This window comes from Ranitomeya imitator, chromosome 2 (genome assembly GCF_032444005.1).
Source record: "Ranitomeya imitator isolate aRanImi1 chromosome 2, aRanImi1.pri, whole genome shotgun sequence".
Taxonomy (NCBI): Eukaryota; Metazoa; Chordata; class Amphibia; order Anura; family Dendrobatidae; genus Ranitomeya; species Ranitomeya imitator.
The window spans coordinates 181,279,247-181,550,463 of record NC_091283.1 but is presented as its reverse complement, the minus strand read 5'-3'; the positions used below and the strand labels follow the sequence as shown (position 1 = coordinate 181,550,463).

Here is a 271,217-nt window from a genome sequence, read left to right as displayed (position 1 = left end):
TCACACCCCTTGACTCTAGATCTCAGGAAAAAGAGGGATATGGCATGTTGACTTTTAATATCGGATCCTTTGTTCCTGCCACTGCCAGAGGAACCAGCAGTCTCCTTTTTCCCCATCCAGAGAACCATGTACCCTGGAGTTGACCAAGTGGGCATGGCTATGGTAGAATTGGCACAATTATCTCAATATATGGACAACTTTAGCCCCTATCTTTTCCCATCTATTTTCCTGCCATTCATTCCTATTTTCTCTATCCACCAGGCAGACTGGGCCTACGAGCCGGCCTTTTTACATTCAGCCCATCCGGCCCCAGCCTCAATAGTTTTAATCGGACCTATCAGGCCAGCTTAGAGTTCCTTGTAAACATTGTCCTTTGTTTGTTTCTCAAATGTTTAATTAGTGATTCTCATCCTTCATGATGGCACACTAGTACTATCTATTGTAGAGGGGTGGATGAGTACGGTTCATTAATTCAGATGTTATCCTCGGCACTTCAGCTGTCATGCCAATGAATAGTTCTCATTACTTGCATCTCTAATTGAATTAGTGGGAATGTTGTCTCTTGGTGATGGGCACAAGAGGAAATGGTGCAGAATAATGTGACTGTAATTGCATTTGGATGAAAATCCTACATAAATATATTTAGAAGGTGGTGATTATGGTGCACATGCAACATACCGTAGCGCATATGCAGAAAAATTACACCCTATAGTATTCTAATTAGCACCTCAACTAATAAAAGTTACACTGGGTATTCCGATGGTGCGGAAACCACGGTCAGCCATATTGGAGGCTATGAAGGACTAAACGTAGTCACTTGGTCACCCACATGCATACAATTTTATGCTGATGTAGAAATATACTAACTTTTAGGAAATTTCTTCCAGGAGGCGACTGCATGTGGTGCACAAAGTGCAAATTGGAAATTTTTCCCAGGCCCCCTTCTTGGAAAAATCACTTCAGAAGTGCTGCTTTCCTGGAGGTTTCGTGAGGATTCAACAATACCCAGGAGATTTCACAACTGTTTTGGGCGTCCGGGAGCTTTGAAGACATTTCAGAGAATTGTCAAATATGAAATATTCACATGATCTCAAGAAATGGAGTAAAGGGAGCAAAATAAATCCCTCAACACATATTAGCTGTTTGCCCAGCGATCATAGACTAACTAATACACTCAACTCCTAGCCAGTGGTGTAACTACAAAGTTATGGGCCCCGGTGCGAACTTTCAAATGGGGCCCCCCCCACCATGCCAAAATATTTTCCACCCAAATTCACATTTTCCCTATTAATTAATTCCCTACATGCCCCGGCTGCCCCCCCCCCCCCCCTAGATACGCCACTGCCCTAGATATGCCTCCTTGCCTATTCCACCACTTCCATCATTTCCTCCTCCCCCACCATCCCCATCCTTGTCCATTCCACCACTTCCATCATTTCCTCCTCCACCACCATCCCCATCCTTGCCCATTCCACCACTTCCATCATTTCCTCCTCCACCACCATCCCCATCCTTTCCCAGTCCACCACTTCCATCATTTCCTCCTCCACCACCATCCCCATCCTTGCCCATTCCACCACCATCCCCATCCTTGCCCATTCCACCACTTCCATCATTTCCTCCTCCACCACCATCCCCATCATTGCCCTCTCCTCCCCCTACACACACACACACCATTTACTTCTCTGCACATTCCCCTGCAGAGCGCAACACACACACACAAACACACACACACACCTCTCACGTCTCCTCGCGCTCTGCCGCAGCATCTCATCGCCTTCCTCTGACACAGCCGGCCGCTGACTGATGATGTCATCCAGCGGCGCATCTGTGTGAGAGGAAGCAGGAAGACAGATCGCTGGGCTGCGGAGCTGCAGGGATTTCTCCCTGCCTGCCGCAGCCACTCTGCAGGGGCTCCCCTCCACCTCTGCACACATTGGGAGTCAGCGCTCTGCAGCTTCTCTGTGCCGGCTGTCAGCTTGACAGTCGGCGCAGAGAACAGCTGACTCCCAGTGCGGGGGGTGGCAGAATGCAGCCGCCGGGGGAGACGCTGCGGACCGCCACATTAGGCGGCCCGACTACGCCCCCCTCCTGCCGGCTGCGCCCCGCCCCCCCTAGATACGCCTCGGACTGTTGCCGTGCGGGAGGGATCTCCTGCACTGCAACATGTTGTCGGCTGGTGCCTCTGACCTGCCGGGCGGCGGTCCCCTGACCTGCCGGGCCCTGTCGCAGTGGCGACCACTGCGACCGCGGTAGTTACGACACTGCTCCTAGCTCATCTATGAGAGAGCTGCTGTCAGAATCCCTCTGGCAGCAGCTTATCTCCTGAAAACAAAAGGCTGTCAGTTGTTGGAAATCCAAAGTTCCAAATCCTTCTGTCCCTTATCTGTCAGGGGTGAGTCGTGAGGCCTCCAATCACATAGACTGTTGGCCAGTCCCACCAATATTGGTGGTTCGGCTGACGTTAGGCTACGTTCACACTAGCGTTCTGCTAGTGTGCGTCGCCTTAGCGTCGGGCGACGCAGCGGCGACGCACGCTTCATGCGCCCCTATGTTTAACATGGGGGACGCATGCGTTTTTGTGTGTTGCGTTTTGCAACACTTGCGTCTTTTTTGCCGCTAGCGTCGGACCAAGAAAACGCAACAAGTTGCATTTTTCTTGCGTCCGATTTTCGGCAAAAAACGACGCACGCGTCGCAAAACGCAGCGTTTTTGCGTGCGTTTTGCAGCGTTTTTGTGTGCGTCGTGCATTGCGTCGCCGACGCAGCGGCGCGCAACGCTAGTCTGAACGTAGCCTAAGTCTAATGTATATAGTCCATATAAAAAGAAGAAAGTATGACGGCACCAGGATAGGTGGTTTTAAATGGCCTTCAAGTGAGCAATTTACTGCAACAATCAAAGTCTCTCATGGCAATCGGACCAACGGTGGAATACAATCGCACTGTGGTGCTCTACCAAACAGTAATTCGTATTGAACATCCAAAGAAAAACGAAAAGGTGGCACTCACCAAGCGATGTATTAAAAATCCTTTATTCTTCCATATATCGGAGTAAGGGCATGCCTTTCGGGCTGCAGGTAAAACGAGAGGGTGCAGGGAGTGAACCGGACGACGGCCGTTTCGCGCACGATGCGCTTTTTTCCTTTGGATGTTCAAGTCTAATGTATATGACAGCCTCATCACTGCAGGATCAGAATTTCTAGTGATTTTGTTTGTAGTATAGACACATAGGTCTGCATAGGAGCTGTATACACAAAACAGTAGGATATTTTTTATTTAAACTATTTAGCAAAATTGCTATAATGTGAGCCTGAAAGTAATTGCCTGCAAGCGCTAAAACGGCTACCATGGAGAGGCTTAGCAAAAGCCACTCCATTTACCAGATTACAGCAGTTGTCCTGGCCTTCGCCCTGGACTTACATAGGGGCTCCTGGGTTGAGGCCACAGAGTCAGCTGCTGGCCATTAGTGCAGGTGGGCAGGAGTGGTCAGGTAGCCGAATCAGAACGGGGAGGGCTCTCAAGGTCCAAAACCAGAATGCAACAGCTGTCCCATCCTTAATTTATCCTGTGGTGGCGATGTAGGGTAGATGAATACTCTGATCGCAGAGGGTTCCAGCAGAAGGACACCCCACAATTAGCTTATGGCACAGGGACCCTTCTAATTAAAAGATTTTCCCATGCAGGCAACCCTTTTAATATCTATACCTAGAATCAGGTCCTAAAAACTAACCATCGTCTTACATTTCACAGTTAAATGACGCCAGTAAATGATGTGTTCACTTTGTGACCCCCCTCTATGTAACATGGCCCCATCGTGCCCCTTTTACAGTCAGCTGGCCCTGATTGGAAGCGAGTTATAGATATTTCCCTACTGGTTCATCTTCCGCTGTGGGTCTGTCAGATAGAGGCCCTGCGGGGAAAATAATGATGTCATTTACCAATGAACTGTGAATGGAAGTCTTTTCAAAACAGTGAAATAGTCAGAAAATTAGGAAATAAGAATGATAGTAACAGCAACAATAGGTTGCTGCCAAAAACACATTAATAATAGTCGACTGCCCCTTGCCCTCTTATGTAATAAAGAAATATGACATAACATACTGGAATAGCAGACATGAAACATGGACTTCAAGTACAGGAAAATCAGGCTGTCAACGCTCACTGTTTTGTGTTTACAGCCCCTATGCAACCCCAGGTGTCTCCATGCTGACATGACTACAATCGCTCCAGCCCGACACTCAGGGGGCCCACCCAGAACTACTGCGAGACTCTCGCATCAAGTCCCGACACTGTCACTGACACATTTGACAGGAGCGTGCGGCTACATAGAAATACATGCAGCCGCACACTCCGGTCCCGCTTGCTGGCGGCAGTGCCGGGTATCGATGAAACTCGCAGGAGTTTCTCGCATCACATTCGCAAGTGTGACCCCGACCTTTAGCTATATCACTGATATTCGCTGATATAGCTAAGCTGTGCGGTAGAACAGCGACATGATCTCCCTGCACTACCGCTCCCCATTCTGAAGACCGCAGGTTGCTTTATGACTGCGACCTACAGAATGGTGGGGAGATGCAGTGTCAGAAGTACCGGCGCAGGCACAGGAGTTCAGCATCTTGGTGCGGTAACATCATCGCGCCAGGATTCCTATGTCCACCGTGTGCGCCGGCGCTTTACAGTAGGGCTCGTCAGGACCCTGGATGAGGCGAGTACATGATGTTTTATATTTTAATTAAAATGTGTGGTACGACTGTGGCGGCATCACAAAGTATTACAGTGTACGGGATAGTGTTATGGGCTCTCAGTCAGCCTGAGGACAACTATGGGGGGGGCTCTCAAAATGTGGGAGACATTATAAAGAATGGGGGCCATTATGCACATGGGTGCAAATATGGGGCCATTGTACAGCATAGGTGCAAATGTTAAGGCCATTATACAGCGGGTGTGAAAATGTGGGGGCCATTATACAACATGGGTGCAAATGTGAGGGTCATTATACAGCGTGGGTGCAAATGTGGGGGCCATTATAAAACATGGATGGAGATGTGGGGGCCATTATACAGCATGGATGCAGATGTGGGGGTCATTATATAGCATGGGTGCAAATGTGGGGGCCATTATACAGCGTGGGTGCAAATGTGGGGGCCATTATAAAGCATGGATAGAAATGTGGGGGCCATTATACAGCATGGGTGCAAATGTGGGGGTCATTATATAGCGTGGGTGCAAATGTGGGGGCCATTATAAAGCATGGATGGAAATGTGGGGGCCATTATACAGCATGGGTGCAAATGTGGGGGCCATTATACAGCGTGGGTGCAAATGTGGGGGTCATTATAAAGCGTGGGTGCAAATGTGGGGGCCATTATACAGCGTGGGTGCAAATGTGGGGGCCATTATACAGCGTGAGTGCAAATGTGGGGCCATTATACAATGTGGGTGAAAAAATGAGGGCCAGTATAAAGCATGGGTGCAAATGTGGGGACCATTATACAATGTGGGTGCAAATGTGGAGGCTATTATACAGTGAAGGTGCAAATGTGGGGGCCATTATGCAACATGGGTGCAAATGTGGGGACCATTATAAAACATGGGTGCAAATGTGGGGGTCATTATACAGCGTGAGTGGAAACGTGAGTGCCATTATACAACATATATGGAAATATGGAGGCCATCATACAGTTTGGGGGCCATTATCTAGCGTGGGAGCTAATGTGAGGGCCATTATACAGTGTCTTAAATGTTAAGTGGCGCTTAAGTATATATTGTTATAGGGGCACTCAGAGTACTGTGACTGTCAAAGGTGCACACAGGACATTATTACTGTCTAGGAGCAAAATGTGGACACTTTTCTAGGGCACTTGCACAAGGAATTCATATTTTCTAGAGGGGATTTCACCATCTAGAGGGCACAAAGGAGGCATTTACATTGTAAAGGGCACAGTGGTGGGCATTATGTGGGGCAGGAAAGAGAGCACAGTTTTTGTGACACACAGTAGGTGCAGTAATAAGGAAACATATGGCAGCAGCGGCTCAGTATTGGGGTACCAATAGGAAGAGGCGTTTGTGCAGGTTGGGAATAGATGGGGACAGTGCAGGAAATGTGAGAAGTGAAATGTGTCTTTGTTGTAATCTCTGCAGACGAGTCCTCGCTGGAGAAGTTGTCATGTCGGTCTGGGCCAGATAGAAAAGACGGGAAAGTGAACGATTCCATCAGAAAGAACGTCAACTGTAAGTCATTATCTGTAACTGTGCTGTAATCACTTGTGTTCTATAGGACTGGTATTTACCACTGACCATATAGCGGTAACATCAGTGTTGGTCTCTATATAGAGATTTATTTTCAGTAATACCATGGTCATCTGCTGAGGTTCCCTTAAAGCCACAATTAGGGTGTGCCATCAAAGTTATATTCATGGTTACCTTGTAAGAGCCCCAATCGGGTGTCTTGTCCCCCCTGAGCTGAACAGGGACTGATGGAAAAAGCCGCTCAACTATTTCCAACAGTCCCATTTACAATGAAAAAAGCAGCGGTCAAGTATGTGCATCCCTACTCTATTCAAAAATGGGAAATATGCTTTTTTTCTCCATTTACGAGCCAATTCTTCTCTTTTCCCTGACTCCCAAAAAAGCTGTTAAAATCTGCTTTGGTTAAAACAAAATTACATCTCCCAAGGGACCAGATTAAAGCTGCTTATTTAAATTTATTGAGAGGACGGAAAAAGCAGTGAAAGAATGAGGCAGAAAGATTGTGTTGCTGCTTTCTTTCTAGTAAGCGATCATCTCACCCCAGAGCTGGATTCACATCTAAACCGCTCAGTACTACTGTATAATGTCCTCCATGCTGCTGCTGCTTCTGGACATATTCAACACAGAGACCAGAAAGCAGGATTTCTTAATATCTCCATCTGTTGTGTATAGGAGACATTATAGCCTACACCTACTAGCTCAGAGACAACTGAAAAATCATTTTTGCAGTGTATGGTGGTGGTGGAAATATATAGCAGCATTATTTAGGCAACTGTATGGTAGTGTCATTTAGCAAATGTATGGAACTGTTTTTTTCATTACCATACATCTTTATTGCACGTAAGCTGTATTGTAAGCTGTATACGGGAGAGGAGCACCATAGGGCAAAATTCAACATAAGACCAGTCCTGGTTCCTGCTAACTATACTTACCATATGTTGTGATACAATTGCTGATAGGCTGCCGTCACACTAGCAGTATTTTACATCAGTATTTGTAAGTCAAAACCAGGAGTGGAACAATTAGAGGAAAAGTATAATAGAAATATTTGCACCACTTCTGCATTTATCGCCCACTCCTGGTTTTGGCTTACAAATACTGATGTAAAATACTGACCAAATACTGATAGTGTGACGGCAGCCTTATAAAGAATTTGCCTCATCCGCTACAGGTGGAGATATGTATTTCAGTTCTTTACATTCCCGCTCTGTTGTTTTCCAGTGTCCCCTGCCTTGATTATCATGGAAAAACTATGGAAAAAAGGTAAAAAACTTAATTTGATATAATTGGTCTCGGAGTGAGATCAGCCTCCCAGGAATAATACATACTTCTAAATGAAGTCATTCACAGTGCAATTTGCAACTTCACCACACCCGCCATCGAGTTTCCTAAAAAGTCAGTTCTAATGGCAAACGCTACTTTGCGTGAACATTTGAAGAACACCGCTGGATACTGCTTTGGTGGTTGCATCACTTGAAATCGTGTTGGCATTAACTAAATGTATGGACTTTTTTGTAATGAAAACGTGACGTTACAATGCGTTTTAAGCCCAAAAAAAGATGAAGAAGTCTCAAAATACTTCTGGAAAGACGTATCACATTCATGTGTACACAACATCTAAACTAATATAGATACACTACTACACTCTGATATGACACTGAACTGGATTAAAGGAGTTCTCTTATTCAATTGGAATGATTGTGAAAACAAGATACTTTACAATACTTACTCTTATTAAAAACCCTCCATTATAAAAAAAAAAATGGAGATTATTTTTAATTATGTAGCTCAATGCTCAATGCCTAGGTTACCGGTCACCTCTGCAGTGCATCAGAGGTGGTCATTTTCCTGTACACCCCTTTTAAAGGTTTCTACATGATATGAAATCAAGTTGCATTTATTTTGGTAATGGTGATAAAATAGCAATGGTGTAAATACCACAAGGGCAGTCTGTGCCCTTGGACGGAGGTGGCTAAGCATCAGTCCCATCCATTTCACAACTCGGCGGTATGTGCAGGATTTTCTTCCTGTTACTTGCCTCACTCGGCTCCAACTCCAGGCTTTGCTCCTTTTTCACATGGCCAGCTCTCTCTGTTCTAGCCCATAAGGTAACCTAGAAGCATTTTTTACGTCATTACCCAATGCCTTTTAAGCTTGACTTAGGCAGCTATGTGCTGCCTGAGTATTCAGGAAGCAGACCATCCTGCTACCACGTGTATTTCTAGGCGTTTGCCTCATCTACCACATGATTCTACTCCACCAGGTGTCTAATTATCTGCCCAACTACTCCTGACTGCACTCCAGCAATCAGTTACTACAATCAAGTTCAGTACAGCTACTTCCAGTGCTATTGCACACTCGGTTCTGCTGCATCAAGATACATGTTAACAAACTCATCTCTACTATTTGGGCACCAATAATTCCATTTTGCTATTCCTACATGTAACTATACTTCTGCTAGCAAGTTCCCAGTTTGCTTATACATCTCTGCTATTCCTGTGTATATCCACACTTCTAGAAAGTTAGTAGTTTGATTAGAAATTTCTGTTAGGCTGGTTTCACACATCCTGATATTTCTGGTATGGGTAAACACCGTACTGGAGATATCCGTGTCCGTGAGATACGTCCGTGTGGCACATGTGTGGCAACCATGTACCACGTCAGGACCACACGAACGGCCGCCGGGAAGCAGCACTACAGTAAGCGCTGTTCCCCTGCTTGTGGTGCTGAAGCCGGCTGTCATCCCTTCTCCCCTGCCGGCGAGCAGGGGAGAATGAATGAAAGAAAAAAACGACGTGTCCAGAAATTTTTGAGCTTTGCCCGGTTCTTCCAACTTGTCCACGCTGAAGAGCTCATTTTAGTTTAGGCCGCCAGGGAGCGCAGCTTTGGTGATGTCACTGCTAGTAACAGAAGCTCCGCTCCCAGCGTTTCATTCATTCATTAGTAGTTTACAGCCGGGAGTGGTCGCATTAGCAGCGCTCCCTGTTGTGAATTCTGTGGTCAGGCTCCCTCCTGTGGTCATGAGTGGTACTTCGGCTGGTTCTGTCCATGAGCTTCCTTTGGTGGATGTGAGTGGGGCTGCGGCTTCTGAGTTTCCTTCCTCAGGTGACGAAGTTAAGTCGTTAGGTGCTGTTCTATTTAACTCCACCTAGTTCTTTGTTCCTGGCCTCCAGTCAATGTTCCAGTATTGGTCTTGCTCTCTCCTGGATCGTTCTTGTGGCCTGTCTGCCCTGCATAAGCTAAGTTCTGCTTGTGTTACTTTTGTTTGCTATTTTTTCTGTCCAGCTTGCTATATTGGTTTGTTTTGCTTGCTGGAAGCTCTGGGACGCAGAGGGAGCACCTCCGTACCGTTAGTCGGTGCGGAGGGTCTTTTTGCGCCCTCTGCGTGGTTGTTTGTAGGTTTTTGTGCTGACCGCAAAGCTATCTTTCCTATCCTCGGTCTATTCAGTAAGTCGGACCTCACTTTGCTAAAATCTATTTAATCTCTGTGTTTGTATTTTCATCTTTACTCACAGTCATTATATGTGGGGGGCTGCCTTTTCCTTTGGGGAATTTCTCTGAGGCAAGGTAGGCTTATTTTTCTATCTTCAGGCTAGCTAGTTTCTCAGGCTGTGCCCGAGGCGCCTAGGTCTGGTCAGGAGCGCTCCACGGCTACCTCTAGTGTGGTGTGATAGGATTAGGGATTGCGGTCAGCAGAGTTCCCACGTCTCAGAGCTCGTCCTATGTTATTAGTAACTATCAGGTCATTTTCAGTGCTCTTAACCACCAGGTCCATTGTGGTTCTAAATCACCAGTTTATAACAGTACTGGAGGCCCAAAGTACTAATGCTTCTCAATAGAGGGAAAAGAGAAGTTCTGAGACCATTTTTTTTTCTTTGCACTGTGTTTTGTCTTTCTTTTCCCCTAGACATTTGGGTGGTTCAGGACACAGGTGTAGTGATGGATATTAAAGGCCTGTCTTCTTGTGTGGATCATCTCACTGCAAGAGTACAAAATATTCAAGACTTTGTGGTTCAGAATTCTATGTTAGAACCTAGAATTCCTATTCCTGATTTGTTTTCTGGAGATAGAGCTAAGTTTCTGAGTTTTAAAAATAATTGTAAACTATTTCTGGCTTTGAAACCCCGCTCCTCTGGTGACCCAGTTCAACAAGTTAAGATCATTATTTCTTTATTACGTGGCGACCCTCAAGACTGGGCATTTTCCCTTGCGCCAGGAGATCCTGCATTATGTGATATTGATGCGTTTTTTCTGGCGCTCGGATTGCTGTATGATGAACCTAATTCAGTGGATCAGGCAGAGAAAAATTTGCTAGCTCTGTGTCAGGGTCAGGATGAGGTCGAGATATATTGTCAGAAGTTTAGGAAGTGGTCTGTGCTCACTCAATGGAATGAATGTGCGCTGGCAGCAATTTTCAGAAAGGGTCTCTCTGAAGCCCTTAAGGATGTCATGGTGGGATTTCCTATGCCTGCTGGTCTGAATGAGTCTATGTCTTTGGCTATTCAGATCGATCGACGCTTACGTGAGCGTAAAACTGTGCACCATTTGGCGGTATTATCTGAGCATAAACCTGAGCCTATGCAATGTGATAGGACTTTGACCAGAGCTGAACGGCAAGAACACAGACGTCGGAATGGGCTGTGTTATTACTGTGGTGATTCCATTCATGCTATCTCTGATTGTCCTAAGCGCACTAAGCGGTTCGCTAGGTCTGCCACCATTGGTACGGTACAGTCGAAATCTCTTTTGTCTGTTACTTTGATCTGCTCTTTGTCATCCTATTCTGTCATGGCATTTGTGGATTCAGGCGCTGCCCTGAATTTGATGGACTTGGAGTATGCTAGGCACTGTGGGTTTTTCTTGGAGCCCTTGCAGTATCCTATTCCATTGAGAGGAATTGATGCTACGCCTTTGGCCAAGAATAAGCCTCAGTACTGGACCCAACTGACCATGTGCATGGCTCCTGCGCATCAGGAGGATATTCGCTTTTTGGTGTTGCATAATCTGCATGATGTGGTCGTGTTGGGGTTGCCATGGCTACAAGTCCATAACCCATTATTGGATTGGAAATCTATGTCTGTGTCCAGCTGGGGTTGTCAGGGGGTACATGGTGATGTTCCATTTCTGTCTATTTCATCATCCACCCCTTCTGAGGTCCCAGAGTTCTTTTCAGATTACCGGGATGTATTTGATGAGCCCAAGTCCAATGCCCTACCTCCGCATAGGGATTGCGATTGTGCTATCGATTTGATTCCTGGTAGTAAATTTCCTAAAGGTCGACTGTTTAATTTGTCTGTGCCTGAGCACGCCGCTATGCGGAGTTACGTAAAGGAATCCTTGGAGAAGGGTCATATTCGCCCGTCGTCGTCGCCATTGGGAGCAGGGTTCTTTTTTGTGGCCAAGAAGGATGGTTCGTTGAGACCTTGTATTGATTACCGCCTTCTAAATAAAATTACAGTCAAATTTCAGTACCCCTTGCCGCTGCTGTCTGATTTGTTTGCTCGGATTAAGGGGGCTAGTTGGTTCACCAAGATAGATCTTCGTGGTGCGTATAATCTTGTGCGTATTAAACAGGGCGATGAATGGAAAACAGCATTTAATACGCCCGAGGGCCATTTTGAGTACCTGGTTATGCCATTCGGGCTTTCCAATGCTCCATCAGTATTTCAGTCCTTTATGCATGACATCTTCCGAGAGTACCTGGATAAATTCCTGATTGTATACTTGGATATTTTGGTCTTCTCGGATGATTGAGAATCTCACGTGAAGCAGGTTAGAATGGTGTTCCAGGTCCTGCGTGCGAATTCTTTGTTTGTGAAGGGGTCAAAGTGTCTCTTTGGTGTTCAGAAGGTTTCATTTTTGGGTTTCATTTTTTCCCCTTCTACTATCGAGATGGACCCTGTTAAAGTTCAGGCCATTTATGATTGGACTCAGCCGACATCTCTGAAGAGTCTGCAAAAGTTCCTGGGCTTTGCTAATTTTTATCGTCGCTTCATCAATAATTTTTCTAGTATTGCTAAACCGTTGACTGATTTAACCAAGAAGGGTGCTGATGTGGTCAATTGGTCTTCTGCTGCTGTGGAAGCTTTTCAGGAGTTGAAGCGTCGTTTTTCTTCTGCCCCTGTGTTGTGCCAGCCAGATGTTTCGCTCCCGTTCCAGGTCGAGGTTGATGCTTCTGAGATTGGTGCAGGGGCTGTTTTGTCGCAAAGAAGTTCTGATGGCTCGGTGATGAAACCATGTGCCTTCTTTTCCAGGAAGTTTTCGCCTGCTGAGCGTAATTATGATGTTGGCAATCGAGAGTTGCTGGCCATGAAATGGGCATTCGAGGAGTGGCGTCATTGGCTTGAAGGAGCTAAGCATCGTGTGGTGGTCTTGACTGATCACAAGAACTTGACTTATCTCGAGTCTGCCAAACGCTTGAATCCTAGACAGGCTCGTTGGTCGCTGTTTTTCTCCCGTTTTGACTTTGTGGTTTCGTACCTTCCGGGCTCTAAGAATGTGAAGGCGGATGCCCTGTCTAGGAGTTTTGTGCCCGACTCTCCGGGTTTGCCTGAGCCGGCGGGTATTCTCAAAGAGGGGGTAATTTTGTCTGCCATCTCCCCTGATTTGCAGCGGGTGCTGCAAAAATTTCAGGCTAATAGACCTGACCCTTGCCCAGCGGAGAAACTGTCCCTGATAAATGGACGAGTAGAGTTATCTCTGAGGTTCATTGTTCGGTGTTGGCTGGTCATCCGGGAATCTTTGGTACCAGAGAATTGGTGGCTAGATCCTTTTGGAGGCCGTCTCTGTCGCGGGATGTGCGTTCGTTTGTGCAGTCCTGTGGATTTGTGCTCGGGCTAAGCCCTGCTGTTCTCGTGCCAGTGGGTTGCTTTTGCCCTTGCCGGTCCCGAAGAGGCCCTGGACACATATCTCTATGGATTTTATTTCGGATCTCCCCGTCTCTCAAAAGATGTCGGTCATCTGGGTGGTTTGTGATCGCTTCTCTAAGATGGTCCATTTGGTACCCTTGTCTAAATTGCCTTCCTCCACTGATTTGGTGCCATTGTTTTTCCAGCATGTGGTTCGTTTACATGGCATTCCGGAGAACATCGTTTCTGACAGAGGTTCCCAGTTTGTTTCGAGGTTTTGGCGAGCCTTTTGTGCTAGGATGGGCATTGATTTGTCTTTTTCCTCGGCTTTCCATCATCAGATAAATGGCCAAACTGAACGAACCAATCAGACCTTGGAAACATATTTGAGATGTTTTGTTTCTGCTGATCAGGATGATTGGGTGTCGTTTTTGCCGTTGGCTGAGTTCGCCCTTAATAATCGGGCCAGCTCGGCTACTTTGGTTTCGCCGTTTTTCTGCAATTCTGGTTTCCATCCTCGTTTCTCTTCAGGGCAGGTTGAGTCTTCGGACTGTCCTGGTGTGGATACTGTGGTGGATAGGTTGCAGCAGATTTGGACTCATGTAGTGGACAATTTGACCTTGTCCCAGGAGAAGGCTGAACGTTTCGCTAACCGCAGGCGCTGTGTGGGTCCCCGACTTCGTGTTGGGGATTTGGTTTGGTTGTCGTCTCGTTATATTCCTATGAAAGTTTCCTCTCCTAAGTTTAAGCCTCGTTTCATTGGTCCGTATAGGATTTCTGAGGTTCTTAATCCTGTGTCTTTTCGTTTGACCCTCCCAGCTTCTTTTTCCATCCATAATGTATTCCATAGGTCATTGTTGCGGAGATACGTGGCACCTGTGGTTCCATCCGTTGATCCTCCTGCCCCGGTTTTGGTTGAGGGGGAGTTGGAGTATATAGTGGAGAAGATTTTGGATTCTCGTATTTCGAGACGGAAACTCCAGTATCTGGTTAAGTGGAAGGGTTATGGTCAGGAAGATAATTCATGGGTCTTTGCCTCTGATGTTCATGCTGCCGATCTGGTTCGTGCCTTTCATTTGGCTCATCCTGGTCGGCCTGGGGGCTCTGGTGAGGGTTCGGTGACCCCTCCTCAAGGGGGGGTACTGTTGTGAATTCTGTGGTCAGGCTCCCTCCTGTGGTCATGAGTGGTACTTCGGCTGGTTCTCTCCATGAGCTTCCTTTGGTGGATGTGAGTGGGGCTGCGGCTTCTGAGTTTCCTTCCTCAGGTGACGAGGTTAAGTCGTTAGGTGCTGTTCTATTTAACTCCACCTAGTTCTTTGTTCCTGGCCTCCAGTCAATGTTCCAGTATTGGTCTTGCTCTCTCCTGGATCGTTCTTGTGGCCTGTCTGCCCTGCATAAGCTAAGTTCTGCTTGTGTTACTTTTGTTTGCTATTTTTTCTGTCCAGCTTGCTATATTGGTTTGTTTTGCTTGCTGGAAGCTCTGGGACGCAGAGGGAGCACCTCCGTACCGTTAGTCGGTGCGGAGGGTCTTTTTGCGCCCTCTGCGTGGTTGTTTGTAGGTTTTTGTGCTGACCGCAAAGCTATCTTTCCTATCCTCGGTCTATTCAGTAAGTCGGGCCTCACTTTGCTAAAATCTATTTCATCTCTGTGTTTGTATTTTCATCTTTACTCAGTCATTATATGTGGGGGGCTGCCTTTTCCTTTGGGGAATTTCTCTGAGGCAAGGTAGGCTTATTTTTCTATCTTCAGGCTAGCTAGTTTCTCAGGCTGTGCCCGAGGCGCCTAGGTCTGGTCAGGAGCGCTCCACGGCTACCTCTAGTGTGGTGTGATAGGATTAGGGATTGCGGTCAGCAGAGTTCCCATGTCTCAGAGCTCGTCCTATGTTATTAGTAACTATCAGGTCATTTTCAGTGCTCTTAACCACAAGGTCCATTGTGGTTCTAAATCACCATTTCATTACAGCTCCCAGTTGTAAACTGTACATTCCCCTATATATGGATTACGATGTGTGACTGACTGTATGCCGGACAGGTATGGTATATTGTTGGTTTACTATTTTGACTTTTTTTCCAGGAGATCGAGGGCTTCGCTTGGAATGGCAGAATAATAAAGATGGAAAAAATGTGTACATTGTTTTATTTCATGAAAATATTTTTTTCTTACTGTGTGATGTGTTTGATTAACCCTTTAAAAACTATAGGATTAGTAATCTTATTGACACCTCTCCAATACTAAGCCGGCTTAATGTCACCTTACAATAGGAAGGTGACATTAACCCCTCCTTACCCCACTTGCCACTACTTCAGGGTAAGTGGGAAGAACCAGGCAAAGCCCCAGAATTGGCGCAACTAATAGATGCGCCTTTTGTGGGCAACTGCGGGCTGCTTTTTTTAGGCTGGGGGGGCCATATACATGACCCCTTACCAGCCTAAGAATAGCAGCCCGCACCTGTGAGTTTTGCCCGGTTGTTTGTAAATTATAGGGGGGACCTCACGTCGGTTTTGTCTTTCATTCATTGTCCCCTGCTCGTGCTGCAGCAGGCAGAGCAGGGGACAATGGATGAAAGCCAGGTTCAGCACCACACGCAGGGGAACAGCGGCTTACAGTAGCGCTGCTTCCCCCATGGTCGTCTGTGCGCACGCAGGACAGTTTACACTGTTCTCCGTGTGCACGTGTGCAGGACGTTTGGCGGGCCATGTGTCTGGGTAAAAACGGACATGTCTGCGTGTTTTGCACATGGACACATGGTCCGGCAAAACACACTGACATCTGCACAGACCTATTCATTTGAATGGGTCTACGTGTGTCAGTGTTTCCGGTACGTGAGAAAACTGTCACTACACGTACCGGGGACACTGACGTGTGAAACCGTCCTTATTCCTATGTGCAATCACACTTCTGCTGGCAAGTGTGAGGCAGTGACTCCTTTTACAGCTAAGTGGCGCTGTTTGTGCTCCCCAGAATGCGCACAGAGGCGTATGAAGGCCATAGGTGTGCATGGCAGTCGCAGGTGTAGCTGTGATTTAAATGTGAGGCAGTGACTCATGTCACAGGTAGGGGTCGCTGTGTGTTCTCCCCAGGTTGTGCATGGAGACGGATGAAGTCCATAGGTGTGCATGGGAGTCACGGATTTCTGGTCTGGGTTTGCCATGTGGCTGAAAGCCACAGGTTTGTGTGTTAAAAGCCCTGCAGTAAGGGGTATGGGTGTGTCAGGTGTTAGGTGCGACATCAGTGTCAGTCTGGTGTGTGCTGGTGTGCAGAGCAGAGGCCTGCAGAGTGCTGGCTGAGTGCATGGAGGCACAGGCCAGCGGATCCAGGACCCAGGGCAGTTGAATAGCCTGGCACCCGCAGAGTATACAGCGATGCAAGTCGCCCATGGTACTGGTCTCGGATGTGGACAGTTCTGTGCCCGGAGGTGGATGTCCTGTGCCCGAAAGAGGACTGGCATGGTTAACGATTGCAAACAAGTGGATATGGTGCCCGGCTGCTATCCGAAGAATATCCTGAGCTGTGTACGGCTGTGTGAGTATAAACACTGTGATACAGCGGTGCAGGACTCCCATGGGAACTAGTCAGAGGAGGACTGGCATGTGTGATGTCTGCAACATATGAGGCTGTGTATGGAAACTGTATTATGGCGTATGGTCGCCCCACGGATACTGGACAAGGAGAGGTCTGGAATGTTTAGGGACTGCAATCTAAAAGTCATATACTGTAATATGTAGTGCTATGAACTGTTGTGAACTGAACACTGATAATATACACAAGTTATATGCACTGAAATGATATGCACTTGTGTGTGAATTTGACATTAATGCTGTGAGGAAACACATTAAAGAGACTTTGTGTTAGAACTTTGTGGGTCACTGCCTTTTTACTGCGTACGATGCTACCACAGCATTACACAAGATACAAGTTTGCTTATACATCTCTGCTATGCCTGTGTGTAATTCACTAAGAAAAGACTAAAAATCAATAAATACATCACTGAAAAAGGAAAATCAGCCATACATGCAATACCATGTGCAGACAGAAATGCGCAAAAAGGATGCAGCAGGTCCCCATGATGACGGTGGGGGGCAGAACAGGTGTAAAATACTGAAAACTACCACTTACTAACCCACCAAACATCCGTGGGGTGGCTGCTTAATATTCTTATTGCACACAGGTCTGCATAGAGTCAAGACAGAAAAAAAAGTCAAAACCGCACCCTTTTTTTTCTTAAGGTCTCAGCGGACACAGGGGCGCACGTCCAGAGCCAGGGAGCCCATCCCGGACAATGTACCAAGACTTCAGAGAAAAATGACAGTGCCACAATGGATGGTGAAAAAATAGAGACTCACAATTATTCTGCCTTCTGTAGCTGCTACAGAAGGCAGAATAAATGTGAATCTCTATTTTTACACCATCCATTGTGGCGCTGTCATTTTTCTCTGAAGTCTAGGTCTGCATAGAGTGTCATGCCCACCATTACATGAGATGCACTTCTATCCGTACATCAGTCTACTACCGACGCCCCTACTATTACATCAGGTGGGCTGCCAAATACCATATGTGCACCCACAGGCCAGAAACCCCACATTACCCAGCCACCACATGGGGGACCTGCTGCATTCTCTTTGTGCATTTTTGTCTGCACATGCAAGGCACACAAGCAAGGTCCTTTTGATTGGGCCATTGATCTGATTCCTGGGGCTAAATTGACAAAAACCCGATTGTTTAACCTTTCTGGTCCCGAGTGGGTCGCCATGAAGGAGTATATATCTGAGAGTCTCCGCAAGGGGAATATTTGCCCCTCCGTGTCTCCTGTTGCCGCAGGGTTTTTTTGTAAAAAAAAAAAAACGTGGTCTCCACACATGCTATGACTTTCGGGAACTAAATAAGATTACTGTAAGAAACACATATCCCCTCCCACTCATTCCTAATTTGTGTGACCAATTGTCCGGGGCCAAATAGTTTTCAAAACTTGACTTGCGTGGGGCATATAACCTCATCTGGGTGCAGGAAGGTAATGAGTTGAAGACTGCGTTTCTCACCTCAGAGGGGCTGTTTGAAAATGTAGTTATGCTGTTTGGTTTGACCAATGCCCCTGCAGTTTTCCAAAACTTCATCAATCATGTATTGGATGACATTCTAATTTATTCACTTGACAAGCAGTCACATATTGATCACCTTCAGGCGGTTCTTCAGATACTCAGGGAGAACCAACTTTTCACTAAGCTAGAGAAATGCCTTTCTTGGGATTCATTATCTCTAGTGAGGGGTTTCGTATGGATCCCGAAAAGGGGCAGGCCATTGTAGATTGGGTTTAACCCTGGGACCTGAAGGGCCTTCAGCGCTTCTTGGGATTTGCCAATACTACCGGAGGTTTATTAACCCCTTCATGACCCAGCCTATTTTGACTTTAAAGACCTTGCCGTTTTTTGCAATTCTGACCAGTGTCCCTTCATGAGGTAATAACTCGGGAACGCTTCAACGGATCCTAGCGGTTCTGAGATTGTTTTTTCGTGACATATTGGGCTTCATGTTAGTGGTAAATTTAGGTCAATAAATTCTGTTTATTTGTGATAAAAATGGAAATTTGGCGAAAATTTTGAAAATTTTGCAATTTTCACATTTTTAATTTTTATTCTGTTAAACCAGAGAGTTATGTGACACAAAATAGTTAATAAATAACATTTCCCACACGTCTACTTTACATCAGCACAATTTTGGAAACAAAATTTTTTTTTGCTAGGAAGTTATAAGGGTTAAAATTTGACCAGCGATTTCTCATTTTTACAACGAAATTTACAAAACCATTTTTTTTAGGGACCACCTCACATTTGAAGTCAGTTTGAGGGGTTTATATGGCTGAAAATACCCAAAAGTGACACCATTCTAAAAACTGCACTCCTCAAGGTGCACAAAACCACATTCCAGAAGTTTATTAACCCTTCAGGTGCTTCACAGCAGCAGAAGCAACATGAAAGGAAAAAATGAACATTTAACTTTTTAGTCACAAAAATGATCTTTCAGCAACAATTTTTTTATTTTCCGAATGGTAAAAAGAGAAACTGAACCACGAAAGTTGTTGTCCAATTTGTCCTGAGTACGCTGATACCTCATATGTGGGGGTAAACCTTTGTTTGGGCGCACGGCAGGGCTTGGAAGGGAAGGAGCGCCATTTGACTTTTTGAATGAAAAATTATCTCCATCGTTAGCGGACACCATGTCGCGTTTGGAGAGACCCTGTGTGCTTAAACATTGGAGCTCCCCCACAAGTGACCCCATTTTGGAAACTGGACCCCCCAAGGAACTTATATCGATGCCTAGTGAGCACTTTAAACCCTCAGGTGCTTCACAAATTGATCCGTAAAAATGAAAAAGTACTTTTTTTTCACAAAAAATTTCTTTTCGCCTCAATTTTTTCATTTTCACATGGGCAATAGGATAAAATGGATCCTAAAATTTGTTGAGCAATTTCTCCCGAGTACGCCGATACCTCATATGTGGGGGTAAACCACTGTTTGGGCACAAGGCAGGGCTCGGAAGGGAAGGCGCACCTTTTGACTTTTTGAATGGAAAATTAGCTCCAATTGTTAGCGGACACCATGTCGCATTTGGAGCGCCCCTGTGTGCCTATGCAATGGAGCTCCCCCACAAGTGACCCCATTTTGGAAACTAGACCCCCCAAGGAACTTATCTAGATGCTTACTGAGCACTTTAAACCCCCAGGTGCTTCACAGAAGTTTATAATGCAGAGCCATGAAAATAAAAAATAATTTTTCTTTTCTCAAAAATGATTTTTTAGCCTGGAATTTCCTATTTTGCCAATGGTAATAGGAGAAATTGGACCACAAATGTTGTTGTCCAGTTTGTCCTGAGTACGCAGATACCCCATATGTGGGGGTAAACCACTGTTTGTCGCACGGCAGGGCTCAGAAGGGAAGGCACGCCATTTGGCTTTTTAAATGGAAAATTAGCTCCAATCATTAGCGGACACCATGTTGCGTTTGGAGAGCCCCTGTGTGCCTAAACATTGGAGATCCCCCACAAATGACCCCATTTTGGAAACTAGACCCCCAAAGGAACTAATCTAGATGTGTGGTGAGCACTTTGAACCCTCAAGTGCTTCACAGAAGTTTATAACGCAGAGCCATGAAAATAAAATAAAAAATTTCTTTTCTCAAAAATGATTTTTTTAGCCCGCAATTTTTTATTTTCCCAAGGGTAACAGGAGAAATTTGACCCCAAAAGTTGTTGTCCAGTTTCTCCTGAGTACGCTGATACCCCATATGTGGGGGTAAACCACTGTTTAGGCACATGCTGGGGCTCGGAAGTGAAGTAGTGACGTTTTGAAATGCAGACTTTGATGGAATGCTCTGCGGGCGTCACGTTGCGTTTGCAGAGCCCCTGATGTGGCTAAACAGTAGAAACCCCCCACAAGTGACCCCATTTTGGAAACTAGACCCCAAAAGGAACTTATCTAGATGTGAGGTGAGCACTTTGAACCCCCAAGTGCTTCACAGAAGTTCATAACACAGAGCAGTGAAAATAATAAATACGTTTTCTTTCCTCAAAAATAATTTTTTAGCCCAGAATTTTTTAATTTTCCCAAGGGTAACAGGAGAAATTTTACCCCAATATTTGTTGTCCAGTTTCTCCTGAGTACGGTGATACCCCATATGTGGGGGTAAACTACTATTTGGGCACTTGCCGGGGCTCGGAAGTGAAGTAATGACGTTTTGAAATACAGACTTTTATGGAATGCTCTACGGGCGTCACGTTGCGTTTGCAGAGCCCCTGATGTGACTAAACAGTAGAAACCCCCCACAAGTCACCCCATTTCGGAAACTAGACCCCGAAATGAAATTATCTAGATATGTGGTGAGCACTTTCAACTCCCAAGTGCTTCACAGAAGTTTATAACGCAGAGCCGTGAAAATAATAAATACGTTTTCTTTCCTCAAAAATAATTTTTTAGCCCAGAATTTTTTATTTTCCCAAGGGTTACAGGGGAAATTGGACCACAAAAGTTGTTGTCCAGTTTCTCCTGAGTAAGCTGATACCCCTTGTGTGGGGGTAAACCACTGTTTGGGCACACGTCGGGGCTCAGAAGGGAAGAAGTGACTTTTGAAATGCAGACTTTGATGGAATGGTCTGCGGGCGTCACGTTGCGTTTGCAGAGCCCCTGGTGTGCCTAAACAGTAGAAACCCCCCACAAGTGACCTAATTTTGGAAACTAGACCCCCAAAGGAACTTATCTAGATATGTGGTGAGCACTTTGAACCCCCAAGTGCTTTACAGACGTTTACAACGCAGAGCCGTGAAAATAAAAAAATCATTTTTCTTTCCTCAAAAATGATGTTTTAGCAAGCATTTCTTTATTTTCCCAAGGGTAACAGGAGAAATTGGACCCCTGTAATTGTTGCGCAGTTTGTCCTGAGTATGCTGGTACCCCATATGTGGGGGTAAACCACTGTTTGGGCACACGTCGGGGCTCGGAAGTGAGGGAGCACCATTTGACTTTTTGAATACAAGATTGGCTGGAATCAATGGTGGCGCTATGTTGCGTTTGGAGACCCCCTGATGTGCCTAAACAGTGGAAACCCCTCAATTCTAACTCCAACACACCCCTAAACCTTATCCCAACTGTAGCCATAACCCTAACCCCAACACACCCCTAATCACAACCCTAACCCCAACACACCCCTAACCACAACCCTAATTCCAACCCAACCCTAACCGTAAGGCTATGTGCCAACGTTGCGGATTCGTATGAGATTTTTCAGCACCATTTTTGAAAAATCCGCGGGTAAAAGGCACTGCGTTTTACCTGCGGATTTCCAGTGTTTTTTGTGCGGATTTCACCTGTGGATTCCTATTGAGGAACAGGTGTAAAACGCTGCGGAATCCGCACAAAGAATTGACATGCTGCGGAAAATACAACACAGCGTTTCCGCGCGGTATTTTCCGCACCATGGGCACAGCGGATTAGGTTTTCCATATGTTTACATGGTACTGTAAACCTGATGGAACACTGCTGCGAATCTGCAGCCAAATCCGCACCGTGTGCACATAGCCTAATTCTAAAGGTATGTGCACACGCTGCGGAAAACGCTGCGGATCCGCAGCAGTTTCCCATGAGTTTACAGTTCAATGTAAACCTATGGGAAACAAAAATCGCTGTACACATGCTGCGGAAAAACTGCACGGAAACGCAAGCGGTTTACATTCCGCAGCATGTCGCTTCTTTCTGCGGATTCCGCAGCGGTTTTACAACTGCTCCAATAGAAAATCGCAGTTGTAAAACCGCAGTGAAATGCGCAGAAAAACCGCGGTAAATCCACAGCGGTTTAGCACTGCGGATTTATCAAATCCTCTGCGGAAAAATCCGCAGAGGACCAGAATACGTGTGCACATCCCGAACCCTAACCCTACCCCTAACCCTAACCCTAGTTCTTACCCCAACCTTAGTGGGAAAAAAAAAATTATTATTTTTTTTATTGTCCCTACCTATGGGGGTGACAAAGGGGGGGGTCATTTACTATTTTTTTTATTTTGATCACTGAGATAGGTTATATCTCAGTGATCAAAATTCACTCTGGAACGAATCTGCCGGCCGGCAGATTCGGCGGGCGCACTGCACATGCGCCCGCCATTTTGGAAGATGGCGGCGCCCGGGAAAGAAGACGGACACCGGCAGGCTCGTTAAGTATAAGGGGGGGAGATCAGGGCACGGGGGGGGGGGCGTCGGAGCACGGGGGGGAGGTGTCGGAGCACGGGGGGGGGGGCGTCGGAGCCTGGATGAGGATCGGTGTGCGTGCGGGTGGATTGGAGCACGGGGTGGGGGATCGCTGTGCAGGGGGGTGGATCGGAGCACGGGGGGGATCGCTGTGCGGGGGGGGGATCGGAGCACGGGGGGGTTTCATTGGAGCACGGGGGTGTGATTGGAGCACGGGGGGAGCGGACAGGAGGACGGGGGAGCAGAGCACAGGATGGAGGGGAGCGCTGCACAGATCGGAGGGCTGGGGGGCGATCGGTGGGGTGGGGTGGGTGCACATTAGTATTTCCAGCCATGGCCGATGATATTGCAGCATCGGCCATGGCTGGATTGTAATATTTCACCAGTTTTTTAGGTGAAATATTACAAATCGCTCTGATTGGCAGTTTCACTTTCAACAGCCAATCAGAGCGATCGTAGCCACGGGGGGTGAAGCCACCCCCCCTGGGCTAAACTACCACTCCCCCTGTCCCTGCAGATCGGGTGAAATGGGAGTTAACCCTTTCACCCGATCTGCAGGGACGCGATCATTCTGTGACACAGCATATGCGTCATGGGTCGGATTGGCACCGACTTTCATGACGCATACGCTGTGTCACAGGTCGGGAAGGGGTTAAAGAGTTCTCTCAGGTGGTCAAGCCTGTCACGATTCACACCGTGACCGTCACCCCTATGTCACAGATCGGGGTGACTTTAGGCCAACAGACAGCTATCACATGTACAGGGGGGCTTATCTTAGTTATCCCTCCACTGCTACAATCTACAATGTGATGAAAAGACACACAAGGCTATTGACCTCTTGTATTACAGCAGGGGCTTATTTTAGGTATCCCACTGCTCTTCAATATACCACGAACTGCAGGGATTTATACAGTTAGGTCCATATATATTTGGACAGAGACAAAATTTTTCTAATTTTTGTTATAGACATTACCACAATGAATTTTAAACAAAACAATTCAGATGCAGTTGAAGTTCAGACTTTCAGCTTTCATTTGAGGGTATCCACATTAAAATTGGATGAAGGGTTTAAGAGTTTCAGCTCCTTAACATGTGCCACCCTGTTTTTAAAGGGACCAAAAGTAATTGGACAGATTAAATAATTTTAAATAAAATGTTCATTTCTAGTACTTGGTTGAAAACCCTTTGTTGGCAATGACTGCCTGAAGTCTTGAACTCATGGACATCACCAGACACAGTGTTTCCTCCTTTTTGATGCTCTGCCAGGCCTCCACTGCGGTGGTTTTCAGTTGCTGTTTGTTTGTGGGCCTTTCTGTCTGAAGTTTAGTCTTTAACAAGTGAAATGCTGCTCAATTGGGTTGAGATCAGGTGACTGACTTGGCCATTCAAGAATATTCCACTTATTTGCTTTAATAAACTCCTGGGTTGATTTGGCTTTATGTTTTGGGTCATTGTCCATCTATAGTATGAAATGACGACCAATCAGTTTGGCTGCATTTGGCTGGATCTGAGCACACAGTATGGCTCTGAATACCTCAGAATTCATTTGGCTGCTTCTGTCCTGTGTCACATCATCAATAAACACTAGTGACCCAGTGTCACTGGCAGCCATGCGTGCCCAAGCCATCACACTGCCTCCGCCGTGTTTTACAGATGATGTGGTGTGCTTTGGATCATGAGCTGTACCACGCCTTCGCCATACTTTTCTCTTTCCATCATTCTGGTAGAGGTTGTTCTTGGTTTCATCTGTCCAAAGAATGTTCTTCCAGAACTGTGCTGGCTTTTTTAGATGTTTTTTAGCAAAGTCCAGTCGAGCCTTTTTATTCTTGATGCTTATGAGTGGCTTGCACCGTGCAGTGAACCCTCTGTATTTACTTTTGTGCAGTCTTCTCTTTATGGTAGATTTGGATATTGATACGCCGACCTCCTGGAGAGTGTTGTTCACTTGGTTGGCTGTTGTGAAGGGGTTTCTCTTCACCATGGAGATTATTCTGCGATCATCCACCTCTGTTGTATTCCGTGGGCGCCCAGGTCTTTGTGCATTGATGAGTTCACCAGTGCTTTCTTTCTTTCTCAGGATGTACCAAACTGTAGATTTTGCCACTCCTAATATTGTAACAATTTCTCGGATGGGTTTTTTCTGTTTTCGCAGCTTAAGGATGGCTTGTTTCACCTGCATGGAGAGCTCCTTTAACCGCATGTTTACTTCACAGCAAAACCTTCCAAATGCAAGCACCACACCTCAAATCAACTCCAGGCCTTTTATCTGCTTAATTGAGAATGACATAACAAAGGGATTGCCCACACCTGTCCATGAAATAACCCTGGAGTCAATTGTCCAATTACTTTTGGTCCCTTTAAAAACAGGGTGGCACATGTTAAGGAGCTGAAACTCTTAAACCCTTCATCCAATTTTAATGTGGATACCCTCAAATGAAAGCTGAAAGTCTGAACTTCAACTGCATCTGAATTGTTTTGTTTAAAATTCATTGTGGTAATGTCTGTAACCAAAATTAGAAAAATGTTGTCTCTGTCCAAATATATATGGACCTAACTGTATATATCCCGCTTTACAGTTCCACTTGAAACTTGCAGCTCTCTGGCGCCCCCCTCACCCTCAGGTCAGACTAGGTACTGCATCTTGGGTAATTAGTTGCCAGAAAGGCTGCCTGCTATGTACTGGCTATTGGGCACACTGAAGCGAGGCGATTTAACTACTCCCGCTCAGGCAGGAACAATAATTATCAACGCCGCAGTCGCTACGACACCCAAAGGCCCCACACACGATAGGCTGCCACCAGCTCCGATTAAAACGGGTCCGAAGCTAACCCAAAACAGTAGCGTAATTCCCTTCAGAAGACTTTTAGGGTACATTTTAGAGCGGGAAGAACGAAAACTAGTAATTTATATATTTTACTCCGAAAGAAGGCAGTGTTTGTAAAAAGGCATATAAAGATGTTACAAAAGAGACAATTGAAATATGTCCAAGATAATTATAAAATAAAAGGATTAAATGAGAAAATCAACACTTACATGTTCTAAGTTCATGTGAGGCAAAACCATGCTGCAGGCAGACCCCAAATGTCCCAATGCATAGTACAGCTCCAGTCCTCAGGCAAAAAAAACTCAGACTGCAGGCTGGGTTAAGTGTGTTAATGATATTCAATGAGGTCAGAGATCTTTATGTTTTCAGACCCTGGACACAAAGAAATTCCTGACTGAGAAGGGAGGGACCACAGGTGGCTTTGCAGGATTGGTCACCTGCAATTTAAAGCCACACCCTGCTCACACACTAGCTTCAAATTACCCAGTGTCTGCCATAGGGCTGGTTTGTTGTATTCAGGGGGGGGGGGGGGGAAGAAAGAGAGGGGGGGTTTTTACAGCTGCCATGCTTTTGGAACCATGGTCAGAAGTGCAACAATCCATCAGCTATGGTTTTTACATTATCGAGACATACATTTTCCTCACAAAGCCCCTCACTGACTTGACACAGAAGAGGGCTGAAGTTAAGAACTGGTCTGCCTCAGCGATAGCGGTGTTTCTCACTCTCAAAAGATGATTTATGACTGCCCCAGTTCTAGTTCAACCTGATCCATCAACCCTTTGTGGTGGAGGTTGATGCCTCGGAGGTGAGGGTGGGGGCGGTGCTGTCCCAGGGGCCCACCACTTTGACCAATTTGAGAACATGTGCCTTGTTTTTTAGGAAGTTCTCCCCGGCGGAGAGAAATTATGACATGGGTAATCGGGAAATTCTTGCGGTTAAGTTGGCCTTTGAGGAATGTGGCATTTTTTGGAGGGGGGCAGTTCATTCCATTACTGTAATTATGGACCACACAAATCTGGCGTATATTGAGTCTGCTAAACGGTTGACCCCCAGGCAAGCCAGATGATCACTTTTTTTTCCCGGTTCCAGTTCTCGATCACTTTTCGTCCGGGATCCAAAAATGTGAAGGCCGATGCCTTGTCTTGAAGTCTGGACCCAATTTCTCCATTCTTCAAGCCGGGGTGGTCATGGCTGATGTGTCTGCAGGTTTGGAACGGGAGATTCGGGAAGCCTAGTCACAGGTTTCCTGTACCAAGCCGGTGGGAAAATTGTTTGTTCCGATTCAACTTAGACTGAATGTCCTCCACGAGTTCCATGATTCGGCCCTGAGTGGACATCTGGGGATTTCGGCCACTCATGGGGCCATCGCGAGTGGTTTTTGGTAGGCCTCGCTTACATCTGATGTGAGGAAGTTTGTGTCTGCCTGTGAAGTGTGTGCCCGCGCTAAGCGCTCTCATTGTTGGCCGGGGAATTGGTGACTTTGCCGGTTACCTATAGACCATGGACACATTTGTCCATGGACTTTATCACCAATCTTCCTCCCTCTTTGGGTAATACGGTCATCTGGGTGGCGGTGGACAGGTTTACGAAACAAGCACACTTTGTACCCTTAGTGGCTCTACCCTCTGCTGAGGTCTTGTCTAGGTTGTTCGTTCAACATGTGGTTCGTTTGCATGGTGTGCCCTTGAATGTGGTGTCTGACTGTGATGTGCCGTTTGTGTCAAGGTTCTGGAGGGCGGTTTGTAGAAGGTTGGGTATTAAGTTGTCCTTTTCATCTGCTTACCATCCGGAGACCAATGGTCAAACCGAACAGACCAATCAGTCGTTGGAACAAATTTAGCGTTGCCTTGCCACTTCCAGTCAAGATGACTGGTCCCACACTTTCCCTTTAGCAGAATTCACATTAAATAACCGTGTTAACCACTCTACAGGTACCTCCTCTTTCTTCTGTAATTATGGATTTAATCCACACTTTGGGGAGTTTTTTTTTTGCCTGGAATCCGGATGCCCGGGGGCTGATATTGCTGTATAGCAGTTGGGGAATTTATGGTGGGAGGACCAAAAGAACATTGGGGAGGCTCAGAGGAAGTTTAAGCTTTTTGATGACAGGAAACGGACTGTGGGACCCACCCTTCGGGTTGGGGATACAATGTGGCTATCTACCAGGAACATTAAACTTAGGCTTCTTTGCTGTGCCTTGCTGTGTATGACTCGGCTCTGTTCCCTGACTTCTGCCTTTGCATGCTGCGTTGTACTGTTCTGTCTCTCCCGGTAATCAGACCCCGTGGCTTGTCCCTGTTTACTCTTTGTCTTATATTTAGGTATTTTGCTCCCTTCTGGCTTTGACCCTCGGCTATCCTTGACTACATTTTCTGTCTGTGCCCTGCACTCTGTGTGTTCTGTGTCTTCCCTGCATTCACATACGGTCACGTGACTGCCCAGTCCAGGTCCTGCTCACTGCATTATTTTAAGGTCCTTGAGCTCGGCGTGCTTTGTTTCTGCACTCCCTATGTTTATTCACGTGCCCCATCAGCGCCCCCTATGCAGCGCCATTGACACCTAGGGTGTCACGACAGGTATTGCAAGTATGGCTGATTTTTCTTTTTCAGTTATGTTTTTATTGATTTTTAGTCCTTTTTTATTCAGTGAATTGTTTTTCAATTTAGTGTAGGTACTCACAAGATAATGAGGACCCTTGACGTGGGCTGGGAGCTTGTATATTTTGGCCAAAATATCGAACAATACCTCATGTATTATATACATTTTTTTTTTTGCAGGGTGCAGGCAGGGCCCTTCCAGTGGTGGCCGGGTAATGTGGGGTGTCTGGCCTGTGGATGCACATATGGTATTGGCAGCCCGTCTGATGTAACAGTAGGGGCGTTGGTGGCTAAACATGGCACCATAATCGGGGCAAGGTTTATACTTTACTTTGGGGCCGACTCTCTTCTTTGTAAGCCCATTGGATGTTCACTATGTAGCGATTCATTAGTTCCCCCCAAAGTCCTAATCTTCACATATGGCCCAATCCCCTTTATAATACTGCTATGTAATGTTTTACTTAATGATTTGAAAACAGGTATGAATTATTAAACGTCTCCATTGCATTCTTTGCTTTTATCCATATGTGTTCGATAGCTTATGTTGTTTTGCAACTAACATAGCCAGATCATTGCAGATGGTCCACATAAAAAGCCTCCTGCACATGCTTTGTTTGTTCAGTTCTTGCCACATCTCTTTTTAAAACCCTTCCATCACGCAAACCCTTCCAGATGTCTTGGCTGATTCCTTAGAGAAGCAGTGAAGGCGACAACATTCTTTCTACAATGAAAACAACCCAAACGAAAAAGTAAATTAAGGTCACTGTAATGAATTATTAGGGTGGGTGACATTATACCATGTAGTATGTGAGTACCTGCAAAAGATGGAAGGATGCCCATGGTACTGTACTGAGGCAAACATGTACAGAAGGGGCAACATGGACAACGGCAGGTCCCACTTTAAGTAGGTGACACTTTCTTAGAAGACATGAGTCTCAACAGTTTTAATAGCCTGTGTTTGAGACAGAAATAATTTCCACCATTCTCCACCAAGGCCCTGACTCAATCTGCTCAAAATATCATTATTCAGATTATACTGTAACCATAACAGGTTTTCTGGGACTTTAACATTGATGACCTTTTTTTTAGGATAGGTCAACTCTGCTTCCCCACAATCAGCTGATTTACAGGTTCATACATTATGTAGAGGCTGTGAATCATTTTGCAGTACCACTCTCGGCCACTACACAATACATGGAGCTGTTCCAGTGCACGGCAGCAACGTCAATCATCTCATCAGCGAGGGAGCCGATCTCATTAATAAAGTCCTGTCACTTAAGTAGGTAACACTAGGCCATCAGGGACTTAAGTCCCCTTTTTTTTGGATGACTGTGCATTGTCCTGTGCACAGTATGTATCATAGACTTAAATGGTTTATGTACAGATTATTTAAATTATTGACCAAGTATTGAACACATTATCTCACCTAGGGGTTATGAACCTTTACGCGAGTCTTGCTAAAAGGGGTCAACTGGTTAAAAATTGGCTTGTGATTGGTTGCAGTGGCCATACTGGATGTGAAGCTATCACAGCAGGTTGGGCTATCCAAGCACTAGCAAAGGGAGAGGTATGGTGTTACCTCTCCAGGATCCAGCACAAAGGGCTTCATACACCACCTGCTGCCTCCAAGTCTCTCTGCTCCACCACACTTCAGGCAGAGTGGCCTGACAGAAGCCTCTCCTCAGTATAAGACATATAAAAGCCCACATAGTTTGCTAATATACACATGAATGTCTCCCAGACTGAGACATAAGATTCTCTGGTCTGATGAGAAGAAGATTGATCTTTTTGGTGATAATTCTAAGCGGTATGTGTGGAGAAAACCAAACAAAATTTCTACATTTTTGTTTTTTTTTTCAGTCAAGATGGGGTGCAGAGTGTACATTAATCAGAAAAAAATTAACTTTTTTGAATTTACCAAATAGCTGCAATGAAACAGAGTGAAACATGTAAAGGGGTCTGAGTACTTTCTGTACCCACTGTATGTGGTATGCCTGTCTGGATTAAAGGGGGTAATCTTATTCAGTGTTTGAAAATTCCTAATTTTTGGAAGTTTTTGACAAATTTCTGATATTTTTCTAAATAAACAGAGAAAATATCGACATAAATTTACTATTAACATAAACCACAATTGGTCACGAAAAAAACAAATCTCAAAATCAATGAGATGTGTTGAATGGTTCTAGAGGTATTACTACATAAAGTGACACTGGTCATATTTGAAAAATTTGGACCGGTCACTAAGGGTTTAAGAACCCTCCACCTTGCTTGTTTCTTTGCCAGTGATAGCTTTCCATATCCTGGTAAGGTGCTGAAGGAGAATACAGAGAAATGAGCAGGCGGTTAGAGTTGTTTTCAGTAACTGGGAAAACACAGCACTTCTGGAATTCTGGTGGTGCACAAGTAGTATAACCAAATCCGTCAACTGTAGAAATTCTTGGCACTCATATAGGTGTATTCAAAAACATATTTAATGAATGCAGAAAGTCCAGAAAAATAAGAGACATTTCGGTCAATTCCTGACCTTCTTCAGTCTGATAAAAAAATGCAGAAAGTCATAAACAAAAAGAAAATACAGAATTAACACTATCACGCAATTTATGTAATTAAATTAAAGAGAATAAAAATAAACTCATAACGACTTCACAGAATGCCATCAATAACATCAATACATCCTGGTGAAGAAAAGGATGCAAATTCCAAATTAGTATAACTCTAATGTTATTCATAGGACAAACAATAGAACAGAGAAAAAAGAAAACATTGGAGTTGTTTTCAAGAGATTTCTGAGTGGATTTGGTTTATGTGTACCTCCTATTAGTTTGTCCCACCTACTCCTCCCTTGATTTTCTTTCCTGTCTGCTTCCCAGTTGCTTCAGATGGTCAAAGAACTGTTTAATGCTCTAGGTCTTATTTATGATAAACTCGACTGTGTCACTCTGGCTGAGTCTAAAATACATCTGCTTCAGCAGGTAGAGCAGCCAGCGGAGAAATATTGCTGAGTTCCGCAGATGGTCTACGGATAGTTGGAAGAATATTCATCTCTTCCTCAATCCTCCCTATTCATCTCACCTCCTCCTCAGAACTGTTCCTTAACATACAATCCTCTGTCTCCAAGCACAGACAGCCACCTCATGCCCTCTCCTGCTCCCACCTGCTAACACTTTCTCTGCTCCTTCTCACTGCTGGTGATATCTCTCCAAATCCTGGTCCTCCTCACCACATCCCCACAGGCAGTTCTACCTCCCATACACGCACTATCACAAATTTCCATACCTCTCTAACCTTATACCCATTCGCCCAGCCCCCACTTCCCCAGTCCTGCTAACAGGAGCTCTGTGGAACGCTCACTCTGTCTGCAACAAGCTTTCCTACATCCACAATCTTTTTGTTACTACCAAACTTTCCTTCCTCGCCATCACCGAAACCTGGCTCAACCCTTCTGACACAGCCTCTCTTGCTGCCGTTTCCTATGGTGGCTTCCACCTTTCTCACACACCCCGCACCAGCAGCAAGCATGGCGGAGGAGTTGGTTTTCTCCTGTCAGATAACTGCTCCTTCACCCCAATCCCACTGCCACTCTGTTACCCTCCCTTTCGTTGAGGTGCACTCTGTGCGCATCTATGCCACCACCAACCTCCAACTGACTGTCATTTACCGCCCCCCAGCACCAGCCACCTTCTTTGACCACTTCACCACCTGGCTACTTCATTTCCTTTCTGCGGACATCCTCACTATCATCATGGGCAACTTCAACATCCCCATTGACACTTCAGCTGCCATGCCACGAAACTTCTATCTCTCTTTCTCCTTCAGCCTCACTCAATGGTCTTCTGCAGCCCCTCAAAAAGATGGTCACACATTGGATCTCATCTTCACCCGCCTTTCCTCCCTATCTAACCTCTCTAACTCACCTCTTCCTCTTTCTGACCACAATCTACTCACATTCTCTTCCCTCTCCACTCCTTGTCTACAATCCCCACCCCACAAACTTGCACACCCTCACAGAAATCTTAAACACCTTGATCTACATTCACTCTCTGAATCCCTCCTACCTCTCACAGACATAAGTTCCCTACACAATGTGGATGACGCTGCCGCTCTATATAACACAATAGCTGCAGCTTTGGAATCTCTTGCCCCTCTCACACATACCAAAGCTCGTAAAATCAACAGACAGCCCTGGCGCACGAGCCTGACCAAAGAACTGAGGCGAGCTTCCAGGGCTGCAGAGCGGAGATGGAAAAGATCCCACTCCAACGAGCACTTTATCGCATTCAAACAGTCCCTCACTACTTTCAAGACCACACTTGCCACAGCTAAACAAACCTACTTCTCATCTCTCATATCCTCCCTATCTCACAACCCTAAACCGTTATTCAACACCTTCAACTCTCTCCTCCATCCCCAGCACCTCCTCCCTCCCCACTCATCTCAGCTGAAGACTTTGCCTCATTTTTCAAGCGGAAGATTGAGAACATCAGAGAGTCTTAGTCGACAACCCCCAGAACCCTTTTTCCCAACTACCCAGCCCTCCACCTCCAAAACCCACTTCTCTGCTATTACAGAAGATCGACTCTCCACTCTACTCTCAAGATCGCATCTCACCACCTGTGCACTTGACCCGATCCCTTCCCACTTCATCCCAAACCTCGCCACAGTCTTCATCCCAACTCTAATCCATCTCTTCCACCTATCACTAACAACTGGTGTTTTCCCCTCAAGCTTTAAACATGCCTCAATCACACCTATCCTCAAAAAGCCCTCTCTTGACCCATCCTCTGTATCTAGCCATCACCCTATATCACTTCTCCCCTATGCATCAAAACTGGACTACTGGAACACGTCCATTTTGAACTGTCCTCCCATCTATCTTCGTGCTCCCTCTTCAACCGCTTACAATCAGGCTTCCGGTCACACCACTCCACTGAAACTGCCCTAACTAAAGTCACCAATGACCTATTAATTGCCAAGAGCAAGCGACACTACTCTATCCTCCTCCTCCTGGACCTGTCCTCTGCCTTTGACCCAGTGGACCATTCCCTATTACTAGAGACCCTCTCATTCCGTGGCATCACAGACTTGGCCCCATCCTGGATCTCGTCATACCAAACTGACCGAACATTCAGCATCTCCCATGCACACACCACCTCCTCACCTCGCCCCCTATCTGTCGGAGTCCCGCAAGGTTCAGTTCTAGGGCCCCTGCTCTTCTCCATTTACACTTTTGGCCTGGGACAGCTCATAGAATCTCACGGTTTTCAGAATCATCTCTATGCTGATGACACACAGATCTACATCTCTGGACCAGATATCACAACCTAACCAGAATCCCTCAATGTCTATCCGCTATTTCATCCTTCTCCGCTAGATTTCTAAAACTTGGACAAAGATCTATACAAAAACCGCCAGACTTGTCACAATTTAATGGCTGGGAGCATATAAATATCACTCCCCCACTGTCATAGACCACACCACAGTGGCAGGTAGGGAAACTCCAAAACGTATATAACACAAAAAACCGGAGTAGAAAAATCCCAAAGCGCATGTTCAAAGATATATAAACTTTATTAACAATAAATAACAGTACAATAAAAATGTATCAACTGCTATCATAGCACATGTAACACAGGAGAAAATCCAAATGGAGAGCCCATAGGTATGCCAGTGGTGCAAAAAAGTCCAATTGTCCCCCCCCCCAAAAAAAAAATGGGCATGTATAGGTATCACATATCAAATATCAAAAGACTGGGAGTGTGTGGAGAAGTAAAACCCCATAGTAGCGATAAATAAGGCAAGTAAGTATGCACAAATATGCCCCCACATTAAACCACAGTTGGATCCCGAAGTATCATAGCTTACCCATATCAGAGGCAAAAGGACTCTCCCCGCTCCACTGGCTGACAATAAAATATATTTCCAGACATAAAAGTTGAGTGCCAGGTTTTATTGTATATGGTTATGGTGTTGGAACCTACCTGAGCACCACTAATTCACAGGCAGTGCACAAGTTTAAAAATCAAGTTATTTGTCCTATATGAGACCCCTGTTTCCCTGGAGGCCGCTATACCTCTGGCAATCCAAGAATACTGCTGGAAAAAACACCTCAATTTTCAGGGTGGGGGCGGGGGACAGGTATCAGTGGAATCTAGAGCTGAGTCAACAAAGGGACCTATGCAGTTGGGGTGGGGGGGTGACTTCTTGTACCGGTCCTCCGGCAGTTTGACACAAAGAAGTGTTTTTTGTGGCAAAAAAGTCATTTTCTTGGCATCTGTGCGATGGGTCGCAAACAGCCGCCAGAAAACTAAGTAGCCCAGGTTGCAGTGAGGTTACCAACCCAGGTGAAAATATTTTCCTCTTTGGGCAGGTCGCAATTCTTTTTTTCCCACAGAGATCCATTTAGGCGAAAGTAAGGTGATTATTTTGGCCCTTTTGGACAGTGCGGCGAGTTTAATCTGATTTACTCCAGCTTGATCCAGAATGATGGTCTCAATCTGAAAATACATTGGCCTATGCCTATAATATCTATTGATTCTGCAGTCTTAAGCCAGGGGTATTTTACTCTGGTTGTTCAAGATATACGTCTGCAGGTAGTGGCCATGCACTCGGAATCTATTGATTATTATGTGCTAAAGGGCTTGCCCTCCCCTGTGGTTCTTGGACTACCTTGGCTGACGGTACACAATCCCGTGGTAGAGCGAGTACTGTCAAAGGAACTGCATGTGCACCTGAATGGCCAGGGTTGCTACCAGATCACTGATGGAATACTTGTCTAATTTTGATGATGTTCTCGGAACAGGGGTGTCAGGAACTTCCACCTCATCGACCATATGATTGATCTATTAATTTAATTTCTGGGGACAAGTTGCGTAAGAGCATGCTGTATAACTGTTTCAGGTCTGGAGAAACAGGTCATGAAGGACTATATCACAGAGACTCTGGCTAAGGGTCATATCAGACCCTCCTCATCTCATTAAAGCAGGGTTTTTCTTTGTCAAGAAAAAATATGGAGGGCTAGGCCCCTGTTGGATTTCCGGGAACTAAATCAGATCATTTTTCGAGATTCATACCTCTGCATCTCATTCCAAATCTCTTTAATCAGATTGTCCAGGTTAGGAGGTTTTCCAAACTGGACGTTAAGGGGGACTCTAATCTCATCCGTATCAAGGAGGGACACGAGTGGAAGACTGCTTTTAATACATCAAAGGGACACTACGAAAACCTTGTTATGCTATTTGGGCTGCCCAATGCTCCTGATGTTTTTCAGCATTTTGCAAACAACATTTCAGTCATCTGGCAGGTAGATTTGTGGCAGTCTATCTGGATTACATTGATTTATTCGCTGGACCTCGAGTCACATCAGATACATGTCAGGCAGGTCTTACAAATACTCAGGGAAAATAAATTATATGTCAACTTGGAGAAATGTATGTTTTTGGTTCAGGAAATTCCTTTTCTGTGGTATTTATTATCATTGACTGGTTTTGCATGGATCCTGCAAAAATTCAGAAAGTACTGGATTGGGATCTTCATGAAAATGTAAAAACTTAAAGGTTTTTGGGTTTTGCTAACTACTACCATAAGTTCATCAATGACTTTTCAGTAGAGGCCAAACCACTGATGGATATGACCTGGAAAGAAACAGACTTTTCTAAATGGTCCAGTCCAGCCTGTGAGGCATTTGCTACCTTGAAGAGATGTTTTGCGCCTTCGCAGATTCTTACACAGCCTGGTGTCACTCTGTTTGTTGTTGAGGTTGACGCATCAGTGGTGGGGGCTGTATTGTCGCAGAGTTAATCTCCAAGTAAATGGCATCAGTGTGACTACTTCTCCAAGAAATTGTTGTTCGCCAAGAGGAAATATGATATTGGTAATAGGGAACTCTTGGCAATAAAGTTGGCCTTTGAGTAATGACAACAATTTTTGGAGGGGACAGTTTATCCGGTCATGGTAATCACTGATCATAAAAAATTTTGTATATAGAATCCGCTAAATGTCTGATATCTAGACAGGCAAGATGGTAATTGTTACCAGATTCAACTTTTTGTGACTTCTAGGCCTGGGGAAAAGAGCATTAAGGAGGATGCATTGTCTCGTTGTTTTCCGGGGGGAGGAAGTAATTGCGAGCAGGTTCCATATTACAGAAAGGAGTAGTTATTGCTACTATACATTGTGATCTGGAGAAGGAGGTCCCAGAGGCTCAGGGGGATGCACCTGCTGCCTGTACTTCAGGTAAACTGTTTGTCCCTGTGAACCTTAGTCTTAGAATTCAGAGTGAACACTACGATTCAGTCGTGGCTGGACATCCTGGTAGTAAAGCCATCTCAGGTCTTGTTGCTCGTCATTTTTGGTAGTCTAAGTTGCACCAAGATGTTCGAGATAATGTAACTGCCTGCAGTACTTGCGTGTACTCTAAGACCACACGTACTTGTCCGTCCGGGATTCTTCAACCTTTGAAGATGAGATTTCCTGTAGACCATTGACTCATTTGTCTATAGATTTCATAATTGATTGACCCATGTCAGAAGGAAATACAGTAATATTGGTGGTGGTGGATAGATTCAGTAAGATGGCTCATTTCATTGTGCTACCTGCTTTACTGAATGCCAAGACTTTGGCACAAATTTTTATTTAGGGGATTGTGAAATTGCATGGGATTCCATTTGATATTGTTTCTGACCAGGGCGGTTAAATTTCTAAATTTTGAAAAGTAACGCATTTTGTGTTCACTTAGGGATTCATCTTTCATTTTCATCAGCCTTTCATCCAGTCTAAAGTGCACACTCAGTGAGTGAACCATAATCTTGAGACACATCTTAGGGGCTTTTTGTCCGAGAATTAGGAGGAGTGGGTCTCGTATCTACTTCTTGCTGAGTTAGCTCTAAATAACTTATCATGAATCAACTTGCAAATCTCTGTTTTGGGGGCATATGGGTTTCATCCTCAATTTTGTGTCTTCAATAGTAATCGTTCTTCTGGAGTACCTGAGAATGAACAGTTTTCATCACCCATTACATGGCTATGGCTTCTTAATAATTTAAGAAGGATGTGGTCTAAATATAAGAGTATGGCCGATTGTAAGCACTTGTTGCGTCTAGTCCTGTATGTGGGCGATTTGGTGTGGCTGTCCTAGAAGAATATTAAGTTGGATGTTCCTTCTTGGGAACTAGGACCCAGGTTCATTGGTCCTTGTAAAATTGTTGCTGTTGCCAGTCCAGTGGCGTTTCGCCTTGCTCTACAATCTACTTTCAAAATCCATAATGTATTTCACTGATCTCTTCTCCCAAAAAAATTTGGCCTCCTTAGAACCATCCCTGCTACCACCATACCGTCATTATTAATGGAAGTCTAAAATTGCAGATAGCTAAAATTGTGGATTTCACTTAGTTCGCTGGTCTTTTCAGTACTTAGTGTATTGAAAGGGTTACAGTCAAAAGGAAAGAGTGTGGGTACCAGCGTCTGATGTTCATGCAACCAGGTTGGTTCGAGCCTTTCACACTTGGCACCCTAGTAAACCGGGTTTTGTGGGTTCAGAGTCCCCTCTTAGAAGGAAGACAATGTGCAAAAAAGTTGTCTCTATTCCTTGCACTAGGATTGCCCATATCAGCATATCTGTGCTTTTTAACCCCTTCCCGACCCATGACGCCACGTAAGCGTCATGAAAGTCGGTGCCAATCCGACCCATGACGCCTATGTGGCGTCATGGAAAGATCGCGTCCCTGCAGATCGGGTGAAAGGGTTAACTCCCATTTCACCCGATCTGCAGGGACAGGGGGAGTGGTAGTTCAGCCCAGGGGGGGGGGGTGGCTTCACCCCCCCGTGGCTACGATCGCTCAGATTGGCTGTTGAAAGTGAAACTGCCAATCAGAGCGATTTGTAATATTTCACCTATTATAACGGGTGAAATATTACAATCCAGCCATGGCCGATGCTGCAATATCATCGGCCATGGCTGGAAATACTAATGTGCCCCCACCCCACCGATCGCCCCCCCCCCCCAGCCCCACGATCTGCCCGGTACACTGCCCCGCTCCCCTCCGTCCTGTGCTCCGCTCCCCCCGTGCTCTTGTCCGCTCACCCCCGTGCTCCAATCACCCCCCCGTGCTCCGATCCACCCCCCCGTGCTCCGTTCCACCCCCGTGCTCCGTTCGACCCCCCCCCGTGCTCCGTTCCACCCCTCCCGCGTTCCGATCCACCCCCCCGTGCTCTGATCCCCCCCCCGTGCTCCCCCCCACCCCATCATACTTACCGATCCTGCCGGGGTCCGTCCGTCTTCTCCCTGGGCGCCGCCATCTTCCAAAATGGCGGGCGCATACGCAGTGCGCCCGCCGAATCTGCCGGCCGGCAGATTCGTTCAAAGTGCATTTTGATCACTGAGATATAATCTATCACAGTGATCAAAATAAAAAAACAATAAATGACCCCCCCCCCCATTTGTCACCCCCATAGGTAGGGACAATAAAAAAATAAAGAATTTTTTTTTCCACTAATGTTAGAATAGGGTTAGGGTTTCGGTATGTGCACACGTATTCTCGTCCTCTGCGGATTTTTCCGCTGCGATTTGATAAATCCGCAGTGCTAAACCGCTGCGGATTTATTGCGGATTTACCGCATTTTTTCTGCCTTTCACTGCGGTTTTACAACTGCGATTTTCTATTGGAGCAGTTGTAAAACCGCTGCGGAATCCGCAGAAAGAAGCGACATGCTGCGGAATGTAAACCCCTGCGTTTCCGTGCAGTTTTTCCACAGCATGTGTACAGCGATTTTTGTTTCCCATAGGTTTACATTGAACTGTAAACTCATGGGAAACTGCTGCGGATCCGCAGCGTTTTCCGCAGCGTGTGCACATACCTTTAGAATTAGGCTATGTGCACACGGTGCGGATTGGCCGCTACGGATTCGCAGCAGTGTTCCATCAGGTTTACAGTACCATGTAAACCTATGGAAAACCAAATCCGCTGTGCCCATGGTGCGGAAAATACCGCGCGGAAACGCTGCGTTGTATTTTCCGCAGCATGTCAATTCTTTGTGCAGATTCCGCAGCGTTTTACACCTGTTCATCAATAGGAATCCGCAGGTGAAATCCGCACAAAAAACACTGGAAATCCGCGGAAAATCCGCAGGTAAAACGCAGTGCCTTTTACCCGCGGATTTTTCAAAAATGATGCTGAAAAATCTCACACGAATCCGCAACGTGGGCACATAGCCTTAGGGTTAGAATTAGGGTTGTAGTTAGGGTTGTGATTAGGGTTATGGCTACAGTTGGGATTAGGGTTAGTGGTGTGTTGGGGTTAGTGTTGGAGGTAGAATTGAGGGGTTTCCACTGTTTAGGCACATCAGGGGTCTCCAAACGCAACATGGCGCCACCATTGATTCCAGCCAATCTTGTATTCAAAAAGTCAAATGGTGCTCCCTCACTTCCAAGCCCCGACGTGTGCCCAAACAGCGGTTAACCCCCACATATGGGGTACCAGCATACTCAGGACAAACTGCGCAACAATTACTGGGGTCCAATTTCTCCTGTTACCCTTGGGAAAATAAAAAATGCTTGCTAAAACATCATTTTTGAGGAAAGAAAAATGATTTTTTTATTTTCACGGCTCTGCGTTGTAAACGTCTGTAAAGCACTTGGGGGTTCAAAGTGCTCACCACATATCTAGATAAGTTCCTTTGGGGGTCTAGTTTCCAAAATGAGGTCACTTGTGGGGGGTTTCTACTGTTTAGCCACATCAGGGGCTCTGCAAACGCAACGTGACGCCCACAGAGCATTCCATCAAAGTCTGCATTTCAAAACATCACTACTTCACTTCCGAGCCCCGACGTGTGCCCAAACAGTGGTTTACCCCCACACATGGGGTATCAGCGTACTCAGGAGAAACTGGACAATAACTTTTGGGGTCCAATTTCTCCTGTAACCCTTGGGAAAATAAAAAATTGCAGGCTAAAAGATCATTTTTGAGAAAATAATTTTTTTTTTTCATGGCTCTGCGTTATAAACTTCTGTGAAGCACTTGGGGGTTCAAAGTCCTCACCACACATCTAGATTAGTTCCTTTGGGGGTCTAGTTTCCAAAATGGGGTCATTTGTGGGGGATCTCCAATGTTTAGGCATACAGGGGCTCTCCAAACGTGACATGGTGTCCGCTAATGATTGGAGCTAATTTTCCATTTAAAAAGCCAAATGGCGTGCCTTCCCTTCCGAGCCCTGCCGTGCGCCCAAACAGTGGTTTACCCCCACATATGGAGTATCAGCGTACTCAGGACAAACTGGACAAGAACATTTGGGGTCCAATTTCTCCTATTATCCTTGGCAAAATAGGAAATTCCAGGCTAAAAAATCATTATTGAGGAAAGAAAAATTATTTTTTATTTTCATGGCTCTGCGTTATAAACTTCTGTGAAGCACCTGGGGGTTTAAAGTGCTCAATTTGCATCTAGATAAGTTCCTTGGGGGGTCTAGTTTCCAAAATGGGGTCACTTGTGGGGGAGCTCCAATGTTTAGGCACACAGGGGCTCTACAAACGCGACATGGTGTCCGCTAACGATGGAGATAATTTTTCATTCAAAAAGTCAAATGGCGCTCCTTCCCTTCCAAGCCTTACCATGTGCCCAAACAGTAATTTACCCCCACATGTGAGGTATTGGTGTACTCAGGACAAATTGGACAACAACTTTCATGGTTCAGTTTCTCCTTTTACCATTGGGAAAATAAAAAAATTGTTGCTAAAAGATAATTTTTGTGACTAAAAAGTTAAATGTTCATTTTTTCCTTCCATGTTGCTTCTGCTGCTGTGAAGTACCTGAAGGGTTAATAAACTTCTTGAATGTGGTTTTGAGTACCTTGAGGGGTGCATTTTTTAGAATGGTGTCACTTTTGGGTATTTTCAGCCATATAGACCCCTCAAACTGACTTCAAATGTGAGGTGGTCCCTAAAAAAAATGGTTTTGTAAATTTCGTTGTAAAAATGAGAAATCGCTGGTCAAATTTTAACCCTTATAACTTCCTAGCAAAAAAAAAATTTTTGTTTCCAAAATTGTGCTGATGTAAAGTAGACATGTGGGTAATGTTATTTATTAACTATTTTGTGTCACATAACTCTCTGGTTTAACAGAATAAAAATTCAAAATGTGAAAATTGCGAAATTTTCAAAATTTTCGCCAAATTTCCGTTTTTATCACAAATAAACGCAGAATTTATTGACCTAAATTTACCACTAACATGAAGCCCAATATGTCACGAAAAAACAATCTCAGAACCGCTAGTATCCGTTGAAGCGTTCCTGAGTTATTACCTCATAAAGGGACACTGGTCAGAATTGCAAAAAACGGCAAGGTCTTTAAAGTCAAAATAGGCTGGGTGATGAAGGGGTTAATATGATGATAAATAAATGTCAAGTATTAAGAATAATTTCTCCTGTGGTCTTTTCTTGCACATTGGATTTCCATACAGCCAGGACTAGGGCGGCTCCGTGCGCCGATGACCAGCCAAGGTACCTGGACATAATGGGGTGTGCTGAACATTTTTCTTTTTATATCTCTCAGGAAGAAGGGTACTGTCACGGGGATACCGCAACACAGGAGGAGTCAGACGATTGCAGAGTCTGGTGATACGCACACTTGTGGTTGTTTGAGTAGCTTCACTGTCCTATTAGCAATTCTGGCTTTCCTTGATATGTTTCTGCAAGGGTTAAACTGCTTAATCGGACTCCTGGAGTTCTCAGTTTTATTGTATAAACTGTTCTGATTTAGTTACTCCCTGCAGGTTTAAGAACACTCCTCCTTGCTTCTACCTTTGCCAGTGATAGCTTACCATGTCCTTGTTTGAACTTGATTGAGAGTACAGAGTTAGGAGCAGTTGATTGGAGTTGTTTTCAGGAGATTTCTAAGTGGATTTGGTTTGTGTGTATCTCCTATTCCTCTTCCCATTTGGTTTCTCTCACCTACTCCTCTCTTGATTTCCACTCGGTCATTTTGTGAGTGTATTTGTATGATTGTGGTTTTCTTTTATACCTGTCTGTTTTCCCATCTGTCAGGCTTGTGTTATTCCATACACTTCTGTCTCATACCTCCCTGATAACAGATGGGCATCAGTGATGATCGAGTATTTGGATGTGCTCGGAGATTTAGTTTGTCTCCCGTAGCTGCACGATTTGTGGCTGTTAGACAGCCTGAATACATGTGGGGATTCCCCAACAAACAGGCAACTGCATGTACTCAGGCCGCTCATCACGAATAGGCATACATCTAGGACCTTAGCAAGGTAAGAGACCTCGGCATCCCCACCATCAGGAGTAATCTGCAAGACAGGGCTAGCCTAGGGTTATCCTAGTTTGAGAGACAGGCTAGGAGCCCATTGTCCCTGGAAATCTTACTGCAATATCGTGACAACTATCTTCTGTCCTAAGACTTGGTATATGAATTATATCACATTCTATACATTAAATATATTACCTTTATATTGATTACCAAGTGTACCTTAAAGGGAACCTGTCCCCAGGTTTGGCCAATACGAGTTACAGCCACCACCTTTCAGGGGTTATATACAGCATTCTATAATGCTATATATCTGCCCCAGTCAGACCTGTAAGAGAAGAAAGGGTAATTAGATCTACCAGTAATTGTGTTTCCAGAAATCCATTCTGACAGCACCATGGAGGACATCCTTCTTATCCTTACTGGGACAGGAAACGAGAGGTTAAAATGACACTCCCATCTTCACCCCTCAGTGTCTTTTCTAAGTATCACACCAGGACGGATGCAACAGAATTTATTGATCATTCTTTATACAAACATTACGTCACATAAGTATGGACTTTCTCAGTAGGGAGGGAACTAGCTGTGCTGTCAGGATCGATTCCCGGAAACACGATTACCGGTAGGTCTAATTACCATTTTCCAGGTCATCAATCCTGACAGCACCATGGAGAATACCAAAGTATGGTGATCTAGGGTGGGACCACTGCGTGAAGAACCTTCCTACTGAAGGCCACTTGCCCTGAGACTACATCTAGTTTGTAATGTTTCGAGAAGGTACTCAGACTGGACCATGTTGCGGCCTTACAGATCTGATCTACCGATGCCCCCCTTTTTCTGCCCGTGAGGTGACTATGGCTCTAAATGAATGGGCTCTTCGTGTCTCAGGAGGAGGTTTCCCCCCTGCCTCGCAGGCTAGACCAATCGTGGATTTGATCCACCTTGTTATTGTAGATTTTGCCGCCTTTTTACTCTATTTGTTCCCCATACTGTACGAATAAGTTTGGGTCCTGACTCCAGTCCCTGGTTGCTTCCAGGTAGTGGAGAACAGTCTGCCTAACATCTAGAGATTGAAAGGACTGCTCCTTGGGGTTTCCAGGGTGTTGGCAGATGGAGGGAAGTACGACTTCTTGGTTTATATTTGGGGTTGACGCCACTTTGGAGAGAAAAGCCAGGTCGAGCCTCAAGACTAGTCGGTCCTCAAATATCTGTAGATAAGGGTCCTTGATAGACAGGGCCTGTAATTTTCCTACCCTCTTGGCTGATGTAATTCCTACTAGGAAGGCCGTTTTAAATGAGTCTACTAATGTCCATACTGCTAACTGGTTCATATAGATGCTTACATAGTGCATTGAGCACCAGGTTAAGATCCCAAGGTGGGACAGATCTAACTAAAGGTCTCAGCCTTTGTACTGCTCTAGAGAACCTTGCTATCCAGGGGTGGGCTGATAGGGGAGAAGAGTACGATCAATGTTGAAATCTGTACTCTTAGGGTACTTTATCTAAGGCCTTTGTTGAGACCCACCTGCAGGAAATCAAGAATAATGGGAATATCCCGGCATGCTGTATCCACCGACGATTCTCCGCACTCCATGCACAAAAGCTTCCAGATCTTGTTATATACAGGTGCTTCTCACAAAATTAGATCAAAAAGTCAATTTATTTCAGTTCTTTATATAATATGAGATTCACTTTTTGTATTAGTCATTACAAACAGTGATCTATGTCAAGTGTTTATTTCTGTTACTTTTGATTATTATGGCTTACAGCCAATGAAAACCCAAAAGTCATTATCTTAGTAAATTAGAATACTTTATAACACCAGCTTGAAAGATGATTTTAAAATATGAAATGTTGGCTTACTGAAATGTCTGTTCAGTAAATGCACTCAGTACTTGGTCGGAGCTCCTTTTCCATCAATGTGGCGTGGCTGAGGTGTTATGGAAGCCCAGGTTGCTTTGATAGCAGCCTTCAGCTCGTCTGCATTGTTGGGTCTGGTGTCTCTCATCTTCTTCTTGACAATACTCCATAGATTCTCTATGGGGTTAAGGTCAGGCAAATTTGCAGGCCAATCAAACACAGTGATTCTGTTGTTTTTAAACCAGGTATTGGTACTTTTGGCAGTGTGGACAGGTGGATTGTGGTGAAATTTCCAAAATCAGTGATGGTTTGGAGAGCCACGACATCTGCTGGTGAAGGTCCACTATGTTTTATCAAGAACAAAATCATTGCAGCCGTCTACCAGGAAATTTTAGAGCACTTCATGCTTCCCTCTGCCAACAAGCATTTTAGAGATGGAAATTTCATTCTTCAGCAGGACTTGACACCTGTCCACACTGCCAAAATCACTGTGCTTGATTGGCCAGCAAACTCGACTGACCTTAACCCCATAAAGAATCTATGGGGTATTGTCAAGAGGAAGATGAGAGACACCAGACCCAACAAAGCAGACGAGCTGAAGGCTACTATCAAAGCAACCTGGGCTTCCATAACACCTCAGCAGCGCCCAAGGCTGATCGCCTCCATGCCAAGCTGTAATGATGCAGTAAGTGATGCAAAAGAAGCCCCGACCAAGTATTGAGTGCATTTATTGAACAGACATTTCAGTAGGCCAACATTTTGGATTTTAAAATCATTTTTCAAGTCTACCAAAACAGACTAAGGGACTTTTTAAAACGCTTAGGCTGGGTTCACATTACATTTCCCCAGTCCGTTAGACGGACTGCGTTACACCGCGGCATAACGTGGTGTAAGGCAGTACGTTAACGCCGTCATTAAGCCCTATGTCGGACGCATCGCTAGCGCACGTCCAAAATGGGTGTGCGCTAGCGATGTGCCGTCATTGAGTGATGGACCCTGGGACGCGGGCTGCGTTTTCCGGGTCCGTCACCGCTAGCGCAGATAGAGCATGTGCTAGCTCTATCTGTGCTAGCGCGATCACATTTCGACACTTGCGTTAACGCAGCCCATTTAACACATGTGTGTACAAACGGATTTACACCATAAAGAAACATCTCCAAATACATTACTTCATGCTGCTTCGGGGCATCCGCGTCATATGATTAGATCGGTATCGGCGGGACAATTTCTCCGCCTCCACCGTATCTGTTCATCTGACGCGGATTTTTTAGTTAGAGTGGATAACCTGAAGGAACGCTTTAGATCCCGTGGCTATAGCAATAGATCCATTAAACATGCATTCAATAGAGCCAAGCATGTTACGCGCCATTCCCTCCTATATGGCAATTATTCCCCACCCAACCCAGGTGATCCCTCAAAGTTACGATTCATCACCACGTTCTGTTCCCAATCTGATAGAATCAGGTCAGTCCTTACTGGTGCATGGCCGATTCTGAGGGTTGATCCGATGCTTGCCAAATTGTTACCTGAAAAGCCATCTTTGGCATTCAGGCGTGCTAAAAATCTAAGGGACCATGTCGTCTTTAGCCACTAGTCTCTTAATAGTACAAGTACGTTCTTGGATAGCTTACCGAGGAGGGGTGGATGTGTGCCGTGTGGTGGATGTGTTGCCTGTCCCAATATTGACAGGTGTGTAATGTTTTTTCTAACTTTGATGGCACTAAACACTACAAAATTAGACAGCGCATTTCTTGCACCACTAGATATGTGGTGTATCATGCGACTTGTCCTTGCGGACTCATTTATGTCGGTTTAACAACACGACAATTGAAGGTCCGCGTACGAGAACATGTGCTGGGGATTCAGGCAGCATCTCGCCACGCGGACACGACCACTCTTGAGACCCTACCTCGCCATTTCAAAGAGCTACACAATTGTGACGGTACTGGCCTTAGGGTCAGGGGTATTGATGCCCTAAAAATTAATATCAGAGGCGGTGGGTTATCCAAGAGATTGGGTAGACTGGAGACGAGATGGATTTGGCAACTCAAACTGTTCAACCCTTTGGCCTCAATGAAGGCCTTTCTTGTGCGCCTTTCTTGTAGTCTCCTGGCTGTTGTGCATTTTCTAGTTGTGCTTCCACATACATTCTGCTATTTATTGTTTGTGATTTTAACCTTGTTTGCTTTATCCCAATCTTAGTGCCATGAAGGTGGTCTGTACATTATACGAAGTTGTACTGCGTTGTCATCGTATCCCACATGAGATCGAAGCTATGGCTTTTTACAGCAATCGTCCACCTTTATAGATATTATATACCCTATACTATATATGTTGTGCAGCTATAGGTTTCTATGTCTGCTTGATTACTTCAGAAATTTGTCTATATATTATATTGCTGTTTAATATCTGTTATTATATTGATATATTACTGCATATATATTTGTGTGCAGATGTGTGTATGTTTACATTTTTTATTGGCCATTTGTGCTGGATATTTTTTTGTTATGATTTTGTGACTATTCACACATCGGTCCATATATTTCTGATGGTGTATCTATATCTGAATCGACTCTTATTTTATGCGTTATGTTCTCTCTCTTTGGGTTGGTTATTTTTGTGGCCGTCATTACTATCATTGACTAATTATTTAACTAACATTGTTGACATTCTGTGACACTGCCCCTTATTGTCTTTCCATCCGTGCTGCTGTCTTTAGCTCTTGCTAATGATTATACATGTAGTTCGTTTGGTTTATATTTACATACTATGGGCAAGCTGTTCCCTTTTTCAAGATGGCCATGTCTTAACTTCCTCTGGTAGATGGCCGCGGCGCAACTTCCGGTTATGCGCAGATCACTGGGTACATCGTACTGCCCATCCTTCCAGCCGTCCCCCGGCGTGTGGTCACATGGGCCCGTGTGTATCAGCATCGGTGGGCGCTCTCCGGCTGCGATGGGCGATTGGTGCAGGCACACTCACGTTCGGTATAAATATTAGGGATTTTTTACTTTTTGGCACGCCCCCCTTGAGGAAGGTTGATCCGAAACGCGCGTCGGGAGGGTGGTGACTGCGTGGTGCAGCATCTATCATCTACTACCACTCGGTATGTGACATTATATATGTCCTGTTTATATAAAGTGTTGCGTTCACTTGTGAGCGGGACATAGGTACTTATTTATATCTTTGATTGATTCTGACATTCCCTTTCTTTGGGCAACACATCAGATGCAATTATGAGTAGTGAGATGTCTGTGCTGCTCCGGTCTCCATTAGGCAGTTTTGTTGTGCTTGCCAATTTTAACCCTTGTTGTCATTTTTTGACTTCTATATTTGTATGGATATTTAAATAAAATTTATATTTTACTATTCTGGACTAGTACACTAATTTTTATTCTGTGGTGCTATAGTCTTTTCAGTGTGTCCTGCACATCCAAGTAATTTGGCTTCAACATCATATATCTTATGATGTTAGTGTATTGTGGTAGAAGCCTTGTATGTTTCCTATGTGTGTATCTGACACCCCATCTGTTGTGAGTTCTGTTTTTGGGCTCCCTCTGGTGGTTACTGATGGTACTGGGTGATTTGTGTTCTGCTGTCTCTGGTGTCCACCTGTTCTATTAGGATTTGGGAGTTTCCTATTTAACCGGGCTTTCTTGTCATTTCCCTGCCGGCTATCAAGGTTATCAGAGTGTTTTGTTACCTCAGCTTCTGGCTTCAGTAATCTTCAGGACAAGCTAAGTTTTTGATTTTCTTGTTCCACGTTTTGATTTATTTTTGTCTTTTCCAGCTTGCATATAATTGTTTCTTTGCTGCTGGTTGCTCTAGCGGGCTGTAATTGCTCCTCATGTTCTACGAGTTGGAACATGAGTTCAAGTAATTACAGGATGGTTTTTTGAAGGGTTTTTTGCTGACCGCGCAGTTTACTTTTGTATCCTCTGCTATCTAGCGGGCCTCATTTTGCTGAATCTGATTTCATACTGTGTATGTGCCTTCCTCTCATTTCACCGTCATTATATGTGGGGGGCTGCTATTTCTGTGGGGTATTTCTCTGGAGGCAAGAGAGGTCTGTGTTTCTTCTAATAGGGGAAGTTAGATCTTCGGCTGGTGCGAGACGTCTAGGATCAACGTAGGCACGTTCCCCGGCTATCGTTATTTGTGTGTTCAGGTTTAGGGTCGCGGTCAGCTCAGGTTCCATCACCCTAGAGCTCGTTGGTGCTTGTCCTTTTGTGATTCCCTGCCATTGGAATCATGACACCCATCTTTCCTGCTGAGACACATGGGCCTGACGACCCCGGGAAGCTTCATTTTCACTTGACTGCTCCAGCTTGTCCCCACTGGAAGGTACCTGTAAAGAAAATACATAATTTACCACATGTATAGTCTTGCGAGTCAATACATACCAATCAGTAATCAAATGTGATTACATAGTCAGCGACATGTCCGCCTTCGGAAGCTTCAGTGGAGGACATATTGTAATAACTGGCAACAGTCAAGTGAAACACTAGAGAAAAGAACAGAGAAGAAAAATTAAAGTTGTTAAGAGCCAAACAATATGTTGGCAAAAAAAAAAATCGGACACCAAGACTTACATTACAGATGGCAGCACCAGAGACAGATAGCAGCAACAGGAGACAACCAGTCTAAAGGAACAGAAAGAAAAATTGAGAGACAGACAATTTCAAAGGTTCTATACTTACATAGCCAGTGTTATCCTCACCAGGCCAGCAGCACCAGGAGAGATGCCAGCACCAGAGACAGATAGCAGCACCAGGAGAGACGCAAGCGCCAGAAACAGATGGCAGGACCAGGAGAGAAGCCAGCACCAAGAGATACGCCAGCACCAGAAACAGACGGCAGCACCAGGAGAGACGCCAGCACCAGAAACAGATGGCAGCACCAGGAGAGATGCCAGCACCAGAAACAGATGGCAGCACCAGGAGAGACGCCAGCACCAGAAACAGATGGCAGCAACAGGAGAGATGCCAGCACCAGAAACAGATGGCAGCAACAGGAGAGATGCCAGCACCAGAAACAGATGGCAGCAACAGGAGAGATGCCAGCACCAGGAGATACGCCAGCACCAGAAACAGATGGCAGCACCAGGAGAGACGCCAGCACCGAGAGATGGCAGCACCTAGAGACAACCAGTTTTGTGCGTGCCAAGTCTTGTGCTTCCGTCGAGAGTCTTGAGAGTAATGGACTACCTATCTCCACACCCCATTTTATACATCAGTGATTTTGCAGGTGGTAACATAGTTTCCTGGACATGATTAGTGTGAAGTACGCACTGCGTTCCGAACGCATGCGCATGCATGTCCTTGCGTAACAATGCGTTCCCATAGACAATAAAGTGTTATTTTGACGCACTCCATCCGCATGCGGATGACTGTACATAATTGGCACCTCAAAAAATGCAACATGTTGCGTTCACCGGAACCTGCCGCACACCGAGAAACGACGCATACGTGCGCAGATGCATGTGAACGCATACAAACGCATGTCCCATGTTAAAGATAGGTACGCATGCGGATCTGTGCAGATGATACGCTGCGCACAGAGACACAAATGTGAAACCGCCCTTACGGTATGTGCACACGTCAGGTTTTTTTCCTGACAAAATCCGGAGAAATATGCCAGAAAATCGCGTTTTTTTCCGCGCGTTTTTCTCGCGTTTTTTGCGGATTTTTTGCGTTTTTTTTTTTTTTTTCCCTGAATGCATGAAATCCGCAGAAAATCCAAAGAATGAGCATGGCCATTCTTTTTGCGGATTGCGTTTTTTTTGCGGAAAAAAACGCATACATCTGCACAAAAAATGCGGAATGCATTCTAAATGATAGGATGCATAATTTGAGCGTTTTTTTATGCGGATTTATAGCGTTTTTATCGGGAAAATCCGCAAAAAAAAACACGAAAAATCCGGACGTTTGCACATACCCTTACACACCACACTGAGATACTGTCTGCAGCACTGAGCTTCAGTTGTCATCTTTCCAGTGACATACTGCTACCAGAGCTGGGAGGGAGTCGTATAACTGGGGGCTAATGGAAAGAGGTCATGTGACTAATGTTAGTTGTAGGAGGAGAGGGCTGCACATAGTTTTTCTGCACGCTACCTCAGTTTTGTAACATGGCCTTTACAGGCTAATTGAAAAGTTGGAAACCTGACAACTCACGTGCAGTTTTCAATGCGTCTAATCAGTCCATTAACAAGCCCAAGAGCAGCTTCACCTAAATCTAGTAATGACTTTTCAAAACCTGTGATAGAAGGTGAGGGAGTGGCCAATCTGACTACCAACTTGCCATTCCATAAGAATCCACACATAGAACTACACTGTGTAACCTCCGGACCCTCGCACTCTCGGTGTATAATTTCCAGCCCCTCGCTAATCCCCGGTGTATAACTTCAGGCCCCATTTCCTCTGGTGTATAACATTTGGCCCTTCACCCAACAGTGTATAACATCTGGCCCCATTACCCTCAGTCTATAACATCAAGACCCCTCACCCACCCGGTGTATAGCCTCTGAACCGTCGCCTCCCCACTGGTGTATGACTTCCGTCCCCTCAGCCACCTTCCCCCCCCCCCCATCCCGGTGTATAACATGTGACTGAACAGCTGGTGGTGCAGAGATCACCGATACCAGCACAGCCCTGTAATAAGAGGTTAACAAGTCCATTCATGACATTTCTTCCCTCCTAAATCTTCCCCCATCACCTATGAGTGATATTATTGAGAAGCGGAAGGAACCGCAGCAACTCAGCCAAGAAGTGGAGACCCCGTAACGTTACAGAGTGGGGGGCCAAGTGCTGAGGAGCAGAGGGCAAAAAAGTCAGCAACGCTCTGCTGACTCCATAACGGCAGAATCCAGACCTCCTCTGGTATCAACATCAGCACAAACAGCGCCCCTGCTGGGAGCTTTATGGCCAAGCAGCTGCATGCAGCCTTACATCACCAAGCACAATGCTGAGTGTCGGATGGAGTGGTGTAAAGCCACCACCACTGGACTCTGAAGGAAACGTGTTCTGTGCTGTGATGGATCACACTTCTGTATCTGGCATCTGATGGACGAGTGTGGGTTTGGCGATGGCAGAAGAACATTACGCGCCTGACTGCATTGTGCCCGCTGTACTGTTTGGGGTAGGGATAATGCTATGGGATGTTTTCCACTTCTATTCTACAGTGACTTCTAAAACTTCATTGCATTGCAGCATAGCTACATGCAAACATATAGCTGCGGAAAGGGGAATCCATCTGTGACAAACTCCGGTTACCTATTACTGCCTGTACCTTCTCCATCGCTGTATACAGAGCACGAAACAAGCGCTGTGTCCACAGTAATGAGACTCGGTTATGATGCTTCGCACTCCATAAACAGCGGTCATGTGATCGCTGGGTATAGAGAGTGAGCAGGAGCTGATGGGCCATAGGAGACCCCCAGACAGCTCTGCTTTGCAGCTAGGAGGCTGCATTTCTCTGGTAACTGGGACTAATATACCAGGCCTATTACAAGAGAAATAAGATGAAAATATAAATAATATAAAGTGATCCCTCTCCAAAAGGTTTTTTTATGACCTTATGGGGGGTCACAATGTATAAGTTAAATAAAAAATGCCTCTGTCAATCCAAGTCGCTGTTATTGTGATAAAGAAGAAGACAGTCCTTCAAAGTTCCCATGTTCTTCCAGGTCAATTTGTGATTTCAGAATGGACCTCTGCTTGTCAGACATTTAGACCATTTTCTTTGCGACGTGTCACATACAAAATATTGAATTGCACATTTTATTTTCTCACCAAAATACATTGAGTTTTCACAGATGAATCCAGACCATAAAGCAATTTTCTCACATTAGGACTATTCTGACCTGTCTGTTGTAAAAAACATTATTTCCATAAAATATAAATTCTGCGGCATCCTTTCTTAGAATTCTGCATTATGCCACTCCTCCTTTATTCCTCCTGGAAATGAATAAAGGAATCTGGGTTTGTCATATTCTTACAATCCTGAAGTGCCAAAGATACCCCAAATCTCCGCCAAATAACGCTGCTGGTGATTTTCTTTCCTGGGATGATCTGTACATTCTTCATGGCCTTCGCAATATCCTAGTCTAATGAATAATGATAACTATTAGAATAGTGTGGGTTCCCCTCCAAAGACCACCGGAAAGGATAATTAGTGTCCCCTATTCCTACCTGGGAGGAATTGAACGGGACAGCTCTATTCCGAGTCTATGGTGCTAAACATATAAAGATGAGTCCTGCGCAGAGATCTGCAACCTTCATTTGCGCCACAGACTTGAAAAAAACAATGCAGGTCATATGTGTAACCTGCTGTCCCTCTCACATCCCTGTGTACAGGATGCAGTGCTGAGACCCCAATCTTCACAGGATTGATGGAGGTTAAAAGCACATAAGGCTGAGTTCACACGTTGCACCCACAGTGCATTCTTTGTTGCACCATGGCTGCGGCGTGGAAACCCAGCTCTTCCTTTGCAGCACCCAGATGTTCACAGACCTGCCACTTTATCCAAGTCTATGGCACCAGTGACCATAGCAGAGCCCTGCGCACGACTTGCATACACTGAATTACCCGTATGACTTAATTGTACAAGATTGGAAAAAACATGGCGGCTTTCTTCCAAAAACAGCGCCACCTTAGCTCATTCACAGAGCTGCAATCCCAGACACCGCCACCGAACAGATGTGATGCTGTTTCTGTGAGAAGACCATATACCCCGGCATTACTATATCCTGGATCTGTACACAATGAATGACCCTACAGAATAAAAAAAAAAAAGCTTTTTCAATTAAATCATCTGTAGGATGTTAGAACAGAGCATAAGACAAGAAAAATAAGAAAAATAATTTTAAAGTTTAACGTGGAAATCAGTGTTGCTTTCAGGCAATATTTTCCTACTAACAGTGACTATTGGGTCTTTGCTCCTGTGGACTCGCTGCTCCACTTCTGTAGGATCCTTTCTGCAGCTTCCAGTGTTGCATCCTCCTTTGGGGAGAAAAAAAAATTAGTGCCCAGCACTGATCATTACAATGTGCATGCTGCCCCCTAGTGTACGTACTCTGCAAATCAGCCAGCAAGCAAATTTTGGGCTTTGTTTACAGGAAAGATATATATCTTGGTACCGTGTTAAGCTTTGTATATACATTTTCCAATCCAAATCGAATTGTACAATCCCAATAAATATGGAAACTTTAACCTTACAAACATATTTACCTTTACGAAGCAAAACCTAATATAGTTCTCAAACTGCTTCTTATGCGGGGCGCTGTAAAAAGCAGAGATGGGTATGGCGGCCAATTGCTGCAAGGAGGAAGAACAAGAAAGATTTTTTTATGAACCACAATAAAAAATGTAAAGACAAAAACCATATCTAATGATGATGATTGTATCGTATCTAAAAATTAGTTTTAGAGCCTTACGGAGGAGTAAATATATGGAGTTGAGTAAATAGGACCCTGGTCGGTATCCGTGGGTTGGACCGGTGCCCCTTGAACCTCTTCCTACTTGCCGACATCTCTTCTGATAGTAGGCACAGTGATGCACCATACAATGATGACATTACGCTGGACCTGCTAATCGGAAGAGTATCCAGGGATGTCGACCGGTAGGAGGATGTTTGCAGAGCTCTGGTCCAGCGGCCATTGAATACCAATGTGACTACTGGCCAAGGGTTCTGCGAATCTCTTAATAACATAGTCTGAGCAGTTCTGAAACTTAAGCAAAAGTAAGAAAAATATTTCAGCTTACAGATCCCTTACACTTCATGTCTCATCCAAAATGGGACCCCTTTCTAACAGCCATAACAATGAGTACATATTACAGGGCGAGTCATTGATCCGAATGCATGTAATTCTACATTTAGCCAGCAGTGGCCGCTGTATTAAAAATATAGAGCCAGCAGAGGAATTTGGGTCAGTCCTGCAGCAATCATCTGATTACCGAGCAGACATCAATTTTGAAAAATATTTATATATATTTTTTTTGCCTGGGTCAAAATAAACTTTTTGTCTTCATCCCTCAATTCTGCTTATTTAAGTCAGGATCTTGCCCGTTTATCACTTACTTTATGTTTCATCATCCATCTTACAAAGTAGTTATCGTACGGTACGTTGTGGTCGGTAGGAGGAGGGACATCGGATTCTGTATAGAATGAAAGACGACATGGTGACTGTGACACTAAACCGCGTTTTACAATAACCCTATAACGCCATCATGACTTTTGGGGGATCAACTTACTGAAGCGGGAGATGTCAGCGATCATAAAGTAAGAGCCTTGGGACATTATAGGTTTCATCCCCACCTCTGTAAGGCAGCGGTAAAGCCGGTCCCGCTTCTTCTGCAGCTCATCCCGCAACTGTACAAAGTAACAATCAGACTTTCCCAGCCTTTCCTGTTCTTTCTGAAATCCATGGGCCACTGCTTCCTACAAGACAAATTATAGGATCACGGGGGGGCGCACAGTTCTACTTTCACCTAAATGAGGGTGCCTTATAGATCTAATGGATTAACCCCTTCGCACCAGAGCCAATTTTTCTTTTTGCGCTTCTGTTTTTTTTCTTACCCTTCTTCCAAGAGCCATGAACACTTTTTATTTTTTCCCATCTACATGGCTTGTTTTAATGATCACTTTAACATAAAATCTACTGAAAAATCTGAAAAATATAATTCCAAGTGGAATTTTTTTTTTTCCCTTAGGGGATTCTGTTCTTATAACGTTCTTAGTGAAAAATTACTTGGAAATATAATTCTTTAAATTGGTACAGTTATGACGGTACCAAACTCACAAGGTTTTTAAAAAAATATTTTATGGTTAAAGATAATCTGATCTTTGTATAAAAAAAATAGATTTTTGTCACCTTTTATTTTTTTCTGTCAATAGAGCTTTGGGAGGGATTGTATTTCGTGTGCTCAGCTGACATTTTTATTGATGTAATTTTTGTATACGTACAACGTTTTTATCACTTTTTGTTGAATTTATTTAGAAAGTGTGGTGACCGGAAAATGACATTTTTTGTTTCCTTTCTGCATTTAACCCCTTCCCGACCTTTGACGCCACGTAGGCGTCATGAAAGTCGGTGCCAATCCGACCCATGACGCCTACGTGGCGTCATGGAAAGATCGCGTCCCTGCAGATCCGGTGAAAGGGTTAACTCCCATTTCACCCGATCTGCAGGGACAGGGGGAGTGGTAGTTTAGCTCAGGGGGGGTGGCTTCACCCCCTCGTGGCTACGATCGCTCTGATTGGCTGTTGAAAGTGAAACTGCCAATCAGAGCGATTTGTAATATTTCACCTATTATAACGGGTGAAATATTACAATCCAGCCATGGCCGATGCTGCAATATCATCGGCCATGGCTGGAAATACTAATGTGCCCCCACCCCACCCCACCGATCGCCCCCCCAGCCCCCCGATCTGGCCGGTACACTGCTCCGGCTCCCCTCCATCCAGTGCTCCGCTCCCCCCCGTGCTCTTGTCCGCTCCCCCCGTGCTCCAATCACCCCCCCCCCCCCGTGCTCCAATCACCCCCCCTGCATTCCGATCCACCCCCCCGTGCTCCGTTCCAGCCCCCCCGTGCTCCGTTCCAGCCCCCTCGTGCTCCGTTCCACGCCCCCCGTGCTCCGTTCCACGCCTGCCGAGCTCCGATTCCCCCCCCACCCCCCGTGCTCCGATCCCCCCCCCCGGGGTCCCCCCCCACCCCATCATACTTACCGATCCTGCCGGGGTCCCGTCCGTCTTCTCCCTGGGCGCCGCCATCTTCCAAAATGGCGGGCGCATGCGCAGTGCGCCCGCCGAATCTGCCGGCCGGCAGATTCGTTCCAAAGTGCATTTTGATCACTGAGATAGATTATATCTCAGTGATCAAAATAAAAAAAATAATAAATGACCCCCCCCTTTGTCACCCCCATAGGTAGGGACAATAAAAAAATAAAGAAATTTTTTTTTCCCACTAATGTTAGGGGTAGGGGTAGGGTTAGGGTTAGGGGTAGGGTTAGGGTTAGGGGTAGGGTTAGGGCTAGGGTTAGGGTTTCAGTATGTGCACACGTATTCTGGTCCTCTGCGGATTTTTCCGCTGCGGATTTGATAAATCCGCAGTGCTAAACCGCTGCGGATTTATGGCGGATTTACCGCGTTTTATTCTGCGCATTTCACTGCGGTTTTACAATTGCGATTTTCTATTTGAGCAGTTGTAAAACCGCTGCGGAATCCGCACAAAGAAGTGACATGCTGCGGAATGTAAACCGCTGCGTTTCCGTGCAGTTTTTCCACAGCATGTGTACAGCGATTTTTGTTTCCCATAGGTCTACATTGAACTGTAAACTCATGGGAAACTGCTGCGGATCTGCAGCGTTTTCCGCAGTGTGCACATACCTTTAGAATTAGGCTATGTGCACACGGTGCGGATTTGGCTGCGGATTGGCCGCTGCGGATTCGCAGCAGTATTCCATCAGGTTTACAGTACCATGTAAACATATGAAAAACCAAATCTGCTGTTGCCATGGTGCAGAAAATACCGTGCGGAAACGCTGCGTTGTATTTTCCGCAGCATGTCAATTCTTTGTGCGGATTCCGCGGCGTTTTACACCTGTTCCTCAATAGGAATCCGCAGGTGAAATCCGCACAAAAAACACTGGAAATCCGCGGAAAATCCGCAGGTAAAACGCAGTGCCTTTTACCCGCGGATTTTTCAAAAATGGTGCGGAAATATCTCACACGAATCCGCAACGTGGGCACATAGCCTTAGGGTTAGGGTTGGAATTAGGGTTGTGGTTATGGTTGTGATTAGGGTTATGGCTACAGTTGGGATTAGGGTTAGGGGTGTGTTGGGGTTAGTGTTGGAGGTAGAATTGAGGGGTTACCACTGTTTAGGCACATCAGGGGTCTCCAAACGCAACATGGCGCCACCATTGATTCCAGCCAATCTCGTATTCAAAAAGTCAAATGGTGCTCCCTCAATTCCGAGCCCTGACGTGTGCCCAAACAGTGGTTTACCCCCACATATGGGGTACCAGCATACTCAGGATAAACTGCGCAACAATTACTGGGGTCCAATTTCTCCTGTTACCCTTGTGAATCTAAAAAAATGCTTGCTAAAACATCATTTTTGAGGAAAGAAAAATGATTTTTTACTTTCACGGCTCTGCGTTGTAAACGTCTGTGAAGCACTTGGGGGTTCAAAGTGCTCACCACATATCTAGACAAGTTCCTTTGGGGGTCTAGTTTCTAAAATGTGGTCACTTGTGGGGGGTTTCTACTGTTTAGGCACACCAGGGGCTCTGCAAACGCAATGTGACGCCCGCAGACCATTCCATCAAAGTCTGCATTTCAAAAGTCACTACTTCCCTTCTGAGCCCCGACGTGTGCCCAAACAGTGGTTTACCCCCACACATGGGGTATCAGTGTACTCAGGAGAAACTGGACAACAACTATTGGGGTCCAATTTCTCCTGTTACCCTTGGGAAAATAAAAAATTCTGGGCTAAATAATTTTTTTTTTTTTTAAATTCGTTTATTAGCAACAAAATAAGTGATGTTACATACATTTTGTATCCAAGATTATTAAACATAGTGTATGATACACATAAATCATGCGTTGGTAAGCAGACAATAAAACATAACTGTCACCTATATCCAGCATTGTCTTGTGATTATTAGATTTATTAAATCGATTGTAACATGTGAATTATGTAAATAGAAAAACTCGTAAAACCAGAACTCCTAAAATAAAACTGTACTCTTAACTACTAACTCGCCGCAATGCCTCGCGCCTACCTCTCCACGTGAAATCCCCAGACCACGATGAGTCTACAGGGTAAGATGGGAAGAATTCCACCTACCCCAGATCTTTTCAAATTTTCCCGGACATCCTCTATTTTGATACAACGTGCGTTCATATGGAATGATCGAATTAACCAAATCAATCCAAGCTCTTGTAGATGGGTTCGAGCTCCCCATCCACCGCAAAGCCAGTACCTTTCGTGCCATAAAGAGCGTTTCGCGTAGGAAAATATCAATGCAATGATCCCAGGACTCCTCCTCCCACACCCCAAATATGCAAACTAGTGGGTCAAGGGGAACTGGAATTGACAGCAATGTTGCAAGTAGTGATATCACCTCTCTCCAATATTGAAGAACAACAGGGCATCTCCATATCATGTGGATGAAGTCTGCATCTAGAGCCCGGCATCTCATACACTCAGATGTTTGAAACCTACCCATCCTAAAGAGCCTTACCGGGGTTAAGTATGATTGGTGTAGTATGTATAGCTGGGTCATCCTATTGTTAACTGATGGGGATACTTTAATTGGAGATTCAAGAATGTCATCCCATTCCTCCTCTTGTACATTGGAAAGAAGTCCCCCCCACTTCCCTTTAATGGAATTGACAGTCGACATGGCTCCCGAAGATAGCAGATAGGTATATAAGGAGGAGATAAGGCCCTGGGGGCCCTGCGATTTAAGAATTCCTATCAAGGGTAAAGAGGATATAGCCCGACCTACACCTGCCTGTCTCATGTATGATTGTATGGCTGACCGTAACTGTAGATATCGGAAAAATTGGGATCTCGGTACGTCATACTTAGTTTGCAATTGCTCAAAGGACACAAACACCCCACCATCATACAAATCACCCACTGAGGAGACACCATGCCCAATCCAAAAGTCCGCTGATGGGTGATTCAATAAAGTTGAGAAATAACCGTTCCTCCACAGTGGCATCTCCGCTATAATATCTGTGAATCCTACAGTTTTTTTAATTTGTCTCCAAACTGACCGCGCCAAGCGAAGCAAGGGCAACATGCGAGGGATATTAATTTTCTCCAACTCTAAAAAGTTCAATGGACAGTCAGTTTGAGCTGCATGAAGTAAATGACTTTCAGAGTTAGGGAGGCAATTATTGGGCATCCATTTATTGAGTGCTTTAACCTGACCGGCCAAATAATATAAATAGAAGTCTGGCAACGCAGCCCCACCCCCCTGCCTTGGTCTCTGCAGCGTAGACAGTCTAAGTCTGGGCCTGGATTTCCCCCATATGAAAGATGTGATTTGAGAGTTCAGACCCATGAAGAAGAATTTAGGGATTAGCACAGCACTATGTTGAAGACAGTAACAGAGCTTAGGGAGCAGTATCATTTTGATTAAGTTGATACGGCCAGCTACAGACAATGGAAGTTTGCTCCAAGTTGCAAATTTAGATTTAACTAATTCTAATAACGGAAATATATTAAGTTGTAGATCAGATCTATTACAGTGAGATATATGTATACCCAGGTATTTAAAGCTAGGTACAATAGGAAGGGAGGAAAGGGTCCCAAGACCGGGCATCGGAATATGGGAGAGAGACATCAACGCCGATTTGTCCCAATTTATGTATAAGCCTGAGTGTTTACTGAATCTGTCCACAGTAGCGATTACCCGTGGTAGTGTTACTTCCGCCTCATCCATAAATATCACCATGTCGTCAGCATATAGGCCAATGGTGTCCACACGACCAGCTATATTTATGCCTTTAATGTCTGTAGATGATCTTACACGTATCGCCAGGGCCTCTATTGCGAGGGCAAAGAGGGCCGGGGAGAGGGGACACCCCTGGCGGGTCCCTCTATATAATGAAAAAGATTTGGAGATGGAACCGTTAACAATTATACGGGCCTTGGGTTTCATATACAATAGACCTACCCATTTCAAAAATTTATCCCCAAAACCATATTTTTGTAAACATGCTAATAGGAAGGGCCATTCAAGAGAGTCAAAGGCTTTGGCCGCATCCAAGGATGCCAGAGCCCAGGAGTTATCTAGTTCCAATGAGCTGTATTGAACTACTGACTGGACCCTTCTAATGTTAATCGAAGTATTTTTGCCCGGCATAAAACCCGTCTGGTCTGGATGTACAAGGTCCAATATAATCGAATTAAGTCTAGTAGCTAGGATTTTAGTGAAGATTTTATAGTCTACATTTACTAGCGAGATAGGCCTATAAGATCCACACTCCAGCGGGTCCTTCCCTTCTTTTTTAAGTACAATAATATTTGCTTCATAGAACGTGTCGGGCATAGAACCCCCCTCCCACGCCCCCTGGAACACTCTCAACAAAAGTGGTGCTAGTATATCATGATATTTCCTATATAATTCAATGGGAAACCCGTCTGGGCCAGGAGCCTTCCCAGAGGCCATATCCATCAGAGCATTTTCAACCTCCTCCAAGGTAAACTCTGCGTCCATAAAGGCTCGCTGAGCTGGGGTCAGTAGAGGAAATGTCACATCTGATAAATAGTCCAGGTTTTCCTGAATATCAAAGTCACACTTAGATGTATATAGCGACTTATAATAATCGTGAAAGCAGCGAAGTATCTCCTCAGTCGAGGACACCAACGATCCGTCTGGTGTTCGAATCTGTAGTATAGTATTGGAGACACTATGTTGGCGTACCAGAAAAGCCAAAAATTTGCTAGCCTGGTTTCCCAATTCAAAAAAGGATTGACGGGTAAAAAATAATTTACGCTTAGATTTGGCATCTGTATGCTGAACATATAACCTCTGGGAAGTCAACCACTCAAGTCTATTACCATTAGTTGGATCAGAAATATATGCAGTCTCCGAATCTTTTAGTCGTTGTTCCATCTCGTCATCCTCCCTCGAAGTTACCCTTTTTATGTAAGATATCGTAGAAGAAAGACACCCCCTTAGATATGCCTTAAGGGTATCCCAGAATAGATTAGTGTCTTGGGGTTCCGGGTGGGATAAAATAAAGCCCTTCAACTGGTCCACAGTTCTATCATTGGAATCTATTAACTTGAGCCAAAATGGATTCAATTTCCACACTATGCCATTATTTGAGTGCCCAAATTTAAGTTTAAGGATAACCGGGCTGTGGTCAGAAATTCCTCTATTGCCATGTTCAATACTATCCACCATTGTCGCCAATCCCACGGATCCGAATATATAATCCAGGCGAGAGAGGGAACGTCTGGTAGATGAGTGGCAGGTATAGCCCCTTACCCCCGGATGACGCGTTCTCCACAAATCCAACCAACCACTACCCTCCATAAACAAAGCCAAAGGGGATGGAGTCTGAGAGGAGGGTTCCCCTGCTATGTCATCGCCCAGTCTCAACCTATCCAAGCGGGTGTCCATTACCAGATTGAAATCTCCCATGCATATGACATTTGCGTCCGGATAGCTTAAGGCAAAGCTCATTGCCATCCGGAGTATTGAAAGATTAGCTGGAGGGGGGTTATAAACACATAATATGACATATTCACGAGAGTTAATTAATGCGTATACAAAGACAAATCGACCTTCAGAGTCCCTCTTAGCCTCCCTCACCTCCCATCTAACGTCTCTGTGGATTAACAGCGAAACCCCTCTTGAATAACTAGTGTGGAACGCGTGTATGGACCACTGCACCCACGGTTTCTGTACACACCGGGCCGTGTCCCTAGTCAAATGTGTCTCAACCAACGCTACAATGTGTGGGTGATGACGCTTGATCTGTGAAAATACCTTTATCTTTTTCCGGGGAGCTTTAATACCCCGCACATTCCAGGTCATGCATATTATTTCAGACCCCATACTTACTCATAAAAAAAAATATAATAAACAATGTTGTCCAGGAAGGGCCTAGGGATAACACATAGAGGTCGAGATATCCACTGGCGGCGATTTCTACCTTCATAACAAATAGAACAAACATAGAAAGAAAAACAAACCGAAAACCAAACAGAGTAGGAGCTTCGTCTCATGCTCCTATTATCAAGTGAAAATGGGGATACCCTCGCTAAATTAAGCGTTCGGTATTGTTGGTAGGTTAGGCACCCATATGGAAAGCTCCACTATAGAATTATCTACTCAAGTACTTTAGAATGTCTTTACATTGGACACCTTGTGGACCCGTAACCACTCAGTCACCTCCTCTGGATCAGTGAAAAATATAGAGGAACCCTCATGGGCGATCCGCAGACGAGCAGGATAAATCATGGAGTATACAACATTCCGGTCTCTGAGTTGTTTCTTAATTTCTTGGAACCGTGCCCGCTGTTTCTGAAGCTCCATGGAGAAATCCGGAAATATCGAGATTGTGGCATTGTGGAACTTAATAGGGCTCTTCTGTCGTGCCAGACGCAGGATAGCATCCCTATCTTTGCAATTGAGAATACGCGCCAAAAAAGGTCTCGGCGGAGCTCCAGGAGGGAGGGGCCTCGCAGGGACCCTATGGGCTCTCTCCACAGAGAAGGTTGAGGAGAATTCTCCTTCCAGAGAAGTCTTAAGCCAGTCCTCTAGGAACTCCTCAGGTCGCTGGCCCTCCGCGCGCTCTGGTAGACCAATAATACGAATATTATTCCGACGTAGTCTATTCTCCAGGTCATCCGCTTTTTGTTTCCAGGCGTTTATGGAGCCAGCCACCTTTGTCAATTTAGTCTCCATGGGCGGAATGGTATCTTCTATTTGTGACACTCTCGTTTCCACCTCTGCGATGCGACCTCCCATAGTCTGCATATCTAGTCTTAGACGGCCCACCTCAGTGTGTACATCCTCTATCTTTTCAGTAAGAGAGGATCTAGTTAAGGAGATAGCCTGCATTAATTGCTCAGAGGCCTGTTTAAGGGTTAACTCCTCTTGTTCCCCTTCCTCAGTACTATCAGAAGGACGACCTTTACGCTGAGTCTGTGAGGGGTTGTTTCTGAGGGTCCGTCCACCATCCGGGGGATCCTCTCTGGCAAATTTTTTAAGCCTATCAGCCGTTCCTGATCCTTTAGAGTGCTGCATAGTTGACAGGAATGAGAGGCAGCAGAGTAACTAGAGTTATGATCTGAAATATGTCGTTTTAATGTCAGATAAACAGTAGAGCCGGCAGAAACTGCCCACGTGTTGCTATGAGGCAGCCCTGGACATGCAAAGTCCTTCCAGCAGTAAGCACCTCTGCCCCCAGATAACAGCAGAGTTCTGTGCCCCAAGGGGGGGGGGGGGAGCCTGCAGCAGCGGCAAAGGCAGCAGAGGGGGAGGGGAGCCAGACCCTCCAAATTATTAGCACCAGTAGGGAAGATGTCTTTAAATGGGGGGCAAGCGGGGCCCAATTTTCCAGAGCACTCACCGCTTGTCCCTTAATGTATCACAGGATGAGCGTCCACCTCCCAAGCGGCGCTGCAGATCTAGTGCTCGGCGCCGCGTCTCCTCTCACCAGAGCGTGCGCCTCTGTATTAACTGCCGCCCACGCCGGTACCGCCGATCGAAACTCCTCAGCTCCCGGTGTATTAGAGTCCAGCCGCCGGGATCAAAGGGTGCTGGCGCCGCTGCGCTCCTCAGAGCGCGCGCTTGTAAAATGGCCGCCGCTCCACACAGGGCTCACCACTACCGCAGGCTCCGCCGGCTCCCTGCTCTCCTCCGGATCTCACACAGCCTCCCGCAGTGGTCACACGCTCCCCAGGGTCCAAGGGGGACTACAGCTCACAGGTAGCCCGCTCTTTAAAGGGGTCTGAGTGGCAGGATAATGTCAGGATTTGGGAGCTCTCTCAGGGTACGTCTTCTCTCTTTGGCTACATAGCCACGCCCCCTGGGCTAAATAATTTTTGAGGAAAGAAAACGTATTTATTATTTTCACGGCTCTGCATTATAAACTTCTATGAAGCACTTGGGGGTTCAAAGTGCTCACCACACATCTAGATAAGTTCCTTTCGGGGTCTAGTTTCCAAAATGGGGTCACTTGTGGGGGGGTTTCTACTGTTTAGGCACACAGGGGCTCTCCAAACGTGACATGGTGTCCGCTAATGATTGGAGCTAATTTTCCATTTAAAAAGCCAAATGGCGTGCCATCCCTTCCGAGCCCTGCCGTGCGCCCAAACAGTGGTTTACCCCCACATATGGGGTATCAGCGTACTCAGGACAAACTGGACAAAAATATTTGGGGTCCAATTTCTCCTATTATCCTTGGCAAAATAGGAAATTCCAGGCTAAAAAATCATTTTTGAGGAAAGAAAAATTATTTTTTATTTTCATGGCTCTGCGTTATAAACTTCTGTGAAGCACCTGGGGGTTTAAAGTGCTCAATATGTATCTAGATAAGTTCCTTGGGGGGTCTAGTTTCCAAAATGGGGTCACTTGTGGGGGAGCGCCAATGTTTAGGCACACAGGAGCTATCCAAACACGACATGGTGTCCGCTAACGATGGAAATAATTTTTCATTCAAAAAGTCAAATGGCGCTCCTTCCCTTCCGAGCCTTACCATGTGCCCAAACAGTGGTTTACCCCCACATGTGAGGTATTGGTGTACTCAGGAGAAATTGCCCAACACATTTTAGGATCCATTTTATCCTGTTGCCCATGTGAAAATGAAAAAATTGAGGCTAAAAGAATTTTTTTGTGAAAAAAAAGTACTTTTTCATTTTTACGGATCAATTTGTGAAGCACCTGGGGGTTCAAAGTGCTCACTATGCATCTAGATAAGTTCCTTGGGGCGTCTAGTTTCCAAAATGGGGTCACTTGTGGGGGAGCTCCAATTTTTAGGCACACGGGTGCTCTCCAAACCTGACATGGTGTCCGCTAAAGAGTGGAGCCAATTTTTGATTCAAAAAGTCAAATGGCGCTCCTTCCCTTCCAAGCCCTGCCGTGCGCCCAAACAGTGGTTTACCCCCACATATGAGGTATCAGCGTACTCAGGACAAATTGGACAACAACTTTCGTGGTTCAGTTTCTCCTTTTACCATTGGGAAAATAAAAAAATTGTTGCTAAAAGATAATTTTTGTGACTAAAAAGTTAAATGTTCATTTTTTCCTTCCATGTTGCTTCTGCTGCTGTGACGCACCTGAAGGGTTAATAAACTTCTTGAATGTGGTTTTGAGTACCTTGAGGAGTGCAGTTTTTAGAATGGTGTCACTTTTGGGTATTTTCAGCCATATAGACCCCTCAAACTGACTTCAAATGTGAGGTGGTCCCTAAAAAAAATGGTTTTGTAAATTTCGTTGTAAAAATGACAAATCGCTGGTCAAATTTTAACCCTTATAACTTCCTAACAAAAAAAAATTTTGTTTCCAAAATTGTGCTGATGTAAAGTAAACATGTGAGAAATGTTATTTATTAACTATTTTGTGTCACATATCTCTCTGGTTTAACAGAATAAAAATTCAAAATGTGAAAATTGCGAAATTTTCAAAATTTTCGCCAAATTTCCGTTTTTATCACAAATAAACGCATAATTTATTGACCTAAATTTACCACTAACATGAAGCCCAATATGTCACGAAAAAACAATCTCAGAACCGCTAGGATCCGTTGAAGCGTTCCTGAGTTATTACCTCATAAAGGGACACTGGTCAGAATTGCAAAAAACGGCAAGGTCTTTAAGGTCAAAATAGGCTGGGTCATGAAGGGGTTAAAGAGGACATATCACTTGCTAAAATAAAAATTGAAAAAAACCCCTGAGCTCCTTCGATTCCGCTGCTCTTTTCCATTTTGCGCTGCATCGCTCCATTGCAGAGATATTCACATTTGTATCTTCTGGAGTGCAGTATGTGAAATCTCTGCTCTTTAGTCCAATTGAGCCTTTCTTAAGAGTCTTCTCCGTGCCTTCGCTCCTCCCTCCCAGATTATATAAATTCTATCACGGCAGCAGATCTAGCAGTCAGAGAAGTTGCTGAAATTGAAAGTCCTGGCATAGTTTTTTTTGAGAATATGACAAAAATAAAGGCTTAATGTGTATGGGGGAATCCCGACTCTCCCCTGATGTCAAGGATCCAGCATGTGAGATTTCGGACAGCTGATCCTTTTATTTTCCGGGAGATAAGTCACTGCCAGGAGGAAGAATAGCAAATGGGTGAAAAAGATTATGGCTGACTTTGTAAAGAAGATGTAGTCAAGAATTGTGCTGCACTGGTGTGTACTTTCTTAACCCCTTCATGACCCAGCCTATTTTGACCTTAATGACCTGGCCGTTTTTATTTATTTATGAGGTAATAACTCAGGAACGCTTCAACAGATCCTAGTGGTTCTGAGAATGTTTTTTCGTGACATATTGGGCTTCATGTTAGTGGTAAACTTAGGTCGATAATTTTTGCGTTTATTTGTGAAAAAAAATGGAAATTTGGCGAAAATGTTGAATATTTCACAATTTTCAAATTTTGAATTTTTATTCTGTTAAACGAGAGAGTTATGTGACACAAAATAGTTAATAAATAACATTACCCACGTGTCTACTTTACATCAGCACAATTTTGGAAACAACATTTTTTTGCCAGGAAGTTATAAGGGTTAAAATTTGACCAGCGATTTCTCATTTTTACAACGAAATTTACAAAACCATTTTTTTTAGACAGCACCTCACATTTGAAGTCAGTTTGAGGGGTTTGTATGGCCGAAAATACCCAAAAGTGACACCATTCTAAAGACTGCACCCCTCAGGTTACTCAAAACCACATTCAAGAAGTTTATTAACCCTTCAGGTACTTCACAGCAGCAGAAGCAACATGGAAGGAAAAAATGAACATTTAACTTTTTAGTCACAAAAATGATGTTTTAGCAACAATTTTTTTATTTTCCCAAGGGTAAAAAGAGAAACTGGACCCTAAAAGTTATTGTACAATTTGTCCTGAGTACGCCGATACCTCATATGTGGGGGGGGGGGGGACCACTGTCTGGGCGCACGACAGGGCTCTGAAAGGAAGGAGCACCATTTGACTTTTTCAATGAAAAATTGGCTCCAATCTTTAGCGGACACCATGTCGCGTTTGGAGAGCCCCCGTGTGCCTAAACATTGGAGCTCCCCCACAAGTGACCCCACTTTGGAAAATAGACCCCCCAAGGAGCTTATCTAGATGCATAGTGAGCACTTTGTACCCCCAGGTGCTTCACAATTTGATCTGTAAAAATGAAAAAGTACTTTTTTTCACAAAAAAATTATTTTAGTCTCAATTTTTTCATTTTCACATGGGCAACAGGATAAAATGGATCCTAAACTGTGTTGGGCAATTTCTCCTGAGTACACCGATACCTCACATGTGGGGGTAAACCACTGTTTGGGCACATGGTAAGGCTCGGAAGGGAAGGCACGCCATTTGACTTTTGAATGAAAAATTAGCACCAATCGTTAGCGGACACCATGTCGCGTTTGGAGAGCCCCTGTGTGCCTTAACATTGGAGCTCCCCCACATGTGACCCCATTTTGGAAATTAGACCTCCCATGGAACTAATCTAGATGTGCGGTGACCACTTTAAACCCCCAAGTGCTTCACAGAAATTTATAACACAGAGCCGTGAAAATAAAAAATCATTTTTCTTTCCTCAAAAAATTATTTTTTAGCCTGCAATGTTTTATTTTCACAAGAGTAACAGGAGAAATTGGACCCCAATATTTGTTGCCCAGTATGTCGTGAGGTGAGTACGCTGATACCCCATATGTGGGGGGGAACCACTGTTTGGGCACATGTCGGGGCTCGGAAGGGAAGTAGTGACGTTTTGGAATGCAGACTTTGATCGAATAGTCTGCGGGCATCATGTTACGTTTGCAGAGCCCCTGATGTGCTTAAACAGTAGAAACCCCCCACAAGTGACCCCATTTTGGAAACTAGACCCCCCAAGGAACTTATCTAGATGTGTGGTGAGCACTTTGAACCCCCAAGTGCGTCACAGAAGTTTATAACGCAGAGCCGTGAAAATAAAAAATCATTTTTCTTTCCTCAAAAATTATGTTTTAGCAAGCAATTTTTTATTTTCACAAGGGTAACAGGAGAAATTGGAGCCCATTAGTTGCTGCCCAGTTTGTCCTGAGTATGCTGGTACCCCATATGTGGGGGTAAACCACTGATTGGGCACACGTCGGGGCTCGGAAGGGAAGTAGTAACGTTTTGAAATGCAGACTTTGATGGAATGGTCTGCGGGCGTCACGTTGCATTTGCAGAGCCCCTGATGTGCCTAAACAGTTGAAACCCCCCACAAGTGACCCGATTTTGGAAACTAGACCCCCCCAAGGAACTTATCTAGATGTGTGGTGATCACTTTGAACCCCCAAGTGGCCAATCCGCTGCGGATCCGCAGCCAAATCCGCACCATGTGCACATAGCCTAATTCTAACCCTAACCCTAGTTCTAACCCTAACCCTAGTTCTAACCCTAACCCTAGTGGAAAAAAAAATAAAAATATTTTCTTAATTTTATTACTGTCCCTACCTATGGGGGTGGGGGGGGGTTCATTTACTATTTTTTTTATTTTGATCACTGTGATAAAACCTATCACAGTGATCAAAATGTACCTGGAATGAATCTGCCGGCCGGCAGATTCGGCGGATGCACTGCGCATGCGCCCGCCATTTTGGAAGATGGCGGCGCCCATGGAGAAGACGGACGGACACCGGGAGGCTCGGTAAGTATGAGGGGGGCGAGATTGGAGCACGGGGGGGGGGGGGGGGGGGGGATCGGAGCACGGAGGGAGTGGACAGGAGGACGGGGGAGCAGATAGGATGGAGGGGAGCGGAGCACAGGACGGAGGACATCGGTGGCGGTGGGGGCAGGTCAGGGTTTCCAGCCATGGCCGAAGATATTGCAGCATCGGCCATGGCTGGATTGTAATATTTCACCAGTTTTCATAGGTGAAATATTACAAATAGCTCTGATTGGCTGTTTCACTTTCAACAGCCAATCAGAGCGATTGTAGCCACGGGGGAGGTGAAGCCACCCCCCCTGGGCTGAAGTACCACTCCCCCTGTCCCTGCAGATCGGGTGAAATTGGAGTTAACCCTTTCACCCAATCTGCAGGCACGCGATCCCTCCATGACGCCACATAGGCATCACAGGTCGGATTGTCACCGACTTTCATGACGCCTACGTGGCGTCACAGGTCGGGAAGGGGTTAAAGGGCTTGTCCATTTATAATAACTCCTTTCCTGAGACACCATAGGGTGTGTGCCAGTATAAGGGGACAGATGTGACCAGCTGACATTGCTCTCAGGCTCTTACCTGGGCACCGGTTGCACAGTGATAGACAGAATTCTGATGCACAGTCCGGAGATGTTTCAGGAGACAATCAGGCCCGAAGGCCCATCCAACCTGTAACAGAGAACAAGTCTTCAGAGCAGATAAGGAGTGGCTCAGACTGTTATATACAGGTGCTCAGGAAAAATATCTTAATAGTCTCGAAAAAAATCCGGCACACTGTTTTTTCCAAACACGGTGAAATTTATTAGAAATGTAAATTTATTTTATTTCGTATTCAAGCAAAATGCGCACAAAAAGGAACAAAAAGGAACATAAAGTAGGTATCAAGATCCACATGAGGTAGGTATCATATTTCAACGTTTCGGCTATAGCATTAGCCTTTATCAAGAGATACCAAAAGGATGTGACTCGAGTGCTCAGGAAGGTCCAGAGTGCGGTTGTTCTAGAGAACAAGTCTTGGCTTATAGGAACAGATTGTTGTGTGCAATTTATGACCCTATTTAAAATGCCCCAAGTATTAAACAAGCACTCCTATCAAAGTTTTTATCCTCTTAGCATAATGCAATCATCATATTATATAGCACTGTGTACTTACAATTGCTCATTTTGCCTTTCTACCAAGGCAATTCTTCCCTTTTCTCTGCTCTACGTAGAAACAGGAAGCCATTTGTCCCTGCAGAAATCATTCCCCTCTTCAATTCCTGACCCAGCTGCTCTCCCCTCACTCTGCCATAGACTTTTGCAGTAATTCATGACTTGTGCAGAGAAAACTGACCTCCTGTTTCTGCATAGAGCTTAGAAGGATTCAGCTAGCCATTTTTTAATCAGGTGTTGTCATAAACCTAATGGAAAAGAGAACAATTAGCTGGGCAGAAAGGCAAAATAGGGATTTTTGTGTACTCACCGTAAAATCCTTTTCTCCGAGCCATTCTTTGGGGGGACACAGACCGTGGGTGTATGCTGCTGCCACTAGGAGGCTGACACTAAGTGATACAAAGAAGTTAGCTCCTCCCCTGAAGTATACCCTCCTACTGGCTCTCGGCTAACCAGTTCGGTGCAAAAGCAGTAGGAGATCAATAACAATATATGAGCGTATATAGCATGTCACATTATACACTGTGTTCCAAATTATTATGCAGATGACATTTTTCTCGGATTTTCCTAAATGGTCGGTGCAAATGACAGTCAGTCTAATAAAAGTCATCACCCGTTAGAGTATACATTGAATTTTATTGAAGAAACCTCCCAATGATAACAGTATAATCTCCAAAATGAATAAAAACTCAAAATGCACTGTTCCAAATTATTAGGCACAGTAGAATTTCTAGACATTTGATATGTTTTAAAAAACTGAAAATGCTCATTTGTGGAATTTGCAGCATTAGGAGGTCACATTCACTGAACAAAAAAGCTATTTAACTCCAAAACATCCTAACAGGCCAAGTTACATGTTAACATAGGAACCCTTCTTTGATATCACCTTCACAATTCTTGCATTCTTGAGTTTTTGGAGAGTTTCTGCTTGTACGTCTTTGCATGAAATCAGAATAGCTTCCCAGAGCTGCTGTTTTGATGAGAACTGCTTCTCACCCTCATACATCTTGTGCTGGATGATACTCCAAAGGTTTTCTATAGGGTTGAGGTCAGGGGAAGATGGTGGCCACATCATGAGTTTATCTCCTTTTATGCTCATAGCAGCCAATGACTCAGAGGTATTCTTTGCAGCATGAGATGGGGCATTGTCAGCATGAAGATGATTTTGCTCCTGAAGGCACGTTTCTGTCTTTAGACCATGGAAGAAAGTTGTCAGTCAGAAACGCTATTTACTTTACAGAGGTCATTTTCACACCTTCAGGAACCTTAAAGGGCCCCACCAGCTGTTTCCCCATGATTCCGGCCCAAAACATGATTTCTCCACCTCCTTGCTGATGTCGCAGCCTTGTTGCGACATGGTGGCCCATCCACCAACCATCCACTACTCCATCCATCTGGACCATCCAGGGTTGCTCAACACTCATCAGTAAACAAGACTGTTTGAAAATTAGTCTTCATTGGGGTAGATAGAATTCCTCTTATCATACTCTATAGTCTACACTGACTGGATATGTGCGCGAGGAGGTGGACGGGTGGTTTTGGGGGCATCGTTTGCAGAGCAGGATTCACGTATGATTTTCCTTTCGGCGACTTACTATAGACGGTTAAGTAGTTAAAGTTATATAATAGGTATAAGGTACCAGTGATTTAACATGCACAGTGTATTACCCCTGTAAATTTTGGATAGGTTATATCTCTACATTTATTTGTATTCTATGGTATAATTGACAATGACAAATGTAAATCTGTGTAATGTTTGTTTTATTCTGAAATCAATAAACGAATTAAAAAAAAAAAAAAAATAGTCTTCATGTATGTCTGGGCCCACTGCAACCATTTCTGCTCATGAACACTGTTTAGGGGTGGCCAAATTGTAGGTTTATGCACCACAGCAAGCCTTTGAAGGATTTATTATTATTATTATTATTATTATTTATTATTATACATTTTTATAGCGCCATTTATTCCATGGCGCTTTACATGTGAATACATGTAAAGGATCATACACCTTGAGGTTCGAGGGACTCCAGAGGCACCAGCAGCTTCAAATAACTGTTTGCTGCTTTGTAATGGTATTTTGGCAGCTGCTCTCTTAATCCAATGAATTTGTCTGGCAGAAACCTTCCTCATTATGCCTTTATCTGCATGAACTCTGTCTGTGCTCTGTTTCAGTCACAAATCTCTTCACCGTATGATGATCACAAAGTTTTTGTGAAGTATCTATTTTTTTTCATACCTTGTCCAAGGCATTGCACTATTTAACACTTTTCAGCAGCAGAGAGATCCTTTTTATTTCTCATATTGCTTGAAACCTTTGGCCTGCTTAATAATGTGGAACATCATTTTTAAGTAGTTTTCCTTAGAATCACCTGGAAAACTAATTATCACATGTGTTTAAGATTGATTTCAGTTATCTATTGAGCCCTGAGACTCAATACCATCCATAAGTTTATTTGAAAAACAAAACAATTAAATCTTTATGACACTTAAATCCAATTTGCATAATAATTTGGAACACAGTGTATATGAGAGTATAACATGTCAAATTATAAAACAAGCACAGGCTAATAACAGGGTGGGAGCTGTGTCACCCAATGAATGGCTCGGAGAAAAGGATTTTACGATGAGTACACAAAAATCCCCATTTCTCCTTCGCCTCATCGGGGGACACAGACCGTGAGACGTCCCAAAGTAGTCCCTGGGCGGGGACAACATCAGATCAGGCCCTGTGTAACCGCTACTCACAAGTGCACCACCGCGGCCTGCTGAGTCCGCCTGCCCAGACTCACATCTGTGGAAGTTTGGGAATTATAGTGCTTCAAGAATGCATGCGGACTGGACGAACCCGCAAGCTTGCAGGCCTGCTGTGCCGACGCCTGGTGCCTAGAATCCAAGAAACCTCGATAGAAAGGGAGATAGGCTGACATCTAACATGGAAGGACTCCTGGATGGTGTAACGAATCCACCAGGCTAACATGGCCGATGAAACGGCTAAACCCTTCCTGTAACCATCAGGAAGCCTTCCTCTTACCGTCAGGAAACCCAAGTAAAGCGTCTAACCTTCGGGAGGACGCCGTCCTCAATAAGTACCTACTCAGAGCACTCACTTCGTCCAGAATATGGGGAACTCATTGCGTTTTGTGGACTGGGGCCGAAAGAGATGAGGGAAGAACGATGCCCTCATAACTGTGGGAATACAATACCACCTTGGTAACAAGGGACGGGGATGGCCTGAAGGCAACCTTGCCTTGATGGTAATAAGGGAAAAAAAGTCTGAAAGAACAGAGTGGCTAGCTCCGAAGAGTCGTCAGGATGACGATCGCAGAGAAACAAGGGGCGACCTTCCCTGATAGTAAAGTCTGTCCGGATCAAAAAGGAGTCTACTGTAAGACTCACAGGACCATTAAGGTCCCAAAGATCTAACGGTATGCGATTGGGAAGAACCACATGTGAAGACTCCCTGCGAGGAAGTCCATATTTGCAGTTTTGTTGCAATAAGACGGAAAAATACAAGTTCTGCAAACGAAAAAACCTGACATGGTCAGTGCGGATCTCCCAGGATCACTGGGGCCCTTCTTGCTTCCGAAAAGATCTTGGAAGTATTGGAAGAGGGTTATGGAAACTGGTACCATGGAAGAACCACAGCATGCACTGCGATGGCTTTTGGATCTAGAGGCCGAACCATGAGCTAGAGTACATTGGCTTTCAATCTGGACACCATCCGACCTACATCTGGAGTGCTCCAGAGAAGACAGATCTGATGGAAGACTTCCGGGTGAAGTTCCCACTCACATGAGGCGGGACGCTGATTGCGTCTGCCGCTCAAAGTTCTACTCATGAGATGTGTAGTGCCGAGATCACTGAATGAGAGATTGTGGCCCAAGAGAGAATGTGACGTACCTCGGCCATGACGCTTGACCGTGGGTGCCTGCTAGATGATTGACATATGGCACAGACGTGGGATTGTCCAATTGAATCGGATGGGGTGACCTGCCAGAAGGCAGTGGACCTGCTGTAGAACTAGATCCCCAGAACAATGATCAGGAGAAGAGGACTGGCATCGGTAGTCACTAATAACCATTGAACTGGGAGAAAGGATCTCTCCTGGATGAGGAAGGAGCTCAGAGACTACCCTCTGAAAGCCTGTTTGACCTGCAGAAAACGAGAGGAGCGAAGGAAACCGCTTCCATAATTGTCACCGATTTTCCTCAGAACCCTCCTACCAAATCGAATGGAATGAGGGGATGAGTGAACAAGTGCGCGAGCTCCCTGTTGAAGGGCCACGGCCTTGTCTCAAGGGAGAATCACCAACCTTCTGGAAGACTAAAGGATCATCCTCAAAAAGGATATCTGCTGAGCTGGAAATGAGGAAAAACTTGTCTAAGTTTAGCTGCCAGCCCAGGAGAGAGAGGGTATCGCAAGAGATATAGACGACTCAGCGTAATCCTGGAGAGCAGCTAGAAAGTCGAGCAGATAGGGCAGGATGACCACGCCTCTAGGGTGACAGCTGCCATAACCCCTGCGAACACTCTGGGTGCGGTAGCAAGGCTGAAGGACAAGGTCGTGATTTGAAAATGCTGTTCGCGAAAGGGAAAGCGAAGGAATTTTTGAAGAGGGGAAAACATAGGAATGTGAAGGTAAGCATCCCAAATGTCGGTGGATGCCAGAAACTCCACCTTTTTCCATTGAAGTAATGGCTGAGTGGAGGAACTCCATCCGAAGGAGGAGGACCTTGTCAAGCTTGGTAGAAGTTTGAGGCTCAGGGTCGGTCTTACTTTTCGGTCACTGATCCACTGCTGGTTGGGTCTATAGGAAACATGCGATCCTTTGTTCCTGCGTGGGGAACACTCCCAACTTCTCACCGAATAACTGATCACTCTAGTAAGGGAGTGATGTCAGAGGCTTTTTGAACGCAGAGTACGCTTCCATTCTCTGAGCTATAATGTCCTTCTGAGTGTAATGGCATTTGCTGCTGACAGCGCCGCACAAGTAGACGCATCCGAGAGGCGTGAAGCAGCAAGTCTCCTCTCTCAAGAAATTTGATTGACCAGCTGTACTGTCTTCGGGAGAAGGTTACTGTTAGAAATCAACGTAGTTAAGGTCTCTAACCCGGAGACCATTGCTCTAGCAACACATGCGGCAGCTAAGGAAGGGTAGAGCGCTGAACCAGAGGTCGCAAGACGGAACAAACAAGATTTGCTATCTGACAGTCCGATGTATTTTTAATTGATGACCCATCGGGCAGGGATACTGTTAGGTATAGCACAGGAGATTCTACCTGCTTAATATGCCAAGTGGCAGAATACGCGGCTGCATGCAGAAGGTCAGGAAAAGCCGTCTCTTGCTATCGCAGCTCTCTTTTGATGGTGCGGAGTTAAAATAATGAACCCTCAATCCACCATCCTAACAGGGAAGTGGAGAGGAATTGTCCGCCTTCTTGCATCATCTGCTAAATAGTGGTGATGCAGAGGGGGGTGTTCGGACGCCAAAAAGGGAGCCTCTGTACATCCACAGTTAAGGTCCCCGGGTGGACATGGCTGGTGGTCCAGCGTTAGGCCTGGCTGCAGAAGAGGATACATGGAGGCAACACTCCATGCGCATGCTTGTCTATTGATGGTGTGGGGAGATCGGTGCCCTTTAAAAGGACCCGTCAACCCCTAAGAATCAGACCAGGCATGGCACCTCACATCTTAGATGGGTATATGTGGAGGGGACACACCACGTGTTTGCATACTGGCTGAAAAAGTATACTGCATTTGCAGAGGTTTCTGTCCAGTGGATCGCTTATTCGGACGCACCCAGTACGGGTGAATGGCAAATGCTCTGCTGGGAGTTCAGTCTCCTTATAAGGGACGCTGCGTGATCTAGAGTAGAACCGAAGCCCTCGTCAATCTAAAAGAGATTGGTTGATGATATAAATAGGCGAATCCATCCTTTTCTGGAGTCCAGAACCAAGGCAATATCCAATCCATATTCAGAGTCTAGTTCTCAGCAAATCATTGGTGAGGGATCAGGAGATGAAAGTTCCGTTTTCTAGGCACGTGTACGTTTCTAGATGCCTGTATGTTTCTAGAAAACTTGCGGCTCCTGCTAGCCGACGGCTCGCATGAAGAAAAGGGACATCAATATTGGTCCTGCGAGCGCTTCGAGCCACGGAGGGTTCACTGAGGGATTCAATCTCTTGTCAGAGAATCCATGGGTTGCGCAGTGACGAAGCCCACTCAGGGAACTGGGTACTCTGGGATAAGCTGGGATCGGCGGCGGAGGGTTCCTGAGCTCATTTAGGGTGACCGGCTTCGGACTGGTCATGTGCCTTTAAGACAAGGGAATATTGGTCATGAGCCTTTAAGACCAGGGGATACTGGTTCTGTGCCTTTAAGACCAGTGAATTTGGGTCATGTGCCTTTAAGACCAGGGAATATGGGTCATGTGCCTTTAAGACCAGGAAATATGGGTCATGTGCCTTTAAGACCAGGGAATACGGGTCATGTGCCTTTAAGACCAGGGAATGCTGGTCATATGCCTTTAAGATCAGTGAATGCTGGTCATGTGCCTTTAAGACCAGTGAATAATGGTCCTGTGTCTTTAAAACCAGGAATACCGGTCATGTGCCTTTAAGACCAGCGAATTCGGGTCATGTGCCTTTAAGACCAGGGAATACGGGTCGTGTGCCTTTAAGACCAGACGAGAGAATAGGGTCATGTGCCTTTAAGACCAGGGAATATGGGTCATGTGTCTTTAAGACCAGGGAATACTGGCCGTGTACCTTTAAGACCAGGCAGGAGATACTGGACATGTGTCTCTAAGTACAGGGGGAAGATGCAGGGGAAGAAAGCAGTACTTCCTTACCCGGTTGCAGAGTCGTTGTGCCCCTTTAATGCAAAACGATAGCCCCTGTGTGTGTGTGCAGGCAGGGTGGACCACCGGGTGTTGCAGAGGTGGTAAAGTCTCGCAGAGAGTGAGAGGCGGCAATTCGGGGGGCCGAGCCACAGACGTGATGTGGGCGGAGCCTAGTGACTTCCATGAATAGGCCCAAGCCGGGGCCTAAATTTCTGCAGCCGGTGTGAGCAATACCAGGGGTAGTATAAAGGGGCGTTGCAGAGAGAAGCGATCACTCCTGTGCTAGGTGAGAAGCGCCAGAAAAGGCGGGCGGAACCGCCTTAGTGCGCGGCTTCCGGGATGCGGCCTACACATCGGCCGAAGCCGGGGGCTAAATTTTTGCAGCCGCACTCTACTGGGTTTCAGCACTGAGGAAAGCGCACACACTCTACTGTTCTGCTGCAGGTGCAGGGATAGAGGGATAAACCTCAATCCATCATCCGTTTGTTAGGGAGGTGGAGAGGAACCGTCCGCCTCCTTGTGCCATCCGCTTTAACAGTGGTGGGACAGTGGGGGCTGCTCAGACGCCATAGAGAGGGGCCTCTGTACATCCACGGAGTTCAGTCCCCGGGTGGACAGGGCCAGTTGTTCGGCAATAGGCCTGGCTGAGGAAGAGGATACGTGGAGGTGACACTCCATGTGCTCATGCGTTCAGGGTGTGGGGAGATCGGTGCCCCTAAAGGGACCCGTCGCCCCTAAGAATCATCTCAGACCTGGCATCCCACGTCGCAGGAGAGGATACGGAGAGGCGACACTCTCCGTGCTTGCCTGTTGATGGTTCGGAGAGATCGGAGCCTTGAAAGGATCGGTCACCCCTTTGTTGTGGAAAGTAAAATCAAAAATGTAAAAATAAAATAAGAAAGTTTTGGGTCTGAATAGCAGACCCGTCCGTGTGCCTCCTACGGACACTAAGCAATAACTGGTTAGCCGAGAGCCATTGGGTGGTGTATACTGCAGGGGAGGAGAGAACTTTCTTTGTATCACTTAGTGTCAGCCTCCTAGTGGCAGCAGCTACACCCACGGTCTGTGTCCCCCAATGAGGCGAAGGAGAAATGAGCAATTGTAAGTACACAGTGATATGTAATATGGTGACTGCAGTATATTAAGAGGATAAAAACTTTAATGGGTGGAGTGCTTCTTTAAGTGGCAACATCAGCCACCATATTCACCTTCCATCCAGTGGCGCTAAATGTCTTCCCGGCACTTCCTATGGTTATGGTTCGGTCCCACATTCCTGGAAGACTAGCTGGGGACATAAAAGCAGTATGGTTATGGGGCTGGGGACCCTGCAGACACACAAGACCCTTGTAAGCTAATGCAATCAGTGAGCCATGCGTCATGCAGTTGCTTTTGGACTCACCAATCCGTATATGTTGACATCTGTCATACACCAGCCATTCATACACTTCATCGGAGATGCATAACAGGTCGTATTTCACGCAAATATTGGCGATCTCTTCCAGCTCCTCTTTACTAAATACCTAAAAGAAAATGGAGGAATTAGGCATTTACCAAAATAACCAGCCCATGATTATAATAAAAACTGTGCAACACTGAATCTCTCCTGCGGTGGCGCTGTAGGGAAACTGAACACTTGCTGCTTGGTTCTCCCAGTGATCAACCCAATGCCAGGACACCCTCTGAATGAGAAAGAGAATCCAAGGGGGACAACCCATTTGTTCAAGGCATTCACATGACCAACCAATTTAGGATGTGGGTCCATAGAGGGTAAAGCAAGTGTAAAATGAATGAATAAACTGAGATCTACTGTACTTACTTTGCCCAGTGGATTATTTGGGGTGTTTAATACCAGAATTTTTGTATTCTTATTGATTTTCGCTTCTAGCTCAGTAGGATCCAAACGCCAGTCGTTACTTTTTGGTGATTTTCCATCATCTGCAGGCCTCTGCTCAGAAAAAAAAAAGGTAGTCGTATGAGGGCTCAAATTTTGCAAGACAAGTTGCAGTTTTGAATGAATTCATTTTGCCATACCATATACTGAAAAGTGGGGAAAATATTCCAAGTGCAATGAACTGGTGAAAAAATAATGCAATTCTAGGATTGTTTTCTAGGTTTAGTTTTTATAGCGGTTCTTTGTATGGTAAAAATTATTCACAAGGTCAGTATGATTATGGCGATATCAAAACTGTATAAGTCATGGCCGAAAGTGTGGGCACCATTGAAATTGTTCCAGAAAATGAAGTACTTTGTCCCAGAAAATGTTTGCAATTACGCATGTTTTGTTATACAAATGTTTATTTCTTTTATGTGTATTGGAATAACACAAAAAAATGAATACAGACATATTGGACATCATTTTACACAAAAACCCCAAAATGGTCCAGAGAAAATTGTTGCCACCTTTCCAAAAATGTGAGTAAACAACTTTGTTTCTGGCTTGTGATGGCATCTGTGGCAAGTAACGGGTGTGGGCAATAGGAAAATCACAGCTGAAACCACATAAAAAGAGTTGATGCAATCTTTGCATTGTGTGTCTGTGTGAAAGAGGAGAAGAGAACTGTGTGAGGACATGAGAACCAAAATTGATGAACAATATCAACAATCTCAAGGTTACAAGTCCATCTCCAGAGATCTTGAATAGTGTTGAGAGAGCGTGTTGGGCAATCGCCGCACGCATCTAACAGTAGCGGGGACTCAAACATATTACTCGAGCACCCGCAATACTCGGATAACACCCAAGCATGCTCAGATAACGCTATATTCGAGCACTCTCACTCAACACTATTCTTGATGTTACGTTATCAATGGTGTGCAACATAATCAAGAAGTTTACAAGCCATGGCAGTGTAGCTAATCTCCCTGGATGTGGATGGCAGAGAAAAACTGATGAAAGGTTGATGCAGGATGGTCCAAATGGTGGATAAACAGCTCCAATCAAGTTCCAAAGAAATTCAAGCTGTCCTGCAGGACCTGGGTGCATCAGTGTCAGAGTGAACTATCAGTCCACATTTGAATTAAAGGAAAAGCTATGGCAGGAGACCTAGGAGGTCCCCACCGCTGCCAGGCATAAAAAAGCTAGACTGCAGCTTGCCAAAATCTTCTGGGAAAGCATCTTGTGGACAGGTGAGACCAAGCTAGAACTTTTCGATAAAGCACATCATTCTACCGTTTACTGAAAACGGAATGAGGCCTACAAAGAAAAGAACACAATACCTACAATCAAACATGGTGGAGGTTCAAAAATGTTTTGGGGTTGTTTTGCTGTCTCTGGGTGCCTTGACTGTGTGCAAGGCATCATGAAATCTGAAGATTACCAAACTTCTAGTAGGACAATGACCCAAATATACTTCAAGAAGCACCCAGAAATGGATGTAAACAAAATGCTGGAGAGTTCTGAAGTGGCCAGCTATAAGGCCAGCTCTAAATCCCATTGAACACCTATGGAAAGATTTTTAAATTGCTGTTGGGAGAAGGCGCCTTCAAATATGAGAGACCTGGAGCAGTTTGCAAACGAAGAGTGGGGCAAAATTCCAGTTGAGAGGTGTAAAAAGCTTGTAGATGGTTGTAGGAAGCGACTGATTGCAGTCATTTATTCCAAAAGGTGTGCAACCAAATATTAAGTTGAGGGTGCCAACAATTTTGTCCTGCCCATTTTGGGGGTTATGTTTGCAATGATATCAAATTTGCCTTTTTCCTCTGTTTTTGAGCAGTTCCTGATACACACAAAAAAAATGTACGTGTGTATAACAAAATGTGTTTTTGCAATAATTTTCTTGGAGAAATACTTAATTTTCCAGAACAATTTCAAGGGTGCCTGCCAAAACTTTTGGCCATGACTGTATATCTATGTGATATCTATGCTTACCAGTCAAAAAAAAAATATTTATTTTGGTCAACATTTTCTGAAATCTGTAACTCTTATTTTTCTGTTTTTTTTTTTTTTGTTTGTTATTTATTTTTTTACAGGGCACACTGATGTTTCAAGAGCAACATGTAGATGTAGCTATACATATGACATTTGTATACGTTTTTATTGTATTTTTCTAGGGTGGTAGGGTGACCAGAAAACAGCTATGTCTGACATTATGGGGGCTTGCGTATAATTCAGCTCATGGGTTTTTAAACGGTTTAAATAGGTTATAAACTTTTTTTTTTTTGTGTAAATCAAGTTTATTAAATGAAGTCACTTTTACAAAAACCATTGGAGTGAGATAATAGCAAATTGATACAACTTGAAATGACATTTGGATTGTTAACATTGTAACCAAAAGAAAATGCAATAAACATTATCCTATAGTCCCATACTATGACTCCGTTGTCTTCTTATGGAAAAAAGGGCTATTCTAGTAACACTTTAAAGAGAACCAAAAATCAGTGGGTTAATTCTGGAGTGGGCACCCAAGGACACCCACCTCTCAACCGTGTATTAGGTTGTTACCAATGGCGAAGAAATATATTTATAGTCATAGTCCCAGTATGGATCCATATCTCCGGAACCCAGATTAACAGCCAGGCTCAGATATATTGTCGGAGTAGGTTATCCAAATTAATTCCTAATTTCCTAATCATAGCCAAAACACCTTTGTAACCAATACAACAATTAACGGACAAAGAGAAGAAAGTGGGGAGAGACAGAGAGAAAAGAAGAGACAAGAGGGGCGAGGGTGGGGGGGCACCGGTCTCCGCTATCCCATCCAACTCAACCTGGAGTCGATATTAATGCATATTAATTCACAGCCCAAGGGGCCATACCCGAAAAAATTAATGATTCGAGTCAGAGACTCCACTGAGCCATACGGTCAGTCCTGCGGACTCCCTAAACATTATCCAAGGGGCCCATATGTCTAGGACCTTGTCCAAAGTCCCGGTGTCCTGACTAACCAGTTGCTCCATTCTAAAGAGGTGGTTCAATTCTGCCACAAGCTCGCATCTTGAAGGGGTATTCGTCTGCTTCCAGCAGCGGGGTATTAAGGTTATAAACTTTTTAAACTAATTTTCGCTTTTTTTTGTTATCTTATGAGGCTTTTGAATTTTAGTATATAGTAAAGAGCACATTCATCTAATATGAAGAACAGCCACAAAATAAAGAGTAGCAAGGTGTGAACGACAGAGGCCTTCAGTAGGTCCCCTGGGTGCCGCGGTAATACACTGGCACTCCTCAAACACCTTGGACACCACTGGCACGGCACCGCTTAAATGCAGTGGTCAGAGATTGATACCAACATTTAAGGGGTTAAACAGCAGACAGAAACCTGCTCTCAAACTGCATGTACATGTATATCACAAGCCAGGAAGACGTTAATATCTCAACCAGATAATTTAAGAAAACTTACTCAGTTTTTAATGATGATGCTATTGCTTTAAATAAATTAACCCCATAGCGACTAAGGTAACATCCGTTCTTCTGTTGGCACCACTGTCACATATGGAACAATATTCCCCTATATAACATCCCTTATAATGTGTGCAAGACACTATATGATATGAAGCCACTTACAGGTCTCAGGGGAATAAACACGCATCGTCCACCGGCCATTAATGTCATCGGTTCATAGCTGTCGAAGAACGGCTCAATGATAATGACCTGAAATAAGATGATAACAGATGTTCTCAAATCTTTTGAGCCAAGACACAAGACATCGGAAAGTATGACTTGTGCAGGATTGAAAACATCTTTGAAGGGAAGAATCTACCATCAGAAAAGAATAGCTTTGACATCTCTTATTGTGAATGGTTGATCCAGTGTTATTAGTCATTGTACAGGAGGAGGAGGTGAGCTGTGATAGAACCTATTGTGAATGGTGGATCCTGTTTTATCTACTGTATATAGAGGTGTTATCAGTCATTGTACAGGAGGAGAAGGTGAGCTGTGACATCACCTATTGTGGATCCTGCATTATCTACTGTATATAGAGGTGCTATCAGTCATTGTACAGGAGGAGGGTTTGAGCTGTGATATCACCTATTGTGAATGGTGGATCCTGTGTTATCATAGTAACATAGTTATTAAGGTTGAAGGAAGACTTTAAGACCATCTTGCTCAACCCATAGCCTAACCTAACATGCCCTAACATGTTGATCCAGAGGAAGGCAAAAAAGCCCCATGTGGCAAATAGTAAGCTCCACTTTGGGGAAAAAAATTCCTTCCCGACTCCACATACGGCAATCAGACTAGTTCCCTGGATCAACGCCCTATCAAGGAATCTAGTGTATATACCCTGTAACATTATACTTTTCCAGAAAGGTATCCAATCCCCTCTTAAATTTAAGTAATGAATCACTCATTACAACATCATACGGCAGAGAGTTCCATAGTCTCACTGCTCTTACAGTAAAGAACCCGCATCTGTTATTATGCTTAAACCTTCTTTCTTCCAGACGTAGAGGATGCCCCCTTGTCCCTGTCTCAGGTCTATGATTAACAAGATAATCAGAAAGGTCTTTGTACTGTCCCCTCATATTTATACATTAACATAAGATCACCCCTTAGTCTTCGTTTTTCCAAACTAAATAGCCCCAAGTGTAATAACCTATCTGGTATTGCAGATCCCCCAGTCCTCTAATAACCTTGGTCGCTCTTCTCTGCACCCGCTCTAGTTCAGCTATGTCTTTCTTATACACCGGAGACCAGAACTGTGCACAGTATTCTAAGTGTGGTCGAACTAGTGACTTGTATAGAGGTAAAATTATGTTCTCCTCATGAGCATCTATGCCTCTTTTAATGCATCCCATTATTTTATTTGCCTTTGTAGCAGCTGCCTGACACTGGCCACTGAACATGAGTTTGTCATCCACCCATACACCCAGGTCTTTTTCAATGACTGTTTTGCCCAGAGTTTTAGAATTAAGCGCATAGTTATACATCTTATTACTTCTACCCAAGTGCATGACCTTACATTTATCCCCATTAAAGCTCATTTGCCATTTATCAGCCCAAGCTTCTAGTTTACATAAATCATCCTGTAATATAAAATTGTCCTCCTCTGTATTGATTACCCTGCAGAGTTTAGTGTCATCTGCAAATACTGAAATTCTGCTCTGAATGCCCCCTACAAGGTCATTAATAAATATGTTAAAAAGAAGAGGGCCCAATACTGACCCCTGTGGTACCCCACTGCTAACCGCGACCCAGTCCGAGTGTGCTCCATTAATAACCACCCTTTGTTTCCTATCCCTGAGCCAGCTCTTATAATAATAATAATAATTTTTATTTATATAGCGCCAACATATTCCGCAGCGCTTTACAAATTATAGAGGGGACTTGTACAGACAATAGACATTACAGCATAACAGAAATCACAGTTCAAAATAGATACCAAGAGGAGTGAGGGCCCTGCTCGCAAGCTTACAAACTATGAGGAAAAGGGGAGACACGAGAGGTGGATGGTAACAATTGCTTTAGTTATTCGGACCAGCTATAGTGTAAGGCTCAGGTGTTCATGTAAAGCTGCATGAACCAGTTACCTGCCTAAGTATGTAGCAGTACAGACACAGAGGGCTATTAACTGCATAAAGTGTATGAGAACATGATGCGAGGAACCTTTTTTTTTTTTTTTTTTTTTTTTTTTATTATAAATAGGCCACACAGGGATCGTTAGGTTAATGCATTGAGGCGGTAGGCCAGTCTGAACAAATGAGTTTTTAGGGCACGCTTAAAACTGTGGGGATTGGGGATTAATCTTATTAACCTAGGTAGTGCATTCCAAAGAATCGGCGCAGCACGTGTAAAGTCTTGGAGACGGGAGTGGGAGGTTCTGATTATTGAGGATGCTAACCTGAGGTCATTAGCGGAGCGAAGGGCACGGGTAGGGTGGTAGCCTGATACCAGGGAGGAGATGTAGGGTGGTGCTAAGCCATGGAGTGCTTTGTGGATGAGGGTAGTAGTTTTGTACTGGATTCTGGAGTGGATGGGTAGCCAGTGTAATGACTGGCACAGGGTAGAGGCATCGGTGTAACGGTTGGTGAGGAATATGATCCTGGCTGCAGCATTCAGGACAGATTGGAGCAGGGAGAGTTTGGTAAGAGGGAGGCCGATTAGTAGAGAGTTACAATAGTCCAGACGAGAATGAATAAGTGAAACAGTCACTTACACATATTTTCCCCTATACCCATTATTCTCATTTTATGTATCAACCTTTTGTGTGGCATCAAATCAAAAGCTTTTGAAAAGTCCATATCAGCTGTATATAGAGGTGTTGTCAGTCATTGGACAGGAGGAGGTGAGCTGTGGCATCACCTATTGTGAATGGTGGATCCTGTGTTATCTACTGTATATAGAGGTGTTATCAGTCATTGTACAGAAGGAGGAGGTGAGCTGTGATATCACCTATTGTGAATGGTAGATCCTGTGTTATCTGCTGTATATAGATATGTTATCAGTCATTGTACAGGAGGAGGAGGTGAGCTGTGACATCACCTATTGTGAATGGTGGATCCTGTGTTATCTACTGTATATAGAGGTGTTATCTGTCATTGTACAGTAGGAGGAGGTGAGCTGTGACATCACCTATTGTGAATGGTGGCTCTTGTGTTATCTACTGTGCATATGTGTTCTCCAAGAAAGCAAATGTAATCTTCATGGTGCTATCAAAGTAATAAAATAATCCACACTATCTATAAATAGACAGATGGTGAGGGAACACTTAGCTCATTTAAATTAAAGAAGTTGTCCACTACAATAATTTTTTATTCATAAATCTTGCTATTATGTGGCACTGAAAACATCCACTGTGTTTATTTTAGCAATATTACCTTTTATCATGCTGTAGCAGCACATCTTCAGTGCTGGATCCAGCTCTCATGGGGTTAATCGACAACTTCCTTTCTCCTGAGTTATTGTGCTCTAATACTACAAGTTCAATGATGCATTGTACTGGCCACTAAGCCGAAACCACCACACCCCCTCCAAAACACACCCAAACACCTCCCTCCTCTATCTTCAAAAAGATTTGTGATGTAATTTCTGTCCAACCTCCTCTTTTACATTTGTCCAACCCACACTCCATGATAGATAGATAGATAGATAGATAGATAGATAGATAGATAGATAATATGTATCTATGTCTATTTCCATATTCATGTTTCTTTATCCCTTCACCCCTGGAGCTTTTTTCGTTTATCGCTCCCCTTCTTTCCAGAGCCATAATTTTTCCGTCAATATGGCAATGTGAGGGCTTACCTTTTGCGGGACAAGTTCTACTTTTGAACGACATCATTGGTTTTACCATGTCGTGTAACAGAAAATGTGAAAAAAATTCAAAGTGCGATGAAATTGCAAAAAAAGTGCAATCCCACACTTTTTTTTTTTTTGCTAGGCTCACTAAATGCTAAGGCTAGGTTCACATTGCGTTCCTGGCGTCGTTAGACGGACTACGTTACACCGCGGCATAACGTGGTGTAACGTAGTCCGTTAACGCCGCCATTGAATGCAATGTCGGACGCATCGCTAGCGCACGCCCACAATGGGCATGCGCTAGCCATGTGCCGTCATTGAGTGACGGACCCCGAGACGCGGGCTGCAGCGTTTCCGGGTCCGTCACTGCTAGCGCAGATAGAGCTAGCAGATGCTCTATCTGCGCTAGCGGGCTGCCATACCGGCACTTGTGTTAACAGCAGCCCGTTAACGTATGTGTTTAACGGGCTGCTATTAACGCAATGTGAACCCAGCCTTAGGCTCTGTGCACACGTTGCGGATTTGATTGCAGTTCCGCAGTGTTTTTTGCCACACGGAATTGCATCAAATCCGCAGTGTAGTTCACAAGCAATTTAAGTCTATGGGAGCCGCAGACTTGTTGTGCACATGCTGCGGAAAAAGCCGCACCGAAATGCAGCTTTTTTTTCCGCAGCATGTCACTTCTTTTGTGCCGAACTGCAGGGTTTCTGCACCCTTAGACTTTCATTGAGTTGGGCACATCTGCAGCAAAACCGCAGATGTAAAAAAGATCTGCAGTTTTGCTGCGGATGTGGGTCCGCGAAATGCTGCAGTTCGGAAGGAGGGAAGTGTGTGGGCGGTGACTGTGTGCGGCGCTGTGCGGGCGACAGTTTGGGTGTGCGGGCGACAGTTTGGGTGTGCGGGCGACAGTTCGGGTATGTGCGCGACTGTGCGCCTGGCTGTTTGGGTGTGTGCGGTGTTGTGCGGGGGTCTTTTGGGGTGTGTGTGCAGGCATCATCCGATGGGACTACAAGTACGCAGTATGCAATCTGCAGCTAATTCGGATGTAATCCGGACAGTGGACACGCACACTACACTATCCATACATCTATAAATAGATATATCTATCCAGATATATCTATAGATAGATATATGAATAGATAGATGTATGCATCTATAGATCTATCTATATGTAGATCTGTCTATCCATATAATCTATCATCTATCTGTGTGTGTAATTGAGTGTGGGTTGGACAAATGTAAAAGAGGCTCCCACGCAATTTTCTGCGCCAGAGGGGGAAAGCTGACGGCCAATATTTGTAGCCTGGGAATGGGGTAATACCCATGGCCCCTCCGAGGCTATGAATATCAGCCCGCAGCTGTCTGCGTAGCCTTTACTGGCTATTAAAATAGGGGGACCCCACCCAAAAAATGATGTGGGGTCCCCCTATATTTTATAGCCAGAAAGGCTACGCAGACAGCTGTGGGCTGATATTCATAGCCTAGAGAGGGGCCATGGATATTGCGCCCCCCCCTGGCTACAAATACCAGCCCGCAGCTGCCCCAGAAATGGCGCATCTGTGAGATGCGCCAATTCCGGCACTTAGCCTCTCTCTTCACACTCCCGTGTAGCGGTAGGATATGGGGTAATAAGGGGTTAATGTCACATTGCTATTGTAAGGGGAGATTAAGCCGGGCTAATAATGGCGAGGCGTCAATATGACGCCTATCCATTATTGATCCTATAGTAGTGAAAGAGTAAAAAAAAAAAAAAAAAAAAAGACACAACCAGAAAAAAGTATTTTAATATTCTTAATTTAACCATACTTACCATACTTCAGCGCCTGCAAAAAAACATAAAATAATAAACCGTATACTACCTGTCCGCCATAGTCAAATTAATAACGAGTGTCCCACGACGATCTCCCCTATAGAACAGTGACATTGGGTGATGTCACTGCTCTATAGGACCTCCAGTGACACACTGACAGGAGACAATGGCTCCTGCAGTGTATAACTGAGGTTACCTCAGTTCAGGGTCTCACTTTATGGCATTGCTGCGTGGGAACTTTCTCACACAGCACTGCCAGAAGTGAGACTAGGGACTATTTTCTCACAGGGGTGTAGGAATACATTGTGGGGAATACATTGTGGAAGGATACCTTCCATCATTGTATTCCTGGAGCCCCTGGAGAGCAGTCGCGTCAGCTGATGCTGCTGCTCTCCACGGGAGATCCGTCGAGGGACACTCGTTTTAATTGGATTTCTGTGGATCAGGGAGTATATTGTTTGTTATTTTTTTTTACAGGTGACACTGGCTTCGGGGAACAAAGTGACAAGTGATGGTGAGTATGTACTCTATGTTTTATGTACTGTATGTCTGTATGTATGTTGTATGTATGCACTGTATGTATGTACTGTATGTGGCATGGTGCATGTTGTATGTTGCATGTCGTATATTGCATGTCGTATGTTGCATGGTGCATGTCACATGTCGCATGGTGCATGTCACATGGTGCATGTCATATGTGTATGTCGCATGGTGCATGTCACATGGTGCATGTCGCATGGTACATGTCGCATGTCACATGATGTATGGTGCATGTTGCATGGTGTATGTTCTGTTGTATGTGTGTAATGTATGTTGTATGTATGTATGTACTGTATATGTGTGTATGTGTTTTTTTTTTTTTACATTCAACACATTAGCCGGATGATGGGACTACTACTGTCCCATCATTGGCTAATGTGTCACTCACTGTCACTGTAGCAGGCAGAGCCCGATGGGATGGGTTTGTAGCAAACAAGTCATGCCAGACTAATCTAAGTTCCTACTATGATGGAATCATTGACTGGGTGGATCAGGGAAATGTGGTAGATATAGTATATTTCGACTTCAGCACAGCATTTGATAAAGTATCTCATACTAACCTTATTAAAAAAATGACCAAGTATGGGATTAACAAGGCTACGGTTAGGCGGATTCATAACTGGCTTAGTGATCACACTCAAAGAGTGGTCATAAATGGTTGCAAATCCAATTGGAAAGGTGTTTCAAGTGGGGTACCACAAGGCTCTGTCCTGGCCAGAGTGTTGTTCAAACTTTTTATAAATGATCTAGATAAGGGAACTGCAGGTAAACTGATCAAATTTGCAGACAATGCAAAGCTAGGAGAAATAGCTAACATTTGAGAAGACAGAGAAAGGATTCAGAAGGATCTAGATAAGCTTGAACAATGGGCAGCGACTAAAGGTACCGTCACACTAGACGATATCGCTAGCGATCCGTGACGTTGCAGCGTCCTCACTAGCGATATCGTCCAGTGTGACAGGCAGCAGCGATCAGGCCCCTGCTGTGCTGTCGCTGGTCGGGGAAGAAAGTCCAGAACTTTATTTCGTCGCGACTCCCCGCAGACATCGCTGAATCGGCGTGTGTGACACCGATTCAGCGATGTCTTCACTGGTAACCAGGGTAAACATCGGGTAACTAAGCGCAGGGCCGCGCTTAGTAACCCGATGTGTACCCTGGTTACCATCCTAAAAGTAAAAAAAACAAACACTTCATACTTGCCTACAGCCGTCTGTCCTCTGCACTCCTCCTGTACTGGCTGTGAGCGTCGGTCAGCCGGAAAGCAGAGCGGTGACGTCACCGCTCTGCTTTCCGGCCGCTGTGCTCACACAGACAGTACAGGAGGAGAGCAGAGCACAGCGCTGGAGAACAGACGGCTGTAGGTAAGTATGTAGTGTTTGTTTTTTTTACTTTTAGGATGGTAACCAGGGTAAACATCGGGTTACTAAGCGCGGCCCTGCGCTCAGTTACCCGATGTTTACCCTGGTTACCGGCATCGTTGGTCGCTGGAGAGCGGTCTGTGTGACAGCTCTCCAGCGACCAAACAGCGACGCTGCAGCGATCCGGATCGTTGTCGGTATCGCTGCAGCGTCGCTAAGTGTGACGGTACCTTTTAGGCCCCTTCACATTAAGCGACGCTGCAGCGATACCGACAACGATCCGGATCGCTGCAGCGTCGCTGTTTGGTCGCTGGAGAGCTGTCACACAGACCGCTCTCCAGCGACCAACGATGCCGGTAACCAGGGTAAACATCGGGTAACTAAGCGCAGGGCCGCGCTTAGTAACCCGATGTTTACCCTGGTTACCATCCTAAAAGTAAAAAAAACAACCACTACATACTTACCTACCGCTGTCTGTCCCCGGCGCTCAGCTTCTCTGCACTCCTCCTGTACTGACTGTGAGCACAGCGGCCGGAAAGCAGAGCGGTGACGTCACCGCTCTGCTTTCCGGCTGACCGACGCTCACAGCCAGTACAGGAGGAGTGCAGAGCAGAGCGCCGGGGACAGACAGCGGTAGGTAAGTATGTAGTGTTTGTTTTTTTTACTTTTAGGATGGTAACCAGGGTAAACATCGGGTTACTAAGCGCGGCCCTGCGCTTAGTTACCCGATGTTTACCCTGGTTACCAGTGAAGACATCGCTGGATCGGTGTCACACACGCCGATCCAGCAATGTCAGCAGGGAGTCCAGCGACGAAATAAAGTTCTGGACTTTCCTCAGCTACCAACGATCTCCCAGCAGGGGCCTGATCGTTGGTCGCTGTCACACATAACGATTTCGTTAACGATATCGTTGCAACGTCACGCTTTTTGTGACGTAGCAACGATCCCGCTAACGATCTCATTATGTGTGACAGCGACCAACGATCAGGCCCCTGCTGGGAGATCGTTGGTCGCTGGGGAATGATCAGGACCTTTTTTTGGTCGCTGATCACCTGCTGTCATCGCTGGATCGGCGTGTGTGACATCACCGCTGTGCTCTGCTTTACGGCCGGCGCTGACAGTCAGTGCGGGAAGCTGACGCCGGGGGACATGACAGACATCGGAATGTGAGTATGTACTGTTTTTTGGTTTTTTTTACTTTTACAATGGTAACCAGGGTAAATATCGGGTTACTAAGGCTACGTTCACATTTGCGTTGTGCGGGGCTGCGTCGGCGACGCACCGCACAACGCAAACAAAAACGCAACAAAACGCACGCTAAAACGCAGCGTTTTGCGACGCATGCGTCCTTTTTTGCCGAAACTTGGACGCAAAAAAAATGCAACTTGCTGCGTTTTCTGCGCCCAACGCTTGCGGCAAAAAAAACGCATGCGTCGCATAACGAAGCACAACGCATGTCCATGCGCCCCCCATGTTAAATATAGGGGCGCATGAGGCATGCGTCGCCGCTGCTGCGCCCGACGCAACCACGCAAAACGTTAATGTGAACGTAGCCTAAGCGCGGCCCTGCGCTTAGTAACCCGATATTTACCCTGGTTACCCGGGGACTTCGGCATCATTGAAGACAGTTTCAACGATGCCGAAGTCTTTCCCCTGATCGTTGGTCGCTGGAGAGAGTGACCACACGACGACTTACCAACGATCACGGCCAGGTCGTATCGCTGGTCGTGATCGTTGGTAAGTCCTTTAGTGTAACGGTACCTTAATAGAATGGTATTTAACAGGGAGAAATGCAAGATTCTCCATCTGGGCAAGAAAAATGAAAATGACAACTACAGAATGGGAGTAATAGAACTAAGCAACAGCACATGTGAAAAAGACCTGTGTATTCTAATAGATCACAGACTGCACATAATCAATTAGTGTGATGCAGCAGCATAAAAGGCCAACACAGTTCTGGGATGAATTTAGAGAGGCATTGAGTGTAGATCACGTGAAGTAATTATCCCCCTCTACTCTTCCTTGGTCAGGCCTCATCTGGAATAGTGTCCAGTTCTGGGCACCACTTTAAAAAGACATTGAAAAACTGGGGCAAGCTCGGAGAAGAGATACCAGGATGGTGAGCGGACTGCAAAGTATGTCCTACGACGAATGGTTAAAGGATCTGGGTATGCTTAGCTTGCAAAAAAGAAGGCTAAGAGGAGACTTAATAGCTGTCTACAAATATCTGAAGGGATGACACAGTGTAGATGGATCATCATTATTCTCATTTGTACATTGAAACACGAGAAGCAGTGGAATGAAACTGAAAGGGAGAAGAAACAGATTAGATATTAGAACAAACTTTTTGACAGTGAGGGTGATCAATGAGTGGAACAGGCTGCCACGAGAGGTGGTGAGTTCTCCTTCAATGGAAGTCTTCAAACAGAGGCTGGATCTGCGATGGTTTAATGAATCCTGCATTGAGCAGGGGGGTTGGACACGATGACCCTGGAGGTCCCATCCAAATCTAACATTATATGATTCTATTCTATATAGAGGTGTTATCAGTCATTGTACAGGAGGAGGAGGTGAGCTGTGACATCACCTATTGTGAATGGTGGATCCTGGGTTATCTACTGCATGTAGAGGTGCTACGAATCATTGTACAGGAGGCGGAGGTGAGCTGTGAATGGTGGATCTACTCTATATAAAAGTGTTGCCTTTCAATATAATCATGTCTGTGATGATAATGAGACTGCTGAAGTGTTCTCTACAGATCAGGAATGTGAGTCTACTGTAGTATGAGGCCTAATGGTCAGTATGAAAATTGCAACATTTTAGATGTTTTTTATACAGATTGTGATATGGAAATGTGAAAAAACTATCAAACAAGTTGAAAAAATATATTTACCATAAAGACTTAATTTTAACTCTAAAATGTAGACTATATAATATAACCGAGGGAAACAATCTTTAATATATGATCATTTATCGGGCGATACTATATAGTGTAATACCTCATCTCCTTCATCCACCAAAGCCTGAAAAGCACAAAAAAGAGCGCCATAGGCACCGACAGACACCATGACGTTAGTGATGGGATTCAGCTCCTGTCCCAACAGTGGTCCAAACATCTGAGCGAGGGCCTTCACCAAAGGAGGGTGTCCCTGCAGAGAAGGAACATGGTTGAGCATGGGGGTGAAGTACAGGATAAGAGTTACACAGTGGAAACACCGCCTATTACTAGATAACTGCCCCGACACATTCAACCGCTGCCTAACCAGTACCAGAAAAAAATAGTACAATATATATAGAGAGAGAGAGAGAGAACTTAATTTATTATGGCACTTGGAGGCATGAATGATGTCATTGCTACACACTGATGTCATCTCTACACACTGGCGTTCTTCTCACGTGTATCAGGTACGCTTATTCTGGCATATCTCTTTCTGCGCATGCGCCATTTTTGATGTGCCCTTTCCATCTGGAACGCATTGTGCGCTTCACTTGTATAGGCGACGCTGGTCCCGGTTGTTACCATGTCATTTCCGGTAGTCTGGTCTTCACTTGGCACGTCTAGCTCTCTTACTTCTGGCAGCTTCACGCGGATAATGGCTGTGCCTTATTTGTGGCACCATTTATAAAAAGGTGAATAGTAAGTCTTTTTCCACAGCTCTTATCACATTCATTACTGCTGAACCCCTGATGAACTCCAGTCATACTTATGGGGGGGAAACGCGTTGGGCATTGTTTTGGGGAGCCTGCTGATTAGCGCTTCATCCATCAGCTCAGTCCATACAATCGTGCCTTCCGGATATCAGGATGATACACCACAATTTAGAGATAAGTACTGAAATTGCTGGCTATGTTTTAAAGGGATGATTGTGTCCTATTTTGGTGGTACTGACGGCTGGAGGAGTCCCTCTATGCCGATATAGGAAATGACTTGCACTGTACCATGCACTTTAAACTCTGTGGTTATCTACTAATTTAAGTCCCATATGACAATATTATAACTATTATATCCTGCTGGGCATGGTTTGGAATGTTTGCTGTTTAGCGCTTTATTTAGTTTTTTGATTCCATACAATTGTGTCTTTTGGGTATCAGGATTAGATACCACATCTAATCTGGGATTATTAATATCGGTGGATATCTATTTCCTTTTTGCTGGGAAGGATAATTGTGTCCTATACTGGCAGTACAGATATTTGAAAGAACTCCATTATGCTGATCTAGGAGACAATCTTTACTTTGCATTTGTTTATTTTAGTGGTCATTTATTAATTTAGGAACGTTGTATGGAACTATTGGGACAATATTAGCTGCATCACATCCTGGTTACCCGGACAATATTAGGTTTACTGCATTGTGCTTATTTTGCACTCTTAGTTAAAATCTACTGTCCTGGGGTAATTCCTTTTTCTCATGTATGACATATTATTTGTTGATAAAAACTTTTCCATTACATTACATCTGTGATAATTGAGACTTTATTATTATTATATTATTTTTGTTTGTCTATTACTGTATTCTTTTTTTCTGGGAGCTAGGGTGTATTGGGACATTTTCTTGCATTCTCTATCCTTAATATAGGGAATTTTGAGGGACCCTAGGGTCAGCCGACGCTGAGTGGGGGCGCCTACCGCTTCAAATTAGGGTACCTACCTCCACTGCCAGGTAGTTATTTCCCGATTAGGGACTTTTCTAGGTTTCACCAGGATTCCTGCATTTTAGGGACCTCTAGGGATTTTTGAGGGTGAGCCAACGAGGAGTGGGGGCGGCTATCGCAGTAAATTAGGGTGCCTACCCCCACTGTTAGGCAGTTTGGAGTATAGCGATCCCCTAGGGTTCAACAGGTACATATTTTGTGTTTTTTTTGCATCGTTGTATTGTTGTTGAAAAGAGTTCTTTTATTTAGCTTTAATAAAGGTTATTTTTTAGGGATCCTTGTTTTTGTAGGTTTTTCCTCTGCTGCTGACAAGATGATGTCATTTCTTGATACAGACTGACATACTCACAAAGGCTCTGGTGTACTGGTTCAGTAAGGTGCCCTCATTTTTTATGGCTTTGGAAAACGCTTCTCTCACATAACTCGGAGGAGAAAAATCGGGGAAGCCTTGTCCCAGGTTCACGGTTTTATATTGATCTGCAAGGCTGACGAACTCCACCCTGCAAGAGACACAGCGCGGTAAATCCATGAAAAGTCGTGATGTACGCAGCGTTCAATCCGCAGCGTTTACTGACTGTGTACATACCCTAAAACCTCCTACTGTTTTACGAGTAGTCCCTTATCCCTGGCTATAGGGGTTATAAAATGGCGGGACAGGCCTCTAGGCAACAATACCTGGGCTTTACACAGTGCCCCCTCACACGTTCTATTAATCTCCTGCCATTTCCCTTCTTCTGCACCGAAGAGAGAAGTGTTCATCAAATGTTTGCACCTTAGGCAACCACCCACATTGCCTGCACTTCATCCAAACCCCACTTTTAAGTACATTTTGGTGTAATTGGGCAAGTTTAACTACAAAGCCCAATCCTACTGGTAATTAAACCTCCACCAGAGGTATCTGGCAGCATTTTCTCCACTATTTAAATACATGCACGCTCAGCTGGGTCAAGTGTGCTTGTGTATGGAGTTGTTGGGAAAGGCGACAGCTGCTCCTTAAAGGGGCTCTCCAGGAATTATACATTGATGAACTATTTCAGAAATAAATACAGCTGATTAGTGGGGGTGACAGATGGAGGAACCCCACTGGTCTGATTTTGATTACCTAGGCAAAAGATTGATCATTGATATACAAGTCCTGGACCCCCTATAAGTCTATTTTAACCAATGTGAAGTCAGCAAAGTCAGACTGCAATACTCTGATTAACGTTAGAGCTATAAAGTGAAACCTGTCTACGACTGGACTACCCCTTATAAATGGCTACAGAACATTGCATAAATAAATAATAATAAAAAGAACCTCTATAGTTACATCCTGGACCAGTGCTGCGCCTCTGCTTTTAGCCATGTGTCCCCTGCTAGTCTCCAGACACAAACAATGTCACATGACCGCTGCAGCCAATTAAGACACTGATCGGCTGCAGCCTTCAAAATTCTGGCAGAGTGGACAATCATTGATTTTACTTCTCGCGACGGTTGCAGTGGTCACGTGCCAATATGTCCGACTCACCAGATATTTTCATCCACTCCCTCCAGTCTCCGGGCGTGGATCTTTTTTGCCATCTTGTCCTGTATTTGGGTGGTAAAAGCATAGAGTAGTGAGCGGCAGCTCCGGATCCCCCTCCTTTGTAAAGTACAGTGATCAGACGATCGACCCCCCAACCCTTTCCATACGGAACCGGGCAGGAAAAGCAGACACTGGACTTTGGACCTTGCGACAGCTAAAGAATGTGAGTGCATTCTGGCAGAGAGGATGCGTGCAAGATGTGTGCACCAGAGCGTGCAGGCTGTGCCTGCTTGAATGGACGCTGTACATTAACGGGACACAGGAGCTTATGAAATGATGCCCTATGTGACCTCCTGCTCTGACCCGGAGGGCAAAGAATTCTGTAGGAGGGTTAATTAATAACATGGTAGATTACAAAACAGCTGTTATACACGCTTCTATTCAATTTATACTAGATTGAAAGTCATTGTATGGACCGATGTTTATGGTGTGTGATGGCAATTCAGTGGCAAAGTGCTGCATATACGCATGGATCACCAAAAGTTGGTAAAAAGCCTTTTTTTGAGCCTTCATAACCATGGGTGTATGCTGCTGACACTAGGCAAAAAAAAAGTTCGCTCCTCCTCAGCAGGGTTCACCCACCGAAAGGCACAAAGCTCGTCAGTTAGGCCCCTTTCACACATCAGTTTTTTTGCCGTCAGTCACAATCCGTTGGCTCGATAGATTGGTCGCAGATTGTGAAAAACTGATGCAACGGATCCTTTTTTTGGACAGATCTGACTAGCAGATCTGGCTAATTGGATTGGAGCATGCTCAGTTTAAAAAAAAACGGAATCCGTCGCCGGATTCCGTAATTTGACGGATCCGGCGCCATAGGTTCCCATTCTAGCAAACGACAGATTGCGATGGATTCGTCGCTGTCAGTATTTTTCGACGTACACAAAAAACGTTACTTTGTCCGTTGTCTCCGGCCGCTGGACAACGGATGAAATGTGAGGCCATCCGTCGGAAATACAAATCTATGAGAAAAAACGGATCCGGCGGCATCAGTCGCCGGATCCCTTTTTTTCAAAATTCGATGGATTACGACCGATGGCAAAAAACTGATGTGCGAAACGGGCCTTGAAAAAGCAGTAGGAGAAGCTATAATAAATAACTATATTCAGGCACAAAAAAAACAAGGGCGAGTGCTGTCTCCCCCAATGAAGACTCCACAAAAGAAATTTTACGGTGAGTACCAAAAATCCTTTTTATTGCTTCATTGGGTTACACAGGTAACCATGGGACGTCCTAAATCAGTCCCAAGGGAGGGAACAGACTGTAGTGTTCAAATCAGGTTGGATGACAGGCAACCACCGCTTGCAACACCTTCCTACCTAGGTCGGCATCAGCCAAGGCGTAGGTATGTAGCCTATATAAACTTGCTAAAGTATGAAGAGATGACCAGGTAGTGGCCTTGCAAACCCGGATTGCAGAGGCCTGGTGGCAAACAGCCTAGGAGGCCCCGACCACACAGGTGAAATAAGCCTTTGGTCTATCCTTAACTCGATAAGCCTCCAGTATCGTTGAACTGATCCAGCGGACAATACACTTGGAAGCAGGGAGTCCCTTATGACGACCTTCAGGAATGACAAACAAGGCATCCGAACGCCTGAAGGATAAGGTCCTTGAGAGGAAGAGCATCCAGCTTGTGGAGATACTTTTCAAGGGGATGGACAGGGGATGGGCAGAATGAAGGACAATATAATCATTGGGGTCAAAAAGGGAGACTACCTAAAGAAGGAAATGTAGAAACTGGTCGCAAGAACACCTTGTCCTGTTGAAATACAAGGAAAGGAGAGAGGCAAGAGAGAGATGCTTATTCTGAGACTCGTCTACTAAAAGTGATTGCAACTAAAAAGGCCACCTTCCAGAAGAGAAGAGAAGATGCAATGTCCTGAATGGGTTCGAAGGGGGATCCCTGAAAAACGCACAAGACTAAGTTAATGTCCCACGGGTCCAGAGGGGGACGATATGGTGGTGCTAGGCAGTCAACACCCTGAATGAAGGTCTTGACCTGGGAACAAGAGGCCAAATTCCCCTGAAACAGGACTGGGAGCATGGATACCTGACCCTTGAGAGTATTAAGGGACAAACTGGATTCCAGCCCTGATTGTAAGAACACCAGGATGGAAGGAATGGAAAAAGACATTGGTGCTGTGTAACTATCCTCACTCCAGCGAAAAAAGGCCTTCCAGATCCGGTGATAAATGCTTGAGGACAAAGGTTTCCTTGCCCTGATCATGGTCTGTATGACCTACGACGAGAAACCTGCCTCCATCAGGACTGCGGCCTCAACGGCCATGCCAATAAATTGAGAGATCAAAAATTCTGGGGAAAGAGGGGATGCTGAGAGAGTAGGTCTGGTCGGTCTAAAAGTTTTCAAGGTACATCCGCGAGTAAATTAAATCTGTATACTAGGCTCTTCTGGGCCAATCTGGGGGCAACTAGGATGAGTCGAACTCCTTCCGCCTTGATTTCCTTGACAAGTCTGGAGATCAGAGGAAGATGTGGACAAAAGTATAGAAATTGACCCTGAGTGCTTAGGAAGTGGGCGGGCCAGTTGTCCATGCCTGGAATATGTACAGCTGATAATGCTGGCACGTACCACTTGGCCCAAGTTGGAATCTGACAAGTCTGACAAGATGGACTTGTTGTGTGGCCCACCCTGGTGGTTTATGTACGCCATGGTCGTTGCACGACAGTCGGATTGAATGCGAACTGGTCGGTCTGCTAGAAGGTCCTGCCAGTGGACAAGAGAGAGGTAGATAGCTCTGATCTCCAGGTTGATGGGAAGGGAGGCTTCCTGAGAGTTTCAGTGACCCTGGTCTGTGTGATGAAGGAAGACCAACCCCCATCCAAGAGACTGGCATCCGTCGTGACAACTTGCCAGTGAAGAGGAAGAAATTATCTCCCCTGCCGAATGGAGGGGAGAGACCACCACACCAGAGACTGCCTCACTCAAAGAGGCAGAAGTATGGGGTGATCCAGAGAAGAGATCCTTTTGTCCCAAACTAACAGGAGGTCCAGCTGTAGGGGTTGGGTGTGGAACTGTGCGAAAGGGATGGTTTCCATTGCAATAATCATCTTTCCTAGAACTCTCATTTAGAGTCGAACAGAGCGTGAGGATGAGTGATTTAGAGCACAAATCCCCAGGTGGATTGCAGAAATCTTTTCCTCTTGAAGCAATACTTTTGCACAAGCGGTATCAAACAGTATGCCAAAGAAAACTAGGCACTGGGCAGGGATAAGAGACAATTTTGCTGTGCTGACTACCCCTCCTAGATGGGAAAGAGTGTCCAGAGTGACCTGAAGACTTTCTGAACAGTCTCAGAAAAATAGGCCCTTGATCAGGAGGTTGTCCAGTTAGGGAATGACTGCAATCCCCTTGGAAGGAAAAATGGCAATGACAGCCGCAATAACCTTCGTGAACACTTTGGGAGCAGAGGCCGTCCCGAAGGTGAGAGCTGTGAACGGAAAGTGCTCCCCCTGGACCGTGAAGCGGAGAAACCTCTGCTGTGCCAAGCAAAGCGGGATGTGGAAGCCGAGCATAGGAACTCCTCAAGTTCCATAGAGGCAATTGCCAAGCGGAGGAATTCCAAACAGAAATGACGGAGGAACACCAGCCAGTTTAGTAGCTTGAGATACAGAATCAGGACGGACTGAACAGTCCTTTAGGATCACAAAAAGATTGGAATAGAAACCAGAGAAGTGTTCCTGAGAGGGAACGGGTATGACGACCCTTGCATGGAGGAGAAAGTCAATGGCTTGGAAGAAACCAGGGACCCGATATGTGATCCTTGGAGGGTGGGACATGAAAAAACATCTGCATGGGAGAGAAGAAAATTCTATCTTGTATCCTGTGGTGACGATTTCCCTGACCCAGGCATCATCGACAACGAAGAGTTCCAGTAAAGTAGAAGACGGCCACCTACTCTGAGAGGATTCCCAGGTTGGGGTTGTCCATCATGCATAAGAGAATCTATTGGATCGGGCACCAGAGTGTTTGGCAGAGCGGATATTAGAGCGCCATGATGGGGCAAGCTTGAAGGACGGCTTCCTTCTCTCTTGCCGCGTTGAGGACCAATCTCACTTGGAAGAGGTCTCAGAGGAAGAGAAATTACGAAAGGGACAAAACTGAAGAGAACGTCTCCTCGTGAACGGACGTTTAGGCTTAGGCTGGGAAAGAGAGGTACTCTTACCGTCATTGGCGCCAAGATGAGCTGATCCAGTTTAGACCCAAAGAGTCTTGATGCCTGAAAGATTGGTAAGGAACTTTTTGGATGCCAGGTCTGCATTCCATGACTTCAGCCAGAGGATTCTGCGTGTGACTACAGTATTCGTGGAAACAGGGGTGGAACAGCTGGCGGTATCAAGAGACGCAACAAGTAGATATTTTCCTGCTTAGGCAATCTGGTCCCCAAGCTCAGCCAGTTCATCTGGTGAGGCCGATGATAAAATGCTCTGCCCAGGCGGAAACCGACTTGGTTACCCATATGGAAGCGAAGGTAAGACAGAGAGAGAGGCGCCAGCATCCTCAAAGGCAGATTTGGCAAGGTCCTCGATCTGTATGTCAGTAGCGTCCTTGAGAGAGCAGCCATCAGGAAATGACATAACAGTATTAGCCGAAAGGCGTGAGACTGTCGGGTCCACAGCCAGGGATTTTGCCCATTTGCTGACTAGATCGGGACCGAAAGGATATAAGATATACAACTGCTTCCTACTTGGGAAGCGTTTTTCCGGGTGTTACCAATGCTTTGTAAAGATTCCCTCAAACTCCTCATGATTGGAAAACACCCGGGGAGGGCGTTTTGCCTTTTTGAATTAGACAGTTATTGGGTGAAGGGCACTCCTACTCAATATTCAGGGTATGATTGATGACAGATATGAGGCTGTCGACCATATCCTGGAGTTTGGAAGTTTGGAAGTTTGGTCCGTGTCGGGCTCAGATTCTGACTGACAATCAAGATCGGACCCCGGGGCCACCTTAAGGGAGGAGGAGAGGGACACTGAAGGCATCATGGAAGAAGGGAGAAGGGGAACCAAATGTGGAACTGTAGTGTGTCCACTTCTTGGACCTCATCCTTGACCTTCCACGCCGAGGGTGATAATGGGTGCCTGCGATTCGTCCGGAGAAACAATCAGAGCACTAGTGGTAGCTGACAGGTTAGGTAAACTTTTAAGGACCTGCACCAGGGACTTGGATACCTCGGTTAGGTCATCTAGGCATATGTAGAAGTCTGGGGCTGAGGGGGATTGCTGAAGAGGGCTAAGCCTAGAAGGAAAGAACAGCCTGTACAGAGACTACGCGGTCCTGGGAGCAGATTCTCCTTTGGAGAAGGTCTGTGTGCCTGTTGGACAAAAGGCAGGTCCTGCGGGATTGACAGAGTCTGCGGTTGGAGCTGCAATATCGTCGAGCAAGAGACAAGGAAAGGGAAGGGCTTAGAAAGCCTATGCTGCAAGAAGAAAAGACAAGTGCTCTCATAGGAGGGAAAGCATGCACAGGAACCCTCACACGCTGATTGGCTGGCGCACACAAGGGTGGCGAGAACAGGCCAGCGCTGTAGAGCGATGAGCTGAGCGCTCTAATAGGCCGGAGAGAGCGCACGTGAGCCCTTGAGCGCCGATTGGCTGGCATGCACGAGGGAGGGCATGTACGGGGGAAGTGGAGGCCTGAGAAGCCAGAGTGAATTTCTATTGCGATGTTGGCGCAATGCAAGGGGAAAGATGCATCCATAATCCCTTAGATTCTCCCCTGCTGCCTTGAAGGGTAACTGTGGAGAAGTAGGGAGGGACGGTACCTGTCTGTTCGAGGTCCCAGCTTTCTCTTCTCAATCCAGAGGATGGTGTCAGGAGCCCCAAGGTGAAGGGGTGGGCTCCTGGCAAAGAATCAGGCATCCTCCTTCCCGCACAGTCATGGACCCAGACGGTGCAGAAAACGGTGTAGACTCGAAGAAGGGGAGGGCCACTGAGAAGTGACCACTGTCTTCCTCCTGGTATCGCTCCAAGGAAAGGGCTGGGGTAGGGAAAAGGCACGACACCGCCCTGAGACACACTGGAAGTGTCAGGGGGTAAGGTTCTGCCTCGCAGACCAGAGAGGGTATGATGTGGACAGCACCACACTGTTCTCTTGGTCACATATTTTGGAAAAACGGTGAGAAGTTACACCCTGTTACCCTGAAGAGAAGAATCTGAAAAACAAAGCAAAAAGATTGGTAACACACAAATAAGGTGACCTAAGGAAAAAAAGACGGATCTCGGATCAGATCACCGTCTGCTTCCTACTGACACCAAGCTAAAACTGACAAGCTTTATGTCAGACAGTGGGTGAACCCTGCCGAGAAGGCGACAACTCTTTTTTTTTTTTTTATGTCAATTGTCAGCCTTCCAGAAACAGTAGCTGAATTAAAGTAGATGAAACCTCTATACTTATTGGCCATCAGGACATTATAGTTCGAAAATTACAAGCATCTACTATATAATTGTCTAAGGGTCAATTCCGTCTTTCTGTCTGTCTGTCACGGATATTCTTTGGTCGCGGCCTCTGTGTGTCATGGAAATCCAAGTCGCTGATTGGTCGCGGCAAAACAGCCACGACCAATCAGCGACGGGCAGAGTCCGGAAGGAAATGGCCGGTCCTTCCTCCCCGCAGTCAGTGCCCGGCGCCCGCATTCTCCCCTCCAATCAGCGCTCACATAGGGTTAAGGGCAGCGTTGACCGCGGTGTAACGCACTCGGTTAACGCTGCTATTAACCCTGTGTGACCATCTTTTTACTATTCATGCTTCCTATGCAGCATATTAAAAATATCTAATGTTAAAAATAATTTAAAAAAGTTACATACTCACCCTCGGTTGGCCCCCGGATCGAAGCAACCGGTTACCGATGCTCCTCGCGACGCCCCGGTGACCTCTCCATGCATTGCGGTCTCGCGAGATGATGACGTGCGGTCTCGCGAGACCGCTGCGTCATCATCTCGTGAGACTGCAAAGCACTCTTCAGACCGGAGCGCGCGAGGAGCATCGGTAACCGGCCGCTTCGATCCGGAAGGTGAGTATGTAACTATTTTTTAGTTTAATTCTTTTTTTTTTAACAGGGATATGGTGCATACTACATGACTGGCCAATATATTACGTGACTGGGCAGTATACTACGTGACTGTGCTGTATACTAAGTGGCTCTGTGCTGTATACTACGTGGCTGGGCAATATACTATGTGGCTGGGCAATATACTATGTGGCTGGGCAATATACTATGTGGCTGGGCAATATACTATGTGGCTGGGCAATATACTACGTGACTACGTGTCTGTGCTGTATACTACGTGGCTCTGTGCTGTATACTACGTGGCTGGGCAATATACTACGTGACTACGTGTCTGTGCTGTATACTAAGTGGCTCTGTGCTGTATACTACGTGACTGGGCAATATACTATGTGGCTGGGCAATATACTATGTGGCTGGGCAATATACTATGTGGCTGGGCAATATACTATGTGGCTGGGCAATATACTATGTGGCTGGGCAATATACTACGTGACTACGTGTCTGTGCTGTATACTACGTGGCTCTGTGCTGTATACTACGTGGCTGGGCAATATACTACGTGACTACGTGTCTGTGCTGTATACTATGTGGCTCTGTGCTGTATACTACGTAACTGGGCAATATACTATGTGGCTGGGTAATATACTATGTGTCTGGGCAGTATACTACGTGACTACGTGTCTGTGCTGTATACTACGTGGCTTGGCAATATACTATAAGGTTGGGTAATATACTATGTGGCTGGGCAATATACTATGTAGCTGGGTAATATACTATGTGGCTGGGCAATATACTATGTGGCTAGGCAATATACTACGTGGCTGGGCAATATACTACGTGTCTGTGCTGTATACTACGTGGCTCTGTGCTGTATACTACATCACTGGGCAATATACTATGTGGCTAGGCAATATACTACGTGGCTGGGCAATATACTATGTGGCTCTGTGCTGTATACTACGTCACTGGACAATATACTATGTGGCTGGGCAATATACTATGTGGCTAGGCAATATACTACATGACTGGGCAATATACTACGTGTCTGTGCTGTATACTACGTGGCTCTGTGCTGCATACTACATCACTGGGCAATATACTATGTGGCTAGGCAATATACTACGTGGCTGGGCTATATACTACGTGGCTGGGCTATATACTACGTGGCTGGGCTATATACTACGTGGCTGGGCTATATACTACGTGGCTGGGCTATATACTACATGGTTAGGCAATATACTACGTGGACATGCATATTCTAGAATACCCGATGCGTTAGAATCGGGCCACCATCTAGTTTTACATATTGGTTGGTTTTCACATGTGCTGCCATCTAGTGGCCATAAAACATAAAAAGGTCTCATTTTACAGCTTGCTGTGAAACTGATTGTGCCTCAGATAGATATCTATTTTCTCCCTTTTCCTAAGGGAAAAGTTATCCTTTATCCTAAGGGCTCATACTCACTTGTGCGAAACTCGGATGAGTCTCGCACGGCAATAACCTGCTGCCGGCACTCAGATCGGAGCGTGCGGCCGTATAGGAATACATGCCGCACGCTCCGCTCCTCTGTGCCACGTGCAGTGCCGGGTATTGCCGTACAAGTGAGTATGAGCCCTTAGGATAAGGGATAACTTTGCTCTTTCTAGGGGTCTGACCTCTAGAACCCCAAAAGATCCTGATTCCGAGAAGTAGGTTATCCAGAAACGCAGAGCTTCTCGACTTCTCCTCTGCTCATTTGGAGCATTTGCCAGAAGTAGCGGCACACTGTACTCTGCTTTCTCTGGCAGTTCCATAGACAATGAATGGAGCGGAGGTCTAGCATCTTACGATTCACAGCCTTGTTCTTCGGGTCACTGGGGGTCCTAACACTGAGCTATGAATAGGAGATAACTTTCTAATCTAGAAACACCTCTTCAAGCTGGCCATACACTTTAGATCGGCTGATTGGTCGTTGGACCTTTAACTATTTTTTCCGACCCTCCTATGCACATTTATGTCTTACTAGATGGAGGCCTGATGCTATCACATCGGGAGGGTGGTGATGTTGGTGGAATGGATCCCAGTGGTGGGGAGGGGTCCTTGCGGCGTGGGGTTCTTGCGGCGGGGGAGTCCCAGCAGCTTGGGGTCCGGCGATGACCCACTGGTGGTACTGCGCAAGGGCCTGGTACCACCAGCGGGTGCCATATTGGAATACCCATCACTTGGGTATTCCAATATGGCGGTCGATGTACTTCCGGCGCGGCGCGGTGGATTGTGGGATTTGAGGACGTCCAGACGGAAGTGGATGACAGACAATTTAAGGTAATTATATAAATAGATTAGGTTGAATTCAGACGTATGTAGGGTTCATACATAGACAAATGTGTATGAGGCTGTTATTTCAGGGCAGCACGGTGGCGCAGTGGTTAGCACTACAGCCTTGCAGCGCTGAGGTCCTGGGTTCTAATCCCACCCAGGACAACATCTGCAAAGAGTTTGTATGTTCTCTCCGTGTTTGCGTGGGTTTCCTCCGGGCACTCCGGTTTCCTCCCACATTCCAAAGACATACTGATAGGAATTCTAGATTGTGAGCCCAATCGGGGACAGCGATGATAATGTATGCAAACTGTAAAGCGCTGCGGAATATGTTAGCGCTATATAAAAATAAAGATTATTATTATTATTTCAGGTCAGGAGACCCATGGTTGGTCTGGGCATTACATGGATATCTGAATTCAGCCTTAAAGGGGTTTTCTGGTTCATGGAAAATCTCTAACACCAACTGTAGTTTTTGTTTTTTTTAAGTGCTTTACTCACCCATTTCTGGGTCCAGTGCTGAGACGACAGCACATCTCTCCAGGTCAGTTATTGTCTGCAGACTTGACATCACATTGACAATGCTGCAGCCAATGAATTACTGAACAGAGCAGCTCTGCCCAAGTCGATGCCACGAGCTGCTGAGCTTGATGATTTTCAGCAGTGCCGTTGATCTGACATCAATAATAGACACAGGGAGTAGCTGCAGAAATTCAACATTGGACACCGGAAGGGTCAGTTTAGTTATTTTTTTTTAAACAAAATGCATCTGTGGAAGGGGTCTTCTGAAACCAGAAAACCCCTTTAAGAATAGAGGAGTAAGGCCATGTTCACACAGTGCGTTTTTTTCTGCGGAACCGCAGCGTTTTTGCCGCTGCGGTTCCGCAGCTGTTTTCCATGCAGGGTACAGTACAATGTACCCTATGGAAAACAGGAACCACTGTGCACATGATGCGGGAATCAGGAAAAAAAGCCGCGCTGAATAGCCGCGGTAAAAAAGAAGTACCATGTCACTTCTTTTTTCGGAGCCGCAGCGGTTCTGCACCCATAGACCTCCATTGTGAGGTCAAACCCGCAGATCAAAAATATATCTGCGGGTTTTATTGCGGTTTGTGGTGCCGAACCGCTGCAGCAGGAAGTGCGGGGAAGCGGGCGGAAGTGCGTGGGCGGAGTGTGGCTGCCCCGATCCCACCCCCCCATGCTCCGATGCCCCCTCCCGTGCTCCGATGCCCCACCCCCGTGCTCCGATGCCCCCCCCGTGCCCTAATCTCCCCCCCTTATACTTACCCGGCCTCCCGGTGTCCGTCCGGCCGTCTTCTCCCTGGGCGCCGCCATCTTGCAAAATGGCGGGCGCATGCGCAGTGCGCCCGCCGAATCTGCCGGCAGGCAGATTCGTTCCAAAGTGCATTTTGATCACTGAGATATAACCTCTCAGTGATCAAAATAAAAAAAATAGTAAATGACACCCCCCCCCCCCCCCCTTTGTCACCCCCATAGGTAGGGACAATAAAAAAATTAAGAATTTTTTTTTTTTTCCACTAAGGTTAGAATAGGGTTAGGGGTAGGGTTAGGGTATTTTCAGCCATTTTAACCCTAAAAAACTTCCTAGAAAACACACAGACTCTGCATAGAAAACTGCATAAAAAAACGCATAAAAAAACGCATCAAAAAACGCACCAAAAAAAGGACCTGCGTTTTCTGCAAAGAGCTGCGGTTTCAGTCCTGAAAAAAAAGGATGGAAATCAGGAACGTGTGAACATACCCTAAGTGTCTGCTGGACCCCCCTGGGGCTAGTTTGTGTCCTTTGAGGGGAAAAAAAAGGATCATGCATGTTGAAATTCAACATGTCTGACCCTTATTTCTCTGGACCTTGAACACACGACAATTCAATACACATTAAATGGTCATCTGGGACTAGGCAGCTTTAGCCAACATGTGCATGGCCACCCTCATCTGTGGGGGGCTGCTGATATCACTGCCTATGCTAAGGTTTAGATACCACAAATTTGCTGTAATTGCGCATTATGGTATTCATTATTTAACACCTTAAAGGGGTTGTCCAGACTTGGAATTCAAGTTGGAGTCACTCTATGCACTGTCAGGATTCCCAGGGGCCAAGATCAGGCGGTCACACGACTACAAGTACAGGTCCTTCTCAAAAAATTAGCATATAGTGTTAAATTTCATTATTTACCATAATGTAATGATTACAATTAAACTTTCATATATTATAGATTCATTATCCACCAACTGAAATTTGTCAGGTCTTTTATTGTTTTAATACTGATGATTTTGGCATACAACTCCTGATAACCCAAAAAACCTGTCTCAATAAATTAGCATATTTCACCCATCCAATCAAATAAAAGTGTTTTTTAATAACAAACAAAAAAACCATCAAATAATAATGTTCAGTTATGCGCTCAATACTTGGTCGGGAATCCTTTGGCAGAAATGACTGCTTCAATGCGGCGTGGCATGGAGGCAATCAGCCTGTGACACTGCTGAGATGTTATGGAGGCCCAGGATGCTTCAATAGCGGCCTTAAGCTCATCCAGAGTGTTGGGTCTTGCGTCTCTCAACTTTCTCTTCACAATATCCCACAGATTCTCTATGGGGTTCAGGTCAGGAGAGTTGGCAGGCCAATTGAGCACAGTAATACCATGGTCAGTAAACCATTTACCAGTGGTTTTGGCACTGTGAGCAGGTGCCAGGTCGTGCTGAAAAATGAAATCTTCATCTCCATAAAGCATTTCAGCCGATGGAAGCATGAAGTGCTCCAAAATCTCCTGATAGCTAGCTGCATTGACCCTGCCCTTGATGAAACACAGTGGACCAACACCAGCAGCTGACATGGCACCCCACACCATCACTGACTGTGGGTACTTGACACTGGACTTCAGGCATTTTGGCATTTCCTTCTCCCCAGTCTTCCTCCAGACTCTGGCACCTTGATTTCCGAATGACATGCAAAATTTGCTTTCATCAGAAAAAAGTACTTGGGACCACTTAGCAACAGTCCAGTGCTGCTTCTCTGTAGCCCATTTCGGCACCTGTAGCCCATTTCCTGCACACGCCTGTGCACGGTGGCTCTGGATGTTTCCACACCAGACTCAGTCCACTGCTTCCTCAGGTTCCCCAAGGTCTGGAATCGGTCCTTCTCCACAATCTTCCTCAGGGTCCGGTCTCCTCTTCTCGTTGTACAGCGTTTTCTGCCACATTGTTTCCTTCCAACAGACTTACCATTGAGGTGCCTTGATACAGCACTCTGGGAACAGCCTATTTGTTGAGAAATTTCTTTCTGGGTCTTACCCTCTTGCTTGAGGGTGTCAATGATGGCCTTCTTGACATCTGTCAGGTCGCTAGTCTTACCCATGATGGGGGTTTTGAGTAATGAACCAGGCAGGGAGTTTATAAAAGCCTCAGGTATCTTTTGCATGTGTTTAGAGTTACCGTATATACTCGAGTATAAGCCGAGATTTTCAGCCCAAATTTTTGGGCTGAAAGTGCCCCCCTCGGCTTATACTCGAGTCACGGTAGCGGTGGGGTCGGCGGGTGAGGGGCTGAGGGCGCTGGGGTATACTTACCTAGTCCCAGCGATCCTCGCGCTGTCCCTGCCGTCCCACGGGCTTCGGCGCTGCAGTTTCTTCCTCTCTTCAGCGGTCACGTGGGACCGCTCATTACAGAAATGAATAAGCGGCTCCACCTCCCATAGGGGCGGAGCCGCTTATTCATTTCTCTAATCAGCGGTGCCGGTGACCGCTGATAGAGAAAGAAGCTGCGGCACCGAAGACAGGAGGGGACAGCGCGAGGATCGCCAGGACTAGGTGAGTATAGCATATTCACCTGTCCTCGTTCCAGCCGCCGGGCGCCGATCCATCTTCCCGGCCGGCGCCTCCATCTTCCCGGCGTCTCTGCTCTCTGACTGTTCAGGCAGAGGGCGCGATGACGCATATAGTGTGCGCGGCGCCCTCTGCCTGATCAGTCAGAGCAGAGACGCCGGGAAGATGGAGGCGCCGGAACGAGACGCCGGGAGCTGCAATCAAGGGAGGTGAGTATGTGTTTTTTTTTCTTTATTGCGGCAGCGGCGGCACAAATTTATGTGGAACATCTATGGGGCACAGTGAACGGTGCAGAGCACCGTATATGGCACAGCACAGCTATGGGGCACAGTGAACGGTGCAGAGCACCGTATATGGCACAGCACAGCTATGGGGCACAGTGAACGGTGCAGAGCACCGTATATGGCACAGCACAGCTATGGGGCACAGTGAACGGTGCAGAGCACCGTATATGGCACAGCACAGCTATGGGGCACAGTGAACGGTGCAGAGCACCGTATATGGCACAGCACAGCTATGGGGCACAGTGAACGGTGCAGAGCACCGTATATGGCACAGCACAGCTATGGGGCACAGTGAACGGTGCAGAGCACCGTATATGGCACAGCACAGCTATGGGGCACAGTGAACGGTGCAGAGCACCGTATATGGCACAGCTATGGGGCACAGTGAACGGTGCAGAGCACCGTATATGGCACAGCACAGCTATGGGGCACAGTGAACGGTGCAGAGCACCGTATATGGCACAGCTATGGGGCACAGTGAACGGTGCAGAGCACCGTATATGGCACATCTATGGGGCACAATGAACGGTGCAGAGCACCGTATATGGCACAGCTAGGGGGCACAATGAACGGTGCAGAGCACTATATGGTTCACACCTATGGGGAAATATGAACGGTGCAGAGCACTATATGGCACAGCTATGGGGAAATAATGATCTATTTTTATTTTTGAAATTCACCGGTAAATGCTGCATTTCCACCCTAGGCTTATACTCGAGTCAATAAGTTTTCCCAGTTTTTTGTGGCAAAATTAGGGGGGTCGGCTTATACTCGGGTCGGCTTATACTCGAGTATATACGGTAATTAGTTGATTCAGAAGATTAGGGTAATAGGTCGTTTAGAGAACCTTTTCTTGATATGCTAATTTATTGAGACAGGTTTTTTGGGTTATCAGGAGTTGTATGCCAAAATCATCAGTATTAAAACAATAAAAGACCTGACAAATTTCAGTTGATGGATAATGAATCTATAATATATGAAAGTTTAATTGTAATCATTACATTATGGTAAATAATGAAATTTAACACTATATGCTAATTTTTTGAGAAGGACCTGTATGTGACTTGCATACTTCCGGTCACATTTATACTAGATGTGTCCAGCCTCGCTCAATTTACTTGTACTGAGCAAAGCTGTGCACGTCTAGTTGGCACGCAACGGCCAAAATATTAAGGCCCTTTTAAACTCTGCCTAAAAATAAAACATCTTTGAATTTGAGCCTATATTTTAATGAATTTGGGGGAAAACGCACCACAAAAAGAAAATTATACAATTGGGCCAATTTCTGCAAACTTTATAATGAATTTGGAGAAAAAAAATAAAGACAAAACAAAAAATGAAAAAAAAACAAAAAAACTGAAATACATTGGTACCTATATATCTGCTAAGTTTTCACCACACCACCTTGCCTCATGTGAATAAACATTTATGTATTCAATCAATGAATGTACAGTGATATAAATAGACACCATCCAGTCGGAGGACTTTATGTCTCTGCATTACCTCAAAATCCCTCCTAAATAAGTTACCGTACCTAACATTCTAAAAAATGTACTAGGCCTCATTTATCAAAGTCGCCTCTAGCAACCAATCACAGATCAGCTTACATTTTTCCAGCGCAGGGTAAGAAATGAAAGCTGAACTCTGATTGGTTGCTATGGGCAAAAATGACAGATTTTCTTGTAGACAGTTTTGTTAAATGAGGCCTAGTGTGTGGTAAATGTTCTCACAATTCACAACATCTGTTAATCTCTTAAACTGGGATTACATGTGGGAGCAGACAATTTCCCATGTCACTGATAGGCATATTAATAACATGGCCGCTTGCAACACGGGTACAGGATGTGTCCTAAATCTCCTCAGGGCTTTTTCCCTCCAGAGACACTAATTCGGCATTATTTCCACAGAATTAAGTAAAAGGCTAAAAGTGGAATATTGTAAACAAAGTCCAACGTGATATAATGGAGTCAAGCTGTGCATGAGGCGTTGCCATTACTACATGCACCATCCCCATGGCATTACACTTTTTTTTTTTTACTAGTGTACTAGAAAACTGCTTATAGGGCAATTCCCTAATATACTATATTTACCTCACAATAAATAATCTAACCACTCTGCCCTAATACTGACCGACAAAGGGCGATTTCATGGGGTTTTGGGCCCGTGAGGGGATGGCGAGAGGTGACTAAATTTACTGATATACAGGCGTTGATGAATATCAGGGGCTGCCAAAATGTTATCATCTACACCCAATTCTACAGTGGGGTTCATGTTTCTGAAGTAACTGTAAGGCCACACCGTGTGTCTTGTTGTCTTGTGCATGGAACTAATACATATTCACATTAATACTACCGTAATTGTAAAGGTGAAAATGGTGGCTAAGGCTGGTTTCACACTTGCGTTTCAAAATGCATGCGTTTTTAAAAAAAAAAAACGCATGGTGAAAACACGCATGTAAACGCGTGCAAACGCTGCGTTTTTTTGACGCATGCGTTTTTGCATGTGGTGAAAAAAACGCGGCGTTTTGACGCGTTTACATGCGTTTTTTCATGCGTTTGTGTTTTTTAAACGCACGCAGATAAATGTGTGACAGCTGCCAATCATCAAAATAAAGTAAAAAACCCACTATAAACAGAAAGAGCTAGGGCTAGGGTTAGGGGTAGGGTTAGGGGTAGGGATCCTAACCCTAACCCTAAAGGGATCCTAACCCTAACCCTACCCCTAACGGGATCCTAACCCTAACCCTACCCTTAAAGGGATTAGGGTTAGGGGTAGGGTTAGGATCCCTTTATCAATTTTATGGTGTAGGGTTAGGGGTAGGATCCCTTTATCAATTTTATGGTGTGGGGTGGTTTATCAGTGTGTTTTTATGGTTTAAAAAAAAAAAACGCATGCGTTTTTAATGCATGCACAAAAAAATGCATGCGTTCCCATTGAAAACGCCAAAAAACGCCTCTCAAAAATACTACAAGTTGCATTTTTGAAAATGAATGCATGCAGTAAAAAAACGCATGCGATTGAAAACGCGACCAAACGCGTACACAAAAAAACGCATGCGTTTTCAATGTTAAATATAGGGAAAAAAACGCATACTTTTTTTGTGCAAAAAACGCTGCAGACAAAAACGCAAGTGTGAAACCACCCTAACAATAGCTATGTACCCAGCTCAAGACCTGGCTAGTGGCTACTATTCTGGCATGCTTTATAAATCTAAAGACAGGATGGTCCAGCTCAACGAATGTATATTAAAATGCATTTATAATGCTTTATTGCAATACGCTTAAGGTCTCCTTCACACATCTATATAAAACACGTACGTGAAAAAAAACGATACAGGTGCCAGTGGTTTCTATCTGCGTGTCCCTTTTTACCGTCAGTCATCAGTGCTTTTCCGGCATGGATAAAGAAAGAAATGACAAAGTGTCTCCTATACTTTGCATTGCTAAACAGCACATAGATAGTACACAGATGACATCCGTGTGCTGTACAGGTTTTTCAAGGACCTATAGACTTGCATTGGCCCTTTTCATCCGTGCTGCCGGAAAAAAATAGACATGTCTCCACGTGTTTGGCATGGACATACTGTCCATGTAAAAACACAGACATGTGTATAGCACCATAGGTTATAATACGTACGTGTGGTATCCGTGAAAAAAAAAAAATGGATATCACAAGTACAGAAAACACAGACGTGTGAAGGAGGCCTAATATGTACTGCAAATTCATACAAATTCCATACCACCAATGCATTTCTAGCATCAAGTGCCCTTTCTCATGTTATATCACCATCCAGTGTCCTTACACCAGGAGGAAGTGCATGTGATGCCAGAAACGTGTTGGTGGTATGGATTTTTTATGGATTTTCTATACCCGTTTTAAACATCTTGCAATAAAGTATTAAAGAAATTTTAACCCCTTTACCCCCAAGGGTGGTTTGCACGTTAATGACCGGGCCAATTTTTACAATTCTGACCACTGTCCCTTTATGAGGTTATAACTCTGGAACGCTTCAATGGATTCCAGTGATTCTGACAATGTTTTCTCGTGACATATTGTACTTCATGACAATGGTAAAAATTCTTTGATAGTACTTGCGTTTATTTGTGAAAAAAACGGAAATTTGGCGAAAATTATGAAAATTTCGCAATTTTCCAACTTTAAATTTTTATGCAATTAAATCACAGATATATGTCCCACAAAATACTTAATAAGTAACATTTCCCACATGTTTACTTTACATCAGCACAATTTTGGAAACAAAATTTTTTTTTTTGTTAGGGAGTTATAAGGGTTAAAAGTTGACCAGCAATTTCTCATTTTTACAACACCATTTTATTTTAGGGACCACATCTCATTTGAAGTCATTTTGAGGGGTCTATATGATAGAAAATACCCAAGTGTGACACCATTTTAAAAACTGCACCCCTCATGGTGCTCAAAACCATATTCAAGAAGTTTATTAACCCTTCTGGTGCTTCACAGGAATTTTTGGAATGTTTAAATAAAAATGAACATTTAACTTTTTTTCACAAAAAATTTAATTCAGCTCCAATTTGTTTTATTTTACCAAGGGTAACAGGAGAAAATGGACCGCAAAAGTTGTTGTACAATTTGTCCTGAGTACACCGATACCCCATATGTGGGGGTAAACCACTGTTTGGGAGCATGACAGAGCTCGGAAGCGAAGGAGCGCCATTTGACTTTTCAATGCAAAATTGACTGGAATCGAGATGGGACACCATGTTGCGTTTGGAGAGCCCCTGATGTGCCTAAACATTGAAACCCCCCACAAGTGACAACATTTTGGAAAGTAGACCCCCTAAGGAACTTATCTAGAGGTGTGGTGAGCACTTTGACCCACCAAGTGCTTCACAGAACTTTATAATGCAGAACCGTAAAAATAAAAAATCATATTTTTTCACAAAAATTATCTTTTCGCCCCCAATTTTTTATTTTCCCAAGAGTAAGAGAAGAAATTGGACCCCAAAAGTTGTTGTACAATTTGTCCTGAGTACGCTGATACCCCATATGTGGGGGTAAACCACTGTTTGGGCGCATGGGAGAGCTCGGAAGGGAAGGAGCGCCGTTTGACTTTTCAATGCAAAATTGACAGGAATTGAGATGGGACGCCATGTTGCGTTTGGAGAGCCACTGATGTGCCTAAACATTGAAACCCCCCACAAGTGACACCATTTTGGAAAGTAGACCCCCTAAGGAACTTATCTAGATGTGTGGTGAGCGCTTTGACCCACCAAGGGCTTCACAGAAGTTTATAATGCAGAGCCGTAAAAATAAAACAAACATTTTTTCCCACAAAAATTATTTTTTAGCCCCCAGTTTTGTATTTTCCTGAGGGTAATAGGAGAAATTCGACCCCAAAAGTTGTTGTCCAATTTGTCCTGAGTACGCTGATACCCCATATGTGGAGGGAACCACCGTTTGGGCGCATGGGAGGGCTCGGAAGGGAAGGAGTGCCATTTGGAATGCAGACTGGGGCGTGGCCTAGCGACGAATGTGAGCGGACGTGCGAAGGGTCTCTCTCCCTGCACCGCTCCTTAAACCTACCCTTTCAGGCGCCGCCGAACGCCGAAAACCGGGCAGAGGGACCCCGCAAGTCCCCGGCGAGGGGAAGAAGGCTCCGGAGTTGATAAGCGGTGAGGAGCGGAGATGCCGCGCCGCAAACAGTCGGCGCCTGCAGCCGGCGCGAAAATTCAAGATGGCGCCGTGGCCGAGGAGGAGGCGGCCAGGGCCAGCGCTACATACCGCCGGAGGCTGGAGGTAATAGCCCGGCTGGAGCGATTTGCCCGCACGGAGGAGGGGGGAGCCCTGCTGCTGGGTCCAGAGGGACTTGAGGTGGAGGAAGCCCTGATGAGGCAAGAAAGTGGAGGGGACGCTGGGACCGGTGAAGTGGAGGTGCAATGTTCCCCAGGGAGGGTGCAGGGAGCGCACAGTGCAGAAAGTGTGACACCTGCTGCTAGCCCTGTGCAGACCAATGACTCTGATGTGGTACAGCAGCCAAGGATGGGGGAACCAACACTGCAGGACATTTTCTCTGTCGTTATTCACTGCAAATCTGCCTTGGCCGCGCTGAATCTGAGGGTGGATGATCTGACAGTTGAAATAAAGTCCCTTAACTCTGCTATGCGCAAAGTGGAGAAAAGAGTGGAGGTGGTGGAGGAGCGTGTGGGCAGTGTGGAGGATCAGACAAACGAACTGTTAAAAAGAGAAAAGAAATATATTCAACGAATTGCAGAGCTGGAATTTAAGACAGATGATTTGGAAAACCGATCTCGGAGAAACAATTTAAGAATAATTGGGGTGCCGGAGAAGGTGGAGGGAAATAATTCCACTGAATATATTGAGGCATGGCTCAAGAACTCGGTGGGAGGAGCAGACCTTACCAAACATTTCTCGGTGGAAAGGGCTCATCGGGTCCCCACTCGCCCTCTGCCGTCCGGCTCGGCCCCTCGTGCCATATTGGCAAAAATTCTGGACTACCGGGATCGGGAGACTTTACTGAGAAAGGCCAGGCTGAGTGATGGCCTGAGTATAAATGGGAATCGGATCTCCATTTATCCGGACTACTCGGCATCGGTGCAGAAACTTAGAATGAAGTTTGGGGAGGTCAAGCGACGGCTCCGTGAACTGGACCTAAAATATTCAATGCTCTACCCAGCTAAGCTTAGGGTCGTGGCGCTGGACCGTGTTCAATTTTTTCAAAATCCGGAGGAGGCGATGCAATGGCTGGACACCAACGCCAAGAAGATTGGCACTGAGCGGAACCGTTAAGAATGTTTCGGAAGGATTGTGACTCTGCTGGTTCTGCCTCTCTTCGTTGGAGGGGTCCTTTCTGAATGTTACTGTTGTAGATGGTTCAACTGCACCTAACGTTTACAGTATTATGTTCGGCGGCGTAATGAATATTTCATATTGGTCGCGGTGTGGGGGGAAGAGATGGACGGCAAAAGACTTAGTTCTAGGGTATACTAAGTGCCCTCGGTTCTCATTTGGAATGCAGACTTAGATGGAATAGTCTGCAGGCGTCACATTGCGTTTGCAGAGCCCCTAATGTACCTAAACAGTAGAAACCCCCCACAAGTGACCCCATATTGGAAACTAGACCCCCCAGGGAACTCATCTAGATGTGTTGGGAGAACTTTGAACCCCCAAATGTTTCACTACAGTTTATAACGCAGAGCCGTGAAAATAAAAAATCTTTTTTTTTTTCCCACAAAAATTATTTTTTAGCCCCTAGTTTGTTTTTTCCCAAGGGTAACAGGAGAAATTGGACCCCAAAAGTTGTTGTCCTATTTGTCTTGAGTACGCTGATACCCCATATGTTGGGGCAAACCCCTGTTTGGGCACACGGGAGAGCTCGGAAGGGAAGGAGCACTGTTTTACTTTTTCAACGCAGAATTGGCTGGAATTGAGATCGGACGCCATGTCGTGTTTGGAGAGCCCCTGATGTGCCTAAACAGTGGAAACCCTCCAATTATAACTGAAGCCCTAATCCAAACACACCCCTAACCATAATTCCAACGGTAACCCTAACCACACCCCTAACCCTGACACACCCCTAATCCCAACCCTATTCCCAACTGTAAATGTAATCTAAACCCTAACCCTAACTTTAGCCCCAACCCTAACTGTAGCCCCAACCCTAACCCTAACCCTAGCCCTAACCCTAGCCCTAGCCCCAACCCTAACCCTAACGGGAAAATGGATATAAATACATTTTTTTAATTTTTCCCTAACTAAGGGGGTGATGAAGGGGGGTTTGATTTACTTTTATAGCGAGTTTTTTAGCGGATTTTTATGATTGGCAGCCGTCACACACTGAAAGACGCTTTTTATTGCAAAAAATATTTTTTGCGTTACCACATTTTGAGAGCTATAATTTTTCCATATTTTGGTCCACAGAGTCATGTGAGGTCTTGTTTTTTGCGGGACGAGTTGACGATTTTATTGGTAACATTTTCAGGCACGTGACATTTTTTGATCGCTTTTTATTCCGATTTTTGTGAGGAAGAATGACCAAAAAACAGCTATTCATGAATTTCTTTTGGGGGAGGCGTTTATACCGTTCCGCGTTTGGTAAAATTGATAAAGCAGTTTTATTCTTCGGGTCAGTACGATTACAGCGACACCTCATTTATATCATTTTTTTTATGTTTTGGCGCTTTTATACGATAAAAACTATTTTACGGAAAAAATTATTATTTTTGCATCGCTTTATTCTCAGGACTATAACTTTTTTATGTTTTTGCTGATGATGCTGTGTGGCGGCTCGTTTTTTGCGGGACAAGATGACGCTTTCAGCGGTACCATGGTTATTTATATCCATCTTTTTGATCGCGTGTTATTCCACTTTTTGTTCGGCGGTATGATAATAAAGCGTTGTTTTTTGCCTCGTTTTTTTTTTTTTTTTTTTCTTACGGTGTTTACTGAAGGGGTTAACTAGTGGGCCAGTTTTATAGGTCGGGCCGTTACGGACGCGGCGATACTAAATATGTGTACTTTTATTGTTTTGTTTTTTTTATTTAGATAAAGAAATGTATTTATGGGAATATTTTTTTTTTTTTCATTATTTTGAAATATTTTTTTTTAATTTTTTTTTACACATTTGAAACATTTTTTTTTTACTTTGTCCCAGGGGGGGACATCACAGATCGGTGATCTGACAGTCTGCACAGCACTCTGTCAGATCACCGATCTGATAGGAGTGCAGGCTGCTTCACAGTGCCTGCTCTGAGCAGGCTCTGTGAAGCCACCTCCCTCCCTGCAGGACCCGGATCCGCGGCCATCTTGGATCCGGGCCTGGAGCAGGGAGGGAGGGAGGTAAGACCCTCGCAGCAACGCGATCACATCGCGTTGCTGCGGGGGGCTCAGGGAAGCCCGCAGGGAGCCCCCTCCCTGCGCGGTGCTTCCCTGCACCGCCGGCACATCGCGATCATCTTTGATCGCGGTGTGCCGGGGGTTAATGTGCCGGGGGCGGTCTTTGACCGCTCCTGGCACATAGTGCCGGATGTCAGCTGCGATAGGCAGCTGACACCCGGCCGCGATCGGCGGCGCTCCCCCCGTGAGCGCTGCCGATCGCATATGACGTACTATTGCGTCCTTGGGAAGTAAAGCCCACCCCACATGGACGCAATAGTACGTCTAATGGCAGAAAGGGGTTAATACACAGTACAGACCAAAAGTTTGGACACGCCTTCTCATTTTAAGGTTTTTCTGTATTTTCATGACTATGAAAATTGTACATTCACACTGAAGGCATCAAAACTATGAATTAACACATGTGGAACTATATACTCAACAAAAAAGTGTGAAACAACTGAAATTATGTCTTATATTCTAGGTTCTTCAAAGTAGCCACCTTTTGCTTTGATGACTGCTTTGCACACTCTTGGCATTCTCGTGATGAACTTCAAGAGGTAGTCACCGGGAATGGTCTTCCAACAATCTTGAAGGAGTTCCCAGAGATGCTTAGCACTTGTTGGCCCTTTTGCCTTCACTCTGCGGTCCAGCTCACCCCAAACCATCTCGATTGGGTTCAGGTCTGGTGACTGTGGAGGCCAGGTCATCTGGCGTAGCCCCCCATCACTCTCCTTCTTGGTCAAATAGCCCTTACACAGCCTGCAGGTGTGTTAGGGGTCATTGTCCTGTTGAAAAATAAATGATGGTCCAACTAAACGCAAACCGGATGGAATAGCATGCCGCTGCAAGATGCTGTGGTAGCCATGATGGTTCAGTATGCCTTCAATTTTTGAATAAATCCCCAACAGTGTCACCAGTAAAGCACCCCCACACCATCACACCTCCTTCTCCATTCTTCACGGTGGGAACCAGGCATGTAGAGTCCATCCGTTCACCTTTTCTGCATCGCACAAAGACACGGTGGTTGGAACCAAAGATCTCAAATTTGGACTCATCAGACCAAAGCACAGATTTCCACTGGTCTAATGTCCATTCCTTGTGTTCTTTAGCCCAAACAAGTCTCTTCTGCTTGTTGCCTGTCCTTAGCAGTGGTTTCCTAGCAGCTATTTTACCATGAAGGCCTGCTGCACAAAGTCTCCTCTTAACAGTTGTTGTAGAGATGTCTGCTGCTAGAACTCTGTGTGGCATTGATCTGGTCTCTAATCTGAGCTGCTGTTAAGCTGCGATTTCTGAGGCTGGTGACTCAGATAAACTTATCCTCAGAAGCAGAGGTGACTCTTGGTCTTCCTTTCCTGGGGCGGTCCTCATGTGAGCCAGTTTCTTTGAAGCGCTTGATGGTTTTTTTCGAACTGACTGACCTTCTAATTTTTCGAACTGACTGACCTTCATTTCTTAAAGTAATGATGGTCACTCGTTTTTCTCTACTTAGCTGCTTTTTTCTTGCCATAATACAAATTCTAACAGTCTATTCAGTAGGACTATCAGCTGTGTACCCACCAGACTTCTGCACAACACAACTGATGGTCGCAATCCCATTTATAAGGCAAGAAATCCCACTTACTAAACCTGACAGGGCACACCTGTGAATTGAAAACCATTCCCGGTGACTACCTCTTGAAGCTCATCAAGAAAATGCCAAGAGTGTACAAAGCAGTCATCAAAGCAAAAAGTGGCTACTTTGAAGAACCTAGAATATAAGACATAATTTCAGTTGTTTCACACTTTTTTGTTAAGTATATAATTCCACATGTGTTAATTCATAGTTTTGATGCCTTCAGTGTGAATGTACAATTTTCATAGTCATGAAAATACAGAAAAATCTTTAAATGAGAAGGTGTGTCTAAACTTTTGGTCTGTACTGTACATCGTCAAGCCGGACCATTCTTTCTTTGGATATACAGTAATACATATTCACATGCAGGGGCAGACACAGACAGGAGAGGGCCCCTGGGAAAGAACAATATATGGGCCCTTTTGCATGCCAAAAACTGGTCTGCTGCAGAAGCTGCTTTATAGGTGGTAGTGGCCCCCTTCCTTCTTGGGCCCCTGTGCAGGTACAAAGATTGCACCAAGGGTATGTCCGCCTCTGTTCACACATCCATGTTTCAAATGGTTATCATGCAGATGTTATCTCTGTGCCGTCCATTCACACCAACTTATTGACATATGTCTGTCTGATTAAACCTGCACATAATAAGGCTTCTTTCACACTAGCGTCGGAATCTCCCCGTCGCAATGCGTCGGGGAGAGATTCCGTCGCTAGCGTTTAACGCATTGCACAACGGAGGCAGCGGATGCATTTCTCCGGCGCATCCGCTGCCCCATTGTAAGGTGCGGGGAGGTGGGGGCGGAGTTCCGCGGTCGGAAAAAGCGGTCCGTCAGGAGCAAAAAACGTTACATGTAGCGTTTTTTGCTCCCGACGGTCCGTAAAAGCACGACGCATCCGTGGCAATCCGTCGCAAATGTGTCGTCAATACAAGTCTATGGGGAAAAAACGCATCCTGCAAGCACTTTTGCAGGATGCGTTTTTTCTGCAAAACGACGCATTGTGATGGATTGCAGAAAACGCTAGTGTGAAAGTAGCCTAATTTGGTCTGTAAGTAAAAAAGAAAGCCATAAACAATAAATGTGGTTGTGGTGCTGAGCTGCAGCTCCACTAAACAGTGAACGGAGCAATGCTGCCCCTGACTCCGCTGAATGTTCACATCTGACTGCTAACAGTTGCCCGGTGGGGGGTACTGGGTGTCAGACCACCACTGATCTGATATTGATGGGTTATCAATATAGTAAGCCTGGAACTTTAACCGAGGACTAGAATTCCTGCAAAACAATGTGCACATGTGCTTTAAAGACTGCCATGAGGAGCACATAATGAATATCTATGTGGAAGTATTTATATAAGTGCACGCACCCTCTATTATCCCACAGATGTGCTCATTACTACCAGCTTACATGGAGATTAGCTGAGATTGACCCTATTAAACATTGCTTAGTAACATATACTCACATGATTGCAGCTGGCAGGGGTGCCGCAGCTGGCAGGGGTGCCGCAGCATCGCTTACACCGTTGTGCAGTAGTCGCCATGTATCCAACCACTCTGCCTCTGAATGGGACCATCACCTACAGCATGATGTGGAGAGGCTGAAGATACACCATCACATACAGTACATCTTCAGAGCAATGGTAATCTAGTACTCTACAAGCAAAAACTAACCGTGTGCCTCTGCCGTTCCCGTCTGTACCAGTCACCTGCATGGCCTACTACAGCACGCCATCCATAGGTGCCAGGTAGGGAACATTTATTATAGTATGAAACTCAAATCCAATCTACCGTATATGGAGTCATTACAGCTTCCACTATGGAGGTCACCCTGCTGCCCCGATCTCCCAAACAGCACATCTGCTTCACAATGCAGCTGTACAGCACAGCTGGCACCTGCACCCGATGTAGGGCGTACATATACGTCCTGTCGGGAGGGGTTTAGACAGATTAGTCCATAGATGATGGATGCCGCCGTTCCATATGTTAAATGGAAACAAACACGGGGATTTACTAAAGTCTGCCTATCCCCACTCATTAGGCATGGACTTTAAGGCTATGTGCACACGTTGGGGAATGAGGTGCAGAATTTTCTGCACAAAATCCACATCTCCTGGCAGAATCCGCAGGGGCAGATTTGCTGCAGATTTTCTGTGGATTTTGTGCGGTTTTTATGCGGAATTGATGCGAATTTTCTGCGGTTTTTACCACTGCGCATTTCTATAATGGAAGGGTGCAGAAACGCTGCAGATCTGCACAAAAGAAGTGACATGCACTTCTTTTAAATCTGCGGATTTTTCCGCACAGCTTTTTTTTCTTCACATTGATTTACATTGTACTGTAAGTCACAGTGCGGATGTGCAGCGTTTCTGCGCAGAAAAATCCGCTGCGGATCCGCACTAAATCCGCATCGTGGGCACACAGCCTAAAAGGGAAGGTCAAGATTACGATACTGATGATCGATCCTAAGGACAAGTCAGGAATATCAGATCGGTGGGAGTCGGACACCTGACCCCCTCACCTATCAGCTGTAGCAGTTTTCCGCAGCCTCTGGAAGTAATCAGCGTGACTGAAATACCACAGCGCCACAGTAGTGTAGTGGCCGTTCCCATGTACTGCAGGTCAGATCCAATGTCTAAGTAGCACTGACACTATGAATTGCTGGACTGGAGGAATGGTGAATTCACCAAGAAAAGTCGGGAAAACTATTTTCCCTAAAATGAGAAAATTTGGCTTCAGCCTGATGAAGGTTTATGGTTTTTGGCTTTCATAGACTGAACAGGATGATACCTGAATGGCAGCACATGGAGGCCTTAGATTAGACCCTCCACTATGCAGCCATAGGCATACTGTGCCCCCATTTGGTGGAACGCCATGTCCATGTTTCCTAGGGGCCTCTCTAGAACGTGGCACTGGATAACATACGGCACAGCCTTGGTTCCATATGGCCCTTTATGAACCTGGGGGTAGACAGCGCTACAGGGTGACCCCAAAGGCCGCCGTCCTACACCTCACAGGTAGCCAGCCGCTATAATAGGCGCATTCAGCACTAGGCCGTGCTATACCCACGTGCACCAGTGTCAGAGTCTAACCTTGTGTGATTTGCTGAGCATGATGGGATATCTGTGCAATTCAAGTCACATGACCCTGAGTAGAGGTCAATACCGCCCTGTTGTCACAGTAACAAAAAAAAATATTTCAATAAAAGTGCAACTTTCATGCCATAGAAAAGCTGTAAGCTACTCTTGGGGACCACATTGACACCCAATACATTCCTATAGAAAAACAACAAATGTAACTACATCCCAAAGTCACCATGCAAGCCAGGCCTGGTCTAGCCGCCATGCCAAGTGTGCCCTGATCACCCCTAAGCCCCACACAGAGGCTGGGAATACATACACAGCAGCCAACGTCAGCTCACATCACTCTGTGTCATGGAGTCCTCGTGCCCGCAACAAAGATGGCGGTTGCTCCTTCTCGGGCCACGCCCTTCTGATCTGTTTGTCCCAGGAACATTGGATCCTCCCTCTCAACGCAGGATACCGGCTCCCTGACCCAACCCTCGGGATACCGGTGGCCCCCCCACCTCGGGACACAGCGTCACTTCCGGGGGTGGTGGAGATGTGGAGCACTGCGGAGGCGAGGGACAAAGCGGAAAGTAGGAGACGAGGGACCGGCCGCATCCCGGGGCGTCAGGTAGGACTAGGAAAGGACCGGTGGTGAGGACCGTACCATGTGGGAGTGTGTGGGGGGGACGGAGAGAAATGTGCGGGCTGCAGAGAGCAGCAGTGACTCCTGACCGATGTCAGAGTCCGCAGGGCTGAGTGCGGTGTGTGCTGGATCCTCAGGATATACTGTGTATTCTATAGACTGTATATGTGTACTGTACATACTGTGTATTCTATAGACTGTCTATATGTGTACTGTATATACTGTGTATTCTATATACTGTCTATATGTGTACTGTACATACTGTGTATTCTATAGACTGTATATGTGTACTGTATATACTGTGTATTCTATATACTGTCTATATGTGTACTGTATATACTGTGTATTCTATAGACTGTCTATATGTGTACTGTATATACTGTGTATTCTATATACTGTCTATATGTGTACTGTATATACTGTGTATTCTATAGACTGTCTATATGTGTACTGTACATACTGTGTATTCTATAGACTGTCTATATGTGTACTGTATATACCCGTGTATTCTATAGACTGTCTATGTGTACTGTATATACTGTGTATTCTATAGACTGTCTATATGTGTACTGTACATACTGTGTATTCTATAGACTGTCTATATGTGTACTGTATATACCCGTGTATTCTATAGACTGTCTATATGTGTACTGTATATACTGTGTATTCTATAGACTGTATATGTGTACTGTATATACTGTGTATTCTATAGACTGTCTATATGTGTACTCTATATACTGTGTATTCTATAGACTGTCTATATGTGTACTGTACATACTGTGTATTCTATAGACTGTATATGTGTACTGTATATACTGTGTATTCTATAGACTGTCTATATGTGTACTGTACATACTGTGTATTCTATAGACTGTATATGTGTACTGTATATACTGTGTATTCTATAGACTGTCTATATGTGTACTGTATATACTGTGTATTCTATAGACTGTCTATGTGTACTGTATATACTGTGTATTCTATATACTGTCTATATGTGTACTGTATATACTGTGTATTCTATAGACTGTCTATATGTGTACTGTATATACTGTGTATTCTATATACTGCCAATATGTGTACTGTATATACTGTGTATTCTATATACTGTCTATATGTGTACTGTATATACTGCGTATTCTATATACTGTCTATATGTGTACTGTATATACTGTGTATTCTATAGACTGTCTATATGTGTACTCTATATACTGTGTATTCTATAGACTGTATATGTGTACTGTATATACTGTGTATTCTATATACTGTATCTATATGTGTACTGTATATACTGTGTATTCTATAGACTGCCAATATGTGTACTGTATATACTGTGTATTCTATATACTGTCTATATGTGTACTCTATATACTGTGTATTCTATAGACTGTATATGTGTACTGTATATACTGTGTATTCTATATACTGTATCTATATGTGTACTGTATATACTGTGTATTCTATAGACTGCCAATATGTGTACTGTATATACTGTGTATTCTATATACTGTCTATATGTGTACTCTATATACTGTGTATTCTATAGACTGTATATGTGTACTGTACATACTGTGTATTCTATATACTGTCTATATGTGTACTGTATATACTGTGTATTATATATACTGTCTATATGTGTACTGTATATACTGTGTATTCTATATACTGTATCTATATGTGTACTGTATATACTGTGTATTCTATATACTGTATCTATATGTGTACTGTATATACTGTGTATTCTATATACTGTATCTATATGTGTACTGTAGATACTGTGTATGCTATAGACTGTGTCTATGTGTGTACTGTATATACTGTGTATTCTATATACTGTATGTATATGTGTACTGTATATACTGTGTATTCTATATACTGTGTATGTGTACTGTATATACTGTATATTCTATATACTGTATCTATATGTGTACTGTATATACTGTGTATTCTATAGACTGTATCTATATGTGTACTGTATATACTGTGTATTCTATATACTGTGTCTATGTGTGTACTGTATATACTGTGTATTCTATATACTGTATCTATGTGTGTACTGTATATACTGTGTATTCTATACTGTATCTATATGTGTACTGTATTCTACATTGTATCATCTGTGTATACTGTGTATTCTATAGACTGTGTACTGTATATACTGTGTATAGAGACTGTATCTATGTGTACTGTATATACTGTGTATTCTATATACTGTCTATATGTGTACTGTATATACTGTGTATTCTATATACTGTGTCTATATGTGTACTGTATATACTGTGTATTCTATATACTGTCTATTTGTGTACTGTATATACTGTGTATTCTATAGACTGTCTATATGTGTACTGTATATACTGTGTATTCTATATACTGTATTCTACATTGCATCATCTGTATATACTGTGTATAGAGACTATATTCTATATACTGTGTATAGAGACTGTATATTCTATATACTGTGTATAGAGACTGTCCACCGGTGTATACTGTATCTATGTGTACTGTATATACTGTGTATAGAGACTGTATCTATGTGTACTGTATATACTGTGTATAGAGACTGTATCTGTGTACTGTATATACTGTATTCTACATTGTATCATCTGTATATACTGTGTATAGAGACTATCCACCGGTGTATACTGTATATGTGTACTGTAGATTGTATATACTGTGTATAGAGACTGTATATATTGTGTCCATGTGTATATACTGTGTCCATCTATGTACTGTATATAGTATATCCATGTGTATATACTGTATCCTCAGTATATATTGTGTATAGAGACTGTATCTATATGTGTACTGTATATACTGTATTCTACATTGTATCATCTATATATATATATATATAATTGTCTAAGGGTTTTTCTGTCAGTCCTAGAAATCCCGTATCGCTGATTGGTCGAGGCCACCAGGCCTCGACCAATCAGCGACGGGCACAGTCTGCCGCGAATACTGGAATCATCATTGTCCTCCACTGCTGTCAAGTGCCGCCACTGTGTTGTCTAAGGGTACCGTCACACTAAGCGACGCTGCAGCGATACCGACAACGATGTCGATCGCTGCAGCGTCGCTGTTTGGTCGCTGGAGAGCTGTCACACAGACAGCTCTCCAGCGACCAACGATGCCGAGGTCCCCGGTAACCAGGGTAAACATCGGGTTACTAAGCGCAGAGCCGCGCCTAGTAACCCGATGTTTACCATGGTTACCAGCGTAAACGTTAAAAAAACCAAACACTACATACTTACCTTCCGCTGTCTGTCCTCCGGTGCTCTGCTTTCCTCTGCACTGTCAGCGCCGGACAGCCGGAAAGTAGAGCGGTGACGTCACCGCTGTGCTTTCCGGCTGGCCGGCGCTGACACAGGATGCAGGAGGAGTGCAGAGAAGCAGAGCGCCGGGGACAGACAGCTGAAGGTAAGTATGTAGTGTTTGTTTTTTACTTTTACAATGGTAACCAGGGTAAACATCGGGTTACTAAGCGCGGCCCTGCGCTTAGTAACCCGATATTTACCCTGGTTACCAGTGAAGACATCGCTGGATCGGCGTCACACACGCCGATCCAGCGACGAAATAAAGTGCTGGACTTTCCCCAGCGACCAGCGATCTCCCAGCAGGGGCCTGATCGTTGGTCGCTGTCACACATAACGATTTCGTTAACGATATCGTTGCTACGTCACAAAAAGCAACGATATCGTTAACGATATCGTTATGTGTGACGGTACCTTAAGGGTCTAATTGTCTGTCTGTCTCGGATATCAGCCAATCAGCGATATTAGTGCGGGATTTAAACACCACTGACATACATACATACTCTACATACATACATATTCTAGAATACCCGATGCGTTTGAATCGGGTCAACATCTAGTCTGTATATACTGTGCATAGAGACTGTATATTCTATATACTGTGTATAGAGACTATGCACTGGTGTGTACTGTATATTGTATATACTGTGTATATAGACTATATATTGTGTCCATCTATATACTGTATATACTGTGTCCATCTATGTACTGTATATAGTATATCCATGTGTATATACTGTATCCTCAGTATATATTGTACATAGAGACTGTATCTATATGTGTACTGTATATACTGTATTCTACATTGTATCATCTATATATACTGTGCATAGAGACTGTATATTCTATATACTGTGTATAGACTATCCACCGGTGTATACTGTATATGTGTACTGTATATTGTATATACTGTGTATATAGACTATATATACTGTGTCCATCTATGTACTCTATATAGTGTATCCATGTGTATATACTGTATCCTCAGTATATATTGTGTATAGAGACTGTATCTATATGTGTACTGTATATACTGTATTCTACATTGTATCATCTATATATACTGTGCATAGAGACTGTATATTCTATATACTGTGTATAGACTATCCACCGGTGTATACTGTATATGTGTACTGTATATTGTATATACTGTGTATATAGACTATATATACTGTGTCCATCTATGTACTCTATATAGTGTATCCATGTGTATATACTGTATCATCAGTATATACTGTGTACAGAGACTGTATTCATCTATATACACACTGTATATACTATACACTGTTCATCTGTATATACTGTGTACTGTATATTGTCAATCTGTGTGCTGTATATACTCTATCCATCTGTATATTGTCCATCTGTATATACTGTATCCACCGTATATTCTATATACCTTATCCATCTGTATATACTGTATCATCTGTATATTCTATATACCGTATCATCTGTATATACTGTATCATCTGTATATTCTATATACCGTATCATCTGTATATACTGTATCATCTGTATATTCTATATACCGTATCATCTGTATATACTGTATCATCTGTATATTCTATATACCGTATCATCTGTATATACTGTATCATCTGTATATTCTATATACCGTATCATCTGTATATACTGTATCATCTGTATATTCTATATACCGTATCATCTGTATATACTGTATCATCTGTATATTCTATTTACCGTATCATCTGTATATACTGTATCATCTGTATATTCTACATACCGTATCATCTGTATATACTGTATCATCTGTATATTCTACATACCGTATCATCTGTATATACTGTATCATCTGTATATTCTACATACCGTATCATCTGTATATACTGTATCATCTGTATATTCTACATACCGTATCATCTGTATATACTGTATCATCTGTATATTCTACATACCGTATCATCTGTATATACTGTATCATCTGTATATTCTATATACCGTATCATCTGTATATACTGTATCATCTGTATATCCTATATACCGTACCCATCTGTATATCCTATATACCGTACCCATCTGTATATTCTATATACCGTACCCATCTGTATATCCTATATACCGTACCCATCTGTATATCCTATATACCGTATCATCTGTATATTCTATATACTGTATATACTATATCTATTTTTCAATCTGTTTACTTTCCACTCATCTGCTGTTTAACAAATATATCTCTGCTGTATCTTGCAATCTGTTTACTATCTATTATTTGTCCACAATATCTGTTGTATATCTATGCTGTATCTTTCTATATACGCTACTTTATCCATCTCTCTACTGTATCTTTAGCTATTGTATCTACTTTATGTATCTCTGCTGTATCTTTCAATCTGCCAACTGTATATACGGTATATTATTACTTACTAGATGGCAGCCCGATTCTAAAGAATCGGGAGTCTAGAATCCATATATACTTTATTTATTCAAATGTAAGAATAATACAATTAATAAATAATAGTAAGAAAGAACAAAAATAATAGGCAGTATATGGAGAAAACACCAAACAAAAGTTCAAAATTGGTGTGAAAATGTCACTGAACCACTTCACAACTAAATATATATAGTTTTGGTAAATGGTATTATCATTTTTTTGACGAAATTCGGCAGGAGCTAGAAGAGCAACGTCACTGGGCCCGCCTCCACGCAGTAGAAACTTGCTGTGAGGTAAAAATTCAAAAATCACACCAAAATGGCGGGCGGAGTGTGTCACAGTACGGCACGTTTCTGATTGGTCGCTCGCAGCAGGCGGCAACCAATCACACACTGGACACTGTTGACGTCACTTATCTCCGGACATTAGCTCCGGACATTAGCTCCGCACATTATCTCCGCACATTAGCTCCGCACATTAGCTCCGGACATTAGCTCCGGACATTAGCTCCGGACATTAGCTCCGCACATTAGCTCCGCACATTAGCTCCGCACATTAGCTCCGGACAAAGCCACGGAAGTTGGCACAAATTGCAGGAAGTAGTATTCTAGGCAATTAATCTCCGGACATTAGCTCCGGACATTAGCTCCGGACATTAGCTCCGGACAGGAAGTTGGCACAAATTGCAGGAAGTAGTATTCTAGGCAATTATATATTAGATATAGCACCATTAATTTCATGGTGCTGTACATGTTTAGGGGTTACATAGTTATAGATAACGTTTACAGTAAACACATTTACGATGACGGACTGGTACAGAGGGGAGAGGACCCCGTCCTTGCGGACTTACATTCTATGTATCCTCCATATCTGCTGTACATCACCTTTATGACTTTCTATATACCGTAATTTCCTATATCTGCAGTATGTAATGTTCAGTCTTCTGTATCTTTCTATGAACTCTCCTCCTGTATCTCTTCCAGTCTTTCTATCCATTGTAGATCTACTGTATCTTTGTTTCTCTCTACTATCTCTGCTGTATCTTGCAGTCTGTTCACTATCTATTGTATCTGTTGTAGTTCTGATGTATCTTTCTCTCTAAATATATTCTACTGTATCTTTCACTCTGTCTGTTCTGTACGGATCATCTATATCTATCTTTCCCAGGTTAGTATATTATATTGCACACTGTCAGGTTCCATCTGGCTCGTTCCTGCAGAGCTGTGATACGTGGTAACGAGTTCTGCCGCTGTGTCAGCAGGAAGCCACAATATTGCTGAGATCAGGACCCCGTCACTTACATCTGGGGGAAGCTGCCGGCGCCTCCATAGGGAGAGCTCGGTATTACACATGATGGGTCCTCCAGAGGTTCTATTGGCTTAGGTTCTTCTTTTGATCTCTGGGTGTCCAGCCGATCACTTGTATGGGGGTCCAAGCCCCAGTATATATGCATTCTCAATCTCTGCTCCATTCACAGGACCCTTGAACTGGTGATCGATGGGACCCCCGGTGATCATATATTCATCACCCCTGCCGTTTTTCATTGGCCAATCCTTATTAGGGTGTTTTGATGAACCTGCACCAGGGGGAATATACAGAGTGCCAGGAACATTTGATATGGAGGCCTCAGTGGGGGACCCTTTAATTTTTACTCTATTTTCTATTTTTTCAGGTGTAGCTGCTCCCATGGAGGTGGGGACCTGCCACTGTTGCTTTATCAGTCATACATTGCACTTGTTGATTCACACTCCATTCGAGCACAGATAGCATTGCTAATATCCCAAGGTGAGTGTCTGCACCCGTAGTCACACAGCAACCAATCACAAACTAGCTCTTATTTTCCTCGCGCAGGTTTCAACTTAAGAGAAGCGTTTTGATTGGTTGCTGAGAGCCGCTGTTCTACTCTTAGATCTGTGTATTTCTCCATGTTTCCCGCTGACTCAGCCGTGCAGACACCACGCCCGCCCCGCCATTCACTGCCATTGCTGAGTTACTGATGCACTGCTGCCAGCTAGCCCTTACACACACCTTTGGTTCCTGCCGCCGCTCCGTAGAACAGCATTTAATATTGCTGCACAGCACATTTAAAGGGGTTGTCCACGTTTTGGAATTTTTTTTTTTTTCTTAAATGCATGTACTTTGATCTAATGATAATTTTTGCAATTGGTGTTATTAAAAATGTTACACTGTTTTGCTTTTACAAGCTCTTTGTTCCCTGTACATTCAACTTTGATGTGGTCTGTGGTCATAAATCAGCTGAGAGGAGCTCAGAAAAAGACAACCAAGAGTTACAACCTCTTCTGTCCGACTGATGACAGGAGCTCTCCGATGGATCATCAGTTAGCTCATTCTGCAGCCTGCAATAGAGTGCAACAAAGAGGCTATAAAAATACATGGTAAAAAAAAGTTTAATGACACTTAATAGCAAAAATGTTTTTACAGCATCTATACTTTCACACTAGCGTCGGAATCTCCCCGTCGCAATGCGTCGGGGAGAGATTCCGACGCTAGCGTTTAGCGCATTGCACAATGGAGGCAGCGGATGCATTTCTCCGGCGCATCCGCTGCCCCATTGTAAGGTGCGGGGATGTGGGGGTGGAGTTCCGGCCGCGCATGCGCGGTCGGAAAAAGCGGTCCGTCAGGAGCAAAAAAAGTTACATGTAGCATTTTTTGCTCCCGACGGTCCGCAGAAGCACGACGCATCCGTCGCTCGACGGATGCGACGTGTGGCAATGCGTCGTCAATACAAGTCTATGGGGAAAAAAACGCATCCTGCAAGCACTTTTGCAGGATGCGTTTTTTCTGCAAAACGACGCATTGTGACGGATTGCAGAAAACGCTAGTGTGAAAGTAGCCTTAGTAAGAAAAATAAAATTGTCCTCAGATGTGGATATCCCCTTTACTTATTGTACATAATGTTCCAATAGTGCTACTATTTGCTCTAATACGTTAATAGGGTACGTAATGAATATCTGATCCATGGGGTTCATCCACCAATGGGACCCACATAATAATCCCATTAACCCTTTCATGACCGGATTGGGGTGTTTGGGCTGTTTTTGCTCTGTTGTGTTGTTTTTTGTTTTTTTTTACAAGGTACTGGAAAACAAGAAAGAAAAATGGGGAAAAGAATGCAATTCCTAAACTAATTTTTTGGATTCTTTATGGATAAAAAAAAAAATAGTGGATAAAAAAAAATTGCAGAAGTTTGTTAAAAAGAAAAATGTGATTTGTGCCGACTTTTTCTGAAATGTAATTGACGATTGAGCCACATAGATGCCGCTGTCAGCGTTTGGCCGCAGCGTTTAAATGGCTCATTATTCACTCTGCTCACCGACCTGAGGAATGTCCCTCCTGCGTCCACTGCTGGTTCAGCAGCTCCATGCAAAGCTCATAAAAGGCATTTACCTGGCGCTGAATAGAGAGGAGATACAGCTACAATATCCTTGTTTTTCTATATTTGTATTCATTTTAAGATAGATCTTCCCCATACACAGGGGGAGGGATTGGGCATGTTGATTTTCAACATGCCCTATCCTTTGATCTTCAGGGAGTCAGAGGTGGTTAACAGCAACTTCCATTCTTCCCAATGAGAATACATGCACTCTCGGAGAAACTGAGCATACGAGAAGGATTGGAGGGTCCTCAAAGGGAAAGAAGCGGACTGTCCGAGTACACACCACAATGTCCAGATTGGCCACAAATCTCCTGATCCTCAGCAGCCACACTCCTGCGTATGAAGCGGAGTGTATGTGAGGGAGCAGGTTGCTGCCACTCTGCCCTCACCCAAAAATGTCACTCAGTGAGGGCCTTCTGTTTTCTTCAAGGATTTTTACAAGGCTGCTTGATGAGCAGGTTTTTTCTTTCACCTTTTTTTTTTCCCCATGGCATCACTTTCAGGGTATGTGCACACGTCAGGATTTCTTGCAGAAATTTTCCTGACAAAAACCGGACATTTCTGCCAGAAATCCGCATGTGTTTTTGACGCGTTTTTTGTGTGTTTTTTCCCAAATGCATAGAAAAGCGGGAAAAACGCACAAAATCCGCAAAATTAATGAACGTGCTGCTTTTTTTTTTTTTTTTTTACAATGTGCACAAAAATTGCAGAATGCATTCTAAATGATAGGATGCATATGTCTGCGGTTTCTAATGTGGTTTTATCGCAAAAAAACCTGAACGTGTGCACATACCTTTAGGGATTGATTCAGGTTTGTTTTGACTTAGAGTAGTAAAGTTTCTTCTTTATTTTTCTTTTTTTTCTTTTAACATTTTTCTTTTTTTTTTTTTCCTCTTGCATTACTTTTTCTTTTTTGATTTTATAAATATATACAGACCAAAAGTTTGGACACACCTCATTTAAAGCTTTTTCTGTATTTTCATGACTATGAAAATTGGACATTCACACTGAAGGCATCAAAACTATGAATTAACACATTAACAAAAAAGTGTGAAACAACTGAAATTGTGTTATATTCTCGGTTCTTCAAAGTAGCCACCTTTTGCTTTGATGACTGCGTTGCACACTCTTGGCATTTTTTTTAAAATTTTTTGGGGAGGACCTTTTACATAAAAAAAAAAGTTTTTTTCCCCTCCCTATTTTTGTTAGGCTGGGTTAACATTGCGTTAAGTGTAGTCCGCTAACGCTATGTAATGGATGCGTTAGCGCACCCATTGACTGCCATTATGTAGCGCATAGCTAACGCATGTCATAATCGGCATGCGTCAGCGATGTGCTGTCATTCTGTGATGTTACTCGGACGCAGTCTGCAGCATTTTCGGGTCCGTCACCGCTAGCACAGATAGAGCATCTGCGCTAGCGCGATCGCATAAACGCGATCTTTTTCGGCTCTTGTGTTAACGCAGTCCGTTAGCGTATGCGGTGAACGGACTGCACTTAACGCAATGTGAACCTAGCCTTACTAAGGCCAGGATGACGACTTTCCCCACATATACTTGGTAAAGGACTCTCAGGGCTCACATGTCATGGGGTAGTAAACCACACTCGTCTGTCTTTGATCTGTCTACATATGGAATATACTTCAAGACATTTATCAGGAATAAAAAAATAAACGTATTTCGTTTGCTGTGCTCTTAAAAGTCTGATTTAGGAAAATATTATTTATTCAGTATTATTAAAATAAATAGGGGGGGGGAAACAAAACTAAAACGCAAAAGGATATTAATAAAATTTAAGTGTGTGTGGGGGAAAAAAAACTCTTAGAAGAAAAATAAAAATAAATGGCTCGCAGAAGGGGAGGAAAAAAAACAAAAGTGCAAAAAATTAAACCGTGCCATGTCGGGAAGGAGTTAAAGGCGACATTACTCCAGAGTTCTGTCATCACTGTAGACAACACAGAACATTGGGTTCCTACGGTGACAACCACTATTGGCCACCATTATAGACCTCGGGGTTGTCAGCCAGCCTCCAAACATGAGCTACATGGGTAAGCAGGGCATGGCAGGCTTGCCTTTAATAGTCATCCGAACACTGAGCCGTAGGGTTGTTTTGTGCATTATAGGTAGCCCCTTACTATATCGCCCCCACAAATTTGTGCCATGTTTGGTCACCCTGTAGAGGTTCCTGGTGCTCAGGTTGGGGCACAGCCAGGGCTCAGGCTGCCAGTAATCATTTCTGAGAAGTGAATTCTTGGCTGCTCACCCTACACTGGAATACGTCTCCTCCTGTCTTATTGTGTGTGTGGACTTTGATTTCTTTTCTCTTAATCTGCGTCACGTTGTTTTGAGACTGGTTCGGGCTGATCTCATGCAGTTCTTGCCAGCTCCCCGTACAGCGCCCTGCGATCAGCTTGTCATCACTGTTTGATTTTCTCATGTAAACGTGCAGCCATAAAAGTCAGTGCCACCATAAAAAAATAAAGAGCGTAAGAGAAGGGCCAACGTACAGATCCGGATCTAGATAGGTGGGAGTCTGATCACTGGTCTTGAGAATGGGGCTCAGAAATGCTGGATCAGCCAACACTCCATTTGTCCTTTATGGGGAAAAAAAAAGCCAAGGGCTGTTCTGGGCTATCACCGGCAGAGAAAAATGGAACAGTGGCATGTATATCCGGTTTGGCTAGAGTGATAGCCATACATGCACGCCATCGTTTAATTCATTCGATGTGGCACTATAGAGACAAAACAGAGCGTTATCGCTTGCAGTTCCATAGAGAATGAATGGAATGGTGTACCTGTGTAGCCACTGCTCTATTCCAGCCCGATACGCACGCCACCGCTCCATTTCTTTTTTGTGGGACGTCGGGTGATAGCCTAACACTGTTATTGTCTTTTTCCCCATAGAATATGAATGAAGTGGTGGCGGCTCATTTCATACTGGCATCTCAGAACCTGTTCTCGGGATTGTGGAGAGTTCCACCAGTCAGACCTCCAACCTATCGTTTGGATAGGTGATACATTTTAATTTTGGAAATAACCCTTTAATGAATAATAGTTTCTGAAATTAACCAAGAACCAATGATTTGGTAGCACCAACGATGGCCGTAGACGTTGCTTTGCCCCTGCAGTCATTACGTAGTTCTAACTGCACATTGCTAGACGCTGCGGTGGGTGATGCTTGTAAATGTATTCTGAGGACGCGCACGCTATTTTTGTTGTTGGTGGCTTCTCCTTGTGAAAGGTGACCTTCTGCTGGAATGAATCAGCGTGCGTGCCACGAGTGTGTAGGAAATGCATCTTATTAATCCAGCCCGGCACGTGCCGTCACTGCTGCATCTGGAGCTGCAGAGATTCATCCCGAGGGTTAATGAGTGTCTAATACCCCGGGATCTCTATTACCTTGTTAATGTATTGCCTATAGTGGGTGAAGAACTATGGATCCAAGCGTGTCTTTCTAGTAAAGATCAAGCATAAACATGGATACATCCCATTTCAAAAAGCTGTCCAGGGTCGCAAAATGTGTAGTTTTTATCTTCTGATATTGCATTTTAGGGCTATGGACTGCAATAGAGAGGTGCTGCAATACCAGACGCAGCCTGTGGACAGATGTGGCGCTGTCTTTATATATAAAAAAAAAGAAAAGAAAACCGCTGAGCTTAAAGCTGGCCATACACTTCAGATAGGTGTTGGCAAAACGCTTGTTCAATCTTTCCTGACCCCCAGCCCTACCCATACACATGCACTCAATGGCACAAGAAATCAGGTGGCTTGGCTCGCTTATTTTTACATGCTAGCCAGTGCGGCTGAGCCTTTTGTAAGTCGTGTTAGTAGGGCTGCATCCATGTTACTGGCTTTTTGAGAATAACGCTTTAGTAATGTAAGGGTTAAGAGAATATGACCCTCCTATTATTATTATTATTTATTGTTATAGCGCCATTTATTCCATGGCGCTTTACATGTGAGGAGGGGTATACATAATAAAAACAAGTACAATAATCTTAAACAATACAAGTCATAACTGGTACAGGAGGAGAGAGGACCCTGCCCGCGAGGGCTCACAATCTACAAGGGATGGGTGAGAATTCAGTAGGTGAGGATAGAGCTGGTCATGCAGCAGTTTGGTCGATCGGTGGTTACTGCAGGTTGTAGGCTTGTCGGAAGAGGTGGGTCTTCAGGCTCTTTTTGAAGGTTTCGATGGTAGGCGAGAGTCTGATGTGTTGGGGTAGAGCGTTCCAGAGTAGGGGTGATGCGCGAGAGAAATCTCGTATACGATTGTGGGAAGAGGAGATAAGAGGGGAGTAGAGAAGGAGATCTTGTGAGGATCGGAGGTTGCGTGTAGGTAAGTACCGGGAGACGAGGTCGCAGATGTATGGAGGAGACAGGTTGTGGATGGCTTTGTATGTCATGGTTAGGGTTTTGTACTGGAGTCTCTGGGTAATGGGGAGCCAGTGAAGGGATTGACAGAGGGGAGAAGCTGGGGAATAGCGGGGGGACAGGTGGATTAGTTGGGCAGCAGAGTTTAGAATAGATTGGAGGGGTGCAAGAGTGTTAGAGGGGAGGCCACAGAGCAGGAGGTTGCAGTAGTCAAGGCGAGAGATGATGAGGGCATGGACTAGGGTTTTTGCAGATTCTTGCTTGAGGAATGTACGGATTTGTGAAATATTTTTGAGTTGAAGTCGGCAGGAAGTGGAAAGGGCTTGGATATGTGGTTTGAAGGAGAGATCAGTGTCAAGGATTACCCCAAGGCAGCGAGCTTGTGGGACTGGGGAGAGTGGGCAGCCATGCACTGTAATGTATAGGTTCGTTGGGGGGAAATCGCGTGAGATGGGGGAACGATGATGAATTCTGTTTTGTCCATGTTAAGTTTCAGAAATCTAGCGGAGAAGAAGGATGAAATAGTGGACCGACATTGAGGGATTCTGGTTAGCAGGGGGGTGATATCTGGTCCAGAGCTGTAGATCCGTGTGTCATCAGCATAGAGGTGATACTGAAAGCCATGAGATTCTATGAGCTGTCCCAGGCCAAAGGTGTAAATGGAGAAGAGCAGGGGCCCAAGGACTGAACCTTGTGGGACTCTGACAGATAGGGGGTGAGGTGAGGAGGAGGTGTGTGAGTGGGGGACACTGAATGTCCGGTCTGTTAGGTGTGATGAGATCCAGGATAGGGCCAAGTCTGTGATGCCAAGGGATGAGAGGGTCTGTAATAATAGGGAATGGTCCACTGTGTCAAAGGCAGCCGACAGGTCAAGGAGGAGGAGGACAGAGTAGTGTCGCTTGCTCTTGGCGGTTAATAGGTCATTGGTGACCTTACTTAGGGCAGTTTCAGTGGAATGGTGTGACCGAAAGCCAGATTGTAAGCGGTCAAAGAGGGAACAAGAAGAGAGATGGGAGGACAGTTCAAGGTAGACGTGTTGTTCCAGTAGTTTGGAGGCATAAGGGAAAAGTGATATAGGGCGATAGCTAGATACAGAGGATGGGTCAAGAGAGGGCTTTGGATAGGTGTGATGGAGGCATGTTTAAAGCTTGAGGGGAAAACACCAGTTGTTATTGATAGGTTAGAGATGGGTTAGGGTTGGGATGAAGACTGCGGTGAGGTTTTGGATGAGGTGGGATGGGAGCGGGTCAAGTGCACAGGTGGTGAGATGCGATCTTGAGAGTAGAGTGGAGAGTTGATTTTCTGTAATGGTGGAGAAGTTGGTTTTGGAGGTGGAGGGCTGGGAAGTCGGGAGGAAGGGCTCTGGGGGTTGTTGACCAAAACTGTCTCTGATGCTATCAATCTTCTGCTTGAAAAATGAGGCAAAGTCTTCAGCTGAGATGAGGGAGGAGGTGCTGGGGGACACTGCTCCTATGACACTGGGTTTTAATTCCTAGCCCCAGTGTGTGGTTTCCTGTTTGTTAACTCCTAAACAACATCTGTCATTTGTATTTCTTTGTGGATTCAAATTGATCGTCAAAGAGGACTCGTCACTTTTTAGAAATACACCTGGTGTAAATGCCGCTGTTCTCCTGAATTTGGCGTTTTTTGCCTTTTGTCCATGCATTTCCCCGTTCCTGAGATATGACCCCTTCTTCCTTGCATATAAATCTAGTATTTTCATTAAATGGGCGTGGTCCTCAAGAAAACTCCCACAGAGAAGAATTGAGGACCACTCCCAATTGGCTAAGAGGAGATTTTTATACAGGGAGGAAGAGGCCATATCTCAGGAACGGAGAGGAGCAGGAGCAAAAGAAAAACAGCGCCGGATTCAGGACAGTGACATTTACACCAGGTTAAAAAAACAAAACGTATTAATGGCAAGTTACAGGCCCCTTTAATCCAGCCCTCTTACTATTTAGAGGGGTTGTATGAGATCAGAGTGGTCTGAGACGCTTGTTGTATGTAGATTAGCTAACTAAACTGCAACTAAGATTTCCAAAAGTGTGAGAAGTGTTGGTTTTATGATCCCTTTAATATCCTTTGTATCATTTCTAATCCATTCCCCTTGTGTAATGTCCTCAGCTGTCCCCTGCTGGTATATTTAGATGTCAGGTTTCTCAGGGATTGTACTGAAACTTGTTCTGTTTGCTTGTTTCCAGGTGAGCCATGATCCCTGTAACGGAGCTGCGGTATTTTGCTGACACGCAACCGGCTTATCGCATCTTGAAACCATGGTGGGATGTCTTCACGGACTACATATCGATCGTCATGCTGATGATAGCGGTGTTTGGGGGCACCCTGCAGGTCACACAGGATAAGATGATCTGCCTGCCTTGTAAATGGGTCACCCATGACAGCTGTAATGATTCATACCGTGCCTGGACAGCTTCAGAACCGGAGTACACCAACAGTAGCCTGGAGCCACCTCCTGAACTCGGCCCGACAGGCATCAAATACGACTTGGATAGACATCAGTATAACTACGTTGATGCTGTTTGCTATGAGAACCGGCTGCACTGGTTCGCCAAATATTTTCCTTACCTCGTGTTATTGCACACGTTGATCTTCTTGGCCTGTAGTAACTTCTGGTTTAAGTTTCCCCGCACCAGCTCCAAGTTGGAGCATTTTGTGTCCATCCTTCTCAAATGCTTTGATTCGCCATGGACAACTCGAGCCCTGTCCGAAACCGTGGTGGAAGAAAGCGATACGAAGCCGGCTGGAGGCAAGATGAACGGCTCGGTGGACAAGAAGTCTTCAACAGCAAGCGAAGATGTGGAAGCCACCGTGCCCATGCTTCAAAGGAGTAAATCCAGGGTGGAACAGGGAATTGTCGACAGAACTGAAACCGGCGTCTTGGATAAAAAGGAGGGCGAGCAGGCCAAAGCCTTGTTTGAGAAGGTGAAGAAGTTCAGAACTCATGTAGAAGAGGGTGATATAGTATACAGGCTCTACATGCGGCAGACAATCATCAAAGTCATCAAGTTTATTCTGATCCTCTGCTACACTGTGTATTACGTCAGCAGCATTACTTTTGATGTGGACTGCAAGGTGGACATTGAAAGCCTCACCGGCTATCGAATGTATCGTTGTGCTCATCCACTGGCCACCCTCTTTAAAATCTTAGCCTCTTTCTACATCAGCCTGGTGGGCTTTTATGGACTCGTCTGCGTCTACACACTCTGGTGGATGCTGAGGCGGTCCTTAAAAAAGTATTCTTTCGAGTCCATCCGAGAGGAGAGCAGCTACAGCGATATCCCGGATGTGAAGAATGACTTTGCCTTCATGCTGCATCTCATTGACCAGTATGATCCACTCTACTCGAAGCGCTTTGCCGTCTTTTTGTCGGAAGTCAGTGAGAATAAACTGAGACAGCTGAACCTCAATCACGAGTGGACATTGGAAAAACTACGGCAAAGGATCACCAAGAACTCCCAGGACAAGCTGGAGCTGCACCTTTTCATGTTGAGTGGTATCCCCGACACAGTATTTGACCTTGTTGAGCTGGAAGTTTTGAAACTAGAACTTATACCAGATGTCACCATTCCTCCTAGCATCGCCCAGCTACTGGGGTTAAAGGAGCTCTGGTTGTACCACACAGCTGCTAAAATTGAGGCGCCAGCTTTAGCCTTCCTCCGAGAGAACCTGAAGTCACTGCATATCAAATTTACAGACATCAAGGAGATTCCTCTATGGATCTATAGCTTGAAAAACCTGGAGGAACTGCACTTAACTGGTAACCTGAGCTCCGAGAACAACCGATATATCGTCATTGATGGTCTACGAGAGTTGAAGAGGTTGAAAGTGTTGAGACTGAAGAGTAACCTGACTAAATTACCCCAGGTCGTGACCGATGTGGGCGTCCACCTGCAGAAGCTCTCTGTCAACAATGAGGGCACCAAGCTGATGGTCCTCAACAGTCTCAAAAAGATGGTGAACCTTGCAGAACTGGAGTTGGTGCGCTGTGATTTAGAGAGAATCCCTCACTCCATTTTTAGTCTTCACAACCTTCAGGAGATTGATCTGAAGGATAATAATTTGAAGACTATCGAGGAGATTATCAGCTTCCAGCATCTGCACAGACTGACCTGCCTGAAGCTCTGGTATAACCACATTGCCTACATCCCCATTCAGATTGGCAATCTGGCATGCCTTGAGCGCCTGTACCTCAATCGCAACAAGATAGACAAAATACCAATACAGCTGTGCTTGTGCCGAAAGCTCCGCCATCTTGACCTGAGCCACAATACTCTAACAAGCATCCCGTTGGAGATTGGGCAACTTCAGAACTTGCAGTATTTTGCTGTAACTGCCAACCATGTGAGTATTTCTTCTTGCAAAATTCACAAGAATTAGCACCCCTGTGTTTTGTTTTTTTAAGCAAAATGTTTCTCTGTGCCAGGTGGTGGGTGCGATTACATCCCATAAGTGGGCATCTGCATAGAGTAGCTCTAAGGAAGAGGGTTCCCCTGTGTTGCAAAACTACCACCCCCACCATCACACTCCAGCTGGGGAGCCACAGGTTGCAAACAACTGTTTAGTATTATACCAGTTAAAGATGTATCTATATAGGGATTTCTTAATTAAAGAAGAGGGTTTGCCTATTTAAAAAAAAAAAAAAAAAATGGTGTGTTTCTAGGATATGTCATCATTTTGTGACCAGTCGTGGTCCGACACAGATTTTGACCTCCTTTGCTAGTTTTTCCCTGCACTGCGGCCCAGTCATCAGCTGTGCATGGAGCTGCACCACTGCACAATGTAACACGGATAATGCTGAACAGGTTCTAGTTGTGTTTCTTTCAGGATCCATAGGGGTCCGAGAGTTCAGATTTCGGTCAACCATAAAGAGTTGGTGTTTTCCTATTTATGCCATCCTTTTACATAATGCAAAAGCCTCTTTTTGAAGAAAGTATAGAATAACTAGTTTTCCCAAAAGCTCCATCAACCCATGTCAGAATTGCTCCATCTACTATATAACTGTCTGTCTCTGTCTGTCATGGATATTCATTGGTCGCGGCCTCTGTCTGTCATGGAAATCCAAGTCGCTGATTGGTCGTGGCAAAACGCCCACGACCATTGCCATGATCAATCAGCGATGGGCGCAGTACGACGGCAACATGGCCGCTCCTTCCTCCCCGCAGTCTGCCCGCTCCATACTCCCCTCCAGTCAGCGCTCACACAGGGTTAATGGCAGCGCTAATGGATCTAATCTAAAAAGATCTAATGTTAAAAATAATTAAAAAATCATACTCACCTTCCGGCGCCTTACCCACTCCTCGCGACGCTCCGGTGACCGGTCCATGCATTGCGATCTCGCGGGATGATGACGCAGCGTTCTCGCTAGACCACTACGTCATCATCATCTTGCGAGACCGCAGTGCACTCTTGAGACCGGAGCGCGCGAGGAGCGTCGGTAAACGCTTCCTGGATCCAGGGGCCAACGGAAGGTGAGTATATAACTATTTGTTATTTTAATTCTTTTTTTTAACAGGGATATGATGCCCACATTGCTATATACTGCGCGGGCTGGGCAATATACTACGCGGACATGCATATTCTAGAATACCCGATGCATTAGAATCGGGCCACCATCTAGTTCTACATAGTCAAAAACACAGTACCCCACGCCCTCCTCCCCCAGCCGATTAATATAGATGTTAGCAACTGCTGCAAAGTAACCGTCGCATTATTTGGATATTTTCATCAGCTGGAGCATTTTCTATAAAAGGGATTTTAATAATTAAAGCCATTCAATATTTTCTTACTTGGCAAGTGGATAACCCGACCTGTCCGCGCTTCCTGGAAATAGTAGTTTTCTTGTAACAAGAGTAAATTCTGCTTGTGAATTAAGAGTGCTTTCTGCCTGTTGCAAAGCTACATCTCCCAGCAAGCCTCGTCAATTTTACGACTTATGACTTCATAAAATGGGAGTACCCTTTTTCTAGATTATAGTCAGTGCGACCTTGCCTTACATACAGGTGCTTCTCAAAAAATTAGAATATCATCAAAAAGTTAATTTATTTCAGTTCTTCAATACAAAAAGTGAAATTCATATATAGACATTACACACAGAGTGATCTATTTCAAGTTTTTATTTCTGTTAATGTTGATTATTATGGCTTACAGCCAATGAAAACCCAAAAGTCATCATCTCAGTAAATTAGAATACTTTGACACCTGCTTGAAAAAATGATTTTAAAATCTGAAATGTTGTCCTACTGAAATGTATGTTCAGCAAATGCACTCAATACTTGGTCGGGGCTCCTTTTGCTTCAATTACTGCATCAATGTGGCGTGGCATGGAGGCAATCAGCCTGTGGCACTGCTGAGGTGTTATAGAAGCCCAGGTTGCTTTGATAGCAGCCTTCAGCTCTTCTGTATTGTTGGGTCTGGTGTCTCATCTTCCTCTTGACCATACACCATAGATCCTCTATGGGGTTAAGGTCAAGCGAGTTTGCTGCCAATCAAGCACAGTGATACTGTTGTTTGTAAACCAGATATTGGTACTTTTGGCAGTGTGGACAGGTGCCAAGTCCTGCTGGAGAATAACATTTCCATCTCCCAAAAGCTTGTCGGCAGAGGGAAGCATGAAGTGCTATAACTTTTACTGGCAGATGGCTGCGCTGACTTTGGTCTTGATAAACACAGTGGACCTACACCAGCAGATGACATGGCTCCCCAAACCATCACTGATCATGGAAACTTCACACTAGACCTTGGAAATCAAGGTCCCAGAGTCTGGAGGAAGAGTGGAGAGGCCACAATCCAAGCTGCTTGAGGTCTAGTGTGAAGTTTTTACAATCAGTGATGGTTTGGGGAGCCATGTCATCTGCTGGTGTAGGTCCACTGTGTTTATCAAGACCAAAGTCAGCGCAGCCGTCTACCAAGAAGTTTTAGAGCACTTCATGCTTCCCTCTGCCGACAAGCTTTTTGGAGATGGAAATTTCATTCTCAAGCAGGACTTGGCACTTGTCCATACTGCCAAAAGTACCAATACCTGGTTTTAAAACAACAGTATCACTGTGCTTGATTGGCAGCAAACTCGCCAGACCTTAAAGGGAACCTGTCACCCCGAAAATCCGGGGTGAGGTAAGCCCACCGGCATCAGGGGCTTATCTGCAGCATTCTGTAATGCTGTAGATAAGCCCCCGATGTAACCTGAAAAGGGAGAAAAAGACGTTATATTATACTCACCCAGGGGCGGTCCCGCTGCTGGTCAGGTCGGATGGGCGTCTCCGGTCCGCTGCGGCGCCTCCTATCTTCTTTCCATGACGTCCTCTTCTGATCTTCAGCCACGGCGCAGGCGTACTTTGCTCTGCCCTGTTGAGGGCAGACAAAGTACTGCAGTGCGCAGGCGCCGGGCCTCTGACCTTTCTGGCGCCTGCGCACTGCAGTACTATCCTCTGCCCTCAAGAGGGCAGAGCAAAGTACGCCTGCGCCGGAGCCGTGGCTGAAGATCAGAAGAGGACGTCATGGAAAGAAGATAGGAGGCGCCGCAGCGGACCGGAGATGCCCATCCGACCTGACCAGCAGCGGGACCGCCCCTGGGTGAGTATAATCTAACGTCTTTTTCTCCCTTTTCAGGTAACATGGGGGCTTATCTACAGCATTACAGAATGCTGCAGATAAGCCCCTGATGCCGGTGGGCTTACCTCACCCCGGATTTTCGGGGTGACAGGTTCCCTTTAACCCGATAAAAAAAATCTATGGGGTTTTGTCAAGAGGAAGATGAGACACCAGACCCAACAATGCAGACTAGATGAAGGCTTCTATCAAAGCAACCTGGGCTTCCATAACACCTCAGCAGTGCCACAGGCTGATCGCCTCCATGCCACACCGCATTGATGAAGTAACTGATGCAAAATTAGCCCTGACCAAGTATTGAGTGCATTTACTGAACATACATTTCAGTAGGCCAACATTTCGGATTTTAAAATAATTTTTTAAAGCTGGTGTTATAAAGTATTCTAATTTACTGAGATAATGACTATTGCGTTTGTATTGGCTGTAAGCCATAATCATCAACATTAACAGAAAAACACGTGAAATAGATCACTCTGTTTGTAATGACATACTAAAGAGGTCTCCGGTGGTCTTGGACCACTTTCTATGTGACCAGCATAAGAACTTTCCTTGTAAAATTAACCCATTTCTCTTCTCCTTAGATTGAGAACCTGCCGCCGGAGCTTTTCCAGTGCAAGAAACTTCGTACCCTGAATCTAGGGAACAATGGCCTGCAGTCTCTGCCCTCCCGGGTGGGCGAGCTCACCAATCTGGCCCAGATGGAGCTGAGGGGCAACAGACTGGAGTGTCTTCCCGTGGAGCTTGGGGAATGTCACCTCTTAAAACGCAGCGGACTCGTGGTGGAGGAGGATTTGTTCAACACTTTGCCTCTGGAGGTGAAGGAGAAGTTAACCAGAGCAGACAAGGAACCTGTGTGAGAAGGACACAAGTCAAGGGGAATCCTTATGAGACCTCAGCACTGGGGGTGATTGGGGGCTTCTGCTTATTCTCAATACAGTGATGAGCACTGAACACAGCGATCTGGCGTCTGTCCTATGAGGGCTCACATACTGGATGACCCTGGAAGGGAAGGAAGGTCGCCACCCATTCCTGTCCTGCACAGACGTCCTATCTCCAGGCGGACAGCTTTAACTTCGTAGTCATTACCGCCATCCCATGCTTCTTCCTCTACTGCTATTCTTAGGAAGGGCTATTGGTGCTTTTATTTCATGTGCGTTTATCGCGTCCATTTTTGTTCTCATGAATTTTCATTATTTATAGTTTTGTTTTTTTTTTTTGCATGACCCGATCCCTATAGAGCCTTAATGTAAATGTTCCCATCGCTCCAGCTAAGCTGCTTGTTACTAATTTACATAGCGGACCACTGTGCCAAAGCGTGGGAATCTGATATTAACCAAGTGCCCCCTGCTCTGACTATACATGGGTGACGGTGAGGACGGGCAGCACCACGCATGTCGCCTTTCAGCTGTGTAATGCAGAGGCCTGATGGAAATCACTTACACTGTGTGTACACATAGACACATACACGCCACACACATGTAGATTTCTCCATTACTGTTAGAACATTTCCAGGAACACTCCGAGGAAAAACAATACTGCCTAAGCCTGTCGCATGAAACCTGGCTCTTTTCTGCATGCTTGTGTCCTGTACCACCCCCTTAGTCCCAGCACAGGGCACAACTCTGTATATCCACATGGACCAGAGTGTTTCTCCATGGCATCACATAGCCGCCACATTCAAAGGGAACCCATCCGGAGAATACGGCTGCTACACAATAGGTAGATAGAAATACAGACAAATCACCGCTTTCACTGCGGCATCAGAGAGAAAACAAGAGTTTGATGATGGAGCTGGATCCACCAGGTGTTTCCCTATCGCTTGGCGGTCTATTTGCTCTGCCGCCCCCCGCCCCTACTCCGACCAGGTGGACTGTTTCCCCCCTCCATAATTTCACCGATCAGACAGTTCGACCCCCCTCCCCTTACTCCCACCGGGCGGACTGCCCCTCCTCTTCTCCATACTTCCATCGGGTGGACTGTCGAGCCCCCAACGGGCAGACTTTTCTCCCTATTGCCCACTACACTCCCCACCGGGCAGACTGTTCCAACCCCCCATACTCTCACCGGGTGGACTGTTTGCCCCTACTATCAATGCGCAAAAAAATTTCCCCCCCTTCCCCAGCTGAATGTTCGCCTCCCCCCTCCCCCCCCCCCCCCACCTACTTTCCCTTCTATTTCAGTGAATCTCCTTCCCGGATTCTTTCAGTTTTGACCTAAATGCAGCAGCATTTCAAGTTAAAATTTCGCAATTAATAACTAATTACGGTAATTTCCTGTCTGGATCTGATGCATCCTGTGGCTCAGACTGCCTAATTCTCCTTTTAGGAAGCATAGTACAAAAACTTGGCCCTCCAATCTAAAATTAACTTAAATATTTTAATGTACAGTCCTAACAAAAACGTTTGCAACGTTTCGGTGAATATCAGTCCTTCATCAGTGCACCGACTGCCAATGCGTCCACGAGACAGAGCAAGCGCCTGTGAGTGCGGTATCCGCTGCTGGGCACAGGAGAGCATTCTCACCGGAGTGCTTAGTGCTGTACTTCTTACTGGAATTGGACTCTACTTGAGCACCGTATAACAGTAGTGCCGTGCGCTTTCATGTTAATTCTGCTTTAAGGACTCTATAACAGAAGCAAATATCTGTGGACCAGTAACTGCTCGGCTGCAGGCCCCAGATAGTGCCCCATTGTGCTGGAGAGAGAGCGAGCAGCGCATCGTGCCCCATTGTGCCGGAGTGGCACCTCCATGCAGACCAGTGTGTTATCTCTACCAGGCCCCTCTGCTTTACACTAGATAGGAGGATTTTAGCTGAGGTATTGACCGTGTTAACCCCTCAGTCGCCCTCTGTACAGCAGTTAATTTAGTCCTAATACGGCAGCTGTGTCATCCAAACATCTACGTGTCTGCACACGGGGCGGGCATCCCATCCCTATCACAACCATTCAACTGTGTTTTCTGCATTTTTTTTTGTTTTCTCACCATGGACATTTCATTTTTTGCAGAGGGTGATTTTAAAGGGGCGGTGCTATTAAAATGTCTCGTTATATACATTTGATGAGGTCATTGCGCACAGCTTACTGTTACCGCGCTTTAAGGCTGTTTTGTTGCTTTTGCCCATATTTTGTGCATTGTATTTTAGTTTAGTTTTCCGCCTTGACGCCTTAGTTTTGTTTCCGCCATCAGCGATGTGCCTGTTGCATGAGATCCTGCAGTCCAAAGACTTGATCTTTCCGCCGCCTCGCTGCGTTAATGTCTTCCGTATCCTGCAGATGATCAAGAGAATCGCGCCATTCATCCACTGCGTTATGTTTGTACATCACCCCCAGGAGCTTTCTAGCTCGTTACGTTTGTCCGCCTGCATCAGGTGGCCATTTTTTTGTCTTAACTGACCTTTTTGTTTGTTCTGGCTTCAAGAAAAAAAAAATGTACATGTAAGTCACTCGTCCTTCATGTTCGCATAGATCTCAAGTAAAATTATACTTTAGTCCAAATGATTTTTTGGCTTGAATTTTACTTTTCACCGACCAGGGGGAAAGAGAAACATGCAGATTTCAGGCTCATTTTACATGTTTTGGACACTTTTAAGTCATCTTCATAAATGGGTAAGGATAGCCGTTCTTGAGATATTAACGCGTTTTGTTTACAGCTCGTTGTCTTGGAGACCGACCACTGCTAGACAGCAGAACATGCGCAGCTGCTTACAAGCTCTTTTCTGTTGAGCTTGTAGGCACTGCTTTGAAGCTAGAGCACGCAATGATGCCATCCCAGTCAATTTCAGCGCAGTGCTTACAAGCTCGAAAGTTGCTGTGGTCTGTCTCCTAGGCAACCAGCTGTAAACAAACAAACAAAAAGTTTATCAAGAACCGCAGCAAATTTTAATTAGCTGCAAATTGCAAAAGTGCTTGTTTATACATGAACTATCTGACAATATCGATTTATGAAGATGGGAATTACACTTTAATTTCTTAGAATGAGGAGGGTATGGCTTGAAGATTAGCAAATAAAGATTCAGGAATAGTAAACCTGACCCCAATGGTTGTAAAAGGTTGCACAGCCTCCCCTGTGTGTGCTGTGGATGCAGGACTCATGTACTGATTCTGAAGACCAGCTATACTTTGGTACCTTTAAATGTTGGGGCATAGAGTGGCCATTGTCTTTACAGAGGACCAGTCACCTCCCCCAATCTGTTGGTTTCAATACATCATTGTATTACCCATAATATAACAATCCTGGAACACGTTTTATACCTCTCCCTTGTGCCGCTCCTCTGTGTTCCCTCCTAAATTTACAAATGGGTGTTATCAGTTGGGGGTGTGTCTCTATACATTATTACTGTCCAATCAGAACTGCCAGTAGAAGACTCTGTAGGGACACACCCTTTTAACAAGAATAGCAACACCCAGCTGTCAATGTATTTATACATTTCTCAGAAAAAAAGTCAAAATAAAATAAAGTCGAGACAAAATTTGCTCCAGAGTTATTTCATGAAAAATACAAGAATAAGATTTTTTTTCTTTAAAGGAATTCTCCATGCTATCCCCAGTGCAGGTCCTCAGTGGGCGGAGCATGGCACAGGAATGATCTCCTTTGTTGGTGTGTGAATACTTGTGTCATGCAGATTTGCACTAGGGTAAGGGTACCGTCACACAGTGCAATTTTCATCGCTACGACGGTACGATCCGTGACGCTCCAGCGTCGTAACAATATCGCTCCAGCGTCGTAGACTGCTGTCACACTTTGCAATCTACGACGCTGGAGCGATAATTTCATGACGTATGTGCGATGTAGAAGCCGTTGGTTACTATGCGCACATCGTATACGATATATGTTACACCATGCAATCATGCCGCCACAGCGGGACACTAGACGACGAAAGAAAGTTTCAAACGATCTGCTACGACGTACGATTCTCAGCGGGGTCCCTGATCGCAGGAGCGTGTCAGACATTGCGATATCGCTCGAACGTCACAGATATATCGCTCGAACGTCACGAATCGTGCCGTCGTAGCGATCAAAATTTCACTGTGTGACGGTACCCTTAAATGCAGTCTGTTTTGCTTGGAGTGTTCCTTTAAGACTTTCTGTATTGATATACTGAAGATTCCTATCCTGTGGCTCTAGCGTTTGCCATACTCCCAGCATGGCCTGCCACATGCAGCTGAGGGATACTTTTTGTTTTCCCCGCAACAGTTGGTGAGTCAAAGGTTGGCGATCATTAGCCTAAGGGTATGTTCAGATGACTGTGCAAGGTCCGCACCAAAAATCTACCACATAATTATTTGTTTGTACCAACATTGTTCACTTAAAGGGAACCTGTCACCTGAATTTGGCGGGACTGGTTTTGGGTCATATGGGCGGAGTTTTTGGGTGTTTGATTCACCCTTTCCTTACCCGCTGGCTGCATGCTGGCTGCAATATTGGATTTAAGTTCATTCTCTGTCCTCCATAGTACACGCCTGCACAAGGCAAGATTGCTTTGCGCAGGCGTGTACTATGGAGGACAGAGAATGAACTTCAATCCAATATTGCAGCCAGCATGCAGCCAACGGGTAAGGAAAGGGTGAATCAAACACCCGAAAACTCCGCCCATATGACCCAAAACCAGTCCCGCCAAATTCAGGTGACAGAGTCCCTTTAAAGGCGGCCTGTCACTTGCCAAAAAAAAGGTGTTTTTTTTTAACTTTGTGTAAATGCCGCTGTCCTCCTGAATCCGGCATTGTTTTTCTTGTGTTTCTGCGCCTCTTTGTTTCCGAGATATGGCCTCGTCTTACTTGTATAAAAATCTAGTTTTGTTAACAAGTGGGTGTGGTCCGCAAGAAGTGTTCACGCCCTCTTAGCTACAAACGACTAGGTTTTTATAAAGGGAAGAAGAGGCCGTATCTCAGGAACGGAGAAGTGCAGGAACAAAAGAAAAACCGCGCCGAATTCAGGAGGACAGCGTCCTTTACACCAGGTAAAAATATACATATCTATGGGAAGTGACAGGTCTCTTCTCTTCACACAGGCTCCATCTTTAGGGATCTAATACATGGTGCACGGAGGCATACGTATGAGAATACATGGACGGTATCATGGACAATGGGGCCAGTACTAGGGAAGAATTCCACCAAAATACATCTGTACTGTATTGGCCATAGAGTTCTATGGGAGCCGTACGGAATGAGGTCAATGAGGCCTTGGATGCTAACAAACCTAGATCAGAGATCAAGTAGTGGGAATGGCCTGAAAAATCCTAATTGACAGGATATTTGTACAAAACCAACATTCGGTACTAATGTCCGGAAACCGGAGCCACTGCCTTGTGCAACAGTGTCTCTGAATGTCCAGGTCAGGACCATAAGTGTTCCCTGAATAGTGTCTGAGTGACCTGTTCTCCAGATTGGATCTTGAGACAACTATAGACATTATAAGGATAAAATTGAGGTTTTTTTTCTCTTTGTAATGGAAACAGCGCCCCTCTTGTCAATAGTCTATGTTGGGTATTACAGCTCCCACCCAAGAGATGAGCTGATCACTGGAGGCCCGGCTGATGGAACCAGCTTTAGAGGGTAAATGTAGGTGGCTTCCATACCACCATATAATAGTCACTTTGAGATCTCTGGCTAATAGAGGGGAGACCCTCCACCCTTGTTTGATGTAACAGGGTAATAAAAAGGTCCCATAATCCACAAACATATATTCCCTATGGACGAGGTAGATGATACATTCATGATCGTTGGCGGTTTGGCTACTGAGACTCCCATCGATCCCACAAACAGGTGTCTTAAATCCCAGTGCGTGAAAGGAGCAGAAGTGAGCGTGTGTGACCATCACTCCATTCATGGTCTGTAGGTGGTAGTCGCACATGCTCACTACTGCTCTGCTCGGACAGGGAACTTTGTGCTGCCATTCTCGGGGTTGGTGAGGGTCTCAGCCTCCTCAAATCATCTTGCTCATAGTTCACTAAAAAGGTGATTAATGTAATTAGCATATCAGGATTTTATATGGTGTTCCCCTTTGTCACTTTCTGCTATCCAATCATCTGGCAGCAACCTGGGCTTCCTGCAGTTGATACGGTTCGGTGGGGATTGGGACTTGCATCTGTAATACCGCCATACACAGACAGGGGGCAGTAGACTTCATAACCAATGGTAACCTATTACTAGGGTGACATACACATACCCAGCATGCTCTAGGGAACTCGCTGCTCTGCACTTACAATGAGCCTTTCTCATCCCTCCAACTTTTTTTCTTCTTTACACTTATTTTTTGCCATTAAAAGCTATTTTCAGATAATTTTATCTTCTGAGATAAAACCTTCTTTAAAAAAAATGTATGCTGATTATAGACATAAGACCAAGTTACTGCTATGTAACAGAAAAGGGGGAGACAGGAGGCTTATCTCTGGAAAGAAAAGCAATGGGATCAGGCAGATTGAAATTCCACCTGCTTGATCATTTTATTTTCCCACAATGTCATGCTTGGCAAATGCCCCAGATTTCCGGGACTTCTGGACTGATAGGGGGTTGTTTCCAAGAGGGGTGGGTGGGTTCCTGGGAAGGTGAGGTTAAAGACTGTACTTAAAGGTGTTGTCCACTATGGGGACAATTATTTACTTTTATGTAAATGCATGTATTTGGGGTTGAAAAATATTTTTGTAATAGGGTTTCACTAAAACATTTGAATCCTTCTGCTTTTACAGACTGTTGTTTATCTGCCCTTTCAACTTTGATGTGGTCTGTGGTTATACAGGTCCTTCTAAAAAAATTAGCATATAGTGTTAAATTTCATTATTTACCATAATGTAATGATTACAATTAAACTTTCATATATTATAGATTCATTATCCACCAACTGAAATTTGTCACGTCTTTTATTGTTTTAATACTGATGATTTTGGCATACAACTCCTGATGACCCAAAAAACCTGTCTCAATAAATTAGCATATTTCACCCATCCAATCAAATAAAAGTGTTTTTTAATAACAAACAAAAAAACCATCAAATAATAATGTTCAGTTATGCACTCAATACTTGGTCGGGAATCCTTTGGCAGAAATGACTGCTTCAATGCGGCGTGGCATGGAGGCAATCAGCCTGTGACACTGCTGAGATGTTATGGAGGCCCAGGATGCTTCAATAGCGGCCTTAAGCTCATCCAGAGTGTTGGGTCTTGCGTCTCTCAACTTTCTCTTCACAATATCCCACAGATTCTCTATGGGGTTCAGGTCAGGAGAGTTGGCAGGCCAATTGAGCACAGTAATACCATGGTCAGTAAACCATTTACCAGTGGTTTTGGCACTGTGAGCAGGTGCCAGGTCGTGCTGAAAAATGAAATATTCATCTCCATAAAGCATTTCAGCCGATGGAAGCATGAAGTGCTCCAAAATCTCCTGATAGCTAGCTGCATTGACCCTGCCCTTGATGAAACACAGTGGACCAACACCAGCAGCTGACATGGCACCCCACACCATCACTGACTGTGGGTACTTGACACTGGACTTCAGGCATTTTGGCATTTCCTTCTCCCCAGTCTTCCTCCAGACTCTGGCACCTTGATTTCCGAATGACATGCAAAATTTGCTTTCATCAGAAAAAAGTACTTGGGACCACTTAGCAACAGTCCAGTGCTGCTTCTCTGTAGCCCATTTTGGCACCTGTAGCCCATTTCCTGCACACGCCTGTGCACGGTGGCTCTGGATGTTTCCACACCAGACTCAGTCCACTGCTTCCTCAGGTTCCCCAAGGTCTGGAATCGGTCCTTCTCCACAATCTTCCTCAGGGTCCGGTCTCCTCTTCTCGTTGTACAGCGTTTTCTGCCACATTGTTTCCTTCCAACAGACTTACCATTGAGGTGCCTTGATACAGCACTCTGGGAACAGCCTATTTGTTGAGAAATTTCTTTCTGGGTCTTACCCTCTTGCTTGAGGGTGTCAATGATGGCCTTCTTGACATCTGTCAGGTCGCTAGTCTTACCCATGATGGGGGTTTTGAGTAATGAACCAGGCAGGGAGTTTATAAAAGCCTCAGGTATCTTTTGCATGTGTTTAGAGTTAATTAGTTGATTCAGAAGATTAGGGTAATAGGTCGTTTAGAGAACCTTTTCTTGATATGCTAATTTATTGAGACAGGTTTTTTGTGTTATCAGGAGTTGTATGCCAAAATCATCAGTATTAAAACAATAAAAGACCTGACAAATTTCAGTTGGTGGATAATGAATCTATAATATATGAAAGTTTAATTGTAATCATTACATTATGGTAAATAATGAAATTTAACACTATATGCTAATTTTTTGAGAAGGACCTGTACATCAGCAGGGATATACAGTACAGACCAAATGTTTGGACACCCCTCATTTAAAGATTTTTCTGTATTTTCATGACTATGAAAATTTGGTGAAGTGTGTATATTCACACTGAAGGCATCAAAACTATGAACTAACACATGTGGAATTATATAATTAACAAAAAAGTGTGAAACAACTCAAATTATGTCTTATATTCTAGGTTCTTCAAAGTAGCCACCTTTTGCTTTGATGACTGCTTTGTACACTCTTGGCATTTTCTTGATGAGCTTCAAGAGGTAGTCACCGAGAATGGTCTTCCAACAATCTTGAAGGAGTTCCCAGAGATGCTTAGCACTTGTTGGCCCTTTTGCCTTCACTCTGCGGTCCAGCTCACCCCAAACCATCTCGATTGGGTTCAGGTCCGGCGTAGCACCCCATCATTCTCGTCCTTGGTCAAATAGCCCTTACACAGCCTGGTGGTGTGTTTGGGGTCATTGTCCTGGTGAAAAATAAATGATGGTCCAACTAAGTGTAAACCGGATGGAATAGCATTCCGCTGCAAGATGCTGTGGTAGCCATGCTGCTTCAGTATGCCTTCAATTTTGAATAAATCCCCAACAGTGTCACCAGCAAAGCACCCCCACACCATCACACCTCCTCCTCCATGCTTCATGGTGGGAACCAGGCAGGCACGGTGGTTGGAACCAAAGATCTCAATTTTGGACTCATCAGACCAAAGCACAGATTTCCACTGGGCTAATTTCCATTCCTTTTGTTCCTTAGCCCAAACTAGTCTCTTCTGCTTGTTGCCTGTCCTTAGCAGTGGTTTCCTAGCAGCTATTTTACCATGAAGGCCTGCTGCACAAAGTCTCCTCTTAACAGTTGTTGTAGAGATGTGTCTGCTGCTAGACCTCTGTGTGGCATTGACCTGGTCTCTAATCTGAGCTGCTGTTAACCTGCGATTTGTGAGGCTGGTGACTCGGAGAAACTTATCCTCAGAAGGAGAGGTGACTCTTGGTCTTCCTTTCCTGGGGCGGTCCTCATGTGAGCCAGTTTCTTTGTAGCGCTTGATGGTTTTTTCCACTGCACTTAGGGACACTTTCAAAGTTTTCTCAATTTTTCGGACTGACTGACCTTCATTTTTTAAAGTAATGATGGCCACTCGTTTTTCTTTACTTAGCTGCTTTTTTCTTGCCATAATACAAATTCTAACAGTCTATTCAGTAGGACTATCAGCTGTGTATCCACCAGACTTCTGCTCAACACAACTGATGGTCCCAACCCCATTTATAAGGCCAGAAATCCCACTTATTAAACCTGACAGAGCACACCTGTGAAGTGAAAGAGAATGCCAAGAGTGTGCAAAGCAGTCATCAAAGCAAAAAGTGGCTATTTTGAAGAACCTAGAATATAAGACATAATTTCAGTTGTTTCACACTTTTTTGTTAAGTATATAATTCCACATGTGTTAATTCATAGTTTTGATGCCTTCAGTGTGAATGTACAATTTTCATAGTCCTGAAAATACAGAAAAATCTTTAAATGAGAAGGTGTCCAAACTTTTGGTCTGTACTGTACAAAGAAATCATGGGGCCCCATAGCAAAAGTCTACCCCCCTCCCACCTCCCCTTCCCCCCAAATAAAATGTAATATTTGGCTGAGTCACAGAAAAGCATATCGCACAACTTTAACCCCTTCACGACATGCGCCGTACATCTACTGCGCATGCCGTGAATCCCCCTTTGATGTGGGCTCCGGCGGTGAGCCCACATCAAAGTCGCGACATGTCAGCTGTTTTGTACAGCTGACATGTGCGCGCAATAGCGGCGGGTGAAATCGCTATTCACCCGCCGCTATTAACCTGTTAAATGCCGCTGTCAAACACAGACAGCGGCATTTAACTACCGCATCCGGCCGGGCGGCCGGATATGACGTCATCGCCGACCCCCGTCACATGATCGAGGGTCGGCGATGCATCAGGAAGGTAACCATAGAGGTCCTTGAGACCTCTATGGTTACTGATGCAGATCTGCTGTGAGCACCCCCCTGTGGTCGGCGCTCACAGCACACCTGCATTTCTGCTACATAGCAGCGATCTGATGATCGCTGCTATATAGCAGAGCCGATCAGGATCAGGCTATGCCAGCTTCTAGCCTCCCATGGAGGCTATTGAAGCATGGCACAAGTAAAAAAAAAAATGTTTTTAAAAATATGAAAAAAATATAAAAAATATAAAAGTTTAAATCACCCCCCTTTCGCCCCATCCTAAATAAAACAATAAAAAAAAAACCAAACCTACACGTATTTGGTATCGCCGTGTTCAGAATCGCCCGATCTATCAATTAAAAAAAAGCATTAACCTGATCGCTAAACGGCGTAGCGAGAAAAAAATCCGAAACGCCAGAATTACGTTTTTTTTTGGTCGCCGCGACATTGCATTAAAATGCAATAACGGGCGATCAAAAGAACGTATCTGCGCAAAAATGGTATCATTAAAAACGTCATCTCGGCACGCAAAAAATAAGCTCTCACCCAACCCGAGATCACGAAAAATGGAGACGCTACGGGTATCGGAAAATGGCACTTTTTTTTTTTTTTAGCAAAGTTTGGAATTTTTTTTCACCACTTAGATAAAAAATAACCTAGTCATGTTAGGTGTCTATGAACTCGTAATGACCTGGAGAATCATGATATCAGGTTAGTTTTAGCATTTAGGGAACCTAGCAAAAAAGCCAAACAAAAAACAAGTGCGGGATTGCACTTTTTTTGCAATTTCACCGCACTTGGAATTTTTTTCCCGTTTTCTAGTAAAAGACATGGTAAAACCAATGGTGTCGTTCAAAAGTACAACTTGTCCCGCAAAAAATAAGCCCTCACATGACCATATTGACGGAAAAATAAAAAAGTTATGGCTCAGGGAAGGAGGGAAGTGAAAAACGAAAACGCAAAAATGAAAAAGGGCCGCGACTTGAAGGGGTTAAAGTCCTTACAAATTTTTCTCCTACTGAAGCCCCTTGGTGTTCCCACGCATTAAGATACCCCTTTAATGGCCCCCATACAGTATGATGTCAATAAAAGTGCTCTCAGAGTATGATACACCCTCCCCCCACAGTGAATTCCTACACAGCACCCTCCAGACACACAGTCTGATCACCCTACATTACCCCACACCACAAAGTATTTTGCACCATATCGTGATCCCAACACAGTATGATGCCCCTGACAAAGCCCTCCATATAGTATAACGGCCCTTACAACCCTACGCACAGTAGAATGGTCCCTACACAACCCTTCATATTGCATGATGGCCCACACACAGTATAATAGACCCCACTAGCTCTCCAAACAGTATACTGGCCTCCACGTAGCTGTCCAAACAGTATAATGGCCCCAAATATTCCTCCAAATAGCATAATGCCCCCCACATAGCCCTCCAAATTAGTATAATGACCCTCACATAGTCCTGCAAACAGTATAAGGGGACACAAATAGCTCTGTAAACTGTATAACAGCCCCAATATAGCCTTCCAAATAGTATAATGGCCCCCACATAGCCCTGTAAACTCTTTACAGGGCCCCCGTTGATTTAGAAAAAGAAAAAAAAATACTCCTCTCTGTTTTCTTGCTGCTCTGTTCTCAGCAGGTGTACTGAAGCTCCGCACTACTTGGCGGAGCGGGCGCGATGTAATGACATCATCATACCCGCTGCGCTGATGTAAAACGCAGAGGGAGAATGATGCAGGAGGGAGTTGACTGCTGCCTTTTGCGTCATTGCTTTAAACTGTTTCGCCATCCAGGATGCCGATGCAGTTGAAAGTGCGATGCCAGGTGGGGTTCCCCGATGCTGGCACCAGGCCCCTCCGACTCGCTTGCCCCACAGCGGCCATGTGGTCTGCTGCTATTAGCGGTATGCCACTGTACATCAGCTGAGAGGAGCTCAGAAACAGATATTAAGAGACGAGGCTGAAGTTGGTTTCTTATTCGTTCAGTTTCTTATTCGGAGCTGAAGTTGGTTTCTTATTCGTCAGTTTCTTATTCGCCATTTTTTTCTTTTCTGTTTTTTATAGGTTTAACAACTAAAAATGATCATCACAATAATAAAAGACAATGCAGCAAGGAGCCCTGATGTGAATACACTTAAAAACGGCAACAAAAACAATAAAACTGGCACAAAAATGGGCATCAAAGTGGGCACCAAAGAGTGCTGAAGAAAGGGTTAAATGCCTTTGGGCCACTGATCTAACACTGCAGACATATAGAACAGGGCGCCCCACATCCAAACCAGTTATTTCCAGCCTGGCCCAAATGGGTTCTGGGCATCAGAACTGGCATCAAAGTGGGCAGACAGTCAATTTTTGCCATTTGAATAAGTAACTGATGTTTTTAAGGGGTTAAATGCCTTTGGGCCACTGATCTGACACGTAAAATACACAGATAGTGATGCCCAGCATCAAACCCAGGTCCCTTCAGCCTGGCCCAAATGGGTTCTGGCCACCAGAACTGGCATCAAAGTGGGCAAACAGCCCATTTTCACAGATTTGAACAAGTAACTGATGTTTTTAAGGGTTAAATGCCTTTGGGCCACTGATACAACACTTACAATTCACAGACAGTGATGCCCTGCATCAAACGCAGATCCCTTCAGCCTGGCCCAAATGGGTTCTGGGCACCAGAACTGGCATCAAAGTGGGCAAACAGCCCATTTTCTTAGATTTGAATAAGTAACTGATGTTTTTAAGGGGTTAAATGCCTTTGGGCCACTGATCTGACACTTAAAATATACAGATAGTAATGCCCTGCATCAAATCCACGTCCCTCCAGCCTGGCCCAAATGGGTTCTTGGCACCAGAACTGGCATCAAAGTGGGCAAACAGCCCATTTTCTTAGATTTGAATAAGTAACTGATGTTTTTAAGGGGTTAAATGCCTTTTGGGCCACTGATCTGACACTTAAAATATACAGATAATCATGCCCTGCATCAAATCCACGTCCCTCCAGCCTGGCCCAAATGGGTTCTGGGCACCAGAACTGGCATCAAAGTGGGCAAACAGCCCATTTTCACAGATTTGAATAAGTAACTGATGTTTTTAAGGGGTTAAATGCCTTTGGGCCACTGGTCTGACACTTAAAATATACAGATAGTGATGCCCTGCATCAAATCCACGTCCCTCCAGTCTGGCCCAAATGGGTTCTTGACACCAGAACTGGCATCAAAGTGGGCAAACAGCCCATTTTCTTAGATTTGAATAAGTAACTGATGTTTTTAAGGGGTTAAATGCCTTTGGGCCACTGATCTGATGCACAAAATACACAGACAGTGATGCCCTGCATCAAACCCAGGTCCCTTCAGTCTGGCCCAAATGGGTTCTGGGCACCAGAACTGGCATCAAAGTGGGCAAACAGCCCATTTTCACAGATTTGAATAAGTAACTGATGTTTTTAAGTTACTTATTCAAATCTAAGAAAATGGGCTGTTTGCCCACTTTAATGCCATTTCTGGTGCCCAGAACCCATTTGGGCCAGGCTGAAGGGACCTGGGTTTGATGCAGGGCATCACTGTCTGTGAATTTTAAGTGTTGTATCAGTGGCCCAAAGGCATTTAACCCCTTAGAAACATCAGTTACTTATTCAAATCTGTGAAAATGGGGTGTTTGCCCACTTTGATGCCAGTTCTGGTGCCCAGAACCCATTTGGGCCAGGCTGGAGGGACCTGGGATTGATGCAGGGCATCACTGTCTGTGAATTGTAAGTGTTGTATCAGTGGCCCAAAGGCATTTAACCCCTTAAAAACATCAGTTACTTATTCAAATCTGTGGAAATGGGCTGTTTGCCCACTTTGATGCCAGTTCTGGTGGCCAGAACCCATTTGGGCCAGGCTGAAGGGACCTGGGTTTGATGCAGAGCATCACTGTCTGTGAATTTTAAGTGTTGTATCAGTGGCCCAAAGGCATTTAACCCCTTAGAAACATCAGTTACTTATTCAAATCTGTGAAAATGGGGTGTTTGCCCACTTTGATGCCAGTTCTGGTGCCCAGAACCCATTTGGGCCAGGCTGAAGGGACCTGGGTTTGATGCAGGGCATCACTGTCTGTGAATTGTAAGTGTTGTATCAGTGGCCCAAAGACATTTAACCCCTTAAAAACATCAGTTACTTATTCAAATCTGTGGAAATGGGCTGTTTGCCCACTTTGATGCCAGTTCTGGTGCCCAGAACCCATTTGGGCCAGGCTGAAGGGACGTGGGTTTGATGCAGGGTATCACTGTCTATGTATTTTAAGTGTCGTATCAGTGGCCCAAAGGCATTTAACCCCATAAAAACATCAGTTACTTATTCAAATATGTGAAAATGGGCTGTTTGCCCACTTTGATGCCAGTTCTGGTGCCCAGAACCCATTTGGGCCAGGTTGAAGGGACCTGGGTTTGATGCAGGGCATCACTGTCTGTGTATTTTAAGTGTCGTATCAGTGGCCCAAAGGCATTTAACCCCTTAAAAACATCAGTTACTTATTCATATGTCCAAAATTTACTGTCTGCCCACTTTGATGCCAGTTCTGTTGCCCAGAACCCATTTGGGCCAGGCTGGAAATAACTGGTTTGGATGTGGGGCGCCCTGTTCTATATGTCTGCAGTGTGAGATCAGTGGCCCAAAGGCATTTAACCCTTTCTTCAGCGCTCTTTGGTGCCCACTTTGATGCCCATTTTTGTGCCAGTTTTATTGTTTTTGTAGCCGTTTTTAAGCGTATTCACAGTAGGGCACCTCACTGCATTGTATGTTATTATTGTGATGATTATTTTTAGTTGTTAAACCTTTAAAAAACAGAAAAGAAAAAATTGCCGAATAAGAAACTGACGAATAAGAAACCAACTTCAGCTCCGAATAAGAAACTGAACGAATAAGAAACCAACTTCAGCTTCGTCATTAAGAGTTACAAACTGTCATTTACTATGAAAGAGCTCAGGCTACTTTCACACTAGCGTCGGAATCTCCCCGTCGCAATGCGTCGGGCAGAGATTCCGATGCTAGCGTTTAACGCATTGCACAACGGAGGCAGCGGATGCATTTCTCCGGCGCATCCGCTGCCCCATTGGGAGGTGGGGGCGGAGTTCCGGCAGCGCATGCGCGGTCGGAAAAAGCGGTCCGTCAGGAGCAAAAAACATTACATGTAGCGTTTTTTGCTCCCAACGGTCCGCCAAAGCACAACGCATCCGCACGACGCATCCGTCGCACGACGGATGCGACGTGTGGCAATCCGTTGCAATGTGTCGTCAATACAAGTCTATGGGGAAAAACCGCATCCTGCAAGCACTTTTGCAGGATGCGTTTTTTCTGCAAAACGACGCATTGTGACGGCTTGCAGTTAACGCTAGTGTGAAAGTAGCCTTACTGACAGATTCTTAGATGACTCACTCTGCTGGCAGCAGTAGAAAGGCTATAGAAAGGAAATGGTGCCAAAAAATGTATCCTCAAAATAAACCTTTAACCCTTACAATGGCTTCAGAAATGTTCAGAAAGCCGGTTAGGATCTTTTATATGTGATGAAATGAGGACACACTTTTTTTCTTTTTATAGCCTCATGGAAAATATCGGTGTGGCAACAAATTCCCATTGGAGTGGAAAAACCAGACAATCAACCCAAGCTGTTCTGCGGGACTCCGGTCAGACTGGTCCTGGAGAGGAACAGGATTTTTATCTGTTTATAAAGCGGGCTGTAATTGCTTTTGTTATTTATGTTGGAGCAGCGGGTACAGATGGTGCCAGTCTGAGGACTGCTGGCAAGGAAATGTGCATGTGTTCCTCCCCTATTAAAAATTAAATAAAATAATCTGTCAGTGAATATGGGTCACGTGGAACACTTCTGTGCTATACCCATGCCTGGTAAGGGCTCATTTTTTTTGCCGCCGTTGGCTCTTCGGGGGTTTCCATTTAGTTGATTGCTACAGCTTTAAGAGTTGCCTTAGGTAGACATCTTATCCTATAATGCAGGGGTCCCCAACCTGTAGCTCGGGAGCCACATGTGGCTCGCGGTCCCATGAATTGTGGCTCCTGGCTGTCTGCCAGCTTGGTGCATTAGCTCCAGGTCTAGCAAACAGGTATGAAGAGCACATCTGAAAATGGTGAATTTTGTAAGCAGCCCTGCACAGAAGAGCAGATCTGGATGCACATATACTGGTCTTAGGGGTTTTGAGATGATTTAAAGGGACACTGTCACCTGAATTTGGAGGGAACAATCTTCAGCCATGGAGGCGGGGTTTTGGGGTTTTTGATTCACCCTTTCCTTACCCGCTGCAATCTTGCCTTGCGCAGGCGTGTACTATGGAGGACAGAGAATGAACTTCAATCAAATATTGCAGCCAGCATGCAGCCAGTGGGTAAGGAAAGGGTGAATCAAACACCCAAAAACCCCGCCTCCATGGCTGAAGATTGTTCCCTCCAAATTCAGGTGACAGTGTCCCTTTAAGTATGGTACGCTGGAGACAAGATGACACCACCTGTTAGAGGAGGTGTTTGAAGCTGGATGTGTCAGTGTCTTGGGAGTGCTTTATAGGAGGATACTGAATGGTGGGGATTGTAGGAACCCCTGGATCTTTGTATACTGCTTTGGGGTGATTGTTGTGGAAAAGCTTTGGTTACCGTTATGCATGTAACGGGGGCTTTGGTTGCCACCAGGGCCAGCCATCAGGGCATTACTGCCCTTACTGCTGTATGGGGCCCGGTCAGCAGCAGTACACAGAGGGGCCCGCAGATCCGGGGCTCCACTGTTGTGCTGCTACTGATCGGGCCCCATCGTGCACTAAAATACTGTGCACTGCAGTGCACACGTCGGCGCCGGGGCCCGGGAGCCTTCTTGGAGCTGTGCACGGCCGTCTCACCTAGTCGGCTGCGCAGCTCCTGCTCAGCGGTAGCTAGAATGTATGGGCTCCCTGCAGGTCCTGGCTACAGCCCATACATTCTAGCCGTCTCAGTACTAGTAGTGAATGTGCTAGAATGTATGGGCTCCCTGCAGGTCCTGGCTACAGCCCATACATTCTAGCCGTCTCAATAGTGAATGTGCTAGAATGTAGGGGCTCCTGTCAAGTTCTCTCAGCAGCCCATACATTCTAGCTGCTGCTTCACTGCTGACAACACTAGACGCCCCGGGAACGACGGAGATAAGTATAAAAAAACATTTTTTTTTTTTAAATGGGTGAGATGGGGGGAAGGGGTATGGGTGAGACTGCAGATGATGGAGTGTGTTTGAGGGGGTACTGCACATGATGAAATGATAGGGGGCTGCAAATGATGAAGTAAGGGGGACTGCAGATGAAGTGAAGGGGGGATAGGGGACTAAATAATGAAGTAAGGTGGGCTGCAAATGATGAAGTGGGGGTGATGCGGACTGCACATCAAGTGAGGGACGGGGGACAGCAATTGAAGGTGGGGGTGGGGAGAGCAAATAATGAATTTTGAAGGTGGGGAAGAGCAGTTGATAATGAATAGAGGGTGGGAGAGAGAGAAGACATGACAATGAATTGAGGCAGAAAGGGCATGCAACTATAATGAATCGGGGTAAGGGTTAGAGCTGGAGGTACATAGTGGGGTCGTTGAGGATAAAGTGACTGGAAATAAATTGGGGGAAAGAGTACAGGTGCTAATTAACGGTGCTAATTAATTTACATGTTAAACTAGATGGTGGCCCGATTCTAACGCATCGGGTATTCTAGAATATGTATGTATGTATGTATATAGCAGCCACATAGTATATAGCACAGGCCACGTAGTATATAGGAGCCATGTAGTATATAGCAGACAAATACTACGTGGCCTCTGCTATATACTATGTGGCTGCTATATACATACATATTGTAGAATACCCGATGCGTTAATACAGGCCACGCAATATATAACAGTGGCCATGCAGTATATAACACAGCCACGTACTATATAACACAGCCCACGCAGTATATAGCAGCCATGCAGTATATAACACAGGCCACGCAGTATATAACACTGGCCACGTAATATATAGCACAGCCCACGCAGTACATAGCAGCCACGTAGTATATAACACTGCCCACGCAGTATATAGCAGCCACGTAGTATATAACACTGCCCACGCAGTATATAACAGTGGCCACGTAATATATATAGCACAGCCCACGGAGTATATCACACAGCCCACATAGTATATAACACTGCCTATGTAGTATATAGCAGCCACGCGGTATCTAACACAGCCCACGTAGTATACAGCAGTGTGGGCACCATATCCCTATTAAAAAATAATTAAAATAAAAAATAGTTATATACTCACCCCCCCGGATCCACCGAAGCTCCGGCGATACGCGCGCGGCTGCCGCCATCTTCCTTTCCCAGGATGCATTGGGAAATTACCCAGATGACTTAGCGGTCTCGCGAGACCGCTAAGTCTTCTGGGTAATTTCGCAATGCATCTCCGGGAACGGAAGATGGTGGGAGGCGTGAGCGGCTCGGCGGACTACGGAGGGTGAGAATAGCAGGTTTTTTGTTTTTTTATTATTAAAAAGTTGGGGACATACGGGGTTAATAGCAGCAGTTACGGAGTGCATTACCCATGGCATTATGCGGTCCGTTACCGCCGGCATTAACCCTGTGTGAGCGGTGACTGGAGGGGAGTATGCGGGCGCCGGGCACTGACTGCGGGGAGTAAGGAGCGGCCATTTTCTTCCGGACTGTGCCTGTCGCTGATTGGTCGTGGCTGTTTTGCCGCGAACAATAAGCGACTTGGATTTCCATGACAGACAGAGGCCGCGACCAATGAATATCCGTCACAGAAAGAAGGACAGACGGAAGTGACCCTTAGACAATTATATAGTAGATGGGGAAAGTGGCTATGTACAGATAGTGGGGGCACAGTGGCGGATTATAATTTACATTTGGAATGGTGGGTTGCATAATAACCAATTATATATGAATGGTGGGTGAACGTCTGTATTCAGATGTGTAGTGTGGAAGAAAGGGAAAAAGTGGGGAATGTGCTCTGGAAGCGGTGCTCTAGATAACTGTGTTATTTTATGCAGAGACGAGTCCTGGCTGAAAGTGATGGTGGTCTGCGCTGGATTAAAAAGAAACGCAAAGATGAAGGACTTCAGCTAGAGACGTCACTGGTGAGTCACTATGTTACCTGTACACTGACACTATACACTGTATACTGTATACAGAGCTCCTGTGTATGATATCAATGGTGATCACTATATTATCTGTACACTATACACTATATACAGAGCTCCTGTGTATGATGTCACTAGTGATCACTGTATTACATATACACTGTACTCTATATAATAATAATAATAATAATTTTTATTTATATAGCGCCAACATATTCCGCAGCGCTTTACAAATTATAGAGGGGACTTGCACAGACAATAGACATTACAGCATAACAGGAATACAGTTCAAAACAGATACCAGGAGGAATGAGGGCCCTGCTCGCAAGCTTACAAACTATGAGGAAAAGGGGAGACACGAGAGGTGGATGGTAACAAATGCTATAGTTATTCGGACCAGCCATAGTGTAAGGCTCGGGTGTTCATGTAAAGCTGCATGAACCAGTTAACTGCCTAAGTATGTAACAGTACAGACACAGAGGGCTATTAACTGCATAAAGTGAATGAGAACAATTTTTTTTTTTTTTTTTTTAAATAGGCCACACAGGGATCCTTACATTAATGCATTGAGGCGGTAGGCCAGTCTGAACAAATGAGTTTTTAGGGCACGCTTAAAACTGTGGGGATTGGGGATTAATCGCATTAACCTAGGTAGTGCATTCCAAAGAATCGGCGCAGCACGTGTAAAGTCTTGGAGACGGGAGTGGGAGGTTCTGATTATTGAGGATGCTAACCTGAGGTCATTAGCGGAGCGAAGGGCACGGGTAGGGTGGTAGACCGAGACCAGAGAGGAGATATAGGGTGGTGCTGAGCCATGGAGTGCTTTGTGGATGAGGGTAGTAGTTTTGTACTGGATTCTGGAGTGGATGGGTAACCAGTGTAATGACTGGCACAAGGTAGAGGCATCGGTGTACCGATTGGTGAGGAATATGATCCTGGCAGCAGCATTCAGGACAGATTGGAGCGGGGAGAGTTTGGTAAGAGGGAGGCCGATTAGTAGAGAGTTACAATAGTCCAGACGAGAATGAATAAGTGAAACAGTAAGAGTTTTTGCAGAGTCGAAAGTAAGAAAAGGGCGAATTCTAGAAATGTTTTTGAGATGCAGATAAGAAGAGCGAGCCAGTGATCGGATGTGGGGGGTGAATGAAAGGTCAGAATCAAGGATGACCCCAAGGCAGCGGGCATGTTGCTTTGGAGTAATGGTGGAACCGCACACGGAGATGGCAATGTCAGGCAAAGGTAGGTTAGTAGAAGGAGAGAACACGAGGAGTTCAGTTTTTGACAGGTTTAGTGTCAGATAGAGGGAGGACATGATGTTAGAGACAGCGGTAAGACAATCACTGGTGTTTTCTAATAAGGCAGGCGAGATATCAGGAGCAGAAGTGTATAATTGGGTGTCATCAGCATAGAGATGGTACTGGAAACCAAATCTACTGATTGTTTGTCCAATAGGGGCAGTATACAAAGAGAAGAGAAGGGGGCCTAGGACTGATCCTTGAGGAACCCCAACAGTAAGGGGAAGGTGAGAGGAGGAGGAACCAGCAAAACATACAGTGAAGGATCGGTCAGAGAGATAGGAGGAGAACCAGGAGAGAACGGTGTCCTTGAGGCCGATGGAGCGGAGCATAGTGAGGAGGAGCTGATGATCCACAGTATCGAATGCTGCAGAGAGATCCAAGAGAATTAGCATGGAGTATTGACCATTAGATTTAGCTGTTAGTAGGTCATTAGAGACTTTAGTGAGGGCAGTTTCAGTAGAGTGTAAAGAGCGGAAGCCAGATTGAAGAGGGTCTAGAAGAGAGTTATCTGAGAGATAGCGGGTAAGACGGGAGTGGACCAGGCGTTCGAGGAGTTTAGAGATGAAGGGAAGATTAGAGACAGGTGTATAATTAGCGGCACAGTTTTGGTCGAGGGATGGTTTTTTAAGTAATGGATGTATGAGGGCATGCTTAAATGAGGAGGGAAAAATACCGGAAGTGAGGGAAAGGTTGAATATTTTTGTTAGGTGAGAGGTGACAGCCGGGGAAAGGGACTAGAGGAGATGTGACGGAATGGGGTCACTGGTGCAAGTGGTCGGGCGAGAAGATGCAAGGAGCTTGCTTACTTCTTCTTCTGTAACTGGTTCAAAGTCAGAGAGTGAACTAGATGCAGTGGGGGAGGGAGGACAGTGCATGGTATGAAGAGATTGGGAGATGATTTCCTGTCGAATGTGGTCAATTTTTTCTTTGAAGTAATTGGCCAGATCGTCAGCGCGGAGATCCGTGGTTGGGGCCTGCTCTCTTGGGTTGAGTAGGGACTGGAACGTGTCAAAGAGACGTTTAGGGTTATTGGACAGGGAGGTGATGAGGGTGTTGAAATAGGTTTGTTTGGAGAGGTGAAGGGCAGAATTGTATGTCTTTAGCATGAACTTATAATGGATGAAGTCTTCAGGTAGATTAGATTTTCTCCACAGACGTTCTGCGCACCTGGAGCACCGCTGCAGGAAACGTGTTTGCAGCGTGTGCCACGGTTGTTGCCGTCTGTGCCGAGTTGTTTTATGTATAGGAGGAGCAGCTTCATCCAGAGCACTTTGCAGGGTTTCATTGTAATGCTTCAGAGCAGAATCAGGACATGAGATGGAGAAGATTGGGGCCAATGAGGACTGCAGGTTCTTCATAAGTTTCTGGGTGTTAATGGCCTGTATGTTTCTATAAGTGTGGAAAAAGGGGGTGACCTGAGCTGGATGGCAGTTCTTGATAGAGAATGAAAGAAGGTTGTGGTCAGAGAGAGGGAAAGGGGAGTTTGTGAAATCATCCACTGAGCAAAGCCGGGAGAAGACCAAGTCAAGGGAGTTTCCATCTTCATGCGTTGGAGAGTTAGTATGCTGCGAGAGGCCGAAAGAGGAGGATAGAGATAAAAGGTGAGAAGCAGATGGGGAGAGGGGAGAAGCAATGGGGATGTTGAAATCACCCATGATAAGGGTGGGGGTGTCACAGGAGAGAAAGTGTGGAAGCCAGGTGGCAAAGTGATCCAGGAACTGATGAGAGGGGCCGGGAGGACGATACACCACCGCCACTCGCATGGAGAAGGGGATGTAGAGTCTGACCACATGGACCTCAAAGGAAGGGAAGACAAGTGAGGGCACTTGGGGGATGACTTGGAAGGTACATTTGGGTGAAAGGAGCAGACCAACGCCTCCACCTGCTCTGTTGTCTGATCTTGGGGTATGAGAAAAATGTAGTCCACCATAGGAAAGAGCAGCAGCAGCGGTGGTGTCTGACTGCTGGATCCAGGTTTCAGTAAGAGCCAGGAGATTAAGAGAATTAGAAAGGAAGAAGTCATGAATGAAGGAGAGTTTATTACACACAGAGCGAGAATTCCAAAGGGCACAATTCAAAGAGACAGAAGGCATGCAGGGAATATTAATAAGGTTAGAGGGGTTTCTGGGTGTAACAATTGGGAGGTTTGACTGGCTATAACATGGGGGGCCGGGGTTTGGAGAGATGTCTCCAGCGACTAGGAGAAGGAGGATCGAAAGAGTGAGCAGATGGTTAAGTGATTTGTGAGAGCGTCTCTTGTGTTGGATGGTGGGACTGAATGGATCTGCGCTGTTAAGCAATGTGAACAGAGCGTTGGTGCTATACATAGGAGAGGGAAGGATAGAGGGGCCGATATGGATGGAGTGTAGAGAGTTAATGCAAGGGCGGTGAATGTGAGTGAATGCAGCAGCCAGGATATAGATTATACAAATAAATATGGTGAGTATTTGTGCTGTTTCAAGTGTATATGGATTAGATTTAGATTGTCTTACCTGTCTCCTGCCCTGTCTAACTGCCATGTTATAACTGCCGAGTACTTAGAAAAAAAGTACTTTGAATAAAAATACACGAATGATTGTGCACGAATGCACCCCTGCACGAATGCATCCCCAAGCTAAGTCTACATTTATAGAAGGCTAGCTCTTAGATATATACAGTGGGGCAAAAAAGTATTTAGTCAGTCAGCAATAGTGCAAGTTCCACCACTTAAAAACATGAGAGGCGTCTGTAATTTACATCATAGGTAGACCTCAACTATGGGAGACAAACTGAGAAAAAAAAATCCAGAAAATCACATTGTCTATTTTTTTAACATTTTATTTGCATATTATGGTGGAAAATAAGTATTTGGTCAGAAACAAAATTTCATCTCAATACTTTGTAATATATCCTTTGTTGGCAATGACAGAGGTCAAACGTTTTCTGTAAGTCTTCACAAGGTTACCACACACTGTTGTTGGTATGTTGGCCCATTCCTCCATGCAGATCTCCTCTAGAGCATTGATGTTTTTGGCTTTTCGCTTGGCAACACGGACTTTCAACTCCCTCCAAAGGTTTTCTATAGGGTTGAGATCTGGAGACTGGCTAGGCCACTCCAGGACCTTGAAATGCTTCTTACGAAGCCACTCCTTCGTTGCCCTGGCGGTGTGCTTTGGATCATTGTCATGTTGAAAGACCCAGCCACGTTTCATCTTCAATGCCCTTGCTGATGGAAGGAGGTTTGCACTCAAAATCTCACGATACATGGCCCCATTCATTCTTTCATGTACCCGGATCAGTCGTCCTGGCCCCTTTGCAGGGAAACAGCCCCAAAGCATGATGTTTCCACCACCATGCTTTACAGTAGGTATGGTGTTTGATGGATGCAACTCAGTATTCTTTTTCCTCCAAACACGACAAGTTGTGTTTCTACCAAACAGTTCCAGTTTGGTTTTATCAGGCCATAGGACATTCTCCCAAAACTCATCTGGATCATCCAAATGCTCTCTAGCAAACTTCAGACGGGCCCAGACATGTACTGGCTTAAGCAGTGGGACACGTCTGGCACTGCAGGATCTGAGTCCATGGTGGCGTAGTGTGTTACTTATGGTAGGCCTTGTTACATTGGTCCCAGCTCTCTGCAGTTCATTCACTAGGTCCCCCCGCGTGGTTCTGGGATTTTTGCTCACCGTTCTTGTGATCATTCTGACCCCACGGGGTGGGATTTTGCGTGGAGCCCCAGATCGAGGGAGATTATCAGTGGTCTTGTATGTCTTCCATTTTCTAATTATTGCTCCCACTGTTGATTTCTTCACTCCAAGCTGGTTGGCTATTGCAGATTCAGTCTTCCCAGCCTGGTGCAGGGCTACAATTTTGTTTCTGGTGTCCTTTAACAGCTCTTTGGTCTTCACCATAGTGGAGTTTGGAGTCAGACTGTTTGAGGGTGTGCACAGGTGTCTTTTTATACTGATAACAAGTTTAAACAGGTGCCATTACTACAGGTAATGAGTGGAGGAAAGAGGAGACTCTAAAAGAAGAAGTTACAGGTCTGTGAGAGCCAGAAATCTTGATTGTTTGTTTCTGACCAAATACTTATTTTCCACCATAATATGCAAATAAAGTGTTAAAAAAAACAGACAATGTGATTTTCTGGATTTTTTTTTCTCAGTTTGTCTCCCATAGTTGAGGTCTACATATGATGTAAATTACAGACGCTTCTCATCTTTTTAAGTGGTGGAACTTGCACTATTGCTGACTGACTAAATACTTTTTTGCCCCACTGTATATATAGCTTCTGTGTATAATGTCAATGGTGATCCGTTTTACCTGTACAATGACACTATATATAGAGCTCCTGTGTATAATGGCACCTGTTACCACTGTATTACCTGTAAACAGACACTACATACTAAGTACAGATCTGCTGTGTATAATGGCACTTATGGTGATAGTATTTTTTTTATTATTAATGATCAGTATTGTACTATTCAGTCACAATGTGGTGGTAATATGTTGTCCGGCCATGGTGTGATGGTATTTGTTCCTTGTATGTGCTATTATTTGGTCACTATGTGGTGGTAATATGTGGTCTGGTCATGGTGTGGTGGCATTTGTTCCTTGTATGTGCTATTATTCGGTCACAGTGTGGTGGTAATATGTGGTCTGGTCATGTTGTGTTGGTATTTGTTTCTAGTATGTAGTTGGTCACCATGTGATGGTAATATGTGGTCTGGACATGCTGCAGTGGTATTTGTGCCTTGTATGCGATATTGTTCAATCACTGTGGTGGTAATATGTGGTCTGCACATGGTGTGGCGGTATTTGTTCCTTGTAGGTAGTATTATAGGTCACTGTGGTGATAATCTGGTGTCTGGTCATCGTGTTGTGGTATTTGTCCCTTGTATGTCGTATTATTGGTCATTTGAAAAATTGAAAAATAAATAAAAATATACCTAAATTGTATTGCATATTTTAACAAATGTTTAATAAGTTAGAGTAGAGTAGGGCCCAGCCAAAAGAGTCTACCTTGTCGTCGTGGCAGATTAAAAAAAACCTTTTGGCCAAAACAAGATCTGCTGGCTGTGTGTGTGATCTGGTGATGGGAACTGTTAATGTGTGATTGGTGAGAAGTGGAGTTTTTCCAAGAGACAGCGGTGGGGCTGTGGACAGTTCGAAGGGTGGAGGCAGGGCTGGGGTGGAGCCTGGGCGGAGCCTTAAGGGGGCCCCGAAAATGTTGCCAATATGGGGCCCCGAAATTCCTAGTGGCAGCCCTGGTTGCCACTATTGTGAGGGGGCGGGAGCTGAAAGTGGCTCGCGACCCTCTCTCAGAACTGAATGTGGCTCTCAAGGTCAGAAACGTTGGGGACCTCTGCTATAAGGGTTCTGGGCTAATCGCCTCTCAGCCATGGTAAGGAGTGTCTCTGGCTCTGGAGGACCTTTCTGTTCTGCATTACCCACAGGTATGAATGGACAGAGTGTAATGCATCACTTCTATAGGGGCACTGCAGGGATACTGAACACTTGCTACCATATCACCCTGCAGATTACAGCTGATCGCAAAGCAGACACTCTCTAGGCCAATTTCACAGTCTGAGTATTGACCACATTGTACAGACTGTCCGTGAGCCTCCTACCTGAACCTGACAGCCCCTATATGCCTATAAGGCTATTGTGTAAGGGTCAAGAGGCCGCGGATAGTCCAGTCTCGGACCAAGAAACCACTTAGTTGTTTTTTTTTTTAATTAGTATTGTAAGTCATAAAGGCTTTTAAAGTGAAGTTCAAATAAACAACACTTTCTTCATTTATGTCCTAGTTATAGATCTGTCACCTGCCATAAATACGGTACATTTTTATTTTTACCTGGTGTAAATGCCGCTGTTCTCCTGATTCTGGCGCTGTTTTTCTTTTGTTCCTGCGCCTCTCCGTTCCTGAGATATGGCCTCCTGTTCTTTGTATATAAAACTAGTCTTTTTATCCAAGTGGGCGTCTTCTTGAGGACCACACCCAGTTGGCTAACAAGACAAGATTTACATACAGGGAAGAAGCCGCCATATCTCAGGAACGGAGAGGCGCAGAAACGCAAGAAAACCAACACCAGATTCGGGAGAACAGCGGCATTTACACCAGGTAAAAAAGGCAAAACACATTTGTGGCAAGTGATGGCTCCCATTTAAAGGGATTGTCCAGTATAAGAAAAAAAAAAACAGCTTCTCCAAGAATAAGTTCCTACAGGCTTGCGAACTTGAGATAGATATATTATTATTATTTTTTTTTTTTTTAAACTTATCTAAAATTTACGGACAGCCAATATATTTTTACAGACACGTTGGAAAACCATGATCATAAAGCTTAAGTGTGCTGTGACTACAGCAGCATTCACTGTAAAAGATCTACACGTCTCTCCAGCTTTATAATAAAATCATGGACACTTACATTTTTTTTCTTCAAAATAAGTTTTTTATTTTTACGAACTTTCTATAAATTTCTGGATGATTGGCAACCCTGAGCGCCACTCCTGTTCACAGGTTGTCATTGGTATTGCACCTTAGAATGAAATGGTTTCTGAAGCAGGGGAACTGTTTTTTTTTCTAATATTGCTAACTTTTTTTTTCTCCCATAGCAAAATCCTTGTTCCAGCTGATGGTGATCACATGACCGGTGCTGGTATGCAGGGCCCCTGTCTCTCTCCTTTATCTGGCAGCTTCATCTGGCAGTTGTGTTGTCTCCCATCCTCCACTGGTCAGCGGGTTACAGGCAGCTTCCTCCTTCTCAATATGGCTCTGATGACTGACGAACAGGTCCAGAAGGTGAGATATGAATGTGCTCCGATGTACAGGTGCAGCAGACCTCATATGAATGTGTTAGCGGTAGGAAATAGGTGAGTGGAATAGTAAGGGCAGATGGAGCAGGATTAGTGCAGCGCAGTGTTCGTGTGCAGCACATGGCTGTCATTATGTAACCACATGGAATAACCTTTGCAATCGCTGCTCTGAAGCTGATGGGATCAGGGTCCTCTGCGCTCCTCCAAAGGTGCCACTGCTTGGGGGAAGCAAAATCCGCTATGCCCCTGGCTGAACTGTCAATCTTCAGGAGCACACCGCCCTCCGGGAGGCAGATGAGTGGTGTGACCCTGAAGATAGGAACTTGAGACAACGGCATAACTTGAGAAAAGGGGGAGAAGATGTTGCACTGGATGCAAAATTTCGAAAGAATCAGTGCACAAGCCACTCACTTCTGGTCAGGTGCCCCGGGAACTCCGAGCAAGCGCCACCTTTAACGTGACGTCATTGCAGTGGTATCATAGACCTGGAGGCTGCCACTAGTCTTTTCTGGGTGTAGGTGGCACCATGACATTGCATGGCACCACCTGTGCCGGGGAAAAGTGGACTCAATCGCTGGCTTTAAATTAGCATAAACTTTATGTTGGGTTAGGGTAGCACAAATGTATCATTATTATTTTAAAGGCATTATGTGTTTTAAGGGGGCACTCAGTTGGCATTATTTATTTCAAGGGGGCAGTATATCAGGTTAGGGGGTGCAACAATTGCTTGCCCCGGGTGCTGGCTATCCATACTAAGCCATTGCTTAAAGGGGAGTACCATTTAAGACAAAAGGTAATTATGGTGGGGGGCAATGAACCGTAAAGCGCCAGAGGTTCTGACTTATCTCGTATGTACAATGTAAACCGTCATGTAGTGAAACTATTATATTTCTGATATTGTGACTAAATGTTGGCACCTGCTGCCGGTGGTGGGTGATAACACAGTGCCTGAGCAATCAGCCTTGTTTTTGCAGTTCCATGAGGATGGTTATTTGGTTCTGGATGGACTTTTCACCCATGAAGAATGCAAGACCATGAAGGAGGAGATTGGAAAGATAATACAAGACATGGACGTCCCTCCTCACTGCCGCACAGAGTTTTCTACGCAGCAGGAAGAACAACTAAAAGCTCAGGTTTTAGCCATTTTATATGATTTTAAAAAAGGGATTAGAAAAACCCTGCAGGCGCCACATCCATCCACAGGTTGTGTGTGGCACTGCAGCTGAGCTACATTCACAGAGCTGTAATACCAGACACAACCATTGGACAGGGGTGGCACTAGATTATCAGGATAGCAGCCATGTTTTCTGCTTCTAGTTCATGGTCTGGCCAGAGCAGACCTTGCTGTGTTGTACTGTGATAGATGGAAGGGTGAGAGCACGCAGTACAGCTGGTGGCACAAGGCCAAAGTGTCCAACACCGTGATGGCCAATGACCGCACCATCTTAAGACAAAATTGTGCACCCGTTGACCATGGTGATTGGGTTGTGTTTTGGCTCTGTGGTCAGCCACACCATGTCGACTCACCCCAAGGTCTAATTTAGATGTGTGCGAAACACAGTCCATGTATGGCCCATGATGTATGAACTGGTCAATAAATAATAATAATAATAATAATAACTGGTCACGGGTCTCCCAGCTCCAAACCAATTGCCTCTTTTATGCCTATGTGACTGCTGAGTTCGGGTCGGGAGCTTTGTGGCCGCTCCGTTCATGGACTAGGTTTCACAGATTTCTGAATTTGGCTTAAAAGCAATAATCCTGTGTTCTGGAGGCTTATGAATCCAGACCCGCCGCCATCAACTAATTACAAGGCTGACTTCAGTATACACTCCCTGACAGAAGTTATGTCGCTTATCCATGTTACAGTGGGGCAAAAAAGTATTTAGTCAGTCAGCAATAGTGCAAGTTCCACCACTTAAAAAGATGAGAGGCGTCTGTAATTTACATCATAGGTAGACCTCAACTATGGGAGACAAACTGAGAAAAAAAAAATCCAGAAAATCACATTGTCTGTTTTTTTAACATTTTATTTGCATATTATGGTGGAAAATAAGTATTTGGTCAGAAACAAACAATCAAGATTTCAGGCTCTCACAGACCTGTAACTTCTTCTTTAAGAGTCTCCTCTTTCCTCCACTCATTACCTGTAGTAATGGCACCTGTTTAAACTTGTTATCAGTATAAAAAGACACCTGTGCACACCCTCAAACAGTCTGACTCCAAACTCCACTATGGTGAAGACCAAAGAGCTGTCAAAGGACACCAGAAACAAAATTGTAGCCCTGCACCAGGCTGGGAAGACTGAATCTGCAATAGCCAACCAGCTTGGAGTGAAAAAAATCAACAGTGGGAGCAATAATTAGAAAATGGAAGACATACAAGACCACTGATAATCTCCCTCGATCTGGGGCTCCACGTAAAATCCCACCCCGTGGGGTCAGAATGATCACAAGAACGGTGATCAAAAATCCCAGAACCACGCGGGGGGACCTAGTGAATGAACTGCAGAGAGCTGGGACCAATGTAACAAGGCCTACCATAAGTAACACACTACGCCACCATGGACTCAGATCCTGCAGTGCCAGACGTGTCCCACTGCTTAAGCCAGTACATGTCCGGGCCCGTCTGAAGTTTGCTAGAGAGCATTTGGATGATCCAGAGGAGTTTTGGGAGAATGTCCTATGGTCTGATGAAACCAAACTGGAACTGTTTGGTAGAAATACAACTTGTCGTGTTTGGAGGAAAAAGAATACTGAGTTGCATCCTTCAAACACCATACCTACTGTAAAGCATGGTGGTGGAAACATCATGCTTTGGGGCTGTTTCTCTGCAAAGGGGCCAGGACGACTGATCCGGGTACATGAAAGAATGAATGGGGCCATGTATCGTGAGATTTTGAGTGCAAATCTCCTTCCATCAGCAAGGGCATTGAAGATGAAACGTGGCTGGGTCTTTCAACATGACAATGATCCAAAGCACACCACCAGGGCAACGAAGGAGTGGCTTCGTAAGAAGCATTTCAAGGTCCTGGAGTGGCCTAGCCAGTCTCCAGATCTCAACCCTATAGAAAACCTTTGGAGGGAGTTGAAAGTCCGTGTTGCCAAGCAAAAAGCCAAAAACATCACTGCTCTAGAGGAGATCTGCATGGAGGAATGGGCCAACATACCAACAACAGTGTGTGGCAACCTTGTGAAGACTTAGAGAAAACGTTTGACCTCTGTCATTGCCAACAAAGGATATATTGCAAAGTATTGAGATGAAATTTTGTTTCTGACCAAATACTTATTTTCCACCATAATATGCAAATAAAATGTTAAAAAAACAGACAATGTGATTCTCTGGATTTTTTTTTTCCAGTTTGTCTACCATAGTTGAGGTCTACCTATGATGTAAATTACAGACGCCTCTCATCTTTTTAAGTGGTGGAATTTGCACTATTGCTGACTGACTAAATACTTTTTTGCCCCACTGTATGTATATAAAAGCTTATAACCTGACGTTAAATTCATCCATTGGTTGTATAAATTATTCTTTTGAAAGTTCAAACCCTCCGAAATGTGGTTTAGGTTAAGAAAATAAATTGGCATCAATGCAGAAATATTGATCAGTTAATGGACACAGAATGGTCAGATTTTGGCAAGACAAACGTTTTGTCGCCCACAGAAAGTAATGTGATATTCAAACAAAAAATTAACTTAAAATACAAATATATGTTGCATAACATTGGTGAATGAAGTTGTGGTGCTATTAGTCATATTTAATATTTTGTGTGACTTCCATGAGCTTGAAGGACTGCATCCGTGTGGTTCAGCAATGAGTCATACAATATATTAATGAAGTCATCAGGAATAGCAAAGAATGCAGTCTTACATGCCTCCCAGAGTTCATCTAGATTCTTTGGTTTTGTCTTCCAAGCTTCCTCTTTCATCCTACCCCAAACATGCACAATGATGTTCATGTCTGGTGACTGGGCTGGCCAGTCCTTGAGCACCTTGATCTTTTTTTGCCTGGAGGAACTTTGTTGTAGAGATGGATGTATGAGATGGAGCACTATCCTGCTGCAGAATGACCCCTTCTATGATTTGGAATATAAGAGGTAGCTAAAAGAGGTAGCTAATACTTCTTGATATTTTAGGCTATTGATATTGCCTTCCACCTTGCAAATGTTTTGCACACCCCCATACTAAATGTAACCCCAGACCATGATCTTTCCACCACCAAATGTAACTGTTTTCTGGGTGTATTTTGTATCCATACGGGCTCCAGTAGGTCTCCTGCAGTATTTGTGGTGGCTGTGGTGTAATTCTACTGAAGATTCATCAGAGAAATCCACCTTCTGCCACTTTTTCCAGCGTCCATCTGTTTAGCAGGCTGTGGGAGTTTGCAAATGCCACATGGCATTTTATTTTCCTTTTTGTTTAGTGCTGGCTTCTGGGCACTGATTCGACCATGGAGGCCATTTCGAGACCAAATCCTACAAACTGTTCTAGTTGACAGAGGGACTTGAGGTGACCAGGCCTGTTAGAGCTCTGCTGCAGTGGAAGAGGGGCTTGCTTTGGATTTTCTAACCAATAAACGTTCCTCCTCAGCAGTTGTCTTGCAGGATCTGCCGGACCTGGGCTTGTCAAACACATCTCCAGTCTCTTCAAATCTTTTTTTAATTCTTTGTACTTGATGCTGAGACACATTAAAGCTGCCAGCCACCTCTGCAGTGGATCTGGTCTTCAGTCTCTTGATAATCCAGGCTTTGGTCGCAGGGTGGATTTTCGGCATGTTGTCAGAGCTCAAGTTGCAGTTCAAGTGAAGGTCTGGGGTCCTGGGTTTCTTTTTATACACACACACACACACACACACTAATTAACCGATCATTTACTGAGCACAGGTGAGGATGTAAACTAGGATTGGGTGCATTCTATGACCAGGCAACAAAATTTTTGTCTTACCAAAATCTGACCATTCTGTGTCCATTAACTGATCAATATTTCTGCATTGATGCCAATTTATTTTCTTAACCTAAACCACATTTCGGAGGGTTTCGACTTTCAAAAGAATAATTTATACAACCAATGGATGAATTTAACGTCAGGTTATAAGTTTTTATTTACATAACATGGATAAGCGACATAACTTCTGTCAGGGAGTGTAGAAAGGGTTGATTCCTTGTGTGGGGGCTATAACAGTTGCCATATTGGTAGTCACCCAGCTATCTACATGTGAATAGGACACCACTGAATACATTTAAATATAGAGTATAATTGGGATACAATTTATGGCGATTAGTTGTGAAACTTGGGACATGACATGTTAGAGACTTAATCTCTCTCCATTATGTCACTGACAGGGAAGTGCTGATTATTTCCTTCACAGTGGAGACAAGATCCGCTTCTTCTTTGAGAAAGGAGTGTTCAATGACAAAGGTAAGAATAATCCCTTAAAGGGGATCTATCACTTGACATAAATGTCTACTTTTTTTTTTACTTGGCATGAATGCTGCTGTTCTCCTGAATCCGGCGCTGTTTTTCTTTTGTTTACGAGTCTCTCCGCTTCTTAGATACGGCCTCATGGTCCCTGTATATAAAGATTAGTCTTTTCAGCAAAGTGGCTGTGGTCCTCACTATTTTCTGGGGGGCGTGTTCTTTATGGCCACTCCCAGTTGGCTTCAAAAGGACTACATTTATATAGAGGGAAAAAGGAGCCATATCTCAGGAACAGAGAGGAGCAGAAACAAAAGAAAAACAACATCGGATTCAGGAAAGCAGGGGCATTAACACCGGGTAAAAACAAATTACATATTTATGGCAAATGGTAGTCTTAAAAAGCTGTACAGGATTACTAAAGAGATTTTTTTTTTACCAGGCTCTTGTCTAGAGGATGTTTTTGGTATTGCAACTCATCATTTTTCACTTCAATGGAGGATGAATTGCAGTACCATACACAACCTGTGGACAAAAGTGGCACCGTTTCCAATCTCATGACTGACAGTGGGGAAAACGACTTATGATGTGATACTGACAAGTGGAATACTGTTTTACCTGTTCTCCAGGTGAATTTCTGGTGGCAAGAGGAAGATCTGTGAATAAAATAGGACACGGTAAGAAGAATACTTTTCCTTTCCACTGTCCATTTACTAGGATGTGGGTTCTATAGTGTGAGGTGTGCTTTACATAGTTCTGGCTACATTAGGTCTGGTTCAGACAGCCGTATTTCAAGGTCCATATACAGACCGCAATGTCCAGAGAGGCCGCGGATCTAGTGACCTACGCCTGGTACATGAGGTTATTAGATCCAGAGAAACATGGTCAGGTCAGCCATTGCGCCCCTAACAACAACTGTACAATACAGGCCTGTGAATTTTCTCTAAGACTAATTGCACATGGTGATTTTTTTTTTTAGGTGGCTTTTTATTTGGGAGCCAGTTTGCCTAACAGAAATGCCCATACCCTTAGGGAAAAAAACACCATGAGGCCTCATTTATCAAAACAGTCTAACAGATCTGTCTCTGTCACCCATATCAACCAGTTATTGGAAGGATGCGGTCATGTTTTCCTATAACCAGATGAGCCTTTTTGAGGATTTACCAATATCTCTGTCCTCACTGCAATTTTAACTCACGATTTCAAAGGGATTTCATCGACATTACGGAAAATATCCTTCAGTATGGACTTTTATCTATTAACTGTCTAATATCTCAGATTAGTCACTTTTACATAAATGTTGCATTACCAGACAACCTTAAAAGAAATAACCTGAATGCAAAAAAAAAATAAAACCATTTTGTTACAAAACAGAATTGTTTGTGGCCACCATCATATGAAATATCAAAGTACTTCTCTCCATGGGTCACAGAGAAGAGTTACAGGACACATCAGGCTTGTTCCAGCTCCAATACCAATAAAGGGGATGTACAGAATTATAAAAAATTATGGGCGTTTCCATCCACAGCGCCACCCCTCTGGACAGGCGTGGCGCTGTTACAGGAAAGATGGAATGTTGTTTCTTAACCTCCAATTCTGCATTCTAATTAAACCCACAACATGGCAGGATGTGATTATATGTTAAATCTTTCTTTAATTTTTCTTGCGTTTACTTCTGTCTCTGGTTCTTGCAGCTTTACATGCACATAATCCGATATATAAAAGGGTCACTCACTCCCCCAAAATACAGGTGAGCAGACAAGACCATCTTAATTGTAGCTAGAGAAAGATTAGTCATTGCATTAAAGGGGTATTCTGGCTGTATCAAGTTGCTGAAACCCCCACAATCGGCAGAACAGAGATCTGACGTTTGTGGCCTCATCTCCATTGATGAGATGGCAGGTGACTCAGTTCAGTCCATGGCTTTTTCTGGAGTCCTTTAGACATTGAATGGTGATCGATGAGGACCCCGGTGAATAGACCACCACGATCAAGCGGTTATCACTCGCCCTACAATGATAGAAATCACCAGCTTCGTTTCACTTGATGACCTGGGACCTGTTATGTGGTGATCATTGGTCAGACCCCCACGATCAAGCAGTTATCACCCACCCTGCAATGATAGAAATCACCAGCTTCGTTTCAATTGGGACCTTTTATATGGAGATCATTGCGGGTCTCATTGGTCAGACCTCTTATCAAACAGTTATCACCCACTAGATGGTAGCCCGATTCTAACGCATCGGGTATTCTAGAATATGTATGTAGTTTATTTATGAAGTTTTCAGAATAATTCAATTTATACAAAGGATTCAGCCAGCCGGCCACGACCAATTAGCGAAGCGTGGTTCAAATACCACGCCAATTCGCGGGCGGACTGCACCTGTCGCTGATTGGTCACGCCCGGCCGCGAACAAACAGTGAAGCCAGGGCCAGCTCCAGGTTTTTCAGGGCCCCGGGCAAAAGAGTCTCAGTGGGCCCCCCCTCTTTAACACATACCACGATTTATGATGCACAGATACAGCAGAGAAATATAGCACAGCCAAGTAGCATTTAACACAGCCCACGCAGTATATAACACAGCCCACGTAGTATATAATACAGCCCACGTAGTATATAAACACAGCCACGTACTATATAGCACAGCCACGTAGTATATAGCCAAGCCACGTAGTATATAGCACAGCCCACATAGTATATTGCCCAGCCACATAGTATATTGCCAGACACGAAGTATATTGCCCAGACAGTGTATTGCACAGACACATAGTGTATTGCACAGCCACGTAGTATATTGCCCAGCCACGTAGTATATAGCACAGCCACGTAGTATATAGCACAGAGACGTAGTATATAACACTGCCCATGCAGTATATAACCCAGGCCACGTAGTATAGAGCACAGCAATGTAGTATATTGCCCAGCACCGTAATATATACCACAGCCACGTAGTATATAGCACAGCCCACATAGTATATAGCACAGAGATGTAGTATATAACACAGCCCACGCAGTATCTAACACAGCCCACGTAGTATATAGCAATGTGGGCACCATATCCCTGTTAAAAAAAAAAAAAAGAATTAAAATAAAAAATAGTTATATACTCACCTTCCGTCAGCATCCGGATCCAGCCGAGGCGTTTACCGACACTCCGGTCCCAAGAGTGAATTGCGGTCTTGCGAGATGATGACGTAGCGGTCTCGCGACCAATCAGCGACTTGGGATTTCCGTGACAGACAGAAAGACAGAGACAGAAAGACGGAAGTGACCCTTAGACAATTATATAGTAGATGCTGCGGTGCTAGATTATTGCCAGCAGTCTCATAGACTCTAAACGGAACGGCCATGTGCATGCATGATCCCTGCTTCTTTTCAACGTAGAACCCTTTTCTTGTGATCGATGGAGGTCCTGTTAGTCACACCTCCACAATAAAGTAGATATCACCCATCCAAAAGTGCCAGCAATCCCTTAGACTTTGAATGGATCCGCTTTGTGCATGGGTGATCTGTGCTTCGTTCCAATGGAGGACAAGGGACACAATTCTGGCGATCGGTAGGGGTCACATAGGTTGGAGCCCCCCCATTCATGTACTTAACCAGGTACCACAGGATATCAGCAGTCCCATAGACTCTGACATCCACTGCTCCATTACCGCAAAGGACACCGGACCCCTCTCCTGCTCCTTTCCAATGCAGGGCACAGAACCCCATTCTGGAAATCACTGGACACCACGATCAATTAAACAGTTATCATCTCAAAGTGATTAGTTATTGCCTGCAGTCTCCTAGACCCTGAATGGAGTGGCAGTGCATATGGATGACCATAGCCCTAGTAGAAATTATGGACACATGTGGAGATTGGTGAGGGTCCCAGTGCTCGGACCTCCATGATCAAGCAGAGATTAGCCATCCTGCAGTACTTAATTATTGCCAGTAGTCACACAGACTCTGAATGGACTGCCAGTGCGCATGAATGACCACTTTTCCATCCCAATGCAGGACTGGGTCTCCCCCATTAGACCCTCACCGTTCTAGCAATTATCACCTACAGTTGCATGTAAAAGTCTGGGCACCCTGGTCTAAATGACTGTTATTGTGAACAGTTAAGCAAGTTGAAGATAAAAATGATCTCTAAAAGGCCTAAAGTTACAGATGACAAATTTACTTTGTATTTTAGGTGGAAAAAAAATAAAATTGAAATTTTTCATACTTTAAAAATTACAAAAAGGAAAATGAACTGACACAAAAGTTTGGGCACCCGGCATGGTTAGTACCTAGTAGCACCCCCTTTTGTAAGTATCACAGCTTGTAAATGCTTTTTCTAGCCAGACAAGAGTCTTTCAATTTTTGTTTGAGGGAATTTCATCCATTCTTCCTTGGGAAATTCTTCCAGTTCTGTGAGATTCGATTCCAGGGTCGTCTTGCATCCTCTGCTATTTTGAAGTCAAGCCACAGATTTTCAATATTTTCAGATCAGGAGACTGTGAGGGCCTTTGTTAAACCCTAAGCTTGCGACCATTTGAGGTAGTCTATTGTGGATTTTGACGTGTGTTTAGGATCATTATCCATTTGGAGAAGCCATACTCTTTCAACTTCAGCTTTTTTACAGATGGTGTTATGTTTGCATCAAGAATTTATTGAAATTTCATTGAATCCATTTTTCTCCGAAAAATGAAATATTCTTCGTGCCATTGACTGGAATACAACCCCAAAGCACGATTGATCCACCTCCATGCTTAATGGTTGGCAAGATGTTCTTTTTCCTGAAATTCTGTGCCCTTTTTCTCCACACATACAGTACAGACCAAAAGTTTGGACACACCTTCTCATTTAAAGATTTTTCTGTATTTTCATTACTATGAAAATTGTACATTCACACTGAAAACATCAAAACTATGAATTAACGCATGTGGAACTATATACTTAACAAAAAAGTGTGAAACAATTGAAATTATGTCTTATATTCTAGGTTCTTCAAAGTGGCCACCTTTTGCTTTGATGACTGCTTTGTACACTCTTGGCATTCTCTTGATGAGCTTCAAGAGGTAGTCACCGGGAATGGTCTTCCAACAATCTTGAAGGAGTTCCCAGAGATGCTTAGCACTTGTTGGCCCTTTTGCCTTCACTCTGCGGTCCAGATCACCCCAAACCATCTCGATTGGGTTCAGGTCTAGTGACTGGAGGCCAGGTCATCTGGCGTAGCACCCCATCACTCTTCTTCTTGGCCAAATAGCCCTTACACAGCCTGGAGGTGTGTTTGGGGTCATTGTCCTGTTGAAAAATAAATGATGGTCCAACTAAACGCAAATCGGATGGAATAGTATGCCGCTGCAAGATGCTGTGGTAGCCATGCTGGTTCAGTATGCCTTCAATTTTGAATAAATCCCCAACAGTGTCACCAGCAAAGCACCCACACACCATCACACCTCCTCCTCCATGCTTCACGGTGGGAACCAGGCATGTAAAGTCCATCCGTTCACCTTTTCTGCGTCGCACAAAGACACGGTGGTTGGAACCAAAGATCTCAAATTTGAACTCATCAGACCAAAGCACAAATTTCCACTGGTCTAATGTCCATTCCTTGTGTTCTTTAGCCCAAACAAGTCCCTTCTGCTTGTTGCCTGTCCTTAGCAGTGGTTTCCTAGCAGCTATTTGACCATGAAGGCCTGCTACACAAAGTCTCCTCTTAACAGTTGTTGTAGAGATGTGTCTGCTGCTAGAACTCTGTGTGACATTGACCTGGTCTCTAGTCTGAGCTGCTGTTAACCTGCGATTTCTGAGGCTGGTGACTCGGATAAACTTATCCTCAGAAGTAGAGGTGACTCTTGGTCTTTCTTTCCTGGGGCGGTCCTCATGTGAGCCAGTTTCTTTGTAGCGCTTGATGGTTTTTGCCACTGCACTTGGGGACACTTACAAAGTTTTCCCAATTTTTTGGACTGACTGACCTTCATTTCTTAAAGTAATGATGGCCACTCGCTTTTCTTTACTTGGCTGCTTTTTTCTTACCATAATACATATTCTAACAGTCTATTCAGTAGGACTATCAGCTGTGTATCCACCAGACTTCTGCACAACACAACTGATGATCCCAACCCCATTTATAAGGCAAGAAATCCCACTTATTAAACCTGTTAATTCATGGTTTTGATGCCTTCAGTGTGAATGTACAATTTTCATAGTCATGAAAATACAGAAAAATCTATAAATGAGAAGGTGTGTCCAAACGTTTGGTCTGTACTGTACCTTTGATCATTGTGGCCAAAGAGTTCTATTTTAACCTCATCAGTCCACAGGACTTGTTTACAAAATGCATCAGGCTTGCTTAGATGTTCTTTTGCATACTTCTTCCACTGAATTTGATGGTGACGCAGGGGAGGTTTTCTTCTGATGACTCTTTCATGAAGGCCACATTTGTGCAGGTGTCTCTGAACAGTAGAACAATGTACCACAACTCCAGTGTCTGCAAAATCTTTCTGAAGGTCTTTTGCAGTCAAGCAGGGGTTCTGATTTGCCTCTCTAATAATCCTATGAGCAGCTCTCACTGAAATTTTGCTTAGTCTTCCAGACCTTATCTTGACCTCCACTGTCCCTGTTAGCTGCCATTTCTTAATTACATTTCAAATTGAGGAAAGGGCAACTTGAAAATGCTTTATCTTCTTATGGCCGATTCCTGCTCTATGTGCTTCCACCATTTTCAGATCGCTAGGCAGCTGCTTAGAAGAACCCATGGCTGCAGTTTTTTGGCACAAGGTTGGAGGAGGTTGGATTTTTATAAAGCTGGGAAATTTGCATCACCTGGCCTTTCCTAACAATGAGAGTGAACAAGCTATAACCCTAACAGGCTAATTAAGGTTTGAAACCTTGGTCAAAGTTATCTGCACACATATCTCCAAGGGCGCCCAACTTTTACATAGGCCCATCTTTCTTTTGTAATTTTTTAAATGTTAAAAATGTTTATATAATTCTTTGTGCCTAAAATAAAAAGGAAATGTGCCATCTTTTAACTTTAGGCCTTTTAGAGATCATTTCATCCTCAACTTGCTTAACTGTTCACAAGAACAGTAATTTTGACCATGAATGCCCAAACTTTTACATGCCACTGTATCCTGGTGATAAGTGATAAGTAATGATAGGCGAAGCCGAACAGTAAAGTTTGGGGTCCATACCAAACACCTAGTGTCCATGCACGGACCCCGAACACAGATTTCTCCAGGAATTCTGTGTTACGGTTTGGGTTCGGCACCCCAAAAATCAGCCGTTTCCCATACTGTCATTTGTGTGACAGAGCAAGAAACGCTAGTGTATCTGATTAGTGGTTAGTTACTGCAGGTCAGAGCGCTGCGGTTCCCATGCTGTCATACAGACAACAGCGCGAGTCAGCAGCTATGACGAGTGGTAAAAAGGTTGCCACCGGTCACAGGTGTTGGCTGATCAGCGTATACCTGCTGGCGCTGATAGTAGCAAGAGCAGGCGAGGCTGATGCGTATTCATCAGCCGGCGCCTGTGTTATTATTATTATTATTATACATTTTTATAGCGCCATTTATTCCATGGCGCTTTACATGTGAATACGGGGCAAATATAGACAAATACATTAAACATGAGCAGATAACAAGGCACACGAGTACATAAGGAGGGAGGACCCTGCCCGCGAGGGCTCACAGTCTGCAGGGGGTGGGTGAGGATACACTAGGAGAGGGAAGAGCTGGCTGTGCGGCTGTTCAGTAGGTTCAGGATCACTGCAGGCTGTAGGCTTGTCGGAAGAGATGAGTCTTCAGGTTCTTTTTGAAGGTTTCTATGGTAGGCGCAAGTCTGATGTGTTGGGGTAGAGAGTTCCAGAGTATGGGGGAAGCACGGGAGAAGTCTTGGATGCGGTTATGGGAAGAAGAGATGAGAGGGGAGTAGAGAAGGAGGTCTTGGGAGGATCGGAGGTCGCGTGTAGGTAGGTACGGGGAGACCATGTCACAGATGTATGGAGGAGACAGGTTGTGGATGGCTTTGTATGTCAGTGTGAGGGTTTTGAACTGGAGTCTCTGGGCGATAGGAAGCCAGTGAAGGGCTTGACACAGGGGAGAGGCTGGGGAATAGCGGGGGGACAGGTGGATTAGTCGGGCAGCAGAGTGTAGGATGGATTGGAGTGGTGCCAGAGTGCTAGAGGGGAGTCCAGAGAGTAGGAGGTTGCAGTAGTCGAGGCGGGAGATGATAAGGGCATGCACTAGCGTTTTTGCAGTGTTGCGGTCAAGGAAAGCACGGATTCGGGAAATATTTTTGAGTTTGAGACGACAGGAGGAGGCAAGGGCTTGGATATGTGGCTAGAAAGAGAGGGCAGAGTCGAGGATCACCCCGAGGCACCGGGCGAGTGGGACTGGGGATAGTGAGCAGCCATTGACATTGATGGATAGGTCTGGTGGAGGGGTAGAGTGAGATGGGGGGAAAGATGATGAATTCTGTTTTGTCCATGTTCAGTTGTAGAAAGCGAGCAGAAAAGAAGGCTGAAATGGCAGACAGACAGTGCGGGATTTTGGTAAGCAAGGAGGAGAGGTCAGGTCCGGAGAGGTAGATCTGCGTGTCGTCAGCGTAGAGATGGTACTGCATACCGTGGGATTCTATGAGCTGTCCCAGGCCGAAAGTGTAGATGGAGAAGAGTAGGGGTCCTAGAACAGAGCCTTGAGGAACACCGACTGACAAGGGGCGAAGTGAGGAGGTGGTGTGGGGGAGGGAGACACTGAATGTTCGGTCTGTCAGATATGACGAGATCCAGGAAAGGGCCAAGTCTGTGATGCCAAGGGATGAGAGGATTGTAAGGGTTATAAATAAGGGTTATAAATAAAAGACGCGGGGTCTCTTCTATTTTTGATTACCAGCACAGGCAAAACAGACAGGTGCGGGTTGCAACACTCAGCTGTCCGCTTAATCATGGCTAGTTATCAAAAACAGGGGTCCCATGCATTTTTTTTTAATTATTTAAAAAAAAAAAGGCATGGGGGTCCCCTTCTTTTTTTGACAACCAGACAATGAAGCAGACAGCTGGGGACTGTTATTCTCATACTGGTAAGGAGCTATGGATATTGCCTCCAGCCTAAAAATAGCAGCCCACAACCACCCCAGAAAATGCGCATTTATTAGATGCTCCAATTCTGGCCCTTTGCCTGTTTCTCCCCACTTGCCCTGGTGTGGTGGCAAGTGGGGTGATAGGTTTGGGGTTGATGTTGGCTGTTTTATGGCCACTGACAACAAGCCCAGGGGTTAGTCATGGAGAGGCATCTATATGCCACCTCCCAAACTAATCCCATAGTTAAGATTTGTAAAAAAAAAAAAAAAACACAGCCAGAATAAAGTCCCTTTTTTAAATAAAGACACTGACATCTTTACTTGAAAACTAATAAACTGAAGCGCATTTCCCCTGTAAAACACAACAAATAATAAACTACCATATTGTTCACCTTTCTGACAGGATAATCCTCCGATGCCCATGTCACCTGTAAAAGACAAAATAAGATAATCCATATTTCTCCTTCGCCTCATTGGGGGACACAGGACAGTGGGTGTATGCTTCTGCCGCCAGGAGGCTGACACTAAGTAAACTTGAAAAAAAAAAGTTAGCTCCTCCTTCATCGTATACACCCTGACACTGGCTACCAGAGACTCCAGTTTATGCTTAGTGTCTCAAGGAGGCACATCTCTGGGTCCTGGATCGTTGGACCCGATTTTTCAACATCTTTGGATTGAAGGGGCGACGGACCTTTTTGAGGGTCCGATCTCCCCAAACCATCAACGGGCAAGTACGTGCGATATTTCTCCACGTATCCTTCCCCGCTACGTGGGATTATTCACCGGACTTAGCCCTGACCACCCTGAGGTAGCTAGACTCCAGGCTGTACAGGTGCCCGTAAGATGTCCGTGTGTTCCCCCCTGATTTCTACACCCCTGCGGGTGTTAGCTGGGGTGGTGGACGGTCCCTCTCCTTATCCTGGGGATAATGGAGATAGGGTTCCTGCACCGTCATTGGTTCTACCCCTCGATGAGTGCGGTATGACAAGGGGGGCTCCTGGCATTACCTGCTGCTGCGTCCTCCGGGAGTGCGGTGCCTTTTTTTCAGCGCTGCTGAGGCCGGCGCGGCGCTGCGGCATGATCCGGTTGATCCGGTGCTGCTGTGTTGGGTCTGCGGCGCTGCAGCGTTGTCCGGCGCTGTGGCGTTATGACGGCGGCGCTGCAGCGTGGTCCGGCGGTGCGCGGCGTTAGGAGCGGCGCTGCGGGTATGATCGGCGCCGCTGTCCCCCCCATAGGCTTCGGCCCTGCCTGGCTGCTTCGGGCGTGGGGCAGCTTCCTGGAACCGGGACTTCCGGCCATCGGACCGCGCTGTGAGGCTCCGCCCCCTCCGGCGCGTCACTTCTGGTTCCGGCTCTCCTCGCTCTAAGGGGGGAAAAATTGAGGCCCCGGTTTCGGGCGTGCTCCAGGCCGCAGCATCGTTTGGCGGTCCCTCCCCCATAAGGCCTGCTGTGCATATAAGGCAGCGCTTTTTGGGCTCCGCATCGTGCTTTTAGGATCCATCACGGTACTCGTGGGGACACAGGACTGGGGTAAGTGCTTCTTCCTCCATCTGGCTGAAGCATTCTTTTTGTCCCAGTCTCTGGCCCTGGGTATAGCTTTACGGATCGTTATGTCTAGAAGGGTTAAGACTCACACGGTTCTTTTTACTGGTTGTGTATCTTGTCGTGCCCCTTTCCCGCACGCCCAAAGTAATCGCCTCTGCGAGGCCTGTGACTCTGAACGCGCCCAGGAGCCCCCCCTGCCAGTTCTCCAGTAGTCTCTCCGGCTCCGGTTCCTCAAGCAGATGCTGGCGCAGCTCTGCCAGAATGGGTCACGTCCTTGTCTCAATCCATGGCGTCCCTTACTGAAGCAATCAAATCTCTGCAGACCCCGGCAGTCAGGGCCGGTAGTCCACCTGTCTCGGAGAGGGCCTCGGGGGTCTCAGGAGCCTTCGGCCTGCAGGGGCCGCGCTCACTCTAGACAGACGCATGGAAAGCGGATTCGCAAAGCGTCGTCCAGGCACTCAGGTGCTCCCGCATCCTGGAGTTCCGTATCTCGTTCTCCTTCCCCTGCGGAAAGCGGGGAAGTTGAGACTGATTACGAGTCTGAAGGGTCTCTTAATTTTGAGAAACCTGGTTTTCAGGAGTCGGTAGATAGCCTTATTGAGGCTGTCAATCAGTCTTTAGGGATAGAGGACGAGCTTGCCTCTTCCTCTGATCATAAGGTCTCATTTAAGCAGGCTAAATGGGCCCATAGGGTTTTTTCCTCTCACCCTGAGTTTGAGGATCTGATTCAACGCAAACGGGAGCTCCCGGACAAGCGTTTTTCAGGGCAAAGAGCTCTGAAGGCCAGGTATCCCTTTGCTGCGGAACTTTGTAGTAACTGGGCAGGAAACCCTTCTGTAGATCCTCCAGTGTCCCGTTTAGCCTCTAACACGTTGCTATCTCTCCCTAATGGCTCATCGATTAAGGATCCTACGGATCGTCTTATAGAGAGCTTGGCTCGTTCCGTCTTTGAGGCTTCAAGTTCAGCACTTTTTCCTTCCTTTGCAGCAACTTGGGTTGCCAGGGCTATGATTTCTTGGTCAGAGTCGTTATCTAAGGCTCTCCAAGAAGGTAATTTGTCACCAGAATTGGCAGAAGTGTCATCTCAGATAGCAATGGCTGGTAGTTATCTGATTAACGCATCCTTAGATGCGGCAGATTGTGCTTCTTCGGCTGCATCTAATGCTATTGCCATCAGAAGGGCCCTTTGGTTAAGGTCCTGGCGGGCTGATTCTACCTCTAAAAAATCTCTTACATCCCTACCGTATCAGAGTGGTCGTTTGTTCGGAGAGAAGCTGGATCAGCTTATTTCTGACTCCACAGGAGGGAAGAGTAAGTTTCTTCCTCAGCAGAGGTCTAGACAGCCTTTTCATCGCCAATTTCAGGCCCGTTTTAGAACCTTTCGCTACGTTAGATGGGCCCCAGCATCAGGCTCTCCTGCGCAGGGTCGACCCAATCAGGACCGAGACGGTCGGACCCCTTATACGGCCAGCCAGGGGGGAAGAATGCGTCCCCAGTCTACTAGATCCAGAGGATCTAGGACTCAAATATTTTCGGCTAAGTGACTGGAGGCCCCCTCTGGGTGTCTCCAACAGAGTAGGCGGACGTCTACTTTTATTTCGCCAGGTCTGGCTTCAGGTAATCCACGACCAGTGGGTTGGAGAGCTCGTATCATCAGGGTACAAAATAGAGCTGGTTCAGCTGCCTCCTCCCCGGTTCTTTCCATTCCGTCTTCCCAGGTCCAAGTCTCTTCGTCAAAGCCTGTTCAATTCCGTAGAGTCCCTTCGTATCAGCGGTGTCATTTCTCCTGTTCCAAGGGAGGAAAGGTTTCAGGGCTTTTATTCCAATCTTTTTGTAGTGCCCAAAAAGGACGGAGCAGTAAGGCCTATTCTAGATCTCAAACTCTTAAACAGGTTTGTCCACGTTCTTCACTTTCGGATGGAGTCTCTCCGGTCAGTCATCGCCTCTTTGGAAAAGGGAGAGTTTTTGGCCTCAGTAGACATTCAGGATGCTTATCTACATATTCCCATCTTTCCACCTCATCAAAGATTTCTCCGGTTTGCCGTAAACAATCTACACTTTCAATTCACGGCATTACCCTTCGGGCTGGCCTCCGCTCCCAGGGTGTTCACAAAAGTCATGTCTACTGTGGTTTCCATTCTGCACTCCCGAGGTATAGTTGTCTTGCCATACCTGGACGATCTGCTGATCAAGAGACCGACTTTTCAATCTTGCAGGGAAAATGTCGGCTTCACTCTGGACACCCTTTCTCGTCTAGGTTGGCTGGTGAATTTAAGGAAGTCATCCCTACAGCCGTCCCGGAAGATCTCATTTTTAGGCATGATCTTCGACACCTCTCAAGCCCTATCAATCCTTCCCAGGACAAGGTCCTAGCCCTTCGGCGGGAAGTGAGGAATCTTCAATAACCAGGCCCTCATACGATTCGGTCTGGCATGAGGGTGTTAGGAAAGATGGTTGCGACTATAGAGGCGGTTCCGTTTGCGCAGCTTCATCTTCGACCCCTCCAACAAGCAATCCTATCAGTGTGGAACAGAAATCCTCTCTCTCTCAACCACAGATTTCGGTTGTCTCTCCAGGCCAGGATGGCCCTCTCTTGGTGGCTAAACAGCTCATCTCTACTCAGGGGGAAGCCCTTCCCCCCAACCAATTGGCTAGTGGTCACAACAGATGCCAGTCTCCTGGGTTGGGGAGCAGTATTCTTTCATCACACTGCTCAGGGGCTCTGGTCTCCTCTGGAATCAGCCCTCCCCATCAATATCTTAGAGATTCGAGCAGTTCGACTAGCCTTATTACATTTCCACCATCTTCTGGCAGGTCGCTCTGTCCGAATTCAATCGGACAAAGCCACAGCGGTAGCCTACATAAATCACCAGGGGGGCACCCGCAGCAAGGCTGCCATGCGGGAGGTAAAGCAAATCCTACTCTGGGCAGAGAGGAATCACTCTGTAATCTCAGCGGTCCACATTCCGGGCGAAGAAAACTGGGCGGCAGATTTCCTAAGCCGTCAGGGTCTGGCCTCCGGGGAGTGGTCTCTCCATCCCGAGGTATTTTTGCAGATTTGCCATCTTTGGGGGACTCCGAACGTGGATCTAATGGCGTCCAAGATGAATGCCAAGGTGCCCAGTTTTGTCCCTCGGTACCGAGACCCCCGGGTGATCGCCGTGGATGCGCTGGTATTGTCTTGGAACCAGTTTCATCTCTCTTATCTGTTCCCTCCTCTGGCACTACTCCCGAGGGTAATCAAGAAAATCAAATCAGAGAGAGCACCGGCCATCCTAATCGCTCCGGATTGGCCACGACGGACCTGGTATGCAGACCTGGTACAACTTCTCACCGGGGTTCCTTGGCGGCTCCCCGATCGGCCGGATCTTCTATCTCAAGGGCCGATCTACCACCAGAACTCAGAGGTCCTACGTTTGACGGCCTGGCCGTTGAATCTTGGGTTTTAACCCAGGCAGGGTTTTCTAAAGAAGTGGCGGATACCATGATCAGTGCACGTAAGCCCGTCTCGGCCAAGATTTATTATCACACTTGGAAGGTGTTCCTTTCCTGGTGTAGAGAGCGCGGGCTGCCTCCTCTGCGTTTTTCCATTCCAAACATTCTAGCCTTCCTTCAAGCAGGCCTGGATTCTGGGCTTGCTCCAAGTACTCTTAAAAGGCAGATTTCGGCTTTATCAGTCCTTTTTCAGCGCAAGATTGCTACGAATCGTCAGGTCAGGACTTTTTTCCAGGGAGTCGCTCATAAGGTCCCTCCTTATAGGACTCCTTTGGAAGCTTGGGACCTTAATCTGGTTTTAAGGGCTTTACAGAATGCTCCTTTTGAGCCTCTTGAAGATATTTCTTTGATGTTTCTTTCTTGGAAAGTCGTGTTTTTAGTGGCCATAACGTCCATGAGACGGGTATCGGAGCTGGCAGCCCTTTCTTGTCGTTCCCTTTTTCTGCAGTTTCATCAGGACAAGGTAGTTCTCAGACCAGCACCGTCCTTTTTGCCGAAGGTTGTTTCGTCATTCCACATCAATGAAGATATTGTTCTGCCCTATTTTTGTCCGGCATCTACGCACCGTGTAGAAAAAGCTCTCCATACGTTGGATCTGGTAAGGGCTCTGAGGAGGTACGTTTCCCGAACAGCTCCTTTTCGCCAGACAGATGCGCTGTTTGTCCTTCCGCAGGATCGCAGGAAGGGATGCGCTGCTTCAAAATCTACCTTGGCCAGGTGGATAAGGGCGACCATTCAGGAGGCTTATCGCACCATGGGCATGACGGTTCCGGCCGGGATCAAGGCTCATTCAACAAGAGCGGTGGGGGCTTCCGGGGCCGTTCAGCACCAGGCCTCAGCAGAACAGGTTTGCAAAGCTGCGACCTGGTCTAGTCTGCATACGTTTGTCAAACATTATAATGTCCACTCCCAGACCTCTGCAGATGCAAGTCTGGGTAGAAGGATTCTTCAAGCGGCAGTGGCGCATTTATAGACAACCATCATCTGGATGTCTTTGACTGGTGAGTTATTTTTCCCACCCAGGGACTGCTTTAGGACATCCCACTGTCCTGTGTCCCCCAATGAGGCGAAGGAGAAATAGGGATTTTTGTGAAACTCACCGTAAAATCCTTTTCTCCGAGACGCTCATTGGGGGACACAGCTCCCTCCCTGGTAGCCTTATGGCTGCTTTGGTTATATCTGATTACATTAGTCAGTAGGATCTTTTCTAGACATAAAGTTTCTGTATTTATGCTGTTATATTATTTTTTGTGTTTTGTTTTCCTACTGCTTTTTGCACCAAACTGGAGTCTCTGGTAGCCAGTGTCAGGGTGTATACGATGGAGGAGGAGCTAACTTTTTTTTTTCAAGTTTACTTAGTGTCAGCCTCCTGGCGGCAGAAGCATACACCCACTGTCCTGTGTCCCCCAATGAGCGTCTCGGAGAAAACGATTTTACGGTGAGTAACACAAAAATCCCTATTTTTCCCACGAAGATCCAGATGATTTGGAGAGCAGTCACACGAATGGCTCACACTGAAACAGGAGTGTAATCATGCTCCTACAGTGTGTAGTGCTGAGCTGCCATGAGAAAGTTCACCGTAGTTCATAGCTGATGAACCCCAGTCACCTCACAGCACCGCGGGCTGCGTGAGAACCTCATAGATGCGCCTTTACTGGGGTGGCTGCGGGCTGCTATTTTTAGGATGGGAAGGGGACAATATCCATCCACTGCCCCTTACCAGTCTGAGAATACCAGACCCCAGCTGTCTGCTTTAGCTTGGCTGGTTGTCAAAAATGAAGGGTACCCCACACCGTTTTTTTTTTAAATAATTAAAATAAAAAAAACGGTGTGGGACCCCTCTATTCTTGATAACAAGCCATGATCAAGCTGAGTTGACAGCTGAGGGTTGCAGCCCACGGCTGTGTGTTTTGTCTGTGCAGGATATCAAAAATAGAAAAGACCCCATGTCTTTTTTTTATATTATTATTATTATTTTATTTACAGCACAGGCACCGGCTGATGAATACTCTCACTAGCTTTACCTGCTCTAGCTGATATGAGCGCCAGCAGGCGTATGCTGATGAGTATAGTACTCTCTCAGTAGCCGACCGACGCCTGTGACCGGCGGTAACCTTTTTATTGCCAGTCACAGATTGCTAACTCACAGTCAGTGCAGGAACCGCAGCGCTCTGACAGGAAGTAATGATCTTACCGCCGATCAGAGCTCGCGTTTGCAGTGCTGTCACGCAAATGACAGCGTGGCAAACAACGGATGTTAGGGCCCCTCATTCATCGAATGGGGTCAAGGTTTGGTATCCAAACTGAACTTTTTTAAAAAATGTTTGACCAAACCCGTTGGACTCAGACATCCATGAGTTCACCTATCACTGGTGACAACATTCTTTAATTGGAATACCCATAAATTGGTAAAGGAAAGAAATATATTTTGGTACTGTGTTAGCCAGTAGATAGAAAAATATTTAGAATTGAGAGTCCTCAGTGGTTGATACCTTTTAATGGCGAACTGAAAAGATGGTAACAAATTGCAAGCTTTCGAGACTACACAGGTCTCTTCATCAAGCAAAGACTGATGTTTTTTCCTTTTTTTTTTCTATGCTATGTTGTGCATAAATATGTGATTCTTCAGAATTTGTTTTAATCTTTGCCTGATGAAGAGACCTGTGTAGTCTTGAAAGCTTGCAATTTGTTACCATCTTTTCAGTTAGCCATTAAAAGGTATCAACCACTGAGGACTCTCAATTCTAAATATTTTTCCATAAATTGGTAACAATTTCACCCTTATTCCCCACTGGATGGCCGCAAAACTCCATAAACTTTCAGTTCTGAACAAAAATATACCCTAGGCTGTGGCTTTATTCTGTACATTTATATCTTCGTATACAGGAGGTGGGTCAGCGGCTGGGCCTTGTGGAGCCAGTGATCGTGCAGAGCATGTATATATTTAAGGTACAGCCAGTTATATAGCACCAGAGATCAATCCATATAGCTTTCCAATTGGCACGCACACTGATGTTTAATTATTCTCTTTATTTCAGCAACCTAACATCGGAGGGGAAGGTAAGACAAGGAAAACTGTAGGAATTCATGCTTCATTGAGCTGAATGCAGAAAATGCCAGGACCAGAAATAATGGCATTAGGGCGTTTCAATATGGCAGATTCAGATTTAGGCCAAGTGCACACGTTGCAGAAAGGTGTGCGGATTTTTCCGCACCGATTTTGGTAAATCCGCAGGTAAACCGCACTGCGGAATTACCGCTGATTTAGTGCGGTTTTTGTGCGGATTCCACCTGCGGTTTTACACCTGCGGATTCCGATTATGGAGCAGGTGTAAATCGCTGCGGAATCAGCACAAAGAATTGACATGCTGCGGAATAAACAACGCAGAGTTTCCGCGCGTTTGTTTCCACAACATGTGCACTGCGGATTTGGTTTTCCATAGGTTTACATGGTACCGTAAACTCAGGGAAAACTGCTGCAAATCCGCTGCAAAATCCGTAACGTGTGCACATACCCTAATTCTTCTCTCCATATTTTGTATTCAGTGACTCCCCACCAAGATGCCACCTTCTTGAACACTGAGCCTCTTGGCCGCATCATTGGGTTCTGGATCGCTATTGAGGATGCCAATAAAGAAAATGGCTGCTTGTGGTTCATTCCAGGGTCACACCGGGGTAAGATATGGCAGGCGAGGTAAGCCGCTGATACTTCATCATATATATTTATCATCCAGATCAGGGGAAAGGAGATCACACTGAAAACATCTGTCCCATCCTATCCCAGATACCTTCCAGCAGACTTATGTTGGTTAGATTTTAACCTATCCAAATCTTTATTTGGCGCTCAGTGGTGCCAAGTTTCTATTATCCAAAATAAATGTCTAAGCATGAATGTTTGTGGGGAAATTGGGCCGACGAGCATTTTGTCTTTTGTACTTCCTAATGACCGTTTGACAAATTTGTCTTAAGCTGGAATATCGCGCCGTATGGTGCGCACGCCGCCAGGCTCCATACCCTGCACATCCTTCATTGGAGAAGAGAGGAGCTACCATGATGACCAGTTTGTGCCAGCCCCGGTGTCCAAAGGTGCATTGCCCTTACCACTATATCAATACATGGGGTTATGATTAAAGGGGATCTCCGGCTGTATGCATATTTATCATAGGGCTGTCACCCAGTCATGTGATCCAGACTAGCAGCCTTTAGGCATCTCTTGGCTCAGTACATTATGACACCGACTTGTTTCACATATTCCATGACTATAATATGATTGTTATACCGCAGGGAAGCACTCCTCCTCTTCCTTGTCCAGTCACAGTTTTTATCCTCTTAATATATTCCAGTCATCATATTATATAGCACTGCGTACTTACAATTGCTCATTTTGCCTTTCTACCCAGGTAATTTTTCTCTATTCTGTAGAAACAGGAAGTCTCTTGTCCCTGCATTTATCATTCCCCTCCCCAAATGCTCCCCCTGCCAGGGACTTTTGCAGTGACTCATGAGTCATGGAGGGAAAACAGACCTCTTGTTTCCTTTGAATTTATGTAAGGAAGGATTCAGCTAGACAGTTTTTAACCTTGTGATGTCATAGACCTAATGAACAAGAATTAGCTGGGTAGAAAGTCAAAATTAGCAATTGTAAGTACACAGCGCTGCATAATATGATGATTGCAGTATATTAATAGGATAAAAAAATTTGATGGGAAGAGGAATGCTTCTTTAAACTGCGGTTACCTTTTATAGCTAATTTTCTAATTATTACTAACTTTTCTGAATCAATTTATGTACTATTTTAAGTAAACCCTGCCTTTGTTAACATATGTATACTTTTTAATGTATTTAAATAACATTTCTTGTTAATTACTACATTTGGGATTTATTTGCATCACCCTTTTCTTCCTGGGTTTCATTATCTGATCTAATGGCTTCATTTACTCCTTAGGAGGACTTGTTCTAATCCACGGAGAAGTTGTGCACAAGAGCGACCTGAACAGTTCACCAAACTCTCGTCACGCCTATTCCTTCCACGTGATGGAGTCGCAGAATACCACCTGGAGTGCGGAGAATTGGTAAGAAAGTACCGACCCCTCCAAAAAACAGATTTCACACGTGTTATGGGCTTCTGGTGTCGCACTTGTGCTGGAAGCTGAGACACGGAGGGATGTTTGATGGGTCCTCACGTCAGAAAGAAAGCTGTGACCACTCTAAGTGATGGATGGGAATACCTTTTTATGACTGTTGGGGAATCCAACCTATTGGAACGCCAATGATTGTGATTGATACCACGCTGGGGACCCTTTATTGAAACCCCCACTCAGCAGTGCTCCCAGTCCAGCAAGGCTATACCGTGGAGCAGAGCTGTAGCCCCTTCATACGCATGATGATGGTGGGCCCTAAAGTTGGAGCTACAGAGATCATTAAGTCACAGTATATCTTAGGTATATGCAACTAAGGCCGAGTTCAAATGTCTTTTTGTTTTTCCTACAAATGTGAAAAATGGTCCATTTTTTTTTTATTTCAAAGTGCTGGACCCATTTTCGGTCTGTGTTTTTACCATCCTTGTTGCATATATTTTTTCTCTTATGAAAAAAAACAAAAACGTAACTTTTATCAATTAAAATTTAGAATACAGACAGATCGGCAATGACATCCATGCGCTATCAGTTTGTTTTCCAAGTGGCCACTGACTTGCATTGGCCAGATTGATCCGTAAGAGGTCTCCATTTTGGGGGGCGACTGAGAATGTGTCCACAAAAGAAAAGAATATTGGGATGGGTCGGTGATCAATCTGTAAAAATAACACCTCACGTACCAAAAAAATTAAAAATAAAAATCTTACCATCATAGGTATCCCCCTTTAGGCAGATCTACAGTTTTTTAATTTCTGTACGGTAATTTTTTTCTCCATCTTCTAAGACCCATAACTTTACTTTTTACTTCTACATAGCCGGATGAGGATTTTTTTTTTGTGGGGCATAGTTTTCCATGATACCATTCACTTTACCATTGACTTTATCATATAATCGGAAAAAAAAAATGGAGATGATCTAGGGGAAAAAAAACAATTGTTCTTTAGGTTTAATTTCTACAGGGTTCATTGTGCAGTAAAATAACCTGGTAATAAATCTTCAGCTTAGTACAATTACAGTGCTACAGAACTTGCTTTTATTTTCTATTATTCTGGTTGCTTAAGCAAATTTTGCACTTTTCACAAAAAAAGATTGTTCCCATTTTCTGAAACTCCCATTAAACTTTTTATCCTCTTAATATATTGCAGGCATGTAATTCAGCACTGTGTACTTACAATTCCTCATATTGCCTTCATACCCAGATAATTATTTTCTTTTCCATTGGGTCTACGACAAAGGATTAAAAACTGACTAAATGAATCCTTATAAGCTCTATGCAGAAACAGGAGGATAATTTTTCCTGTATGAGTCATCAGTCACTGCAAAAGTCCCTGGCAGGAGAGAGGAGGGAGCAACTGGGTCAGAAATTGAAGAGGGGAATGGTAAATGAAGGGACAAGAGACTTCCTGTTTCTGTATAGAACAGAGAAAAGAGAAGAATTAACTAGGTCGAAAGGCAAAATCAGCAATTGTAAGTACACAGTGCTCTACAATATGATGATTGCAATATACTAAGAGGATAAAAATTTTGATGGGAGTGCTTCTTTAATTTTTTATGCTGAGCTGTGCCGAACTTTGATCGCAGAAGTTAAAAATTTCATTTTTGATGTATTGGACTCATATCAAACATATTCAATCAATTTACGGTAACAAGTTTTTTTTTTTTTTTTAATTCATTGAAACTTTTTTTTTTCCCCCTTGGGGACTTAAATTAGCTATCGTAACATGGTTTGTGCTATAACACAATATTGCTGTACATAGTAATATCACAGTCATGGTCTCCTATAAAGCCCGGACTGAGCCACTTCTCCATTTATTCACCGCCTGGTTGTGTCTGCCAGTGGTCTGTTCACGCGGTGAGACCCTGTGGAACCCTGTTCTGGGGACAGCTGCACCTATCGTAGAGCAATGGCATAGCCAATATAAGATGAGAATACCCTTTATATGGGCTGTCTAGACGGTACAACCCGCTTTTATAATGCAGCTGTCCGGGCGATCGGCTGATCATAGTATTGCATGGAGCCGAAAAAATAAGAGAGGATGTGATGGTTGTAGTTGTACTATCTTGTCGTAGCGGTAAGTAACCTGCTGTTATGACACTACAACTCCCAGCATGCCCTGGTGGCTGACCGTTTAATTTTTTTGTACTATCTTACTATATGATTTCTTCTCTCTAGGTTACAACCAAGTCAAGAACTTCCATTTCCTTCCTTATACACATAAGAACTACATGTGGCCACGGCGGTCTTCACCTTCATCTTAGTGATATATCGATTAATTGAAGGAGAATTTAAAAAATAATCAAAGTCCCTTTAATCAAGCATTCATAAGATCTCACAATATGACTGATTATTAAATATTATGGAAGAGGTCCTGTTTTGTATTTTTCTACCACCCATGACCGCACCATGGAGAGAGGAGATCTACCCTTCAAGGATAGGACAACCTACAGAATAAAAGAGCACAGCGTCTCCCATGCATCAGATCCCATCTTAGAAGAGGTCCCTTTGGAGAAGGTAATACAGAGGAAAATGCCCCCAAAGAATGAGGACAAATTGGGGGGGGGCATCAGAAAAAGAGAGGCAGAGGTTTCATGTTTGGGGGATCCTCCTCTCAGGGTAAAGAGCCCACTCATACCCCAAGTAGGGGGAAGGCTTTCCCTTTGTCTGTCACAAATTTCATCAAGCAACTGGATGGATCCTCAGTATTGTGCAGTTAGCCCTTCCAGGCTTTTGTGGTGATAAAAGCCCGCAATTCTCTGGCTCTAGAAGAAGTCATGGAATTAGTTAGGAAATCAGTCATCCGAGGAGATCCCCAAACAAGAAGGGGAAAGGGGCTCTACGCTCCTCCGTTTTTAGTAAAGAAAAAAGACACAACTTTCAGGACAATAAAAAAAAAAAACCTGAAAAGGCTCAACAGATTCCTGAAGGTCAGATCAATCAAAATCGGGTCTATTAGATCGGCCATAAAACTCCTATTTCCAGATTTCTATGTGATAGTGATAGTCCTGGAATTAAAAAGTGCATACAATCGCGTTCCAACCCAAGTGGATCGCTAGAAATTCCTGAGAGTTCCTCTAAGAGAAATTCGGGCACTTTCAGTTTCGGGCCATTCCTTTCGGGTTGTCAATGTGCCCTTGAATCTTTACAAAGATAGTATCAGAGATGACAGCTCATCTTCAGGAGAAGCCGGATTACTTACCGGTAATGCTCTTTTATAGAGCCACGACAGCACCCACCGAGAGAGAGAGGGGATCCGCCCCTAGCAACAGGAAATAGGAAATAGCAATAGGAAACCCTATGGAGAGATAAATGGGGCGGTCCCCCTTGCTCCCACAGTTGGGTTAGAGAATGAGAGGAACCGCCCACCAAATTTAGTAGGCTATCCAATATTTCTAACCCTCAAAAAATATTCATCAGACATAAAAGCATAATGTAAATAATGCTTTATTTGGACATAATAACCAACACATTATCACCATAAAAAAATAGAGACTTTATTAAAACTAATAATAAAGAAATAAAAAATGAATGATACTAAATATATATATACTGTGTGTAGATAGATAGATAGATAGATAGATAGATAGATAGATAGATAGATAGATAGATAGATAGATAGATAGATAGATAGATAGATAGATAGATAGACACACACACTACAATGATTACTTTGTATGTGCAGGGCATGTCCAACTGACTGGTGACCAGTAAGATAAAAGTTAATTAAGTATCAAATAGATAGTGGAAAACCAAAAATAAAACTGAGAAGGAATTACCTTTATATATAAACACATGTGATATAATAAATCCCGTGCAAATGAACCAAAAATATTGTCTATAAAGCTTTCATGATCTGATAAAATTAATTAACCAAAGTGCACGTGCTTATAAATATTATAATTAAAAATTTCATGAACAAAATTAACGTGCAAATAAAAAATAGGTGCGTATAAATTAATCAAAAAGTGTACTTCATTAATAAAGCATGAAATGTGCAAAAACCAATTAATACAACACCAATGAAAAAATAACAATGGCCAGTGCCTCCCTGACGAAGCGGAAGCGAAACGTGCGTTGGAGTGGTGTGTGCAGGGGCAGTGGCGTCTTCATACTGTTTGGTGCACAAAAGAAAAGCAATCATTGATTTTCCTTAATGCACTGGCTATTGCTATTTTTTCATTGGTTTATTTGGACATGATATATTATCATATCACATGTCTTTATATATAAAGGTAATTCCTTTTCAGTTTAATTTTTGGTGTACAGATTACCACTACCGTATTTATTTATTTTGTAATTTAATTAACTATTATTTTACTGGTCACCAATCAGTTGGACATGCCCTGCCATGCACACACAAAGTAACTAATAATATACATATATACATATACGAGTATATACCGTATATACAAGTGCTTTTTATATCACTCATTTTTGGTTTGTGAGCTACAGTGCGCATGCGTGTTGCGCTATTGTGTATGGGTCTATTCTGACCTTGCACACATTGTCCGACGGTATAATACTAACCTCCTGCGCCATTTTGATTCTGCGCATGCACCTTCTGCCATTGTGTGTTTGTTTTTTTCTTCGTTTGGAACGCATTATGCGTTTCACTTTGACAGGCGGCGCATCTCCTGGCTATTACTACGTCATTTCCGGGGGGGGAGGGGGGCGGTCTGACTCCACACTCATCCGGGATTTCCACATGTACTGATGGCTTTATATAGAGACGTATGGTGAGAGTGTACCACAGCTCCTACTATGTGCGGCTACTGAACCCATGATGAACCCCCGTTATATTTATGGGGGGGGGGGAAGAAACGCGTCGGCATTGTTTGGGGAGATTGCTGACTAGCGCCTTATGTATCATCTGAACTCATAAAACGGTGTCTCCGGGTTATTAGGATATAACACCGCAACTTACAGATGATTATCAATGTTGGGGGGACGTTATTATCTTTGTGATGATGGGGATGACTGTGTCCCTATACGAGAAGCACTGTTATTCTGAGGGCTTTATGCCTGCTGTTAATGGGGGATGTATTACATTGCATTATGCACCCTAACATCAGTGGTATTATTTATTGATCCACTCATATACCCGGGATACCCGTTTATGGTTATTTCAAGAAAAGCACATCCAGCCCATGAATGGCAGCGCTTCCCAGGACTCACATTCAAAGATGATATTTCATATTTTTCCAGAGGATTTGTACTGTGTTTTTATGATACCTGAAGAAGGATATATACTGTATCCGAAACGCGTTGTATCTCTTCTATTTTAAGTTATGAAATAAAAAAATATGAAATATCATCTTTGAATGTGAGTCCTGGGAAGCGCTGCCATTCATGGGCTGGATGTGCTTTTCTTGAACTACTTATCCTGTGTGAGCCTTAAGGTACCGTCACACTAGACGATATCGCTAGCGATCCGTGACGTTGCAGCGTCCTCGCTAGCGATATCGTCCAGTGTGACAGGCAGCAGCGATCAGGCCCCTGCTGTGCTGTCGCTGGTCGGGGAAGAAAGTCCAGAACTTTATTTGGTCGCTGGACTCCCCGCAGACATCACTGAATCGGCGTGTGTGACACCGATTCAGCGATGTCTTCGCTGGTAACCAGGGTAAACATCGGGTAACTAAGCGCAGGGCCGCGCTTAGTAACCCGATGTTTACCCTGGTTACCATCGTTAAAGTAAAAAAAAAACAAACACTACATACTTACCTACAGCCGTCTGTCCTCCGGCGCTGTGCTCTGCACTCCTCCTGTACTGGCTGTGAGCGTCGGTCAGCCGGAAAGCAGAGCGGTGACGTCACCGCTCTGCTTTCCGGCCGCTGTGCTCACACAGACAGTACAGGAGGAGTGCAGAGCACAGCGCTGGAGGACAGACGGCTGTAGGTAAGTAGATAAGTATGTAGTGTTTGTTTTTTTTTACTTTTAGGATGGTAACCAGGATAAACATCGGGTTACTAAGAACGGCCCTGCGCTTAGTTACCCGATGTTTACCCTGGTCTGTGTGACAGCTCTCCAGCGACCAAACAGCGACGCTGCAGCGATCCGGATCGTTGTCGGTATCGCTGCAGCGTCGCTAAGTGTGACGGTACCTTTACTCTGGCTCTCTCACTTGGATCCACCCGAGGCAAGCTGCAAGCCCTGTATATTGAAAAGTATCTCAGAGGGAATCTGGAGGATACACGATCTAAAGCCATTTTAGTCTTTTATCAGGTGAGTGCATAAAATTGTGCACCCTTTAAAGACTATAATATTGTGTTTACGCACTTAGGGCGCGCGATTTGTCTTTTCTTCTCTCCCAAACAGGGTTATATCGTTTATGGTTATTGGCATTGTGTATTGATACTGTTCTTTAGCGCTTTATTCTTTTTGAATCCATATAGTTGTGTTTTCCTGGGCTTTAGGAGGTAAAACTTTAACCGGCATATGATTAATATGGCTGGTAGTACCCTATTACTCTGAGGCTGGAAGGGACGATTGTATCCTTATACCATAAATATGGTTGCCTATAAGGCTCACTTTCTCTGACTATAAGTGACTATTCACATTGCGCTTAAACATTGTAGCATTGTGGTATTATCCATCTACTAATTTTTATACCCTGGAAACTATATATGGTTCTTTTTGGGCAATATTGATTTCATTGCATCCTGTTCACCCGTTTTTATTATTTTTTTTGTGGGGCATACTCTGTTTTGTTTAAAGGGAAGGTGCCATCAAAAAAAAATTTTTTTCAGAAATTGTAAAAATGTAAAGAATTAATGATTACATTTTCTTAAAAAATATTATCATTTGTTTATAATTTAGTAAAATATGAAAAATAATTTGAAAAGTTTTGGAATTTCCACTTTTCAACACTAGGGGGAGCAGCTGCTGAAATTTCAGAAAAACCTAGTGTACAACTAGCTCACATTACTGCACTGCAGTAATTATGGGCGGAGTCTGCTGACGTGTGTGATGTCTCCTCTCCTCTCCTTCTGGGTGTTTGCTAAGGCTACGTTCACATTAGCGTTGCGCCGCCCTGCGTCGGCGACGCAACGCGCGACGCATGTTAAAACGCGCGCAAACGCGCGCGTTTTGCGACGCGTGCGTCGTTTTTGACAAAAATCGGACGCACAGAAAATGCAACTTGTTGCATTTTCTTGCGTCCGACGCTAGCGTCGGAAACGACGCACGTGGCGAAAAACGCCACCCAAAAAACGCACGCGTCCCCTATGTTAAACATAGGGGCGCGTCGCCGCTGCGTCGCCGCTGCGTCGCCGACGCAACAGCGGCGCAACGCTAATGTGAACGTAGCCTAAGGGATTAGAGAGGATGATATTCAGGAACCCAGTGAGCAGCCATTTTGTTGGTGACTGCAGAGTATGGCTGTCGTCACACTATCAGTATTTGGTCAGTATTTTACCTCAGTATTTGTAAGCCAAAACCAGGAGTGGAACAAATAGAGGAAAAGTATAATAGAAACATGTCACCACTTCTGCATTTATCACCCACTCCTGGTTTTGGCTTACAAATACTGATGTAAAATACTGACCAAATAATGATAGTGTGACGGCAGCCTTATACTGACAAGTAGACAGTCACCAAGGATGGCAGGCAGCAAGGATTCTGGGAGATATGTGGTGGAGGGAGCAGGGTGACAGCAGCACAGAGTATTTCAGGAGAGCAGTGTGCTGGTCTATAGGGGCCCCCTGTTTGGTGCGCGGAGCAGCCAGGGATTGTACATAGAGCGCTGTCTTTTATACACATGGATGGACCGTCTGCTCCACAGAAATCCAGGAAACATTTCTGCGGATTGATGGCCTGGTCTGATCCAGACTTTGCATACAGACCCCATTCCCCTCCTCAGATCCTGTCTTCTCCATCCTGTCCTGGCAATATGTGAAAGCGAGGCGACAGGCGAAGTCCGGGGTGACGCTGGGAAGGAAATGTAGCCATATAGTAACGATAAAAATGAGACCCCTCTCTTCAGCTGCCTCACCAGCCCTGACTGCACCTAACTGGAGGTCATGCTTTACCCTCTATTACCCCAGACCCGCGTGCAGGTGCTCAGCCAGAACCACCATAGAATGGGTCCGCTTTCTGAAGATAATACTGCCATAGTGTTCTCGCATAATACCGCCATAGAGATCACACACAATACTATCAAATAGATCACACAATACTGTCATACAGTTCTCACATAATACCACCATATAGATCACACATAATACCGCCAGTGTTCTCACATACCGCCATATAGATCACACATAATCCCGCCAGTGTTCTCACATACCGCCATATAGATCACACACAATACCGCCATATAGATCACACATAATCCCACCAGTTTTCTCACATAATACCGCCATATAGATCACACATAATACCGCCAGTGTTCTCACATACCACCATATAGATCACACATAATACCGCCAGTGTTCTCACATACCACCATATGCTTCTCACATAATACCGCCATATAGATCACCCATAATGCCGCCACATAGATCTCACATGTATTGTAAATAAAGACTCGGCCAGAATAAAGTCCTTTATTAATCTTTTTTATACCATTCCGAACGCATAATCCTCGACTCCCTCATCTTCCACAACAAAAATAATAAACCACAATGGGGAAAGACACGCAGGGGGGAGAGGAGTGCATAGGAGAGGATTAGATACTGACTGCTGAGCCGTGTATCTAATCCTGTCCTGTGTGATACTGTGCTGCGCCGTTTATCTAATCCTATCTTGTGTGATACTGTACACAGGACAGGATTAGCTACACAGGACTAGATTAGCTACACAGGACAGAGGTAGCAGTGGTAGATGGTATATAGAGGCAGGCAGCAGTGGTAGATGGTATATAGAGGCAGGCAGCAGTGGTAGATGGTATATAGAGGCAGGCAGCAGTGGTAGGTGGTATATAGAGGCAGGCAGCAGTGGTATATAGGGGCAGGTAGCAGTGGTAGGTGGTATATAGGGGCAGGTAGCAGTGGTATATAGGGACAGGTAGCAGTGGTATATAAGGGCTGGTAGCAGTGGTATATAGGGACAGGTAGCAGTGGTAGATGCATAAGAAAATAAAAACTCTGTACTTACCTTCAGTCCTGTCCCAGGAAGTGCTGAGTCATGTTCAGGGCAGAGCAGTGTGACGATCTCCCTGCTCTGAACAGGTCGGCAGTGAGCAGTGATTGCAGCCTGTGCTGTAATACTAAGTACAGGCTGCAATCACAGCTCCTGGCTGCAGATACTCACCCCGAACCTCTCTTCCCAGCAGCAGCTTCTCCCTGGCAGCTCCTGCTATGATCGCGTGCGATGACAGAGGAAAAAAACAAAATGGCCGCGGTCTCCTCTCACAGCTGTGACGTAGCAGCCCAGGGGGCGTGCCCAAGTCACAGCTGAGAGGTAGGAGAAGCGGTCGGAGCCCGACTGTTGGCTCCTATGCCCATGGCTGCCGTAAGTGAGGTGTGCAAGTGTCGTGTCCAGACACTTACACCCACACTAATGAAAATGGCGGCCTCCAGTGGCAAAAGTAAAAATGAATAAATAAAAAAGTATTAAAGTAGTACATTTACTTTTGTATTAAAAATAATTGATTATATAATCAATAATTATTAATACAAAAACTAAAATCACGGCACCCTCCCTTTAAGGATGCCCGGTAATTGATTATATTATTTTTCTCTATGCAACATTTGAGACATTTTTTTCTTCATTATATAATATTTGTTTCTTTTTTCTTTATTGTGTCTTTTTGGGTGTCAGGGTGTATTGGGACATTTTTTCTATCTTTCTATGCCCATTGTAGGGACTTTTGAGGGACCCTAGGGTCAGTCGATGCTGAGTGGGGGCGCCTACCGCAGTAAATTAGAGTGCCAACCCCCACTGCTAGGCAGGTGCGAAGTATAGCGACCCCCTAGGACCTAACAGGTGCATAACTTGTTTTTTTTTTATTATTTATGGAAAGAGACCTTTTAAACTGATTTCTAATAAAAGTTACATTTTAGGGATCCATGGTTTTTCTAGGTTCTATACCGTATAGCAAGACAGCCTCATTGCATTCAAACAAGCAACACTCTCTTTTAAATCTGCTCTCACCTCTGCTAAACAGGTCTAAATCACAACCCTCGTACCTTCCCTATCCTACAACCCCAAACAGTTATTCAAAACCTTTAACTCCCTCCTCCGCCCCCCCTCCCCCTCCAACATCCCTCATCTCTGCTGAGGACTTTGCCACACACTTTAAAAACCGGTTTTTACGTACCGGTAATAGGATTTTACGGAGCCATGACAGCACCCCTACGAGAGAGGGGATCCGCCCACCTTCCGGACAGGAACCTACAGGATTTAAAGGGGCGGTCCCCCTCACCACTCCAGTTTGTGTTTCAGAGTATAAGGGACACCGCCATTGAGTTAGTACATAAACATATATACTTAAACATTACTAAATACCATCACCTTCTAAAGAGTGATTTTTAACAAGCACACTTTCCCCAAAGGGTGCAGAAACCAGTGAATAACTACGGGGGGGAATGTGCGGGTGCTGTCGTGGCTCCGTAAAATCCTATTACCGGTACGTAAAAACCGGTTTTCCTATCGCCACGACAGCACCCCTACGAGAGATTTTCAAAGATCAATCACCTGGGAGGGACTACAGCACTAAGTACTGTACGGCCAAAAACTAAATTGGCCTCTGAAGATAAATCAAGACGATAATGTCTATAAAAGGTGGAAGGAGATGACCAAGTTGCCGCCTTACATATTACGTCTATGGAGACGTCGGCTCTTTCCGCCCAGGATGAGGCCATGGCTCGAGTGGAGTGGGCCCTGATGCCATCTGGTGGTGTCTGGCCTTTAGCAGTATAAGCAAGATATATGGCATCTCTTATCCATCTGGCGATAGACGCTTTAGTTACACTCGCCCCTTTCCTTGGATTCTGAAAGGAAATAAACAGAGCCCTACTCTGCCTCCATGGTTCTGTTTTGTGTAGGTACTCTAATAGAGTTCTTCTGACATCTAACATGTGATATTTCTGCTCGTCAGCTGAATTCGGATTGTTACAGAAAGATGGTAAAATTATTTCTTGACTTCTATGAAATTTGGAAGCTACTTTTGGTAGGTATGCTGGATCAGGTTTTAACACTACCCTGTCCTGAAAGACCATTAACCCCTTAGCGACCGCCGATACGCCTTTTAACGGCGGCCGCTAAGGGTACTTAAGCCACAGCGCCGTTAATTAACGGCGCTGTGGAAAAAGTACATAGCGCCCCCCAGAGGCCGATTTTCTCCGGGGTCTCGGCTGCCGGGGGTAGCCGAGACCCCAGAGAACATGATTCGGGTCGGTTTTCACCGACCCCGCTTTTGCGATCGCCGGTAATTAACCGTTTACCGGCGATCGCAAAAAAAAAAAAAAAAAAACGCATTAGTATTGTGTTTCTCTCCCCTCTAATGTGATCGGACATTAGAGGGGAGAGAAATAGGGTCCCCCGAGCCCCCCACGGTACCTTATGTACCGGAGAAGGTGCCCCCCCGGTCCCCGACCCTCCTCCTTCCTGTCCGGGCTCCAAAATGGCGGCGCATGTGCAGATGCGCCCGCCAAAGCCTAGCTTCCCCCGGTGTATTGGGGTCTGTTTTTACAGACCCCCTGGAGCGATCGCAATCCCGGGGGTCTTTACAGACCCCCGGGATTGCGATCGCAGCAAATAGTTTGTAAAAAAAAAAAAAAAATGCTTTGCATTTCTCTTCCCTCTGATGTGATCGCACATCAGAGGGGAGAGAAATAAGAGCCCCCGAGCCTCCCACCATACCTCCTCCTGATGTCCCCCTGTCCCCGGTCCACAGCCCTTGGTCCCCGGTCCCCAGCCCACTGCTCCTGGCCCCCCTTCTTCTCTGCTGGAAGAAAATGGCGGGCGCATGCGCAGTGCGCCTGCCATGATCTGCCAGCAGAGACCCAGCAACCTATGAGAATTTTCTCATTGGCTGCTGGGTTTTGATTACTGTAACATGTCCAATTACAGTGATCAAAACCCCTAATATTTAATAAATATGGCAGCACTTTGGCTGTACCTCTCTCTTCTCTCCTTGTAGTTGTTCTAGGAGAGAAGAGAGAGAGACTACAGTTCAAGTGCTGCCCTGTCAGTTATTCACAAAACATATCTGCCTCCGCTAGCATCCCATTTACCCACCCCCGTTCTCCGTAATCCCTGCATCATCAGCAGAGGATTATAAAAAAAAAAGAAAAAAAAATTATAATTTTTTTTTTTTAAATTTTTTAGGGTTAGGGGTAGGGTTAGGGTTAGGGGTAGGGTTAGGGTTAGGGGAGGAATTAGATAAAATGGCTCGCAAAACTTTTAGCGCGGAGCAAGCTTACAGCCTGCTATGCTCCGGCAGCTCCGGCAGCGAAACAGATTCTGCCCCTGAAGCTGAGCAGCTTTCAGACAGTGATGACGACTCTTCCTCCACGGGATCCCCCAGCCCGGTGGTAGCGGAGTCGGTCGTCACTGCTGAAGCTTCAGAGGCAGGACCAAGTACCGCAGTCCCCCCACCGCTGTGGTATAATGACACCTCATTTTCCCCTCAAATTCCCCCTTTTTCTGCAGTCCCTGGAATAAAAGTAGATGTCGCCAATTTTACCCCCATTGATTTTTTTGAAATTTTCATTAGCCCCGAAGTCCTGCAATTAATCGTCCACCAAACTAACCTATATGCCCGGCAATATATTTCCCAAAAACCCACTGCCTTTCATTCCCGTTCCTGGATCCCCACAAATGTCCCCGAAATTTAAAAATTCTTAGGCCTCACCCTGAATATGGGTATAGTAAAAAAACCCACTCTCCGCTCTTACTGGGCAACAAAAGCTGTCCACTGCACCCCTGTATTTGCAGCCATCATGTCCCGAGCCCGTTACGAAGCCCTGATGAGATTCCTCCACTTCAGTGACAATTCCCAAGCTCTCCCAAGAACTGACCCCAACTACGATCGGCTAAATAAATTAAGACCCCTAATTTCCCTCCTAAAAACTTCCTTTCTAAATTCCTGTACCCCAGAGCAAAATGTGGCAGTCGACGAGTCCTTGATGAGCTACAAGGGCCGTCTGTCATTCCGCCAATTTATTCCCTCCAAGAGAGCCAAATATGGCGTAAAATTATATAAAGCTTGCGAGAGCTCATCAGGGTACACGTCCACCTTCCTAATTTATGAAGGTAGGGACCGCCAAAAAAAAAACCCCAAACTGCCCCCAGACAATTGGTATCCCAGGCAAAATTGTCTGGGAGCTAATGACGCCCTTTCTCAATCAAGGGTACCACGTGTACACAGATAATTATTACACTAGCATCCCCCTATACAAATCCCTCCATGCTGTGACAGTGAGGGACAGTGAGGAAAAACAGAGTGGGGTTTCCGTCACAGTTGGTGTCCAGACGTTTGGAGAGGGGGGCGTCATTTTCACTTGCAAGCGACCAACTACTTGCAGTGAAGTGGAAAGACAGGAAGGACGTCTATATGCTTTCCACACTGCATACGGACACCACTGTGACGGTCAGAGAGAGGGGTGCCACCAGGGACAAAGAAAAACCTGTCTGCGTCACAGACTATAACAACCATATGGGTGGCGTAGACCTGTCAGACCAGGTTCTGCAACCATACCTGGTCAAGAGGAAGACCAGGGCGTGGTATAAAAAGGTGGGAATCTATCTAATTCAGACTGCCACCTACAACAGCTTTGTCCTATATAAAAAATCTCAAGGACCGCTAACTTTCCTGCACTTTCAGGAGAAAGTAGTAGAGAGCCTCATATTTGAGTCCATCGCAACGGGGGAAGCCTTCGACTCTGAGGATTCCCGGAGACTGTCAGAACGCCATTTTCCTCACCCTGTCCCTGTCACTCCCACCCAAAGGTATCCTCAAAAAAGGTGCCGAGTTTGCAGAAAGCATGGCAGGCGGAGTGATTCCCGATTCTATTGCCCCACATGCCCATCCCAACCAGGCCTTTGTATCTCCCCCTGTTTTGAGACCTACCACACCACCTACAATTATTAGTTTGCTTTTTTTCAATAATTTTTATTTTCTGCTTAGTGGCCCCAGTAGTACAATTTGGAACAATTGATAAATAATATTTTAATTAGTAGATCCCATTTTACCCCATTTCACAATTAATTCCAGAACTTGATCAATCCCATACCAAACTACTATCCCAACAAATTCTCGTCCACGTACCCACGTCTGTACGCTCTAGAGTGTGGACCCCACAAATGTTCTTGCAAAGTCAGGTCATCTGAAAATTCTACTGATGCATGTAAAGAAGCTGCGGAGACACCATCACGTGTTTCTCGACGCAAGCAGTGAATAGCCAGGCCTTTCCCCGGGAAGGAACAACCACGGGAAGGGCAGCATCCTATGAAGGAAAGCCACCTATGCCAAGCATGGTATCCATCCACAGACAGCTGTTTCGGGGTGTTTGCCCCTCATCAGTGTGGAGTAGGAATCTGGCTATTAGGAGCAGTGCCTAGTAAAAAGGCTATAAAGGCACAGATGATTGGCCTCCCAACAAATTCTCATCCACGTACCCACGTCTGTACGCTCTAGAGTGTGGACCCCACAAATGTTCTTGCAAAGTCAGGTCATCTGAAAATTCTACGACTCGATCAATCCCATACCAAACTACTATTCCAACAAATTCTCGTCCACGTACCTATGTCAATAAGCGTTAGAATGTGGACCCCAGAAATGATCATGAAAAGTGAGATTATCTGAAAATGAATTCTAGGACTTGATTACTCACAAACATTTTTGACCATTTATCTAACTTTGACTGTTTTTATAACTGTCTTGCTACACAAAACTTTGGCTTCCATTTATATTACTTATATTTATGTTGATGATACGGGCATGATCATTTTATTGTAGGATTTCTAAAAAATGAGGAAGTTCCGTACTTATACACTATGGGCTTTACTTTATGGTTCTTGCCGAACCTCTGGTACCAGACAATACTTTCTATAGAGAACTGGTTGTTTTGTGCATATAGCGGTTCTGACCTTGGCGGGTGGGAGCTTGCTATTGGCACATTCGTCTCTCATATAGGGATTGATGGAGCTAAAAGGACGTTGTACGACCAGTCTCTGAAAGTGTCTGCCATTCTAGCCCTGATGGTGTTCTTTCATCTTTGGAACAAACTCCGCTTTGCCACATAGTTGGCTGCATTTTCCTACACATTTTGCCCTTCATTCCAGTACAGTTTATTCTTCCTGCGACAATATACGCAAATGCGGGACAACTGTTTTGTTAGCAAGACCAATTTTATAGTCAGCCATTGTGTTTTAGGAGCATGCCTCCCTCTGTGAGTAATAATTCCTGGAAGGATTTTCTTTTTTGCTCAATGTCTCTAGAAGCTTTGAATGGGTCCTGGATCTTCAATTTCAAATAAAGCCAAATTTGTCACATTGTGCCCCTTTCTGTCCAAGCCCTGCCATTTGTCCAAACAGAACTTTTTTACTACATATGGGATATCGCTGCACTCATAATAAAGTGGGTAACGAATTGTGGGGTCCACTTTTTGATGTTATTTCTGAAAAAGTGAGACATTCAGGTCTAAAACATGATTCTCGTGGAAAAAAATGAATTTTTTCAATATGACGACCTAATGTTATCAAACACTGTGTCATACATGTGGGTTCAAATTGCTCAATATACCCCTGATTAAAATCTTTGAGGGGTGTAGTTTCCAAAACGGGGTCAGTTGTGGGGGGTTTCTGCTGTTAGGCACATCTACAAACCCAAAATGGCGTCCGCTCTCACAATTAAGAGATTAAAAAGTCAAACGGCGCGCCTTCCCTTCCAAGCTCCGCAGTGCGCTCAAACAGAGGTTTACCCCCACATACGGGGTATCGACATACTCAGGACAAATTGCGCAACAACTTTTGGGGTCCATTTTGTCTTGATACCCTTGGGAAAATAAAAAATTGGGGGTGAAAAGATCATTTTTGTGAAAAAAAAATGATTTTTAATTTTTTCGGCTCTACGTTATAAACTTGTGTGAAGCACTTGGGGGTTCAAAGTGTTGACCACACACCTAGATAAGTTCCTTAGGGGGTCTAGTTTCCAAAATGGTGTCACTTGTGGGGGGTTTCCACTGTTTAGGCACATCAGGGGCTCTCCAAACGCGACATGGTGTCCGATCTCAATTCCAGAGAATTCTAAGTTGAAAAAGTCAAACGGCGCTCCTTCCCTTCTGAGCTCTACTGTGCACCCAAACAGAGGTTTACCCCCACATACGGGGTATCGACATACTCAGGACAAATTGCACAACAACTTTTGGGGTCCATTTTGTCTTGCTACCCTTGGGAAAATAAAAAATTGGGGGTGAAAAGATCATTTTTGTGAAAAAAAAATTATTTTTAATTTTTTCGGCTCTACGTTATAAACTTGTGTGAAGCACTTGGGGGTTCAAAGTGTTGACCACACACCTAGATAAGTTCCTTAGGGGGTCTAGTTTCCAAAATGGTGTCACTTGTGGGGGGTTTCCACTGTTTAGGCACATCAGGGGCTCTCCAAACGCGACATGGTGTCCGATCTCAATTCCAGAGAATTCTATGTTGAAAAAGTCAAACGGCGCTCCTTCCCTTCTGAGCTCTACTGTGCACCCAAACAGAGGTTTACCCCCACATACGGGGTATCGACATACTCAGGACAAATTGCACAACAACTTTTGGGGTCCATTTTGTCTTGCTACCCTTGGGAAAATAAAAAATTGGGGGTGAAAAGATCATTTTTGTGAAAAAAAAATGATTTTTAATTTTTTCGGCTCTACGTTATAAACTTGTGTGAAGCACTTGGCGGTTCAAAGTGTTGACCACACACCTAGATAAGTTCCTTAGGGGGTCTAGTTTCCAAAATGGTGTCACTTGTGGGGGGTTTCCACTGTTTAGGCACATCAGCGGCTCTCCAAACGCGACATGGTGTCCGATCTCAATTCCAGGGAATTCTATGTTGAAAAAGCCAAATGGCGCTCCTTCCCTCCTGAGCTCTACTGTGCACCCAAACAGTGGTCCCTCCCCACATATGGGGTATCGGCATTCTCCGGACAAATTGCACAACAAATTATGTGGTTCATTTTCTTTTTTTACACATGTGAAAATAAAAAAAATTGGTTCTGAAATAAAATATTTGTGAAAAAAAGTAAAATGTTCATTTTTTCCTTCCACATTGCTTCAGTTCCTGTGCAGCAACTGAAGGGTTAATAAACTTCTTGAATGTGGTTTTGCGCACCTTGAGGGGTGCAGTTTTTAGAATGGTGTCAATTTTGGGCATTTTCTGCTACATAGACCCCTCAAACTGACTTCAAATGTGAGGTGGTCCCTAAAAAAAATGGTTTTGTAAATTTTGCTGTAAAAATAAGAAATTGCTGGTCAAATTTTAACCCTTATAACTCCATAATAATTTTTTTTTTTTTTCCAAAATTGTGCTGATGTAAAGTAGACATATGGGAAATGTTATTTATTGACCATTTTGTGTGACATATCTCTTTGATGTAAGGGAATAAAAATTCAAATTTTGAAAATTGCGAAATTTTCAAAATTTTCGCCATATTTCCGTTTTTTTAATAAATAAAAGCAAGTAATATCAAATAAATGTTACCACTAACATGAAGTACAATATGTCACGAAAAAACAATCTCAGAATCAGCGGGATCCGTTGAAGCGTTCCAGAGTTATAACCTCATAAAGTGACAGTGGTCAGAATTGTAAAAATTGGCCTGGTCATTAACCCCTTTCTGCCATTAGACGTACTATTGCGTCCATGTGGGGTGGGCTTTACTTCCCAAGGACGCAATAGTACGTCATATGCGATCGGCAGCGCTCACGGGGGGAGCGCCGCCGATCGCGGCCGGGTGTCAGCTGTTTATCGCAGCTGACATCCGGCACTATGTGCCAGGAGCGGTCACGGACCGCCCCCGGCACATTAACCCCCGGCACACCGCGATCAAAGATGATCGCGATGTGCCGGCGGTACAGGGAAGCACCGCGCAGGGAGGGGGCTCCCTGCGGGCTTTCCTGAGCCCCCCGCAGCAACGCGATGTGATCGCGTTGCTGCGAGGGTCTCACCTCCCTCCCTGCTCCCTCCAGCCCCGGATCCAAGATGGCCGCGGATCCGGGTCCTGCAGGGAGGGAGGTGGCTTCACAGAGCCTGCTCAGAGCAGGCACTGTGAAGGCTGCAGCGCTGCATGTCAGATCAGTGATCTGACAGAGTGCTGTGCAAACTGTCAGATCACTGATCTGTGATGTCCCCCCCTGGGACAAAGTAAAAAAGTAAAAAAAAAAAATTTCAAATGTGTAAAAGAAATAAAAAAAAATATTCCAAAATAATGAAAAAAAAAAAAAAATATTATTCCCATAAATACATTTCTTTATCTAAATAAAAAAAACAAAACAATAAAAGTACACATATTTAGTATCGCCGCGTCCGTAACGGCCCGACCTATAAAACTGGCCCACTAGTTAACCCCTTCAGTAAACACCGTAAGAAAAAAAAAAAAAAAACGAGGCAAAAAACAACGCTTTATTATCATACCGCCGAACAAAAAGTGTAATAACACGCGATCAAAAAGACAGATATAACTAACCATGGTACCGCTGAAAACGTCATCTTGTCCCGCAAAAAACGAGCCGCCATACAGCATCATCAGCAAAAAAATAAAAAAGTTATAGTCCTGAGAATAAAGTGATGCAAAAATAATTATTTTTTCTATAAAATAGTTTTTATCGTATAAAAGCGCCAAAACATAAAAAAATGATATAAATGAGGTATCGCTGTAATCGTACTGACCCGAAGAATAAAACTGCTTCATCAATTTTACCAAACGCGGAACGGTATAAACGCCTCCCCCAAAAGAAATTCATGAATAGCTGGTTTTTGGTCATTCTGCCTCACAAAAATCGGTTAGGGTTAGGGTTAGGGCTAGGGTTAGGGCTAGGGTTAGGGTTAGGGCTAGGGTTAGGGTTAGGGCTAGGGTTAGGGCTAGGGTTAGGATTAGGGTTAGGGCTAGGGTTAGGGCTAGGGCTACAGTTTGGGTTGGGGCTAAAGTTACAGTTAGGGTTTAGATTACATTTACGGTTGGGAATAGGGTTGGGATTAGGGTTAGGGGTGTGTCTGGGTTAGAGGTGTGGTTAGGGTTACTGTTGGGATTAGGGTTAGGGATGTGTTTGGATTAGGGTTTCAGTTATAATTGGGAGGTTTCCACTGTTTAGGCACATCAGGGGCTCTCCAAACGCGACATGGCGTCCGATCTCAATTCCAGCCAATTCTGCGTTGAAAAAGTAAAACAGTGCTTCTTCCCTTCCGAGCTCTCCCGTGTGCCCAAACAGGGGTTTACCCCAACATATGGGGTATCAGCGTACTCAGGACAAATAGGACAACAACTTTTGGGGTCCAATTTCTCCTGTTACCCTTGGGAAAATACAAAACTCGGGGCTAAAACATATTTTTTGTGGGAAAAAAAAAGATTTTTTATTTTCACGGCTCTGCGTTATAAACTGTAGTGAAACACTTGGGGGTTCAAAGTTCTCACAACACATCTAGATTAGTTCCCTGGGGGGTCTAGTTTCCAATATGGGGTCACTTGTGGGGGGTTTCTACTGTTTAGGTACATTAGGGGTTCTGCAAACGCAATGTGACGTCTGCAGACCATTCCATCTAAGTCTGCATTCCAAATGGCGCTCCTTCCCTTCCGAGCTCTGCCATGCGCTCAAACGGTGGTTTCCCCCAACATACGGGGTATCAGCGTACTCAGGACAAATTGGACAACAACTTTTGGGGTCGAATTTCTCCTCTTACCCTCGGGAAAATACAAAACTGGGGGCTAAAAAATAATTTTGGGGGGAAAGATTTTTTTTTTTAATTTTCACGGCTCTGCGTTACAAACTGTAGTGAAACACTTGGGGGTTCAAAGCTATCACAACACATCTAGATGAGTTCCTTAGGGGGTCTAGTTTCCAAAATGGTGTCACTTGTGGGAGGTTTTTACTGTTTAGGTACATTAGGGGCTCTGCAAATGCAATGTGACACCTGTAGACCATTCCATCTAAGTCCTCATTCCAAATGGAGCTCCTTCCCTTCCGAGCCCTCCCATGCGCCCAAACAGTGGTTCCCCCCACATATGGTGTATCATCGCACTCAGGACAAATTGGGCAACAAATTTTGGGGTCCAATTTCTCCTGTTACCCTCAGGAAAATACAAAACTGGGGGCTAAAAAAATAATTTTTGTGGGAAAAAAATTTTGTTTTATTTTTACGGCTCTGCATTATAAACTTCTGTGAAGCACTTGGTGGGTCAAAGTGCTCACCACACCTCTAGATAAGTTCCTTAGGGGGTCTACTTTCCAAAATGGTGTCATTTGTGGGGGGTTTCAATGTTTAGGCACATCAGTGGCTCTTCAAACGCAACATGAGGTCCCATCTCAATTCCTGTCAATTTTGCATTGAAAAGTCAAACGGCGCTCCTTCCCTTCCGAGCTCTCCCATCCGCCCAAACAGTGGTTTACCCCCACATATGGGCTATCAGCGTACTCAGGACAAATTGTACAACAACTTTTGGGGTCCAATTTCTTCTCTTACCCTTGAGAAAATAAAAAATTGGGGGCGAAAAGATAATTTTTGTGAAAAAATATGATTTTTTATTTTTACGGTTCTACATTATAAACTTCTGTGAAGCACTTGTTGGGTCAAAGTGCTCACCACACCTCTAGATAAGTTCCTTAGGGGGTCTACTTTCCAAAATGGTGTCACTTGTGGGGGGTTTCAATGTTTAGCCACATCAGGGGCTCTCCAAACGAAACATGGCGTCCCATCTCAATTCCAGTCAATTTTGCATTGAAAGTCAAATGGCACTCCTTCGCTTCCGAGCTCTGCCATGCGCCCAAACAGTGGTTTACCCCCACATGTGGGGTATTGGCATACTCAGGACAAATTGTACAACAATGTTTGGGGTCCATTTTCTCCTGTTACCCTTGGTAAAATAAAACAAATTGGAGCTGAATTAAATTTTTTGTGAAAAAAAGTTAAATGTTCATTTTTATTTAAACATTCAAAAAATTCCTGTGAAGCACCAGAAGGGTTAATAAACTTCTTGAATATGGTTTTGAGCACCTTGAGGGGTGTAGTTTTTAGAATGGTGTCACACTTGGGTATTTTCTATCATATAGACCCCTCAAAATGACTTCAAATGAGATGTGGTCCCTAAAATAAAATGGTGTTGTAGAAATGAGAAATTGCTGGTCAACTTTTAACCCTTATAACTCCCTAACAAAAAAAAATTTTGGTTCCAAAATTGTGCTGATGTAAAGTAGACATGTGGGAAATGTTACTTATTAAGTATTTTGTGTGACATATCTCTGTGATTTAATTGCATAAAAATTCAAAGTTGGAAAATTGCGAAATTTTCATAATTTTCGCCAAATTTCCGTTTTTTTCACAAATAAACGCAGGTACTATCAAATAATTTTTACCATTGTCATGAAGTACAATATGTCACGAGAAAACAATGTCAGAATCACCAGGATCCATTGAAGCGTTCCAGAGTTATAACCTCATAAAGGGACAGTGGTCAGAATTGTAAAAATTGGCCCGGTCATTAACGTGCAAACCACCCTTGGGGGTAAAGGGGTTAAGTACCAAATTGGCTCTGTCACTAAGGGGTTAAATAAGGAGGGTCTATCGACAAAGCTTGTAAGTCACTCACTCTCCTAGCAGAGGTCAGGGCTACTAGGAAGGCTGTTTTTAAGGTTAAATTTTTTATGGAGACAGAATCTAATGGCTCAAAGGGGGGTTCTGTTAAGGCGTCTAAGACCAAATTTAGATCCCATGGTGGTAATCTAGGAATATATACTGGGTTACTACGTTCAGTGGCCCTGATAAATCGGGAAACCCATCTATTTCCCGCCACATCACTGTTATATAACGCTCCCAAAGCTGATACTTGGACTCTAAGGGTATTTACCGCCAAGCCCAATTCTCGGCCCCTCTGTAAAAACTCCAGAATAGCCGGAATTGGGACCTTGCAAGAAAAGGGATTTTGGTAGAAGGCAAGGAACTTTTTCCAAGTTTTAGCATAGATTTTAGTGGTAACTTCTTTCCGGCTATTTAAAAGGGTAGATATGAGAGCTTCTGAAAACCCTCTTCTCCTCAATAACTCCCTCTCAAATTCCACGCCGTCAGATGCAGGGATTCCACATTGGGGTAACGGAATGGACCCTGAGAAAGAAGCTCCGGGCTGGTCGGCAGTACCCAGGGGTTGGACACAGACATTGCCCTGAGTATCGAGAACCATGCCCTCCTGGGCCAAAAGGGGGCAATCAGGATCACTCTCGCCCTGTCCTCCCTGATCTTCCTGAGGACTAACGGGATCAGACATATTGGAGGGAACGCGTAAGCTAGAGGAAAATTCCAGTGTATTTGAAGGGAGTCTATTATACAGGGCCTGTCCGCCACCCGAAGAGAAGCAAACTTCCTGGTCTGCCTGTTCTCTCTCGTTGCGAATAGATCGATAATGGGCAATCCCCACAGGTCCACTATCTGTCTGAACACCCGTCGATCTAGAACCCATTCTCCCTGACGTAGAGAATGACGGCTGAGGTAATCTGCCTCTGTGTTGAGCTCTCCCCGAATGTGCACAGCTGATAGAGAGCGAAAGTGGGCTTCGGCTATTTCGAGTATGTCTGTGGCGGTGTTCATTAGGGATCTTGACCTTGTACCCCCTTGATGGTTGAGATACGCCACTACTGTTGTGTTGTCTGTCTGGACTCTTACATGTGAATCCTGCAGAGATGGAAGCAACCTGAGTAAGGCCTTCTTTACTGCTGTGAGCTCTTTCCAATTTGAGGACTCTTGAGCCTCTAAGAGAGACCATTGCCCTTGAGTCCAAACATCTCCTATGTGAGCTCCCCAACCTATTGGACTGGCATCGGTTGTGACCGTGTTGTCTGGTACTACACTCCAGCGTACTCCTTTCCCTAAATGTCTTCTGTTTAACCACCATCTCAGACTGTGTAGAGTGGTGGTGGAGAGCCTGAGTCTTCCGCCTAATTGCCCTTGAAGACTTCTCTCTGTATCCAAGACTTGGGCCTGTAACACTCGAGTGTGGAATTGAGCCCACTGGACGGCTGGTATGCAGGACGTTAGAGATCCCAGAAGGGACATAGCGTCTCTTAAAGTCAGATCTGGCTTCCTTGTTACCGTACTGACTTTGTGCACAACCCTCTGCTTTTTCTCCTCCGGAAGGAAACATTGTTGCACTTCCGAATCCAGCAGAATACCTAGGAAAGTCTGAGTTGTTGATGGGTCGAGTCTTGACTTCTCCATATTGACTATCCAACCCAAGTCCTGTAAGGAAGATATGACATGATTTAGGCGAGTACTACACTGGCCAAAGGAATTTCCTACTACCAGGAAGTCATCCAAGTAGGGTATAATTAACGTATCCTGTTCTCTGACAAAGGCCATTACTTCTGCCATGACTTTAGTAAACACCCTCGGTGCCATAGATAGACCAAAGGGCATTGCAGCAAACTGAAAGTGTCTGACCTGGTCGTCTAAGCGCACCGCCATTCTGAGGAATTGTTGATGATCCTGGTGAATGGGCAGATGGTAATACGCATCTTTTAAATCCAGGACTGTCATATAACATCTGGGAAAGAGAAGATTAGTTGCCGTTTTAATAGAGTCCATCTTAAAGGCATGATACTCTAGATGTTTGTTTAATCTCCGTAAGTTTATGATGGTTCTAAAGGATCCATCTGGCTTGGAGATTAAAAATAAAAGGGAATAGAACCCTTTCCCCTGTTGATGTTTTGGAACCTCCACTATGACTTTCTTCCGTCTTAGCATTTGGACCTCTTTTTCAAGGGCCTTTTGTTGGTCTAAGGAATCAGGGGCAGTTAAGATATAAAATTCAGAAGGTCTTTCCCGGAACTCTAATTTTAACCCTGAATTGATTATACCTAGAACCCAATTGCTCGAAGTTATTTTGGCCCATTGAGCATGGAAGTATTTTAACCTGCCCCCTACTGGAAGATCTCTATTAACGATAGTTTCTTCTTCTTCTTGAGGAAGATGACGAAGCGTTAAAGTCCGAACCTTTCTTTTTTGGGTCTGATGGTTCCCAGTCTCGGTTGTGGTAAGGTCTTCGGTATTGGAAGCGTCTCCTGAAGGTATTCCTAAAGGTAGAATTGAAAGCTTTAGGAAAACCTTTCTTCCTATCCTCAGCCTTAGCTAGGATATCATCCAATACCAGGCCAAACAGGTACTCACCCCTACACGGTATTGTACACAGTTTAGCTTTCGCCTGGGCATCCCCTTTCCAGGTCTTAAGCCATAGGGCTCGGCGAGCAGCATTTGAGAGACCTGCTGATCTTGCCGCCAATTTTAAAGAATCCACTGACGCGTCCGCTAAATACGCCACCCCTTCATGTATTTGCGAAAGTGAGTTCAACATCTTGTCTCTGGGCACCTTGGACTTCAGCTGTTCTTCCAGTTGGGATATCCACACCATGACGGATCTAGCCGTACACGTGCTAGAGATAGCAGGTTTGAACGCCCCTGCAGTTGATTCCCATACTTTCCTCAAAAACATGTCCGCCTTCCTATCTGATGGGTCTTTCAGAAGGCCCACGTCCTCCAGCGGCAAGGTACCGGCTTTAGATGTAGAAGCCACCGCTGCATCCACTTTCGGGACTTTCATCCACTCTGCCAGCTCATTATCTTCAAAGGGATACCTTCTTTTAGCTGATGATGGAAGGAAACCCTTATCCTGCTTATCCCATTCTCTTTTTATAAGAGTCTTAACCGTATCCACCACCGGGAACGCCTTACGACTCCTCTGGCACAAGCCCGCAAACATTATGTCCTGTGCGGACCTTGGTTCCTTGCTCTCTGCAACACCCATGGTAGCTCGGACTCCTTTAACTAACATGTCCATGTTGTCCACCGAGAAACAAGGCCTTCCCTCTTCATCTGAGGAGGATGGAGATGAGGAACATTCCCCTTCTTGCAGGGACAGGCTAGATCCTGGCGATATGTCCCTGCCCGACCTTTCCTGGCGGCTGCCTCTAAGGGAATAGCTAATTTCTTCCCTGATGACCGCTCTAAGGTCTGATGACCGAAGGGGAGCTTCCTCTTCTAAGGTCTGAGATATGCACGCCTGACACAGCCTTTTGGTATAACTGTCAGGCATTGGTGTCATGCATAGAGCACATTGCTTGTGCTTAGATTTTGTGGTCTTTTTTCCCTAAAACAAAGCACAAATAACAGACCATATCAGCACCAGGTGTCTGATTTAACACTCACCATAAGGCTAATCCTGTGAATACCGGTTCTGGAGGAGTAGGATCCAAATGTGACGCTGGGGCGCTCGGACGCTGCTGCCCCCGTACCACGCTGCTGCTGCTTCTCCTTGAGCGGCCGCTACCACTCTTACTGCGCTGTTCCGTTCCCTCTCCATGAGGGTGCTCGGCGTCCCCTACTGAGGACATGGTTGCGCGCCTCCTATCCTAGGCGTCGCTCTTTTACAGCGCTGCAGCGCTCCTCCCCCGCCTTACCCCGGAAGCGTACCAACTACTTCCGGGTTCACCAGCACCGGTGTGGACGCTGCACACCGCGCTCAACCGCGGACCAGGACGGCACTGCCCGACTCCTGGGACGCGCTCCTCATGGCCAGACGAGGGGGGGTCTGCACGCAGGACACCCCCGACGCTGCTTCCGAGCACCCGATTCCGCCGTTCTTAAAAGACACCGCGCGGAGGCATGGAGGCCCGGGTAAGACTGCTGATCCTGCAGGCTCCCGCCGTCCGGACAGGAACCCAAACTGGAGTGGTGAGGGGGACCGCCCCTTTAAATCCTGTAGGTTCCTGTCCGGAAGGTGGGCGGATCCCCTCTCTCGTAGGGGTGCTGTCGTGGCGATAGGAAAATAAGATCGACCAGACAAGTCTTCCTTGTTCAACCACCACCACCCCTTTGTATACCAGACCAATACCCAAACCCCATAACCTCCCTATCCAACATCACTGAAGGGGGGCTTAATTGTCTCCTCTCCAAATCGCACCTCACCACCTGTGCGCTCGACCCCATCCCATCTCCTCCCCAACCTCACCACCACACTTATCCCATCCCTAACCCACCTCTTCAACCTATCACTATCTTCTGGCACCTTCCCTTCTGCTTTCAAACATGCCACAATCACGCCTATCCTTAAAAAGCCAACCCTCGATCCAACTGCTACGTCCAGCTATCGCCCAATATCACTGCTCCCATACGCTTCCAAACTCCTGGAGCAGCACGTCCACTCTGAACTTTCCTCCCACCTCTCATCTAACTTGCTCTTTGACAATCTACAATCTGGTTTCCGCCCCATCACTCAACTGAGACAGCCCTGACCAAAATCACTAACGACCTACTTACCGCCAAAGCTAATGGACAATATTCTGTACTCCTCCTTCTAGACCTGTCCTCTGCTTACGACACGGTTGACCACTGCCTCTTACTACAGATCCTCTCCTCCTTTGGCATCAAAGACCTCGCCCTATCCTGGATCTCCTCGTACCTTTCCAACCGCACATTCAGCGTCTCCCACTCCCACACTACCTCCTCATCCCACCCTCTCTGTTGGAGTCCCCCAAGGCTCTGTTCTAGGACCCCTACTCTTCTCCATCTATACACTTGGCTTGGGGCAACTCATAAAGTCCCATGGATTCCAGTACCATCTCTATGCTGATGACACTCAGATCTACCTCTCTGGCCCTGACGTCACCGCTCTGCTGTCCAGAATCCCAGAGTGCCTATCAACCATATCCTCCTTCTTCTCCTCTCGCTCCCTCAAACTCAATGTGGACAAATCTGAACTCATCATCTTTCCTCCATCCCATAGATCTTCTTTACCTGACCTATCTATCGCAATCAATGACATCATGCTTTCCCCCGTACCGGAAGTCCGCTGCCTCGGAGTAACCTTCGACTCTGCCCTGTCCTTCAAACCGCACATCCAAGCTCTTTCCACCTCCTGTCGCCTCCAGCTCAAAAATATCTCCAGAATCCGTCCTTTCCTCAACCGTCAATCTGCTAAAATGCTTGTGCATGCCCTCATCATCTCCCGCCTTGACTACTGCAAAATCATTTTCTGCGGCCTCCCTGCCAACACCCTTGCACCTCTCCAGTCCATTCTTAACTCTGCTGCCCGACTAATTTATCTCTCTCCTCGCTACTCCTCTGCTTCCCCCCTCTGCAAATCTCTTCACTGGCTCCCATTCCCTCAGCGTATCCAGTTCAAATTACTAATACTGACCTACAAAGCCATCCACAACCTGTCTCCTCCATATATCTCTGAACTAATCTCCCGATATCTTCCCTCACGTAATCTCCGGTCCTCCCAAGACCTCCTTCTCTCCTCCACACTTATTCGCTCCTCATCCAACCGCCTCCAAGACTTCTCCCGAATATCCCCCATCCTCTGGAATTCTTTGCCCCAACACGTCCGACTATCAACCACATTCGAATTCTTAAGACGGAACCTGAAAACCCATCTCTTCACAAAAGCCTACAGCCTGCACTGACCCCGCTGCCGCCTCATCACTACCGAAGCTACCGCCTCACCAACACCGGAGCTCCAGCAACCCTCAACCTTCTGTCTCCTTCCCCATAATCCTGTAGAATGTAAGCCCGCAAGGGCAGGGTCCTCGCCCCTCTGTATCAGTCTGTCATTGTTGGTTTGTTTACTGTAAGTGATATCTGTAACCCCTTCTCATATAAAGCACCATGGAATCAATGGTGCTATATAAATAAATAATAGTATATACTCGAGTATAACCCGAGATTTTCAGCCCATTTTTTGGGCTAAAAGTCCCCCTCTCGGCTTATACTCGAGTCATACCCAGGGGTCGGCAGGGGAGGGGGAGCGGGGGCAGTCTAATTATACTCACCTGCTCCTGGTGCGGTCCCTGCAGCTCCCTGGCTCCCCAGCTCCTTCCTGTACTGAGTGGTCACATGGTACCGCTCATTACAGTAATGAATATGCTGCTCCACCTCCCATAGGGGTGGTGCTGCATATTCATTACTGTAATGAGCGGTAACCGTGACCGCTCAGTACAGGAAGAAGCCGGGGAAGCAGGGACTGCACAGCGCCAGGAGTAGGTGAGTATAACCGGGAAGGAAGCGCAGTGCTGCGCGATATTCCCCTGCTCCCCATTCCGGCGCCGCTCGGTCTTCAGCGTCTTCTGCAGTGACGCTCAGGTCAGAGGGCACAATGAAGTGGTTAGTGTGCACCCTCTGCCTTAATGTCAGTGCAGAAGACGCTGAAGATGGAGCAGCGCCGGAACGAAGTCAGGTGAATATTGAAAGTGCCGGGGGCCTGAGCTACGGACAGGTGAGTATGTGATTTTTTTTTTTTATCGCAGCAACAGAAAATGGGGCTAGTGTCTGTATGGAGCATCTTATGGGGCCATAACGTTTGTGCAGCACTATATGGGGCCATAACGTTTGTGCAGCACTATATGGGGCAAGTGTCTGTATGGGGCCATAATCAACGTTTGTGCAGCACTATATGGGGCAAATATCTTTATGGAACATCTTATGGGGCCATAATCAAGTTTGTGCTGCACTATATGGGGCAAATATCTTTATGGAGCATCTTATGAGGCCATTATTAACCTTTATGCAGGATTATATGGGGCATATTTTAAAATGGAGCATCTTATGGGGCCATCATAAACTTTATGGAGCACTATATGGGGTCGGCTTATACTCGAGTATATACATTTTACAGACCAAAAGAATGGTTTTCACTTCACAGGTGTTGTGCCCTGTTAGGTTTAACAAGTGGGATTTCTTGCCTTATAAATGGGGTTGGGACCATCTGTTGTGTTGTGCAGAAGTCTGGTGGGTACACAGCTGATAGTCCTACTAAATAGACTGTTAGAATTTGTATTATGGCAGTAAAAAAGCAGCTAAGTAAAGAAAAACGAGTGGCCATCATTACTTTAAGAAATGAAGGTCAGTCAGTCCGAAAAATTGGGCAAACTTTGAAAGTGTCCCCAAGTGCAGTGGCAAAAACCATCAAGCGCTACAAAGAAACTGGCTCACATGAGGACCGCCCCAGGAAAGGAAGACCAAGAGTCACCTCTGCTTTTGAGGATAAGTTTATCCGAGTCACCAGCCTCAGAAATCGCAGGTTAACAGCAGCTCAGACTAGAGACCAGGTCAATACCACACAGAGTTCTAGCAGCAGACACATCTCTACAACAACTGTTAAGAGGAGACTTTGTGCAGCAGGCCTTCATGGTAAAATAGCTGCTAGGAAACCACTGCTAAGGACAGGCAACAAGCAGAAGAGACATGTTTGGGCTAAAGAAAACAAGGAATGGACATTAGACCCGTGGAAATCTGTGCTTTGGTCTGATGAGTCCAAATTTGAAATCTTTGGTTCCAACCACCGTGTCTTTGTGCGGCGCAGAAAAGGTGAACGGATGGACTCTACATGCCTGGTTCCCACCGTGAAGCATGGAGGAGGAGGTGTGATGGTGTGGGGGTGCTTTGCTGGTGACACTGTTGGGGATTTATTAAAAATTGAAGGCATACTGAACCAGCATGGCTACCACAGCATCTTGCAGCGGCATGCTATTCCATCCGGTTTGCATTTAGTTGGACCGTCATTTATTTTTCAACAGAAAAATGACCCCAAACACACCTCCAGGCTGTGTAAGGGCTATTTGACCAAGGAGAGTGATGGGGTGCTACGCCAGATGACCTGGCCTCCAGTCACCAGACCTGAACCCAATCGAGATGGTTTGGGGTGATCTGGACCGCAGAGTGAAGGCAAAAGGGCCAACAAGTGCTAAGCATCTCTGGGAACTCCTTCAAGATTGTTGGAAGACCATTCCCGGTGACTACCTCTTGAAGCTCATCAAGAGAATGCCAAGAGTGTACAAAGTAGTCATCAAAGCAAAAGGTGTCCACTTTGAAGAAACTAGAATATATGATATAACAAAAAAGTGTGAAACAACTGAAATTACCGTATATACTCGAGTATAAGCCGAGATTTTCAGCCCATTTTTTGGGGCTGAAAGTCCCCCTCTCGGCTTATACTCGAGTCATACCCAGGGGTCGGCAGGGGAGGGGGAGCGGGGGCTGTCTAATTATACTCATCTGCTCCTGGCGCGGTCCCTGGCTCCCCAGCTTCTTCCTGTACTGAGCGGTCACATGGTACCATTCATTACTGTAATGAGCGGTAGCAGTGACAGCTCAATACAGGAAGAAGCTGCGGCAATGGAGAAGCAGGGACTGCACCACGCCAGGAGCAGGTGAGTATAACGGGGAGGGGAGCGCAGCTCCGTCTTCAGTGTCTTCTGCAGTGACGCTCAGGTCAGAGGGCGCGATGACGCGGTTAGTGCGCGCCCTCTGCCTGAACGTCAGTGCAGAAGACGCTGAAGATGGAGCGGAGCCGGAACGAAGTTAGGTGAATATTGAAAGTGCCAGGGGCCTGAGCGACGGAGAGGTGAGTATGTGATTTTTTTTTTTTTTTAAATCGCAGCAACAGCAAATGGGGCAAGTGTCTGTATGGAGCATCTTATGGGGCCATAATCAAGGTTTGTGCTGCACTATATCGGGCAAATATCTTTATGGAGCATCTTATGGGGCCTTAATCAAGGTTTGTGCTGCACTATATGGGGCAAATATCTTTATGGAGCATCTTATGGGGCCATAATCAACATTTGTGCAGCATTATATTGGGCAAATGTGTCTATGGAGCGTCTTATGGGGCCATCATAAACTTTATGGAGCATTATATGGGGCTCCTGATTCAATATGGATATTCAAAAACACTTAACCTACTGATGTCTCAATTAATTTTACTTTTATTGGTATCTATTTTTACTTTTTACATTTACCGGTAGCTGCTGCATTTCCCACCATAGGCTTATACTCGAGTCATTAAGTTTTCCCGTTTTTTTGTGGCAAAATTAGGGGGAGGGGGAGGGGAGGTCGGCTCATACTCGAGTATATAAGGTAAGTATATAATTCCACATGTGTTAATTCATAGTTTTGATGCCCTCAGTGTGAATGTACAATTTTCATGATTATGAAAATACAGAAAAATCTATAAATGAGGTGTCCAAACTTTTGGTCTGTACTGTATATATATATTTATTATCCATTTTTTATTCCTTTATTATTAGCTTTAATAAAGTCTCTACTTTTTATGATGATTTTTTATTGTGATGTGTTGGTTATTATGTCGAAATAAAAGCGTAATATAAATAATGCTTTATGTCTGATGAATATTTTTTGAGGGTTGTATATTCGTGTTAATATTCATTGACTTTTTTAAAAGAAAACTTCTGCTATTTCTTTTCTGTATAGGATCGTGCTTATCCAATATTTCTATCTGTATTTAATTAACTATATACAACTAAACAAAAGAACTATTCACCCATACAAGTGAACTATGCATAACCACTGTTAGGGAGGGAAGTGAGTGGGTGCTGTTGTGGCTCTATAAAAGAGCATTACCGGTAAGTAATCCGTTTTTTTCTCTTTGCCACGGCAGCACCCAATGAGAGATTTCCAGAGACAATCACCTACCTGGGGGAAGGAATTGCCGTGTTAAAGGGAACCTGTCACCCCTAAAGTCGTAGGTGAGCTAAGCCCACCGGCATCAGGGGCTTATCTATAGCATTCTGTAATGCTGTAGATAAGCCCCCGATGCAACCTGAAAGATGAGAAAAAGAGGTTAGATTATACTCACCTGGGCGGGCGGTCCGATGGGCATCGCAGTCCGGTCCGGGGCCTCCCATCTTCTTACAATGACGTCCTCTTCTTGTCTTCACATTGCGGCTCCGGCATACTTTGCCCTCAACAGGGCAGACAAAGTACTGCAATGCGCAGGTGCCGAGCCTCTCTGACCTTTCCCGGTGCCTGGGCACTGCAGTACTTTGCTCTGCCCTCAACAGGGCAGACAAAGTACGCCTGCGCCGGAGCCGCAGCGTGAAGACAAGAAGAGGACGTCATTGTAAGAAGATGGGAGGCCCCGGACCGCAGCGGGAACGCCTCTGGATGAGTATAATCTAACCTCTTTTTCTTATGTTTCAGAATGCATCGGGGGCTTATCTACAGCATTCCAGAATGCTGTAGATAAGCCCCTGATGCCGGTGGGCTTAGCTCACCTTCGATTTTGGGGCTGACAGGTTCCCTTTAAGAATTGATCTACCAAAAACTAAGTCGGTAGAGGACGATAAGTCCAGTCTGTAGTGAAGGTGAAGACCAAGTTGCGACCTTACATATGAGTTTGATTGGGACATCCGCTCTTTCAGCCCAGGATGATGCTATATCTCGAGCGGAGTGCGCATTCAGGCGGGTTCTCCCCCATCATTGAGTAAGCCAGACAAATTGCGTCTCGAATCCACCGAGATAGCGCGCCTTTCGTGATTCCAGAAACCTTCTTGTGGCCCTGGAAGGAGACAAAGAGAGCCCTGCTCTTCCTCCAGGGGCTAGTCCTGTCGAGATATGTTATTATGGCCCTTCTCACATCCAGTGTGTGATATCTTACTTCTTCCTGATTTGTGCGGTTATTATAAAAAGAAGGAAGGAAAATGTTCTCACGACCTATGGAATCTAGTGGATACTTTAGGCAAGTAAGAAGGGTCTGTTTTCAGGACTATTTTATCTTGAAGTATTGACAGAAAGGGGGGGGAGGAATCTATTGACAATGCCTGAATGTCACTAAAGGTACCGTCACATTTAGTGACGCTGCAGCGATCTAGACAATGATCCCAATCGCTGCAGCGTCGCTGTGTGGTCGCTGGAGAGGTGTCCAGGGCCGCGCTTAGTAACCCGATGTTTACCCTGGTTACCAGTGTAAATGTAAAAAAAACCAAACACTACATACTTACATTCCGGTGTCTGTCCCCCGGCGCTGTGCTTCTCTGCACTGTGTAAGCGCCGCCGGAAAGCAAAGCACAGCGGTGACGTCACCGCTGTGCTTTCCGGCCGGTGCTCAGTCAGTGCAAAGAAGCACAGCGCCGGGGGACAGACACCGGAATGTAAGTATGTAGTGTTTTTTTTTTTTTTACATTTACACTGGTAACCAGGGTAAACATCGGGTTACTAAGCGCGGCCCTGCGCTTAGTAACCCGATGTTTACCCTGGTTACCAGTGAAGACATCGCTGAATAGGCGTCACACACGCCGATTCAGCGATGTCTGCGGGAGTCCAGCGACGAAATAAAGTTCTGACCTTTCTGCGCCGACCAACGATGGCACAGCAGGATCCTGATCGCTGCTGCGTGTCAAACTCAACGATATTGCTAGCCAGGACGCTGCAACGTCACGGATCGCTAGCGATATCGTTCAGTGTGAAGGTACCTTTACCCTTCTTGCTGACACTAGAGCCACCAATAGGGCCGATTTGAGGGAGACAGATTTTATCGGGGCTGAGTGTAGTGGCTCAAAGCTTCTAACACTAAGTTGAGATCCCAAGGAGGTATCTGGGGAATCTGTACTGGTTCTGCCCTTTGACATGCTGAAATGAAACAAGCTACTCATTTGTCCCCTGCAACATTGTGACTATATAAGGCCCCTAGAGCAGATATTTGTAATTTCAAATTATTGACCGAAAGGCCTAATTCACACGCCTTCTGTAGGAACTCTAAAATAGCAGGAATGAGAACTTCTTTGGAAAGACCTGCTGAATGGAAACTAAGAAATTTCCTCCATACCCTTACGTAAATTTGTGGTGGCCGTTTTCCTGCTTTGTAAAAGGGTATCAATTAGTTTCTCTGAGAAACCTCTTAGTCTTAGTAATTGCCTCTCAAATTCCAGGCTGTCAGCTGCAAGCCCTTCACCTGAGGGTGGTAGAAGGGCCCCTAAGGCTACTTTCACACTAGCGTCGTACTATGCACATCGCAATGCGTTGTTTTGCAGAAAAAACGCATCCTGCAAAGTTGTCTGCAGGATGCGTTTTGTCTCTATAAGCTTGTATTAGCGACGCATTGCCACACGGTTGCGTCGTGTTGTGGCGGACTGTTGGCACCAAAAAAACGTTGCATGTAACGTTTTTGGTGCGTTTTGTCCGCCATTTCCGACCGCGCATGCGCAGCTGGAACTCCGCCCCCTCCTTCCCGGAGCTCACAATGGGGCAGCGGATGCGTTGAAAAACCGCATCCGCTGCCCTCGTTGTGCTGCCCTTTCACAGCATGCGTCGGTACGTCGCCACGACGCATTGCGTCGTACGACGCTAGTGTGAAAGTAGCCTAAGACAGCAGATCCTGATCTCCCGGGAGAATCCACAGGTCTGAGATTGACATGGCTCTGAGCCAGGAGAACCATGTTCTCTTGGGCCAAAATGGTGCTATTAGAATCACATTCGCTCATTCCTCCCTTATCCTCCTGATGACTACTGGCAGGATTATCGGAGGGAATGCATACGCACAATGAAATGTCCATGGGCGTTGAAGGGAGTCGAGAATATTTGGGTTGTCTGTCATACATAATGAAGCAAAATTTTCGATTTGTCTGTTGTTTCTCGTCGCAAAGAGGTCTATTTCTGGTGTGCCCCACCTTTCTGTTATTTTGAAAATGCGACTGTTGAGGGCCCATTCTCCTTGGTGCATGGTCTGACGGCTGAGGAAATCCGTTCTGGAGTTGTCTACTCCCCTGACATGCAGAGCTGACAAGGATAGGAGATATTTTTCGGCTATTGTTAGGATTTTGTCCGCAATAGACATGAGAGCTCCTGATCTTGTTCCTCCTTGATGATTTATATACGCCACGGATGTCATGTTGTCTGATAGTACTCTTGTGTGTGTTCCTTGCAACTGTGGAAGAAATTTACATATGACATGATAGATGGCCTTTGTGATAGTGTGATATGCTATGTGGGTATCATTTTTGTGTATATTTCTATTTTACTTATTTTCATGGTGTTCTCTTGTAGAAGGAGGTATTTGCTAATTGATGAATGGCTGTTGCGGCCATCTGATATCAGTATTGTTTGCTAAATGCTAATGACATGTTGACCTAGCTTGTTGAAACAATGAGCCCCTGAGACCTTCCCCCTCCTGACCTGTGAATGAGGAGGGAGACTAAAGGTACCGTCAAACTAGACGATATCGCTAGCGATCCGTGACGTTGCAGCGTCCTCGCTAGCGATATCGTCCAGTGTGACAGGCAGCAGCGATCAGGCCCCTGCTGTGATGTCGCTGGTCGGGGAAGAAAGTCCAGAACTTTATTTCGTCGCTGGATTCCCCGCAGACATCGCTGAATCGGCGTGTGTGACACCGATTCAGCGATGTCTTCACTGGTAACCAGGGTAAACATCGGGTAACTAAGCGCAGGGCCGCGCTTAGTAACCCGATGTTTACCCTGGTTACCATCCTAAAAGTAAAAAAACCAAACAGTACATACTTACCTACCGCTGTCTGTCCTCCAGCGCTGTGCTCTGCTCTCCTCCTGTACTGTCTGTGAGCGTCGGTCAGCCGGAAAGCAGAGCGGTGACGTCACCGCTCTGCTTTCCGGCCGCTGTGCTCACACAGACCGTACAGGAGGAGAGCAGAGCACAGCGCTGGAGGACAGACGGCTGTAGGTAAGTATGTAGTGTTTGTTTTTTTTACTTTTAGGATGGTAACCAGGGTAAACATCGGGTTACTAAGCGCGGCCCTGCGCTTAGTTACCCGATGTTTACCCTGGTTACCGGCATCGTTGGTCGCTGGAGAGCGGTCTGTGTGACAGCTCTCCAGCGACCAAACAGCGACGCTGCAGCGATCCGGATCGTTGTCTGGATCGCTGCAGCGTCGTTTAGTGTGACGATACCTTTAAAATATCAGGGAGGTGAGACACAGATCAGTCCTGTGTGGAATGATGTGTACATGGCATCTCAGAGAGAGAAAGAAGCGTATATAGACTGTTATCCTCTGCTGGATTGTTGGACTCATCTCTCAGGGCTTTTATCTTCTTACTGAACTGCATTCGAATTCTGGACTATTTTATCCTTTGTGTGGTGGATCGTATATGGACCTTTCGTATTTTTGCCTAAATAAAGGAATTGGAATTGTATACTATACTCTAGCTCTGTTGATTGTGTGATACCGGAGAAGGTCCCCATGACAGCCTTCAACTCCCTTACATTTCAAGAGTCATTTGCTTCGCTAATAGACCATTGCCCCTGAACTGTTATCCCAGGTGCGCTCCCCAACCTCTAGGACTAGCGTCTGTGAAAATTATATTTGAAGGTTTAATAACCCAAGGAATCCCTCTTATTAGATGGTCTGGTTCTAGCCACCAGGTTAGAGATTCAATTACTTCTGCTAATAGGGACATAAAATCTCTCCTAAACAACCCTGTAGTCTCTTCTTCCTGCAGTATGGTATACTGTAGCTGTCTAGCATGGAACTGAGCCCACGGAACTGCTGGAATACATGACTTAAAGGGAAGGTGCCGCAATTTTGTTTTTGTATTAAAAATAATTGTTTATATAAACAATTATTTTTAATACAAAATTATTTTTTTTAACTTTAATATATTTTTTATTATTAATTATTTTTTCAGCCACTAGGCGCCGCCATTTTGCTTTGCAGCAGTGTAAGAGTCCCAGCACGACACTTACACTGTGCAAAATACGGCAGCCCTGGACATAGGAGGCTGCAGTCGGGAGCCGACCCCATAGCCATCATTGTGCTGTGATGTGGCCACGCCCCCTGGGCTGTCTCCACATCACAGCAGAGGCAGGAGATCGGTGCCATCTTGCTTCAGCCTTCAGTGGAGTGTACCTGTGAGCTCCACTGTGACTGAGAGCTGCGCTGTTGGAGGGGCAGCTCCATCTGTCTCCCCTCACACTGTCAGCGGCCGTTCCCTGTCCTCTGCTGCCTGGTGTGTGGCTGTAATCCCTAGAGAGGGTGAAGGAGTGCTGCCATCTGATGTCCTCTATCAGGAGCTGCAGAGAGGTAACAGAGGGGGATGGGGGAGGCTCTGTGCTGCACGACCTCTCACTGCAGCTCCTCACAGGACATCAGACCTTGCATCTGTCACTATTCTGTGCTGAGCCATGTATCTAATCCTCTCCTGTGTGATACTATGCTGAGCCATGCATCTAATCCTCTCCTGTGTGATACTGTCTGCTGAGCCATGCATCTAAACCTATACTGTGTGATATTATGCTGAGCCGTGTATCTAATCTTCTGTGTGATACTGTCTGCTGAGCCGTGTATCTAATCCTCTCCTGTGTGATACTGTCTGCTGAGCCGTGTATCTAATCCTCTCCTGTGTGATACTGTCTGCTGAGCCGTGTATCTAATCCTCTCCTGTGTGATATTATGCTGAGCCGTGTATCTAATCCTCTCCTGTGTGATATTATGCTGAGCCGTGTATCTAATCCTCTCCTGTGTGATACTGTCTGCTGAGCCGTGTATCTAATCCTCTCCTGTGTGATATTATGCTGAGCCGTGTATCTAATCCTCTCCTGTGTGCTACTGTCTGCTGAGCCGTGTATCTAATCCTCTCCTGTGTGATATTATGCTGAGCCGTGTATCTAATCCTCTCCTGTGTGATACTGTCTGCTGAGCCGTGTATCTAATCCTCTCCTGTGTGATATTATGCTGAGCCGTGTATCTAATCCTCTCCTGTGTGATACTGTCTGCTGAGCCGTGTATCTAATCCTATACTTTGTGATATTATGCTGAGCCGTGTATCTAATCCTCTCCTGTGTGATACTGTCTGCTGAGCCGTGTATCTAATCCTATACTATGTGATATTATGCTGAGCCGTGTATCTGATCCTCTCGTGTGATACTGTCTGGTGAACCGTGTATCTAATCCTCTCCTATGCACTCCTCTCCCCCCTGCATATCTTTCCCCATTGCACACACAACTCAATGCGTGCGATAACAGGAGTTGCGGGCGTCATGCTTTATTATGGCATTACGTGAGATCTATATGACGGTATTATGTGATCTGTATGGTGGTATTATGCTTGATCAGTATTGTGAGAATTATATGGTGGTATTGTGTGTGATCTATATGGCGGTATTGTGAAAACACTGGCAGTATTATGTGTGATCTATATGGCGGTATGTGAGAACATTGGTGGTATTGTGTGATCTATATGGCGGTATTATGTGAGAACACTATGGCAGTATTATGTGTGATCTATATGGCGGTATTATGTGAGAACACTGGCAGTATTGTGTGATCTATATGGCGGTATGTGAGAACACTGGTGGTATTATGTGTGATCTATATGGCGGTATTATGTGAGAACACTATGGCAGTATTATCTTCAGAAAGCGGACCCATTCTATGGTGGTTCTGGCTGAGCACCTGCACGCGGGTCTGGGGTAATGGAGGGGGCAGCATGACCTCCAGTTAGGTGTAGTCAGGGGAAGGCTGGTGTGGTAGCTGAAGAGAGGGGTCTCATTTTTATCGTTACTATATGGCTACATTTCCTTCCCAGCTTTACCCCATACTTCGCCTGTCACCTCGCTTTCACACATCGCCAGGACAGGATGGAGAAGACAGGATCTGAGGAGGGGAATGGGGTCTGTATGCAAAGTCTGGATCAGACCAGGCCATCAATCCACAGAAATGTTTCCTGGATTTCTGTGGAGCAGACTGTCCATCCATGTGTATAAAAGACAGCGCTCTATGTACAATCCCTGGCTGCTCCGCGCACCAAACAGGGGGCCCCCCCATAGACCTGCACACTGCTCTCCTGAAATACTCTGTGCTGCTGTCACCCTGCTTCACCACATATCTCCCTGAATCCTTGCTGACTGCCATCCTCGGTGACTGTCTACTTGTCAGTATAAGGCTGCTTTCACACTAGCGTCGGTACGGGCCCGTCGCAGTGTGTCGGGCCGATCTACCGACGCATGCTGTGAAAGAAATGTCCGATGTGGGCAGCAGAAGCAGTCTTACAACGCTTCCGCTGCCCCATTGTAAGGTCTGGGGAGGATGGGGCGGAGTTTCTGCCGTGCATGAGCGGTCGAAAATGGCGGACTCGACGCACAAACATTACATGTAACTTTTTTTGTGGCGGCGGTCCACCAAAACATGACGCAACCGTCGCACGACAGTTGCGACGTGTGGCAATACGTCGATAATGTTAGTCTATGGGAAAAAAAACGCATCCTGCAGACAACTTTGCAGGATGTGTTTTTTCTCCTGAACGACGCATTGCAACGTACAGCCAACAACGCTAGTGTGAAAGTAGCCTAAGGCTGCCGTCCACGCTCAGTATTTGGTCAGTATTTTACCTCAGTATTTGTAGCTAAAACCAGGAGTGGGTGATAAATGCAGAAGTGGTGCATATGTTTCTATTATACTTTTCCTCTAATTGTTTCCCTCCTGGTTTTGGCTTACAAATACTGATGTAAAATACTGACCATACTCTGCAGTCACCAACAAAATGGCTGCTCACTGGGTTCCTGAATATCATCCTCTCTAATCCCTTAGCAAACACCCAGAAGGGGAGGAGAGGAGTGACATCACACACGTCAGCAGACTCCGCCCATAATTACTGCAGTGCAGTAATGTGAGCTAGTTGTACACTAGGTTTTTCTGAAATTTCAGCAGCTGCCTCCCCTAGTGTTTAAAAGTGGAAATTCCAAAACTTTTCAAATTATTTTTCATATTTTACTAAATTATAAACAAATGATAATATTTTTTAAGAAAATGTAATCATTAATTCTTTACAATTTCTGATTTTTTTTTTTTTTTTATGGCACCTTCCCTTTAAAAGAACCAAGGGACATGCCCTGCCTAAGGGATATCGTAAGGTTGTTGACTACTGACCATACTTTATTGTTAGGTGTTTCGCTTCTGGAAGGAGGCACCTCTGACTTACGAAGTCTAGAAGGCGGCCCAGGAATGTTTGGCAGGTTACCGGGGACAGTCTGGACTTTTCCCAATTGATTATCCATCCCAACTCCTGTAAAGATGAGATTACATTAACTAGACGTTGCTGACACTGTGAAGCAGAATTTCCTACCACCAGTAGGTAGTCTAGGTATGCAACAATAATAGTATCCTTTAACCTCAAATATGACATCACCTCTGACATCAATTTGGTGAAGACTCTGTGAGCCACGGACAGGCCGAAGGGCATTGCTGTATACTAGAAGTGACAAACTTGACCTTTCATCATGACCGCCACACGGAGGCATTGTTGATGCTCGATACATATTGGTAGATGGTAATATGCATCTTTGAGGTCAAGGACCGACATAAAGCACCTGGGAAACAAAAGTTTTATAGTTGATCGAATGGACTCCATCTTAAGTCTGGTTTTCTAAAAAGACATTCAATTTTCTTAGGTTTATTATGGTCCAATATGAACCATCTGGTTTAGATACCAGAAATAGAGGGGAGTAGAACCCCTTTCCCCTTTGATGTGCCGGAACTTCTGTTAGAACCCGTTTGGAAAATAGACTTATTTCCAGCTCCAAAACCCCCTGTTGAGATTGGTATTTTAAAGAAGTCAATAGGCAGGTGCCCAGGGAAACCCAGGAAAATTTTAACTTTAAGCCTGATGTTACAAGGCCCATGAGTTGGATGTTATCCACCTCCATTGTTGGCAGAAAAAATGATAATCTGAATGGACGTTTGCCAAACAAGGCACCTTTTTCTTTGGTTTCTCCGTGGCCCCAGCGCTCCTGGTTTCTAAAGTCTTTCCTCCTGTTAAATGTGGGTTTCTGAAAGGCTCTCCTATAGGATGGACTGTAATTATTAGGAAACCCCTTCTTCCTTTCACCTGCTTTAGTGAGAATCTTATCCAATTTATACCAAACAGGTACTCACAGTGGCATGAGGGGGGAGGTGGGGGGTTGGTTGGGTAGGCTGCAGAGCTTGGATTTGGTCTGCGCATCTCCTTTCCAACCTTTTAACCATAGAGTCCGTCGTGCTGCATTGGTCAGTCGTGCTGCATTGGTCAGCCCTGCTGACTTGGCCGCTAAGCATATAGAATCGGCTGAGGCATCCGCCAAGAAGGCTGTGGCGCCTCTGATCAGAGGGATGGAGGACATTAATTTATCTCCGGATAGGCTGCCTTTTATGCCTTCTTCCAGATTGTTTAACCATACTAACATGGATCTTGCCGTACATGTAGCCAATATTGCTGGCTTAAATGCTCCTGTACATGATTCCCAAGATCTTTTTAGGAGGGAATCTGCTTTACGATCTAGGGATGATAATGCAATATGGCTTGGCTTCGAGAAATATAAGAGTTGTCATTTAATGATAGGCACAATATAATAAAACCACAAATAAATAATATGAAATAATCTGCTGTTGTAGCAATGATTGGTGGTTTCTAGGTGTGTGTATTGAGGATACCAATACCGATGTTGGACATAGGTGATCTCGACTGTGGACTAGCGCAGTTATGGGCTCGGTTTAATACTTTGCACATACCAATTGATCACATGACCTGAAGAATTGTGGTCATGAGGGTGTGATGTATATTGGACGCCTTAAGACACCTAGTATTGTATATTGTGCAATAGGATTTATCGCACGTATCTGTCTCCCATGCGTCCCAAATGGTGTATTACTAATACTTACACAGGCGCTTTGTGCATACCCGAAAATATCGGATATTGTGCAATAGAAGCTATCGCGCACACTTCCGCCTCCTATGCGTACCAAAGGATAAACCATTTACGCAGGCGCCTCATGCATATCCGAAAACCGGATGTGATGAAATGAAGATGGCACCTACATTTCCGCCTTCTGTGCGTTCCAAGCGGTGACCCGCTTACGCAGGCACCTTATGTATATTCCATGGTGGCTGTGCGTTCCAAATGGTGAACAGCTTACGCAGGCGCCTCATGCATATCTGAAAACCGGATGTGATGAAATGAAGATGGCGCCTATACTTCCGCCTCCTGTGCGTTCCAGGCGGTGACCAGCAAGGAAATCACATGGGAGGGGGATGTTATGCATGCTTAGTTCAATCACTTAGTATGTTTCAGGTGATAAATAATGGCGAACCTGTAAAGGAGAGAGTATGAATTGGTAAGGAATGGTGATGCCGCCTGTAAATGAGTATTAAAAATAAGGGGGCAAAGCGGTGGATGACCGGAAGTGAGGTAGGTCGCCATAGGAGGAGTAATGGAAAGACTTCTCTATTTAAGGGTCAATGGTCTGAACCCTCTCATGCCACATTTGCAACAGGGCAGGTGACACAAATGGTCACGCCTGGATAGGGGAAACCTGCCACTGCAGTCTCCTATCAATATTTCTTATATATAGAATTCCAACTTTCTTGGATACCTATTGTTGGATTAGTTTCCCCTGGTGAATCCCCTATATCGGGGAGGAAACGCGTAGAGATTGCATACATTATTCTAGGTGGTGGTGGGTACCTCATAATAGAAATATCTGGGGACTCTCCTTGTCAGGACAGGAGCAATGCATGGGCACGACAGGGAAGATTAGATATTTTTCCTTCCCTAGATACAAGTAGCTATAGACACTCCTGTCCGTGGTGGATTCGATATGGGACAATGAGATGTGGTGAGACTAAACCACTTTTTATTGAGCACTGTTAAGCACGAGCACTTTATATGTTTGGTTTTTTTTTTGCCACAAATGTGGATAGTCCGGATTCATTTTAAAGGTTATTATTAAAAGTTACATTTTATCTTGATGTAGCCAGGACCCTTATAGCTATGTTGGCTTTTGCCCATATAGACAGATCTTCGTCATCGAAGGGATAACGTCTTTTTGATGTTGAAGGAAGACCTTTTTGTCCTTGTTTCTCACATTCCTTTTTAACTAAAGGCCCCTTCACATTAAGCGACGCTGCAGCGATACCGACAACGATCCGGATCGCTGCAGCGTCGCTGTTTGGTCGCTGGAGAGCTGTCACACAGACAGCTCTCCAGCGACCAACGATCCCGAAGTCCCCGGGTAACCATCGGGTAACTAAGCGCAGGGCCGCGCTTAGTAACCCGATGTTTACCCTGGTTACCAGCGTAAAAGTAAAAAAAAACAAACACTACATACTTACCTACCGCTGTCTGTCCCCGGCGCTGTGCTCTGCACTCCTCCTGTACTGGCTGTGAGCACAGAGGCCGGAAAGCAGAGCGGTGACGTCACCGCTCTGCTTTCCGGCTGACCGACGCTCACAGCCAGTACAGGAGGAGTGCAGAGCACAGCGCCGGGGACAGACAGTGGTAGGTAAGTATGTAGTGTTTGTTTTTTTTTACTTTTACGCTGGTAACCAGGGTAAACATCGGGTTACTAAGCGCGGCCCTGCGCTTAGTTACCCGATGTTTACCCTGGTTACCAGTGAAGACATCGCTGGATCGGTGTCACACACGCCGATCCAGCGATGTCCACGGGAGATCCAGCGACGAAATAAAGTTCTGGACTTTGTTCAGCGACCAACGATCTCCCAGCAGGGGCCTGATCGTTGGTCGCTGTCACACATAACGATTTCCTTAACGATATCGTTGCTACGTCACAAAAAGCAACGATATCGTTAACGATATCGTTATGTGTGAAGGTACCTTAACTCCTTAATTGCTGGAATCACAGGAAATGTTTGTCTCTTTCTCTGGGATAGACCTGCCAACATAATGTCCTGAGGGGTTTTGGGATCTCTAGTGTCCATAAAGACCAATTGTCCCTCGAACTGACAAGATTGTCAATACTTTCAGTTGGAAAACATGTATCTTGTTCTCCTTCTGAGGAAAGGGATTCTCGGGAGGAATCTGAGCCTCTAACCTCAAAATCCAAGGAATGATCTGATCTTGGTGAGCCATATTTCTTATTGGATTTTATTCCCGTAACGATACCTGAACCCTTCAAGGCCTGCAATTCATCCCTAATCATTAGTTTGATGTCCTCTGTTCTTGTACGATGGACTCCTCGCCAGAGACGGACTACACCTTAACAAACCTGGGAAACACACATTTGCCAGAAGACTTGCTACACTCATCAGGAGGGCGTTAAACTAGAAGAAGAGGGGACGGGAAGAAAAACATTAGACTCGAACAAAGAAGACCCAGGAAAACATACTCAGAAGGGAGGTAAGAACATTTCTAAAACAATCCACAGCGAGGAGATTGGAACAAAACAAAATCCTCTAAACTGCATGCTCGCAAACGCCAGAAGCCTGACAAACAAGATGGAAGAACTAGAAGCAGAAATATCTACAGGTAACTTTGACATAGTGGGAATAACCGAGACATGGTTAGATGAAAGCTATGATTGGGCAGTTAACTCACAGGGTTACAGTCTGTTTAGAAAGGATCGTAAAAATCGGAGAGGAGGAGGGGTTTGTCTCTATGTAAAGTCTTGTCTAAAGTCCACTTTAAGGGAGGATATTAGCGAAGGGAATGAGGATGTCGAGTCCATATGGGTGGAAATTCATGGAGGGAAAAATGGTAACAAAATTCTCATTGGGGTCTGTTACAAACCCCCAAATATAACAGAAATCATGGAAAGTCTACTTCTAAAGCAGATAGATGAAGCTGCAACCCATAATGAGGTCCTGGTTATGGGGGACTTTAACTACCCGGATATTAACTGGGAAACAGAAACCTGTGAAACCCATAAAGGCAACAGGTTTCTGCTAATAACCAAGAAAAATTATTTTTCACAATTGGTGCAGAATCCAACCAGAGGAGCAGCACTTTTAGACCTAATACTATCTAATAGACCTGACAGAATAACAAATCTGCAGGTGGTCGGGCATCTAGGAAATAGCGACCACAATATTGTACAGTTTCACCTGTCTTTCACTAGGGGGACTTGTCAGGGAGTCACAAAAACACTGAACTTTAGGAAGGCAAAGTTTGACCAGCTTAGAGATGCCCTTAATCTGGTAGACTGGGACAATATCCTCAGAAATAAGAATACAGATATTAAATGGAAAATGTTTAAGAACATCCTAAATAGGCACTGTAAGCGGTTTATACCTTGTGGGAATAAAAGGACTAGAAATAGGAAAAACCCAATGTGGCTAAACAAAGAAGTAAGACAGGCAATTAACAGTAAAAAGAAAGCATTTGCACTACTAAAGCAGGATGGCACCATTGAAGCTCTAAAAAACTATAGGGAGAAAAATACTTTATCTAAAAAACTAATTAAAGCTGCCAAAAAGGAAACAGAGAAGCACATTGCTAAGGAGAGTAAAACTAATCCCAAACTGTTCTTCAACTATATCAATAGTAAAAGAATAAAAACTGAAAATGTAGGCCCCTTAAAAAATAGTGAGGAAAGAATGGTTGTAGATGACGAGGAAAAAGCTAACATATTAAACACCTTCTTCTCCACGGTATTCACGGCGGAAAATGAAATGCTAGGTGAAATCCCAAGAAACAATGAAAACCCTATATTAAGGGTCACCAATCTAACCCAAGAAGAGGTGCGAAACCGGCTAAATAAGATTAAAATAGATAAATCTCCGGGTCCGGATGGCATACACCCACGAGTACTAAGAGAACTAAGTAATGTAATAGATAAACCATTATTTCTTATTTTTAGGGACTCTATAGCGACAGGGTCTGTTCCGCAGGACTGGCGCATAGCAAATGTGGTGCCAATATTCAAAAAGGGCTCTAAAAGTGAACCTGGAAATTATAGGCCAGTAAGTCTAACCTCTATTGTTGGTAAAATATTTGAAGGGTTTCCGAGGGATGTTATTCTGGATTATCTCAATGAGAATAACTGTTTAACTCCATATCAGCATGGGTTTATGAGAAATCGCTCCTGCCAAACCAATCTAATCAGTTTTTATGAAGAGGTAAGCTATAGGCTGGACAACGGTGAGTCATTGGACGTGGTATATCTCGATTTTTCCAAAGCGTTTGATACCGTGCCGCACAAGAGGTTGGTACACAAAATGAGAATGCTTGGTCTGGGGGAAAATGTGTGTAAATGGGTTAGTAACTGGCTTAGTGATAGAAAGCAGAGGGTGGTTATAAATGGTATAGTCTCTAACTGGGTCGCTGTGACCAGTGGGGTACCGCAGGGGTCGGTATTGGGACCTGTTCTCTTCAACATATTCATTAATGATCTGGTAGAAGGTTTACACAGTAAAATATCGATATTTGCAGATGATACAAAACTATGTAAAGCAGTTAATACAAGAGAAGATAGTATTCTGCTACAGATGGATCTGGATAGGTTGGAAACTTGGGCTGAAAGGTGGCAGATGAGGTTTAACAATGATAAATGTAAGGTTGTACACATGGGAAGAAGGAATCAATATCACCATTACACACTGAACGGGAAACCACTGGGTAAATCTGACAGGGAGAAGGACTTGGGGATCCTAGTTAATGATAAACTTACCTGGAGCAGCCAGTGCCAGTCAGCAGCTGCCAAGGCAAACAGGATCATGGGGTGCATTAAAAGAGGTCTGGATACACATGATGAGAGCATTATACTGCCTCTGTACAAATCCCTAGTTAGACCGCACATGGAGTACTGTGTCCAGTTTTGGGCACCGGTGCTCAGGAAGGATATAATGGAACTAGAGAGAGTACAAAGGAGGGCAACAAAATTAATAAAGGGGATGGGAGAACTACAATACCTAGATAGATTAGCGAAATTAGGATTATTTAGTCTAGAAAAAAGACGACTGAGGGGCGATCTAATAACCATGTATAAGTATATAAGGGGACAATACAAATATCTCGCTGAGGATCTGTTTATACCAAGGAAGGTGACGGGCACAAGGGGGCATTCTTTGCGTCTGGAGGAGAGAAGGTTTTTACACCAACATAGAAGAGGATTCTTTACTGTTAGGGCAGTGAGAATCTGGAATTGCTTGCCTGAGGAGGTGGTGATGGCGAACTCAGTCGAGGGGTTCAAGAGAGGCCTGGATGTCTTCCTGGAGCAGAACAATATTGTATCATACAATTATTAGGTTCTGTAGAAGGACGTAAATCTGGGGATTTATTATGATGGAATATAGGCTGAACTGGATGGACAAATGTCTTTTTTCGGCCTTACTAACTATGTTACTATGTTACTATGTTATAGCGGACTCTTCTTGTAGGGTATTTTCAATGCATGACACATCCGTTTGGAGTAGCTGTCTGGAAGGGGCTGGGAACACAGGGCGCATTGTTTATGCTTAGACTTTTTGGCTCTTTTTGCCTAGGGTACATAGAAAAAAGGGCTATCAGCTTAAGAGGTGGGAATAACACTCACCCACTGAAGCTTCTGTCATATGGTACCGGTTGCGGAGAGGGCACAGGCTGCGATATGGATCTGCCAGAACCCTTGTCTTTTGCACTTTTTGTTGAGGACCTGCTCTGTTTAGGGCGTCCACTGCTGCTTCTGTGGCTGCTGTGTACTGAAACTGCTGTATCTTCCAGAGGAAGTACAGCGGTGTGCCCCGGGGATGCCATCTTGCACACCGGTGGCCTTTCTACCAGTGTTTTTAGGCAGTTCTATCCCGAAACCCTGGAATTGACCTCCAGTTTTTTATTTTTTTTTGCTCTCCCCGGAAGTACTCAGTACTTCCGGGTCACGGCCGCACTGTGCGGTATTGCCGCTCTATGCAGGCGCATCCTCTCGCCTCCCTGGTACCTCCCGGAAGTTAACCGATGACTTCTGGGGGAGAACGTATCTAGGGACTGCACTTTCGCGTGCTCCGGCAAAACACGCTTGTTACCTCCTCCAGCAGAGCTTCACGTGCATCCCCGGACAGGCATCGACCCCTCCAGCCATGCTGCGCTCTCTCCTTGAGCCAGGCCGACTCCCCAGATACTGGCCTCACGGTGTCCTGTCAGCTGAGGGGGGAGCTGGAAACCGGAATCCTCCGACGCTGCTTCTGGTGCTGGAGCCCCTGCCGTTCCTTAAACAGTCACCGCACAAGGGGCATCACAGCCCAGGTATCTTCTTCTCTCCATAGGTTCCCTAGAAACAGGAAACCAACTGTGGGAGCGAGGGGGACCGCCACTTTTATCTCTCCATAGGGTTTCCTGTTCTTAGGGGCGGATCCCCTCGCTATCGGTGGCTGCTGTCGTGGCGAAGAGAAAAGTCATAGTTACTCACCGATAACGGTGTTTCTCGGAGACCATGACAGCACTACGGAGAGAGGGGATCCGCCCTTCAGGGACAGGAAACCTACAGATAAAAGGGCGGTACCTCTCCCTCGCATCAGTTGGTTTACAGAGCATCGGAGGACCTCCAGGTTAGTTACAACAGAGAAAAAATCATATTACAACATTTCTTAATAGAGGAACCCCATGCCTAAACTATACTATATAAATTATATGTAATTAAAGGTGCTCACCGCACTTGTGATGGGAGGGAATAAGCGGGTGCTGTCATGGGCTCCGAGAAACACCGTTATCGGTGAGTAACTGACTTTCTCGGTCTCCCATGACAGCACTACGGAGAGAATTGCAGAGACTAAGCTTAGGGAGGGACCACCACCTCAAGAACCCTTCGTCCGAAGGCTAAGTCAGATACAGAGGCTAGATTTAATCTATAGTGTCTAAAGAAGGTTGACGGTGATGACCAGGTGGCCGCCTTACAGATATGCTCTATTGATACCTCTGACCTCTCAGCCCATGAGGTAGCTACTGCTCTTTTGGAATGCGCTCTTATACCATCCGGGATCATATTCCCCGTGGATGAATATGCCAAAGCTATCGCCTCCTTTATCCACCTTGCCAAAGTACCTTTGGATGCCCGGAATCCTTTTCTGGGACCCTGAAAACAGACAAAGAGCCTTCCTTCCTATACTCCCTGGTGGAATCTAAGTATTGGACTAGGCATCTCCAGACATCTAGATTATGGAAGTTCTGCTCTTTCTCATTTCTTGGGTTTGGGCAAAAGGACGGCAGGGATACTTCTTGTGACCTATGGAATTTTGATGCCACTTTTGGCAATTAGGCTAGGTCGAGTCTAAGAGTGACTATCATCCAATATTTTAGTGAAAGGTGGGTTAAAGGATAGGGCTTGAATGTCACTTATTCTGCGCCCAGATGTTAATGCTACTAAGAGAATGGTCTTAAGTGATGTTTTAATGGGAATCGTCTCTATGGGTTCGAATGGAGGACCCGTTAACGCCGAGAGGACTAAATTTAGGTCCAACGAGGGCATCTTTTGAGTAATTAAAGGCTTTGATCTTGTTACTGCCTTAATAAACCTTATTACCCATGGGTTGGCCGCAATATTTTGGTTATAGAGTGCTCCTAGAGCTGCTATCTGTACCTTTAGAGTACTGACCGCTAACTCCTGTTCCAGACCTTTTTGTAGGAACAAGTATTTTAGCAATCGAAGGCCCATCCTGTATTTTTACCTTGGAGACAGACAAGAATTTTTTCTATGTTTTCCCATATATTTTAGCAGTAATAGGTTTTCGACTTTTTAACAACGTAGTAACTAAGTTGTCTGAGAAACCCCTTTCTTTTAATAGTCTCCGTTCAAAAGCCAGGCTGTCAAATGCAAGTTCGACTATTGTGGATGGAAGATCGGCCCTTGCTGTAGCAGGTCTGGTATATTCGGTAGGATCCATGGGTCTGAGACCGATAGCATCCTCAGCCAGGAAAACCATGTCCTTTTTGGCCAGAATGGGGCTATAAGTTTCATTTTTGTTTTGTCCTCTCTGACTTTCCGAATGACTGCCGGGATCAGAATGATTGGAGGAAAAGCATATGTCAGCTTGTGGGTCCATGGAATCAGAAAGGCATCTAGAGCCTAGGGATTCCCTTCCGGGTTCAGTGAGAAAAATTTGTTTACTTTTTTGTTTTTGGAATTGGCAAATAAGTCTATTGTTGGAGTTCCCCACATTTCTGTGATCTGGTTGTAGATAGACTGGTTCAGGGACCACTAGCCTGAGTTCGACTCAAGTAATCTGCTTTCTCGTTGTTTGAACCCTGAATATGTAGCGCAGAGAGGGATAGTAGATTTTCTTCCACAAGCCTGATAATTTTGGCAGAGGAACTCATCAGTGACCGAGACCTTGTTCCTCCCTGGTGATTTATATACGCTACTGTCACTTTGTTGTCCGAAAAAATTCGGACATGATGTCCCCGAATGTAGGTTAGGAAAGATAGAAGAGCATGATGCACCGCCTAAAGTTCTTTTTGGTTTGAGGATGCTGATAGTTCCTGAACTGTCCAGTTTCCCTGAGTCACTCGGTCTCCCATGTGAGCCCCCCACCCTCTGGGACTCGCATCGGTTGTTATTACCCAAGATATTTTTGGCACCCAAGGAATTCCCTTTGAAAGATTTTGGATCTTTCCCCACCAAAGAAGGGAATGAATAACTGAGGAATTTAGAATGACCCGGCTTTCCAAATTGTATTTTAGTATTAACTGCCACTCTAGTATGTGCCACTGAAGCTCCCTTGTGTGGAATTGTGCGAAAGGTATCGCTGGTAGGCACAAGGATAGAGAGCCGAGTAGCGACATTGCTCTCAGAGTCATGGAGGGGTTGTGTAGCGTTCGTGCTATCATGGCCAATATATTGTCCTTTTTGGGACCCGGGAGTCTAACGTCAGTCCTAGGAACTCCTGTATTTGACAGGGTTCCAACTTTGATTTTTTTACGTTTATGAGCCATCCCAAGTCCGTCAGAATAGTCATTACTCGGTCTCTCTGTTCCCTGCAACTTTGAGCAGAGTTGCTTGCAATAAGAAAATCATCCAAGTAAGGGACTATTAACCCCTTCATGACCCAGCCTATTTTGACCTTAAAGACCTTGCCGTTTTTTGCAATTCTGACCAGTGTCCCTTTATGAGGTAATAACTCAGGAACGCTTCAACGGATCCTAGCGGTTCTGAGATTGTTTTTTCCTGACATATTGGGCTTCATGTTAGTGGTAAATTTAGGTCAATAAATTATGCGTTTATTTGTGATAAAAACGGAAATTTGGCGAAAATTTTGAAAATTTCACATTTTGAATTTTTATTCTGTTAAACCAGAGAGTTATGTGACACAAAATAGTTAATAAATAACATTTCCCACATGTTTACTTTACATCAGCACAATTTTGGAAACAAAATTTTTTTTTGCTAGGAAGTTATAAGGGTTAAAATTTGACCAGCAATTTCTCATTTTTACAACGAAATTTACAAAACCATTTTTTTAGGGACCACCTCACATTTGAAGTCAGTTTGAGGGGTCTATATGGTTGAAAATACCCAAAAGTGACACCATTCTAAAAACTGCACCCCTCAAGATACTCAAAACCACATTCCAGAAGTTTATTAACCCTTCAGGTGCTTCACAGCAGCAGAAGCAACATGGAAGGAAAAAATGAACATTTACCGTATATACTCGAGTATAAGCCGACCCGAGTATAAGCCGACCCCCCTAATTTTGCCACAAAAAACTGGGAAAACTTATTGACTCGAGTATAAGCCTAGGGTAGAAAATGCAGCATTTACCGGTGAATTTCAAAAATAAAAATAGATGCTCCATACCGTTCATTATTGCCCCATAGATGCTCCATATACAACTGTGCTATATAGAATGCTCTGCACCGTTGATTATGGCCCCATAGATGCTCCTTATAATGCTGTGCCATATATGCTCTGCACCTTTATGGCACCATAGGTGCTCCTTATAATGCTGTGCCCCATATATGCTCTGCACCTTTATGGCCCCATAGGTGCTCCTTATAATGCTGTGCCCCATATATGCTCTGCACCGTTGATTATGGCCCCATAGATGCTCCTTATAATGCTGTGCCATATATGCTCTGCACCTTTATGGCACCATAGGTGCTCCTTATAATGCTGTGCCCCATATATGCTCTGCACCTTTATGGCCCCATAGGTGCTCCTTATAATGCTGTGCCCCATATATGCTCTGCACCTTTATGGCCCCATAGGTGCTCCTTAGAATGCTGTGCCCCATATATGCTCTGCACCTTTATGGCCCCATAGGTGCTCCTTATAATGCTGTGCCCCATATATGCTCTGCACCTTTATGGCCCCATAGATGCTCCTTATAATGCTGTGCCCCTTATATGCTCTGCACCTTTATGGCCCCATAGGTGCTCCTTATAATGCTGTGCCCCATTTATGCTCTGCACCTTTATGGCCCCATAGATGCTCCTTATAATGCTGTGCCCCATATATGCTCTGCACCTTTATGGCCCCATAGGTGCTCCTTATAATGCTGTGCCCCATTTATGCTCTGCACCTTAATGGCCCCATAGGTGCTCCTTATAATGCTGTGCCCCTTATATGCTCTGCACCTTTATGGCCCCATAGGTGCTCCTTATAATGCTGTGCCCCATATATGCTCTGCACCTTTATGGCCCCATAGGTGCTCCTTAGAATGCTGCTGGTGCTGCCATAAAAAAAAAAAAAATCACATACTCACCTCTCTTCTCAGGACGCCGGCGCTTTCAATAATTACCTGCTCCTCTGCGGCTCCGTCTCCAGCACTGACGCTCAGCAGAGGGCGCGCACTGACTACGTCACAGCGCCCTCTAACCTGAGCGTCACTGCTAGAGGACGCTGCAGACGGAGCCGGAGCGAGGAGCAGGTAATTATAGCGCTGCGCTCCCCTTACCTGCTGCGGCGCGGTCCCTGCAGTCCCTGGCTTCTCCGGCGCTGCAGCTTCTTCCTGTAATTGAGCGGTCACATGGCACCGATCATTTACAGCAATGAATATGCGGCTCCTCCCCTATGGGGGTGGAGCTGCCTATTCATTTCTGTAATAAGCGGTGCCATGTGACCGCTCAGTGCAGGAAGAATCTGCAGCGCCGGAGAAGCCAGGGACTGCAGGGACCGCGCTGGGAGCAGGTAAGTATGATTACACAGCCCCCGCTCTCCCTCCCCTGCTGACACCCGGGTATATGACTCGAGTATAAGCCGAGAGGGGGACTTTCAGCCCAAAAAAATGGGCTGAAAATCTCGGCTTATACTCGAGTATATACGGTAACTTTTTAGTCACAAAAATTATCTTTTAGCAACAATTTTTTTATTTTCCCAATGGTAAAAGGAGAAATTGAACCATGTACGTTGTTGTCCAATTTGTCCTGAGTACGCTGATACCTCATATGTGGGGGTAAACCACTGTTTGGGCGCACGGCAGGGCTTGGAAGGGAAGGAGCGCCATTTGACTTTTTGAATAAAAAATTGGCTCTACTCTTTAGCGGACACCATGTCGCGTTTGGAAAGCTCCTGTGTGCCTAAACATTGGCGCTCCCCCACAAGTGACCCCATTTTGGAAACTAGACCCCCCAAGGAACTTATTTAGATGCCTAGTGAGCATTTTAAACCCTCAGGTGCTTCACAAATTGATCTGTAAAAATGAAAAAGTACTTTTTTTTTCACAAAAAAATTCTTTTCGCCTCAATTTTTTCATTATCACATGGGCAATGGGATAAAATGGATCATAAAATTTGTTGGGCAATTTCTCCCGAGTACGCCGATACCTCATATGTGGGGGTAAACCACTGTTTGGGCACTCGGCAGGGCTCGGAAGGGAAGGCGCGCCATTTGACCTTTTGAATGGAAAATTAGCTCCAATTGTTAGCGGACACCATGTCGCGTTTGGAGAGCCCCTGTGTGCCTAAACATTGGAGCTCTCCCACAAGTGACCCCATTTTAGAAACTAGACCCCCCAAGGAACTTATCTAGATGCATATTGAGCACTTTAAACCCCCAGGTGCTTCACAGAAGTTTATAACGCAGAGCTATGAAAATAAAAAATAATTTTTCTTTCCTCAAAAATGATTTTTTAGCCTGGAATTTCCTATTTTGTCAAGGGTAATAGGAGAAATTGGACCCCAAATGTTGTTGTCCAGTTTGTCCTGAGTACGCTGATACCCCATATGTGGGGGTAAACCACTGTTTGGGCGCACGGCAGGGCTCGGAAGGGAAGGCACGCCATTTGGCTTTTTAAATGGAAAATTAGCTCCAATCATTAGCGGACACCATGTCACGTTTGGAGAGCCCCTGTGTGCCTAAACATTGGAGATCCCCCAGAAATGACCCCATTTTGGAAACTAGTCCACCAAAGGAACTAATCTAGATGTGTGGTGAGGACTTTGAACCCCCAAGTGTTTCACAGAAGTTTATAACGCAGAGCCATGAAAAAAAAAAAAAAAAAATTATTTTCTCAAAAATGATCTTTTAGCCTGCAATTTTTTATTTTCCCAAGGGTATCAGGAGAAATTTGACCCCAAAAGTTGTTGTCCAGTTTCTCCTGAGTATGCTGATACCCCATATGTGGGGGTAAACCACTGTTTGGGCACATGCCGGGGCTCGGAAGTGAAGTAGTGACGTTTTGAAATGCAGACTTTGATGGAATGCTCTGTGGGCGTCACGTTGCGTTTGCAGAGCCCCTGATGTGTCTTAACAGTAGAAACCCCCACAAGTGACCCCATTTTGGAAACTAGACCCCGAAAGGAACTTATCTAGATGTGTGGTGAGCACTTTGATCCCCCAAGTGCTTCACAGAAGTTTATAATGCAGAGCCGTGAAAATAATAAATACGTTTTCTTTCCTCAAAAATAATTATTTAGCCCAGAATTTTTAATTTTCCCAAGGGTTACAGGAGAAATTGGACCCCAAAAGTTGTTGTCCAGTTTCTCCTGAGTACGCTGATACCCCATGTGTGGAGGTAAACCACTGTTTGGGCACACGTCGGGGCTCAGAAGGGAAGTAGTGACTTTTGAAATGCAGACTTTGATGGAATGGTCTGTGGGCGTCACGTTGCGTTTGCAGAGCCCCTGGTGTGCCTAAACAGTAGAAACCCCCCACAAGTGACCCCATTTTAGAAACTAGACCCCCCAAGGAACTTATCTAGATATGTGGTGAGCACTTTGAACCCCCAAGTGCTTCACAGACGTTTACATCGTAGAGCCGTGAAAATAATAAATCATTTTTCTATTGCCTCAAAAATGATGTTTTAGCAAGCATTTTTTTATTTTCACAAGGGTAACAGGAGAAATTGGACCCCAGTAATTGTTGCGCAGTTTATCCTGAGTATGCTGGTACCCCATATGTGGGGGTAAACCACTGTTTGGGCACACGTCAGGGCTCGGAATTGAGGGAGCACCATTTGACTTTTTGAATACGAGATTGGCTGGAATCAATGGTGGCGCCATGTTGCGTTTGGAGACCCCTGATGTGCCTAAACAGTGGTAACCCCTCAATTCTACCTCCAACACTAACCCCAACACACCCCTAACCCTAATCCCAACTGTAGCCATAACCCTAATCACAACCCTAATTCCAACTCTAACTCTAAGGCTATGTGCCCACGTTGCGGATTCGTGTGAGATTTTTCAGCATCATTTTTGAAAAATCCGCGGGTAAAAGGCACTGCGTTTTACCTGCGGATTTTCCGCGGATTCCAGTGTTTTTTGTGCGGATTTCACCTGCGGATTCCTATTGAGGAACAGGTGTAAAACGCTGCGGAATCCGCACAAAGAATTGACATGCTGCGGAAAATACAACGCAGCGTTTCCGCGCGGTATTTTCCGCACCATGGGCACAGCGGATTTGGTTTCCATATGTTTACATGGTACTGTAAACCTGATGGAACACTGCTGCGGATCCGCAGCCAAATCCGCACCGTGTGCACATAGCCTAATTCTAAAGGTATGTGCACACGCTGCGGAAAACGCTGCGGATCTGCAGCAGTTTACCATGAGTTTACAGTTCAATGTAAACATATGGGAAACAAAAATCGCTGTACACATGCTGCGGAAAAACTGCACGGAAACGCAGCGGTTTACATTCCGCAGCATGTCACTTCTTTGTGCGGATTCCGCAGCGGTTTTACAACTGCTCAAATAGAAAATCGCAGTTGTAAAACCGCAGTGAAATGCGCAAGAAAAAACGCTGTAAATCCGCCATAAATACGCAGCGGTTTAGCACTGCGGATTTATCAAATCCGCAGCAGAAAAATCTGCAGAGGACCAGAATACGTGTGCACATACCGAAACCCTAGCCCTAACCCTACCCCTAACCCTACACCTACCCCTAACCCTACCCCTATTCTAACATTGGTGGAAAAAAAAAATTATTTATTTTTTTTATTGTCCCTACCTATGGGGGTGACAAAGGGGGGGGGGGGTCATTTAGTATTTTTTTTATTTTGATCACTGAGATATAATCTATCTCAGTGATCAAAATGCACTTTGGAACGAATCTGCCGGCCGGCCGATTCGGCGGGCGCACTGCGCATGCGCCCGCCATTTTGGAAGATGGCGGCGCCCGGGGAGAAGACGGACGGACCCCGGCAGGATCGGTAAGTATGATGGGGTGGGGGAGCACAGGGGGGGGGGGAGATCGGAGCATGGGGGGGTGAATCGGAGCGCGGGAGGGGTGGAACGGAGCACGGGGGGGTGGAACGGAGCACGGAGGGGGGTGGATTGGAGTGCAGGGGGGGTGATTGGAGCACGGGGAGGGTGATTGGAGCACGGGGGGAGCGGACAAAAGCACGGGGGGAGCCGGAGCACAGGACGGAGGGGAGCCGGAGCAGTGTACCGGCCAGATCAGAGGGCTGGGGGGGGCGATCGGTGGGGTGGGGGCACATTAGTATTTCCAGCCATGGCCGATGATATTGCAGCATCGGCCATGGCTGGATTGTAATATTTCACCAGTTATAATAGGTGAAATATTACAAATCGCTCTGATTGGCAGTTTCACTTTCAACAGCCAATCAGAGCGATCGTAGCCACGAGGGGGTGAAGCCACCCCCCCTGGGCTAAACTACCACTCCCCCTGTCCCTGCAGATCGGGTGAAATTGGAGTTAACCCTTTCACCCGATCTGCAGGGACGCGATCTTTCCATGACGCCACATAGGCGTCATGGGTCGGATTGGCACCGACTTTCATGACGCCTACGTGGCGTCATGGGTCGGGAAGGGGTTAATATATTTTGTTCCCTTATGTGGGCCATCATTTCCGCTACTATTTTCGTAAATATTCATGGAGCTATTGAAATCCCGAACGGGAGAGCCCTTTATTGGAAATTTCTTATTTGTCTCTTTATGGAGACTGCCATCCTGAGAAATTTTTGAGATTGTTCGTGGATGGGCACATGGTAGTATGCGTCGGTTAGGTCTATCACGACCATGTAGCAATTGGGGAAAAGGATTTTTATGGCAGACTTTATTGTTTCCATTTTGAATTTGTGATTTCTTACGTATTTGTTTAGGTTTTTTAGGTTTATAATCGTCCGAAAGGACCCGTCTGGTTTCGGTACTAAAAACAGAGGGGAGAAAAACCCTTCCCCTATTTCTTGAGGGGAGATTTCCTGAATTACGGATTTCTGCAGTAGGGAAATACTTTTTCTATAATGCTGCTTGTTCTGCTGCCGAATATCTTGTTTTTGGCACTATGTAATTTCGGGGAAGGGGGGGTGGGGGGGGGTAAAAGAAACAAAATCTATTTTAGGCCAGATTGAATGAGTTTTACAATCCAGATGTTGTTGGATATTTTCTTCCAGGCGGGAAGTAATGATGTGAGTCTCCCCCCCACCGTAGGAAAAATGTCATTTGGGGGGCTTTTTATCACGGGAGGTGTTGTCAAAAAGGTAACCCCTATCTCTTCTTCTCCCTTCTTCGCATTTATTCTGCTCTCTGGGGGGGTCTCTAACGAAAAAATCTCCGGTTCCGAAAGGACTGTCTGAATGGGGCTGGTCCCAGATTTGGAAACCCCTTCTTTTTGTCTCGAGGATGTCATCCAAGGTCTCCCCAAACAAGAAATTCCCTTCACATGGGATAGAACATAATTTTAACTTTGTTTGGAGGTCCCCAGGCCAACTCTTAATCCATAAAGTTCTTCTGGCTGCGTTGGAAAGAGCAGCGGCCTTAGATGTTAAGCGCACGGAGTCTGCTGAGGAGTCCGCTAGGAACGCTGCTGCTGCCCTAATTACAGGGATTGAATCCAGCAATTTATTCCTGGGTAACCCATCTTTAATCTGACTTTCTAGCTGGTCAATCCACACCATTAACCCCTTCCCGACCTGTGACACAGCGTATGCGTCATGAAAGTCGGTGCCAATCCGACCTGTGACGCATATGCTGTGTCACAGAATGATCGCGTCCCTGCATATCCGGTGAAAGGGTTAACTCCCATTTCACCCGATCTGCAGGGACAGGGGGAGTGGTAGTTTAGCCCAGGGGGGTGGCTTCACCCCCCGTGGCTACGATCGCTCTGATTGGCTGTTGAAAGTGAAACTGCCAATCAGAGCGATTTGTAATATTTCACCTATTATAACTGGTGAAATATTACAATCCAGCCATGGCCGATGCTGCAATATCATCGGCCATGGCTGGAAACATTGATGTGCCCCCACCCCACCGATCGCCCCCCCAGCCCCCCGATCTGTCCTTTACACAGCTCCGCTCCCCTCTGTCCTCCTGTCCGCTCCCCCCCGTGCTCCAACCACCCCCCCTGCACTCCGATCCACCCCCCCTGCAGTCCGATCCACCCCCCGTGCTCCGATCCACCCCCCCGTGCTCCGATTTACCCCCATGCTCCGATCCACCCCCCGTGCTCCGCCCCACCCCATCATACTTACCGAGCCTCCCGTGGTCCGTGATCTTCTTTCCTGGGCGCCGCCATCTTCCAAAGTGCAGTGCGCCCGCCGAATCTGCCGGCTGGCAGATTCGTTTCAAGTGCATTTTGATCACTGCGATAAAACCTATCTACATCCAGTTTTGGTGCCTTGTCCCAGGAAGTGGATGCCTCGTCTTCAAAGGGATACTTCCTTTTAAACGAGGGCACCGAAGAATTTCTCCTATCCGGTTTCTCCCACTCTTTTTTAATTAGTGTCTGAACATTGGGATTTAGAGGAAATGTTCTCCGCTTTTTTTGTCCCAGACCTCTGAACATTATATCTTGGGCCGTTTTATCGGGTCTGGGATCCTCAACCCCCATAGTATCCCTAACGGCTCTCACTAAAGTATCCACCTCCTCTAGTGGGAAGCAATGACGGCCCGAATCTTCCTCGGAGGAAGATAGGGAGGAATTGGAATTGTCCAAATCCACATCCTTCACCTTATCTTTCCCTTTTTTGGAAGATGAAAGGGCATTCTGAACCTCGGATCTGATATTTTTAAGTTCAGATGCGAAGTCAGGGGTCTCCTCACACAATAAGCGTTGAATGCATGATTTGCAAAGCTTTCTGTTCCAGGTTACCGGCAAAGCTTTGTTACAGGTGGGGCAGGAACTATTTTTCTTTTTCTCCAACCTCTTCTTTCCCTAGTAAGTCCAACCTCTTCTTTCCCTAGTAAGGGAGAAGAGGGATCCCCATTATAAAATATGCACTTTCACGGCGATCACTCACCATTCGGATGTGGAGGTAGGTACCGGTTCTGGAGGAGGGCCCGGGTCTGGTAGAGGAAGCTCTTGAGGAGGAGTTAGTCATTGCAGCAGATCTGCTGCGCTGTGTGGAACGACTGCTAGACCCACTTCTCCTGGTACTCTTTGGGTCTGTCTTTCTGTGGTGCTGCTGCCTCGGCTTCAGCTCCTGCTGTGGATCGCTGTCCTCTATGGTTACAGGGAGATAGTGCACACATAGTTGTTGCACTACCTCCCTATTTGAATCCGGCGCCACCCCCGGCGTTCACCGCACTTCCGGTCTCCTACGCACATCCTCCAGGGAGAAGAAGCTACCGCACATGCGCGCGGCGATGACCCGGAAGTCCTGCCGCATTTCCGGAGCGGCGGCCATCTTTCTACACCCGGAGCGTGCGCTTATCGGCACAGGAGCTCCTGGTGATCCAGCGCCCCTTCCTCCTTCGGAGTCGGCGGCGTTCTCTCTCCGCACACCCTGAAGAACCCCTCGGTTCCAGCGGTGGCGGCTTCGGGAGCCAGACGAGCCGCGGCAGGAGCCTCCTCGCTGCCGGAATCCGACTGCCCGGTCCATCGGTCTTCAAAACAGGTACCACCGAAAAGAGGTTCCCTGTCAGGGACAGGAAACCAACTGATGCGAGGGAGAGGTACCGCCCTTTTATCTGTAGGTTTCCTGTCTCTGAAGGGCGGATCCCCTCTCTCCGTAGTGCTGTCATGGGAGACCGAGCAAGAGGCATTATTGTTACCTTGATTTCCTGTTTGTGGGCAGATCAGTCGAGGACTGCAGAACTTAGCTTGTTGAAATCAGGGCTACCCTGACAAAGTTAGGTTGGCAGCTACATCTAAAAAAAGGTTGGTTGGAAGCAGAATTTACGCTCTCCAACGACGACTTAGTCTCTCTTCTTGTGGTTGGAAGGAAAAAAAAAAGTGTCCAGAGGAGTTCCTTAGACAAATCCACTCTATTCACTCACTTTCAAGCAGCTGGTAGCATTGACACAGGTACAAGAGTCCAAGCAGGTGGTGTTTATTATCTCCATAAACTTCGAAGAACCCCAGGCAAAACAAAACAGCTTTTCAGGTATAACAGAAGAAAACAATATCCTCAACAAGTAGAGGGCTACCCATTTACAATTAAGTCCTTTCAAGTCTGCAAAGAATCACAAGATCCTTCACTTTTACAAAGATAAGTCCCAGAGGTGTTTCCACCTCTCCTGTCAGACAATTCTACAACAGCAGAGCTCTACTTTTACATCAGCTGGACCTACTGGATGGGAGGATGGGAAAACCCAGTACCACCCAGCTCTTCCAGTCGTTCCCAAAACCCAAACACCTGTCAGCATTATACGTTTCACATTATGAGGCCAGACACCTCGTCGACGCATATAGTCCATCTAGCTGCTTTCTTACAAAGTGCAAGATGAAAAGTCAGGTTTATCCAATCTAAGTGAGCTCCTGACAGTGAAACAGTCTTCATCCATACAAGGTCACCACATACAAAATGTATTATACAACAAAGTGACCATAGCTTAAATAAGCCATCAGGGGTGAACCAGGTCCTGATCCCTAATAACTGTATCCAACCACACCTTTCAGATCGTGGAGGCTTATCCTTAACAGCATTGATAAAATAAGCAGAGAATTGCAAAGCAGACTTTTTTAACTACATCCATCTAAATCAAGGGGAGTAGGCCGAGTCAGACTGCGTTCAATCAAATAGTAGACCTGTGGTGCCTTCCAGAAACAGATCTGTTTGCAGACCAACCCAACAGGAAGATGGGAAAGTTCTGCTTGTTGGATCCCAGAGGATTCCTGCAAGTGGTGGATGGCTTCCTACTCAAGTGGGATTTTGTTTTGGCTTCTGCCTTTTTGCCAGTAATTTTGATTCCAGCACTTCTGAGGAAGATCAGAGAGGATTAAACAAGATAGATTTTGATAGCTCTGTGTTGGTGCAAGAGGCCTTGGTTTTCTTAGATGAAAATATTGTCAGTCACCAAGCCATGGGTCCTACCAAAGATCCAAGATCTGATGTACCAAGGTCCAATTTTGCATCCTCAAGCAGCCAGCTTGCATTTAACAGCATGGAATTTGGACGAAAGCTTTTAGAAGAAGAGATTTTTCACCAAATCTGATCACAGATGCAGAGTAGGAAAGCAGTAATAAAAAAAAACATGGCAGGACATCAAGAAAATTTGGTGCACTACCACCAGGTCTAGCAAATAGCTATGAAAAGCAAGTCAACAGATGGTAGCCCTGCAAAGAAGAGCAGATCTGGATGCACATATGGTATACTGGCCCTGGGGGTTCAGAGATAATTTACGTCTGGTAAGCTGGAAATAGGTTGATACTGCCAGTCAGAAGTGCTTGAAGCTGGGTGGGACAGTGTAGTGAGAGTGCTTGTTGAAGGTGGGAACCCCCAGGAGCTTGGCATACTGCCTCGTGATTTCTGTGGAAAAGCATTTGGTGTCATTATACAGGTAATGGAGGCTCTAGGTGTAACTACTGTGAGGGGGTCGGGAGCTGGATGTGGCTAGCAATCTTCTCTGAGCTTATTGTGGCTTGTGATCCTCTCTCGGAGATGAATGTGGTTCTCAAGGTCAGAAGGGTTTCAGACCTGTGCACTAAAGCATGTTTTAGATCAATAAACATACTGATCAAAAATTATTAAACTATATTGTATATATATGTAAATAAAGGTTTAAATTTTTAATAAAAAAAGAGGCACTTCTTGACTCAATATAGTTTAATAACTATTTTTTGACCAGTATGTTTATGCAGTAGTGGAGTGTTGCCCATCCTCAGTGTAGGAAAATGGGCTTGGGTTGTATGCTCACCAAATGTTTTAGATCAAGTCAGATTGCCAATTTAGGAGTGCCACTTTGGGACTTGAATCTGGTGCTAATAGCTTTAACCAGGTCTCTGTTGAACACATAAATTCTTCATCTATTAAAGTCCTTACACTAAAAACTATTATCGTGGTGGCTCAGGCCTTGCATGCTGATCCTCCGTTTACACAGGTCCTTAGAGGATACAGCGATTCTGCAAACGGACTATGCTTACCTTCCCAAGGCAACATCCAAGTTCCATAGGGGTCAGGAAATTATGCTCCCTTTCTTCTGTGCTAATCTTAGAAATGCTAAGGAAGAACAATAACATATGCTAGACGGTATGAGAAGTCTTATATATCTTGGCCCCAGCAGCCTTGAGAAGACTTTGTCACTTTCCACTCACTTCCTTCCAGGGCCCTAGGAAAAGTCTTAAAAGCTCTCTAGAAGCACATTAGCTAGATGGATTAAAGAGGCCACCAAGTTTTAGCATATTCTGCAAGTAATACGGCAGCTCCAGGTGACTCCTAGGCTCATTCGACTAGACCTATTTCTACCGCCTGGGTAGAGAAAGCAGATGTCTCCATTGAAAAGATATGTAGGGCAGCAAAGTGGTCCATACCTTGCACCATTTATAATCACTTTAAGCTTGATTTGGGGTCCTCTGCTGATGGTGCCGTCAGGAGTTCTGGCAAATCCCATAAGGGCAAGTACTTACATCTTTTTTTTTGTCTAAGAAACAGAGCCCTCTTTTCCATGTGTTGGTGTCTGGTATTGAAGAACAGCCTGATTCAAGTGAAAAGTTACAGCCTGTCGCAATACTAGTTGCAGTCTGTTAAAAAGAGGGACTGTTCCTTAACTCATACAACCCAACTACTTGCCTTCTGAAGATCCAGACTGCCACATAACGGATTAAAGGGATTATCAGATTTTACCCAACTTTTGCTCAGACTCAATAAAGATGTAAAAAAGCCGGATTACTTACCGGTAATGCCCTTTTAATGAGCCACGACAGCACCCTGTCACTTAAAGTGGGTGCTGTCGTGGCGAAGGGTAAAAAGTTCTTTACACACTCTCCCCTGGGTCCATCGCTAGTCTCCACCGCTGCTCTCCTCTCTGTTTGACTGCAGCAGTGAGGTCATGTTGAGAGTGCTGCAGCCAATCACTCAGATCAGCATTATGTACCATCTATATTATTTCAATTGTAGAAAAAAACACAACAGCACAAAAACAAATAAAGAACACACATTTATTTAAAAAAAAAAAATCTGTTTAAACAAATTTCTCTTTTTTTTTAATGAAGGAGTGGATCTTTAGAGACGTTTAAAAGGGACAGTACCACGCCTCTGAATATTTGGGATAAAATTCTAAAATAACTGAAACTTAAAGAATTCTAGGATTCTAGACTTATAATAACACTGATATAATGAATGATCAATGAGTGATAATACTGTTGTTGTAATACATATATTGACAAACTGAATCTATCGGTCTATGCCCACAAAAGGGGAAAGGAGTCTGATGTGTAGATGACCGGCATGCAAAAGATTCCAGGGTTATAAGGACAGTGATGTGTGATTTATGGATCCTGACAGTCAATGATTGAGAGTACCGATGTCGTCTTAAGGTAGATGCACGAGTCTGACAGATTTAAAGAGATAGACATACTTTAAGAGGTTATTTCATTTCCACTTAAAGGGGTTGTCCAGCCTTAGGGCCCAAGTTTGCAGTCATGCTATATGACTGCAGAATTGCGGTTACGTGCAGACTTGTACCCTAAGGCTGGACAACCCTGTTAAGAGGCTTAGCAGTTCAAAAAGAATTGCTCTTAAATTAATAAATCTTTAGTACAGTTCACGTCTGAGAGGCGCCAAGATCTTCATCTAGGAGTTTTGGCAGCTCATCCTCAGAAACCAGAGGGGGCTGGTTTACTGCTCATTTCAATAGCTAAACCAGCCCCCTTTTTATCAGTACATCAGCTGACACAGAGAGACTGGCTGTTAAAAAAAAAAAAAAAATCATCAGTCAGTAGACTGGATATCTAGGATTCAGGGGAATCTTTCTGAAGAGAACTATTAGTAAATTGCAAAATTTACTGATTTTCTTACAACTAGACAAGTCACTTTTAATGGGGAGCAATAGTATTATGAAAGGTTAATCTGTTAGGAATAGTCAGTGCCTAATATATGGAAGTTCTACATGTCATCCTATTTTCTGTCCATGCAGCGCAGAGTGAAGCAACCCTCGTTAGTGAATCCGATGTCACCATGTGGCCGTGCCGTCATCATGTACATGAATGTGTTTCTCGGCTCCAGTGCTGGGATTACCAGTCTCACCAACCCACTGACCTGCAATGGTTCCTGGTTATTCTGGTTCTAAGTGTTAAAAATATGCAACAACACTTACATTCAGCTCGCCCTGGCTTCTTATAAACAAAGTAGGTAGAAACAAGTATAGGAAATGCTGATCCGTATTTTTCCCTGCACTGGTTCGGTGGCTGTAGGCAGATTGTGGGACCCCATAGGGTAATATCTGGGTATGCCTGTACTTCTCCATCCATGGGAGGCAGCCGGAGCTCAGATCACTGCAGGTATATTAGTAGGAACCCTTGCTTTGTAACAACTTTATTTATAGTAAGTCGGAAACACATCTGATGACCAATAGTCCCTGAATCTGTCCTATATGATCTCCTCACCTTATCAGTCTGAGCACATTCGTGTGTCATGTCTGTCTCCATCACTGTGTTACCGTCTATAGTTTCCCTGGATTCCTACTCCTTTTAAACCCTTTCTAAAATGCCTGGAATAATAGGGGATTCACAAGGGCCCAACCTTATAACACTTTGGTGACCCGAGAAATTCAGCAGTACCAGTACCTGAACAGAGGATGACCCACCAATTCAGATCATCAGCATGATGTGCAGGTAGAGCGGCAGCAATATATTGTCTATCTGGGTGGTAAACGCTTCTAATAGCGTCACCAAAGTGATTGATCCCAATAACCACACATAGCCACTGTTCATGGTCACGTTAGTGTCACAGATCAGAAGCAAGGCAACAGCAATAATCTGGGCAAATATAGCCATCATGGTGCCTTCAAATGTCTTCTTGGTACCGGGCCATTTAATCTCGCCAAGGGCGCTACCGCAAATTGAGGCAATGGTGTCCCCTACTCCTACCGCTAGTACCCCACAATATGGAAGCAGAGTAGAAGGGCTGGAAAAGGAGGATGCACAGAGTCTTGGGAACAGCCAGATTGGAAGAGACATCCCTAGCAGCAGGTAAATGTGTGTGAGAATCAGAGGCCCACTGTCCCTCTCGTCCAGGAAAAGCGTCAGCAGGTTCCTTAATGTCTGTCCTAGTGGTCTGATCCGGAAGTAGCGTATATATTCTAGTAATACAAAGGCGGCAAAACAAGCAACGGAGCTGACAAAGAGCAGCTGCATGTCGTATATAATACCGGGTATATAAGTGGCCACCGCAAGAAAGTGAAAGTACTTGCGAGTCACGGTGGACACTTGAAGCTTCTTCGAGTCCGGAGTTCGTTTTGAGTTCTGATAGAGCACAACAGCGCCAGCGGACAAAGCAAGAAGCACCCAGTAGCCAAGTAGATAAAGTCGCGTACTGCTCTGTATGAGGAACTCCACCAACCAGAAGACGGGGTGCCTCTTGATGAGGTACTGTAGCCACGGCAAGAAGACTCCTAAGCCTAACACTGCCGTCATCATGTAAAAAAAGACTGAGGAAGTCCAAGTTGAAGAATCCATGAAAAAAAACAAGGCCGAAAAGAAAATTCCTAGAAGGACCAAAGCCATCACTGTGACCAGCAGTAGGTATTCTGCAGGATCTCCTTTACCACCCACAGCATTCAGAGAGCGTTTGATAAGCTGGTTAATGACGAAGCTGAGCCCACCGAGGACGATCAAGGCTTCTCCAGGGGTGAAGCAGCGTGGCATCAGGTATAGTAGAATCATACTAAGGTATACAAAGATGAGGAGCACCTCAAGAACCTCAATGACTTCCGACACGGCCAGCGAATTCTTCATAGTGTAGAGTATGGCACTGCCAGCAGCACCGGACACGATGCAGGTATTCTTTGGCACAGGTTTTGTGATGCCAAGTGCAATTATGGAAAGAAAATAAGCTAAGGCCATTCCGGTGGCCGATACAACCACGCCATACCTCTCAAAGGAAACGTTACCGGAAACTTTGCACCTCTCTCTTATTACGATGCCCAGCAGGGGAATGATCATGCTAGCTGGCAGAAGTCCGCTGTTGGCAGATGATCTGTACTGAAATACTGCTCCACCTGACTGTAATAACCTGTCCCATTTGTGCTGCACATAGAACGCCTGCACAGCCAAAGCCAGAGCACACCAGGAAAAGCGGTCCCACACCACTGTATGGATGGTCAATACAATGCAGAACACCACTAGAGACTCTGCCAGCAGCAGCTTATTCACCATGATGGTGGTTTTCCTGGACTTTAACACGTCCTCCTCTTGGATATTTTCTGTGTTGCTCCGATGTTATCAATGCAAGAGAATTCCCTCTGCGTTTTGCATCATCTGTAGGCATGTCCGATCTAATTATACCTAAAAAATTATTATATTAGTAAATAGCCACTAATGAAAATGCACAATGCAAATGTAAAGCTGCCAAGAGGTGTATAAGGGCCATACTAAAGAGCTGCACTCGCTATTCTGCTGGGGCAGTCACTGTGTACATACATTACTGATCCTGAGTTACATCCTGTATTATACTCCAGAGCTGCACTCACTATTCTACTGGTGCAATCACTGTGTACATACATTACATTACTGATCCTGAGTTACATCCTGTATTACACTCCAGAGCTGTACTCACTATTCTGCTGGTGCAGTCACTATGTACGTACATTACTGATCCTGTACTGATCCCAAGTTACATCCTGTATTAGGCTAGGTTCACATTGCGATAATGGATTTACGCTAGCGGACTCAGTTACATGGCGAAATTGTCGCAATTAACACCATGCAACGGATCCGTTAGCGCACCGATTGACGGCAATGTGCTAACGGATCTCTAGAGCATCGCTAGCGCATGCCATTTTCGGCACGCGCTAGCGATGTCCCGTTCGTTTCGGACGGACCGCGGACGCTGCTTGCAGCGTCCGAGGTCCGTCCCTCCCTAGCACAGATCGGGTATCTGCGCTAGCGGGGTCAGCAAACGTGATCCCTTTTGGGACATTGCGTTAGCGCAGTCCGTAGCGCTATGCGCTAAACAGACTGCCCTAACACAATGTGAACCTAGCCTTATACTCCAGAGCTGCACTCACTATTCTGCTGGTGCAGTCACTGTGTACATACAGTACATTACTGATCCTGAGTTACATCCTGTATTATACTTCAGAGCTGCACTCACTATTCTGCTGGTGCAGTCACTGTGTACATACATTACTTATCCTGTACTGATCCTGAGTTACATCCTGTATTATACTTCAGAGCTGCACTCACTATTCTGCTGGTGCAGTCACTGTGTGCATACATTACATTACTGATCCTGTACTGGTCCTGAGTTACATCCTGTATTATACTTCAGAGCTGCACTCACTATTCTGCTGGTGGAATTTCTGTGTACATATATTACTTTACTTATCCGGTACTGATGCCGAGTTACATCCTATATTATAACCCAGAGCTGCACTCACTATTCTCACTCTTCCCACCCACTGATTGTCATGGGCTGAAAGTGCTGGTAATCACACTCTGCTGTATACTATACACAGTATCTGCAGGGATCGGGGCAGATATCAGCGCTGTCTATCATTACATCTCACATAAGAAAGCATGTTCTGAGCTTTTGGGGGGATGGGTTTCTTTCTTTTTCCCTATAAGATGCCTCCTGCTTATGATTGGTCAACATCATCATCATCATCATGCAGGTCAAAAAAGCAGACACCCCCAGACTTACCATAAATCATAACCTAAACTTTACAAGCTAATATCTCCACAACAGAAATGAAAATGAATAATTAAAAATGGATTATTCGGCTCTGCAATCCCTTATTATAAGATGTGACCAGTTTAACATGCTGTAACTGGTGAAAGGTTTTCCAGTCCCATGATGTGGATGAGCTCTGCTCAGGACAGGTCATTAGTGTCAGATCGCTGGGGTCTGACACCCGGACCCCCAGCTGCTTGTACCTCTGGAGATGCAGACCAATGTGCACTATGTAGTGGCCACTGCCGGGTGCTGCAGATCAGCTGCTATTCCCCTACAGCACCCGGGAGCGGCCTCTACGCAGTGCACACCGGTCTGTGCCCCCGGACCTGTCCTGAGCAGAGCTCATCACTACCATGTGCCTGGAGCCGCAGACCCCAGTGTACAGGTTCTGAGGAGACGCTGGCACATACAGGGGGCTACTGTGTCCAAGGTAACGGTCCAAGCATCACACACTGCACAGATCCTGTTCAGTAGAGCAGGACCCGTGCAAGATACTCCCTGGGTGTTGGTCGGTTGCCTTCGTAACTGCAAATTACTCAGCATGCACAACACTCTATACATCTGATGATATAAAGGGGCGCTCTGGTCTGAGGCAAATAAACCTCTAATTCAATTCCACACCACTATCTCTGGTTGCTGTCAGTGAAATGGAGCAATGGCATTTTACCCATAAAGCCCTGGTCTTACTCTCAACAGAGGGTCTGCTACAATCCACAATAAAGCAGTAAGTCAAAGGAACACGAATAATGAAACCTCCATTTCCCCTATAGGTCCCATTATCGCTGCCCAGAATGACCTTTCCGCTCATGTCTTTTGTCCCACAACTTCTTCCCCCTCGTCTCATTCAGCCACCTTTTACCTTGGACAGCGCCATATTGTATTCCGGTCTCGTGACAGGAAATAACGTCACGGTGCAGCGCGTTATCTTCTCCGCCCGAACTGAGGCGTTGGCCTAAGATTTAGCAGTCACGTGATGTGGGAAGGTGCAGCGGGGCAGCCTGTGATGCAGTGACGTCAGAGGAAGAGCGGGGCTTCCTGTCTAATGGATTGCACAGCTGATGGCAGGGAACAGCATGTGGGAGGCCGCTCTGCACTGACTGACAATGAGGGCACTGAGGGGCCGCTCTGCACTGACACTAAGGGCACTGAGGGGCCTCTCTGCGCTGACAATGAGGGGCCGCTCTGCACTGACACTGAGGGGCCGCTCTGCACTGACACTGAGAGCACTGAGGGGCCGCTCTGCACTGACACTGAGGGGCCTCTCTGCACTGACACTGAGGGGCCTCTCTGCACTGACACTGAGGGCACTGAGGGGCCTCTCTGCACTGACACTGAGGGGCCTCTCGGCACTGACACTGAGGGGCCGCTCTGCACTGACACTGAGGGGCCGCTCTGCACTGACACTGAGGGGCCGCTCTGCACTGACACTGAGGGCACTGAGGGGCTGCTCTGCACTGACAATGAGGGCACTGAGGGGCTGCTCTGCACTGACAATGAGGGCACTGAGGGGCCGCTCTGCACTGACACTGAGGGCACTGAGGGGCCGCTCTGCACTGACAATGAGGGCACTGAGGGGCCTCTCTGCACTGACACTGAGGGGCCTCTCTGCACTGACACTGAGGGGCCGCTCTGCACTGACACTGAGGGGCCTCTCTGCACTGACAATGAGGGCACTGAGGGGCTGCTCTGCACTGACAATGAGGGCACTGAGGGGCCTCTCTGCACTGACACTGAGGGGCCTCTCTGCACTGACACTGAGGGGCCTCTCTGCACTGACACTGAGGGCACTGAGGGGCCTCTCTGCACTGACACTGAGGGGCCTCTCTGCACTGACAATGAGGGCACTGAGGGGCCGCTCTGCACTGACAATGAGGGCACTGAGGGGCCTCTCTGCACTGACACTGAGGGGCTGCACTGACACTGAGGGGCCTCTCTGCACTGACACTGAGGGCACTGAGGGGCCTCTCTGCACTGACACTGAGGGGCCTCTCTGCACTGACACTGAGGGCACTGAGGGGCCTCTCTGCACTGACACTGAGGGGCCTCTCTACACTGACAATGAGGGCACTGAGGGGCCTCTCTGCGCTGACAATGAAGGCACTGAGGGTCCTCTCTGCACTGACAATGAGGGCACTGAGGGGCCTCTGCACTGACAATGAGGGCACTGAGGGACCTCTCTGCACTGACAATGAGAGCACTGAGGGGCCGCTCTGCGCTGACAATGAGAGCACTGAGGGGCCGCTCTGCACTGACAATGAGGGAACTGAGGGGCCGCTCTGCGCTGACAATAAGGGCACTGAGGGGCCGCTCTGCACTGACAATAAGGGCACTGAGGGGCCTCTCTACACTGATAAGACCACTGAGGGGCCTCTGCACTAACAATGAGGACACTGAGGGGCCTCTCTGCACTGACAATGAGGGCACTGAGGGGCCGCTCTGCGCTGACAATGAGGGCACTGAGGGGCCGCTCTACACTGACAATGAGGGCACTGAGGGGCCTCTCTGCGCTGACAATAAGAGCATTGAGGGGCCGCTCTGCACTGATAATAAGACCACTGAGGGGCCTCTGCGCTGACAATGAGGGGCCGCTCTGCACTGACAATGAGGGCACTGAGGGGCCGCTCTGCACTGACACTGAGGGCACTGAGGGGCCGCTCTGCACTGACAATGAGGGCACTGAGGGGCCGCTCTTCACTGACAATGAGAGCACTGAGGGGCCTCTCTGCACTGACACTGAGGGGCCGCTCTGCACTGACACTGAGGGGCCGCTCTGCACTGACACTGAGGGCACTGAGGGGCCGCTCTGCACTGACAATGAGGGCACTGAGGGGCCGCTCTGCACTGACACTGAGGGCACTGAGGGGCCGCTCTGCACTGACAATGAGGGCACTGAGGGGCCGCTCTGCACTGACAATGAGGGAACTGAGGGGCCGCTCTGCGCTGACAATAAGGGCACTGAGGGGCCGCTCTGCACTGACAATAAGGGCACTGAGGGGCCTCTCTACACTGATAAGACCACTGAGGGGCCTCTGCACTAACAATGAGGGCACTGAGGGGCCGCTCTGCGCTGACAATGAGGGCACTGAGGGGCCGCTCTACACTGACAATGAGGGCACTGAGGGGCCTCTCTGCGCTGACAATGAGGGGCCGCTCTGCACTGACAATGAGGGCACTGAGGGGCCGCTCTGCACTGGCACTGAGGGGCCGCTCTGCACTGACAATGAGGGCACTGAGGGGCCGCTCTGCACTGACAATGAGAGCACTGAGGGGCCTCTCTGCACTGACACTGAGGGGCCGCTCTGCACTGACACTGAGGGGCCGCTCTGCACTGACACTGAGGGCACTGAGGGGCCGCTCTGCACTGACAATGAGGGCACTGAGGGGCCGCTCTGCACTGACACTGAGGGCACTGAGGGGCCGCTCTGCACTGACACTGAGGGCACTGAGGGGCCGCTCTGCACTGACAATGAGGGCACTGAGGGGCCGCTCTGCACTGACAATGAGAGCACTGAGGGGCCGCTCTGCACTGACAATGAGGGCACTGAGGGGCCGCTCTGCACTGACAATGAGGGCACTGAGGGGCCGCTCTGCACTGACAATGAGGGCACTGAGGGGCCGCTCTGCACTGACAATGAGAGCACTGAGGGGCCTCTCTGCACTGACACTGAGGGGCCGCTCTGCACTGACACTGAGGGGCCCGCTCTGCACTGACACTGAGGGGCCGCTCTGCACTGACACTGAGGGGCCGCTCTGCACTGACACTGAGGGGCCTCTCTGCACTGACAATGAGGGCACTGAGGGGCCGCTCTGCACTGACAATGAGGGCACTGAGGGGCCTCTCTGCACTGACACTGAGGGGCCGCTCTGCACTGACACTGAGGGGCCTCTCTGCACTGACACTGAGGGCACTGAGGGGCCTCTCTGCACTGACACTGAGGGCACTGAGGGGCCTCTCTGCACTGACAATGAGGGCACTGAGGGGCCGCTCTGCACTGACAATGAGGGCACTGAGGGGCCTCTCTGCACTGACACTGAGGGGCTGCACTGACACTGAGGGGCCGCTCTGCACTGACACTGAGGGCACTGAGGGGCCTCTCTGCACTGACACTGAGGGGCCTCTCTGCACTGACACTGAGGGCACTGAGGGGCCTCTCTGCACTGACACTGAGGGGCCTCTCTACACTGACAATGAGGGCACTGAGGGGCCTCTCTGCGCTGACAATGAGGGCACTGAGGGTCCTCTCTGCACTGACAATGAGGGCACTGAGGGGCCTCTGCACTGACAATGAGGGCACTGAGGGACCTCTCTGCACTGACAATGAGAGCACTGAGGGGCCGCTCTGCACTGACAATGAGGGAACTGAGGGGCCGCTCTGCTCTGACAATAAGGGCACTGAGGGGCCGCTCTGCACTGACAATAAGGGCACTGAGGGGCCTCTCTACACTGATAAGACCACTGAGGGGCCTCTGCACTAACAATGAGGACACTGAGGGGCCTCTCTGCACTGACAATGAGGGCACTGAGGGGCCGCTCTGCGCTGACAATGAGGGCACTGAGGGGCCGCTCTACACTGACAATGAGGGCACTGAGGGGCCTCTCTGCGCTGACAATAAGGGCATTGAGGGGCCGCTTTGCACTAACAATGAGGGCACTGAGGGGCCGCTCTGCGCTGACAATGAGAGCACTGAGGGGTGTTATGGACCTGGTGGTTAGGAGCACCCGACACGACCTGATAGTTAAACTCACGCAGGACAAGCTCTGGGATGTGGGAGCTCTGCTGACCGCAGGCCCTAATCCTATCACAACAACTAGAAATAGCCGTGGAGCGTTCCTGACACTCCCTAGACGCCTCTTCACAGCCTAAGAGTTAGCTAGCCCTAGAGATAGAAAATGAAGCCTACCTTGCCTCAGAGAAATTCCCCAAAGGAAAAGGCAGCCCCCCACATATATTGGCCAGACTTACTAAACAGACAGAGGATAGGAAAGGTATCTTTGCGGTCAGCACAAAAAACTACAAAAGACCACGAAGAGTGTGCAAAAAGACCTCCGCACCGACTCACGGTGCGGAGGTGCCACTCTGCATTCCAGAGCTTCCAGCTAGCAAGACAAAATCATGATAACCAGCTGGACAAGGAAACAATGAACAAATAATAACTATCAGGAACTTAGCTTCTGCTGGAGAAGACAGGTCACCAGAAAGATCCAAGAGCGAACTGAACCAATGCAGGAACATTGACAGCTGGCATGGAGTAACGATCTGAGTGGAGTTAAATAGAGCAGCCAACCAAAGGATAAACCACGTCACCTGTGTAAGGAACCTCAGAAGCAGCAGCTTCACTCACAGCCACCAGAGGGAGTCCATGGACAGAACTCACCGAAGTACCATTCACGACCACAGGAGGGAGTTCGACAACAGAATTCACAACAGAGGGGCCTCTCTGCGCT

The 271,217-nt window shown here is 45.4% G+C and overlaps 4 protein-coding genes across 10 annotated transcripts; 2 read left to right on the top strand and 2 right to left on the bottom strand.

The window, feature by feature from the left end:
* Positions 1 to 52,123: 52,123 nt before the first annotated feature.
* On the bottom strand, positions 52,124 to 123,339 carry KYAT1 (kynurenine aminotransferase 1). 6 transcript variants are annotated; one of them, XM_069748190.1, is made up of 15 exons: positions 123,150 to 123,218; positions 121,217 to 121,313; positions 101,606 to 101,995; positions 95,769 to 95,827; positions 94,611 to 94,761; positions 92,607 to 92,756; positions 82,224 to 82,310; positions 78,543 to 78,671; positions 78,126 to 78,246; positions 77,935 to 78,011; positions 69,314 to 69,403; positions 54,611 to 54,797; positions 54,438 to 54,514; positions 53,588 to 53,674; positions 52,124 to 53,359 (listed from the first exon to the last, which is right to left on the bottom strand). In XM_069748190.1, the coding sequence occupies exons 4-15, from the start codon at positions 95,819 to 95,821 to the stop codon at positions 53,282 to 53,284; spliced, it is 1,287 nt and encodes a 428-aa protein (XP_069604291.1). In that variant the 5' UTR covers positions 95,822 to 95,827; positions 101,606 to 101,995; positions 121,217 to 121,313; positions 123,150 to 123,218; the 3' UTR covers positions 52,124 to 53,281. The 6 variants fall into 6 exon arrangements, with proteins under 6 accessions (XP_069604291.1, XP_069604286.1, XP_069604287.1 ...); XM_069748185.1 differs by lacking the exon at positions 101,606 to 101,995 and having other exon boundaries at positions 52,124 to 52,463; positions 53,277 to 53,359; positions 121,217 to 121,330; positions 123,150 to 123,212; XM_069748186.1 differs by lacking the exon at positions 101,606 to 101,995 and having other exon boundaries at positions 52,124 to 52,463; positions 53,277 to 53,359; positions 123,150 to 123,212.
* LRRC8A (leucine rich repeat containing 8 VRAC subunit A) lies at positions 123,314 to 148,057 on the top strand. Of its 2 annotated transcripts, XM_069748183.1 has the most exons (4): positions 123,314 to 123,446; positions 130,843 to 130,955; positions 139,142 to 141,299; positions 145,145 to 148,057. In XM_069748183.1, the coding sequence occupies exons 3-4, from the start codon at positions 139,149 to 139,151 to the stop codon at positions 145,418 to 145,420; spliced, it is 2,427 nt and encodes an 808-aa protein (XP_069604284.1). In that variant the 5' UTR covers positions 123,314 to 123,446; positions 130,843 to 130,955; positions 139,142 to 139,148; the 3' UTR covers positions 145,421 to 148,057. The 2 variants fall into 2 exon arrangements, with proteins under 2 accessions (XP_069604284.1, XP_069604285.1); XM_069748184.1 differs by lacking the exons at positions 123,314 to 123,446; positions 130,843 to 130,955 and adding an exon at positions 131,453 to 131,566.
* A 2,405-nt stretch (positions 148,058 to 150,462) lies between these two features.
* On the top strand, positions 150,463 to 200,071 carry PHYHD1 (phytanoyl-CoA dioxygenase domain containing 1). The gene is made up of 12 exons (XM_069748181.1): positions 150,463 to 150,518; positions 172,858 to 173,044; positions 174,033 to 174,191; positions 178,403 to 178,478; positions 179,105 to 179,152; positions 180,170 to 180,225; positions 195,455 to 195,517; positions 195,607 to 195,628; positions 196,115 to 196,243; positions 196,538 to 196,654; positions 197,514 to 197,640; positions 199,877 to 200,071. The coding sequence occupies exons 2-12, from the start codon at positions 172,889 to 172,891 to the stop codon at positions 199,920 to 199,922; spliced, it is 999 nt and encodes a 332-aa protein (XP_069604282.1). The 5' UTR covers positions 150,463 to 150,518; positions 172,858 to 172,888; the 3' UTR covers positions 199,923 to 200,071.
* Positions 200,072 to 261,022: 60,951 nt separating this feature from the next.
* DOLK (dolichol kinase) lies at positions 261,023 to 266,742 on the bottom strand. Its single transcript, XM_069748180.1, has 2 exons — positions 266,631 to 266,742; positions 261,023 to 264,381 (listed from the first exon to the last, which is right to left on the bottom strand). The coding sequence occupies exon 2, from the start codon at positions 264,250 to 264,252 to the stop codon at positions 262,687 to 262,689; it is 1,566 nt and encodes a 521-aa protein (XP_069604281.1). The 5' UTR covers positions 264,253 to 264,381; positions 266,631 to 266,742; the 3' UTR covers positions 261,023 to 262,686.
* Between the last annotated feature and the right edge of the window lie 4,475 nt (positions 266,743 to 271,217).

Excerpts from the sequence above, each read along its gene's own strand:
- LRRC8A (XM_069748183.1), top strand. The coding sequence starts at position 139,149 with ATGATCCCTGTAACGGAGCTGCGGTATTTTGCTGACACGCAACCGGCT. Across the intron at positions 141,300-145,144 it reads TTGCTGTAACTGCCAACCAT|ATTGAGAACCTGCCGCCGGA; the intron begins GTGAGTATTTCT and ends TCTTCTCCTTAG.
- KYAT1 (XM_069748185.1), bottom strand. The coding sequence starts at position 121,327 with ATGGTCCCATTCAGAGGCAGAGTGGTTGGATACATGGCGACTACTGCA. Across the intron at positions 82,311-92,606 it reads TGGTGGATGAAGGAGATGAG|GTCATTATCATTGAGCCGTT; the intron begins GTATTACACTAT and ends ATCTTATTTCAG. Across the intron at positions 53,360-53,587 it reads TTAGGTTTTGCTTCGTAAAG|GAGGATGCAACACTGGAAGC; the intron begins GTAAATATGTTT and ends TTCTCCCCAAAG.
- PHYHD1 (XM_069748181.1), top strand. The coding sequence starts at position 172,889 with ATGACCGGTGCTGGTATGCAGGGCCCCTGTCTCTCTCCTTTATCTGGC. Across the intron at positions 196,244-196,537 it reads CATTCCAGGGTCACACCGGG|CTGGAATATCGCGCCGTATG; the intron begins GTAAGATATGGC and ends ATTTGTCTTAAG. Across the intron at positions 197,641-199,876 it reads ACCTGGAGTGCGGAGAATTG|GTTACAACCAAGTCAAGAAC; the intron begins GTAAGAAAGTAC and ends TCTTCTCTCTAG.
- DOLK (XM_069748180.1), bottom strand. The coding sequence starts at position 264,252 with ATGGTGAATAAGCTGCTGCTGGCAGAGTCTCTAGTGGTGTTCTGCATT.